The 278,260-nt window shown below is 50.0% G+C and overlaps 13 protein-coding genes and 2 long non-coding RNA genes across 27 annotated transcripts; 8 read left to right on the top strand and 7 right to left on the bottom strand.

Annotated features, from left to right (window-relative positions):
- Positions 1–11,142: 11,142 nt before the first annotated feature.
- LMNA (lamin A/C) lies at positions 11,143–30,671 on the top strand. The gene is made up of 12 exons (XM_040230294.1): positions 11,143–12,041; positions 23,498–23,654; positions 24,973–25,098; positions 25,382–25,552; positions 25,756–25,881; positions 26,638–26,858; positions 26,954–27,176; positions 27,575–27,682; positions 27,789–27,908; positions 28,300–28,389; positions 29,176–29,448; positions 29,736–30,671. The coding sequence occupies exons 1-12, from the start codon at positions 11,686–11,688 to the stop codon at positions 29,760–29,762; spliced, it is 1,998 nt and encodes a 665-aa protein (XP_040086228.1). The 5' UTR covers positions 11,143–11,685; the 3' UTR covers positions 29,763–30,671.
- Positions 30,672–45,427: 14,756 nt separating this feature from the next.
- SEMA4A (semaphorin 4A) lies at positions 45,428–64,990 on the top strand. Its single transcript, XM_040230293.1, has 15 exons — positions 45,428–45,642; positions 46,411–46,581; positions 48,313–48,473; positions 49,827–49,889; positions 50,159–50,257; positions 50,474–50,579; positions 51,408–51,524; positions 52,189–52,313; positions 52,481–52,653; positions 53,721–53,871; positions 59,631–59,811; positions 61,270–61,388; positions 61,498–61,655; positions 63,222–63,322; positions 63,699–64,990. The coding sequence occupies exons 2-15, from the start codon at positions 46,440–46,442 to the stop codon at positions 64,289–64,291; spliced, it is 2,289 nt and encodes a 762-aa protein (XP_040086227.1). The 5' UTR covers positions 45,428–45,642; positions 46,411–46,439; the 3' UTR covers positions 64,292–64,990.
- Positions 64,991–78,109: 13,119 nt separating this feature from the next.
- Positions 78,110–95,825, top strand: SLC25A44 (solute carrier family 25 member 44). 2 transcript variants are annotated; one of them, XM_040230290.1, is made up of 4 exons: positions 78,110–78,263; positions 82,905–83,549; positions 89,566–89,693; positions 93,141–95,825. In XM_040230290.1, exons 2-4 carry the CDS (start codon positions 82,925–82,927, stop codon positions 93,330–93,332), a joined length of 945 nt encoding a protein of 314 aa, XP_040086224.1. In that variant the 5' UTR covers positions 78,110–78,263; positions 82,905–82,924; the 3' UTR covers positions 93,333–95,825. The 2 variants fall into 2 exon arrangements, with proteins under 2 accessions (XP_040086224.1, XP_040086225.1); XM_040230291.1 differs by having other exon boundaries at positions 78,116–78,263; positions 89,571–89,693.
- A 155-nt stretch (positions 95,826–95,980) lies between these two features.
- On the top strand, positions 95,981–123,267 carry LOC120855697 (polyamine-modulated factor 1). The gene is made up of 5 exons (XM_040230287.1): positions 95,981–96,191; positions 118,261–118,366; positions 119,399–119,499; positions 120,931–121,126; positions 122,765–123,267. Exons 1-5 carry the CDS (start codon positions 96,031–96,033, stop codon positions 122,816–122,818), a joined length of 618 nt encoding a protein of 205 aa, XP_040086221.1. The 5' UTR covers positions 95,981–96,030; the 3' UTR covers positions 122,819–123,267.
- LOC120855699 (small nuclear ribonucleoprotein G) lies at positions 101,023–101,866 on the bottom strand. The gene is made up of 2 exons (XM_040230289.1): positions 101,857–101,866; positions 101,023–101,425 (listed from the first exon to the last, which is right to left on the bottom strand). The coding sequence occupies exon 2, from the start codon at positions 101,392–101,394 to the stop codon at positions 101,164–101,166; it is 231 nt and encodes a 76-aa protein (XP_040086223.1). The 5' UTR covers positions 101,395–101,425; positions 101,857–101,866; the 3' UTR covers positions 101,023–101,163.
- PAQR6 (progestin and adipoQ receptor family member 6) lies at positions 121,096–132,328 on the bottom strand. Of its 9 annotated transcripts, none has more exons than XM_040230282.1 (9): positions 130,679–130,749; positions 129,626–130,593; positions 129,198–129,273; positions 128,626–128,753; positions 128,288–128,493; positions 128,047–128,173; positions 127,571–127,667; positions 127,220–127,370; positions 125,925–126,900 (listed from the first exon to the last, which is right to left on the bottom strand). In XM_040230282.1, exons 3-9 carry the CDS (start codon positions 129,246–129,248, stop codon positions 126,626–126,628), a joined length of 1,035 nt encoding a protein of 344 aa, XP_040086216.1. In that variant the 5' UTR covers positions 129,249–129,273; positions 129,626–130,593; positions 130,679–130,749; the 3' UTR covers positions 125,925–126,625. The 9 variants fall into 9 exon arrangements, with proteins under 9 accessions (XP_040086214.1, XP_040086216.1, XP_040086220.1 ...); XM_040230286.1 differs by having other exon boundaries at positions 130,483–130,593; XM_040230283.1 differs by lacking the exon at positions 129,626–130,593 and having other exon boundaries at positions 130,679–132,328.
- Positions 123,405–125,812, top strand: LOC120855698 (bone gamma-carboxyglutamate protein). Its single transcript, XM_040230288.1, has 4 exons — positions 123,405–124,885; positions 125,113–125,151; positions 125,351–125,420; positions 125,574–125,812. Exons 1-4 carry the CDS (start codon positions 124,822–124,824, stop codon positions 125,701–125,703), a joined length of 303 nt encoding a protein of 100 aa, XP_040086222.1. The 5' UTR covers positions 123,405–124,821; the 3' UTR covers positions 125,704–125,812.
- SMG5 (SMG5 nonsense mediated mRNA decay factor) lies at positions 132,025–159,011 on the bottom strand. 2 transcript variants are annotated; one of them, XM_040230275.1, is made up of 22 exons: positions 158,780–159,011; positions 155,231–155,329; positions 154,583–154,706; positions 153,827–153,983; positions 151,875–151,964; positions 150,596–150,685; positions 149,826–149,904; positions 145,935–146,060; positions 145,761–145,829; positions 145,092–145,300; positions 144,304–144,441; positions 143,564–144,163; positions 141,939–142,114; positions 140,698–140,773; positions 140,087–140,262; positions 138,916–139,074; positions 136,058–136,117; positions 135,571–135,730; positions 135,090–135,180; positions 134,189–134,263; positions 133,627–133,765; positions 132,025–133,445 (listed from the first exon to the last, which is right to left on the bottom strand). In XM_040230275.1, the coding sequence occupies exons 1-22, from the start codon at positions 158,851–158,853 to the stop codon at positions 133,362–133,364; spliced, it is 3,051 nt and encodes a 1,016-aa protein (XP_040086209.1). In that variant the 5' UTR covers positions 158,854–159,011; the 3' UTR covers positions 132,025–133,361. The 2 variants fall into 2 exon arrangements, with proteins under 2 accessions (XP_040086209.1, XP_040086210.1); XM_040230276.1 differs by lacking the exon at positions 158,780–159,011 and adding an exon at positions 158,512–158,686 and having other exon boundaries at positions 132,027–133,445.
- A 1,851-nt stretch (positions 159,012–160,862) lies between these two features.
- On the top strand, positions 160,863–167,302 carry TMEM79 (transmembrane protein 79). Its single transcript, XM_040230273.1, has 4 exons — positions 160,863–160,989; positions 161,797–162,599; positions 162,856–163,069; positions 166,322–167,302. Exons 2-4 carry the CDS (start codon positions 161,840–161,842, stop codon positions 166,533–166,535), a joined length of 1,188 nt encoding a protein of 395 aa, XP_040086207.1. The 5' UTR covers positions 160,863–160,989; positions 161,797–161,839; the 3' UTR covers positions 166,536–167,302.
- LOC120855693 (glycosylated lysosomal membrane protein) lies at positions 165,285–172,229 on the bottom strand. The gene is made up of 6 exons (XM_040230272.1): positions 170,301–172,229; positions 169,591–169,848; positions 169,181–169,381; positions 168,838–169,056; positions 168,192–168,448; positions 165,285–168,077 (listed from the first exon to the last, which is right to left on the bottom strand). The coding sequence occupies exons 1-6, from the start codon at positions 170,415–170,417 to the stop codon at positions 167,912–167,914; spliced, it is 1,218 nt and encodes a 405-aa protein (XP_040086206.1). The 5' UTR covers positions 170,418–172,229; the 3' UTR covers positions 165,285–167,911.
- Positions 172,230–175,656: 3,427 nt separating this feature from the next.
- CCT3 (chaperonin containing TCP1 subunit 3) lies at positions 175,657–190,477 on the bottom strand. Its single transcript, XM_040230271.1, has 14 exons — positions 190,246–190,477; positions 188,196–188,257; positions 187,456–187,506; positions 187,304–187,366; positions 186,165–186,261; positions 183,580–183,697; positions 181,952–182,138; positions 181,187–181,336; positions 180,163–180,295; positions 179,901–179,982; positions 177,976–178,156; positions 177,002–177,247; positions 176,608–176,739; positions 175,657–175,989 (listed from the first exon to the last, which is right to left on the bottom strand). The coding sequence occupies exons 1-14, from the start codon at positions 190,274–190,276 to the stop codon at positions 175,885–175,887; spliced, it is 1,638 nt and encodes a 545-aa protein (XP_040086205.1). The 5' UTR covers positions 190,277–190,477; the 3' UTR covers positions 175,657–175,884.
- Positions 190,478–190,557: 80 nt separating this feature from the next.
- TSACC (TSSK6 activating cochaperone) lies at positions 190,558–196,385 on the top strand. The gene is made up of 4 exons (XM_040230270.1): positions 190,558–190,696; positions 191,533–191,592; positions 194,664–194,786; positions 196,157–196,385. Exons 2-4 carry the CDS (start codon positions 191,556–191,558, stop codon positions 196,372–196,374), a joined length of 378 nt encoding a protein of 125 aa, XP_040086204.1. The 5' UTR covers positions 190,558–190,696; positions 191,533–191,555; the 3' UTR covers positions 196,375–196,385.
- A 23,421-nt stretch (positions 196,386–219,806) lies between these two features.
- Positions 219,807–232,269, top strand: RHBG (Rh family B glycoprotein). Of its 2 annotated transcripts, none has more exons than XR_005719292.1 (10): positions 219,807–220,033; positions 225,369–225,555; positions 225,964–226,114; positions 226,221–226,368; positions 229,063–229,229; positions 229,524–229,661; positions 229,775–229,908; positions 230,462–230,583; positions 231,371–231,656; positions 231,851–232,269. XR_005719292.1 is itself a non-coding variant. In XM_040230269.1 (10 exons), the coding sequence occupies exons 1-10, from the start codon at positions 219,847–219,849 to the stop codon at positions 231,908–231,910; spliced, it is 1,368 nt and encodes a 455-aa protein (XP_040086203.1). In that variant the 5' UTR covers positions 219,807–219,846; the 3' UTR covers positions 231,911–232,269. The 2 variants fall into 2 exon arrangements, 1 of the variants encoding a protein (XP_040086203.1); XM_040230269.1 differs by having other exon boundaries at positions 231,583–231,656.
- A 15,883-nt stretch (positions 232,270–248,152) lies between these two features.
- LOC120855688 lies at positions 248,153–251,033 on the bottom strand. Its single transcript, XR_005719289.1, has 3 exons — positions 250,919–251,033; positions 248,953–249,416; positions 248,153–248,638 (listed from the first exon to the last, which is right to left on the bottom strand). It is a non-coding gene; the product is annotated as an uncharacterized LOC120855688 (long non-coding RNA).
- Positions 251,034–252,353: 1,320 nt separating this feature from the next.
- LOC120855689 lies at positions 252,354–272,107 on the bottom strand. Of its 2 annotated transcripts, none has more exons than XR_005719290.1 (3): positions 271,953–272,107; positions 269,460–269,533; positions 252,354–252,459 (listed from the first exon to the last, which is right to left on the bottom strand). It is a non-coding gene; the product is annotated as an uncharacterized LOC120855689 (long non-coding RNA). The 2 variants fall into 2 exon arrangements; XR_005719291.1 differs by lacking the exon at positions 252,354–252,459 and adding an exon at positions 268,407–269,290.
- Between the last annotated feature and the right edge of the window lie 6,153 nt (positions 272,108–278,260).

Here is a 278,260-nt window from a genome sequence, read left to right as displayed (position 1 = left end):
TGCAGATGGTGATTGCAGCCATGAAATTAAAAGACGCTTACTCCTTGGAAGAAAAGTTATGACCAACCTAGATAGCATATTGAAAAGCAGAGACATTACTTTGCCAACAAAGGTCCGTCTAGTCAAGGCTATGGTTTTTCCAGTGGTCATGTATGGATGTGAGAGTTGGAATGTGAATAAGGCTGAGCACCGAAGAACTGATGCTTTTGAACTGTGGTGTTGGAGAAGACTCTTGGGAGTCCCTTGGACTGCAAGGAGATCCAACCAGTCCATTCTGAAGGAGATCATCCCTGGGATTTCTTTGGAGGGAATCATGCTGAAGCTGAAACTCCAGTACTTTGGCTACCTCATGCGAAGAGTTGACTCATTGGAAAAGACTCTGATGCTGGGAGGGATTGGGGGCAGGAGGAGAAGGGGACGACCGAGGGTGAGATGGCTGGATGGCATCACTGACCCGATGGACGTGAGTCTGAGTGAACTCTGGGAGTTGGTGATGGACAGGGAGGACTAGTGTGCTGCGATTCATGGGGTCGCAAAGAGTCAGACACGACTGAGCGACTGAACTGAACTGAGATGAGAGTGAGGCAAGCGGCGAGGCTGAAGATAACGAGCAGAGCCTGGGTCAAGGAGGGCTTTACACTCCAGCTCAAGGAATTTGGACTTTATCCCAAATAAAGTCAGGGAGTCTGAAGTCTTGTAGAAACACGCCGAGGTTTACATTTTGGAAAGATGGCTGTGGTTTAGGGAGGAGAAAGGATCAGAACAGAAGCAAAGGTGGAAGCAGGAAGACTGGCCGGAAGCTCTTGCAGTTCCTCAGGCGAGGTCTGAAGGTGTGATATCAGAACCTCGGAGCTGGGGAACTCCGTGGCGGTCCAGTGGTGAGAACTCCCTGCTCTCACTGCTGAGGGCCCGGCTTGGGGGAACTAAAATCCCACAAGCCGCGTGTTATGGCCAAAAAACAAAACAGAAAGAACCACAGGAGCTGGATGCAGTGGGCAGAATGGAGAGAGATTCCGGATCCAGAGGACTTTGGGGGGGTTGCTTGCCAAGGGAGACAGAAGAGTGAGGCTGAGGAGGAAGCACAGGGCGAGGCTGGGCTGGTATTGGGGAGGCCTGAGGAGCTCCATGTGGGACATCCAAGGAGGGATGGCAAGTGTGGGAGCTCAGCAGTCACCCCTGCCCTGGGAATCTTGCACGGCCTCTCCTGAGAGCCGTCTGGAGTGGAAGGGGCCCCCACCTTTGGCCCAGGGCCGGGCTTCCCTTTCCCTGCCCTCTCCTGGATAGGCTGGGACTTCCTGACCCAGGGACACACGGTGGGGGGGGGGGGGGCAGGCCTGCGGGATCCTCCTCAGCCCAAAGGGGGAGAGCCCAGCTCCGGGGAGGCAGTTTTGGGGAGGCAGCGGTGGAGGCAATGAGTTCAGGGAGCTCTGCCACCACTCCCACCTCCTTGGGCCCCTGGCCTCAGCTGTGGCCTCGGGAATGGATTCTGAGGAGGAGGCCAGAAGGCCGCTCTCTGGGCCTGGGCTACACAGGCAGGGGCACAGGGTGCAGCAGGCACTCTGCAGCAGCTTTGGCTGCGGCCGTGTGCATGGGTTCACTTCCCTCACTTGAGCACCTCAGTGTTTGGAAGCTGAATTCTCCTTGTCTGAGGTGTTCCCTTGCGGCTAGACTGCCGCACATTAGTCTGCCCCAGCCCGGGACACATCTCCATCTCTAGACAGCTCCTGCGGTGGTGCCTCTCTGCCTCCTTCAGCCCGCCCTTTGCCCTCCCTCATTAAGTATGGTTTCTATGAGAATGTGACTTGAATTAACTCTTGGGAGAAAAAAAAATCACAGAAATCAGGAAAGGGGGGGCCATGGGGAGGGGGCAGTGAGTCATGTTTCCATGTGTATTTTTCAAACTTTCCAACGGGAGTTTGGAAAGCAACACTCTTTCCATTGCCAGCTTGGACCTGGCCCACCAAGGGTCCCTCTGTCTGTTTCTACAGGGCTGTGCCCCGGCCCACCCCTCAGGTCTGCCTTGTTTCCTGGGGTCCCAACCCCCGCTCCCTCTCGGAGGCTCACGCTGCGTGAGCTCTGGGCTCCAGGAAGTACCCCCTGGGGAGGCGCCTCGGTCTCTTCTCTGGTGTCACTCCATAGTGAAGGCCCTCCATCTACCTCCATTTCAGGGTGGACCCATGGGGCCTGCAGTCACTCTGGCCGACCCTTCGACCCTCAAGAACCTCCATCAGCGCCACGGAGCCTGGGCTTGGAACTGCCTCTCTGCCCCAGCAGCGCCCTCTTGGTGCCCTTCCTTCCCCTTCCTGCGCCCCAATTTCCAGAGGGTCTGAACCCACTGACCCCCAAAGAGAAGCCCTGCAGAGCAGAGACCTCACCCTGAGAAGGTGGGTATAAAGAAGAGAGCCCCTGTTACGTGTCGGGCTGTGTGCTGGGCCCGTGGCACGTCTTCTGTCCTGGGGAGGGGTGTTAGGACATCTCTTCTGCATAAGGAAATCGGGGCTCAGCCAGGGCAATGGGTGGGAACTTCGAGCAGGGTTGGGAGGTCATCTCAACCCCTTCTTGCAGGCTGTGAGCCCTCCCCCCCTTCCCCAGAGCTCCCATCGGCTCCCCCGAGGGTCCTGGGCTAGCCGTCCTTCTCCCCTGTCCCCTCCCAGCTTCTGACTAATTCTTTCTGGCGGCAGTTGTAGGCCCTGCCCCCCACTGTGCCCATGCCAGCGACAGCCCACATCACATGGGCCACATCTGGCTCCATTTGAGCACACCCTCCCCTCCTCTGCCCTCCCCCTCCTCTGCCCAGGGGCCAGGACAGGAGGGACTCCTGAGGACCCCTCTTCTCTGGGTCTAGCAGCCCCCAGTTGCCTGCCCTTGCACCGCCTCTAATGGAGTCACTCCTTCCCCACCTTTCCGCCTCTGCATCCTCTCTTGCAGCCTGCACCCCCTGGACATCTTGACTCCATCCTTCAGCATCCTCTCCCTCACTGTATCCTGACTGCTTGGACCATCCTCCTCTCCAGCCTCCACTGAACAACAGATTGGGAAGGGGAATTTCACAAGGTTTGAGTGGCAGAGATGTCCTAGGGTAGGCGGAAGGCGTGGCAGCCCCAGGATGAAGTTGCCCCTAGCCCAGCCCTCTGTCCTCTTACCAGCTTGGGCTTTGGTGGGGGCAGGGAGGTGGGCATTGGTAGGGGTGATTCCAGGATATGTGTGCATGAAGGGATGTGGCCACGCCTGTGTGGTGGGGGTGGAGGGCTGAGGAGAACAGTGTGGCTCACCCTCTCTTTTGTGAGGATGGGAGGAGCCTGGAAAGCCCTCTAGCTACTGGCTTTCCTCCTCCTTCCTCCTTACTTAGCAACTGTTGCCTGGTAAATATTTGCCCCACCAGGATCTGGGGCTGGAGTGCTGGCGTCAGCTTGGGCAGCTGCCCCTCTCCTCAATTCCTGGGCTCCCCCTCTGCCCAGCTTGCCACTCCTCCTGGTGCCCCCTGGCCTGGGCTCTAGATCTGATCCCCTTGCCCCTTGCCTCAAAGCTCAGTTCTTCGTCTCTCATGGTAGATCTCTTCCTTAACCTCCTTCCTTTACTTGTATCTCTCCCTCATCCCCACGTACCCTCTGTGCTCACCTCTCTCTGGTCCATCCTCCAGCTGTAGGCCACTAAGGTGAGGCCCCCTCACCGCCCAACCGAGCCAGACAAGTCCCCTTCCCTTACCCCACGACATCCAGGGAGAGTCCAGCCTGGCTAAAGCTTCACGTACATCATTGGTGCTCACTGAGCCCCAGGACCTTAACTGTCTGCTGCAACAGGAAGTGTGCCCCCACCCCTAAACCCTAGCTGAGCTCCCTGAAGCTCCAGGCAGAGGGAAGAGGGGATACGGGATGTTTTGATGGACACCTCGACCATCCTCCATTCCCAGGCCAGGAAGCTCCGCTTTGGGAAGCCAGGACCATTTTCACCTCCTCTGGGGATGAGATTGAGGGAACCCTGGCCAAGAGGAAACAGATGCCCCCTCCACGCCTCCCTGGGCAGCCTGGGGGCACAGCCTCAGCCCATGCATCCTGTCTCTCCCGACCAGCCCCTGCTGCCCCACCCTGTCCAGTGGTTTCCCCATTACCTGTTACTCTGATGAAGAGCCCCTCAAGGGTTGAGGGCCAAAGTGAGGTGGGCTCTCAGGGTGCCCTATAAGCTTTGGATTTACTGGACAAAGAGGGCAAATGGGGTACTACTCTGGGGCAGGCCTGTGGGCGGCATAGGGATGGTGGGACAGGGCAATCCGGGAAGTTCGACCAAGGCGGGTCTAGAAATGAGAGGTTGATCTGTGTGGTGCCCTAACTCCTCCCAGCTCCGAAGTTCTGGCTTCTAGGCAATGAATGATGAAGCATTGGCCCAACGCAGTCCCTCCCCCACCCATGGCGCCTCTCTCCAGGAGCTCTTGATCTTGGCAGAGACGCTGCCAAGCCACCTGCCCCACCTGGCAGCCCAACCACTTCTCCAGAAAGAACCCTTTGCTCGGTCCACCCTCCAGGAAATCTGCAGATTAACACCATCTTCCTTTCAAGAGTTCACCTTCCCAGTGGATCCCCCTAGTGTGAGTGCCTGGTGGGAGAGGGGGGTAGCCTTCAAAATGACCCAGGAGTTCAAGGGCTGGGGGGACTGGGGCCTCAGGTGCGTTTCTAGTGAAGGTGATGAAGGGGAAGCTCAGGAACCCTCAGCTGCACAGGCGTTTCCAAGACCCTCAGAGGAGTCTGCCCATGTTTCCACATGGTCATATATCTGTGTAAAATCTGTAAAAGATATTCTTATATTTTAAAAAGAGACTCCCCCAAAACTTGGATGAACATGCAGGGAGACCAGTTGTCGGCTTTGCCAGGACCTGTCCTGGTCTGAGCACCACCACTCCCTTGTCTTAGGAAACTCCGCAGTGCTCTGCAAACAGGACAGGCGGCTAGTCCAGCTTCAGGGCCCCACTGTTTGGTCAGCGGAGGGGGACAGGGGATCCTTTTCTGCCTCACCTTCTGGAAATGTATGGGTGTGTAGGGCTCGGGGACCCTGCTCTTCCAGCCCCAGCCCTGGCGTTGTGGAGCTTCTGTTTGTTTCCTTGACAACAGGGAGAGGAAACCCCCATTTAGGAGACCTGGGAGGCCCCAGCAACCACACACACAAAAAGACACACAGACTCACAGGCAGCCGCCCACACGCAGGGGCCTGCGTCAGCAGGAGCCGTCAGCACTGCCCGCCTCCGGGCGGGAAGGAGGGAGGAGCCAGCCTACCAGCCCCAGCCGATCAGCCCGGGGCCAGCCGGTCCACATGGCTCCACCCACATCTTCGGTGCCCCGCCCCTTTCCACGCCCACCCTTCCCCCACCCTCACCTGGTGGGAGGGGCCAAATCTGGGGGATGGCGAGCAGAGAGGGAGCTGTCACTGCGGAATTCCTCTCTGGCCCTAGTCTGGTGTGTATTCTGGTGTGTCCTGTGACAGTTCGGGAAACTAGAGGCTCTCAGGTGGGCGGCTCTCTTGGCCCAGTTGGGTGGGGAAGGGGGTTTGAGATTTTGCTGTTGGATTGGTCTCCTCTGTTAGTTGACCTGGAGGCGGACACCTGGGGTTTGAGGCCTCCTTTTGTCACTTGTCTGCTGCGTGGCCTTGAGCAAATCAGTTAACCCGCCCAAGCCTCAATCTCCTCATCTGTATGATGGGGATAATAGTGTTTGTGCGTCTCTTAAGAGCTTTGAGACTGTTATGGTAGTAATCTTAATTGTCAAAGGGCCACACCTGGGAGACCTGCCCAGCCAGGTGTGAGGTGTAAAGGACTGGCTCTCTGCCCATTGTCCAGCGGCCCTTTCTGACCAGGCTGTTTCCCTGAAGGAATAGACGTGGACTCTGGCTCAGCAGCCAGCACCCCCACATCAAGGGGATATTAATGCCCTCCCTTGAGGTGCCCTGTGCAGGGTGTTATGTCTCCTGTGGTAGCATATGATGGGGTCAAGCACTGTTTCAGGAGTTCTGGGCAGGCCTACCTGTGTGACCTTGGGCAAATCTTTTCTCCTCTGGCCTTAGAAGCCTATTTGTAAAAAAAAGGGGGGCTTACTCCCCAGAGCCCTGAGGGCCCTCTGGGCAAGGGATCACCAAGAAGGGGTCCCAAAATTTCCCTGCTAGAGAGGCTCTGTCTCTGTCATGTAGTATATTAGGCTCTGGGGGTGAGATTTCATTCGAATGAGGAGTTCTTTGTCTTTCCAAAGGACTGTCAAACACACATTCCTTCTAAGGGCCTTCCTGGCTAAACTAAGCTAAGCGAATTGCCCACAGCCTGCATCATTCCATCTAGCTGAGTCTGAGTGAGAAGAAGGCAGTCTAATCAGCTGGGCGGCCTGAGGTCAATTAGCCAACCTTTCAGAGTCTGGGGGTTTTGGTACATAAAATGCCAATAATAATACCTCCTTCCTAGGGCTTAGGTGGAGATTAAGTGGGATCAGCCCCACACAGCCCCTCGCCGGGTGCCTTGTACATGACAACCACTTACAGAACAGGAGAGTCCTTCCACTCAAGGTTATAATATTCACCTGTGCACGAGTGACTCAGCAGTTCAACAGGTGTTTTGTGCCAGACCCTGTGATCAAAGAATGAATAAGAAAGGGACCTTCCCTCTGGAACCTACTATAAAAGGATCCTTAAACCATGGCTCTCAGCCAGCTCCCACTTTCCAAATCAGCCTCCACTCCCTAGACCCTCCTCCAGGAGTTCCCCTCTTCCTGTCCCTATGGGAGAGTTGTCTCCCCAGTGGCCTAGGATCCATTTGAATGCGTCTCTCCCACTCCTACCTGTCTAGAATTACAGCTTTGATAGTAAGTGCTTGGGAGAAGGCAATGGCACCCCACTCCAGTACTCTTTCCTGGAAAATCCCATGGATGGAGGAGCCTGGAAGGCTGCAGTTGGACACGACTCAGTGACTTCACTTTCACTTTTCACTTTCATGCATTGGAGAAGGAAATGGCAACCCACTCCAGTGTTCTTGCCTGGAGAAGCCCAGGGACGGGGGAACCTGGTGGCTGCCATCTATGGGGTCGCACAGAGTCAGACACGACTGAAGCGACTTAGCAGCAGCAGCAGTAAGTGCTTGGTGTTCAAAGTCAAGTCCACCTGTATTAAAATCTCAGTCCTGCTACTCACCATATGACCTTAGGTAAGTGGTTCACAACTGGAGGTGATTTTGCCCCACAGGGGACACTGGCACTGTCTGAAGATATTTTTGATTGTCATAACTGGGGGTAGAGGTAGACAGAGGGTCAGGGAGGCAGCAAAATATCCCACAGTGCCCAGACCCTTCCCCACCCAACAAAGAACTGTCTGGCCCAAAAATGTCAGTAGTGCAAACTTTGAGAATCCCTGCCTTAAAGGACTAATTTAATCTCCCTGGGCTTCAGTTTCCAGGGAGATTAAATAAATAAATAGGGCTATTAAATAGGGCTAATAACAGTACTTACCATGTAGAGCTACTGTATAGATTCAACACAGTAATGCAGATACCTAGTGCCTAATAATAGTAGGTACTCCACAATGCTCCCCACATGAATCGTTATTAGTATGCCCCTCAAAGCCCTCCTCATTTCACCCTTCTGCTGAGCCCACTGTTTAACTTGCTGCCTCTGACTCCTTCCTTGCAGGTCTCAAGGCCTCCCTTCTCTCCCTTGAGCCCAGCCTTATCAAGCAGCCAGATTCCCTCCCGCAGATCTCCATCCCTGAGCCAGGTGGCTGCCTCCATCTCTCTCTTCTCCAGTCCTGCCTTTGCTCCCACACTTTCCCACCTCACCTCTAGTGTCTCCCTGCTCAGCTGAGCTGTGTACCCTCCTCAGCTCTTTCCCACTTCAGCACCTCTGTACAGAATTCCTCCCAGCACCAGTCCACCCCAACTCCTCCCACACGTCCCATCAAAGTGGCATAAGATAGTGAAGGAATCCTGGTCCAGGCCACCTCTTCCATGCTCTGGGCTCGGCCTATTAATGTCTCGTTTGGGGAAAGTCAGCCTCAGTAGTAAAACAGGGAAATGATTCCCAGCACATAAGGTGGTTTTGTGGACCAGATTGAGCATGTTTGTGAAAACATACTAAAGAGTGTCAAAGTGTCAGTTACCCAGTTTGTTGAGCAGTATCCTATGTGCGTGCATGTGCGCATGCTAAGTTCCTTCAATTGTGTCCGACTCTTTGTGACCCTCCGGACTGTAGCCCAAAAGGCTTCTCTGTCCATAGGATTCTCCAGGCAAGAATACTGGAGTGGGGTTGCCATGCCCTCCTCTAGGGGATCTTCACCAGGGGTTGAACCTGTATCTCTTGTGACTCCTGCATTGGCAGGCAGGTTCTTTAACACTGGGCTACTGGGGAAGCCCCAGCAAACTATAGTTTTGTCTTTTATTTATGGACCATCTCCCTCCACTTGGATGTCAGCTCCATGAGGGTTGGGATTTTGATCTGTTTTATTCACTGCTGTCTCCCTAGTGTCTAGAGCAGTGCCTGGCACACAGTGGGTATTCAATAAATCTTCATTGGATGAGTGAATTCACTGTGTGCATAAGGCACTTCTGTAAAGCCTGAAACCTACCTCCTCCAAGAAGCCTCCCTTTAAATGCATGTTACTTAATCATGGCAGCATCCCCATGTTATAGACAAGGAAACAGGCTGAAAGAAAAAATAGAACATGCCCAAAGTCAGTCAACTGAGAAGTGGCAGGGCCAGATGCATTTGTTCATTTAAGGAACACTGAGCACCTCCTGAATGCAGGCACTGGGCCAAGTGTTAGGGACACAGATGTCCAGGATGCTATGGGAAAGAGGAGGGTCCCCTCCCCAAGGTCATTGGTCTTCAAGACAAGTGTCTCTTCCACTGCCCAACAATTGTATTCTGATAGTTGGACCCTTGCACTCAACAACTATATTCTAATATCACTTACTAATGTTCCAGCTTCCAGGCTTCTGGAACCCATTTGGAATTCATTATCCAGTTCAGGGTTCTATGCTGCTCTTTAACCCCTTGTGCTTGGTATCGCCTCTTCCTGTTTTCCCTACCGGTGGACAACTCCCTAGAGAGCAAACAGTAGCTCAACCCTCATTTCTTTGATAGCCACTCTGCCCCGTTATAGATGAGGAAGCTGAGGCCCAGAGAATTCAGTAGCAGACCTGTCATCACCTGGCCAAATGAGAGATAGGATTGGAAACTGGTCTCCACCCAGACACAACTCTTGCCAACCCTCACCCCCAGCAGGCTCTGCTCCTCTGGACTTGGCCTTCCCTGCTTTCTGCTTTTGCTGGGACTGACCATCTACACCCTGGCAGGGGGAGAGCAGATGATATTTGGGATTCAGAGTTAGGCCTGAATATTTAGGGTAAAGACCCACTTTGAAGTTCAGGTTTAGGACTGAGACCATTGTGGTAGTGGTGGTGGTGAACCCTTTGGAAAGAGAGAAACTTAGGGTGAGAATCCCCTCTCCTTTATCCTGCCTCTTTTCTCAAAGATGGGGAGGTCTGAGAGAGGAAGGCTTAAGTGTGATTTTGCCTCCCCAGCCAGGAGGGGAAGTCAGGCCAGGCCAGGCCAGGCGGGGACTGGGTGGGGCAGAGGCCAGGGAGCCCAGAGGAGGGGGGCTGAGGCAGTGGGAACAGCCACTGTCCCTCACGTTTCACGGGCTCATTCACCCCACCTCTGGTTCTGACTTGGGGAACACAAGAGGGAGAAACAGGGAAAGACTCTCTGTTTTGTCTGGGAAGCTGAAGGTGGGTGCCCCACCCTGAGGGAGGGGGCTGCAGGGAGGGGAACCATATCCCAGGTCCCCCAACTCTGAGTATCCTGGATGCTCACCACCCTGCCCAGTCAACCCCTGGAGATGGAAACCTGCCATCCCTCAGGGAGTGTTTCTCTCCCTGAACACTCAGAGTCCCTGCCTTAATCCTGCCCCAGCTCCAGAACAGAAGACCTGTCCAGCCCTGTTTCTCTGTGTATCCTGATTTCCTGGAGCTGTAGGAGTTAGCAACATAATTTAATTTCCCCAGTTCCTCATCAGAGAATAAGCCATGGGAGGCCCAGGGTCAGGGCAGGAAAGCACATGGGTTCTGGAGCCTCAGCCTCTGCCACCTCTTAGAGGTGATGAGATGAGATGGTTGGTGGGGCCGGGGCCTGGATGGGAGTGGGGAGTACGAGGCTGATTAAAAGGGTCTCCTGCGAGTCCTGAGGATGGAAGCTCCGGAGCCTGGGGTGGGGAAGCTCAGGGACGTGGATGATCCTGTTTTGTGAGAGGGCCTGGCCCCTCCCCGGAGCCAGTGGCAAAGCAGACCTGGCCAGAGAGGAATGTGGAGATAAGTGCGGTGCTGGCCCAGCAGTCAGCAAGGCTGTGGGTGCCTTTGCTGTCTCCACCCCCATCACCCCCCTTTTCTGGCTGAAACCAGGATAGAGACCCAACATTGGCTGTCCAGCCCCCAGCCCTGCTCCCCCTTTCAGGCCCCTTTGGGAACCACAAAAATTTGGGACCTGGTATCCTGGCAATGTGATGAACGCATGCACAGCTCTGGTATCTGTTTTAAATTATCCATTAAAATAAGTACAGTCCTGGAAAAAAAAATAAGTACAGTTCTGGGGTTGGTGGGGTGGGCTGGGCTGGGCTGAGGACTAGAAAGGGACCAAAGCTGGGAGGAACCTCAGGCAGGCTCTTTTTCCGACTGCTGGGGTCCAAAGGAAGGGGATGGAGTGGGCAGTACTTGGGTCCTATTCTTGACCTTCTCTGGGGCCTGGGGGTTGTTCTTTGGGTCTAAGATCCAATGGTTGATTTCAAAGGGAGAGTAAACTGGGGCAGAAAATAGGAAAAGAATGACCCCAAACTCTGGTCCCCACCCTGAATTTGAGGGTGTAAAAGGAATTCAGGATCCAGAACTTTGTGGCAGCTCTCCCTCCAACCACCCCAGGGAACCCAGGCATATTTCCCCACCCCACCCTGGCATACTGAGATGTGGCTTTGAATGGACTGCCCACTCATGGAGGTGGGGGGGGAGTAGGGGTGACTCACTATTACTATGGGGAGGAAAAGGGGGGCCAGTGGTGGAAGAGTGAGTCACCCTCATGGGCACCAGCCTCAACCTCCCCCCACTTTCCTGGATCTGCCTGCCTGGCATCCTCCCTTGCTTTGTGCCTACTGCCCCTCTTCCCTCTGCCCTTTGCCCACCCAGCCTCACCCCTTGGCTCTGCCCTTTCCCCCCTCTAAGGCCAGAGGCAGTGGGGGCAAGCTTTCAGCTTGGATCGCTGAGCAGGTAGAGACCTAGAGACGAGCTTCAGGGAAGCCCCAGGCACGTGGGGGTGCCTGAGGGAGGTTGGGGCCCTACCCCGGGTAGTCGTCTCCCCTGCTCACCCCTCCCTCTCCCACCCCTGTGGGTAAGCGACGGCCCCTTTAAGAGAGTGGCCCCTCCTCCCATTCCCTAGACCTATTAGAGCCTTTGCCCGGGAGCCGGTGACTCAGAGTGTTCGCGGGAGCTCCGCATCCACACCGGCCAACCCAGATCCCAAGATCTGACAGCGCCCGGCCCAGATCCACAAGCCTGCCAGGAGCCAGCCGAGAGCCAGCCGGCCGGCGCGCTCCTACCCCAGCAGTTTCTGTCCTTCGGCCTGAGCCCCGCGTCCTTCCCGGGACCTCTGCCCCTCGGGCAGTGCTGCCACCCTGCCGGCCATGGAGACCCCGTCCCAGCGGCGCGCCACCCGCAGCGGGGCGCAGGCCAGCTCCACCCCGCTGTCACCCACCCGCATCACCCGGCTGCAGGAGAAGGAGGACCTACAGGAGCTCAATGACCGCTTGGCTGTCTACATCGACCGTGTGCGCTCGCTGGAAACGGAGAATGCAGGTCTGCGCCTTCGCATCACTGAGTCTGAGGAGGTGGTCAGCCGCGAGGTGTCTGGCATAAAGGCCGCCTACGAAGCCGAGCTGGGAGATGCCCGCAAGACCCTCGACTCGGTGGCCAAGGAGCGCGCCCGCCTGCAGCTGGAGCTGAGCAAAGTGCGAGAGGAGTTCAAGGAGCTCAAGGCACGGTGAGTGCCCCAGGTGGCGGCGTGGGGCCGGGAGGAGCAGCGAGGGCAGATGGATTGCCGCCTCTGCCTGGGCTCCAGGCCGTTGATAACTTTGCCATATAGTTTCCTCCCTCCCGGAACTGCCCCCAGGGAGTGCCTGGCAGTGCCAAGGGATATTGTCAAGACAGGACTGAGAAGGGAGAGGTCTCTGGGAGAGGGTGGGGTATATAAGGAGTGGCGGGGTTCATCAGGGCCAAGTAGGAGCTGGTGGCAGGCCCACATTCTGTCAGGGTGGGATTTGCCAGTCGTTTGGGGCCTGAGAGAGGGCCTTGAGCAAAGCCGAACTGGCCTTGCCAGGTCTAAGACATCTAGGTGCCCAAGACACTTAGGAGTGGGTGAGAGGGTCCTCTTGGAACTTTCTTGGCAGCCTTGGCACTGTGCCAACTTTGCCCAGCCTGGGTCTGAAGACATGACTCCCACTAAAACAGAGCTCCTAGGCTGGGAGATGTCCAGTGGTACCAGAGAGAGGTCACCAAAGCCGGGTGACTCCCTTTTCCCCTGCAGGGGCACAGCGATGGCCCCCACTGCACAACCCTTTCCCGGCTTCCTGTTGAGAGTTTTGAAGTGCTCCTTTACTCCCTGCATGTCTGGGACTTCCCCTGGCCCACCGATCAGCTCTAGGAGAGCCGCTCCCCCGCAGCTCCCACAGCCCTTGGCCTGCTTGGCCCAGGAATGCAAGGGAGGGAGGGAGACGGAGGGCAGAGGCTCCCAGCTCAGGAAGTTGTGTTATGTATGCCCAGGTCTGTACCTCCCCTTCACCACCTCCCTACCCTCACCCTTTGCCTAGAGTCTTCGGAGGAGGATCTGGACTCTGTCCCTCCCTGCCTCCCTTCTTGGAGTGAGCCACTTTCATTTTCCCGGCCAAGCCTGGCAGCCTTTTCTCTGGCCGGCCCTCTCAGCCACTGGGAATTTTTTTTTGTTATTGTTCTTTGCTTTATTAAACTCCTGGAATACTGTGACATTTTTGAAATCTAGCCGTTGGAAGACTCAGGCCCCTCCTACCTTACCCATCCCTGCCCCACCCTACCGCACCCTACTTGTCTCCTCCCTCTTTTCTAAAAAGGCCTTTGGAGCTGGGAAGTTTAGGCCCTCTTCAGCTCTCCCCAAGGATTTGTTTTCTGAGAAGACCTCAGCCAGAGAGCACTAAGGTGCTTGGAGACCCCTGGCTGAGGCTGTAATGGTTGGTCTTCTCTTCTTCCCCTTTGCGTCTTCTTCTCCAGGATCTTGCTCTTCTCAGAAGCACTGTGAATTTGCTACTCTTTATACCCCTTCGCTAGCCCCCAGCCCCTGGCATGGTGGGTGTGGCAGATATATCATCCCCTAGTGAAGAGTAGATGGAAATGGTGTGGGCAGGCAGGTGACTCTCCTCTCCTCTGCACCCCCAAGCCCAGGCTTGCCGGGTGTCAGTTCCCCGATCAGACCAGGGATCCAAAGCCAGGAATCCTAACCATTAGGCCACCAGGGAACTCAGAGTGACTATTTCTGTTGAAAAGGATCATTCCTGTCATTGTCCACTAGTGATATGAATAACTTAGTTAACAGGGAAGACAAGAGGCAAGCTAGGGGAGTTCCAGAGAATTAGTCCTCTAAACTAGCTTACCCAGCTACCAAACTACTACCTTGCGGGTCCCTGCCAAGGGCATTCTTAGCAGGTCTTTTTCTGGGGAAGGTGTTGATCAGGGAACAGAACGAGTGGAGTCTATGGTCTCTTGCTAACCCAGCCACGCCAGTCTGTCTCTGCCTCCTGGTGCAGCTGTCCCGGTCTGGGACACCAGGCGGGTGTGCACGCACGTGGGACAGGGCCGGGGGTGGTGTGTGTACTTGTTATATTTAGCTGCCTGCCTCTCCTCTCCCCCACTGATCCTGGCTGGGGGTGCTGGGCTTCCGGAAGAGGAGGGGTGGTTTTGCACACCTGGATCCTAGGCTGATAGGAGGCTGGGTGGAGACAAAGAGGGCTCAGATTGGGGTTTCTGTCCCCTTCTATGTCCCCAGTGGGAGGATCAAGAATTTGTTGCTCCCTTTTGTGTCTGCTTTGCTCAGGGTGAGGTGAAGAACAGCATGAAGAATTTGGGAGAGGAAGAAAGGCATTGTTCTAACTCCTCCCACTAAAGCCTAGAGAGAAGGTGTTGTCTGGTTTAATGTTTAATTAGAGCTCAGAGTTCAGGGCCAGGCTTTGGGTTGGGATGCAGAGCTGTCTGTAAGGTCTTGTGGCGATTCCTGGCCCAGCCTGGGTACCTTGACTACACCCAGGGCTTTGGGGCCCCCTCTCATCAGGCTGGGTTACAGACTCCAAGCAGAAACACTGCTCCTGCCCACAAACACAGACTCACATCCTTTATTCTGGAGCCCAGGGGTTTTGAACACCTACTCGCGGGAAGAAAGAGGAGGTTAAAGGCATCAGAGAAGGCTGGCCTGGGGTCGAAGCTTGGAGCTAGGCCCCATCCCAGGCAGGACAGCTGGGCGGATGACTCAGATACTGCCCCCCTCCCTCCCACCCCAGTGGCTTTGCAAGAGACAGGGTGGAGGCAGCAGATGTCTTAAAGGGAGGGGTGGGGGCCTGAATGTCTGCATCCCTGCCCGCTGCTCCCCACTGCATCCTGGGATCCTTTTCTGCCTCCTTCCTTAGGTGGTGGTCTGGAACCAGGGCTCCTGACAGACCGTGTACACAAGTAGTTCTAGAGCAGAGTCCAGAGTTATAGGCTTGGGCTGCGGGTTGGTGCCAGGGTCTGTGTCTTCCCAAACGGAACTGGTAGAGGAAGGCTGAGTCAGAAGTGGGGAGATCCCAGACCCACAAAGCAGAAGCATCCCTTTCCCCCGAACAAGGCCTTGGGTGCCCGACAACTTCCTGAATTGCCCGCCTTACATGACAGCCTCAGTCAGGACACGCAGGGACCTGCAGGCCCAGGTTCTTCCAAGCTCTCATCAGGATAAGAACAGGGAAAACCAGAGAGGTGCGAAGGCTTGTCCCGTGTCACACAGCCAATGAGTGACAGGCCTGGACTTAAGCACACGTCTTTTGACTCTCATTTGAGTCCTCCTACCATTAAACCTTGGGCTTCCCAGGTGGCGCTAGTGGTAAAGGATTTGCCTGCCAATGTGGGAGACATAAGAGATGCCAGTTCGATTCCTGGGTCGGGAAGATCCCCTGGAGGAGGGCATGGCAACCCACTCCAGTGTTCTTGCCTGGAGAATCCCCATGGACAGAGGAGCCTGGGGGCTACAGTCCTTAAGGCCGCCCAGAGTTGGACACGACAGAAGTGACTTAGCACACACACACGCCATTAAACCTCACTTCTCTAGCTTCAGGAACAGGTTGGAGGATGTGGAAGGAGGGTTGGGGTGACTGAAGTGCACCCCTGCACTCTGCAGATTCTGCTCTGAGGCCAGTGTTGCCTTAATGCTCTGCTGTTCTGCAGGGCCTGTCATCACTTGATCAATAGCCTTTGCCACAGCCCATACCTGGAAAGACCCAGGACCCTTCCAGGCCATGAATCATGAGCTGTGAGAGGCTGGTAACTCCTGTCTTGAGACCAACTTGGGACTTGTCATAGGAATTGCCTGCCTGGATGTGTAAGAAAGTGTGCCCTATGGGGATAAGGATAGCGGGGATGGAGGCCTTTGAGGATGCTGAGCGTGCTCCTGTTGTCATTTCTCCACGCTACCCCTCACCCTGAAGTCCACATTCTTATTCAAATGGAAAGAAGAAAGTACAATTAACCCCAGGGGCTGAGCTGGAAGTACTTGAGAAGCCCAAGAGAATCAAGAAAGACTGTAATTCCTGCTAGGGTCCCGATGTCGGCCCTCCCACGGTTGATGCCCCATCCCTGGCACATCCCCGGGCCTCCAGGGATCTGAGGCTTACTCTTGCACGGAATGTGCCCATTGTCTGCACTCCCAGGCCCACCCCCAGTGATTCAGTAGCTCAGTGTCAGGGCTGAAGGCAGGGACAGCTGGGGGAACAACTGGGAGGAGATGGCTTTACCTACCCATTGTGCCCCCTGCTCCCCTGTGCCCTCCTTCCCCCACCCCCAGTCTCCCTCCTCCCCAGCCCCTGACGTCCTTTAGCAGCTTCAGCAGCCAGGACCAGGTCTGGCCCAGAGGTCCAGGGCAGTTCATTTCATTCTTACCTCCCTGGCCCCTCGAACCCCTACTCCTGAACTGAAGATGACACAGGCTAAGCTCTAATATTCTTGGAGATGGCGGGGAAAGAGGTTCTATGGGGGAGGCTGCAGGGTCTCCTGTCACTTAACAAAAGGCAGGGTAATCTACCGACAAACTGACAGGTAGCATGAGGCAGTGAAAATACCCCTGGCCCTCGGTGTCCTTAGTTCCAGGCTTAGCCCTGCCTCTAAACTGCTCTGTGACCTTGAAGAAATCACCCTCCACCTCTGGATTTCCCTAGCTGTAAAAGGGGTTAGGGTGGAAGGTCTCCAGAGATGCCTCCAGTTTCAAAGTAGTACCATGACCCACAAAGTGAGAAAACAGTTCTCTAAAATACCAAGTTATGCATATAAAAATCAGACATAATTAATGTGAAAATAGTTAATAGCCAATGCTATTCTCAATAGAAATATTTCCCACAAGCTGTGGAATTAAAAGTACTAACACCCTCCTCTCTTTTTCCAAGAAAGTTTGTGAGAAACAGGTAATTATTATGACATTACACTCTTGGCTTAGGCTTTGTTTTTATTACTAGTAGGAAAGGATACTATATTTTGAGCATACCTCCCTTGAGGCTGTACCATGCAGGAGAGTCCCGTGGACCTGTGCTGGAGAAGAAGCGGAGGCTCTGGGGCAGGCAGGCCCGTTACCTTAGTGCTGGCCAGGATTAGACAGCATGGGCTGGAATCAGAGGGAGGTGCAGGGTGACCTTGAACTGCCCACCTTCTACTCTTCCTGCTCGCATTCTGGCTCCCCCAGCCTGAGGCTGGGCTGTGAGGAGGTCTTGTCCCTTAACACTCAAGGAAGGGGATAGTTTGGGAAGGAGGTGGGGCAGAGTAGGGGGCCACGCTCCCCTGTCCTTTTGTGAGGAAGCCTGAATCCTGCCTGTCGAAACCAGGAATAATTCTGGCCGAAATCCCAGGCCCAGCAGAGGAGCTGAGTCACGGTAGAGGGCAGAGTAGAGAGTGGACGGGAGACCCTGAATTGTCCAGGCAGAGAAAGAAAGACTGAGGGACGGCCTTTTTTGAAAATTACTTTTCTGAGTGGCAGGAAGAAGGAGGAGGACCTAAATCAGATGGGGGACAGATGGAGGGGAACAGTACCTGAATCCCTTTCGGGACTGGCTCAGGGAAGTAAGAGACCCTTGATTCCCAGGAGCGCAGTCCCTGGCAGTTCAGAGGGGCATGTTTGGGATTGCCAGGGCACCCCCGCTTCCTCCTCCCGAAGCTCTGATGACGCTGCCACCCTCTGCCGGCTGGGAGACAGTGTTGCATCTTCCCAGGCTGGAGCTGGAATGCAGCGGGACCAGAACTCCTAGGTCCTCCCCAACTTCCTTTCTCCATCTTGGGGTGCGGCTCCCACCTTCTCCCTGCTGTTGTCAGGGTTAATAACTGTGAGCCACCAGATGGAATGTTAATACATCCTAAGAAGGGACAACTGAATCGCTTTCTTGTAGGGATCCCCTAAATGTCCCGCCTGTCGGCCAGTGGCCTCCCTCCCTCCCACACCCAGGACCTCCTACTTCTTCCTAGGCCATCCTTCTCCCCTCCATGCCCTGACTTCTTTTGGTCTGTTCCAGGCCTTGGCCTGCATTTTTATGACAACACAGGAATGATTTCTGGAGAGACAGGCCAGGAAGAAGGAAAGTGGAGTTTGGCAGGAGGGAGTGGTAGACAGGAAGCCCGCCGCCTGTTGTCCAGGACCCCAGCGCACCGGCCTCGGACTGCAGGCCTCTCCCGCTGCTTCACAATGCCACGTTGATACACCCAGCAGCTGTGACTCAGGCCTGGCCCTGCGCCAGGCCCAGCGCCTCTGCTGGAGTTGCGTCTGAACATGTCAACAGGCCTCCTGTCCCCCTTCTCAGCGCCAGCCAGTTCCCCCATCCCAACCCTCCCTTTGCTTGGAATTAAGACCTGGCTTTGTCTGGGGTGAGGACAGCTGGGAGCCTAGCAGCTCTGGAAGGGGATCTGAGGGCCCTCGGACCCCGAGCATATGTGGTGGGTGTCACGCCCATGGGAGGCGTGCGGAAGCAGAGCCGTGCCTGCTGTGGGTGCATGTGCCAGGGTGGGAGGGGTGGGGGTGGGGGTCCATATTGGGATCCTCCCGTGTACTTTCCAGGTGTAAGACATTCAGACCTTCCACAGGGTGGCATCTGGGGAGGTTCAAGGGGCTTCTCAGTCCCTAGAACACCTGCCCCTCTCGGTTGCTCTCCTTAAGGTCTCCTTTCCAGAGAGGGCTGGGGCCTTGAAAGCCAGAGTGCGGAACCAAATGTCCCCACGCTTCCACATCCTGCCCATACCTGAGAGTGATGGCAGACCCACAGACCAGCCTAGAAACCCAGCAGTGGTTCCTTCTGGGACAGGGAACTGTGGAACCTCAGGCTCCACACACAGCTGCGGTGCAGCTGGTGTTTGAGGGCTCTTTCGCTAGGTATCTGTGTCATCACTTGGGTACTAGGGTGACTCCTGGCCATTGAGCAGAAGCCCAAGTGTCTCCCGGGCTGTCGTCCTGGGTGTTTCTGCCTACTTTCTGCACACCCTGCACGCGTCGTGCCATTTTCTGAGCCTGTCTCCATCTGCTCTGAGTGTCCTCAGGTGACCGGGTGGGCAGGGTTTTAGGGTCTGAGCCTACTCTTCTGCAGGCCTCGGTTTCCCCACCTGTAAAAGGGCAGGAATTGTTCCAGAAGGAGGTTCCCCTTAGACACCTTGAGCATATGAATCTTCTGGCCTCGGGGCATTTGGGGACATACAGAAAAAGACCCGAGACACACTTATAACTGGAAAGAGAATAAACCAGCAGGTAAAACAACAGCTGAGAGGACTTGGAAAAGGAGAGAGAGGTGTGGCTGGGTCTGGAGGCGCAGGGCTGAGGCACGTGTGGGTTTGGATAGGTGGAGGGAGGGAAGAATACATTGCAGTGGGAGGAGTTGCTGGACCAAAAGGAAGGGTGGTTGGAACGCGGGGGCCCAGCGTGGGGTGGCCACAGGAGAGACCCCATCACCTGGCAGGGAGTCAGCCTGGGAAGAGGTCTAGACGTCTGGGAGGAGAGGGGAGGGCTGGGACTCACTGCTGCACACCCAGCCCTGCTTTGCCCTGCCCAGCCACAGGGGGCTCCCTTTTTAGTGAGGCAGGAAATGCCGGAGACTCGGGATCTCGGGATCTCGATGCTCCTGCCTCCCCTCCCCCCTCTTCTCCGCCCGTCGATGGGGAACTCCGAGGGCTGGTGAGCCTGGGGCGTGGTCAGCGAGGGGACTGGGGCGGGTCTGAGGGAGCCCGGCCGGGCTGGCCCGGCTCTTACGCTGCCCCTGTGGCCATCTGCCCCGCCCACTGATTATTTTTAGCCCCAGCCGGCTGTCTCTGCTGGCCTCGTGTTCCTCAGCCTAGCGGAGGAAATGGGGGCCTTTCCCTCGGGGCCTAGCAAGTTGCTCCCAGCAACCCGGCCCAAACAGGTCTGTGGCCGCCCTGGCTTCCATATCTGGCATCCGAGCTGGGTTGAGGAGGCTGACTCAGCCGGCAGGTCAGCGCCTGGCGCGGTGCCCACGCAGCCCCTTTGCTGCGCCAGGCGCCTTGCTTCCCCCCCCCCCCACCCCCGCCCCCGCCCAAGAAGCCCCTAAAGTCCTGCCTGCAGTGGCCCTGAAGCCCGGCTCCCCTGTCCCTCCAGCCTCTGCCTAATAGTGCCCCAGCCTGGGAGCTCCCAGCTCTCGTGTGTGTCGGCCTTATCCTTTTCCTCTCTGCTCTCCTGCCCTGCCCCACCCGACTTTTCCCGCCTTCAGCGATCAGATTTGCCAGCCATGGGAAGAGTTTAGAAACAGGATGCCCAGCCCTTCTTGCATCAGGAGCCCACTGGGATGAACCCACTCCAGTGCTGGAGGAGCCTGGCGGATGGGAGGGAGAGAGTGGGCTCCCCGTGGCGTGGCCCGGGGGCCCGGGCAGGACGTGGGTACAGCCAGGGTCTCCCGTGTGAGCACTAGAGGATTTCCTGACACCTGCCCGGGTATTGTCTGCTGGAGGATGAGTCACCTGTGGAGCCCCTGGGTCCCACCCTTCCCAGCTCCCCTTGCCTGCCCTACCCTGTTCTTCCTGCCAGCCCACTGTGGGACAGCATGTGCCTAACTTTCCCATTGCTGGCCCCCAGTGGACTGGGGCACAGGCAGCACCGCTCCTTGAGCTGAACGCCTGGCCAGTGTCTGCTTGGGGTCCCTGTTAGGGCTGGGGACCCCGACTAAGGAAGCAATGTCAGTTGGAGCTAGTGGACAGGCAAGACTGAGGAGGAGGTTGGGGAGGCACTGGCTTCTGCACCCCACCCCCAGCTGTCTCTTGCGGGGTGCGTGTGGCTCCTGGCCACAGGGCTCCTGAGGTCTGAGTCATAAGCCCATGGGTGATAGCAGCTGCTTCCCCACAGAGGGGAGCTCCCAGAAAATGACTGAGAAAACCACAAAGGCTCTTCCTTGCTTCCCTCTCTGCTCAAGTGGCTTCCCTCATCTGCAGAGTGTGTCTCGGTCCTTTCATTGCAACTCTTTTAAGTGCTAATCAGAGTCTCCAGGAGGGGAAGGAAAATCACCCCCTTAATTTCTTTGGAGACCATTAGCAGGGCAGGGGGAGCCATCCGGCACCCATTCACACCTCTGCTCCCAGACTTGCTGCAGGATCCTGGAGGCACCCTGGGCAGAGTTCTCTGAGCCTGTTTCCTCCGACATCTAGGACTAGCACCTGTCTCAGTGGGGAAGCTGTGGCGATTCAGTTAATACAGTTTTTAGAGCAAAGAATCGGACACCACTTGGTGGCTGAACAACAACTGTAACGTGTACACAGTCAGCTCTATTTGCTGTCATTATATGATTACCAGTATTAGTCTATTAGTATTAATATGGGTATTACTACCACCCCACCTTTGGGAGCAGTTGTAACTGAAGCGGTTAGATTGAAGGACGAAATCCTGCAGTTATCAGGCTGTGAGCCCCCGAGGGCAGGGACCATGCAGCTACATTTTCCCGTGTCAGTGTCTGCCTGGCACTCTCACAGGAAAGGTATTTCCAAGGAGAACTTCTGAAGTTTCTCCTCTGGGTCTGAGGAGGCCATGGAGGCGGGCCTAGGGAAGAGACACCCTCGAGATGTCTTCTGAAAGCGTCATGGTGCTCTGTCCTGCTGCTCCCAGCTCAGGCTGGCTGGATCAGGAGCCCTGTCTCCTGCTGGCTCGGTTCTCTCTAGACCTGTGGCTGAGTAGGAGGAGGAGCAGGGGGAGGAGTCCCGATCAGCAGCCAGAATTGACTGTGACTCCGCCTGGGTCCCCGGAGCTGCATGCTGTGTTTGACACGGGGTCACTCACCTTCCTCCTCTGTGCCTCAGTTTTCTCATCTGTAAAAGGAGGGGGTTAAGTGGAACCTGTGCAAAGCTCCTCCCAGTTCTCTAAGTTCTGAGAGCCTCCCAGCCGTTAGCCTGCAGGGCCCGGAGGCCTGTTCTGGGAAGTCCCTGCCAGCCCTGGAGTCAGCCCAAGGAGCTCGGAATCTTTGTCTGCTGTGTCGCTTCACTTTACCAGCGGTTTTTCTTCTTCTTCTTTCCTCCCCCTGCAGCTGCCTCAGCTTCGGAAAAGTTCTGAAGTCATGGAAAGTTGGGGCTGTGCTCCCAGCCAGGGGCTGAGCCGGATGGCAGCCAAAACCTGAGCTGGGTTTTGACTTTATTTTTAGCTTTTCTGGCTAAGACGGAGGAGGGGAGAGCTCCTTCAGGTCTGGAAGGGCCTCTTTTCACAGGAGACAGACAGTCTTGCACTAAACAGCTTGTTCTGAAATGTGGCCAGAGGCCTGGACAGAGCAGGGCTGGGGGTGCTCTCCCGAGATCTTCACGTCTTCCCCTGCCTGTCTGGGTGGCACTCTGTACCCCTCGCAGTGGAGCCCAGTTGGAGGGGAGGTGACTCCTGATTGAAGACTTCTAAGCCAGTGGCAGAAGCACACTGCCCCAGTCTTGGGCCCTCCGTCCAGAGCTTCTCCTGCTGGGCCTTCTTCATCCTTCTTCACACTGAATTGCTGGGGCTCCTGGAGCTAAGGGCTTGGTGGCAGGAGAAAAATGTTGGCGGGGCCACTTCTCTGCTTTCTAGGATAGATTTCTTTCTCCCCTTGCCCTTGCTTTTCATTTTTTCCATCTGCCCAAGTGGGTTCATGCTTGAAGTCTGCTGAGTTGCAGATGGCAGCTAGGACTAGGCCCCTGGGCTCTTTCCTTCCACTCCCTGGGTCTAGTGCTTTCTCTCCCTACACATTGGTGAAGGGATCATTCCAACTGGGAAGTTCTTTCGTTCCCCAGAGGTCTTTAAGAAAATAGGATCCTTCTATTTCTCCAGGTCACTATCCAGCAGAAATAATCAGGGGCCTGGAAAGGGAAGGGAGGTGGCAGAGGCCACCCCCTGTTTGAACTGGTTCTAGTTAAAGCTTTACCCAGTTTGAGGAGTGTGGAGGTTCAACGCTGGAGCCCAGATGCACCTGGAGGCCTGGGGTCACATCTGGAACCAGATGCGGGGCTTGTGGTCGACAGGTTGGGCTCAGCATTCTCAGGCTCTGATGAGGCCCAGAGAGAGGGAAGGCTGGAACCCTTGTGCTCTGCCCCATCAGGGGACCCAGACTGGGTCTGAGAAAGGGAAAGGTCAGCACAATGCCTGCTCGTCTTCACTCCAGGTCTCCCTGAGCTTTAACCAAACTTTCCCTCCCAGCAGTCGCTGGTGTGTAAAGGGACTAGGGGAGGTGACTGACACTTTTAGCACTCAAACTGATAAGTGTCAGGGACACTCAGACCCCAGGGCTAGGAGCCTGGCTGTCTGGATCCCTGCAGAGGAGGAGGCTGGGCTGAATGGAAGGTGGGTGGAGTCAGGGGGAGAAGGTTAAGGCCCTATGTGAGAAGGGGCAGGAGACAAAGGTGGTTCTGTCTCTTTGGGAAGGAATGGGAGGGGAGAGAGGGAAAAGCATTCAGCTCATGGGACTGAGCTTTGCCCTTGGCCCCAGGCACGTTCCTGAGCACTGAGTCATGGGAAGGGTGGAGAAGCAGGAAAGGGGTTTTGGGGGCCTTGGAAGAAGTGGGAGTCCAGCCCCAGAGGCGGGCAGACGCAAACAAACCAGAGCCAAGGATGCCCTCTCCTGGCAGTTTGGGGGATAGCAGAACCAGGTCCTGCCGCTGACCTCCCAGGACCTGACTTCTCACTCTCCCTGGGAGACCTGACTCTGTCTAGGAATGCAGACTCCTCCTCTTAAAGCCGCTCTTCTCTGGCTTCTTCAGCAATTCCAAGAAGGAGGGAGACCTGATGGCCGCCCAGGCCCGGCTCAAGGACCTGGAGGCTCTGCTCAACTCCAAGGAGGCCGCGCTGAGCACTGCTCTCAGCGAGAAGCGCACGCTGGAGGGCGAGCTGCATGACCTGCGGGGCCAAGCGGCCAAGGTGAGGCCCACCTGAGACCCACCCAAACGTGGGCACCCTGCTTCCCGCCCAGACGCACACTCACTGCTCCCTCCAGGCATTCTCAGGAGGCGCCTGACCCACAGCATCAGAGCCATTCCTGTGTCCTAGCATTGCTGCATCCATCCAGACCATAGTGCTTCCTCCTTTGCTCCCCATGGTGTCTAGCACCATGAATTTAAAAGAATCCACAAACCGTTTCCATCTAACTTTGAAATGAATTGTGCCTGGCCCTGGATCCCTCCCGTTTGGCCTTGCTATAGACAGCCCTGACCTCTCTGGCAGATCAGAGAAGAGTGTAGACTGTCCACAGAGCCCTAGTTGGGAGCTGATGGTTGATCATATATGGACATATGTTTTTAATGTATACGATGGTCTTTACTTTCAAACACTTTACTTTACTTTCAAACATTTTGCTATCGATTCCAGCTTCTAGTCTCATGTTAAAAGCTAGGGAACAGAATCAAAGAAGCAGGCTTGTTCCCAATTCACTGCCACATCTGCTCAGAGTAAGGTCAGGACTAGAGTCAGCCACCAAGCCTCTGTCCAGGGCTCTCTTCCCTGCTAGGCCTTGCCACCATAGTACACTGTGGAGAGACCAGGAGAAACCAGCAGTTTGGCCAGAAAATCAAGGCTGGGCCATTCTGCTTCCAGGCCCTGCTCTCAGCCCTTCCCAGCTGCACCGCCCAGCTTGTGCTTTCTAAGATGAAGATCTAAGAAAGGTGCACCCCTACTCAAGCTTCAGAGGATCTTTTCGTGGCAGTAAGGGTGCGATCTATGGATCCACGGCCCAGCCCCTGCCTTCCAGTCCAGACACCTCTGCCGTTACTCTCCCCCCAGGGCCCCATCCTTCGGCTTCAGCAGTACTGAGCCTTCCGAAGTGCACGTGTGTGCTTTTGTACCTCTGCGCCCTTGCACTTGCTCCTGTCTGCCCACTTGCCTGTCCTTCAGATCTCAGACTCTGGAGGCCTTCCTACAAGCCCCCCGCTACCACCCCAGGCACACTTTGGTCCCTTCCTTCGTGTTCCTTCTGTACTCTGGGCATATTTCCGAGGCTGTAGCAAAATACAGCTATAGAGAGAGGAAGCACTCTCTATATTTTCATTAGCACAGCAACTATCCAAGGTCATTACTGTGAAGTAGATGCGTCATCACCTCTGTGGGCATCCAAGGCTCTTGCTCCCTTAGGCCTGTTTCTCCACATATAAAGGGAGGTGCTGGACATGACCCCCTTCTCAGCTTCCTTCCAGCTCTGGTGTCCTATGACCCCTCTCCCTGACCTCTGTCCTCTTCCTCTCAGCTCGAGGCAGCCCTGGGTGAGGCCAAGAAGCAACTTCAGGATGAAATGCTGCGACGAGTGGATGCTGAGAACCGGCTGCAAACCCTGAAGGAGGAGCTGGACTTCCAGAAGAACATCTACAGCGAGGTGGGAACTGTGCCTTGCAGACTGGAGGACTGGGGCTGGGTGGTGAAAGATGTCAGAGCTGGGCTGGGGTATCAGCTGTGTGCAGAGCTCCCCTGCCAGGCTGGCTTGTACTAGTGATGGGGAGTTGGGATGAGGGCTGGGGGGAGTGGTGGCCAGCCCCCAGGTTAAAGCAGAGCTCACAGTGACTTTGTTCAGTGTTAGGATTGGGCTGGGAGCTCAGCCACTTGGGCCTTATCCTCAAAGGACTAGTTCTGATTTTGGTCTCTGGGTCCACCCCTTGCAGGAGCTCCGTGAGACCAAACGCCGCCACGAGACGCGCCTGGTGGAGATTGACAATGGGAAGCAGCGAGAGTTTGAGAGCCGGCTGGCGGATGCCCTGCAGGAGCTGCGGGCCCAGCATGAGGACCAGGTGGAGCAGTACAAGAAGGAACTGGAGAAGACCTATTCGGCCAAGGTGCTCATTCTCCCGGGGTTCCCGTGCTGCCTCTGTCCCTAGCAGTCCTCCCTGCTGCCCTCCCTGAGATGTCGTGTGGGAGATCAGGTGGACGGGGGCCCAGATTGCTCCGGACCTCGGGCTGCAGCAGCGATGTCCTTCTCGGGTCCCTGCCTCCTTCCTGGTCGGTCCCCGCAGCCCTAACCCTGTGTCCTCCCTCCCAGCTGGATAATGCCAGACAGTCAGCGGAGAGGAATAGCAACCTGGTGGGGGCCGCCCACGAGGAGCTGCAGCAGTCCCGCATCCGCATCGACAGCCTCTCGGCCCAGCTCAGCCAGCTCCAGAAGCAGGTGCTGGCCCGCCTCCCCCTGCCCCCCCAACCCCTCCCCTCCCCACAGGGCGGGGGCAGAATATGCCCCCAGGAGCATGGACTGAGTAAGAAGCCTGGGGTTTGGAGTCACGTGACCTCTTTGCTGGTCCAGGACTACCTCTTATCTCTTGATATCTGCCTGCTTGACCTTCACTTCTCAGAGCCTAGGTTTTCCCATTTGAATATGGAGATCATTCCTCTCCTCCCTAACTCTTAGATCTGCCACAAGACTCAGTGTGAGGTGTTAAAAGTGGGGAAAAAAAGAGTGAAAGTGTTAGTCGCTCAGTCATGTTTGACTCTGTGTGACCGCACAGATTGTAGCCTGCCAGGCTCCTCTGTCCATGGGCTTTCCCAGGCAAGAATACTGGAGAATGGGTAGCCATTCCCTTCTCCAGGGGATCTTCCAGACCCAGGGACTGATCCGGGGTCTCCTGCATTGCAGGCAAAGTGAGGCGTTAACAGCATCAATATTGTAGCTGGCTGTGCTATTTGTGGCAGAGGAAATAGGTTCTAGCCTCAAGTTAAGAGATTTCAGTTGGATGTTGAGAAGGACTCCCCAGTCGCCAGCCAGCCACAGCTACATTAGAGCCCATGAAAGGCTCTGATGGGAACCTGAAGACAGGGGTTGGGGGGTGGGAGGGTGTGTGCCCCGGGGGGGTGCCCCTACCCCTATCCCTTACCTCTCCATACTCGGGGACCTCGAGAGCTCACCAGACCCGCACTCCCCCTCAACCAGCTGGCAGCTAAGGAAGCGAAGCTGCGGGACCTGGAGGACTCGCTGGCCCGTGAGCGCGACACCAGCCGGCGGCTGCTGGCAGACAAGGAGCGGGAGATGGCGGAAATGCGGGCAAGGATGCAACAGCAGCTGGACGAGTACCAGGAGCTGCTGGACATCAAGCTGGCCCTGGACATGGAGATCCACGCCTACCGCAAGCTCCTGGAGGGCGAGGAGGAGAGGTGGGCTCCGGGGATGGCAGGGGGAGGCCGCTTCCTCCTGCCTGCCCGCCACCCGCCTTGACGAGACCCCCTCACCCCTGCCTCCCCCTCCACAGGCTCCGCCTGTCCCCCAGCCCCACCTCGCAGCGCAGCCGAGGCCGGGCCTCCTCCCACTCGTCTCAGACCCAGAGTGGGAGCAGCGTCACCAAAAAGCGCAAGCTGGAGTCCACCGAGAGCCGGAGCAGCTTCTCCCAGCACGCTCGCACCAGCGGGCGCGTGGCCGTGGAGGAGGTGGACGAGGAAGGCAGGTTCGTGCGCCTGCGCAACAAGTCCAACGAGGTAGGCCTCCAGGTTGGCTTAGGGAGACCACCTGGACGGTGAAGGGATGGAGTTCGCGGGGAGGGTGGTTCCTCACATCAGACCCGGGCAAGTGTGGGTATCTCCTCCACACTCCGGTTCCAGTCCCAGGACTCATCAGTGCAGTGAGACCTTCTTGGACAATGTATTTAACCTCTCCTAGCATTGTCATCTGCAGAACAGGCATGAACAGTAGTTCTTAACTTTTGAGTTCTTGGCAAGATGAAAGGACTGAGTAGGTCTGGTACAGCCTAAGTGCCCATGGATGTAGCTGTTATTTATCCTTGAAGGGGGAGAGCTGTGAGGGGAGGAATAGAAGGTGATAAACCCTCTAAGAGCCTGAAGGAGCCTCTCTCACCTGCCCCTTCCCTCCCGGGCAGGACCAGTCCATGGGCAACTGGCAGATCAAGCGCCAGAATGGAGATGACCCCCTGCTGACCTACCGCTTCCCACCAAAGTTCACTCTGAAGGCCGGGCAGGTGGTGACGGTGAGTGGCTGGGTGTTTGGGATGGCCTCGGGTGGGGATGGGCTGGCCTGCGGCTGGGTGTGCTGGAGCGTGAGTGCCCTTCTCTAATGAATTCTCCATCCCCCAGATCTGGGCTGCAGGAGCTGGGGCCACCCACAGCCCCCCTACCGACCTGGTGTGGAAGGCGCAGAACACCTGGGGCTGCGGAAACAGCCTGCGCACAGCTCTCATCAACTCCACTGGGGAAGTGAGTGTGCTGCAGGCTGGCCTCTCACTGGACAAGGCTTCCCCCGCGGCCGGAGTCAGAGGCAGCTGCCCCCACGCCAATTCAGGGCTGCTTTCTCCCAGGGCCCAAACTCTCCACCCAGAGATAGCTCCCCTAGCAGCAGGAGGGGTGGGGGTTAGACTGTGAGCATGGTTAAGGGCAGATCATGCTCCTATCCAGAGACCTTGGCAGCATGCCCCTGGAGTAGAAACAAGTGTCTTACCTCCAGCACCCCGGAGGACAGAGCAAGTGGCAGCCTGGACAGGCGGCAGAGCGCGAGCAGGCTCCTGGAGGTCACTGGGGTGGGTATGCTGCACACCCCTTCTCCGACCCGCAGCCCCTAACCCTCGGCCTTGTCCTGTGTCCGCGGCAGGAGGTGGCCATGCGTAAGCTGGTGCGCTCAGTGACTGTGGTCGAGGACGACGACGATGAGGATGGAGACGATCTGCTCCATCACCACCACGTGAGTGGCAGCCGCCGCTGAGGCCCAGCCCACGCCAGGGCACCCAGCCCGGCCTGGGGACACCCTCTCCCTGGCCTCCCCCTGCCAAAAAATCTTTTCATTAAAGAACATTTTGGAACTTCACTCGCTGCCCTGGCTTTTCTTCTCTCTCTTCCCTATACCTTGAACAGGGAACCCAGGTGTCTGGGTGCCCTACTCTGGTAAGGAAGGGAGTGGGAACTTCTGATGCCACGGAGTCTTCCCATGGGAGCGGTGGACAAGAGTCCGGATTTATCCCCCGGGGCGGGGCAGGGAGGACAGACGTGGGGCGCGCAGCCCTGCCTCTCTCCGCCCACACTTCTCTTGCATGCCTCTCCTTTCTTGTCTCCTCCCCACCCTGGTCACGTGCATGGCCTCTCATTTTCCCCATTTTTCCCCCGGGAGAAGGGTCTCTCGCACCTACCCTCCTCCCAGTTAATTTTGCATGCCTGCTGCTCTACAAGCTTGCTCACTCTCTCTCCTTTCCCTCTGAAGCTTAGAGTAGCTAAGACAAGAGTCAAAGCCACGGCTCCCGTTCCCTGCCTGTCCCCAAGTCTTCCTGACCCTTCCTCCTGTCATGTCCTTCCCTTCCCCTCTTCCCAGCCCAGGCTCCCCACCCCAAGCCCTATACCACCCACCAGTTAGGTTACTTAAGCGCAGAAGCCCACCTTTCTGCCTGGACCCTGCCGGAGCGCGGAGCCTGGGTGTTGGGCCTGAGCGGTCAGTCCCAGACTCGCCGTCCGGCCTGAGCCTTGTCTCCCTCCTCAGGGCTCCCACGCAGGCAGCAGCTCGGGGGACCCCGCCGAGTACAACCTGCGCTCACGCACCGTGCTGTGCGGGACTTGCGGGCAGCCCGCAGACAAGGCGCCTGCCAGCAGCTCGGGAGCCCAGGTGGGCGGATCCATCTCCTCTGGCTCCTCCGCCTCCAGTGTTACAGTCACTCGCAGCTACCGAAGTGTGGGGGGCAGTGGGGGTGGCAGCTTCGGGGACAGCCTGGTCACCCGCTCCTACCTCCTGGGCAACTCCAGACCCCGAACCCAGGTGAGTCGGCCCTCTGTCTCCAACCCCCCGCGGGCAGAGGACCCTAGTCCTCCAGGGTTAGGGCCAGGCTGCCCTGTGGGAGGGAGAGCCTTCTCTTCCGCAGCCCGGGGGAGTGGGAGCCTCCTCCCCGCAGCCCAAGATCCTAGAGAGCGGCTGCTGCTCCTGCGTCCTGCCCCTCCTGTCTGAGCCCCAGATTGGAGGGCAGGGGCGGGGCTGAGTTAAGAGGGGAAGGGAGGGTTCGGCCGAGCACTGCCACTCACACCTCTTCCCTCTCTTCTCTCTTTTAGAGCCCCCAAAACTGCACCATCATGTAACTTGGGACCTGCCAGGCAGGGGTGGGGGCGGAGGCCCATGCTTCTTCCTCACCTCATGCCCACCCCTGCTCTGTGCCTCACGGGAAGGGGTTCGAAGCCAAAGAAAAATACCCCTTTATTTTTTCTTCTATGTTTTGTTTTTTGTTTTTCTAAGAGAAGTTATTTTCTACAGTGGTTTTATACCGAAGGAAAAACATAAGCCAAAAAAAACCGCGCGCATCTATCTCAATTCCGCCCCCCCCCCCTTTTCTCCCTGCTTCCGAGAAACTCCGTATCTGCCTTAAAACCAAAGAGGGAGCCGAGGAGAGGGGATGCTTTTACAAAGCCTCGTTTCTGCTTTTCTGCCCCGCCCGCCACCCCCATCCCGGGGACCCCGTGACATGGTGCCTGAGAGGCAGGTGTGGAGTCTGCTCCACCAGCCTCCAAGGGAGGAGGGCTGCGCCTCACCCCTGGGCCGGCCCCCATCGGTCCACTACCCCCGGCAGAGGCTCCTCCGCCTGCCCGCCCCGTTCCCCCCTTTCCCCAGCCCCGGGGTGACTCGATTCTCCCAGGTCCCAGCTGCGTTTGCTTCTTCTGTATGTTATTTAGACAAGAGATGGGAATGAGGCGGGAGGTAGAAGGAGGTAGAATAAAGGTTAGTCTGAGCCTGCCTTCACCTAGCGTTAGAGCCAGGGGTGGGCTCTGCCCAGTCACTGGAGGTCGATCAAGGTCATGTGGGTGTAGGGGAGGAGGGAGAGGGAGGCCTATAGGAAAGGGGAGAGCCTGCTGGGGCCCCACCGAAGGGGAGGAAGGGAGGAGGTGTGGAGGGCTTGCGGCAGCGGTTTCGGCAAACACTAAGGAGCCCCTTGCCTCCCGTTTCCCATCTGCACCACTTCTCTCCTCCCTGAATCAATACACTAGTTGTTTCTATCCCTGGCTGCCGTGGTGTCTTTGTTGGTGGGTGTCATTGTGTGTTCTCTGAGGGTCCCATACACATGTCACTCGGTCACCTGCATCCTCACGCTGCCCAGCCTCCCCCTTGCTCTAGGGAGACAAAGACCGCAGAGCTTCAGGTGCACAGCTGGGCACCCAGCAGTGGCTGCTGGGAAGACGCTCTGACAGGAGCATTGCCCACCCCGTGCAGGGCTGTCTCCGTGAGTCCCGCAGAGAGGCAGAGCCTGAGGGCAAGCATTTCCTTCCTGACTTTCTTCAACCAGCCAGCACTTAGCGAGAACCTTCTTTGTGCTAGACCCTGAGCTCAGCAGGAATACCAAGACACATGATGATACAGACCCAGTCTGAGGACGGGTGACGTCTCAGGACCCGGGGCAAGGACAGATGGGGAGGAGGGAGTTAGCAGGAAAGGGGCAGGACTGACTTTGCAAGCACGCAGTTAATGTCAATCTGCGCCAGACTGTGCTCACCTCGGAGACAGGGAAATGGACAAGACGGTGTACTCAGTGTTCTCAGGGATCTTACACTCCAGTGGACTGCTGGGGACAAAGGGATAGGTCAGGTGGAGTCGGAGCCTCAGGCGGAGGCCTCTAATGCAGGGGAATGAGGAAACCAGACTGAGGGAAAGGACCTCAAGCAGGGAAAATGAGCTACAGGGACCAACCCTTCTCTGGCCCTTTATAGGTTCCAAAGCATCTCTGCGCTATTTCATTTGACCCTCATGCTGTCTTGACAGGTGGTTATTGTCCCCTTTGTCCCTGGAAATGGAGGCTCAGAGTTAACAAGACCACACAGTTACTAGATGGCAGAGAGAACCCAGGGTCCTGGCTTGCAGACCCCTGCTTCTGTGACATTATGCTCCCCTTCTGGGGAAAAAAAAAAAAAAAAAACAACAGTGATGGTAAAATATAGTTTGCATTTCCTGGGGCAGATGAGTTGAGCCTGCAGTCAAAAGTTGTGAGAAAAAGAGCATGCCTGGGACTGGGAAAAGAATTGGAGAAAGCAAAATGAATGAGATAAAAACCTCTGAAGTCCTGCTGGAAAGTCCTGGTTCCCTAGGGGCTCAAGCCAGGTGCCTCTGGGAAAGGGATGCAGAGAGGATACGGCGTGGACTTGAGGAAGCTGTCCTTTTCTGGGGAGGGTGGTTCTGAAGAAGGAAATCTTTTCTCTCTCAGTCCCAGGCAAGGACTCAGGGGTCCCAGGGAATATGGCACTTGGGCGTCAATGGAGTTCCCGTCTTTTCTAAATGGGACCGTCCATGTGGACTTCCCAGACTTGACACCTGGGGGCGCCAGAGCCCCGCTCACGGCGTGGGTTCCCGGGCAGCTTCAACACTGCGGGGCTCCGCGCTGGAAGCACTGAGGGCCGGGCTAGCAGGCAGCGTCCCTGCTCTTGAGCGAGGCAGAGGGCAAGGCAGGTCCACGAAACCCGGGGCAAGCTGACCGCGCAGGCCAGTTGGTAGCTCCAACTCCGCCCAGCGGGTGCGTCACACACGTGGTTACCTCATGTGACTCTCAGCGGACCGCACGTGACTATTAACGATGTGGTCATTCTTCTTAACGTGTAACACATACTCTGTAGTAAAACGGAAAACACAAGTAATTACGAAAAGAAGAAAAAACGAAACCATTCCTTTTCCGTCACCCAGGGGGAACCCCCTGATGGATTTTGCTTCAGATTTTTTTTTCTCCCTTAACATACACTTTACATAGTTAAGACCTCATCGTGGTTTAAACTTTAATTCTGCTTTACTCAAGTTGACATGCATCAGCACTTTCCAATGTTATTTATAAGCATTATTTTCATTTATTTATTTATTTCATTTATTTTCATTTATTATTTTCATTTTCTAAGTTAAATTATAAATTATTTTAATTAACTTATTTAGCTGTGCCAGGTCTTAGTTGCAGCGTGTGGGATCTAGTTCCTTGACCAGGGATTGAACCCGGGCCCCCTGTCACTGAGAGAGCACAGAGTCTTAGCCACTGGACCACCAGGGAAGTCCCCCATATGGGTTATTTTTAAATAGCATCGACTCTTTTCGTATCCTGTAAGTATTACTTGGGGCTTCCCTAGTGGCTCAGATGGTAAAGAAGCTGCCTGCAATACGGGAGACCTGGGTTCGATCCTTGGGTGGGAAGATCTCCTGGAGAAGGGAATTGCCACCCACTCCAGTATTCTTGCCTGGAGAATTCCATGGACAGAGGAGCCTAGCGGTACAGTCCATGGGGTCACAAAGAGTCGGACACGACTGAGCAACTTTCATTAACAGACACTAACTAAAGTAATACTTGGTCATTATAGAGAAGGTAGAACAAGAAAAAAAATAATAACCATCTATACTTCCACTACTCAGAGATAACCTCTGTGAATACCATGGGGGGAGGCCTTCAAGCATTTTTTTTTTTCAACTTATATACATATATTTACAGTTTTCTCCTGGTTCTTGTAAATAATGTGTCCTGGAACAGGGTATCTTTGCACACATCTCTGGGCATTTCAATGAAATAAATTCCAAGAAGGGAACTAGCTGAATCAAAGGTACACATGTTATAAAGGCTATTGATAATATTGCTAAGTGTAACCCAGAGAAACTGGTTCCTTACCATTCTCACCTGCAGCAGAGCCCACTTTGCCCCCAAACTCTTCCCAACACCAGGATTTTTGTCAGTTTTAATCTTTCCTGTTAGGAAAACAGTTGCGGTTCATTAGTGTTTCAGATTGCATTTCTTTGAAGAGAAGTTGAAAATTTTTTTCCATCCACATACATTGGTTATTTACTTTTCTTCTGGTGTGAATAACTTATTTCTATCCCTTTTGCTCATCTTTCTGTTGGCAGGATTATCTTTCTCATACCAGTTCTTAAGATCAGGGAGAAAGATTTTTCTCTCAATTTTATCTATCTACAGCTATCAAGTCATGTGTTTTGCAGATATTTTGCAGCCATTTTTAGTGGCTGAATGAATAGACAACACTTCATTTAACACCCCCCCCGGACATTTAGATTAATTCTCAATTTTATGATTGTAAATAATGAAGCAGTGAATCACTTTTCTGTAAATATTTCAGGTAGTTTCTTAGCACAGAATCTTACTTTAAATTCATGACCACACGCCCCTGGGACTTCCTCCCCTGCTATTGCTGTTTTGGACTCAGTCATTCTTTTCTCCAGATGACCATTTCACACCTCTCCTCTCTCTTCAGACTTCCTCTCCTAACTCTCAGCTGCTGACCTGCTTCCTCCTTCGTTCCAAAAAGACTGCTTTGGCAAGGTCCTTGTGACCTGCGTGCTGCTAACCCAGCGGCCACTTCTCAGCCTTCAGCTTCTCTGACCCTGCTTGTCACTGCTCAGCCAGTATTGTTGAATCATCCTCTTCTCCCTGATCCCTGACAGAGGGAGTGACCTAGCATTCAATCCTCTCTCCTCTGTCTGCGCTTAGGCCCTGGGAGTCTTCCTCCAGGTTCACAACTTTAAATGCCCTCCATATATTGGTGACTCTCTTTCTTAAATCTTTAGCTTATTCCTATGCCTTGACCCAGGGCCTGAATACTCACTTGAAGTCAAATGGCATCTGAAAGTTAGTATGTCCCGAACTGATATGCTGGTTTCTACCCCTCTGTTCCATTTTTAATGGACTCTTACCTGCTCTGCCTATAATTTCCTCCACCTCAGCCAATGACCACCCTTCTTTCCAGGTGCTCAGGTCAAAAACCCTGGAGCTCGTCCTTAACTCCTCTTGTCCTCTTATACCTTGAGTTCAATCCATTAGTGAATGTTGCCAACTCCATCTTTAAGATATATCTGGAATCCAGTTCATTCTCACCACCACCACCACCACCACCATCTCCCGTCTGGGTTATGGGATCAGTTTCCTAACCAGTCTCCTGGCTGTGCTCCACACAGTAGCAGAGTAGTCCTTTAATAGTTGGGTCACTCCTCTGCTCAAAACCCTCCAGAGCCTTTCCAAAGCACTCGGTATAGAAGCCAAAGTTCTCAAAATGGCATGCAAAGCCAGGTGTGACAACTCCTGTAGCTCATCTCTCCATGCTCTCCCTCATGGTTACTCCACTCAACTTCAGTGACTACCCAGACACTCCCTAGAACACACCAAGCGCACACCTGCCTCAGGATATTTGCACAAGTGGTTCCCTCTGCCTGGACCACTTTCCCGATCAAATATCTGCTTGCTTGTTCCCTCACTTTCTTCAGGTCTCTATTCAAATGTCACCCCGCCCCCCAGTAAAACCTCCCTTGACCAAATTTAATGAAATAGCATCCTCCTGCTCGTGGATATCCCTGGTGGCTCAGTGGAAAAGCGTCTGCTTGCAGCTCAGGAGATTCAGGAGACATGGGTTCAATCCCTGGGTTGGGAAGATCCCCTGGAGAAGGAAATGGTAACCCACTCCAGTGTTCTTGCCAGGAAAATCCCTTGGACAAGGGAGGCTGGCGGGGCCCGTGGGGTCACAAAGACTTGGACACAACCGAAGCAACTGAGCACACACTCTCCTTCTCATTCTCAGCCTGACAATTTCTGAGCCACCCTCCCTGGTTTACTTTTTCTCTAGTGCACTTAACATCACTGCACATATTTCAGGGTTTCGCTGCTGGCTCAGAGGGTAAAGTGTCTGCCTACAGTGAGGGAGACCTGGGTTTGATCCCTGGGACGGGAAGATACCCTGGAGAAGGAAATGGCAACCCACTCCAGTACACTTGCCTGGAAAATCCCATGGACGGAGAAGCCTGGTAGGCTACAGTCCATGGGGTCGCAAAGAGTCGGACACGACTGAGCGACTTCACTTTCACTGCACATATTTCTTGTGTGTTATCTGTTCATCATCTGTCTTCCATACCAGAGTACATACATCTGAGGGCAGGTGTTTTTGTCTGTCTGAATCTCCAGTACCTAGTGAAGTGTCTGACAACATAGTAGGTGCTTTATAAGTATTTGTAAATTCATAGACTCAGAAATAGACTCAGTGTGAGCACTTTTGGAGAACCTGAGACCTCCAGCCAAATTGCTTCCAAAACGATAGAACCAATTTGCACATTCACCACTAGGGGGCAGGCTATTAGTCCCGTTTTAAGCGAGGCAGCAGAGACCCAGAGGAACTAGAGGTTTACCTGAAGTCACCCAGTTCACTGCTGGAGGAGCCCAGGACTCCTGATTCCCAGAAGACAATGCGGCAACTCAGAATACTGTGGGAGGACCCAGGAGGACTTTGCAGAGGAAGGGATCCTTTGGGAGAAGGGCATGGCAAGGTGGGAAGTTTTCTACCAGGTAGAAATGAGAAGAAACACCATCCCAGGTAGGGGATGCAATTTAAACCAAAACTTGAAAAAGACTAAAAATGAATTTTTTCTCATTTTAAAAAATATTTTTTATTTTTTTCTCATTTAAAAAACAGAAGAGAAACAAAAGAATAAGAAAATGGATACAGAAAACATAATAAACCGATACTTGAGGAAAGGCAGAGTCCAGGTGGACTGGGCCGAGCCTTCCCAGGCTGAAGGGATGAAAGGAGGCCTAGAACACCATCAGGGAGCCTGAAGTTAATTCCAAGAACCCTGGGGAGCCAGGGGGTATTTTTGAGCAGAGCAGTGATATGAGAGCTGAGGTTTTCTGCTGGCTCACTGATGTCTTTCAGTTTCTACTTCTTTTCCCCTCTCCTTATATGTGTGTGTCTCTCAGCTGCCCCCTGCCCCTGCAGGCCCAGAAGTAACTGGCTAAGCCATTTTCCTTTTTCATGTCACCACCCTGACAGCCTATCAGGGAGCGGAAGAGGGAGGGGCTGAGACAGGACCCTTTGTCTCTTAGTCTCTCCAATGCCTCAGTGCCCCCTGCCCAGCCAGGGAGGTGGAGGAAGCAAGACTTAGAAGGCAGCTGAGAGGGGAGGGTGCCTCTTGCTCCCCACCCGACCCGGCCAACCTGGATGGACTCTGAGGCGCTGGCCTCCCCGCCCCCTCTGGGCCAGGCCTCGGGGCCCTTACAATCCTTGGGCTGAGTCTCCGTGCTTAGTACCAGTCAGTGCCAGCTGGCAGCTCCCACTGGAGACTGGGGTGGCATGAATATGGGGAAGGGGGGAGGAAGTGGGCAAGGACCCAAGGGAAAATAGGGGCCAGGATTTGAGGAAGTGGTAGTCAGAAGCTGGGTGGCCAAAATGGGGGTCACAAGGGATGAGGAAAAGGCTAGACTGAGGAGTCTGGGGGTTTCTGGAGGAAGAGGGGATGTGTCAGGCCCCCTACTTTGGTCCTCCTGTCCCTGGCAGACCTAATCCTCTCCCTACCACCCAGTTTCCTCTACACCTACCCCCTTAAGCTGCCCCTAGCTAATTCTCCTTGGTCCCTTTAAGAGCTGCCTGGGAACTGGGACATCGGAGGGGGCTGGCAGGGTCCCCACCCCCTCCCCCTCCCTGCCTGCCTCTGCTCCGCCCCCTGCCCGGTACAGACTCTGCTGGAAGTCTTGGACGCCTGGGTTAGGGTCTCCACTGCTGGGCTGGGGGTAAGGCTTGAAGGTGGTGGGGAAGGAGGACCTCGGCCCCTAGGGTGGGATGAGGGGGGTGTGGGATGTCAGTTTCCTAGCCCTGTGGACATGGAATATCGGTGTGCCAACTTCAATGGATAACTTAAGGGGCCCTCTGGGTGGTCCTCCGGCCTCAAGGTGGGGGAAGGGTAACCCCAGGGATCTTGAGGGACAGAGCCTAGGGGGACAGGATGCCTGCCTTTCCTCACCCTTCACTCCTCATCTCATTTTCCTGGGACTGTCATTTGCTAACCTCTGTCCAATCACTTCCTGCCCCTCCTTCAATTAAGGACACAGGGCCCTGACACCCTGTCTTCCCACAGATGGGGAAACTGAGACTAAGCAAACCAGAGTCAGTGGGATCGTGTGCCCCGGCTGGAGAAGTGGAGGTGAGGCTGCAGAAAGCGCCTCCTTCCTTCTCTACTCCCAAGAGCTAGACAGGGGACTCGGGTGTCCCGCTCACCCCCGTAAATTTCTAACTGCAGCCACAGCTACCTCCAGAGACTAAGTCTCTGTTCCCTCATGGGGCAACTTAGCTTCTTCCTGGAAGTTTTGAGTTCCATGTCACAACCAGGAGAGGGTTCCCTGAAGCCCAGCTGGGCAACCTGGAAAGAAGCAGAGAGGGGACTGTAGACTTCCCCTACTTTCCTCCCTCTTCAGAAATGGAAATGTAGTCTCTTCCAATTCTGCTACAGGGACTGGGACCAACGCTCCCCAAAGGGAAAGCATTGGGGCAGGGGCCCAAGGACACCCCCAGGTGTAGGCTCTGCAGTCCAGCCCTAGCCAATTTCAGTGTCTTTTAGTCCCTGCCACCTTGATTCCAAATCATTTCTTCCTCTCCTGCTGTGTGTCCCAATCCTGGGGGAGAATGATTTCGAATGGCCTTGGCCTGCAGTGGCTTGAAGGTGGGCTTCAGTTCCCCGGCAAGAGATTGAGGTCAGATCACAGAGGTGAGAGCACCAAATCCTAGCCACTAAACCAGTGGTCAGTGACAAGCTTTGCAGAAAAGAATTCCCACAAGGCTGGAAAGCAGTGAAGCTAGTAAAGTGTTTATTTGGAGGAAAAGAGTACAGTATGTCTGGATAGACACATGAGCAGACTCAGAGGGACAGTCCCTGAGTCGCGCCCTCGTGATAGTTGGAATTATTTTTATGGGGTATTTCTTCTGGTTTTCGTTTGGCCAATCATTTTGATTTTCCTGGTTCACAGTCCATATTTCATATATCTCAGGATCCTTCCACGTTTGCCCATGCATCTCTTGGTCAAGATGGATTCTACCGCAAAGGCCTATGGGTAGGCCCTTAACATTACTCCCCATGATCTCCAAGGAGCCTTTCTGTGGATGTGTGGTCAGACAGGTGCCCTAAAGATGAGTGATATGTGGTCTGGGCAGGGCCCAGCCTCCTCTCTTAACTGTCCTGTTACTTTCTTCTTGGAATTTCAGTCCATATGGAATGGATTTCCTATCTAGGGCCTGAGGGGCCCATCTTCCTCCTGCCTCAGGAAGAATCCTTTGGCTTTCTCTGAATCCCCAGGGCCTCAGGGCTGAGGGTACAGAGTGTGGCGTGTCAGGAAGTGGTGGAGGATGTGACAGCATCTCTGCTTAGTCCACTTCTGCTTTCTACTCATGCCCTTCTTGCCCTGCCCCAGGCGGAAATGCTCACCCACCCCCAAACCAGACCTTAAGGGGAACCACATCTGGTCTGTGAAACTCTGCCTGGACCGGCACCAGAACACTCACTTCCTTCTTTGTAAACATACTAAGTCTAGAGATGAGCCAAGCTGCTCCCAGGTAAGCTAAAAAACCATCATTTTACTTATGTGAATCAGAGAGGGCAGGTGCCCTGCCTAAGATCACACAGCAAGTTATAGGGATCCAGGCCCAGGATCCAGGGCTTCTGCTTTCCAGCCCCATGGTGCCTCTTTTCAAAATCTTCCCACAGACCAGGATAGACCAATCGAGAACGGGCTTTTTGTTTTCCTATTTTTGGCCCTGTGACGTGCAGGATCTGAGTCCCCCAGCCAGGAGTCGCACCCCTGTTCCTGGCAGAGCAAGTGCAGAGTCTTACCCACTGGGCCACCAGGGAAGTCCCCTAGAAGGGGCTTTTTCAACTCCTCATTTTACCAGTGAAGAAGGTGAAGCCCAGCAGGGACAGGAGGCAGCTCTGGTAAATAGTGGCTCAGGATCAGGGCTAGTAGAGGACGCCAGGCCCAGCTTCCAAAGCTTCTGCCCAAACCTCTGCTTGCCTCAAAATAGGAAAGAATCCAGCTTAGGCTTGTCTCTTTCAATCCCTATCTGGTCTGATCCTCTGGAAAGTCCTTTCTGAAGTCTACCCTCCGTCCCTCCTCTTATAGCACAAACTTTCTTCTTCTACTAGGTCTCAGGGGGTTAGCCAAAGGCTTCTGGCATCTTAGTACAGTGGCTTAGGAATAAACACAGAACTTGAGCCTGGCAGTGGAGCCCTTGCCGTGCAGGCCAGGATAATATCAGTAGGAGACAGCTTCTTAGGCTTCTTGACAGAGACCTTGCCTCTTGGCTTATTTGCATAGGCATTTGTATGTTCATTTGCATCCTGGCTGGCAAACTCAGTTTGCCTGGGGTCAGGCTGGCCAGCATCCGGGTGTTACATATACATAGTTCCTGAGAGAAGGGGGAAAACCCAGAGAAACTGACCATAAAGGAGAATTGGCCTCAACTAATGCTCTGAACCAAGCTGGGGAACATCTGCATCGTGATATCTGCCTGACAGTGGGCAAGGGAGATGAGCAAGGACCCCCAGAGGCTAGTGTGCTCCCCCGCCTACCTCCCCCCACATCCAGAGCCCTGCGTCCTCCACACATGTGGATTCAGGAGCCGCAGAAGGTGGGGCGCAGGGGGACACGAGTAGGAGGAGGAAGAATATGGGGAGATTCTAGTCCCTCCCACTTAGAGATGCAGTTGCCATGGTGACTGAGGACCAGTGAGGCGGGATGGGGTTGGGGGTGGGGGGCGGGGGTGTGGCAGGGACGAAGGCACTGGGAGACAGGAAGCCTGGCATTCCAGAGGGAGGGAGACGCAGCAGCATATCCAAGCTCCAGGTAAGGGAGCCGAAGCGCCGACAGTTCCGAATGGAGGGGGCGGTCCATTGTCTGGTGCTTGCTCTGCCCCGAGGAGGGGGCAGACCGAGGGGCTCAGGCCATTGTGTTCAATACTCAGCTGAGTCTTCCAGCACTAGTCGGACAGGAGGAGGAAACCCAGGAGGCACTGGGTAAGGGGTTAAAGGGGATTGGGTTGGGTGGATGGAAAGAAGGCTGGAGACTGTGGGGGTGAGAAGAGGCGGGGGGTGCTGGGGGAGCAGAGGCTTGGGGATATATCCTTAGTGCCTTACACACATTCAGTTCAGTTCAGTTCAGTCGCTCAGTCGTGTCTGACTCTTTAACTATAAGTTGATTTGACTTGCTTGTGATTGTAAAAAAGAGGATAACAAGGGACTGGGTAGATAGGGTTAAGAAGGGGACCCGGGAATCTGATGTTCCCCAGGACTGTGCTCTTCTGGGGCTTCCCTGAAGCTGAGGGTAGAGGTGGTGGGAAGAATTAGACCAGCTGGGTCGTTGGCACAGCCAGGAGTGTCTTCTCTCCTGGCTCCAGGACCCCTCCCTTGGTGAGGTATCCAGGCTCCATCAGAGTGCAGAAGAGACAGACCCTGGGGTGAGCATGGGGTGGGTATGGGAAGCAACTTCTCCCACCTCCATCCCCACACCTAGATTTCCATTCTGGGCTGAAAGCTGGCCAGAAAGGGATTATTATTTGATGTGGTCTAGGGGCCATGGGGAAGGAGTCCTCACTGGGAGGTCAGGGTTGAACTCAGCAGAGCTGTCATGGGGGTCCCCAGGTTGGGCCCCAGGGCTTAGAGAGAAAGGAATTGGGGAGCCCCCACAGTGCAGCTGCGAAATGGCATAGCCCCTACAACCTGGTCCTGAACAACTGACCCCTTCCTACCACCACCCCACCTGAACTGCTGCCCTACTTAGCCTCAGCCAAGACACTTCCTCTCCCTGGCCTTGGTTTCCTCATTTGTACAGTGAGGGGGCGGGACCCCGTCAGCTCTGAGCATCCTCGATGTGAGAGGTCCTGCTACGTTACTTGCCGGGCCCAGTGCAAAATGAAAGTGTGGGGCCCCTCATTCAAAATTTGGACTTTCAAACATTCTGACTATTTACCAAAATATCTTTCCAAGGTGGAATGCCAGAAAAGTTTTCAGGAGATTCCACGGAAAACTCTTGTTTCCAAAGACCTTATCTCATTTCTCCTTTTCTTCCCCCCTCCCAAACTCCTTCCTTGCATTTCTGAAATCACCTATCTCATATATAGCCTCTGCAGTTTACAACCTGAAAATCTTATGGATTACCAGATCAACTTCACTATGATTTCATGAATAGGTATGTGAAAGTATTAAAAAATTACAAATGCTTATATTTAAAGTTTCTTTTATGACAGTGCTATGTTTAAGTGGGAATAGACATTTTTTTAGTAAAAAAAAAAAAAAAAACAACCAAGACTTACAAGGCGGCAGCACTTGGGCGTTAGACTGAGCCTGGGCCCCCGTGCGACAGCGCAGGTTACGTGCCCAGGAAGCCAGCCCTAACTGTGGGCTGGCTCTGTGTGCGGCAGCAAGAGAAAGGGCAGTGAGGCTTGAAGTCTGACTCCTGAGACTCTGGTACAAGATGGGCAGTGATGGGGGCAAGGTGACCCTCTTCCCCACCAGGCTCCTCAGGGAACTAGCCCAGGAGGCCCTTGTGGAGGCAGTGGAGGCAGGACTTGTAGGCTTCTGTTTCCTCTTGAGTCAGGATTCAGCCCAGAGATACTGTTTCTTAGCCCCAGGGGAACTAGAACTTGCTTTCTCCATCCAAGTTGCTCAGAGTTGAGTTCCCTGGACCTGGGCAGGAGGAGGACAGCTAAGAGACACTGTAGCTAAGGTATTCACTCTGGAACGAGGCAGACCTGGTTTACCTTTCCTTCTGGCTACTCTGCTTCACTTCCCCTATCTTTAAAATGTGGGGACTTCCCTGGTGATTCGGTGGATAAGACTCCATGCTTCCAATGCAGGTGGTGAGGATTCTATCCTTGGTCAGGGAACTAAGATCCCACATGCTGCAATGCAAGACCACAAAAAAAAAAAAAAAAAAAGGAGATTACTTTAGTACCTAAAAGCTAAAATTTTGGGGTAGATCAAAGCCTTTATCAATAAGGCAAACTTCATACTTGTGGTTGAGGTAAAGAAGACTTGTCAGAAGGAAGAACTAGCCTCGGGATATTGAATCTAAGGCTTCCGGGGAGAGAGAGGAACAAGGCAGGGGCCGGGAGCCTGGGGCTGGAACCTCCTCCCTCCTCCCCGCTCCCCACCATCAGAACTCTTCTCAGACAAGCCAGTCCATTCAAGCAGAGAGGCCTGCAGCAGGGTAGGTTTCCACTCTAAACTGAGGGTTAGGAGGCATGAAATGTGGGGTCCAGGTGGGAGTGCTCCTTGATTCTGAGAGTCCAGAAAATTTTCTCCGGGTGACTGGGCCAATGGCTTCTCCCAGGGGCCTGGCAATGAGACTCCATGAGAGTCTAGGGGAGTCTAAAGTAAGTGTTGTTTGTTTGTTTGTTTTTAATTTATTTGGCTGTGCTGGGTCTTAGTTGCAGCATGTGGGATCTAGTTCCCTAACTAGGCGTCAAATCTGGGTCCCTAAGTTGAGACTGCAGAGTGAGTCCTAGCCACTAGATCAGCAGGAAAGTCCCTTAAGCTAGTCTTGCCCGAAACAGTTGTCGGGAGTGGCTTGGCTGAGACCAGCCCTCATGAAAGCAGAGGGAAAGGGAAGAAGGTTGAGCCGACTCTGACAAGGAATTCTTCTAAGAAGGAGTCTAAGCTGTCTCACCTTCTGTACACCTTGCTGTGGCAGGGAGAGGGGTGGGTGGGTGGATATTACGCAGCAGGAAAGACTTCCTGACCATGAGGAATATGCATTTAAGAAGGTGGTCTATTTATTAGAGTCGGATTAGCCCTGGGACGTCTGTGCTCTGTAACCAGCAGTCAGCTGGGGCTGAGTGAGCAGGAAACTACCCACTTTCTAGGTCATGAAGCCTTTGGTGCTAGATGCCTCATTAACCCTGCATTATGAGATCCTCAGAGCCCTAAGGGAGGAGTGAGCAGCCACCATCGGGCCTTTGGGTGCCTCAGAAGTATGAGCACAGATGGGAAATTTTCTGGGTCTCCCACTGGCCTGATGCTGCCCTAAGAGCGCTGGAGATAAGACTACAGAAAGAATTTTCTCAGCAAAGCCATGGGTGAGAGCCTAATGCAATTGTTTTATTACAAAAAATGTTTAAATCATTAAAAAAAATTTTATTTATTTATTTAGGTCTTAGCTGTGATGCAGGCTCAGTTACCCCAAGGCATGTGAGACCTTAATTCTCTGACCAGGGATCAAAACTGTGTCCCTTGCATTGCAGGGTGGATTCGTAGATACTAGACCAAGAGGCAAGCCCCGAAATCATTTTTTAAATGGAAGTATATTTATTTTTTTTTCCTTTGAAGAAAACTTTTACTTAAGTAATTCACATTCATTGTAGAAAGACATTACAAAATACATAAAACGCAAAAGGAAAAATCATTCTCACTCATAATTTTACCCCTCAGATAAATGTTTTGGTCTGTAGATTCCAAAATTAATAGTGTATATACTATATTGTGGACTTCCCTGGTGGCTCAGACGGTAAAGCGTCTGTCTACAATGCAGGTAGGGATTTTTCCTACTTAGACTGTCATATTTTCTGTGAAAGTGAAGTCTGCTCAGTCGTGTCCGACTCTTCACCACCCCATAGACTGTAGCCTACCAGGCTCCTCTGTCCATGGGATTTTCCAGGCAAGAGTACTGGAGTGGGTTGCCATTTCCTTCTCCAAAAATGGAAGTATATTTAATTGACAATGTTGTGTTAGTTTCGCATGTATAGCAAAATGTGGACTTCCCTGGTGGTCTAGTGGTTAAGACTCCATGCTTCCCGTGCAGGGTGTGGGGGTTTGATTCCTGGTTGGGGAAGGTCCCACATTGCTGAGTAGTGTGGCCAAAAAAACGAGAGAAAGAAGAGAAGATTGTACAACAAAGTGATTCAGTTTTACATACACATACGTATATATAGATAAGAAAATTCAAAGTGTTAGTCGCTCAGTGGTGTCTGACTCTTTGTGACTCCATGGACTGCAGCCCACCAGGCTCTTCTGTCCATGGAATTCTCCAGGCAAGAATACTGGAGTTGGTTGTTTTGTTTAATTGCAAAGTTGTGTCTGACTCTTTGCAACCCCATGGACTTGTAGCCCACCGGACTCCTCTATCCACGGTATTTCCCAGGCAAGAATATTGGAGTGGGTTGCTATTTCCTTCTCCAAGGGATCTTTCTGACCTAGAGATTGAGCTTGGGTCAATCTGCCTTGCAGGCAGATTATATATAAACATATTCTTTTTCAGATTGTTTTCCATTATAGGTTATTACAAGTATTAAATATAGGTCCCTGTACTATACTGGAGAAGGCAATGGCACCCCACTCCAGGACTCTTGCCTGGAAAGTCCCATGGATGGAGAAGCCTGGTAGGCTGCAGTCCGTGGGGTCGCTAAGAGTCAGACACGACTGAGTGACTTCACTTTCACTTTTCACTTTCATGCATTGGAGAAGGAAATGGCAACCCACTCCAGTGATCCTGCCTGGAGAATCCCAGGGACGGGGAAGCCTGGTGGGCTGCCGTCTCTGGGGTCACACAGAGTCGGACACGACTGAAGCAGCAGCAGCAGCCTGTACTATACAGCAGGTCCTTGTTGTTCACAATTGTATTGTTTTTTAAAGACTATGGCTCAGTTGGACGTGGGAGGTCTGAAAGGTTATTCCACTTCAGGGATTTCCCTGTTGGTAGGAGTGGAGAGACCCCACCTTGTGGGTAAGTGAAAAGAGGAATATGAAAGATGGTATCATGTCTCCTATCTGGGAAATCTTGAGCAAGAGGTAAAATCCCTGCTAGGCTTGTTAGACTGGCTGTGACAAGATAGAGGGACAGGGGAATGGCTGAAATGACCTAGAAACTTTCTGGCCTTTTAAACTTTCTTGATAGACAGGTGAGAGGAGGGCCAAAGAGAGAGGTGTGTCTCCTTTTATTCCCCTCCCAATCAACCAACTTCCGCCCAAGCCAGGGATCTGTCACAACTTGAGAGGTGGAAATTCTGGTTTCCCTTGCCCAGAGCTCCCAGTGCGGGCTTTGCCACTATGGGTACCTGGAGGGCCGCACTCCTGGCCCAGCCAGGCTGAGCCTCCCGTCCCCCACCTCTGGGGCCTGGGAGCCCTCCCTTCTTTCTCTTGGATGGCACTCCCTGCCCAAGAGTCTGGATACCTGGGTTCTATGCTGTGACTGGCTCAACGGTACGTGAGATGTGATGGCTGACTGGAGGGGTGGCAGTCCAAGGGGAGGATTATGCAGAGACCAGGGAGACAGATAGCAGCAGCACTAAGACCAGAGAGAGAGGAGGGCAGCTGCAGAGGCTGGGAGACGACCAGCCGCTCCCTGCCCTGGGCCACTTTCTATGCGATGCTAGTAGCCAGCCTAGAGGGCTGGTCTCCCATCTCCTCTCTGCAAGAAGAGGCCTGTAGGCCTCAGAGTCAGAGAACAGAGCAGGCTGATTCAGACCTGGTCTTCTTGTTTGGGTCATCAGAGGGTAGGGCTGAGTACAAGGCCCTGGTTATCAAGAGATCTGAAAGCGCCAGGAGAATCAAGTCTGAAGAACCTATACTGTGAGTGCAGGAAGCTGCTCTCTAGAAAGTCCCGGAGCCAGGACCAGGCAGTGGTTTGGGATCTGGGCTATGGGAGGAGGAAAGGCAAAGAGTAGATAACAAGAAGGACTTCCTTGAGAGTAAGGTGAGGAAAGGCAGAGCCGGGCTATTGGTGCAAAGAGATCATAAGTGATGGGGAACAACTGGACTTCAACCCGGAGGGAGAGTGGGGCAGAGTGAGCCTGTTAGAATGATGGAAGTGAGACTCTCTGAGGGCACGCTGGAGAGGAAACTGGCCCGTTCCCCTAGCATCCCCCCCTGCCATACACACTTCTGCTGCCTGGGGCTCTCTGATTGGTTCCCTGGGGGGATGTGGTAAGGACTGCTCACCCAGAGAGTACCCGGTGCCTGTTTCCCCAGAGACGTCCAGTGACAGCCCCTGGCTGAGCATGGCCCTTCCAGCCCTGGGCCTGGACTCCTGGAGCTTCCTGGGCCTTTTCCTCTTCCAGCTGCTCCCGCTGTTCCTGCCACCGCCGACAACTGCGGGGGGTGAAGGGCAGGGACCCACACCCAGGGTCAAATACTATGCAGGTAAGGGTTTGATGATCAGGAAGTAGGGGATGGCAGCCCCGGGCTGGAGGGGGGGTGGAGGAAGGAAAGAGAGAATGGAAGGAGACGGGTAGGAATTTGGACTTGGAGAAACCACAAGAGATAAGTCATGGAGAGGCAGAGGGCGTCAGGGAGAGAGAGACAGCCAGAAATAGAAATTGAGGCTGAGAAAGGAGTGAATGATGAAACTCACTTGGGGGAGAGACTGAGGACAGGGAGGTGAGGGGAGCAGGAGGCCAGGGGCGATGTGCCTTCTGGTTCTCCAGAGCTGGTGATTTCTCTTTCCCTCCTTCAGTGTCACTGTTATCAAACTGGGCACTTCAAACCCATAACTGCTTCATGCCCTCAAATGCCCCAAGGACATCTGCAGCTTAAGGGAATCCGTGGACCTGGTGACCCAGGACACAAAGTGCACAGATGATGCTGGACCATGCTGTGTCCAATACTGTGGACACCAGGAATATAAGAACCCAGAGTAGCCTGGCTGGGATATGGGCCCTGGGACCCTGTAGGCACAGCTTGACTGGTTTCTTACTGAGGCTGTGGGGGCTGCTGGCTCTCCACCTCCAAGGAAAAGACTCAAGAAAGGACACGGGCCCTGTCGGAGTTGTAGGGGCAGGGTCTCGTGGGCATGGCTGAGTCTTTAACATCTTTCTGGGGCAACGTGGTAAAGGAAATGCATGTTGCCCATCGATGGAAGGGCCTCCCTTGTGTTAGGTGCTGGGATTACAGCATAAACCCTGCCCCCAAAGTGCTGATGGTCCCAGGGGCAGGCAGGTGGGCCATCACACAACCATACTTGAGGGTGATCAGTTCAATGACAGAGGGGTTTATACAGCTCTGGGGAGGCCAGCCTCTCTGGCACCTTGCCCCAACGCCTCTTCGTGGTTGGTACTAATATTCTCTGAGCCTCTGGAGCTAACAGTTGGCTGATCAGTCCTCTAATGCAAAAGTGCAAATGTACTCATGAGAGAGAGTGAGTTTGAGAAGCTCATCTCTGCGCCAGGGGACCTATGTGCCAGGGGACCGGCCACGCACGCCCACCTCTGCCACATCACAGTGATGGGGAGACCTCAGGGAATCTCCCACAGCCAGCCAAAATCCCCAGTCCAGGTGATATCCAGGCGCCTGCAGGAAACTCGAGAAAAACATTTTCTTTCTGTTCCACCTATGGCAGTGGTTCTCGTGGTGGAAATTTCCTGTAGAGGAGGAAGGAAAGTGGGGGTTGGTGACTGGGACAACTGCAACCCACAGTTACTCTGACACATAGTCCTGTCTACCTCTAGCCTTCTTGTCTGTGGCTGCCAACACCTCCCTGTCTGTCTATCTGCTCTCTGCCCTCCCCGCCTGTGAGGATTGACGTGTCCTCCCCAGCCACAGCCCCCTAGGCCTGGAAGAACATCCCTTGTGCCTCGCTTTATTTCCTGTCCCTTTGTCTGTCTCTTGAGTGTGGGCTGCCCTCCGTCTGCCCCAGGCTGTTATTGCCCTGTCTCTGGTTGTCTTTCCTCTCCAATATGAGCTCAGCACCCAGTGCTCCTAGGCTGTCAGCAGGGTCGGGCAAAGCAGGGATCTGCTGCTGAGGAGTGGGTCCGGCTGTGAGGGCTGTGGGGAGCACACTCTGCCAACCCTTTCCTTTCCCTGCTTTTCTCTCAGAAATCAGCTGCTTGCCCACTGCCTTCTCATCACTCACCCCTTCTCACCGCCTCTCAACAGGGGATGGACGCAGAGCTCTTAGCTTCTTCCACCAAAAGGGCCTCCAGGACTTTGACACGCTTCTCCTGAGTGATGATGGAGGCACTCTCTATGTGGGGGCTCGAGAGGCCATTCTGGCCTTGAATATCGAGGATCCTGGGGTGCCAAGGCTGAAGAACATGGTGAGAGGCCAGGGAAAGGGTGAGGGCTGGAAGTGAGGAGGGGGCTGACAGCTGCCCTGTGCCTGGGCTGCCTATGGATGAATAACTACCCAATTTGCTGTTATCTATAATCAGCAACGATTAGCAGTTCTTCATTTTATTTTATTATTTTACTTTACAATACTGTATTGGTTTTGCCATACATTGACATGAATCCACCACGTGTGTACATGAGTTCCCGATTAGCAGTTCTTGGTATAGACATATACATGTATGATTTTTATGACAGACAAGAAACACAACAGTGCCTCACACTTCATGGGTACCATGAATACTGGTTGAATAATACTAATCGCTAAAATGGCTGATATGGAAATTGACAAAGTGAACGTGAAAGTTGCTCAGTCGTGTCCAACTCTTTGCAACCCCGTGGATAGTCCATGGAATTCTCCAGGCAAAAACACTGGAGTGGGTGAAGCAGATCTTCCCAACCCAGGGACTGAACCCAGGTCTCTCGCATTGCAGGCAGATTCTTTCCCAGCTGAGCCACCAGGGAAGCCCAAGAATACTGGAGTGGGTAGCCTATCCCTTCTCAAGGGTCTCCTTCCTGACCCAGGAATCGAACCAGGATCTCCTGCATTAGCAGGTGGATTCTTTACCGGCTGAGCTACCAGGAAAGCCCCAATACTAATGGTTAAAATGACTGATATGGAAATTGACATATGAGAGAAACATTGACTCAAACTATATCAATAATGTGATATCCACCCACTGGAAGAAATCACTGAAGCTTCTGTGTTAAATTATAGTCACCCTACTCACAGGAATAATGTGAGGGAGAAAGGGAGAGGGGAGGAAAAGAGGGAGGGAGGGAGCAAGCAATTACTGAGCATCTCAACACAGTCTGTGTTGCTCAGTGTGTGGTCTGTGGGCCACCTGCACATATGGGATGCGGATTAAAAATACAGTTTTTCTGAGGTGTGAGGAACCGAAAATTTTTAACAATTTCCCCAGGAAGTGTGTTTTGTTTTGTTTCCAGCTGCTGCTTTGTATACCATGCATGGCATTAGGTGCTTTACATACAGAAATCTGTGCCATTGACCAAGATCACTCAACCAGTAAGTGGCTGAGTCTAGGTTCAAGCTCAGGTCTCATTCCATTGACCATGTTCTTACATGGAGCTGTGTCCTCATGAATATCAGTATCATTAGAGTAATAGCTAGGGTCACAAAGTGAGGTTCTTACAGCTTACCAGCATGCAACTAACCATTATGCCTGCTGGTGATTTCACACCAGAGCCAAGGAGGGGGTAGCAGGTCAGAGAACTCAAGATCTCATTCCCTTCATCTCCCCTCTCCCAATGCCCTACTTCAGATACCCTGGCCAGCCAGTGACAGAAAAAAGAGTGAATGTGCCTTTAAGAGGAAGAGCAATGAGGTAAGTAGGGGTGGCGATATTGGGGCTCTGGAAGAGAGCCCTGGTGTCCCCAGGCCATCACTGGATGACCTTAGGTGAGGCAGGCAGCAGAGGACGCTTGTTTGAGTGATGGTGTTCTAGAGGAACATGATCACGTGGCCTGCTGTTCTCTGGGGACTGCCTCAACATTGCCCAGCCCTTCTCCCTACTGGCAAGTGAGGGCACAGTCCTCCAGGGGCCGGGAGTCTGGGGCAAGTGTCCTGGAGGCCTGAACTGTCTTTCCCCCCCAGACACAGTGTTTCAACTTTATTCGTGTCCTGGTATCCTTCAACGCCACCCACCTCTACGCCTGCGGCACATTCGCCTTCAGCCCTGCTTGTACCTTCATTGTGAGTTATCTGGTGCCGGCTCTCAGGCCCCACCTCACCTCCACCCCCAGCTCATCCTCTGCAGCTCTGAAAAACTCTGATGTTGCAGCCCAGGGTCCTTGTGAGCTTCCGAGCTCCAGGTCAATTTTCCTCTGCACCCTCTACCCCTTCCTTCCTCATGTCCCTCCTTTCCTTTCTCTGGCGTTCTGGCCCCCCCAGCCACGTTCCCCCCTCTAGGAACTCCAAGATTCCAAACTGTTGCCCATCTCGGAGGACAGGGTTGTGGAGGGGAAAGGCCAAAGCCCCTTCGACCCCACCCATAAGCACACGGCTGTCATGGCAGGTGAGTGTCGAGTTCCCTGGTCCATCCCGACGACTGCTTTCCCCGGTCACTCTGTGACACAAGGAATCTGACGATTTCCTGAAAGGCAAGAGGACAAAGGGAGGGGAAGCCAGGAGCCTCAGAGCATAAAATCAGAGGGAGTATCAGGTACCCCAACCAGCTGAAGCTGCCACAAGGGAGGTGGGGCAAGATGGATGTGGAGGGATGCACAGAGGTAGGAGGGTCCTGGAAGGGTCCCAGACAGGGAAGAGGCCTGGGAGTCACCATTGTTCAACAAGCAGGCTCTGTATGAACAGCCCCTCTGGTGTGCCAGGCATTGTGCTAGGAAACGTAGGGATTGCAAAGAGGGAATCATGGTGCTGTGCCCTCCTGGACACAAACCATCACTCCCCCCACCCCCTGGCTTCCTGAAGCTGGTGGCCTTTGACTGAGTGGGACCTTGAAAGACAAGTAGATGGGCAGGGAAAGTGTTCCAGGAAGAAAAGGGTAGGCCCTCATGTACAGAAACAAAACAGCCATCCTGGGGGAACAATGAGTGATTCTAACTGGCAAGTGGTTCAGCTGGGTATGGGAGGCAGAAGCCAGAGAAAGGCTGGAAAAATGCCAAAACACTGAAGGCCATAAAGTTGGCCAGTCCCTGTGGGAGAAGGACCTAAGAATGGTGCTCAGGGTGGGCTGTGAGCTGGGCTTTGGGACTCCACGAGAAGGCACAGAACAAACGAAGAAGGCCACAGACTGATGTCAATGCTGACCCCAGTCAGAGGCAGATCTGAGAAGGGCAGGGGCACCCTCCAGCTGACAAGGTCCCCCCTCCTCTCCTCACATTAGACGGGATGCTCTTTTCCGGCACCATGAACAACTTCCTGGGCAGTGAGCCCATCTTGTTGCGCACTCTGGGATCCCAGCCTGTCCTCAAGACTGACAATTTCCTCCGCTGGCTGCAACGTAAGCACAGGTCTGGCCCCCTTCCCCAAGTCCCGGAGACCTGGCACTCTGAATTGCTGTTAATTCACTCAACTCTCATTGGTTGAGGCGTACTACGTGCAAGGTGATACTTCAGGGAAGAAGACAGAGCTCCTGTCCTGGGAAGGTTTCATCTTTTTAAAAAAACTTTAATTTTTAAAAAAGTTTGGTTGCGCTGGGTCTTTGTAGCTGCGCAGGCTTTTTTCCCTCTCGTTGTGGCGAGCGAGGGGCTACCCTCCAGTCGCGTGCAGTGCATGGGCTTCTCATTGTGGTGGCTGCTCTTGTTGGGAAGCACAGGCTCTAGAGCCGGCAGGCTTCAGTAGCTGCAGCGCACGGGCTCGCAGTGGTTGTGAATCTCTCTGGCTCTGGGGCACAGGTTCAGTAGTTGAAGCCCACAGGCTTAGCTGCTGCATGTGGGATCTTCCCTGACAAGGGATCAAACGCTTGTCTCCTGCATTGGCAGGGAAACTCACGAAGCTTTCATCTTATGTAAATAATTAAAGTACCTCCCCTCACCCATGGCCACGCCTCGACCAGCCGTGGATCTGGGGCATAGTACCTCCTGGTCTTCGGAGTCGTTTTCCCAAAGGGGAAACCAGGACACCTAGGTACTCCATCTCTTAGCCTATTTGCCCTTCCCCTGCAGCGGACGCCTCCTTCGTGGCAGCCATCCCTTCCACCCAGGTCGTCTACTTCTTCTTCGAGGAGACAGCCAGCGAGTTTGAGTTCTTCGAGAAGCTTCACATTTCCCGGGTGGCCCAAGTCTGCAAGGTCGACAGCCTGGTGGGAGGCGGGGCTGGCCGTGGAGAAGCCAATGGGGGAGATGGCAGAGGCGGGGCCGGGCGCTTAGGGTCCAATGGGGGTGAGGAGGCGGGTTAGAGGGCGTAGTGACGCGTGGGCAGTGGGGGGACCCTCTGACTCTTAGACTGCGCCCCTAGAATGACGTGGGTGGCGAAAAGTTACTGCAGAAGAAGTGGACCACCTTCCTAAAGGCCCAGCTGCTTTGCACCCAGCCGGAACAACTTCCCTTCAACGTTATCCGTCACGCTGTCCTGCTGGCAGACAATTCTTCCACCGATCCCCAGGTCTACGCAGTCTTTACCTCTCAGTGGTGAGCAGCTAGGCGAGAGCGTGGGGATTGGAAGTGGGACTTGGGGTCAGCCCCTATCTCGCCCCGGCCCGCCAGGGAGGGTAGGAACTGATGTGAGCGAAGCACAAACTCCACACTTCACATATGAAGACATTTGATCATCACCATCTCCCAGGAATTTGACTCACGCCCTTAATGTAGGGCTCAATGTAGATAGGGAAAATAAAGCTCAGAAAGGTTCCTATTAGTTTATGTCCTGCCTGGTTCCAAAAAGGATAGGAGGCAGCTTACAAAAGGCAAACATTAAAATAAAATAAACCTATGAGGAAATGGACATAAAAGGAGAATAAGAGAACCCAGCGATGGAGTCAGCACATTACGGATGTTTATCCCTTATACAGTTGGGGATGCTGGGACACGTGTAGCTGTGAACTTTCTAGTGGTCATAGCATAAAGCGAAACACCATCAACAATATAAGATGAAAATAAAGTCGTTGCTTGGAGACTGAGACTTATTTGTTGTGGTTTGGCTCCCAGAGTGTTCAGGTGTCTGCTGACAGTGTATCAGGTACCAAAGATATCTTTTGTAAGCAGGGTCTGGTATCTGTGGCTTCCGGGACCGAGAATATGGTTTATGCCACAGTCAGGTTAAAAGGAAACAATAGAAACAGAGCGTTTGTCTCCACAGACCAGGGCAGAAGGAGTAAAAATAGTCTTGTAGTTGGGTTCTGTTTGGTTATCTGAGGACCAAGAATACGCTGGACCCCCAGGGAGGAGAGATTCATCTGGAGCCTGTCCGGGAGCTGGCTACATTGCTTCTCCCGTAGAGGCTCAGTCTGGGCAGGCCAGGCGGGAGATGCCCCAGGCCTGAGCCCAAATTAGTTCTCATTAAGGATAACCACACCTCAGATCCTAAAATGGGATAAAGTCTGGGACTCTCCTAGCTCTTACCGCCTCAGCTGGGGACTGACCCAGCCCTTCATACTTCTCCCCTTCTGGGATTTTTCACCAAAAGTGGGCCAAGGTAGGAGGGGGAGTTTCCTGGTATAGCAGAGGTTACAGACGACATCCCCTCTGGCTGTCTCCAGGCACATTGGTGGGACCAGGAGCTCTGCTGTCTGCGCTTTTTCACTCAAGGACATCAAGAATGTCTTTGAGGGGAAGTATAAGGAACTGGACAAAGAGACTTCACGCTGGACTACTTATGAATATCCTGATATCAGTCCACGGCCAGGCAGTGTGAGTATCATCCATGCCACTGAGTAAAGCCCTCCTCCCCCAGACATATAATATGCATGTCAAAGCACCTATCACAGCATGATAGTGCCCCATAAATGCTAGTGCTCCTCACACCCACAAGTCTTGTCTGCTCAGATATTCACCCATTCCCGCTGCCCACATTTCACATCCATGGTGTCCAACCCCATCCTAAACATAGACTAGCACCCCTGCACCCTAGCTAAGTGCACGCCATATACTTGGGTATATCACTAAAAAAAACAAGGGAGCACAGGCTGTGTCAAGGACTTTCTTGGGCCTCTTCATCTGCATTTCTTAGTTAACTTTTGTTTTCGGATTGGAGTTGTATATGTACAACATTCGAAGAAGATTTACATGGTTGGTTACAAACAACAGCCCAGTTTCCTCTCGAGCACTTTTCCCTCTCTAGAGAATCACCTTCAACTCTTTCAGCTGATTCTTTTGATTTTATCCCCAAATCTCAAAATATGTTTATTGCTATTCCTTGATGCTTCCATTGCAGGCAGCATCTATTGAATTCCCATTGTGGATGGTGAAGATTTAACTGTGTCTCCCCATCCCCACCCCCACTCAGCAATGAGCTGGATCGGACTCGCAGCAACTAGCAAGAACCCTTTGTGCATCTCTTTCCAAATCCGAGTTCAGTGACATTACATTGATAGCTTGAAATTAGCCATGATGGGAATAATACATTATGGAAATCAGCAAAATCATCATCCCAGAGCAGCCTTACCAACACACTGCTGTACTCACCTCTTATCTCCCAGCATTGGCTTATAGTCAGTTTGGTCAGGCCAGTATTTATATTCTGATTCATTACTCACAACTGAGCCATGTAGTAGGCCATAATTATTTTCCCTTTTTGCATAATTAAAAAAATTTTCCCTGGGGTTAGTAATTATCTTGATTTTTTTTTTTGCTTTGTTTTCTAAGCTCTTATCTTTAATTCAACCCCAAACTCTACCTCAATTAACTGAATCTCTTTTGAAAACAGACCCATTTGGTAGTCTAAGAGTTTCATTTTCCTGGAAATCCCTTCCATCTGCTTCAGTCTTGACTACATCTTTGTCTCATGTACATCCGGAGCACAGCTGCCATCCTGGAAGCTCGCTTCCTCATCATTCTGGGCATTCCCTTTTCCCCTTTCTTGTGATAATCTGGTGTTTCTTGCATCCCACAACTTCCTATTTTTTCTTTCTTCCACTGTCTTATTTTAGTGGAGGATGGGTGGGTGGGTGCTAAGTTACTTCAGTTGTGTCTGACTCTGTGCGACCCTATGGACTATAGCCTGCCAGGCTCCTCTGTCCATGGGATTCTCCAGGCACTGGAGTGGGTTGCCGTGTCTTCCTCCAGGGGATCTTCCCAACCCAGGGATCAAAACCGTGTCTTTATGTCTCCTACATTGGGAGGTGGGTTCTTTACCACCAGAGCCACCAGGACAGCCTCTGTAAATTCCTGGAAAGGAATACACAGCAGGTAAATTTTTTTGAGACCCTGAATGTCTGAAAATGTCTTCATTCTACATTCGCCTTTGATAGTTTGCCTAGTTGTATCTATTTTAATTCTAGGAAAAGATAATCTTCCTTTCAGACTTGGAAGGCATCCTCTATTATATTCTAGCTTACAGTGCTACTGTTTGAGAAGTCTGAAGCTATTCTGATCCCCAAAGCTTTGAATATCTGTTTTTCCCTCTGAAATCTTGTAGTACCTTTTTTGTGTTGCTGGTTATTTTGAAATTTCATGATATTGTGCCTTGATGGGATCTTGTTCACTTATTGCCTGGGCGTTCACTTTGCCCCCTATTAGGCCTGGAAATTTAGTTCTTTCAGTTCTAAGAAGTTTTCTCGAACTGTTACCTTTTCATTTAATACATATTTTTTAAGGTCACCTGTCACTATTGTAGGCAATGAAGACATAGTAGTGAAGAAAACAAAAAACTCTTTCTTCATGGAGAGGATATTCCACTGTTGGAATGTTTTCTCACTTCTTTCTGAACCCCCTGGATTGGTTGGTCCTATAACTTTTAAAATCCTTTTTAGGAATTTTCCCAAGTCTTTGGTTTTGTTCTACTTTCTAAGAGAGTATCTCAATTTTATCTTCTGATCCTTCTGTCAGATTTTAAATTTATGCTAACATATTTAATTTCCTAGATTTTTTGAGCTTTGTATATGCCTTATGCTGCTGCTGCTGCTAAGTCGCTTCAGTCGTGTCCGACTCTGTGCGACCCCAGAGACGGCAGCCCACCAGGCTCCCCTGTCCCTGGGATTCTCCAGGCAAGAACACTGGAGTGGGTTGCCATTGCCTTCCCCAGTGCGTGAAAGTGTAGTCGCTCAGTCGTGTCCGACTCCTAGCGACCCCATGGACTGCAGCCTACCAGGCTCCTCTGTCCATGGGATTTTGCAGGCAAGAGTACTGGAGTGGGGTGCCATTGCCTTCTCCAATATATCTTATAAATATGTTCTATTATAGAGAATTTTAAACATATAAAAACTGGACAGAATAGTATGCTGCTGCTGCTGCTGCTAAGTCGCTTCAGTCTTGTCCGACTCTTAGCCACCCCATGGACTGCAGCCTACCAGGCTCCTCTGTCCATGGGATTTTGCAGGCAAGAGTACTGGAGTGGGGTGCCATTGCCTTCTCTGACAGAATAGTATATGGACCTCTATACACCCATCAGCCAGCTGCAACTCCTCGCCAATCAGACCACTTCATCTCTACCCCACTCACTTCCCCTCTTATTTTTTGAAGCAAATCCTGGGCATCATTTCATCTGTGTTAGTTTCCTATGGCTGCCATAACAAATTACAACAAACTTGGTGGTGTAAAACAACAGAAATTTATTCTTTCACAATTCTGGAGGCCAAGTGTTTGAAATCAAAGTTGCAGTCAAGGTTGGGTCCTCCTGGAAGCCCTGAGAGAGAATCAGTTCCACGCCTCACTCCTGCCTTGGCTGGGGCGGTCTTTGGTGTTCTCTGGCTTATAGGTACCTCACTCCAGTCTCTGCCTCTGCTGTCACGTTGCCTTATCTCTGCGTATCTCCTCCTCTTCTCTTACGAGTACACTTGTCGTTGGATTTAGAGCCCATTATGATCCAGAATGAGTCATCTTGAGACTTTTAATTATATCTACAAATACCCTTTTGCCAAATAAAGTCACACTCACAGGTTTTCAATGGGCATACCTTTGGGTGGCTACCATCCATCCCATTATCTCATCCATAGTGATTTTAGTATGTATCACCCAAGATAAGGGCTTTGAAAAAAATAATGTATAGTTCCATCATTACACCAAAAAAATAACGCATGCGTGCATGTTTAGTTACTCAGACGTGTCTGACTTTTTGTGATCCCATGGACTGTAGCCCTCTGGGCTCCTCGGGATTTTCCAGGCAAGAATACTGGAGTGGGTTTCCACTCCCTTCTCCAGGGATCGAACCCAGGTTTCCTGCATTGGAGGTGGATTCTTTACCATCTGAGCCAGAACGGAAGCCCCCCACCCTGCCCAAATTAATAATAGTTTCTTTAATATGCAAAAGTATTCAAATTTCTAATAGTCTCATAGATATCATAAGGGTTTTTTTTTTTTTTAATATAGTTTGTTTTTGAAATCAAAATCCAAAGAAGATCTGTAAATTTGGATTGGTTGTTCTTCTCAGTCTCTTTTACTCTATATGTTCCCTTTCCAACTTCTTTCTTTCTCTTACAATTTATTTGTTATATAGAATTTCCCACAGTCTGGGTCTTGATGGTTTTGCATCACTGTGGTGGAGTTTAAGTATTTGCTGTCTGGATCTAGAAACTTGACCATAAAAACTTGCTCTTAAAGTTTGACTTTGGGAAGCAAAATAAAAACTTGTATTTAGTTTGGTCTTCTTTCAGGACATTTATAATCTCTGGCTGCATTCTTTGGAATAAGAACTCCTCTTTTGAAGCATTATGTATGTTCCTGTTTCATGGGTATGCTATCTTCATACTTCTCTCTCTTAAGGTAGTAATGATACTTTGCTGTGAAGTTTTCTCTGAATCATTTGTTTCCTCTTAAGGTTTATTAATTTTTTCCCATGTCACTGTTTTTTTACATCTTTCATGTCTATGGTTTCACTCACATATTTGGTCATCCTTGGCTATCTACTCATAGTTAGGAGGAGGGGGCCTTGAAGCTATGAAAACTCTGCACGCTGGGTGACTTGGCAACTTGAACTCTATGATAACTCCACTGAGAATGGGCTGGCTAGACTGCTTTACTGGAGACCTTCAATATCAGTATCTTTAAGTCTTTCCTTTTGGGCCTTTAGTCAGCTTTCCTGGAGCAGATTCTTCTGGTCTTTTCTCGGAGTGAGGCACTCTGGCTCCTGGGCTCTGGGTCATGGGGAAGAAAGGCTGCGGGTGGGGGGAAAGAGTCTCAGCAGGTGCTGTGTCTACCTGCATTTAATCCCCTGCCTTCATCATGGTGTGTCACCCCTCCGCTGTCCTCCAACCAGAGTCCTCTCTAGAGAATAAGCCTCCAGTCCTGGGCCAGGGTATGGAAGGGACAGTCACTCAGCTGCATGGAGCTGGGAAGAAATCTGCCTGCTTCTTAAATAGATTTTCAAATATAGCCTTTCTTTTGCCCCGTTTCCAGAGGGGAGTGAGGCCACTAATTTATGAACTTCAGAAATTCTACCTTATAAATCAGAATTTAAGCCTGGACTGGCTTAGAAAGATTCTTTTTTCCTGCTAAGTCTTTTCCCTTTTGTTCATTTGCTTTCTAGCTTCCCAAATGTGGCTGCTTTTGCCTCCTCTCATGTTCTCACATGTCTTTAAAAAAAAAAAAATCCCTTTTGGAGGATGTGAGAGTAGGTACATGTGCTCATTCTGGCATCTAAATGAGATACAGATGTTATTACGTCACTTTACAGATAGGAAGTTGCGGCTCATAGAGGTAGGGTAACTTGTCTGAGGACACAGCACGTAGGTAACGCAGCTGTGGCTGGCTTTAAGGCAGTGCTGTTGGAAATGGAGGACAAGAATCGTGACCAGTGATCAGGACACAGGTGCCCCAGAGCCACAATATGCTGTTGTTGGCAGGGCCTTTCGAGAACAGCCGGTCCAACCCCCTCATTTTATGGGTAAGAAAAAGATGGCCCAGAATGGAGAAGGGACTCTCCCCGAGTCGTGCATCCAATTCATGCCAAACCATGATGCAGAATACTCCCTGCTACACCACCCCTTTTTGTGACAGACTGCAGTCCATTACTGACTCTGTGAACATTTATTGGGCCCCAACTGAGTACTAGGTCCTATGCTAAGCCTGGGCCTACAGACACGAGTTCAGGGTGGTCCTTACCTGCAGGGGATCCTCACCCTACTTTCTGCTGGTGGCTGGGCATCCTTGGTGACAGGGATGATGGATAGAAATAATGACTGCTAATGCTTATCAAGTACTTACTTCATGCCAAGTACTGTTCTAATTACTTTTCATGTAATTCGCTTGCATCCTCATAGCAAGTCTGTGCTGTGTTGGTAATAGGCCCATTTCACTGTTAAGGAACCTCAGACATGCTGAATTCAGACGCTGCATTTTAAAGCCAGGCAGTTCCAGAGTGCAGCTTTAATCACAATCCTGAAATGAGGACTGCCAAGAGGGAGGGAGGCAGGCAAAGGAGATTAGCCAAGGGGGAGGGAGGGAGGGAGAGAAGAGGCCACCGGTGGGTTGAAAGGAAGGAGAAAGCTGACCTGATCTGCCTCCTTCCCCTTCAGTGCTCCAAGGGCCCCTCCTCTGATAAAGCCTTGACCTTCATGAAGGACCATTTCCTGATGGATGAGCCAGTGGTGGGGACACCCCTGCTGGTGAAGTCTGGTGTAGAGTACACATGGCTTGCGGTGGAGACAGCCCAGGGCATCGACGGGCAGAGCCATCTGGTCATGTACCTGGGCACCAGTGAGTAGAGGGCTCCAGGGCACCCCTCAAGGGACTGGAGCCAGGGTTGCAACTCAGGTTGAGGAGGGAGACCTTTGAGTTCATTCACTCATGCATTCATTCAACAAATTCTTTTTTTAATTGGATGATAATTGCTTTATAATATTGTGTTAGTTTCTTCTGTACCACAGTGTGAATCAGCTATACGTATACATATAACCCCTCCCTCTTGGACCCCCCACCATCCCACCCCTCTAGGTTATCACGAAGCAGAAAATGTTTATCTGAGCACCTGCGCTGTGCCTGGCACCCAGCTAGCTCTGAAAATCTATTAGGGGAACCAAAGAGCCCCATCCCTAACTTTTCTGAACTTTCAGTGTGGTGGGGTAGAGAAGCATGAAGGGTTTTGGTGACCTTAGCAAGAGCTGTTTATCTTATTTATTTATCTTATGGGGGGAACCATGCTAGAAAGGTGAAGAGTAAGGGAGGATAGAGGAGGAGTGTATAGACTTGGGGAGGGAGAAGATGGGCAGGAAGTAGAGGGAGCTCTTAGGTGAAGGCTTTTGTGTTTTCTATGAAGTAGGAGAACACAAGGTCATGAGTGGTGGGGACTGAGGGATGGAAAGGGCAGATTTGAGAAGAGAGAAGTAGATTCAAATATTCTTTGTGGAAAGAAGGAGAGACGGTCTGTGGGGGGATGGGGAAGATTGCGAAGCATGTGTATTGAGGGCCTGGCTAAGGTGGATGACCTTGAGCTTTAGTCGAAGCAGCCCATCAGGTTCATTCTTTCTTTTAGGACATAAACTGTGCCTATATTGAGTACACAGTCGAGAACGAAACAGACAAAAAGCTAGCTCCTTTTGGAGTGCATGGAGACAGACAATAAACATACTGAAGGAGTCAATTACTTGGCACATTACGAGATCAGAAAATAAATAGAACAGTGTGATGGGGTGGTCAGGAATGCTTGTTGGGCAGGTGGTAATTTTTGAAAGGGTGGTTGGGGTAGACCTCACTGAACTTTGAATAGAGACCCTTGACAGACGTGAGGGAGGCTGGTGATGTGATTTTCTCCAGAAGTGATTGAAAGTCCACATTTCCATGAAGAAAGGGGATAGTTCGGTTCCTCTAGGGCTGGAGTTTGACCAGGCAGTTTCCAAGGAAGGACTGAGGGGCAAGTGATTTCCAGCCATTTACGAGAGCTCCGTCTCCGTGGCAACAGAAGGAAATGGTCTGACAGATCTGTGTCCAGTGCAGACTTCAGAAGGAACTTTCTTTCTTTTTTTGGCTTCAAGGCATGTGGGATCTTAGGTCCCCAAGCAGGGATCAAATCAGCACGCCTTGCATGGAAGCCCAAAGACCTAACCGCTGGGCCAGCAGAGAAGTCCCAGAAGGAACTTTCTGACAGCTGGGGGAGGCCATCTGGAGTCAGAGAGCAAGCATGAGAGGCTAGGTGATTTCAGCTCTCTCTCTCCACAGGCACAGGCTCCCTCCACAAGGCTGTGGTGAGTGGCCACCGCAGTGCTTATCTGGTGGAGGAGATTCAGCTGTTCCCTGACCCTGAACCTGTTCGCAACCTGCAGCTGGCCCCTACCCAGGTGGGAAAGGGCCTGACCCTCAGATGGGGTCTCCAGGGGGGCAGGTCTTGGGTGCTAGGTCCTTACTGGGTGTGGCAGGGTGACTTGACAGGCTTCATCTCTCTTCCAGGGAGCAGTGTTTGCAGGCTTCTCAGGAGGCATCTGGAAGGTTCCTCGAGCCAACTGTAGTGTCTATGAGAGCTGTATGGACTGTGTCCTTGCCCGGGACCCTCACTGTGCCTGGGACCCTGAGTCTCAAACCTGCCGCCTCCTGCCCACCCCCATCCTGTGAGTGCCAGTTACCCAGGGTGTGCTTCTGGGTTCCTTCTTTCCAGGTGCTATGAGGTTGGTGCAAAAGTAATTGCGGTTTAGGGCTGTGAATTTTGTATCATTTTAACTAGGCTCAAACACATCTTTATTAATCAAAATAGGAACTGTTGCAATCAATACATTTTTTGCCAACAAGAAATAAGTTGGTTTATTCCCGAAGCATAAAAATCTGTGCTTCAGGTTTCGATGAACTCTTGGAAACCATTTTCTGCTGGTTGTGGAAGCATTTTCCCTTCAAAAAGTTGCTTGAAGAAGTGGTGGTCGGTTGGCAAGAGGTCAGGTGAATATGGTGGATTTGGCAAAACTTTGCAGCCCAATTCGTTCAGCTTTTGAAGTGTTGGTTGTGTGGCACGTGTTTGAGTGTTGCTGTGGAGAAGGGGCCCTTTCTTTTGAACTGGCTGCAGGTATTGCGGTTTTCAGTGCATCCCATCGATTTGCTGAGCATGCTTCTCAGATGTCCTGGTTTTGCCAGGATTCAGAAAGTTGTAGTGGATCAGACATTTAGTGGTTGGACCAAAAAAGAAGCTCCTAAGCACTTCCCAAAGCCGAACTTGCACCAAAAAAGGTCCTGACCAAACAATGCCCATGACCTCTTCTTGGTGCAGGTTTGGCTCTGGGAAGTGCTTTGGAGCTTCTTCTTGGTCCAACCACTGAGCTGGTAGTCACTGGTTATAGTATACAATCCATTTTTCTTTTCTCATCACACATCACAATCTGATCGAGAAACGGTTTCTTATTGTTGCATAAAATCAGAGGAGACAAAACTTCAAAATGATGATTTTTTTGATTTGTGGGCAGCACATGAGGCATTCACTTATTGAGCTTTTTCATCCTTCCAATTTGCTTCAAATGCCGAATGACCACAGAATGGTCGACATTGAGTTCTTTGGCAACTTTTGGTGTAATTGTAAGAGGACCATCTTCAGTGACCTCTCCACTGATCGTTGTCAACTTTCGGTGGCCGGCCATCGCACTCCTCATCTTCAAGGCTCTTGTCTCCTTTGCAAAACTTCTGGAACCACCATGCACTGTACGTTTGTTAGCAATTCCTGAGCCAAATGCATTGCTGATGTTGCGAGTTGTCTCTGCCGTTTTACGACCCACTTTGAACTCGAGTAAGAAAATTCCTCCAATTTGTAAACATCAAGTAGTAAGTCATTAGCAAAAAACATAAAGCAAAAAATATACATTAAAATGATGTGTAACATAACCACATTTATGAAGAATGTATTCCAATATCAAATGGCAAATTTCGACAATGCAAAAACCGTAATTACATTTTCATCAACCTAATACTAACACATCTCCTCCAAGACAACCCCCGGCCTCTGGGGGCTCCGCCAGGGATGGAGTTGTACCAGGCATTGTTGAGCTGTTTCAGGCCACCCTGGGCTTCTCATCCGCTGATCTCTGTTCTACCTTTTCTCCCGACCCATCTTTCTCCCCACTGCACTTCCCTCTCTTGCTCCCTCCTCTTCCCACTCTTGCCTGTTTCAAGGGATAATTTTTGCTTTCCCTCCTCAGGAAGTCCTGGAAGCAGGACATGAAGCAAGGGAACCCAGAGTGGGCATGTGCCAGTGGCCCCATGGGCAGGAGTCTGGGGCCCAGGAGCCGCCCCCAAATCAGTGAGTGTGGGGCCAGAGAAGGTGCAAAGGCCAGGGAGGACTTCCAGCGGTGGGGACACTCCTGCATCAATTTCTCCCCTCAGCATCTGCCTGGCTTGGGAACTGAATACCCAGAGTTGGAATGGATTTGAATGTCAGCTGTAGGGCAGAGGGATAGGAATTCTAAGCTGGGATTCAGGATTGGGGTTGAAATTGGTTCTGGTGTCAGAGCTGGAGTTAGATGGACTGGGGGTTAGTTTGGGGCCCAGACTGGAGACAGGAAAGGGGTCAGAGTTGAGTTTAGGACTTGAAATAGAAGTTGGAGACGGGAATGGGGCCCCAAATGTTGGGGCCTGCATTCTCCCCTTAACCTTTGGCCCCTTTCCTTCCCCTACAGTTAAAGAAGTCCTGGCTGTCCCCAACTCCATCCTGGAGCTCCCCTGTCCCCAGAGCTCGGCTCTGGCCTCTTACCACTGGAGTCACGGGGTAGAAGCCATCCCAGAGGCCCCTTCCACAGTCTACAATGGATCCCTCTTGCTGCTTCTGCGAGACGGGGCGGGGGGTCTCTATCAGTGCTGGGCCACTGAGAATGACTTCTCATACCCTGTGGTCTCCTATTGGGTGCACAGTCAGGACCAGCCCCTGGCCCTGGACCCCAAACTGGCGGGCATTCCCCGGGAGCGCATGGAGGCCTCGCTGACCAGGGTTGGCGGCGGGGCCGCCCTGGCTGCCCCGAAGTCCTACTGGCCCCACTTCCTCACCGTCACTGTGCTCCTTGCCCTGGTGCTTTCAGGAGCTCTCATCACCTTCCTTGTATCCCCGTTGGGGGCACTCCGAGCCCGGGGCAAAGTCCAAGGCTGTGGGACCCTGCCCCCCAGGGAGAAAGCCCCACTGAGCAGCGAGCAGTGCCTCCAACCCCCCAAGGAAAGCAGGACCTCTGCCAGTGATATGGACGCCGACAACAACCTCCAGGGCACAGAGGTGGCTTAGACTCTGGATACAGGCTGGGGCTGTTGGATAGGGCAGGGCATGCGGCCATTGGCTGGGGAGCCGGGCGCTGCTCCTTCCTGACGAGGCTGAGAGTAGCACCAAAGACCGCTTTCCCCCCACCAGAGGACCTTCTCTGCCATTCTGTGCCACTGATAGCACTCAGTGAGGCTGGGCACAGCAGCCTGGCTCCCCTGTGGAACCTGCTTCTACCAAGCACGTGGCCTCTCTAAGGGGGGCTGCCCCAGACCTGGTCCAGGCCCTGAAAGGAGGACCCAGAGAGGATCCTTCAGTTCTGGGCATCCTGGGACCGTCCAGAGACATACCGCTGCAGAAGACCCTAAACCAGCGAGCGCGTGAGCACACCACACCTGGAGGCTCCACTCTGAAAGCAGCTGCCGCCCTGGACACCAACACTCCCCAGGGGCTCTCCAGGACTCTGCAGGGAGCCGCTCCCTCCAGCTCCCCCATCAGCTCTGCTGGGAGGTCTTTCCTCAAGTCTCACCTCCTTCCATCTTGCTTCAGTTGGGGCACACTTAACCCCTTCTGGCCTGGTTGGAACGGCAGGGGTAATCTGAGCCTTGATCACTCGTTTCCCTGGCTGACCCCTGGACTCTCTTCTCTCCCCTCTCCTCTGTTTTGGAATTCAAAACCTGCTTGTCACAGACAGTTTATTTTTTATTAAAAAGACAAAGCTTGTGACTGGTCTGTTTTTTGTCAGAGCAGAGCACTCCAGCCGGGGACCGTGAGGGGAGCAGGAAGTCTGAGGACATTAGTAGGTTTGTGGGGTGATTGTTCTCTCCAGCTCCAAACCACCCCTTTCTCCCTGCCAGCTCCCTCCCAGCCCCCAAGCAGCCCCACAGCCCTTCCTTCTACTCCAGACACTGCTGGAGAGCACCTCCAACTCTGTCTTTGGGGCCAACTCACATCTGTCCGCTGGCCAGGCAACACCTCATCCATCCCGGACTCCGTGCCGCGGCCCCACGGTTGCTGTCCTCAGCTGTCCCACGCTTCTCGAGACTCCTACTCAGTCCCCCTTCCCCTCGGCAGCAGTTGGTTTCAACCCTTGGAGGACTGAATTTATAGAAAGCCCATGCAGCCACCCCCATCCTGGCCACATCCTTCCTAATATCTGACAAATGCTCTGTGCACACCCCCTTATCACCCTCCCACTCTGCATCCTGCCACGACGTTCGTCCCGTTTCCATCCAAGGCTAACAGGTGACCTGGCCCTTCCATGGGCCATGCCAAGACGCCCCCACTTTACTGCTCCCTCCCTGTTAGTCTCCCTTCTTCCACCCACAAGTGTGCTGGGCATTCTTTGTACCGAAGGGGAAGAAGCAACGATCCTTCCTGCAGCTCCGCACTTTCAGTCTACGCCCTGCACCCTCACTAAACTCTTTCCTGTCGACTACTGAACACCAGGTCGGGTTCATTCTGGCTGTCCCCCCAGCACCCCCAGCGTCACCCTCACCCTCTTTAATCCCCTGCAGGCTGGCTTTCCCCCCCACCTCTCTACTTAGATGACTCTTCACGATTTTCCATAAGCCTCTTGCTGGCCTTGATCTCTATGTAGTCTTCACACCTTGGCCATGCTATTCTTCTCACAACTCACTCTTTAAATTTTTATTGGTGTATAGTTGATGTGCAACGTTGTGTTAGTTTATGCTATACAGCAAAGTGAATCAGTTATACCTAAACATATATCCACTCTTTTTTAGATTCCTCGTAACTCTCTTCTACTGCGGAGAAGGCAATGGCACCCCACTCCAGTACTCTTGCCTGGAAAATCCCATGGATGGAGGAGCCTGGTAGGCTGCAGTCCATGGGGTCGCTAAGAGTCGGGCACGACAGAGCAACTTCACTTTCACTTTTCACTTTCATGCATTGGAGAAGGAAATGGCAACCCACTCCAGTATTCTTGCCTGGAGAACCCCATGGACAGAGGAACCTGGCGGGCTACAGTCCATGAGGTTGCAGAATCAGACAGGACTTAGCAACTAAACAGCAACAAACCATACAGTTTAAGCATACAGTTCAGTGTGTGAACTACGTTCCCATCATTGTACAGCAGATCTCTAGAACTTTTTCATCTCGTGAACCTAAAAGCTGATGCTCATTGAATGTTTCCTCCTCCTCTCAACCCCTAGCAACCACCATTCTGTCTTCTGTCTGTGAGTCTGACTACTTTAGGTGTCTTGTATTTGATCTTGTGTGACTGCTTATCTCACTCACCATGCTGGCCTCTGGGTTCATCCATTTTGTTGCATAGGACAGGATTGTCTTCCTTTTTTGAGGCTGATTAATATTCCATTGTATGTAGAGACCGCAGTTTGTTTGCTGATCTGTTGATGGACATTTGGGTAGTTTTTACTTCTTTTTTTTTTTTTTTTTTTTTAGTTTTTACTTCTTCACTGTTGAGAATAATGCCACAATCAGCATGGGTGTGCAGGTATCACAAGCTCCTGTCTGCTACGGACTCTTTATTGGAGGTGTTTGGCTTTGTGTTTCCTTCTCCCTTGTTGGCTCCTTTCCTTCGTCTCATCACTTTTGTCCTGAGGCCCAGCCTTCACTGTTCTGAGCATCCTTTCCAGACTGTCTCCTTACGGCTCCTGCATGACCTCTAGGTCAAGGGCTGTGGGCCAGTGGAAAGGGCACAGGGCCAGGACTGAGCTCCTGCCTGTGATCTGCTGACAATAGACTTGGGCATCTTCCCGTCTGCACCTCAACTTCTTCACTTCTCAGAGGGAAGGGATGCACAGGAAACTTTCTGCTTTAAGTGTTATGGATCCCTCTCTGTCAAATAGACAGCTCCAGAGCCTAGCCTTCTCCTGTGCTCTGGCCAGGACAAGGATAACACTGTCGGACGTCTTTATCCAGGTGACCTGGGGGCTCCCGGAACCCCATGTTTTCTCCTTCCCTCCTCTACCTCCTGCTGACATCACTCTGGGTACTCTTTCTGCATCTTCCTCTCAGGCACAATTTAGAGGCTGTCTCCTCCTTCTCTTCCCAGTCTGCTCCAGTTCTGGCTGATTAGTTTTTCCCTAAGATTTCCCCAGCACTCACTGTCTGTATTGTTCAGAGGCACTTAGACCCAACCATAAGAATATAAAATACAGTTTTTCATAAAGATGGCACTGAAGGCGAAGAAGGAGGCCCCTGCCCCTCTGAAAGTCAAAGCCAGAGCAAAGTCTTCGAAGGCCAAGAAAGCAGTGTTGAAAGGCGTCCAGAGCTACCAAAAGAGGACAGTCTGACGTTACCTACCTTTCCGGCACCCAGAATACTGTGGCTCAGGAGGCAGCCCCCAAATCCTTGGAAGAGCGTCCCTGGGAGAAACACGCTTGACCACTGTGTTATCAGCAAGTTCCCCCTCACCACTGCATCAGCCAGGAAGAAGTCAGGAAACAGCAGCCACTCACTGTGGATGTCAAGACCAGCAAGCACCAGGCTAAACAGGCTGTGAAAAAGCTCTGTGGCCAAGGTCAACACTCTGATCAGGTCTGATGAAGAAAAGAAAGCCTGTGTTCAACTGGCTCCTGACTACGATGCTTTCTTTGGAGGTTGCCAGTAGAACTGGGATCATCTAAACTGAATCCAGCCGGCTACTTCTCAGTATAAAAGTTTCCATAAAGAATGTAACACAGAATGGGAAGGAACATGCAGTTACTCCTGCTGGACGCTCAGCACCCTGGGGACAGGCGTATCTGCTTCCCATCTCCACAGCCTACAGAGCGAAGCACGATGCTCTCGCGAGGGGAGGCGCTTGGAAAATGCTTACCATTTATGACAGCAAAACCCTGGGCAGTCTCAGCCTAGCTGACCTCTCTGCAGTCTTTGACGTCAGTGACAGTTCCTTCTTGTAACACCTACTCTTTGGTTCCTGGCTGCAGTGCTTTTGTGTACCTTCCTGCCTCTCTGGCCGTGCTTTTCAGCATCCTCCAAGTGCTTCTCTTTTGTTTGTTTCCCTTGACAAGTCCCCTTGGATAATATCTTCCATGCCTATTGCTTCCACTCTCACTTCTCAACCAAGGATGCACATTCATTCATTCAGCAAACAAGAACTCAGTACTTTCCGTGGCTCAGAATCAGGCCTCGGGACTTCCCTGATGGTCCAGTGGTTAGGACTCTGGGCTTCCATTATAGGGGGTGTAGGTTCAGTTCTTGGTCAGGGGACCTGAGATCCCACATGCCAGGTGTTACAGCCAAAATTTGTTTCTTTTTACTTAAAAAAAAAAAAGAGAGAGAGAATCTGACCTGGGGAGAAACACGAGTCAGACCTGCTTCTTACCCTCGAAGGGCTTACAATCCAGCAAAAGGGATAGATGGAAACAATCAGAGCCCAGGGTGGGGTGGGGGAGAAGTGGGGTGCGGGACAGAGTATTGCGAGCTCAGGCCTCCTGTACCCCCCACCCCAACCACCACCCAGATACACCACAGATATCTCTAATGCAATGTGTCCACAACTGAATTTATCAACCCTTTTAAACCTGCTTCCCCTCCTTTGTTGCCCATGCTGGTTAACCACACTGCAATGCAGAAGCCCGGGACTTCTTTTCTCTTATGTCCTCTGCATTTAGTATACCACCAATCTCTCCCCTCTTCCTCCTCCCTCTCCTTGGAATTCCTCAGTACCTCTTCATTCCCAGTGGCCCAGACCCCTTACTATGACAGCCAGAGCCGATCCCTGACCAGTCTCTGCCACCTTCTCCTACTCCCATCCTGGATTCCACTCTCCAGTCAAAGGGAGCTTAAGAGAGAAGGAAAGAAAGAGAGGAAGGAAGAGAGGGAGGAAGAAAGAAAGAAAAGGAAGGAAGGAAAAAATAAAACCTGCCTAAAATTCTAAATGGCTTTTCGTTAAATCCAGATTTAGAAAGATGAAAACCCCTTGGTATGACATGGCTTGTCTCCAGCTCCCCCATCCACACCTAGATACTATTTGGAGATCGTGAGCTTCTCTACACAGCTTTGTGGAAAGCTTTATTGAGTGCCTAGCACTACTCCAAGCCTTGATGACACAGAGATGAAAAGACATTCTGCCTAGAGGGACCAACCGTCAGGTTCCTTTAGACATGCTTTGACTCCCTGCTAGAACAGCATCTTCTCTGTGGACTGGCCTCTAACTTCCCATGCAGAGTTAGTGACCAATGTTTACCCCAGTATAACCATTTTCATACAGTGCTGTTTCTTCATTGTGTTCCTGTGTGCCTGGCATATGGGAAGCACTCTCTCAGTGCTGAAATCCATTCCTTTGTTTAACAAGTATTTACTGAGCAACCAATTCCATAAAAATAAACAACCCAGTCAAAAAATGAACCAAAGAACTAAACAGACATTTCTCCAAAGAAGACATACAGATGGCCAACAAACACATGAAAAGAGAAACGCAAATCAAAACCACAATGAGGTACCATCTCTCGCCAGTCAGAATGGCTGCGATCCAAAAGTCTTCAAGCAATAATTGCTGGAGAGGGTGTGGAGAAAAGGGAACCCTCTTACACTGTTGGTGGGAATGCAAACTAGTACAGCCACTACGGAGAACAATGTGGAGATTTCTTAAAAAACTGGAAATAGAACTGCCGTATGACCCAGCAATCCCACTGCTGGGCATATACACTGAGGAAACCAGAATTGAAAGAGACACGTGTACCCCAATGTTCATCGCAGCACTGTTTATAATAGCCAGGACATGGAAGCAACCTAGATGTCCATCAGCAGACGAATGGATAAGAAAGCTGTGGTACATATACACAATGGAGTACTACTCGGCCGTTAAAAAGAATACATTTGAATCAGTTCTAATGAGGTGGATGAAACTGGAGCCTATTATACAGAGTGAAGTAAGCCAGAAAGAAAAACACCAATACAGTATACTAACACATATATATATGGAATTTAGAAAGATGGTAACGATGACCCTATATGTGAGACAGCAAAAGAGACACAGATGTAAAGAACAGTCTTTTGGACTCTGTGGGAAAAGGTGAGGGTGGGATGATTTGAGAGGGTAGTGTTGAAATGTGTATATTATCATATGTGAAGTGGACTGCCGGTCCAGGTTTGATGCATGAGACCGGGTGCTCAGGGCTGGTACACTGGAATGACCCTGGGCGATGGGATGGGGAGGGAGGTGGGAGCGGGTTTCTGGATGGGGGACACATGTGCGCCCGTGGCTGATTCATGTTGATGTTCGGCAGGAACCACTACAGTATTGTAAAGTAACTAGCCTCCAATTAAAATAAATAAGTTAAAAAATATTTACTGAGCACCTACTGTGTGACAGGCACTGTTACATACTGTGGGCATGTCAATGAACAAAACAGATGCAATTCTTGCCATCACAGAGTCTATATTCTAGTGCAGAAGAGAGATAAATAAAATAGAGTACTATATAAGCAACTTTTGGACTATGCAGCTTGCAGGATCTTCCCCAACTGGGCCACGGCAGTGAAAGCCCAGAATCCTAACCACTAGGCCACCTGGGGAACTTCGGATAAGGTACTTTAAATGGTGATGTGTTATGGAGGAGAAAAAAACGAATTGGAGAAAGAAGGTTGAGAGCGGGAGGAGTGTCTACAAGTTTAAATAGGAAATTGAGAGTAGGTCTCATTTATAAGACAGTGTTGAAATAAAACAATGAAGTAAGTGAAAGTTAGAGCTATGTGAATGCCTGAAGAAAGAACTTCCAGACAGAAGCAACAGCCAATGTGAAGGCCCTGAGGCAGGAATGAGAATTGTAGGTGAAGAGAGAAAGATGCTCTCTGTGCGTGGGGGAAGATTATGGGACCCTGTCGGTCATTGTAAAGACTTTGACCTTTACTTGGAATAAACTGGGGAGTCATTGAAGGATTGTAAACAGACGAGGGACTTGATCTGACTTAAAGTTTAAAAGTATCACTCTGGCTGCTTTATTCTGGTTAGTACATAGCAGAAGCAAGAGTGGGAGCAAAGAAACCAGTGAGGAAGCTCCTGGAATAATCCAGGTAGGAGATGATAGTGGCTGAGATTAGGGTGGTAGTATGGAGGTGGTTGGAAGTACTCAAGCTCTGGCCATTTAAAAATTTTATTTTACTGAAGTATAGTTGATTTACGGGTTGTGTTAATTTCTACTGTACAGCAAATTGATTCAGATACATACATATACATATACACGGGCTACCGAGGTGGCTCAGTGGTAAAGAATCTGCCTGCCGACGCAGGAGTTAGATCTCTAGGTTGGGAAGATCCCCTGGAAGAGGAAATGGCAACACACTTCAGTATTCTTGCCTGGAAAATCCCGTGGACAGAGGAGCTTGATGGGCTACAGTCCATGGGGTCACAGAGTCGGATTCAACTGAGCACGCATATACATATACATTCTTTTTCACATCCTTTTCCATTATGGTTTATCATAGGATGTTGAATATATATCTTATGTTGCCTGTGCTATACAGTAGGATCTTGTTGTCTATCTGTCCTGTGTATGATAATTTGATCTACTAATCCCAAACTCTCAATCTACTCCCCCCGACCTTGTCAACTGCAAATCTGTTTTCTACATCTGTGAGTCTGTTTCTGTTCTGTAGATAAATTCACTTGAAATATACTTCACATTCCACACATGTGATATTATGCGATACTTGTCTTTCTCTGTCTGCCTTTCCTCACTTAGTGGGATCATCTCTAGTTGCATCCATGTTGCTGCAAATGGCATTATTTTTTATGGCTGAGTAGTATTCCATTGCATGTATGTACCACATCTCTAGCCATTCATTTGTTGATGAACATTTAGGTTGGCTAATTATAACCAGTGCAATGAACATTGGGGTTGCATGCATCTTTTTGAATTATAGTTTGCTCTGGATGTATGCCCAGAAGTGGCACTGCAGGATCCTCTGGAGACTTTACTTTTAGTTTTCCGAGGAACCTCCCTACTGTTTCCCATAGTGACTGCACCAAGTTACGGTCCCACCACAGTGCAGCGGGGCTCCTTTTCTCCAGATCCTCTCCAGCATTTGTTATTTGTGGACTTTTTTAATGATGGCCATTCTGAGTAGTATGAGGTGGTACCTTATTGTAGTTTTGACTCGCATTTCTCTAGTAATTAGTGATGTTGAGCATCTTTTCATGTGCCTGTTAGCCATTTGTATGTCTTCTTTGAGAAATATTTATTTAAGCATTCTACCCCTTTTTTGGTTGAGTTCTTTTTTTTTTCTTATTGAATTGTATGAGCTGTTCATATACTTTAGAAATGAAGCCATTGTGGGCTGTATAATTTGCAAATATTTCCTCCCAGGCCACAGGTTTAGATATATTTTTAAGATAAAGCAATGGTATTTGATGATGGATTGTGTGTGATATATGAGAAAAAAAGAACAGTTAACGATGGCTCTAGGAACTATGTTCAATATCTTGTAACAACCAGTAATAGAAAATAATTTGAAAAAGAATATACATATATATATGTATTTCTGAATCACTTTTCTGTACACCTGAAACTAATACAATATTATAAATTAACTCTACTTCAAAAAATGGCTAATAATTTATTTTAAAACTTTAAAATAAGTAAAATATTTTTTTTAAAGAAGGATGGCTCCAGGATTTTCGGTCTGGGTGAATGGAAGGATGAATTTGCCAATGAACTGAGATGAAGAGAACAGGTGGGTGAGATTTCATGGAAGAACAAGAGTTCTAGTTTTGACATATTAATATATATGTAATTAATCACCCCATATTTAATAACAATAATAATCTATATTTTAAAATAATATAAAATACTTCTATAATTTATATATATATACTTTATCATGGCTGAGTAATATTCCAAGAGATATGTACCATATCTCTTTTTTAAAAAATTAGGATTGGAATACTGTCCACCTTTATATAGGCTTTTAGAATTTACATCATACTTCTACACCCTTAATCTCATGATTAGATTGTTCCATCATGTTGCTTTTTTTATTCAGTTCAATTCAGTTACTCAGTCATATCCAACTCTTTGCGTCCCCATGGACTGTGGCATGCCAGGATTCCCTGTCCATCACCAACTCCTGGAGCTTGCTCAAACTCATGTCCATCGAGTCGGTGATGCTATCCAACCATCCTCTTCTCCTGCCTTCAATCTTTCCAGCATCAGGGAATTTTCCAATGAGTTAGTTCTTCACATCAGGTGGTGAAAGTATTGGAGCTTGAGCTTCAGCATCAGCATCAGCCCTTCCAATGAATATTCAGGGCTGATTTCCTTTATGATTGACTGATCTGATCTCCTTGCAGTCCAAGGGACTCTCAAGAGTCTTCTCCAACACCACAGTTCAGTTCTTCGGCGCTCAGCTTTCTTCACCGTCCAACTCTCACATCCATACATGACTACTGGAAAAACCATAGCTTTGACTAGACGGACCTTTGTTGGTAAAGTAATGTCTCTGGTTTTTAGTATGCTGTCTAGGTTGGTCATAGCTTTTCTTCCAAGGAGCAAACATCTTTTAATTTCATGTCACCATCTGCAGTGATTTTGGAGCTCAAGAAAATAAAGTCAGTCACTGTTTCCATTGTTTCCCCATCTATTTGCCATGAAGTGATGGGACCAGATGCCATGATCTTAGTTTTTTGAATGTTGAGTTTCAAGCCAGCTTTTTCACTCTTCTCTTTCACTTTCATCAAGAAGCTCTTTAGTTCTTCTTCATTTTCTGCCATAAGGGTGGTGTCATCTGCATATCTGAGGTTATTGACATTTCTTCCGGCAGTCTTGATTCCAGCTTGTGCTTCATCCAGCCCAGCATTTTGCATGGTGTACTCTGCATATAAGTTAAATAAACAGGGCGACAGTATACAGCCTTGATGTACTCCTTTCCTGATTTGGAACCAGTCTGTTGTTCCATGTCCAGTTCTAACTGTTGCTTCTTGACCTGCATACAGATTTCTCAGGGGCAGGTCAGGTGGCCTGGTATTCCCATCTCTTGAAGAATTTTCCACCCTTTGTTGTGATCACACAGTCAAAGGCTTTGGCATAGTCAATAAAGCAGAAGTAGATGTTTTTCTAGAATTCTCTTGCTTTTTTGATGATCCAACGGATGTTGTCAATTTGATCTCTGCTTCCTCTGCCTTTTCTAAATCCAGCTTGACCATCTGGAAGTTCACGTTTCACATACTATTGAAGCCTGGCTTGGAGAATTTTGAGCATTACTTTGCTAGTGTGTGAGATGAGTGCAATTGTGCAGTAGTTTCAACATTCTTTGGCATTGCCTTTCTTTGGGATTGGAATGGAAACTGACCTTTTTCAGTCCTGTGGTCACTGCCGAGTTTTCCAAATTTGCTGGCATATTTTTTTACTACTCTTTTTTAAAATTAATAATTGGAGAATAATTGCTTTACAATGTTGTGTTCATTCCTGCCATACAACAATGCGAATCAGCCATAAGTATGTATGTATCCCCTCCCTCACGAGCCTCCCTCTCTCCCCATCCGATTCCACCCCTCTAGATCATCTCAGAGTGTCAGGCTGGGCTTCCTGTGTTCTATAACTGCTTCCTACTGGTTATCTATTTTCCCCCCGACAGTGTATATATATATATGTTAATGCTACTTTCTCAATTTTCCCTTCCCTCTCCTTCCCCCACTGTGGCCACAGGGCCGTTCTCTACGTCTGCATCTCCATTCCTTCCCTGAACATACGTTCATCAGTCCTATTTTTCTAGATTCCATACATATGTGTTAATATACAATATTTGTTTTTCCCTTTCTAACTCACTTCACTCTGTCCAACAGGCTGTAGGTTCATCCACTTCACTATAACTAACTCAAATCTGTTCCTTTTTATGGCTGAGTAATAGTCTATTTTCTCTCTCTCTCTCTCTACACACACACACACACACACACACACACACTTTTCTTTATCCATTCATCTGTTGATGAACATCTAGGCTGCTTCTATGTCCTGGATACTGTAAGTGATGCTTCAGTGAACATTGGAGTACATGTGTCTTTTTGAATTGTAGTTTTCTTAGGGTTTATGCCCAGTAGTGGGATTGCTGGGTCATATGGTAGTTTTATTCCTAGTTTTTGAAGGCATCTCCATACTGTTCATCATAGTGGCTGTATCAGTTTACGTTCCCACCAACAGTGCAATAGGGTTCCCTTTTCTCTACCTCCTCTCCAGCATTTATTGTCTGTATACCCCATCTTCTTTATCCATTATCTGTTGATGGACATTTAGATTGTATCCATGTCTTGGTTACTATAAATAGTGCTGCTGTGAACACTGGTGTTGATGCTGCAGTCTTTATTTATTACTTTTACCCTTTAAAAAAATGAAATGTAGTTAATTGACAATGGTGTGTTGTTTCAGGTGTACAGCAGAATGATTCAGCTATATGTATAAATATTCTTTTTCAGATTCTTTTTCATTATAGGGTATTACTTTATATTTCATGATAGGGTATTGAATATAGTTCCCTGTGCTATACAGTACATCCTTGCTGTTTATTCATTTTACATACCCCTACCATACTGAAGTCCTGATACAGAATTTCTTCCCAGAGAAACCTCTGTGTTGCTGCAAAGGGAACACTTCTGCCTGCCTGGGTGAGGCCCATCCACATTATCAAGGTAATCATTACTTAGAGTCAACTGATTGTGGACGTTAATCACACCTACAAAACACCTTCACAGCAGCATTTATTAGTGAATAAGTATTATAGTCCAGGGCTTCCCTGATAGCTCAGCTGACGAAGAATCCGCCTGCAATACGGGAGACCTGGGTTCAGTCCCTGGTTTGGGAAGATCCCCTGGAGAAGCAAAAGGCTACTCACTCCAGTATTCTTGCCTGGAAAATTCCATGGACTAGTCCATGGGGTGGCAAAGAGCCGGACATGACTGAGGAAATTTCACTTTCATCTTCATAGTGCTAGCCAGACTGACATAAGACTAACTTTCACAATAAGTTTGAAATGCCCATTAGATATTTTGTGGCAGTCATCAATACAAATCTGGTGTTCAGGACGGATCTTTCCTAGAACTATCAAATTCTTTGTACCTGTGTACTAAGTCATTTTAGTCACGCCTGACTCTGCAATCCTAAGGACTGTAGCCTGCTAGGCTCCTCTGTCCATGGAATTCTCCAGGCAAGAATACTGAAGAATACTGATGCCGTCCTCCAGGAAATCTTCTCGAACCAGGGATCAAACCCATGTTTTGCGAATCTCCTGCACTGGCTGTGCTTAGTTGCTCAGTGGTGTCTGACTCTTTGCAATCCCATGGACTGTAGCCTGCTAGGCTCCTCCGTCCATGGGGATTCTCTAGGCAAGAATACTGAGGTGTGTTGCCATGCCCTCCTCCAGGGGATCTTCCCAACCCAGGGATTGAACCCAGGTCTCCCGCATGGCAGGCAGATTCTTTACCCTCTGAGCCACCAGGGAAGCCCATTGGCAGGTGGGTTCTTTACCACTAGTGCCACCTAATAAAATACGTATAACAGAAAATTTACTATTGCTGACATTTAGCCATTCACACTGTTGTATAATCGTCACCACTGTCTCGGTCCAGAACACTGTCATCACTCCAAACAGAAACTCTGTATTAATTAAACAGTCACTCCACTCCTCCTCCCTCCAGTTCCTGGGAATCGCTGATCCACTTAACCTGCTTTCTGTCTATATACATTTGTGTATTTTGCATACTGCATCTAAATAGAATTGCACAATATGGGACTGTTGTGTCTGGCTTATTTCACTTAGCATAATGGTTTCAAAATTTCATCCACATTGTAGTATGTATCCATATTTTATTTTAAATAGCTTATGCCCCATTGTACGGATAAACAAGGAACCCTGGTTTCTACTTTTGGGCTATTGCAATAGTGCTGCTATGAACATTTGTGTTACGAGTTTTTGTTTGAACATGTTTTCAACTCTTTCAGATACTTATTCAGAGTGAAATTGTTTGGTCATACATTAATGTAGCTTAACCTATTGAGAAACAATCAAACTGTTTCACACCAGCTAAACCACTTTACATTTCCACCAGCAATGTCTGAAGGTTCCAGTTTCTCCACATCCTTGCTAACACTCCTTACTTTCCAGGTTCTTGTTTGCTTGCTAGTTTTAATTTTAGCCACCCAAGTGGGTGTGAAGTGAGATCTTATGATTTTGATTTGTTTTTCCCTAATGATACTGAGCATCTTTTCCTGTGCTTTTTGGCTACCTTCTTTAGAGAAATGTCTATTCAAGTCCTTTACCCATTTAAAGAATTGGGTTGTCTGTTTGTGGCGGTGTAGAAATATCTATTTTGAAATGAATCTATTTGCCACCCCATACCCCACCTCCCAGTCCCTTATTTAAAGGGTTCTGCCTCTTCTTTTAAATCCATGTATAGGCAAATTGTTTTACAGCTGGGAGAGACTACTCCACCTCCAGGATGTCCTCTATTCTTGCAATTCTTTGAGCTCTCCAACGTTAAAATTGGTTGTCTAAATTTAGTCCTCCCTGCTCAGCACATTAGCCTCTGTTTTGGCTCAACAGATGAGAAAAATAACAGATGAGCTTTGAATTTAAGGATCCCAATAGCATCGAAACACAAGGTGACCCAATTAGAACAAGATAGTCAAGAAGGGCCGGCGGACTCAATTTCCACCAAGTGGAAAGAAGACGCATGCGCTGTACAGCTAAGGGCATGTCCGAGCTAATGAAGGCGTGGCCTCTGCCCGAATTCAAGATGGCTGCCAGGAACTTCCGCTCTTGCTGCGGGGGCGGGGGGAGAGGCTGAAGATTCAGAACGCCATTGGTGGAATTGGCACCGTTCATCTCCGCCCCTTCGAGGGGAGGGAGTGACAAGGTCCCAACTTCCGGTTCCGTCAGTACCGGGAGCCCGGTCGAGATGGAGGAAGATGCGACCGGAGGCCATCAGTCGGCAGAAACAGAGGATAAAATGGGACCTGCAGCCTAGAGGTCCGCACTTGGAGTTCACCTCAGACGCGGCGGAACCACCCTGATCTGAGGAGGTAAGAAACCACCTGCTTGGGTGCCTGAGGACTAAGGTCTCCGAGGAGCTGGACCTGTCAAGGAGGCAGCGGGCGCCTGCAGTGCCCGGCTTCGCTTCAGTGGGGGCCCGCCACGCAGTTTGGGGAATGGGGGACGATCCCAACTAGTCATCTCTTTCTGTCGGAGGAGCATGAGGTTCGCTGACAGCGAAAGAAGCATGGCGAGAGGCATGGCGAGGGACAAGTCCGAGGACCCAGAGGCGGCAGTTCGGGGGCCAGGACAGAAGCAGCTTAAAGCGTGTGTCATATGGAGTAGGTGAAGAGGATTGTCATGTGGCGTCTGCCGTGAAGCGTCACATGGGAGCCTATGAAAGACCAAAGGAAGGCTGGATGGGAATCTCTTCATGTCCCAGAGCGGAGATTGTCTTGGAGGGAGAGATTGGAGGCATGCCAGGGAACTTCCCTAAGGAAATGCATATTCATTTAAGACTGGTGGGCAAGCATGGAAAACTATATTCACATTCATGTGGTAGCTAGCTCCCAGGATGCAGAGCCTTCAGGCAGATGCAGTAAGAACAGAGGAGGGAGCAAAGATCTTGTTGGCAGCACAGAAGTGGGGACCAAACCCCACAGATGACTTGTCAGAAGTTGTAGGTGTCGATTTGATTTGGTGGGGTTGTCGACTGATAAGATCTGAATGAGTCTAGTAGACATCATTGAGCCCAGTCCTGGTGACCCGTCAGGATGGAGTCAGATGATCCTGGACTCCTAGAGTAGTTGTTACCATTGTTATAATACTGACAGTCCTTAATATTTAAGGCAGTACTTTCCAAGCTCTGATCTATGTATTAATCACCCAGAGATCCTGTGAAAATGTTGGCTCTTATCCAGCAGGTCTGTGGAGCATCCTGAAATTCTGTATTTCTTACAAACTACCAGGTGATGCCCATGCTGCTGGTCTGTGCCACACGCTGAGTTGCAGAGATTTAGAGCAGCGCTCTCCAGCAGAGCTTTCTGCAGTAATAGAAGTATTTTGTTGTTTACAAAGTGCTTTCACACATGTTAGCTCAGGTGAGTTGCCCCAAACTGTTGTATAGCTATGGCAGGCTTTATTAGCCCCATTTCAGAGATGAGGAAACTGAATTTCAAAGAAGTGATTTGGTTCCAATCCTACTAGAAAGTAATGGTAGTGGAACTCAAACTTGGATCTCCTGACTGCTAGTGTTCTTTCCATCGAATGACCTTATGTTCCCGGTGACTCTGTGTTGTCCTGAACCAGAATCTTATCTGAGATCCTAGTGAAGTCTGGTGTAGTTTTTCTGGTACAGGGAGACTGAAGTGGAGGGGGAGTATACCTGCCTGGGCCAGTTTGTCCCTCTCCTCTGTAGGCTCATCAGTGAGGTCTCTGCCTCTGACATCTCATTTGATGACTTCAGGACATCCTGGGTCATCTGGTGGGTCTCCACATGAAGCACTTTAACCTTTGTGTCTAAGCTATGTTAAAAGATTGGAGACAGTTCACAACTGGAGCCATGTGGTGCAAGCCATGTGGTGCAGTGGTAAAAGAACCTGCCTCCCAATGCTGGAGACGTAAGAGACGCAGGTTCGATCCCTGGGTGGGGAAGATCCCCTGGAGGACGGCATGGCAACCACTCCAGTACTCTTGCCTGGAAAATCCCATGACAGAGGAGCCTGGCCGGCTACAGTGCATAGGGTCGCAGAGAGTCGGATGCAACTGAGCATGTACACATCCACACAAAGGAGGGTCTGGGAAAGAGTCATAAAGAAGCTGGACTGATTGAGTTGGAAGGCTGCAGGAAGTGAGTGTACAGGTATCTGCAGGAAGGATTTTCCTGAGGGAGAGACAGAAGGAACTGGTTTTGATATATCTGCATGAAGTTGGGAGGTTATAGAACAAAGAGCAGGTTGAGATCCCAGCTTTTAGGAGCAGCCCTACCTTTCAAAGGGGTAGGGAGGGTAGATGCAGAGCCTTCACCTTCACCTGTAGAGGCTCAGCCCTCTGTGGCATGACCCATAGTGGCTTCCTCTGTCATGGCAGTGGTGGAAGCTTCCTGCTTTGGCCCTGGAGAGTCCTTCCTTCTTTCTGGGAATTTAGACGGGCACATGTGAGACACGGAGATGGAGGAAAGTGGAGAAGTGAGGCACTGGGTGCTGCTGTAATCAGAAGATGTTGGTACTCTGTCATTTAGTTTCATAAGTTGAGATGGTGCCCTCAAAACTAGGTTCTGGGACAGAGTCCTCTGTTGCCCTGCCTGTCACGCACTATTCATGAGCTGGGCAGAAGGCTTTCCTGCTTGAGCCCTGCTGTGTTTGTCCTGTGATGACAACAGGCCCGCCCAGCCACTCTGCTCAGTCCCTCCACAAACACGCTGGGAAAGCAGAGGCAGCTCTTGGTTTCTCTGGAACAAAGCTGAGAGAAATCCCTGAGCATCTGTACGGCCAGGAGCTTATGCTTAACCCTTGCGTGACTGGCAGTTGTGAGGGCATTAATTCTGCCTCCCAGGGTTGGAATGACTTAGCTTCAGACAGAACAGAGATGATTTGTGCTGGAACTCCTCAACTCCCAGGGGGCAGAGGGCATGATGGAGCAGAGGAGCAAGCTTGGCTCATGTCCTGCCTCCACCACTGAACAACTGTGTGACCTTAGGCCTGTTTCTTTTAACCTGTTTGTACCTCTACTTTCTCATTTAGCAGAAATGTCTAACTGTACACAAGTTAAGCTGTACGGATTATATGAGGTAATATGTATTCAGTGAATCCTAGTATCTCTCTCTCTTTCCTCCTCTGTCAGTAGAAATGGACACATGACCTTGGGACCCTGGATGACAAACACGCACTTAGTTTTTCAATGGTACAGTGATCCCCTTCTTTTGAAGGGCCTCAAAGGAGAAGATTTCTGCACTGGGCTTGGTGGGTGTCGTAGGCTGAGGCTGGAGGAGGGGCCCACAGCAAGTGGCACATCAGTGTTCCAAAGGTTCTCCTCCTAGAACTCAATCTCTAGCTCATTCCCCATGACCTCAATTCTCTGTTCTGGTTAACTCAGTTGTTTCCGCCATTTTTCTCTCCCTTCCACTGCCTACATGTATTTCTCCATTCACCTGCCTTGTCCTCCTCCAGGGAGCTTATCTTGGTTACATGTGCCTCATGCATGTCTCACCTTGAAGCTGAGGTTTTTCCCTTCAGCTCACATGTACTGAGTTTATACTGCAGGTGTCTTGTATTTTAATGAAAGTGATACAGTCCAGCTCAGGGAATTCCAAAAAGCTAACCTTGCTTCTCCACAGACTTGTATGGTAAACCAAGAAGCTACTTAAAGTTTGGGGAGCCCCTGACTTCTCACTTCCTGGAATTTAACTGTCTACTTTCTCCTTCTGGCTGCAAATGTCCAGTATCCTACCCAGGAGCCCATTACATTGTTGCCGTGTCTATGTCCAGTTTATGACGTGCTCCCACTTGACATTTCTTAAGTTGGAAGCTCCTGATTTTATATAGTTATTACAGTTGTTAGCTTATGAGTTTTGTTTGAAACTTTACTCTTTGGATACAGGTAACATGAGGGCCACATGTATTTAATTTGCCCTGGTTGCTTTATCTCTGTTTCTTATGTCCAGTCCCCAGAGGGATACTGAGTCTCTTTGAAGAGACTGAGTGTATCAAAGGCAGAGTCGCTCTGTCTTCTGTCATTGGAATCTCCCTTCATTGTCTAGGGCTGAGGTTACTGTTTCTGTGCTTGGGGATAAGGGGGCCAGGCATGTTTCCTACAGTTGTCAAGACTCTTCAGGGAAGCTACTTAGCTCTCAGTTGGTTCATTTCTTTCTCTCGGGTGAGTTATCTAATAACCAAAGAGGACTCTGACCTTTGACTTGTTCCTGACTTCCTAATTTCTTTCATTAAAGGGGAGGGAGGGAGGGGGTGGTGGCTGTGGCGTGAAAGCCCTGTTTGCTTTCTTCCTCACGTTTTCTTCTAATGCAGACTGGAGAAAATGTAAGTGTAGTGAGTGTGGGTCAGGGAAGCTCAGAGGGGCAAATGCAGGAAACCAGAAATAAAGTCAGGTGAGTCAGCTGGTAAGTGGTGCTAAAAGAGGTAGTCTCCTGAGGCTCAGTGGCTGAAGGCTGAAAGCCTCGCCTTCTCAGTAGGCCTAGGGGAGTCAGAAATGGAGTGCTTCCCTTGAGGTTTTAGGAACCCCTGGAATATCACTTTGTGACATCCCATTAGCCCACCTAAAGGTCTTGCCTCCTGTCACGTGGTTGGTTTGTCCACAGCATCCTGAGCTGTCTGGGTGAGCTAGAGAAGGAAAAAGGATGGCCATGACACCAGGGCCTGGGCAGAGGCAGAGAGAGCAGAGGAGTCCAGCAAGCTGGGAGCAGGGAGCTGAGGTGGGACTGGGGCAGGGGAGTCCCTGAGGTGAGAAACAGCTTTCACAGGAGGGGCCTGAATATGCACGGACTGGTAAAAGTGGGGGGCATCTTAATCTGTGAAGGAAGAATCAGGCAGGGATTGGCAGAGCCAGATTAGTTGAAGTCTAAGCTTTGGGAGGTGAGTAGCCCAGGAGATGAAGCCTGAGAATAGCGTTTCAGAGCCCAGCCAAGAGGAGAAAGTGTGAACTCTGATCTCCTTCATATTCCCTCCATCCTGCTCCAGCCCCCAGGTCTCCAAGCACAATGGAGGACAAACGTAACATCCAGATCATCGAGTGGGAGCACCTGGACAAGAAGAAGTTCTACGTGTTCGGTGTGGCAATGACCATGATGATCCGCGTCAGCGTCTACCCGTTCACCCTCATCCGCACTCGGTTGCAGGTTCAGAAAGGCAGGAGCCTCTACCATGGGACCTTCGATGCCTTCATCAAGATCCTACGGGCGGATGGTGTGACTGGCCTCTACCGGGGGTTCCTGGTCAACACCTTCACCCTCATATCTGGCCAGTGCTATGTCACCACTTATGAGCTCACCCGGAAGTTCGTAGCTGACTACAGCCAGAGCAACACAGTCAAGTCACTGGTGGCTGGTGGCTCGGCCTCTCTCGTGGCCCAGAGCATCACAGTGCCCATTGATGTGGTCTCCCAGCACCTGATGATGCAGCGCAAGGGTGAGAAAATGGGCCGCTTCCAAGTGCGGGGGAATCCAGAGGGACACAGGGTAGTTGCCTTTGGCCAAACCAAGGACATCATCAGGCAGATCCTGCGGGCTGATGGACTCCGTGGCTTCTACCGAGGCTACGTGGCTTCATTGCTTACTTATATCCCAAACAGTGCTGTCTGGTGGCCCTTCTACCACTTCTATGCAGGTAAGTGGGAACTAGGAGGGTGAGGGTGGAGGATGGGTTACTAATGAGACAGATGCTATTGCCTGGGCCTGTTCGAATGGGAGATTTAATGGGAGAATTCATACAGCAAACATTTGAATTCAAGAGGATTCAGACATGAATAAGATATGGTTCTTGCTTTCAGAGAGCTAATATTATAGTGGAGGGAATCAGACAAGTAAAATCTATGACGGTAGAACATTGGATATGTTTTCCATGCGTCAGGATCAATTAAGGTTTGTGGAATATTAGCAGAGAATGGGTGGAGAGGGACAAAATCATGGGATTTAAAGATGGAATCAATGGTGATAGTGTGAGCTTTTGAGTTGGATGTCTTTCTGGGGATTTTAAAATTTAAGTTCAAGATGTAATACAATCTTGAAGCTCTCTAATCCTGTATTTTTGGTTCACAAGTATTTCTTAGAAATGGGATTACTGGGTCCAGAGATAACATTTTTTTTTTTAATGGCCGCGCAGCATATGGGGTTTTAATTCCCTGACTAGGGTTCAGACCTGCACCCCCTGCATTGGAAGCACGGCATCTTAACCACTGGACCTCCAAGGAAGTCCCAAGAGATGACATTTTTGAGGGTCTTAATAAACATACCGCCAGATTTCCTTCTGAAAGGGCAAAGCATATTGCTAAGAGCAGGACCTGTATGTGCTTGCTACCCTGAAACATCCACAGTGTTGTAACTTTGTCTCTTTCTTTTAACAGTCTTTCATCTAGAGTATTCGGTAAAATTCAAATATCTGGACTCCACCTTGACCCTTTGTATCAGATTCTTTAGGAACAGATGCCAGTAATCTTAATGTTAGAGAAACATCCTAGGAAAAATTTTCTCTGGAGTCTATCTTCACCCCTGTCTCCTCATTTGATTTCATCTACAATTAGGGTTGTCCTTTTCTAATATGTCCAAATCTCTATTTCTTTTCCCAAACTAACCTGTCCAGAGCTCTGGACAGATATTCTGACTGTTGGACCTTTCAACTTGAAGGCATGCACGTACATCTGAAATTTTACTCAACTATAACATTTTTCATCCCAACCTTTTCCTTTTCTGACTTACTTTCAGGTGTCAGTGGCCAGGTTATTCTCCAGATCACTGAGACAGAGGCTTTGCGCATTGCGCTTGGCCCCTGCCTCTTCCTTGTTCCCACTAACATTTATTGAACCCTCACTGTGTGCCAGGCTCTGTGACACTGTGTGTCTCAGGGTCTGATGAATTGTAAGTGCTCAGTACATACTTGTTGAGTGAATAGATTGGTTCTTATCACTCCGTTTTGCTAATATCTACCAATGCTTCCGTATGGGTATTTAGAATAAAATCGAATGCTTCTCACAGTCAATACAGGTCTACATGACCTGGTCCTTATCTCCTTCTCCAGCCCCGTCTCGTGCTCCTCTCCCCTTACTCACTCTGGTCCATCCTCACTGCCCTTTGCTCAATTCCCGAGATACGTCAAGCTCTGTTCTCCCCTCCTAGCCTTGGCACATACTGTTCTTTCTGCCTGCAACACCCATGCCCATTTTCTTTCTGTGGCCAGGTCCTTCTCATGCCTCAGGCATCGGAATACATGCTGCCTTTACCCAGCTGGAAGGAGGGCGCTTCCTGTTTTCTTTTCCAGCACCTTTTCCTTTAGAGCGCTTACCATAATTTGCAATTGCTTTATCCCTAGCTCCCACGCAGCTCCTTAATTAGACTGTAAGTTCCATGAAGTTACTTCGCTGCCCATTTCTCTGTTTCGTGCCTAGTGCTTTCACAGTGGCTGGCATATAGTAAATATTAAATAAATGCTCATTTATATTACTTGCCCAAAGTCATTTAGCCAGGAAGGACTTAAACCAAGTAAGCCTAGGTTTATCTTCTGCCTTGCAGATAATAGATGCCCAATAAACATTTGTTGAGTGAATAACGGAGAAGGAAAGACTTAGGACTCGTTCTCCCACCCTCTTGTCTTTGTTTTTTCATCCTCTTCGTAAACCCCGGGAAAATGGCGTATGTGAGTGATTAGAATCAGAATCTGAATCCCGCTGCAGCTTGCTGGCTTGGATGCCAATGCAGACAGGCCCGAGGGAGCTGGCAGTGGCAGTCCAGATACTACCTTCTAATGCTTGTGAAGTGTTTTCTTTTCTGGAGAGCAAGACACTCCTGAGGCACAGCTGGCAGTTCACTTTGTTTCTGTTTGTATGCTGACCCTGGGGAAGAAAGTGATTAGAAATCAGGGGAGAGGTGATTCTGGTAGGGCTTAAGGAATTCTATCTGGGTCTTGGAAGCCTTTGCTTCTGCCCTGCCAACCTCTACCCTCCTACTTGTTCTCTAATCTTTAGTTGCCTGGCCATAAATTACCAAAACTAGGAGCATGAGAAAAAAGTTATTATTTTTTTTAATGTGAAGTATAGTTAATATTCGTTGGAAGGACTGATGCTGAAGCTAAAACTCCAATACTTTGGCCACCTGAGGCGAAGAACTGACATTTGAAAAGACCCTGATGCTGGGAAAGATTGAGGGTGAGAGGAGAAGGGGATGACAGAGGATGAGGTGGTTGGATGGCATCACTGACTAAATGGACATGAGTTTGAGTAGACTCCGGGAGGTGGTGATGGACAGGGAGGCCGGGTGTGCTGCAGTCCATGGGGTTGCAAAGAGTCCATGGAGTCGCAAAGAGTCAGACATGACAGAACGACTGAACTGAAACTGATAGTTAATATATAATATTGTATAAATTATAGGGGTATGATATAGTGATTCGCAGTTTTTAAAGTTTATACTCCATTTATAGTTATTATAAAATATTTGCTATATTCCCTGTGTTATATAATATATCCCTGTAGTTATTTTACACCCAATAGCTTGTACCTTTTAATCCCCTACCTTTATAATGCCCCTCCTCCCAGAAAAGAATTCTTAACTCTTTTCTTAAATCTATTTGACACTCAGTCTCACTCAGAGTAAAAGCCAAAGTCCGTGCAATGGCTTCAAGGCCCTACCTCTTAGACCTCATCTCCTTTTCTTCCCCTCACTCATCCAGACATATTGGCCTCGCTGCCCCTTGAAGATCTCAGGCATACTCATGCCTCAGGGCCTTTGCGTAGGATGTTACCTCTGCTGGGAAAGTTCTTTCCACAGATCGATAAGGCTTACACTCTCCTTTAACTCTTTGCTTAAACTTCACCTTCTACCCTTGGCATTCTTATCTCCTTTTCCTGCTTTATTTTTATCTATACCTAAAAACATACATATTTTTATATGTATATAAAATATACATCAGTTTACTTCAGTCGCTCAGTCGTGTCCGGCTCTGCGACCCCATGAATTGCAGCATGCCAGGCCTCCCTGTCCATCACCAACTCCTGGAGTTCACTCAGACTCACGTCCATAGAGTCAGTGATGCCATTCAGCCATCTCATCCTCTGTTGTCCCCTTCTCCTCCTGCCCCCAATCCCTTCCAGCATCAGAGTCTTTTCCAGTGAGTCAACTCTTCGCATGAGGTGGCCAAAGTACTGGAGTTTCAGCTTTAGCATCATTCCTTCCAAAGAAATCCCAGGGCTGATCTCCTTCAGAATGGACTGGTTGATCTCCTTGCAGTCCAAGGGACCCTCAAGAGTCTTCTCCAACACCACAGTTTAAGAGCATCAATTCTTCGGCGCTCAGCTTTCTTCACAGTCCAACTCTCACATCCATACATGACCACAGGAAAAACCGTAGCCTTAACTAAACGGACGTTTGTTGGCAAAGTAATGTCTCTGCTTTTCAATATGCTATCTAGGTTGGTCATAACTTTTCTTCCAAGGAGTAAGCGTCTTTTAATTTCATGGCTGCAGTCACCATCTGCAGTGATTTTGGAGCCCCCCAAAATAAAGTCTGACACTGTTTCCCCTGTTTCCCCATCTATTTGCCATGAAGTGATGGGACCAGATGCCTTGATCTTTGGTTTCTGAATGTTGAGCTTTAAGCCAACTTTTTCACTCTCCTCTTTCACTTTCATCAAGAGGCTCTTCAGGTCCTCTTCACTTTCTGCCGTAAGGGTGGTGTCATCTGCATATCTGAGGTTATTGATATTTCTCCCAGCAATCTGGATTCCAGCTTGTGCTTCTTCCAGCCCAGCGTTTCTCATGATGTACTCCGCACAGAAGTTAAATAAGCAGGGTGACAATATACAGCCTTGACGTACTCCTTTTCCTATTTGGAACCAGTCTGTTGTTCCATGTCCAGTTCTAACTGTTGCTTCCTGGCCTGCATACAGATTTCTTAAGAGGCAGGTCAGGTGGTCTGGTATTCCCATCTCTTGAAGAATTTCCCACAGTTTATTGTGATCCACACAGGCAAAGGCTTTGGCATAGTCAATAAAGCGGAAATAGATGTTTTTCTGGAACCCTCTTGCTTTTTTGATGATCCAGTGGATGTTGGCAATTTGATCTCTGGTTCCTCTGCCTTTTCTAAAACCAGCTTGAACATCTGGAAATTCACAGTTCATGTATTGCTGAAGCTTGGCTTGGAGAATTTTGAGCATTACTTTACTAGTGTGTGAGATGAGTGCAATTGTGCAGTAGTTTGACCATTCTTTGGCATTGCCTTTCTTTGGGATTATGTATATTTTAGCATACATCACCTTCTGATATATTTCATTTTTTATTTATTGTCTGTTTTCCCCCACATATAAAGGCAGGGATTTGAAGCTTTTTTTTTTTTTTAGACATTACAATTTGGATTTATAAAAGTTGCCCCCCCCAAAAAAACAACCCACCCTGAAATACAAACTAGCTTTGTTTGGCGAGGTAAAAGTTCTTTTTCCTTCTATTGTCACTTTTCTCCTCAATATTGTAAGGTTGTTTTAGATTTTTTAATCTGATAAATTTTAATATTCCTATACATAGCCCAGTTTAACTAGACAAAAATTTGGACCTCTGATCTCGCCCTTCAGGACCTGGGGATCTGGGTGGCCCTTCCCAGGGCAGGTCTGTCCCAGGAGCAGCTGGAGGCAGGCTCCTCAGTGGCAAGCATTGACAGCAACTTTACTTTTCTCATTAATGTACAATGAGAGAGAAATGAAGTTGCTGAGATAAGTGGGGACAGGTCACATCATACTGTTTATGGAGCATTCAGAAGGATGGCCAGGTTCGGGAGAGGTCTCAGTCACCGTTGTGGCTTCCCTGTATTCTCCTCAGATGCTGACTTGAGGCTCTTTTATTCAGTGTTGTTTCCTTAGAACCCAAGCTGACTGGCTCATGGTAGTCACTCAATGAATCTTTGTTGAATAAATGAACAGACTCTCGTCTCTCACCTCCAGAGAGGGAGAAAGCAAAAGAATTCACTTGCAGGTGAACTTCCCAGCGACACTGGGGTTAGGTGAATCTGGGTGTTATTGTATCTGCTTCATCACCATTTTGAAAAATGAATTTTCCTTCCTTGATATAGGCTGAAGAAAAGTTTTCGCTGTAGGATATGATTTTCTCTTTTAACTGTAATTGTTTTTTATTTTTACAAATACTCACATGGTTTGAAATTCAAAAGGTAGGAAAAGGTGTGCAGTGAAAACGCTCCTCTGCCAGAGTCACCCAGCTCCCTTCCTTGAAGACAATCAGTGTTACCACTTTCTAATGTATTTTACCAGTTATCTGGTGCACATATAAGAAAATATGTAGCATGTGCTTTTTTAGCCTGTGAGTTGGGGGAAGCGGAATATCAGCATAAGAGTTTTACATCAGGAAGGATTTCTGTCCAGCAGATGAAAAGAGTCAGCAAGCAAAGGGATTTTGAAATCCCCTTCTCCAGAGGAATTCTTGTCCTGTTCAAATTGACTTTTGGAAGGGGCCTGAGATTTATAAATTTTTGTTGGTTCTGATGGACATGAAGAAAAGATAGGACGGAAGTTACAGGGTCTAAGGCGGCCAAGGATGGAAATTTTGTCATCGTTGGGCCAACTGGTAGAAGCAGCGAGGGGCACGTGGGCTGGTAGCTCGTGTCTTGAGGCACTGTCTTTCCCTCGGTTCCAGAGCAGCTCTCATCCCTCTGCCCAAAGGAGTGCCCTCACATTGTCTTTCAAGCCATCTCGGGGCCTTTGGCTGCAGCCACTGCTTCCATCCTCACCAATCCCATGGATGTCATCCGAACCCGAGTACAGGTAAGACCAGTCTTCTGTCCCCAGCTGCCAGATAAGCCATGAAGAGCCTTCCCTTTTGGTTATGACTCACCATCTACAGAAACCAGCTGATCACTTTGAACTGCCTAGGATGTTTCTATCACCCTGTCTACCACCTTGCATGCCTCTTTTCCTTGCCCATGCCCCCAGGAATTCTTCCTGCTGTCTTCTAGGCTTTTGTCCTGTTAGATTACTGTCTGAGCCTCCAGGGAAGCCCTAGCATAGCATATCAATCACCTTTCCTTATCTGGCAGGTTTGTAGATACTAGAAACACGATTTTAGTTTATTTCATAAGTCTCTCTGGGTTTTCCACTTGGCTATGAGCTCTCTACAGTGAAAGCGACTGTTCTTGAACAGTTTTCACAGATGGTTCTGTATGGGCTCAGCACAAATACAGACAAAGGCCTTGGTGGTGCTGTCCAGAAATTATAGACCCTGTCTTTAGTCAGCTCAGTGACAATTTCACAAGGCCAAAGAAATTGAATCTAAAGGATAATATATAATATACAAATGATAGATTTTGCTGTATAAGGCTTTAGGTGGAGTGTGTGTGTGCACGCGTGTACACGTGCACTCAGTCACGTCCAATTCTTTGTAACCCCATGGACTATAACCTACCTGGACCTTCTGTCCATGGGATTCTCCAGGCAAGAATACTGGAATGGGTTGCCATTTCCTCCTCTTGAGGATCTTCCTGACCCAGGGATCCAGCCAGTGGCTCCAGCATCTCCTGCCTGGGCAGGCAGGTTCTTTACCTCTGAGCCACTAGGGAAGCCTGAGAATGAGGGAGAAGGAAGGATAAAAACCTTAACAGGTTAGAGGTGAAGCCAGCTTTTCTGATACCAGGGTGTTTGGACAGGGGTGATTGGTAAATCTAGGTACAACTGAACCTTGAACAACATGTAGTTTAGGAAAGCCAACACTCTGCACAGTTGAAAATCAGAGTGTAACTTGGCCCTCTAAATCCATGGCTCCTCATCCACAGATTGTATAGTACTGCAGGATTTTTGGGGGGGGGGTGTTTTTTTTAAGTATAAATAAAAATGAATTTTTACTTAAATCATTTTGGTATCGGTTACAGTCATACAGACATTTAATTATATTGCGGGTAATATAAGCAGGCAGTTCAGTTTTAAATTCAGTTTTTTTTAGTCACCCTACGTGGCATGTGGGATCTTAGTTCCCCATCTGGGGATCAAACCCATGCCCACTGCAGTGGAAGCGTGGAGTTTTAACCATTGGACAGCCAGTTCAGTCAGTTCAGTTCAGTCGCTCAGTTGTGTCCGACTCTTTGCTACCCCATGGACTGCAGCACTCTAGGCTTCTCTGTCTATCACTAACTCCCGGAGCTTACTCAAACTCATGTCCATTGAGCCTATGATACCATCAACCATCTCATCCTCTGTCGTCCCCTTCTCCCGCCTTCAATCTTTCCCAGCATCAGGGTCTTTTCCAGTGAGTCAGTTCTTCACCTCAGGTGGCCAAAGGAGTGGAGTTTCAGCTTCAGCATCAGTCCTTCCAATGAATATTCAGGACTGATTTCCTTTAGGATGGGCTGGTTAGATCTCCTTGCAGTCCAAGGGACTCTCAAGAGTCTTCTCCAACACCACAGTTCAAAAGCATCAATTCTTCAGCACTCAGTTTTCTTTATAGTCCAACTCTCACATCCGTACATGACTGCTGGAAAAACCATAGCCTTGACCAGACGGACCTTTGTTGGCAAAGTGATGTCTCTGCTTTTTAATATGCTGTCTAGGTTGGTCATAACTTTTCTTCCAAGGAGTAAGGGTCTTTTAATTTCATGGCTGCAGTCACCATCTGCAGTGATTTTGGAGCCCCCCAAAATAAAGTCTGCCACTGTTTCCACTGTTTCTGCATCTATTTGCCATGAAGTGATGGGACTGGATGCCATGATCTCATGGACAGCCAGGGAATTCCCTAAATCCAATTTTTTATATAATTACTCTGCTACCTATGTAAAATTTTGATTTTTTCCAGAGAAGTTAAATAATCTCTTTGAATTTAATGTTGTATAAGCATGAAATTCTTGAATTAACCAAGTATATACTTTAGAGAAATAAGAATATATCTTGATATGTTTCAAGATACACAATACATAGATAGAGATTAAAAAGCAATGGTAAAATTTTTCTGGTTATTTTATTTTTTATTTATTTTAAATTTTTATTAGTACTGTTAGTAGTGTTACTGTTGAAAAAAAGTACTGCTTATAAGTGGACTCACATTGTTCAAACCCATGTTGTTCAAGGGTCAGTTGTATATTTATCTCTAGGAAAGATTGTCCCTGCTATGACCCATACATTTTAAAATGAATGGTATCTGATCGGTTTACAAATAATAAAGTGCACAAGTTCCATCCTTATTCTCTCCTAGCCTTGTTATGGGGATTCCATGAGGAGAATCAAGGGAAAGAACAGCTCCCTACTATATGACTTGGCAACTAAACAACAACTACTTTGAGGTGTTCCCAAGCTAGAAGAGACAAAGTGCGTATGGGGACCAGGGCCATAGCTAAAAAGGTCCTTGACATGTCTGTAGATAAGTGGAGGATGAGAGGCGCACAAGTAGTCAGAGAAAGAAGGGAATGAGGGAATGTGGAGGCGGGTGCTAAAGGAGGCAGAGAGGAACGGGGAGATGTTCTTAGTCGAAGATGGGCCCACCTTGGGAATAGGGAGAGGTGTAACAAGGAGGGTGTCTGTCCTGCATTGGCTGCGGGTCTGAGTGGGGTGGTCTCTGAATGTGTTGTTTGGTTGTAGGTATGGAGAAGAGGGCAAGAGTATTAGGAAAGAAGAGAGAAAAGATTCTTGCCATGGCCAGGCTTCTGGTACGATAGGGAAGGCAGGTCACAGGGTGGGAGGTGGCAGGGACGGAGTGGAGGACTCTAGCCATGTGGGTTCAGAGGAATTGAGATGATCAGAATCAAAATGTCTGCAGAGGCCTTGGAGGTGATTTAATCCAGCCTCCCTGAGACCAGAGAGGAGAACCTGGTCCAGACTCATCACTGTGTAGTTTATGTAATAATATTAATGAAGCTAACGTTTATTGAATACTTACTCTCTGCCTGGCACTGTTCTCAGCATTTATAAGAATTCTTTTGTTTACTGCATAAAACAACCATACGGTGTAGGTACTATCATTATTATTATATATTTGAGGAAACTGGGATGCCAAGTGCTAAGTAAACTACCTGAGATTATGCTGTTAGTAAATTAGGGGGCAGGATTCATACCAGGCATTCTGGCACCAGAGGCCACACTCACTCACTGTGCTGAACTGTCCCGCTGAAGCAGAGTCTGGCCCTCTGACTCCCAAGTCTAATTCTTTCCACTTTTAGGCTAAGATAGGAGAGACTGGGTGTAGGGACTTTGACTGCAGACTGTGATCCTCCACTGTGTGGACTTTTCCAGGTTGAGGGCAAGAACTCCATCATCCTGACCTTCCGACAGCTGATGGCAGAAGAGGGGCCTTGGGGGCTCATGAAAGGCCTGTCCGCCAGAATCATCTCAGCCACGCCCTCCACCATCGTCATTGTGGTGGGCTATGAAAGCCTCAAGAAACTTAGCCTCCGACCTGAGCTGGTTGACTCGAGACACTGGTAACCAGTGATGGGGAGAGAAGCCTGCTGTTTCCTGCACTACCCTGGGTCAGGGGCAGAGAGGAGAGGCCAGCACCCTCTCCAAGTGCCCTCACCACAGACCTAGTCCTGCTGTGGGCCAGGTGGCCTGCTGGGACCGGGACAGAGACTTTGAACTGCTCTTGCTGAAGAGGCTCCATGCCTGGATCCCCCATCCTCATTGTTTTTAATTTTCTTGCCAAGCTGGGCTTCCTCACTCAGTCCAGGTACTCAGCCCTACCCTAAGGAAATCCACTTTACCCGCCAATCCCACTCCATCGATCCCCTGCTGACCCTTCTCTGCCTTCTCCCTCCATCTGTGTCCCTGAGATCCTGAGAAGAGCTGTACACAGAACTTGGTTACTAGCGCTAGTTCTTCCTATTGGACTTTCAGTCTGAATTCCAAGCAGCTGCCATTAGCCCTTCATCTCTTAGGTTTGCTTATTTTTCTTCTGGGACTGAGCTGCCCACCAGACTACTCTGCTTTTCTGTGCCACTGGGGACAAGGTGCCAGGCACTTTTACACAGGGCGTAGGAGCAGCAACAACCTCTGGTTCTCCAGAGCACTTGTCCTCTCTTTGGAGAGTTATTAGGTTGGGGAGAAATGTTGATACTTTATTTTATGTGTATATTTTTCTGTGAACCAGGCTACTGTCTAAGTCCTGCTAAAGCACCAATCCTGCAGTCAGAGCCTACCCCTTCCTCAGACAGGTGAAAAATGTAATGTAGCTTTTCCCTCAATCCCAGTTCCCTATCCCTCCCAGTCCCTCCAGTGCCAGCAGCCCTAGGACAAACAAGCTGCTGTTTTCCCCTGGCCCAGATGACTACAGTGGTGGGCACAGCTCTAAGTAAATCAGACTGTCTGGGACACATTGTACTTGGAACACTACCCTGAAAAGTCTGGTTGAGAGAGTAGTTGGTTTGGAGAGTGACAGAAGGATATGTATGCCCTAGTGCATCTCCCTTGACCAGCTGAGCCAAACCTAACAGAGGGTAGTGGAGCTTCTTAACCCCAGGCAGTCATCACACACACACGCAAGCGCGCGCGCACACACACACACACACACACACACACACACACACCCCAATCACTTGGACGCACAGAAACAGATGTTGTCTCACAATGGGAATCTCTGAGATGTGGAACTGTTTGTGTTTTTCTTCTCCCCAGTGTAAGGAGACATCCCGGTCATGGTACCTTCTGGAGCGATGCTTGGAGGAGGGTAAAGGGCGGGTTGGGAAGTCACTCAATACCAGGAACACTGCATTTACCAGCCTGATACTGCCGAGATTATCTGTTGAAGCTCTCAGGAGCTAGGTGATGAGTGCTGCTTTCTTGCCTCATTGTCCCCCCAACCCCCCAACACACACCTCCTCTACCAAGTCAGTGTGGCAGGTGAGGAGAGGTGCAGCAAATGGAATGAGAAGAAGGCATATCAAACCCACACTTCTGCTTGAAACATCTGACTTGGATGACCCTTCAAACTTCATTTGGTCCCACCCCTTGGGAGAGGCCATGGTGCCAATTTGAAAGGTGCTAGCTACCTGAAGCCTTGATATTTACTACGGCTGCCCCACAGTCTATCCCCCCCGGCCTAGATCAGAATCTGAATTCTCTACCTTTACCACCACTTCCCAGCTTGTGCTCTTTGAAGGTTATTTTCTCTTTCATTCATTTCATTGTTTGTCCCTTCTTAGACTTTGTCAAGAGTCCTCCAATTTCTATTCACAAATGGTCATCTAAAGGGTTGGGTCTGCACATCATTCTGAATCTTCCTGTGTCTCAGTCACTCCTTTACCCTAAGAACCACGAAGATAAGAGAAGCCAGGGGTCCCTTCTTTCTCTTTAAACTCATTCTGTTGAGACCTTTGGAGGCTGATTTTTCTCAGCGCCACACCTTCCCCTTCCTAGAGATTTATATTCAGTCCTTCCCCACCATTGCAAAGTGGGTAAGGTATCATGGACAAGAGGTAGCCTCTGCTTCTCTTATTTCTCCGACCCAGACTCCTCAACTCTTTTTCTTCTGTTTTCTTGTAAAGTATTTCAGTCTTGTTTCCTGTTCTCTCTCTCACACACACACACATACATGCGCGCGCAGGTGTTTTAAAAGATAATGTGCATATATACTAAAAGGGATCCATGGCCCCTTACTTTTCCATCTGATATTTTAGGGGCTGGTATTGGGTTTGGTTAAAATATGGCTTGGTGGGGATGGGACCGTGGCTTTCCGTTTTCCCAGGACCATGGATCAGACGAATTGGAGAGTTTGATGTATTGGTCCATAGCCAAAACTGGAAGAACTTCCGGGAGACTGGGCAAGACGGGGAAACCTGATGGGAGTATTGGACAGGGGAATAAAAATGCAGATACAGTTAACACTTGATAAAATGGACTCCTGTGAATAATATTAACGGCGAACATTCACTGTTGCACTGTACGAATTCTCTAAAAAGTGTAATTAAACGTTTTTATCGAGTCCCTGAGTTTCGAGCTCATTCTTCCTTCTCTCCAAGAAAGGACTACGGTTTTTTCGTTTGTATAATCCTCCACCTCCGGCAGTGTCCCCACCCCGCGGCTGGGTGATAGACATTTGCTGCTTCCAATCGGAGGCACCCATGGCCGGGAACGGCCAATCGGGGGCTTTGGTGGGCGGGGCCGCCGGGTTTGGCGGTTCTATTTCAACATGGCCGAAGCGAGCAGCGTCAACGTAGGCAGCAGCTGTGAAGAAAAAGGGTCTGAGGAATTGTCTCAGGAATCTGCGCGCCCCGGCACTATCATTTCCAGGGTGAAGCTTTTCGACACCATGGTGGACACCTTCCTCCAGAAGTTGGTCGCTGCCGGGAGGTAAGGTAGAGGAAGTGAGGCTGAGTGTAAAATCTCGTTGTAGATTGTTGTCCCGCTGGAATCTAAACCTCGCGAGATCAGGACGGCCCGTGATGGGAGGGTTGGGGCAAAGAGCTGAGTCACGTGGATGTTGGGGTGGGGGCGCGGTCACTGGTTATTTTGCTAACACAGGTACGGTGGAGCTGAGCGAGGACTTAGCTACTCCTTTCTCCAGTAAACCTGGTTTTGATTATAGGTGGTTGGAAGGAACGTTACAGGCTTTCGAATTAGATTTAGGGTTAAAATCATGGCCCAACTTAAAATGAAAAAGATTTGACTGCTCTGTGCTTCTGTTCAGCGTGAATAAAATAGCAACAATGGTACCTTTCTCATAGGGTCTTTCCGAGATTTAAATGAGTAAATAGTCGTAAGGGTTTTAGAACAGTGCCGGGCACGTAGAAAGCATTAGAATTGTAGAATTTATTTTGAAAATAGTAATACGTTCTTCACTGGGTGGGTGTGAGGACTGAATGTCTTACAATAGAAAGAAACGGTTCCGGTCTACTGTCTATGAACAGTATTCTAACAATGTTACTGACGTGGGTTATTGAACACTTGAAACAATAGAAATTGGTAAGAGGAGAAATTCAGGCAAGCATTTATTGAGACTTGTGGTGCAGCAGGAGGGCTTGGAAAAAAGTTGTAGTAGGAGTCCTTGCTGGTTTTCCTGTGGGAGAGGCAGCTGGTCCCTTAAATCCGGAGAGGACAGGGGTGGATCCATTGGTCCAGCTTGGAGAGGAGGCTTAAGTGTTCTGCCTACCCCTTCAGTGGTGCTGTGTGCCGGGATCATGTGCGGTACCCAGCTTTTACTTCCAACAGCCCAGAATTAACAGTTGGCTTTTTGGTCTTTTTGTATCTTATTCATAACTTGCCACTAACAGTGCGTGTATGTGGTTAGTTTTAGTCCCTTATAGTTTCTTTGTGTTCTGCTGCTTGAGGAGACTTTTGCCCAGGTGCAAGCATTGCAGCAAAGGGACCCAGGTCCCAGCCTGTCACAACAGTATTGGACACTTTAAAGGAAGAGTTTTGTCCATGGTCCCATACCCCAGAACATTAGTGCTGAAACACTATTACCAGAACCTTCAGGGGTTTGACCACAGCCTGTTCTCCATCCACCCTCTATGTCCCCACTACCTCTGTTCTTTGACCTCGTCAAGACTCTCATCTTCTGATTTCCTTCCTAGTTTTAGGACTTTGTTTCCTACAAAGACCTTAGGATCCATCTCGTCACTCATTGATTCACTTAGCAAATATTTAAGTGCCTGTGCCAGACACTGTGTCAGGCACTGGGGGTACAGTAAGACAAGGCTGCTGTCTTGGAGCTTGCCTTCAACATGTGGAGATGTGAAGTAAGCAAAATCATCACGGAGCTTGGTAAGGCAATGCAGAGGCAGCCTGGGGGAAAGGGAAACATTAGATAAGAGAGGGATTCCTCTCTGAGAAAGTGACATGGATCTGAAACTTGAAGAATGAGAAGGAACCAGCCTTTTGAAGAACTAGAGGAACAGCTTATGCAAAGGCCTTGAAATGGTCAGGGCGTTCTAGGAAGTAGCAGAATGAGAGTAAAATGAGAGGAGGCTGGACAGGCAGGGGATAGGCTTATCAAGCAGGGCTCAGTTTCCATAGTAATAACTGTGATAAATAATTTATAATCATTTTTACGGACCATTCATGACACACCATCATTATATGTCCAGACAAGCTCTGTTATTGATCGATTGATTGGCTTTCTCTTGCTCATTCTTGCCCTCCTCGCCCCTCCCCATAGGCCCTGTTCTCCATTAGCTGTTTGTCCTCCACTTTTTTCATGTATTCATGTGCAGATATTTACTGGATATCTCTAGTGTCTCAGGCTCTGTGTTAGGAACTGGAAATACTGCAGTGATGAAGATAGGAAGGTCCCTGCTCTTATGGAATAGACTTTCTTGTGCCATAAAGAAAAATAAATCAGCGAAAAGGAATAGAGAGCAATAGGGATGGGTCTGGTTTAGTGTAAGTGCAAGGACCTGACATTTGAATAAGTTGCGCCCTTGTAAAGTGCGTTGTTTTGTCTGTAAATTTATATAGGTTTTAAATTTATATGAATCATAATCGTGCTGTGTGTCTTGTTTTTAAGATATAACCATATACTGTAAATGCACGTGGTTCATAGCTTCTCAGCGCTGTTTATCATTTCATGATACAGGTACATCCAGCACTTGCCCATTCCCAATCATGAACTCTTGATTGCTTCCAACTCCCTTCTCCACAGATTATGCCAGGGTACCTCCCCTCACAGACTGGTGCTAGAATTTCTTTAAGGTGTACAGTGGAGTGAAATCACTGGATCCAAGGGTTTACATCTACCTATGTTTTGTCAGATTGCTTTCCGGAAAAGCTCTTCCTATATTCACCATTCTAATGTTTGCCATTCTGAAGGTGTGAAAAGGGTATTTCATTATTATTTTAATTTACACATTTTTAATTCCTTATAAGGTGTGGGCAATTCCTTGTATACCTCATTAGTCATTTGGCTTCCTTTTCTGTGAACTGCCTACTTATTTCCTGTAATATTTTTTTTTTTTTTTAAATTGGGTTTTTTATCTTATTGATTTGCTGGAGTTCCCAGTATGGTCTAGATATCAATCCTTTTGTTGGTTTTAGACTGAAGAGGAAATAGCTCTCTTTATGAGATGTTAGCTTTGTGTGTCACGTCCTTTGAGTAACAGAAATGCTTAATTAAATTAGAATTGCAGATTTTAATCGTTTACACTTTACCCCAGGAAAATGAGGCAGAAGGAGAAATGTAGTCATCCCAGGGGCCCTTCTCCCAAGCTATGTGGATCCTCATGACTCTACTCAGCCTTTGCACTAACTCCACATCCCTCAAACAGTCCTGATAAATTGTTAGGTATCACCTAATCAATTTGTATTTTAAAACCTTCAGTTTTCATGTAAGCCACATGTTTACTCTTTTGGCCTGTGCTTATGGTATCTTGCTTATAGAGGCTGTATCCACACCCAGATCACAAAGATGATAGGCTGTGTTTTCTTCTCTTGGCCGTTTTATCATTTTACTCTTCCAGTCTGTGATCTGTGTGATCACAGGTGTAAAACGGTAGCTTCAGTTACTCTTACTTTTTTTTCAGTGTCCCCAGTCATTGCCAACTAAACAGTTCCTTCATCTCCGTTGCTTTATGGAGCCCCTTTTATCACATGGCAAGTCCCCTCTGCCTGTTGTGCCCCTGGGTCTCTCTTCTGTTTCACTGATCTGTTTGCCTGTCTTTGTGCCAGTGCATATGGGTTCTGCAGTTTTTGGTACATATTTTTGGCAAATTAAGGAAGTCCCTGTCTCATTCTAGTTTTCTGAGAATTATTAAGAAGATCATGATTAGGTGTTGAACTTTATCAGATGTTTTTTTCCTCAGGAAGATCTTGTCATTTTTCTTCAGTTTGTTAATGTTTATGATCTACATTGGTAGATTTTAGGGACGTTAAACTGTCTTTGCATTCTTGGAATAAATCTTGAATATGATGTATTTAAAATATATAGTTGGATTTAGTTAGATCAATATTTATAAGCTCTTGGAAGCAACAGTTAGAACTGGACATGGAACAACAGACTGGTTCCAAATCAGGAAAGGAGTACATCAAGGCTGTTTACTGTAGCCCTGTTTATTCAACTTATATGCAGAGTACACCATGCGAAACGCCGGGCTGGAGGAAGCACAAGCTGGAGTCAAGATTGCTGGGAGAAATATCAATAACCTCAGATATGCAGATGACAACACCCTTATGGCAGAAAGTGAAGAAGAACTAAAGAGCCTCTTGGTGAAAGTGAAAGAGGAGAGTGAAAAAGTTGGCTTAAAGCTCAACATTCAGAAAACTAAGATCATGTCATCTGGTCCCATAACTTCATGGGAAATGGATGGGGAAACAGTGGAAACAGTGTCAGACTTTATTTTTTTGGGCTCCAAAATCACTGCAGATGGTGACTGCAGCCATGAAATTAAAAGACGCTTACTCTTTGGAAGGAAAGTTACGACCAACCTAGACAGCATATTAAAAAGCAGAGACATCACTTTGCCAACAAAGGCCCGTCTAGTTAAGGCTCTGGTTTTTCCAGTGATCATGTATGGATGTGAGAGTTGGACTATAAAGAAAGCTGAGCACCGAAGAATTGATGCTTTAGAATTGTGGTCTTGAGAGTCCCTTGGACTGCAATGAGGTCCAACCAGTCCATCCTAAAGGAGATCAGTCTTTAATATTCATTGGAAGGACTGGTGCTGAAGCTGAAACTCCAATACTTTGGCCACCTGATACAAAGAGCTGACTCACTGGAAAAGACCCTGATGCTGGGAAAGATTGAGGACAGGAGGAGAAGGGGACAACAGAGGATGAGATGGTGGGGTGGCATCACCGACTCAATAGACATGGGTTTGGGTGAACTCCGGGAGTTGGTGATGGACAGGGAGGCCTGGTGTGCTGCGGTTCATGGGGTTGCAAAGATTCAGACACGACTGAGTGACTGAAGTGAACTGAAGTGAAATGAGACTATAGTTTCTTTTTTTTTTTTTTAACACCATCCTTATCAGCTGAATCAAAGATATATTAGCCACATATATTCCTCTCCTGGAATGGTTTATATGAAATCAGGATTACCTATGCTTCAAAAGTTTGAAAGAGCTCATTTATGCCTGAAGCTTTCTGGGTTGTTGAGGCCTGCCAGTATTATGTTAAGCAGCAGTGATGCAGTGGGCATCTTTGGTCGTGTCCATAAAGTGTCTGGGCAGTGTTTGTTGCAGATTTTTGGTTTTTTTTTTTTGGCTATTACAAAAGTTTATTTAACAAAAAAGTTCAGTAAGAAAATGTACACAACCCAATTTTTCTGGCCGTAAAATGTGGAGAGGGGACACATGGAAGCGTTGACTTCCCTGGTGAGCACGGCCACTGTTCATACTCGTTCCAAGGCTTCTAACATGATGATGCTATTTCCTCGTATTACCACCATTCCAATATTGTTCTGTTGCCCACTAGTTGCCATCTCCACACATTCATCTATCACAAGATTCATAAAGGGATCAAATCCCCGCAATATTCCTTGGACATGTCTGCCACCATTTAATTTCAATGATAACTTCTTGTCCATAAATTTCTTCAACTCGGGAGGGTGAGCTTTGCTCATGATGTCTACTCTGCGAGATCAAAGAAGCCTCCTGTTGCAGATTTTTGGTGTTGCTGTTTCTTTAATGACTGCAAATCTGTTTAGATGTTATTTCTTCTTAAGACAGATTTACCATACTACAGGTTCCCCCTCCCCCCAAAATTTTGTCTCTTGAACTATTTTAAATTATTTAATTTTCATTATTTCCTCTTTTTCCAGTACATGCTGTTTCTTTGTTTTTGACTTTATGTAGCCGGAGTTCTTATTAATCTTTTTAAAGAATTAGCCTTAAAAATTTTTTTTTCTGTGTTTTGAGGTTATATCTTGTGTCCTTATCTATGGAATCTATCCTTATCTTAATTTTTTAATTAGATTTGTTTTATTAGTCTCCTCCCAATTTTTTTTTTTTTTTTTGGTTGCAAGTTGCAGGTTCTAAGTTTCCACGCCAAGGATTAAACCCAGGCCATGGCAGTGAAAGCCCACCACGGAATTCCCTGAAGTTCTTGAGTTGACCATTTAACTCTTCTTTTTCAGTCTTTTGTCTCTTGAAAAGTGTGTTTAAAACTGTACATTTTCATGTAATTACTGCTTTCTAATATTTTCAAGTCTTTGTTTAAGTTGAGATTTATTTCATATGCCATAAAATTCACCCTTCACTGTGTGCAGTTAGTATACTCACAAAGTTGTGTTACCTTCACCACTCTAATTCCAGAACATTCTCATCACCCCAGAAACTTTGTACCCTTTAGCCGTCACTTCCCATTTCTTACCCCTGTCTCCTAGCTCCTGTAACCATTATCTACTTTCTGTTTCTATGGATTTGCCTTTTCTGGACATTGCATTTAAGTGGAACCATACAACGTGTCATCTTATGTGTCTGGCTTCTTACACATAGCTTGATGATTTTAGGGTTCATCTGTGTTATGACATGTATCAGTATTTCGTTCCTTTTTAATGACTGAATAATAAATTCCAATGTATGGTATATCATATTTTATTTACCCATTCATCAGTTGATAGACGTTTGGAATTGTTTTTACTTTTTTGTCTATTAGGAATAATGCTGTTATCAACATCTGTGAACACATGTTATCAGTTCTTTGGGGGACATTCCTAGAAGTGAAAATGGCAGATTGTATAATAACTCTATTTTTAACTTTTTCAGCAGTTCCCAAGCTATTTTCCAAAGCAAGTGTACCATTTTACATTTACTCTAGCAGTTGATGGCAGGTTCTGATTTCTCCACATTCTCACCAATACTGGTTAGGTCTGTCTTTTTTATTACAGCCAGTAGTCATCCTCGTGGGTGTAAGTTGGTATCTCATAGAGGCTTGGATTTGCCTTTTCCTAATGATTAATGATGCTGAGCATATTTCATGTGCTTATTGACCTTTGGATATCTTCTTTGAAGACATGTCTGTTCAGATTCCTTGCTCATTTTTTAATTGGGTTATTTGTCTTTTTACTGTTAGCTGGTAAGAATTCTAATTTTGAGAAATCCAGTTTAGATTCAGTCAGTTCAGTCACTCAGTCACGTCTGACTTTGCAACCCCATGGACTACAGCATGCCAGGCTTCCCTGTCCATCATCAACTGCCAGAGCTTGCTCAAACTCATGTCCGTTGAGTCTGTGATACCATCAACCATCTCATCCTCTGTCGCTCCCTTCTCCCCCTGCCTTCAGTCTTGCCCAGCAGCAGTTCTTCGCATCTGGTGGCCAAAGTATTGGAGCTTCAGCTTCAGCATCAGTCCTTCCACTGAATATTCAGGACTGATTTCCTTTAGGATGGACTGGTTAGATCTCCTTGCAGTCCAAGGACTCTCAAGAATCTTCAACACCACAATTCAAAAGCATCAATTCTTCGGCGCTCAGCTTTCTTTATGGTCCAACTCTCACATCCATACATGACTACTGGAAAAACCATAGCCTTGACTAGATGGACCTTTGTCGGTTAAGTAATGTCTCTGCTTTTTAACTGGAGAAGGCAATGGCAACCCACTCCAGTACTCTTCCCTGGAAAATCCCATGGACGGATGAGCCTGGTGGGCTGCCATCTGTGGGGTCGCACAGAGTTGGACACAACTGACGTGACTTAGCAGCAGCAGCAGCTGCTTTTTAATATGCTGTCTATCTAGGTTGGTCATAGCTTTTCTTCCAAGGAGCAAGTGTCTTTTAATTTTATGGCTGCAATCACCATCTGCATTGATTTTGGAGCTCAAGAAAATAAAGTCTGTCACTGTTTCCATTGTTTCCCCATCTGTTTGCCATGATGAAGTGATGGGACCAGATGCCATGATCTTAGTTTTTTTAATGTTGAGTTTCATAGCCAGCGTTTTAACTCTCCTCTTTCACTTTCATCAAGAAGTTCTTCAGTTCCTCTTCGCTTTCTATCATAAAGGTGGTGTCATCTGTATATCTCAGGTTATTGATATTTCTCCCGGCGATCTTGATTCCAGCTTGTGCTTCATCCAGCCCGGTATTTCGCATAATGTACTCTGCATATAAGTTAAATAAGCAGGGTGACACTATGCAGCCTTGACGTACTCCTTTCCCGATTTGGAACCAGTCTGTTGTTCCATGTCCAGTTCTAACCATTGCTTCTTGACCTATGTACAGATTTCTGAGGAGGCAGGTCAGGTGGTCGTGTATTCCCACCTCTTAAAGAATTTTCCACAGTTTATTGTGATCCACACAGTCAAAGGCTTTGGCATAGTCAATAAAGCAGAAGTAGAAGCTTTTCTGGAATTCTCTTGCCTTTTTTATAATCCAGCAGATATTTGCTATTTGATCTCTGCTTCCTCTGTCGTTTCTAAATCCAGCTTGAACATCTGGAAGTTCTTGGTTCACATACTGTTGAATCCTCGCTTGGAGAGTTTTGAGCATTACTTTGCTAGTGTGTGAGATGAGTGCAGTTGTATGGTAGTTTGAACATTCTTTGGCATCGCCTTTCTTTGGGATTGAAGTGAAAATCCCAAATTGGATTGAAAGTCCTGTGGCTACTGCTGAGTTTTCCAAATTTGCTGGCATATTGAGTGCAGCACTTTCACAGCATCATCTTTTAGGATTTGAAATAGCTCCACTGAAATTCCATTACCTCCACTAGCTTTGTTTGTGGTGATGCTTCCTAAGGCCCACTTAACTTCACACTCCAGGATGTCTGGCCCTAGGTGGGTGATCACGCCATCGTGGTTATCTGGGTCATTGAGATATTTTTTGTATAGTTCTGTGTATTCTTGCCACCTTTTCTTAGTATCTTCTGCATCTGTTAGATCCATAACTTTCTGCCCTTGCTTGTGCCCATCTTTGGATAAAATTTTCCCTTGGTATCTCTAACTTTCCGCAGAGATCTCTAGTCTTTCCCATTCTATTGTTTTCCTCTATTTCTTTGCATTGATCACTGAGGAAAGCTTTCTTATCTCTCCTTGCCATTCTTTGGAACTCTGGATTCAGATGGGTATACCTTTCCTTTTCTCCTTTGTCTTTCCCTTCTCTTCTTTTCTCAGCTATCTGTAAGGCCTCCTGAGACAGCCATTTTGCCTTGTTGCATTTCTTTTTCTTGGGGATCGTCTTGATCCCTGCCTCCTGTGCAGTGTCACGGATCTCTGACCATAGTTCTTCAGGCCCTCTGTCTCTCAGATCTAATCCCTTGAATCTATTTGTCACTTCCACTGTATAATCATAAGGGATTTGATTTAGGTCATACCTGAATGGTCTAGTGGTTTTCCCTGCTTTCTTCAATTTAAGTCTGAGTTTGGCAATAAGGAGATCATGATCTGAGCCACAGTCAGCTCCTGGTCTTGTTTTTGCTGACTGTATAGAGCTTCTCCATCTTTGGCTGCAAAGAATATAATCAGTCTGATTTGGATATTGACCATCTGGTGATGTCCATGTGTAGAGTCATCTCTTGTGTTGTTGGAAGAGGGTGTTTGCTATGACCAGTGTGTTCTTTTGGCAAAACTCTGTTAGCCTTTGCCCTGCTTCGTTTTGTACTCCAAGGTCAAACTTGCCTGTTACTCCAGGTATCTCTTGACTTCCTGCTTTTGCATTCCAGTCCCTTATGCTGAAAAGGACATCTTTCTTGGTATTAGTTTTAAAAGGTCTTATAGATCTTCATAGAACCATTCAACTTCAGCTTCTTTGGCATTAGTGGTTGGGGCATAGACTTGGATAACTGTGATGCTGAATGGTTTGCTTTGGAAATGAACAGAGATCATTCTGTCATTTTTGAGATTGCACCCAAGAACTGCATTTTGGACTCTTGTTGACTATGATGGCTACTCCATTTCTTCTAAGGGATTCTTGCCCACAGTAGTATATATAATGGTCATCTTGATTAAATTTGCCCATTCCAGTCCATTTTAGTTCACTGATTCCTAAAATGTCCATGTTCACTCTTGCCATCTCCTGTTTGACCAGTTCCAGTTTACCTTGATTCATGGACCTAACATTCCAGGTTCCAATGCAATGTTCTTTACAGCACCAGACTTTACTTCCATCACCAGTCACATCCACGGTTGCATTTAGATTATTTATTTATTAACATTTATTTAGATTTAAAATTGCAGAGAATTTTTTCTTTGGTTGCTTGAGCTTTTAGTGTCATCTAAGAAACCATTGCCGGGAGAAATATCAATAACCTCAGATATGCAGATGACACCACCTTTATGGCAGAAAGTGAAGAGGAACTAAAAAAGCCTCTTGATGAAAGTGAAAGAGGAGAGTGAAAAAGTTGGCTTAGAGCTCAACATTCAGAAAACGAAGATCATGACATCTGGTCCCATCGCTTCATGGGAAATACATGGGGAAACAGTGTCAGACTTTACAGAATTGACGCTTTTGAACTGTGGTGTTGGAGAAGACTCTTGAGAGTCCCTTGGACTGTAAGGAGGTCCCGCCAGTCCATCCTAAAGGAGATCAGTCCTGGGTGTTCATTGGAAGGACTGATGGTGAAGCTGAACCCCAATACTTTGGCCACCTCATGCGAAGAGTTGACTCATTGGAAAAGACCTTGATGGTGGGAGGGATTGGGGGCAGGAGGAGAAGGGGACGACAGAGGATGAGATGGCTGGATGGCATCACTGACTTGTGGACATGAGTTTGAGGAGACTCCGGGAGTTGGGAGTTGGTGATGGACAGGGAAGCCTGGTGTGCTGCGATTCATGGGGTCGCAAAGAGTTGGACACTACTGAGTGAACTGAACTGAACTGAAGAAACCATTGTGTACTTCAAGGTCATAAAGATTTATACGTATATTTTCTTCTATGACTTTTATAGTTTTAACTCTGACATTTTGGTCTTTAACCCATTTTGAGGTAGTTTTTGTATGGTATGAGAAAGAGATCCAATTTCCTTTTTTTACATATAGACATTGTCATTTAATTTTATGTACTTTGTAATTTTCCTTATCATTTCCTCTGTAACCCAGTGATTATTTAGTAGTATGTTATTTGGCTCCCAGACATGTAATTCTTAAAGAGTTATCCTTTTGTCGTAATTTCTAATTTTATCACGTTGTGGTGAAACAACACAGTTTGTGTGATGCTGATTTTGTGGGAATTTTTGCCATTCTGACTCTTTATGGCTATGTCTTTGGGCAGTTTTTGTGAATGTTCCATGTATACTTGAAAAGAGCATACAGTTTCTGTTTCCCGGGTATAGAATTCTATTTTATTTATTAGTTTGAGCTTCTAAATTTTACTGTCAAAGTATTTTAGTTATTCCCTGGTGGTCTAGTGGTTAGGACTCCACTTCCACTGCCCGAGGCCTAGGTTCCTTGATCCCTGGTCTGGGAACTAAGATCCCACATGCCACAAGATGTGGCCTATATGTGTGCGCACGCACGTGTGCGTGTGTGTGTGTGTGTGTGGAGAGAGAATATGCTCATTTTTAAAATGGTCTTGATTGTGCCATTCAGTTCATCTTAAAAATCTCTCATCACAAAACAACAAAATTCTGTAAAGCAATTATCCTTCAGTTAAAAAATAAATAAAATTTAAAAATACATTAAAAAATTAAGAAAAGAAAAAATCTCTCCTCACAAATGTTTATATCTATTTTTTCCCATTGTCTGTCTTTGTTACATTAGATATAGAGGTTATTATTTTTTGACAGATGCAAGAGAATTTATTCTAAGAGAAATGGAAAGTCATTGATGTTTTTAAGGCATGACTGATCCTTTTCTGTGTGTGTGTGTATTTAGGAGATGGCTCTCCATGGGCTTAAAAATCTATTTATTTGTAATGCTCTGAATACAGTGATTGATCTTTTAAAGGTATTCTGACTGCTATGCAGGATATTAATAGATTGTTGGTAGGATTACTGTAAGATCTTTCTAGGCTTCTAGACTCCGATTTTTTTTTTGCAACCTCAACCCATATCATGACAAATATATTTAAAAAGCATCGAGTATCTTGACTGAGGTGGTGGTTATGTGAGGTTTCACATGTGGTAAAGATACACAAATACAAACAAATATATGTATAACTGTTGAAATCTGAATGAGTTCTGTGGATTGTACAAGTGTCAGCATCTTGGTTTTGATATTGTACTATGGTTGTATAAGATTTTAACATTGGGGAGAGTACATTTCTTTGCAGCTTCCTCTAATCTATTACTATTTCAAAATAAAATCGTCAAAAAATTTACATCATAAAATAAAAAGTACAAAAAAATACCGTGCAGCATGTTCAGTAGAAAATAGTTGAAAACCACCAAAAATGTTCCCCATTTGAAGGATGATGGTTATGTAAGTATAATAACTGTCTAATAAAATGCTATTGAGGGCAGTCCAGTGGTAAGACTCCATGCTTCCACTGCCTGGGTTGTGCAGGTTTGATCCCTGGTTGGGGAACTAAGATCTCCTATGTCACATGACTATGGAGTTATATTTTGAATAATACTTATGGAAAAAATGATCATGTTATCATGATACGTTTAAAAATTAGGTTATGTCATGGGGAGAAAAGTGTCCGTATCCCATATTAAACATAATTTGTATCTGGTCATATTAAAATTGTAGTTGACTAGTTGATGTGTTATATTTTTTATTACTCTAAGATGACAATTATCAGGTCAATGTTGAGCTTTTACTTTTGAAGCTGTTCCCGCTATTTTTAAGTCTAAATCATCTTGTCTGCCCTACTTGTCAGGTCACGGTCCTGAGCCGGGGATGCTGACTGCCTGGTTGGGGCTGAAATGGTCCAGATAAAGTGTAGATGAGAGAGGTGGGTGGATGTGAGCTGATAAGAGATAGAATTGGATTGGATTGGAAGGAAAGGCGAGGGGAGGGCCCCTCCAGGAGGATGCTGACTCTTCATGATGGTGATTGAGTGCAGTCTCACCACCTACTGAGACGAGGAAGAAACACTCGCCCATGAGTTGAGGGAGAGAAATTAGTCTGGAGTTGGAGATCAAGACCTCTGTTTGGATAGGCTCAGTTGGAGATGCAAGGCAGCCACACTTGTGTATCTCAGCTGCTTTGCCCCCTCGTCCTTCCAACCCACCAGCTGTGAAACCCACCTTCAGGATCCTGTCTGCACTCCTCTGCCCCTGCACTCAACCTCTGAGCAGCTGTGGAGTCTCACCTATGGTGGAAAATGGAGCTTCCACACAGTCACGTTCTTGGAATTCATCTGGGCCCTCAGAGAGCTCATTATCCTCATGTCTCCAGTCAGCTCTCTTCCCCTTCTCCACAGAAGTATTAATATTTAAAATCTTTATCCTGTCCCTCAGGCCCTTCCCCTGCTACCTCACACGCTCGCTGAAAACGACCTCAACGCCTGGTTCACAGAGAGAATAGAGACACCAGGCAGGAGTTCAGACATCTGAAAACTCGGCCGAGATGCCTGGTCTTGCCTCCTCCTAGCTCCCTCCCCGTCAGTGTCCTTCCCTTTACATCCCGGGCTGTGACTTCGGGGCTCTGCCTTCCAAGCTTCTAGTTCTCCATCTCCAGTTTTTTCCCTCAGCTTAGGGGAGTTTGACACCATTCTCCTAAAACCTTCCTTTCAAGATCAAGAATAACTCTTTGTTGTTAAATACTTTGGATTTTTTTTTCATCTTTAAATGTACTTGTTCTCCTTGTAGCATTTGACACTATGAACCGCTTCTCTGTCCTTGGAATTTCTCCCTGGCTTCCGACACCATTCTCTGTCCCTCGCCTCACTGGCTGCTTCTTCTCGGGCTCTTCTTCGTCCACTGTCCCTTAAATGTGTGAGCACTGCCCTCCTGCTTCACCTGCACGTGTGCAGATCACAGCCCGTTTGATATCTTGCTGTGCTGAATGCCCTTCAGTGGCTGTTCATCGCTCCATACCATGGCTTTCAAGGCCCCGCGTGTTCTAGCCCCTGCCTGCCTCTTGTTTGCCTCTGCAGCTATACTTGGTCATCCTAACCTTCTCATTCCCTAGACTGTCAAGAGCTTTCCTGCCTCAGGCTGTTTGTACTTGATGTTTGCTCTGCCAGAAATAGTTTTCTTGATCTTCTCTAAAGCCACCTTTCTCCCCTAGTTATTCTTTATCACGACACCTTATTTTATTCCTTTGTAAAGACTTATCACAGCATGTTGTTCTGTTGTCTGTCTGTGGTCTGTCTTCCCCACATGAAATGTAAGATCCTTGAGGACAGAATCTTATCTGTCTTATTCATCACTCTCTGCTCATTGCTTATTATGGTGCCTGGCACATAGTAAACATTCAGTAAATAGCTTTGGAATAAGTGAAGATTCTCAAGCCACATCTTTCTCCCGAGCTTCAGGCCTCTGTCTCTAACAGTCTACTAGAAATCTCTAATTGGTGTCCCACAGAACCACCACGTTCAGCAAAACAGGATTTCTCTTCCCTCTGTGTTCCCCAAATTGGTTGAAAATACCACCATCTACTACTCATTCTCTAGGCCAGAGATTTGGGATTCCTCATTGACCCCTTGCTTCCAGTCAGCCACCATGCCTTGTTGGTTTCAGCCTCTCTCCTCAATCTCCTCTCCATCATCATGAAAATGCTTCAGCCCAGGCCCTCACTGTCTCTCATAGAATTGTGGCACCAGCTTCCAAAATGGATCTCCATCCTCAGTCTTGCTCCCTCCCTCCAGTCTATGGCTCAGATTTGAGCATGTCCTTCTGCTTATAATGTCAAATTGACTCAGGACTGCTCAGCTCCTTAGCTTAGTGTAAAGGCCATTCACGCCTTGGCCCCTCCCATCTCTCCAGCCATGGTCAGGGCCGTGGGTGTGCAGCAGGGCACACTTGGTGTGCAAACACACGTACATAAATTCTTAGGCGTTGAGAGCTTCTACTGTCCTGCACCCTTGCCGCCCGCTCTTTCCACTTGCTTTTCCTCATTGCTAGAACACCCTTCCCCTCATTCAGTTAAGTAGGAACTGACGGCTGGCTTCCACATAGAAAGGGCTCAACAAATGTCATGTATGAATACAGCCTTTTAAGATGGGTCCAAATGCTTGACCCTCTCCCAAGTCACTGAAAGTCCTCAATCCCAAAGACCAAGAACTTATATAGAGGACAGGAATCTCTACATAGTAAAAGCTGGTCTATTCACATGTCAGTTAGCCTAAGGGATATTTTAAACTGCAGATTGAATTCCCCTACAACTCATATTTTTCCATCCATGTTAGCTTGACCAGAGGGGCAAATGACATGATACACTCCAGAGTGACTGGAATATTATTGGCCTTGCTGGGCTGTCAGATCTCGCAGACCCACACCCCCGTCTTCTGTTAGGGTGTCTTCCTGTCACTGGGTCATGAGGCAGAGACGTCCAAATCTGCTCTCTCAGGCTTGAGGACATAGAAATGTGGCCCCGTTGGAGCTTATCATATGCAACCTCTCCCTTGTCTTCTGAAAACGAAGGGTTCTTTTCTGTCCATACAGCCTCCTGGACCTTCTGAGAAACAGCTGTTTTCCTGTTTAGCTAAAGCAAGTAGATGAGGTTTGCTGTGTTTTGTTATAAATCAGGGCCCGCCAAGAGAGGCAATTGCTTAGAGTTGGTGTTGGTGGGGCCCCGGTTGAAGTTAGCACCGTTGGGGGGAACGCCCCCTCTGCCGCAGGTACCCACGGCCCCCAGCAGCGGTGCCACGAGTGGTGTCCATCCCGGGGGCACTGAGGGAGTCAGAGGTGACTGACCGTTCCTGAGTTCTGAGGTGCCAGACCGGCCCAGTGCCTGTCCGGGTCCCGTCTTCCTGCCCAACACGTGCTACGGAGGGTGATTTGTAGAAACTGACTTGAAGCCTATGTCTGACAGGGACCAAGGAAGGAGAGCTAATTGCATATGTACATGAACTGGTAGAGTTTTAAACGAATGGCAGAGACTGTTGGTGTTCATAGGAAACAGTTCTTCACAGGAAAAAGAGTGGTTGATATTTAAAATATTCTGATTAAGTGCTTCAGAAATATCTCACGCTCTTTGAATGTGCAGATGATGCGTGCGGCTGGCAGCGGCTAGTTTCTGGAGTGTGCTTGTGACTCACCAGACTGTGTCGTGCAGCTTCAGCCCATCATGCTGATTGTCTGCTCTTCGTGTGTTCCCAGATCACCCATCTCACTCTGTCCCTGCTGTGTCAGCATTGCTCGAGTCAGCCGTCACCTCAGCTGTGCCTCCTTAGTCCCCACTCCCAGCAGCCAGAGGGGGTTTCTAACATACAGATCTGATCTTGCCCCACCCCTGCCTAAAGCCCCCTCTTCCAGCTCTTCCTATCATGATACGGTGTAGACTTTGTGTGTCTGACCCACCAGCCTGCAGACTGTGTGTCTTGGAGGCCAAGGACACCTGACCCAGAGCTGATGGCTCGACCATGTCCCAGCTCTGTGACCTTGGGCAGACTCCTCTCTGCCTCAGCATCTGCATCTGAAAAATGGGCATGGTGAGAATAGACCCTTCCTCAATTATCATGAGGACTAAGTGCCTTGCTTCGCATAGAGGGCTTGGAACAGTGCCTGGCTCAGGCGGTGCCCCGAGCGTGTTTCTCGTCTCGGCATCTGCACCCCCAGGCGTGTGTACCTCTGATCCCCACGCTGCTGCCGGGCCTTCTGTCCTTTCCTCACCGACTCCCGCTGCTCTCGGACATTTCTTCCTCCAGGGAGCCCTGGGGTTGGTCACATCATTTGCAAATATTTTCTCCCACTTCGTAGGTTGTCTTTTCATTTCGTTTCTGATTTCCTTTGCTGTGCGAAATCTTGTAAGTTGGATAAGGTTCCATTTGTTTATTTTTGCTTTTATTTCTGTTGCCTTTGGAGACTGACCTAAGAAAACATTGGTATGATCTATGTCATACCATAATGTTTCGCCTATGTTCTTTATTAGGAGTTATTAGGTCTTATGTCTAAGTCTTTAAGCCATTTTGAGTGTATTTTTGTGTATGGTGTGAGCAGATGTTCTAGCTGGATTTACATGCAGCTAACTGACCTCTTATTTTCATCAGGGAACACTTCTGGTTTTTATTCCCTCTTCCTTTCTCAGTCCTGAGGCTGAAAGGGGTGAGGGGGAAAGACCAAGCAGCGAAATATTTCTTTCTTTTCTTTCTTTTTTTTTCATTTTAGAGAAACATTTCTTAATAAAGCAGGGCGGCTGTACAGGTGGCGGGTGGCGGGTGGAGAGCATGGGTTTCTGTGACAATGCTGCCCAGCTTCTGTGTATTTGTATTGGGCCGTCTTCACCCTCCATGCCTTTATTGAGTGAAAACGCCAGTTCTCACCCGCCCTCTGGTGGACAGTCTGTGGAACAGGCAGGCAGCAAGCGGGTCACCATGGAGGAGGAGGCCACACCAGGTTTCTTTCGCACTAGTACACGTTTACTTGTCTGTGCCTCTGTCTTTCCATTCCTGCACAATTTATCCGCGTCTGTAAACTGACAGATTGACTAGCCACCAGAGCTTGATTCTGGCCTTAAATATTTTCAGTTAAACTTATGTGAAAACTCAGTTTACAATGAGGTTGTTTGGTTTTGTTGTGTTTTATATTTGGAAGCACTGAGTTTTAGTTGCAGCATGCAGGATCTAGTTCCCTGACCAGAGATCGAACCCAGGCCCCCATTAGAGATGTGGAATCTTAACCCCTGGACCACCAGAGAAGTCCTTGCAATGAATTTTTAGTGCTGTGAATGACATGCTTTTTCGATGAGTTCAAGAACAGTGATGGTGTCTCAGATATTGGATAATAAGAGAAAAAAGCAGGTTAGAATCAGTTAATGTGTAGTCATCTCTGTTTTGAAATTCAGTAAATGCAGTTTTTAAAAGTTACTTTCAGCACTGTTTACAATAGCCAGGACATGGAAGCAACCTCAGGCTCCATCGACAGAGACATGAGTAAAGAGGACACGGCACATGTATGCAGTGGAACACTGCTCAGTCACAGAGAGAAGCGGAATCGGGTCATTTGGAGAGGTATCGATGGACCTAGAATCTGCTATACAGAACGAAGTTTTAGTCAGAAAGAGAAAAACAAATATCCTATGTTAACGACATATGTGTTTTATATGTATAGCCAGTGTGTATGAGGAATCTAGAAGGATGGTGCAGATTCCTAGTTCCAAGGCAGGAGCAGAGACACAGACAGAGAGTGGACTCGGGGGCGCGGCAGCGGGTGGCGGGGGAGGAGAGGGTGGGATGAATTGGGAGATGGGGTTTGATGTGAAAACACTGCCATGGATCAAATAGGCAGCTAGTGGGAACTTGCAGTGTAATCCAGGGAGCTCAGCTTGGTAGTCTGTGAGGACCTAGAATGGTGGGGTGGGGCGGGGCTGGGAGGGGCGTCTAAGGGAGCAGGTACATGTGTAAATACAGCTGATTCACTTCTTACAGAGCAGAAAGTAATAACATTGTAAAGCAGTTATATTCCAATAAGAAAATACTTTCATTGATGAAAAATGTGGCCGTTTTTGTGGGACCACAGTGTAGCCTGTTCTTTGCAGTGGGGTCCGGGTTCTTCCTGCACATGCAGTTGCAATCAAGATGCTTTACTAAGCACCTGCCTTTTTCAGACTTCCCAGCCCTGGGAAACAGTTACTGGCGGTGTTCTACACTTTCCAGGGGGTGGTGAGGACTGTTGCTTTGAAAATAGTAATAACAATTGTAGCTAACATGGAGCATTTCCCTGTACACTGTACTAAGTGTTTACATATTTAACCTCATTAATCAGTAATCTTGTGACTTATGGATAGTTATTATCTCTGTCTGATGGAGATAGAAAGTGATGCTTATAAAGGTAAAGAAGTTGTTCCAGGGTCACTCAGCGGATGAGTGGTAGAGGTAGGATGTGAACCCAGGCAAAAGGACAGGCAGTCCTTAGAGCTGGTACACTCACCTGGCATGGACAGCTGGAGGGCCCCTTGTGTACTCTTGGGAGGCCAAGGCCAGAAGACCATTCCAGCACAGGGCACAGGAGGGCTTGGCAGAGAGGCTGATGGAGATGCTCTGTGGAGAGGGCACCTCTGATCAAGCAGCCCAAGCCTTGGTACCCTAGGGTCCAGGGTAGGGGAGGTGGCTGGGAATGGACCGTCTGAGGCCGCACAGCCTGGGCCTCAGCTTAGTCACACTCACCTGGTCTGCAGCTTGTCTTGAGTACTGCTGTGTATTTAACACTGTTCTGGCTACCCTGGACATCCCAGTGCCATTGTGGATGGCATCCCTATCCACAGAGACATTAGAATTTACGTGAGAAGATAAAAGTTGACACTTGGCGGGAGTGGCTGTGAATGTTTTCTAAAATGCGTCATTTTTCCCATTTCTCTGTGAGTGTGTTTTTTCAGGAAATTTACAAGAGCATTCACAGTATTCCCAAGTCTGCACTGGCTCTCAAGAAAGGAATCCCTGGGGGCTGAGGGGAGAAGGAATTGCATGAAGAAGGTGGTCTGAAGATATAAGCTTCCAATTATAAGATAAATCAGTACTAGGGACGCCACACAACTTGATGGCTACAGTTATCACTGCTGTATGGTATATGTGAAAGCTGTTTAAAAAGCAGATTCTACAAGTTCTCATAACAAGGAAAATCCAGTCTTTTGTTCTTTTTTGTTTCTCTGTGTGTGCTTAGTCGCTCCATCATGTCCGACCCTTTGTGACCTCATGGACTGTAGCCCACCAGGCTCCTCTGTCTATGGGGATGCTCCAGGCAAGAAAACTGGAGTGGCTTGCCATACCATCCTCTGTGGAATCTTCCCAACCCAGGGATTGAACCCAGGTCTCCCGCATTGCAGGCGGATTCTTTATCATCTGATCCACCAGGGAAGTCCTTTTTGTTTCGGAGATGGTGTATGTTTACTTACTGTGGTAATCATTTACCAGTATATATAAGTCATTATGCTGTACACTTTAAACTTATAGGGTGCTATATATCAATTATATCTCAGTGAAACTAAAAGAAAAGAAACCACTTTCTTCCCCGCTTCCAGCCTGACTGTTCTCCCTCCACGTCCTCGGAGCATGTTTTCTGTATTGTGTGTTTGTATCAGTGTGCGTGTTTCTGGGTCCGTCACTTTCACTGATCTCGCAGACCAGGAAGGGGATGCCAGAAGAATTGAGCAGCGGCACTGGTGAGCAGAATTATCCTACCCCTGCCCTGGGCCCTGTCTGCTGCCAGCCTGGGCTGAAAGCAGATGCACCCAGCTCAGATGCGCCAGGCGAGTGGGCTGAGAGGAGGAACAGGATCTCCCGTTTCTGAGCCAGACCCATTTCAAGCCACAATTACCCGGTCTCCATTCCAGCCGCACTTTGTCAGGCGTCGTGTGTCCCTCCACATTCCTCCATGGAGCCGCAGACTGCGTGGCTCGTGGGGCCAGCGGCCAAACAACAGGATGTCTGGGGCTCTGCCGAGGGTGAAAGGACGTCTGTCATCTTTGTATTTGGTACCTTGGTTTTGCCCCCAAGGTGCACGGTTACCAAATGTGTACCCTCAAGAGGATGGGAGACGGTTGCCCGTAGCCAGAGGTGTGCTGGTAGATGCGTACAGCCAGCTCTCCAGAAATAAAGCCCTGGCTTGCGGAGTCTGCCTGCTTCCTAGGTGTAAATAAGCCCAGCAGCGTAGCATCTCTACATACAGTAGAGGAGGTTCGGGCAGCAGTGTTTCCACAGATAGGAGACCGTGGATGGAGTCGCCCTCCAGAGCAGAGGAAAGTGTGTAGAATGACTTGGACATCGTGTGTTTTGAGCAGTTAGTACCTTCGTGGGTTTTCTTAAAAAATACTTATGTATGTATTTGGCTGTGCTGGATCTTAGTTGCAGCATGCAGGGTCTAGTTCCCTGACCAGGGACCAAACCCGGACCCCCTGCATTGGGAGTGCAGAGTTTTAGCCACTAGACCGCCAGGAAAGCCCCAGTACCTTTGTTTTTAGTAAAGTCCATTATGATCTTGCATAATTTAATTTTCAGTAATTACTGTGTTTAACAACTGCCTTACAGATCTCCTGGCAATATAGCAGTTGCCTCCTGCAGCCACTGGGAGCTGGCTCCGGCACACTGCCGCGCCACTCTCTGCATCTGCCTCAGAGGGCTCTGTTCTGGTGGCAGGAATGGGCCAGGAGGCCCAGAGCCGTGAGAAAGGGAGGACCCAGCAGCTACGCCCTGGCTGCGGCGGGGCCTGCGCACTGGGCTCCAGCTACCTAAAATCCTGTTTGTCCAGAGTCCCTAGCTGGCCCAGATCGCTGAGGAATATCTGAGCCCACAGTGAAGCCTCGGGTGTGTTTCGGGACACCTCCTCAGCCACTTTTTGCAGGTCCCTTGACACTCCTTCATCAGAGAGGCCTTCACTGACCACTCCCACACCTAAAGATGATCCCCACAGGGCACTCTCTGAGCCCCTAACTCCCGGCCCTTTTCCCTCCAAGCACTCTCCACTAGTAACCGTCCCCACATTCACGTGTGAGTTTATGTACTTCCTGCCATCTCTTCCTCCACTGGACGCACCAGGGGGGCCGTGCCAGCCTCACTAACCCGGAGCACCCAGCACATAGCAGATGCTAAGTGAACACTTGTGGAGGGAAGAGCCGGAGAGAGCAGGCAGAGAGACTGGTGGAGGGCGGAGAGGAAGCAGCCATGAGAGTTCGTTTAAGTTACTTCAGTTCCTTTGTCCAAGAGGAGCCAGCCATCGGGAGTGTACTGGGCACCCTTTGACCTTTGCAGCTACAAGGAGTGTGTCAGCTGCCAGTGACAGAGCCCTGATTTTAAATGGCACAAACAATAAGAGAAATCCATTACGTCACTAACAAGAAGCCCCGAGGTAGGATGGCTCCAGCTTGATGTTTCCAGCAGCTTGATGATGTTCTGAGGCCTGGTTCTTTCCATCTTCCTGCTTCGCCTCCTTAGGGTAGAAACTCTGCTCCCAGGCCAGGCCCCCGTGGTTGCTGGGGGCTGGAACCTCACCTGGGTATAGTTAAGGCCCACAGAACGGGCATCAGCTCTTCCTGTGTGGCTCTTTTTAGGGGTAAGGAAACCTCTCCCAGCGGCCACATACCCTGTCCTAATGCAGCCCTGCAAGGGCACTGGAAGGACCAGAGATTCTCAAAGTGAGGGGCGCAGACCAGCAGCGTCAGCATCGCCTGGGAGCTTGTTCAGAATGGGGGCGGGGCAGTGGTCTGAGGCTTCGTCAGCCCTCCTGGTGATTTGGTGCTTGGTAAGGTCGAGTTTAAGTACCGTGGCTGGCCCGATTGTGACCCACCCTTCAGAGGGAGACACCTGAACTCAGCCGGGGCTCTGCTGAGAGGGAGTGGGGAGATTGGAGGGGCTGAGCCATCCTCAGTGACTGGAGCTGCAGTCACTGAGACTCTGCCCCCACTGCCGTTAGCCAGAGTCGTGAAGGAGACAAGGCCTCGAGCCCTGTGACAGGGGCAGCGCTGCCCAGGTGCCAGCTGATGACTCTGAATCCAACCTGTGCCTTCTCTCCTCCCACCAGCTTCCAGAGGTTCACTGACTATTACAAGAGCTTCTACCAGTTGCAGCCTGAGATGACCCAGCGCATCCATGACAAGTTTGTAACTCAGCTGCAGACTTCTATCCAGGTGAGTGGCAAGAATCCCCGCCGGCACTCTTGGTCCGGGTCCTGTCTTCCAGGTCATCAGCCCTCCGAGGGCAGGGACCCTGCCCTCGGCCTCCGTCTGCCCTCAGTCCCCAGGACTGTCCTCTGTGCCCAGGGGCTGCAGTGACCGCCTCCCTTCCCTCCAAATGGCGTGGGAGTCTCCAGTGTCTCCTTGTCCTGTGCTGTAATGGTGGATATAGTTGCTGTCCCGCCTGACCTTGGGAGCTCAGCGAGGGCAGGCCTGGTTCTGCTTCTCTCTGTTTCTCCAGCACCTGCTGCAAAGCCTGGCGCAGAGGAGGCGTTTAGCAAATGGTTGAATTCACGGGAACTGCATACTGGAGGGGGCACAGGAAAGGACAGGATTCCAATAACTCTCCCTGGGGAGCCTCAGTTCCATGCTGGCACCCTCCAGGATGGGCCTCGTTAAGTGTCAGAACGTGTGTGTGCTGTCAGCCGGGGGCACTCGGCATGGGGGTAACTGCAGGGGCTGCAGCCTTCAGAGATGATGGGCAGGAGGGGAGTACTGCTGCAGGCTCTTAAAAATTTTTTTTTAACTGTGCTGGGTCTTTGTTGCTGAGTGTGGGCTTTCTCTAGTTATGCAGAGTGGGAGCTACTCTCTCGTTGTGATGCTCAGGCTTCTCGCTGCAGCAGCTTCTCTTGTGGCAGAGCGCGGGCTTTGTGGCACAAAGGCTTCGAGGTTGCAGCTCATGGGCTCCAAAGTACAGGCTCAGTAGTTGTAGCACTCGGGCTTAGCTGCCCTGTGGCATGTGGGGTCTTCCTGGACTGCGGATTGAACCAGTGTGTTCTGACCCACTGGGCCACCAGGGAAGCCCGTGCAGACTCTTAAAGCGTTTTCTGTGTTGCGCTTCCATACTTACAAAGTCACGTGTGGGAGAGGTGGCATGCTTCTATGAAGACAGAATTTAAGTCAGCCAGAATTCTACCAAGTGCCGTTAGTAGTTCAGCATATGGAATTGTCTAATATCATTATAGCTCCTTCCTGTTTTCCCTCCAGGAGGAAATCTCTGAGATCAAAGCTGAGGGAAACCTGGAAGCTGTCCTGATTGCATTGGACGCGATTGTGGAAGAAAGCAAAGACCGCAAGGAGCCAGCCTGGTGAGAAGGGCGTTGCCTGCTCCCCTGGACACAGGCAGTCTCATAGGGAAAGAGGCAGCATTTCATTATCTTTAAAAAAAAATTTTTTTTATTTGGCTGTGTTGGATCTTAGTTGCGCGGCATGTGGGATCTACTTTTGTGACCCGGGATGGAACCCAGGCCTCTACTGGCCCACCCGGGAAGTCCCAGCATTTTGAAGGAGCTTTTCTGGTGGAACCACGTGCAGGAGACTGTGGGCTCACGGCCCTTGAGAGGACCCTGTGACAGGGACAGGTGGAGAGGATCAACACCAGACAGTGCCCCAGCACAGAGAGACAAACGCATAGCCCCTCTGGGGAAGGAGAGCTGGGGACAAACGCGTGTCATCCTCGGGGTTGAGGTGACTGGGAGGAGAGAATCTTCCCAGGCAGCTCGTTTCAGGACCCACGTGGCCTGTGGGAGAGAGGATAGAGGGAGGGTAGAGGGTAGTGGGGTGAGGTGGAATAGAGACGTTTGGACTCTTAGGTCGATTAGTCTGGCCCAAGCATCTGGTTTTTATTCATTTGTTCATTCAACAAATATTTTAGGAGCATTTACTATACACCCAGAACTGTTCTTCATGCCAGAGGTTTGCCAGTGACTAAGACACGAGATTCCGGGGGCAGACCCGCTGCCTGGCTGTCCTGGGCAGGAGGGGGCGGGGGCCCTGGGGACGGGAGTGCAGAGCTGAGGCCACCAAAACGGCAGTGGCCGGAGCTCCTGCCTCCATTCCCTGCCTGAGCAGACTCCTAGGTCAGGAGGAGGGAAGACTGTTTTTGTAATTTTCAGTTTAATGCTTTATGATCTTTATAACTGAAGAGAATTACCTTTTATAACTGACAAAAGATTTTTATTTTTTTTTATTTTTTTATTTTTTTGGACAAAGGATTTTTGAAGAACCTACAGTGGCTTCTATGCCCCTGCCCATCAGAACTGACCCATCTCCTCACTCTGGGCACTGAGAACCCCCTATAATCTTGCCTTCTCAGATCTGTCTTTCCTTATCTTCCCACGTTAGCCAGCTATGGCCTCTTAAGGTCTGGGCCTGCTCTCGGGCCGCTCACAGTCTGACAGCGGGAATGCCCCAGCAAGGCACATGGTCACAAGCACAGAGGAGAGTCGCCTCCAGCCCTGGAGGGGTAGAGCTGGGGAGAACGTATGTGGATGAAAGGAGGAAGGCTAGGGTGCAGACTAGTGAGAAGGGAAGAGGTGGGTTCCTGGGAGTGGAAGCTGGGGGACAGGGGTCAGCATTCCCTTCAGGAGCAGGAGCCATGCGATCGGGTTTGGGAGTGAGAGGGACCACAGGAGAGCCAGCTCAGCTTGAGGCTGAAGGTGGGCGCGCCACCTGGGCTTGGAGGAGAGGCTTCACCCCACCACCTCCTCCTCCCTGTCCCCACCCCGCGCCCCCTGCAGGCGCCCCAGTGGGATCCCGGAGAAGGACCTGCGCAGCGCCATGGCGCCCTACTTGCTGCAGCAGCGGGACGCCCTGAAGCGTCGTGTGCAGAAGCAGGAGGCCGAGAACAGGCAGCTGGCGGACGCCGTCCTGGCTGGGCGCAGGCAGCTGGAGGAGCTGCAGCTGCAGGCCCAGGCCCGGCAGCAGGCCTGGCAGGTGAGCGCCCCGGCCCGGCCCTCAGTCCCCTGTGGCAGCTGAGGAGAAAATGGGCCCTGAGAGAGCAAGTGGCGTGCCCAGGGGCGGCTTCTCCCTGTCGCGGTCAGGGTCAACACTCCATAGCCATGGCGGCTCAACTCCATGTGACCACTGCCTGGCACCTTTACAACGTGTACTTTAGAACGACTTCTAGAGTGTCAGCATACCTACAACATAGCTTCCCTGTAACAAAAGCGTGTCCCGAAAGTGGCCCAGTCGCTTGGAGCCAGGTTGGTAAACAAAGGGAAGGGCTGCTCAGGCTGGGTGGCACAGATAGCAGGTGTGGGGCAGAGTGATGAGGCGGTTTCCTTGCTGGCTCAAAGCACGGTCCCAAAGAGGGTTTCTAGTGGGGCTTGAACCGTGGCCCGCCGGTGGGTTCTGTCCAGCTGATGTCTATCATGGCCACTTGACAGCTCCCTTCCTGGGGCAAACCCTCCTGATCCTGAGCAGGAAAGGTCCCCAGATCAGTGGCTCTTGGGTTCCTTGGTCTTCTCCTCCCATGACCAGTCAAGGGAACCTGAAGGCCATGCCACAGCCTCAGCAAGGCACCGAGCCTGAGAGAGGCGGCGGCGGGAAAAGGGCTGTGTCCTGCTCTGCTTCCTCTCGTCTGCACTCCTCAGCCTCTGGCCCTGGGGGTGCACTGTCGTGCTGTGCAGTGGTCCAGGTCTGCCTGGCGGGGCCCAGGACGGGTGGCCTAGGCCCTCAGCCTGGGCTGCTCCTGGGCCGGGTTCCATGGCTCAGAGTTGTGCCTCAGGTGCTCTTAGGGCGGCCTTGCTGGGTCCTCAGGCTGCTCGGATATTGCCACTCCGTCACTATGAGGCCAAAGGTCACTTCCCTGACGGGGCTCTGGCTTCCAAATTGGCCAAATAGTGATCCCCAGAGCCCTGCCAGCTGTGGCATTTGGTGCTTCTGTCATAACAGGAAGGAGGATGCACCCTGCTCTTAGAGCCACACCTCTCCCGCCACAGGTGCAGATCCTAGCCATTGTCTGAGTGGGTCAGGTGTGCTCAGCGCTGCGTCCTGTGTGAGCCCAAGAGCCCCTTTTAGCACAGGTTCCATGTCTAGTCCAGCTGGAGGCCTTCCCCGGTGGCTCAGTGGTAAAGACTTTGCCTGCAGAGCAGGAGATGTGGGATTGATCCCTGGCTTGGGCAGATCCCCTGGAGAAGGAAATAGCAACCCACTCCTGTAGTCTTGCCTGGAGATGCCTATGGACAGAAAAGCCTGGCAGGCTAGTCCATGGGGTCGAAAAGAGTTGGATACAGCTTAGCAGCTAAACCATTAGCCCAGCTGAAAGTCCATTTAAGAAAGCGTCTCTGCTAGCAATCTCCACTGAGGTCAGAGGGTCAGGGGGACACTTTAGGGACCTTTCTGAAGGTCAGCTCTTCTCTGTGGAGGCCTCAAGCCTGCCACCCAGCCTGCCATAAACACCTGCTGAGTGGGGTGGATTTCCTAACACACCCTGCTGGGCCCATGACATGAGTCACAGACACCTTCCGTATCGTCCTGCCGGAAACTCAGGCCTGGAGTCAAGGACAGCGGAGGAAAGGGGTTTGGGTTTTCTCATCTCCCAATCTGTCTGTTCTCTCTCATTGATGTCAGGCTCTACACAGAGAACAGAAGGAGCTGTTGGCCGTGCTAAAGGAGCCTGAGTGAGGAGGAGAGGGCCAGACCCAGGAGCAGAGGGCAGTCAAGGTCAAGGGCCTGTGGTCCAGGATGCTGGGCCTGAGTGAGCTGCGTGTGAGAACAGTCCCTCAGCAGTGATGGAATCTGCTGGAGAAGGTGTCTCCATTGCTGTTGTACTTTGGGGCTCCTTGGCGTCAGAAACATACACGACGTTCAGATTCCTCCCATTTTCTCCTAACTTGAGGACTCTTGGCCAGCTCCTGCCGTGGAAGGCAGGCCCCATGCTTCCTCTCATATAGGTTTGGGCCAACCCGCCACCCTACCCCCCTGACACACACTGCCAGTTCCTGAGCCCGCCCTCGGACCTGGCTCAGGGACTCTGTTTCCAGTCTCCTGATTGCCCCCTTGCTGGCCAGCCCCAGGGGCCCTTGCCATGCTCTCCCCACATCCGCAAATAAACCTCCTCCACTACACTGTAATCTGCGAGGGTGCTGCTTCCGCCTGGGCCTCTCCCCAGACTCTCCAAGGCCAAGATTCCACCCTGGGCCAGAGTCCTGGCTCCCATTGAGGTCTTGGTTGCAGGGCTGCAAGAGGTCTTGGGGAGGGCGGGTGGGAGCTGTGTTTAACCATCATATACAAAAGGGCTGGGAAGCCCCTTGTCACCGAAACCGGGACCCTTGGGTTCCCTGAGGCCAGAACAAGCCTCCGCAGGGTGTCACTGTGTCCAAGCCAGCCCACCATTCTCTTCCCCTTGGGTTGCTTCTGAGAGAGGCTCTGTGGTGGGCCTCCTCTGTGGTTGCATTGGTGGGCCCTCCAGAGGGCTGGGACTTTGTCCTCTGGCTCCTCACGCCCCCTCTTCCCCAGCCAGGGCCACAGGGCATCAGGAGAGACTTGGCCAAAGGTGGGGTGGGTGCCTGCTCCAGACCAGAGGGTGAGGGGTATGGGCGAGAGCTTCACCCTCACTGTGGACAGAGGCCTGATTGGTCTGTCTGGGAACTCCAGGGACACTTGGGAGATGTCAGGGTGGCCCCTCTTCACAGATGCCAACCCCTAAGTTGAGCCCAGTGGCTCCTCTCCCGTGGAGGTATCCAAACACCCAGCCACAGGTTGGGGTGGGCGGGCAGTGCTGTGTCTGCCAGGCCTCCACTCGGTGAGCGGGGGTGGGTGAGCACACCCCTCTTCTCCAGCCTGAGCTGAGGCAGAAGTTCGAGATGGATATTCTGTCCCTTGGAGGACAGGTCCCCAGGGTTGGCACTGGGGAGGCTGTGAGGGCAGGAAGAGGATGGGGTGGTCAGGAGCCCAGGGGTGCTCTCCATCTTCCTGCCCCACGCAGACCCTGGGTCCCCACCTGTGAGGGGCACGGGGAAGGAGGTCTTCAGCTTGGGGCCCACCTGGCCAGCGGCAGACCAAAGAGCTGCCCCAACCCCTTCCCCTGTCCTGATGCCCAGGGCCTGCCCAGGGCCGAGCCGCCCCGCTCTCGAGGCCTCTCTAGGACAGGGCTCATCGGGGCGAATGAGGGCATCTGTTGGCAGGCCCGCCCTCCCTGGGGTTTGGCTCCTGCCCACAGGGCCAACGGTGGAAATCACAGTCTGAGAGGCCGCAGCCCAACTCCGCGCAATTCTATTTTAGACCCCCGGCCCCCCTTCCTCTAGGCTTCCCATCCTCCCCTCCCAGCCTGCCCCACTGATGGCCCTAACTGAGGCTGGGGCTCAGAGGGAGAGTAGGGGCTGGGGGACCTGGAGCGACCCCGCGGGGAGGAGCTGGGGACCTTCTCTGGAGGCTGGCAGTCTCAGATTGAGGCGAACCCTCCTCCATCACTCCGGGGGCCTGCCCAGGGAGCCACAGCTCCAACCACAACCTCCTTTGGGGTTTGGCTGACAGAGCTGAGGCGGATGAGCCCCAAGCAGCCCTGGCAGACTCCCCCGTGACCCGCCCACACCCCTGCCTCTGGGGCACAGCCCAGAGAGTATAAAACGGCACTGGAGGCCAGGAGAAGCAGACTGGCCGAGTCCGCGCAGCTGCTGACAGACACCATGAGAGCCCCCGCGCTCCTCGCCCTGCTGGGCCTGGCCACGCTCTGCCTTGCTGGCCAGGCAGGTGAGCGCCCCGCCCCCGCCCCAGATCAGTGCCACGGCCTCCCCTCTCCTCACCCCCTCCACTGGCAGTCCCTGCGACAGCCCAGCCAGCTTTCTGTAGTCCCAATCCATTTGCCCCCTTCTCTCCTTGTGGAGGAAAAGGAGGGAAGAGCAGGCTGCCAGAAGCAGGGGAGGGTGGGGAGGGCCCTAGGGATGGGCAGGGGTGAACTGGGCTCCTTTTCTTTGCAGATGCAAAGCCTGGTGATGCAGAGTCGGGCAAAGGCGCAGGTATGAAGTGGGCTGGGCGGGGGCTATGCCCCGTATCCCCAAGGGTGCTGCCCACTCCCAGCACCCATTCTTACCCAGTCCCCTCAGTCCCATTCTCCCCTCCTGCTCCCTCCCATCTGGCTCTCAGGAATGCCAGCCTGCTCCTCACTGTATCCACCCAAACTGGGAGCCACCTGACCCCTGCCCCTGTGCTCCACAGCCTTTGTGTCCAAGCAGGAGGGCAGCGAGGTGGTGAAGAGACCCAGGCGCTACCTGGATCCCTGGCTGGGGTGAGAGGAGGGGAGGCACTGGGCCAAGGCCCTGCACCTGCAGGATGGGCTGGGAGGAGCGGCCGCTGTGGGGGCCCCTGGAGCCCCAAGTGCCATGGGAGGAGGGGCGGGCACTTTGCATGGAGGCTGATGGCCAGTGTGGTGGGTTCTCAGAGCCCCAGCCCCCTACCCAGATCCGCTGGAGCCCAAGAGGGAGGTGTGTGAGCTCAACCCTGACTGTGATGAGCTAGCTGACCACATCGGCTTCCAGGAGGCCTATCGGCGCTTCTACGGCCCAGTCTAGAGCTCGCAGCCCTGCTGACCTGGCTGGCAGCCCCCAGCTCTGGCTTCTCTCCAGGACCCCTCCCCTCCCCATCATCCCTGCTGCTCTAGAATAAACTCCAGAAGAGGAACTGGGGCTGTGATTTTTTGTCCATCTGTGGAGTGTGAGGAGGAGGCATTGGGACGATGGGGAGTGGAGCCAGAGGTTTTACCTTTTTCAGTCCCAGAAAGTGTTTCCCAAAATCTGTTGTTGATTTATTTATTTATCCCTGCCTGATTCCAGAAGCATTGAAGGTAGCTTCCTAAAGTCTAGCTAGGGTTCTCCTCTCTAGCCCAGCACCCTCCCCCCACCACAACCCACTGCCCCATCCATGACACACCCAAACAGACCAGATCCCAAAGGCCTGGATACGGAGTCCACGGTTGTGACCAGGACAGATGCCCTCATGGCCACAGGCCAAGAACTGCCGGCGGCCAGTGCTGCCTGGTTTGGGGGTAGGGCACTAGCGGGCCTCCCAGCCGGGTTAACAAGCATTCAGGGTGGGCCTGGGTTAGCCATGTTAGTTCTTCCCTGGGCTGCGCAGAAATTCCAGGAGCACCAGAAATGGGACCAGATAAAAGGACCCAGTGCCTCCCACCCCAGCCTTCGATGGCAGGTGGGGCAGCTCCAGCCTGGACACATGCATCTCCCCTCTCAGACCCTCAGCACTTCCCAACCCCATCAAGAGCCCCCTCCTTGAGCGTCCTGCTCTCTCCCAGCCTCCCAGGCCCTCTCCTTGCCTGTCTTCCCAGTTCCCTTCTCAGCTCCACGCTCTGTCCTCAGTCTCTCTTGCTTCCAGGCTCAGACGTGCTCCCATCTGATCAGGCCTGGGTCTGGGCTCCTCCCCTATATGAGGGCCTGCCTGGACTCTGCCTCTTTCCAGGGCAGACTCAGAGATGGGACCTCATTGCAGTTTGGCCTTTGTACCCCGCTCCAGTGAGCTACCTTGCAGCAGGGGGCATGTACTGGGGGCCCGAAATAGGGAAGCTGTGAAAGCGGCAATGATGAGCAAGTTCCCGGCCACTGCCAAGCCCAGAATGGCCACCATGCCTGCCAGGCCTAGGGGCGGTTCCTGCGTGGCCAGCCAGGCTCGGCGAGATCCCATATCAGTCAGCACCGCCTCCAGCTGGAAGTGCGTGCCCAGCACTGCACAGATGTGGAATAGCTGGTGGCTGTGGCCTGTGGGGAGGGTGGGCAGGTGAGGACACATAGCCCATCCCCAGGGCTGCCCCAATTCGTCCCGTGATCCATGGCGAGCATCCCGTCATCTGGGCCTGCTACTCCCCTAAAACTGGGAATAAGAAACCCAGGGTTTCTTAAGGTTCCCAGAGTTATCAGCAACTACGAGTGAGCTGCAGTTCACAGAGCCCCTGGCATACGTGCTGCTGGTTTTGCTGTTAACCTGAGGGCCCTGCCAGGAACACTCTGCTCAGTTCACTCAGGGCTCTGGGAGCTGTCACCCTGACCCCACCCGGGGCCAGGCCAGGTCTGTGCTCACCGATGTAATCAAAGCGTCCTGGTGCCAGCCGCTCAGGCAAATGAGAGGCGAAGAGGAAGCCAGTGAGCAGCGCACAGCAGAGGTGGTAGCCGTGGCTGGTGCTCAGCGCCTCCTGACCACAGCTGTGGCCCCTGCCCCAGCACAGTCCCAGCTGGCAAAGGAAAAGCAGGGTTGGTGGGGAGGAGCTTTGGGTCTGGACATCATGTGTCTGGGATCTGGTGAGGATTGGGGGGTGCACAATCCTCTGGACTGGATGCTGGGCTAGGAGGGTGGGTGGCAGGGCTGGGGTCAGGGCTCGAGAGGGTGGGACTGGGCACTGTGAGGGTCAGGACAGGAAAGCAGCAGCCTTACCCGATAGAAAAGTGGGAGGTTGTCGAACAGAAAGGGATAGACGAAGGCGGCCGAGCGGAGGATCTTACTGAGCCCAGGGCTTTCTAGCTCTGGGAACCTGGGAGGCAAGAGGGAAAGGCTGGTCACCATCACTATGCTGGGATGGGGGTGAGAAGAGGGCAGGGGACCTTTGGCCACCATGGAATGTTTAGTGGCTTCGAAAGCCCTTAGGCCACATAACTCCTCTGTAAGTGACAACAGCTGTAAAACGGGGATAGACACGTGACGCTTAGGTCCCTGAGGGAGAGACAGAGCCGGGGTGGTGCGGGGGCGCAGGCTCTGGGCACACTAAGTCCTCGATAAACAGCCCCACAGCCACTAGTTTTGTTCAGGAGCGGTGGGGCGCAGGCACACCCAGCGGTCCCGGGTGCCCAAGTGTCTGTGGGTGCCCTGTTCTGTCCCTCCACCTTCCCCTTCACCACTGGCCAGGAACCCACCGGGAGTAGCAGGCGAGGCCGGTGCACAGGAAGGAGTTGAGTGCGGCGGCGGGCACAAAGAGCTGGTGCAGGTGGCTGTGCAGCCAGGAGGCCGGCATGGAGTAGGCGGCATAGGGGAAGGCGCAGCCTGGGGGCGGGGCGGGGCGGGGTGGGAGCTGAGGCCCCGCCCCAGGACCCTCGCGCCGCACCCCCGCCCTGCCTGAAACTCCCCTCCCCCTGCCCGCCGCCGCCGGGGGCTCACCCAGGCTGTAGAGGCTGAGCGCACCGTAGTCCAGGAAGTAGCAGATGTGACGCACGCGGGGCGACATGGAGCTGAAGGTGTGCGCGCAGCACGATGCAAACGGGTAGAGGCAGGCGGGCAGCAGGAAGACAAGCAGTGGCCAGTGGTAGGGCTCCGACCGGAAGCCCAGGCCTCCCGCCAGCGCCAGGAGGCGCCACAGGAAGTACCTGCGGCGGGCACGTGCTCAGGCCACCGGAGTCCCGGCGACTCCCACTGCAGCCCGTGGGCCCAGGCAGTCCTGGCCCGCCTGAGTACCCCCTTGAGCTCGAGGCCCAAGCCTGGGACAGAGCTTCCCTCACCAGGTGGGCAGGAAGTGAGTCCAGATGTTGACTGTCTCGTTGGTCATCTGGAAAGAGCTGAGGACACAGTCCAAGGCCGAGCTGGTGGGGCGGCGGTAGCCAGACATGATACCATCTTCCCAGAACACCTAGGGTAGTGGGTGGGGCGGGGTGGGGGGAGAAGAGGGGAGTCACTGTGCTCCACCCTTTCTCTCCAAGAGAGATCTGTGGAAGGAGGGTTGAAGGGAATGGTCTGGAGATCACCATGGTGCCAAAGCCAGACTGAATCCAACCCCATCTCAGCACAGGTTCCAGTACCCAGAGAGCAGGTGAGGAACAGAAGAGGCAGAGGAAGGGGACAAGGTGGGGTTGGGAGTCGGTGGACACATGGCCTCCGAGGCTCGGGACTCCAGATAAAGCAGTGTTCTGGGCTCCAGGAAGCAGGTCACAAACCCTGCTCCTTAGAGAACAGGAGCCCCACATCAAAATGACAGGGATAAGAGGTAGCCTGTAGCAAAGATTTCTGCACTTGCAAAGAGAAGCACCTCCACCCAGCCAGCACCCTGGGAAGTAGGAGCTGGTGAATCCCTCACCCTGGGGACCTGGTGGACTCGAAGGAGTTGGGGCAGCTTGAGACTGAGCATGGTGGCCCGGCACCTCCACGTTGACCTGGAGACAAAGGGCAGAGGGAAATTAGGTATCTGCCCCCATCCATGGGTCCCTTTTCACCCAGGCCCAGGCTGGACCCCATCCCTGAGTCCCAGGGTGGGCTGTGTACAGGCATGCGTGCCGTGGTAGCTGGCCACCAAGCTGCTTCCTTCAGGCCTGGGGAGGCTCTCCCATCTTCCCCGGTGGTCATAACCCCAGGCCCTCCTCAGCCTAACCTGGGGCCATTCAGTTCCCCCATGAAGGGGGACTGATCCATCAAGCAGTGGAGTGGCCTCCTCAGCCAGAAGGCTGCCTCAGGAACCCTGGATCCAAGTCTCTAACCCCAAATTTCTGTCTCAGAACCCTGACTTACAGAGGACAGCACAGAGAGAGCCCAGGCACACCACCACCGGCGCCGCCGCTGCTGCCAGAAAGCCCCTTGGCCCCCAGTGCCTAGGCTGACCACAGAAAACTCAGGGAGCTTAGGAAGAATTCTGGGAGAGACCAGATGCCCACTGGTGGGGCAAGGAATTGGGGGAAGCCTAGCTCTTCGACGACTACACTCACACCCCCGGGGGTGTTCCGGTCCCTGTCCCTCCTGAGCCCCGCGCCCTTCAGCCTCAGACCTGTGTGCTGCCTCCGGGTGGCCGCGGCTCTACTGCCCCGCCCGCCTCCCAGGCCGCCTCTCCCAGGCACATTCCTTGGCACAAGTGGAGGGGTTGGGCCACCAGGGTGGGAGGAGGGAAAACAGGACACCCCGCCCATCTCTCCAGGCCAAAACTTTCCAGCCCAGACCCACCCCTCTTCCTGCCGCTGCTGCTTTGCCGACTCTGTTTGTGCCTCACACACTCCAGGCCTTACACAGCCAGCCTGAACCCGAAGCCTCTGCCCTTGAGCTGGATGCTGGGGACCCTGCTGGACACAAGGCAGATCTGGTCCCTAGTCTGCACCCCAGCTGAGCTTTAAGGTAGATGACCCTGGGAATTCCGGGGCCACCCAGCGATTAGACTTCTCTGGTGGGCTACAGTCCCTGGGGCCACAAAGAGTTGGGCACAACTGAAGTGACCTAGCATGCCGGTTATCAGGACGCCGTGTTTTCACTGCCGAGGGCCTGGGTTCCATCCTTGGTCCAGGAACTAAGACCCCACAAACTTCGGAACACACCCAAGAAACTACCCGAGATAGATGACCGACCCCTCCCAAGAGGGGGATGCGGGTGTCCTGACCTACCCTGAGTGCACCCCAGCTACTTCGGGGAGGGGTGGACCAGGACGATGCTGGGGTCTACCTCCCCTCAGGGTGCTCCCCTCAGCACTAGGGTCAGGTCTCTGGAGTAGTCAGCTGTAGCCAAGAAATGGAGGGGGGGAGCGGCGGGTGCAGCTGGAGCAGGTGCGTTGCCTCTAGTCCCCCAGATGACCTTCCTTACCCAGAGCTTGATGGGTGCTCCTAAGAGGGTCGGCAGGCCCCGGGCTCCACGGGCGGAGTCCCTGGCTCTTGCCAGCCGGGCCAACGGGAGGGAGAGGAGCGGCAGGCAGGCGGGCCAGGCCTGGGCGGGGTGTGGGAGACAAAGGGAGCGGGGCAACAATCCTAGCCTTGTCCAGCCTTCAGGGAGCAGCGCAGGGTGGCCCAGCCCCATTAGCAGGCAGCTCACTCGGCCTCCAGCACACAGCCAGCCCCTGCAGCTTGACCCCACCCCACTGAGAGCAGACTGGCCGGAAGAGGCCCAGGCCCTAGCCAGGAGGCAGCCAGGCCGGTATGGAGGGACCCCTCAGCACGGGCTGCCCCAGGGCTCCAGGGTTCCAGGCTCTCCCAGCAGCTGAAGATGGGGGACTCTGCCTTAGGCTAGGCAGAGGAATTCCAACCCCAGCTTTGGATTTTCCAAAATCACTTCTCATTGTGCTTTGCTGCCTTAGTGCCTGGTGCTGGACAGAATTCAGAGCAAATGCTTTTGGTAAACGTTGGTTTAAACCACGAGGGGTTCACCAAGCTTCTCCACTCCCTAGGCGCACGAGAGGTGTGTCAATCCTAGTGAAGGGACAGATGATGAAGACTCAAGAAGCTGATTTCAAGATTCACCCCGATCTCTCCTGAGGCTTCTCCTTGATTCAGAGGACCCAGCTGAAGACCGCCAACCACCCCAGGCCATCACCTTCAAAACAGTTAACCCTTGAACATGCGTGTGAACTGCATTTATAAACAATTTTTCACTAAATATGTACTCAGTGCAACATGGTCCATGTTTGAATCACAGATGTGAAACTGAATACAGAAAGCCAACTGGATAGCCACGTGCAAATGTCTGACTGTATGGGGGTCAGTGCCCTAACACCGTGTGTTGTTCTCGGGCATCTGTATAGCCTTCACCTGTCAGCCCTGGTCTTCCCTGCTGGCTCGGCAGTAAAGAATCTGCCTCCAATGCAGGAGACCTGGGTTTGATCCCTAGGTCAGGAAGGTCCCCTGGAGTAGGAAATGGCAATCCACTCCAGTATTCTTGCCTACAGAACTCCATGGATAGGCTACAGTCCATGAAGTCACAAGTGGACACGACTGAGCGACCAACAGGTCACCCTTGTGAAGGCACCAGTTCAGCACAGTCAATGAACTTCACAGCTGTCAAAAGTTTCTGGAGTTGCTTCTGGAGTTTGTGTTTCAACTGCTGGTTTCTTGCTTCAACTGGGCCACATCATAGAAACCTTTCCAAACTGCCATTTCAGCCTGTAATTTTTCCCATGTCCCAGTAAAACTGTACAGAAAGGCACCGGGAGGCAGGGAGGGCTTCAGGGGGTCTTTATTAAGTGATGCTTTAGTCTCAAGTCTCTGCCAGGGACTGGAAGTGGGAGTGACCCCACTCCCCCTAGGCTGTCCCAGACTTGTCTTCTTAAGGATGCAGGAAGCCTGCTGTCCCCTGAGAACAGCCTGGGAAGCTGGGCTAGTGCTGGGGTGGGGAACAGCAGAGCTGAGACCCCCCCACCCTCAACCCCCAGCCCACGCTACATGTGCAGCCCGAGGTGGGAGGGGCCGAGGCAATCCTGGCCAAAGCCTCCCTCACGCAGCCCCGCTCTTGTGGCTCCACTCACAGCCCTGAGCTATTCATGATCTCTGCTCTCACATTCACCTTGGCACTCCAAAACCTAGCCCCACGCTTGGCTCCCCCAGGCCTTCAGTCCTGGGGAAGGACAGAAGTAGGGAACCATGTTAGGGCAGAGGGCACCCAGCCAGGCAACTTCAAGGGGCCTCTCCTTTCTGCTGCCCATCTGAGTTCAGGCCCCTCCCTCAATAGTAAGGGGGGTGGTGGCCTCAAACTTCGCCCCCCTCTCCTCTTACTGGCGCCCCACTCTGTCCCAGCCCAGAGCACAACGTGCAGTGACCGGGGGCTGGTGGGCACAGGAGCCCTCCCTGGCACACAGGCCAGACTGCCTGCAGCTGCTGCGGGCCTGCTCCCTGCACTGGAAGCTAGAAGAGGGGAGACAGGGAACAAGTGGGGCAACGGTGTGCAGCCCCCGCAACAGGAGGGGATCCAAGCCCTGCCCTGCTGTCGGTGCCAGCAGCCCCAGGCCCCTCTTCCTTATGAGTCCCCAGGGCTCCAGAGCTACCCGTCCCTGCAAAGGGGGATGAGAGGGGCGGGTGGTCCTTGAGGAGAGGAAGGGTCTGCAGAGAACCACCCAGACACCCGGTGTTACCCAACTCTGCCCCAGGCCCCGAGGGCCCCAACTCCTGGCACCACCCACCCTGCGTCTTGGGTGAGGAAGGGCCCCTTCTGCTGTCCCTTCTCAGAGGTCCAGGAACCACTCCAATGAAACAGACACCGCACCTGCCACCTGCCCCTGGGGAAAGCAGGGGGCTGAGGCAGGAAGGCTGGCTAGGGGCCCACAGGCCTCTCCTGCTCCAAGCACTTTCCTTGCTTTCCTGACATCGTCTTGGCAACAGGGGGACCCCGCCCTCCCAGCTGGCTCCTGGGCCCTCCCTGCAGCCCGTGTGCAGCTGGGCTTCCTTCCTGTGTGCGTGCGTGAGTCTGCGTGTGGTGGGGTGACTACAGGTGGTGGTCCTGGCTGCCAGGGAGGGCAGGAGAGATCTGGAGTCAGCCCCGCTGCAGGGCCTGGGGCTCAGTTTCAGCCAATCTCCTTCCACTGCTTGTAGAAGTCCAGAACATTCTTGATGTCCACACTGGCATGTGCAGCGGCCTGCAAGGCTGCCTGTGGAATTGGGGGAAGGACAGATGGAGGAGGGCCTGACCTCCTAAATTATGGGACAAGTCGTTGAGGGGCTGGGGAAGGGGTGGTAGAAGAGGAAAAGGACAGCTGTCTGGTCTGAGGGAGTTGACTCCACTACCTGTTTCCCATTCCGCTCTTCCCTGAACATCACCCCATGACCCACCTGCATAGGGCCTGACAGCGTGCTAGGGTTGTCCAGTGGAAGGCCTGTGATGATGGTCACCATGCCGCTCGGGTCCTCCTCACCTGCCCCCTGGGCCAGAGTCAGCTGTTTGCAGCTGTCCAGGATCTTATAGAGTGTCCTGGAGCGGGGAGGGGAGGGGGAAGGAGGGCCAAGTCCCAGCATTAGCACAACCTGAATACCAGATCCCCAGGGCAGAGGGGAAGCTGGGATGATGGGGAGGGGCCCAGGAGACAGCAAGAGCTACCAGGCAGCTCGGAGCAGTGGGCTCTGGGAGCCGGCCTGGAGGATGAGCTCCAGGAGCCGGGCAAAGAGCCGGTGCGGGAGGCCCCGCACCCAAGGGCCTCAGGGCCACAGGGGCCCCAGAGCTGGGGTGGCTTCTCACTCCCTCTAGGGTGAGACCCACAGAGGCGCCTGGCCCCAGGCTGGGCCTGCTGCCTGTGACTGGAGTCTCCGGCCCTCTCTCTCTCTCCTGGGGCATGCCCACAGAAGAGCAGGGCAGGCAGCGTATCTGGGGTTCCAGGGGTGCAGACAGAAATGTTACCAGGCATCGGCATCCTGCCTCTTCAGCTTATGCCGCTCGAAGCTCTTCCCTGCCTCTCTCTGGCAGCGAATGTACCTGCAGGGAGACGGGAGAGTGGCAGGGGTAGGGGCAGGGGTTGGGGGGTGCCCAGCTCACACAAAGTGGGCCCTTGTGGCACAGAGACCCCGTGTCACGGGAGGGAAAGGGGCGTCTCCCATGTCGCAGGTCCGTCTGGAGCCATTCTAAGTGGCTCCCCAGCTGCTGAGCCCTGCTTGTTCCTCCTCCTGATAACATCACTTCTTTGGTTCCTCCCTGGGGAGAAGCTGGGTGGGGAGAAGCAGCGGATGCTTTTCAAGTCAGTGCTTCTGGAGACAAGGTCCAAACAAGAGGGCTTTGTGTGGCTTCCTGGCCAGGCAAGGGCAGATGCAGAGGAGGGTGGGCCAGCCAGCAGAGAGCGGGGAGCTTTCTCCCTCCTCCCAACACCCAGTGCCTAGTCCTCTTCTGGCCCCAAAGGCAGAAGGGCAGGCCTGTGCTGGGCTGAGCACCTACATGCTGCCACCCCACCCCCCTGAACCGTGGGAAGCCCCTGGTCAACCTGATCACCTAAAGCAGGAGAGACTCCTGCAAAAGCGCCCAAGGCTTGAGTTGGGGGCTTGCTCCCCTCTCCCCACTGACACTGATCCCATGTTTGCCCCAGAGGCAGATGGACAGCAGGCCAGTGCTCCCCAACAGGGCTCCTGGCTCCTCCAATCATTGTTCATTTCAGCACCTAACCCCCGACTAATAATTACATCCTCAGCCTCTTTCCCCAGGCCGTGAGCCAACTGTGAGCAGGGACCACGAGCGTGTGTCTTACACAAGGAACACGCAGGCATCTGTGCTGACCTGGGCTCAGGACAGGTCCAGCCAGGCCTACACTCACCTGTTCCCTTTTTTAAACTCTGCCTCCAGATATCGGATCCCATCCCGGGCCCCTGGGTGTTCCTTCTTCAGCAAATCCAGGCCATCGATCACTGGCGGACATGGTGAGGGTGGGGGAAGGACAAAACAGATGAGCTCCGGCTGCTGTGACGTGGGCTCTGCAGAAGCACCCACACTCGCTCCAGGACACACTGCAGCCCCCAGGAGCCCTGAAGGTCTGACTGGCCTTCTGCCAACAATGCACTTGGCAACTTACCAACTGCTTTCCCTCACATTTTCTCACCTGCTTCTCCCAACCTCCTTGTGAGTCAGGGTTTGACAGAGATGGTCATGCCCTCTTCTCAGATGACATGACCGAAGTTGAGAGAGGTGGCTGGACTTGACCGAGGCCACTGTGTGTGAACTGGGCCCAAGTAAGGGTCTCTCGACCCCCAGCCAGATTCTCTTTCAGCCATGTGCCCCGACCTCTCCAAGACACTCACCTGTCCTTGGGATGATGACGATGAAGCGGCCACTGGTGGCCAGCTGGCGGATGACAGGGAGGTGGTGGCAGAGGGCCTGGGTGTCGGGAACGAGGTAGGGAGACATTGCTGACTGTGCCTTGGGCTGCTGCAGGCTCCCTTCCAGCTGAGAGACCTCGAGCTGTTGAGAGAAGGCAGGGTCGGGGTGGGGGTGCTGCGTGTGGGCAGAATGCTTCTCAAGGTGGCTCTTATGGGACTCCTCCTGCTGCCATTTCTATGAATGGCTTCAGAGGAAACGCAGACAGGAACAAGGGTTAAGAGGAAGAGAAGGAAAAGAGAAGTGAAGGCGGAATGGGAGCACAAAGGCTCAGTGACAAGTCAGCAGTGGAGGGCAGTCTATGAGGCTGTGAGGGTAGTCAGGGCCAGATGGAGGCCCACAGCGGGCGGAGCGGGGGCTTCAGGCGGCAACAGATCAGGACAGAAGCAGTGCTGGGCCCTGGCTTCCTACCTGAAGTCGTAGCTGGGCCATGTCTCTCATCAGCCTGTTCCGCCGAGCTTCCTCCTGTGCCTACAAAGGGGAAAAAGAAACAGGTGTTAAGCTTGGGACAAGGCACTGGGAGAATATTCCTTTCTCCAGTGATCAAGAACTCCAACAGGGATTGGGTCTGAAACAGGTACAGCCTTATATAAGTCAACTCTCTATCGCTCCCACTAAGTGAGGGGAAGGTAGGCGTGGGAGCCAAAATGCCATTCTGGTGCACTCTGAACACCTCCCAAGGGGAAAAGGTGGGGCCAGCACCTGTCTGGTCTCACCTCTGCCCGCCTCATCTGCCCCTCCTCCCAGGGAACACCGTCCATTCCAGGGAACACGCAACCCTTCACTTTCTGTCGCCATCCACTTGCAAACTTCTTCCAAAATCGCCCAGACCTCACCACTCCTGAGTTCGAGATGTATATACCCAACTGCCTACTCAACAGCCCAATCTGCTTCTCCAAAGCTGCTTCTAATCCTCCCATGTTCCCCAGCTTGCTAAATAAACCACCATCTGTCAAGTCAGAAAGCTAACCAGCTTCAACTTTTTCCTCTCTCTTAGCCCCAGAAGTTATCAGCCTCCCAGTCCTGTCGACTGTACCTCCTTAAAAAAAAAAAAGAAAAGTCACTCACATCCCTTTGCATCCTTCTATTTTCAAAGCACAACCCTGGCCTAAGCCAGTACCCCCCACCTTGACTATTAAAACCACCTTCTTTCTGCTTTCTGCCTCCAACCCATTTTTTCTGCTGACAACCAAGGAAATCTTTCAAAAACCATCTGTGGTCCACCATGGCCCTGACTAAAAGCCCTGTGATGGTCTTCCTTTGTCTTCTAGATGAATATGGTCTAAAGATGAAATTAAGAATGGGGACTTATTCTGGAAGACATGGGGAACCACTAAAGACTCTTTAATGAACAAACTGGCATCATCAGAGTGAGGATTTAAAATAGTAACCTGGGATGTAAGCCTCCTCCTGATCATGAGAAGATGCCAGACAAAGCCACGTGAGGGTCACTCCACAGAGCAGCTGACCAGTACTCTTTAGACGTATCAAGATCATCAAAAGACAAAGAAAGACTGAGGAGACATTAATAATCAAATGTAATGTGGGATCCTCAAGGGGAAAAAAAAAGATTTGTAGGAAAACTAGTGAAATCTGAATAAAGCTTGTAGTTGATAGTGCTGCACCAATCCTAATTTCTTAGTGTTGGTAATTATACCATCAGTAGGAAGTGTCTACCTCTCACCCCTCCAGAGTGTCCCCTTGAGAAATGCCGGTAGAGAAGGAAAGAAGGGAGGCAGGAGACCAGGCGATGGGGAACGAGGGATTCCCTAACCCAAGCAGACACTAGAGCCTGGAGAGCAGGAGCAGCGGCCCCCCGGCCTGTGGAGACGCTGAGCTCCCAGAGCCGCTCAGAACAAGGACAGGAGCCAGGTCTTCGGATTCCAGGGCCCTGGCTCAGTCGCCCATACCTCCCTCTGACATTCTGTGCTTCCTTGCCTATAAATGAGGATGCAAGCACCTGAGATGTCACACGCAAGGCAGCGCTGCACATGGAAGACTCGATAAATGATGGGAGGTGGCAATATAACAAGGAGCGCGCTGCTGCCACCCCCGGGGGCTGAGCCCCTCCGGGTGGAAACCCTGCCTCGGGCGGAGCAGGATGCAGTCCCAGCAGGCAGTGTGGCCTGGCTCCAGAGTGGCCTGTGGTGTCCAGCAGCAGAGGGGCTCTCAAGTATGCCCCGCCCCCCAGGAGGAGTCTTCAGGAGTTCTAGGCCAAAGGAAATGCCTGCAAAACACTCTACATTTTCTGAGCTGTGTAACTTCCCCATAATTATTTTTGTAACCCCCCTTGTTTCCCCCTATGGAATAGGAATAAAAGTCTTAACACAAAAGGTTAGTTTTTAACAAAATGTGCTTGCTTTTAACACAGCAAGGAAGGGAGTTTCTGGGGAGCCAGTGCTCCTTGCCATCTGCAGGAAGGAGGTGCTCAGAGGCGGGGGAGCCTGTGGTTGGAGAAAGGAAGAAAATGGGGGAGGAGACTGGCTTGAGGTGAGGAAGAACTCCTGGGCTCGCCAAGACACACGGGCTGTGTTTGCTGCGCCAGACACCACCCCAAATGTGCCGGTGCCACTGAGCCGGGGGAGGACAACATGCCAGGGCTGTGCAGGCCCCACTGCAGAGCCCAGAATGCTGCTCACAAAGCATCAGCGCCACAAGACACAGGCCTGTCTCGTCACAGCTGTAACCCCCAGGCCTAGACTACCGATACAAAGCAGATTCTCAGTAAGTATCTGTAGAATGAATGACGGAATGCAAAAGAAACCACACAGGCCACCTCCTCCTCTTGGGGCTCCTGTGGGATGGGAGGTTCCTGCAAGGTGTTTGATGCAGGAACCTAAGTCAAGGAGCATTTGCTGAGCACACACACTGCATAATACAACATGCAAAGTGCCTGACATTCACTACCATGCCTTAGTCACCACAACCCCATAGAGCTGATTCTACTATTCCTATGTAACTGGTGAGGAAACAGGTTTAGCAAGGTTAAGTGACTTGCTCAATTCAGACTGGGGGGTGACAGAAATGGCCCTCAATCCCCAGTCTAGACACAGCGGTGGTGCCAGGCTGCCCCTGCTCACAGCCCCTCTCACCCTCTACCTGCCCTAGTTCTCTGCCTGCCCTCTGGTCCCCCTAGGCTCGGTCTCCCTTGCCCTGGCCCCAACGACCAGGTTCTTCAGTCAAGGGCCCCGGGATGTCTGAGCCTCTGGCCGTGGTTTCTCAGTGAGCCCGCGGGAGCAGAGCAGGCAGGGAGGGGCAGCCTGACTCACCATGCGGAACTGGGCCTGGGCCTGTTGCAGCAGGCTCTCCTGCTCAGACTGGGCGATGCTGACAAAGATGCCGACCTCTGCGTTGAACTGCAGGATACTGCCTTGCAGGCGGGCAACGAAGTGGCCAAAGCTGCGTATGCAGCAGATCCGCACGACTGTCTGTGGAGACACGGGAGCCAGCCTGGCTGAGCAGGGTCCTCCAGGCTCACCTGCCCCAACCGGGGCTCCTTCCTCCTCCCCTGCCCGCCCTCCGCCAGTCCAGCCCCCTCAGTAACACGGGCTCCCTGCAGAGGCTTGGGGTGTGTAGGGAGAAGAGGAGCACCGAGGCCCAGACCTGTAGCTGCCAGAAAGAGAGTGATCACGTAGGGGGAGGAGACTCTGAGAAGGACTGGAGAAGCAGGACTCAGGGTGGAGGAGAGAGCGAGCGACAAGGCCACATGCTGGGAGACATGAGACCTGGGTTCTCAGGCATCTCTCTCCTCTAGGGCCCGATCCTAACGTGTACAGCGAGAGGACAAACTACATCACCATTTCAACTTATGTTCTTGGTCAGCAAAACCCTTCTTTCCCAACCAAACAAAAATCTTAATCTAGAGTGCTAAAATATAAAACAGAGTATAAAGCCAACCTGCTCTGGCTGGAGGAGAAGCCAGAGGGGCTGTGTGAGCTGTGTGTGTGTGCGCCCGTGTGCATGGTGCTGGTGCGCCAGTCCACTTGGCTTCCCTCTGCTGCCCCCAGATGGCCCACGTGGTGACACAGATTCAAGGGTGAAAGTCACTGGACTAATGGGCAGCACACTCCCTTCCAGCTCCAACTTTCTCTGTTTGCTAGTCAGCTTAGAGGAGGCTGGGCTCAGAAGAGAAAAAGAGATCAACAGAGACTTTAAAGCCCTAATAATTTACTTGTTCTGTCCTCTCCAAAAGGTGGGGGAAGGGGAAGATGGCTTGTCCTACAAAGGGAGACACTGTGGATGGACATCCTGCCAAGAATGACAGGAAGCCCAGATGGTTCACCTAGTGAAAAAGGACTCAGACCTGCAGCCAAGGACATGCTCTGTGTCTGGATGGCAGGGGTGCCAGCCTGGCCCCCACCCCCACCCCCAGCCTGAGCTCTTGCTTTGTTACCGAGTCTTCAGAGACAAAGCCTGTGGCATGGGGGGTGACAGCCTCACCTCCTCTAAGGTGCTGAGCAAGAGCCGAGCTGTATCAAAGCTAAAGCGTCTGTGGGCCGCCCGGAGGGGAGGCAGGTTGCGAAGTGCCGTGTCCTCTGGGAGCAGCAGGCTAGATGGGAGGTCAGGCAGTTCACAACCTTCAAGAAGCTCCTGGACCTCAGCACACAGGGCCAGGCCTGGGGAGAAAACAGGACACATGAGACCCCTGCGCTGTGGGAGCCCCCAGTCAGAGGGACACAGTGCTTCCCGTTGGGAATTCCCAAGCAGGATATACTCCTTGGACAGAAGATGGGGAGAGATGTGGGGAGGAAAGGAGAGATGGTCCAGAGGGCCATCAGGCAGAGCTTTAGGAGACCAGAACTGGAAGGGCTAGAGGACCGCTCAGCAAGCACACTCCCTGGTGGCCCAGGCCACCTGCCGACAGCGGGGCAGCGTCGGGGCAGGGAACGAGAGGAGCCCAGACCACAATGACTGCTGTGTGTTAGGGAGGTGACACAGTGAATCGCATTAACCTCCTTACCCTAAGCACCAGGTTACCAGGATGGGGATGGGGGAGTCCGTGGGCCAGCGAGGGAGCAGGGAAGGGAGGGCAGTGCCAGGGACTCACTCACCAGATTCTTGGAGTTCGCCAGCAGCTGGCAACAGGTTCAGCAACACAGACAGGCGGTTCCACAGACTTTGAGAGCTCTTGAGAGAGAGACAGAAGAGGAAGCCTTTAGCTGGGGCAGTGCTGGAGGCTGGCAGTGAACAAGAAAAGCACTAGATCTGGGAGGTCTGGGGCTATGGTCACATGCCTAGAAGCGTTAACAAAAAAGTTAACACAAGTGGGGCTTACAGAGGACTTGGAAAACAGGGAGGAATGAAGAAGGGGAACCCTGAAGCTTCAATGAACTTCATCAGCAGTGAAGGCTTCGTGAAAAGGGAAGGTGTGAAACCACAGGAAGAACTCTCTGGTTCGTGGTAGTGGAAAAAGCTAGAGTGCTGGAAGAAGCGTCTCTCTGTCTGGCACAAACTCCTCCTTTCAGCCCTCCAGGTGCACACACTGGGCCAGCTCTCTGGGGAAGCAGCCTGCACCGCCATCTTCACTACACCACCCTCGATGACTAACAGTGACTAACTAGCTGTTGTCAGGCACAAGCACACGCCCCAGGGTGTGCCTGGCCCTGACCTAAACTCTCTCTTCGAGAGGGAAGAGGGCGACCGACAGGGAAAAGGGTCTTCCACAGCAGGCAGGTCTGCTTCTGGAATAAAACCACCCTGAGGAAAAGCCTCAGAACACCAGAGGCTTGAGATGAAGTCTCTGAACCTGAGAAGGGAAGGAGAAGGCCGCCATCAACCCAGCCAGCCTGCATGGGAGCCCACCTCTGACACTGCTCACTCCAGCTGCAGAACTCTTTAAGCCATTCCCTTGCCCATAGCAGCTGCACCTCATCTGTGCACCCCGCCACCACCTAGTCCCATCTCTTTTGTTGCCACGCTGCGCCCTCTCTTTTCTCTGGGTGCTGATGTTTACCTACCAAGGTTAGCTCTTAAACATGTATTTTCACCAACATTACTCACTATAGCCGGCATTATGCCTAGCGCTGGGGACCCAAAGCCGAATAAGCAGCTCTCTCACTTTCCCAGTCCACAGGACTTGTATCCCAGCCCAGGCCACAGGCTCTTTGAGGGCAATGGTCATGCCTAAGCCTAGCCTGTAAAAAGCATTAGGACCAGCACAGAACAGGTGCTTCACAATAACTTTTGTCTTGCCCAGCCCAGCTGAGGGGATTCCCACGCCCCATTGTGGCTGGCCCAGTCCTCCCCTCACACCCTGGGAGCTAAAGAGGGCAGTGGGTGTGGAGTGACGCACCTGCGCACACACAATGATGAGGTCGGGGTTGGTTCGCAGCCAGTCCAGGAAGACTTTCACAGCAGGGAGCAGGCCTTCGGCCATCAAGACCTGCAGCTTCTCCTGGATGCTCCGCTCATTCCGAAAGGAGCGCCCACTGGACTCGCTTCCCTCCGACTCCGAGCCCTCTTCAGAGGCTGGGAGTGGGAGACAGAGAACTGGGATGAGCAACTAGTAGACACACGGCAACAGACTTCGGCTCTCTGAGGGGCGTGCGCCCACCTGCCTGGACTCTTCTGAAGAATTCTGATGTGAAAAGAGAGGAATGAGATTCCAGCCTGACTTCTCTAGGCCCACTAACTGACTGCTTTTAAGCCAAGAGCCTCGTGCTTTTTAAAATACAAGCTGATTTGTGAGATCTGCAGCTACTCACTCAACTGACATCTATGATGTGCTCATTCTGTGCAAAAGGCAGGGCAGACAGTCGGAAAGGAGCTACCGGTAGGGTGAAAAAGGGTACGGAATTTAACACTACTTCAGCTCCCGGCTCTGAAAGCCTGCAGGTTAGAACAGGACGCAGGCCACACTCCCCCTCTCAGCGTCAGCTTCCTCGCTTCTCCTCGTTCAGTGGTTCCTAAGTCCCAGCACTGTGCCACGCCCTGCGTTTGGTAATGGGGATTCAGCAACAGACAAAACACGGACTGCCCTGCCCTCAAAAGGCTCGTGGTACTGGTGGGCACACGTACAAGCCAACGGACAGCATCACTTGAACGGGGAAGCGCTGGAAGCTGTGGCGGTGTAGAAGCTACAGGAGATCACAGGAAGCCGACCCTCAGAGGACTCCCAGACCAAGTACGTATAAGCCAAAATCTAGAGGGCAAGTGAGAATCAGCCAAGCAACACACTCAGAGCAAGGGAGGGAAAGCATGTTCCAGGATAAAGGAGCACTGCACAGAAGCTTAGCAGGACAGCATTTAGAAGAGGGATGCTGACTCTCCCACAAGACTGCCGTGGGAACTTCCCTGGGGGACCAGTGGTAAAGACTCAGTGCTTCCAATGTAGGAGGCACGGGTTCAATCCCTGGTCAGGGAACTAAGACCCCACATGTCACAAGGTATGGCCAAAAAAGCTAAACAACAACAAACAACTAGTAAGAAAAAAAGACTGCCGTGAAAGTTAAAACAGGCCAAGACCCTAAGAAGCGCAGCCCAGTGCTTGCAGTGTAGACGCCACAGACGCTCGCCACCACTGACCAGGTGCTCCCTCTGCACCTCAGGGGAAGGCCCTCAGGAGAAATGTCTTGTTCTAATCCACCTGCCCTCCACTCTAGTTTCCAGGAGCCCTGGCAGGACCTGGGACAGCACAGGAGAAGTTATTGCTACAGCGTTGTGTGGGGAGGAAAGCCCCAAACCCGCAGGGCCAGGTGGGAATGGGACCACAAAGTCAGCTGGGAGCTGAGAATGAGGAAGCGAGCAGAGGGGACCCCCAGGGAAAAGCTCCTGGGCCACACTATAGGCAGAGGTCGGAAGCAAGGCAGCAAGGGTAGGGATGAGAAGTACTCGGAGAAAAGAGCAGCCTCTCTCAAGTGAGTGCTGACAGTACAGAGGTGTGGACCAGAGCAGGACGATGGACAGAGGCCCACGTACCTGGCTCTGAAGGCTTGTCCACATCTCCATTGACACAGCGCCTGAGGCTGGCCGAGGTGGGTGCTTCGGTGGTGGGCTGGAGGAGCAAGTTGCTGAAGGTGGGGGCCAGTCGGAAGCAGCGTTTGGTCTGGAACATCTGGGTGGACATGGCTTGTAGATTGCTGGCAATGCTGGCCTCGCTGGGGCCCAGAGGGCCATTGAGGGATTCAGGAGCCTCTGACCTGGCCCGAGATGGCTCCAGGGCTGGGGACCGTGTCCCGTCCTCATCCTCCATATCTTCCAGGTCTGATCGGGACTCTTGACTGTTCATTTCTGAATCTGTCTCAGCATCAAAAGCTGTTCCTCCACCTTCAAGACTCTTGTCGGAGCCACTGTCCGAGCCCTCACTGGCCCGGGCCGAGTCATGGCTTGAGTCTGAGTCAAAGCCTTCACTCAGGTCACTGTCATCACCTGCTTTGGGCGGGTGGCGGCGGCGGCGGAGGCAGGAGAGGCGGGAGAACTTCCGACTCTTTCTGGCCTCCCCCTCTGGAGGTACTACAGGAGGAGGCTCAGGACCCGGCTCCTCCTCCTTCTCCAAGGGTTCCTTGGACTCCAGTTCATCTGTGGAAAGAGGATGGTCAGCACTGGGACACCGGCAGGTGCTGACAGCCCCCTCACCCCGCCACACCTATGTTCCCCTCCCATGATCCCCACACCCCACGCTAACCTTTCCACAGCCACAACCTCCCCCACCCCTGCACCTGTGCCATCACTCTGGAATGCCGGGACGGGATTCTCGCCCTCTTCCAGCTCAGCTTGCAGCCGGATGTTGACATGATTGACGAGGTGGGAGAAGAGGGCCAGGGTGAAGGCAATGGCTGCACTGTACTGCTTGGATCCTAAACCCAGGAAAGCCAGTGTTAGGGGCTGAGGGCCCTGAAGAGTAGGAAGCACCATTAATTCCAACCTCATCTCACCTGTTCTCAACTCTCCCAAGGATTTAATTACCTCTGAAAACTTTCTCTAAGGTAAAAAAAGATTTCTCAGGTCTCTGCACTCCCATCCTGTAATGTGGAATGTGCCAGCTCATCCTGCTTCCTCTTGTCCCACCTCAGCCTCCCAAGCTCTGAGGGGTTCACGCAGGCCCCTTCCCAAGCACGTTCACACCCAGTCCCGTCTCTCTCTCCCTTCCATCTGACCTTGCTCTACGTATACCTCTGGCAGAAACTAACTGCCCCCGCCCCCACTGCCACCAAGTCTGAATTCCGTCTGGATCAACAGTTAAGCATCTCAACCACTCTGTCTGCCTTGGTCCCAGACAAGGCTGCGTGCGTCTGCAGGTGTGGGAGGGTGGAGGGGGTGGGACCACGCTGCTGCCTTTGTCTGTTCACAAGGAGCTCCTTCAGGGCTCTCTCCGACAGCCAGGCAGTGACGCAGGTAGTGATGGGATGACTTGTGGAAGCGACTTTATGGGTAAGGAGCTGCAGAAAAGGGTAGTGAGGATCCCAGAAGCCAGTGGGAGAGAAAAGAGGGACATAGGGAGAGTTACCTGCTCTCTTCAAGCTGTGCACCCCCATAAGGCAGATGATGACCATTTGAAAGATGAGAAGGTCCGGGAGAAAAGCATATCCACTCTCATACTCCTCCTCATCCTCACTGGCCAGGCTGAGGTTGGGTGAGGAGGGCAGGTAGAAGAGACAGAGGTTGAAGTCCTCCAGGACTGACTGGCAAAGTGATGTCAGCTCTGAGTCCACGGAGCTGTGGAAGCGCAGGAGTAATGGGAGGTCAGTGTTGGGGGCTGGGGCAGGCACAAGGAGCTGGGAATACAGGATTCAGAGAAAAGACTATGGGATCCTACAAGGGAGACTTCAGAGAGGAGGAGGGGGACTCAGTTCTGGCTGATCTCTAAAGCAGACAGAATAACACGGGAAGGGCAGACATACAGCGGAAGGGATGTGGGTGGGCTTCCCATTCGGCCATTCCTTCAACTTCCAGTAAGCGCCCAATCTGCCAGAGGGTGAGCCACCCAGAGAATGGGCATGGAACCTAGGGTGAGACAGTGAGGGATGCCGAGAAAGGACTAACCAGCTAAAGAATTTCCAATCGAGAGACAGAATTCGCCAGCCCACTCCCTCCTCTCCAAGTCCCCTGCCATAAAGAAGCCACTGTGGATGGGGCTCCCAGGAGACAGTTCTTGCTCACACTCTCCTCTACTCACCTGCTTTTGGGCTGCAGGAGGCTTTGCAGATACATAAAGTTCACCAGCAACCTCTTAATGTCTTTACATCTGAAATGAGAGGAGCCCAAGGTAGATGGCGAACAGCTCCAGAGTCCCTGTGGTCCTACTGTACAAACTGCAGAAGAGCCCCCTCTTCCCACAGGCCCCACTCACCGCTTCTTGCTGGGAGAGAGTTTCCGAGTCTCACACTTCTTCAGCTGGTGGTACATTTTCGCTGCCTTGTCATACAGCCGCTTGAGGTTTCCATAGGCCCCCTCAAAGGACACTTCCGACTGAATGCTGAAGGAGACAGAGGTGAGCTACTGAGTCTTGGCAGAGGAGGAGAGGGGAAATGTCAGTCTTCCAGGGATTCAGAAAGCACTGTTTTTCTTTTAAATATTTATTTCTGTACTTGGCTGTGCCAGGTCTTAGTTGTGGTGTGTGAGATCTAGTTCCCCGACCAGGGATTGAATCTGGGCCCCCTGCGTTAAGTGTGGAGTCTTAGCCACTGGGCCATCAGGGATGTCCCAGGAGCACTGTTTCTAGTAAATACAGGCGGCCCCCAGCCGCCTCTTTCATGTACAGACTGAGGGTGAAAACTATCTTTCCTGATAAAAACACACACATACAACTTTCAGATTAATCAGAGTAATGATGACATCTGTATCTCCTCTCATCCAGATATGGGACAATTAATCCCATTCAATGTTACAAACATAACTTAGTCACCATTGCTGAAATACACTATTTTTCATCTTTTTAAAAGCAGAGCACTTAATAGGCAGCATTTAACAAGCATTAAGGATATTTACATATTCTATTTTCGTTAATCTTCACAATATTCACGCAAATGCAAATATGTACTGAGCACCCCACTGTCAGGCACTGTACCCTACTACTGCCCACATTATAGACTAGGGAATGAAGCCTCGAGAGATCGAGTAATGCAAAGGTCACGCAGCTAAACACAGTACAGCTCAATCTCCAACCCAATCTGCCCCACCACAAAGACTAACAACATGCTATACTTTTTTAAATGTCTTGTTTTTTGAAATGTCTTTTAAAATTTTTTATTATTTCACTTTTTCCTCTGGTCATGCCCCACGGCACGTGGGATCTTAGTTCCCCAAATAGAGATCGATTCTGTGTCACTGGACCACCAGGGAAGTCCCTGAAACATCTTTTAACTATAAAAAGCAAGGTATAAAAAAGAAGAAATACACATTAGAGGTGAATTAAATACAGCTATAAATTTTTTGATATTCCTCCAACTGAGAAGTGGGTTCTATGTCACCTTCCTTTCAACCTTGGCAGGGTGCGGGGGTGGGAGACCTCGGCCACTGAAACACTTTGGCCGAGAAAGCATTCTGGCAGTGATGCCACCAGTTTCCAGGCCCAAGCCGTAAGAGACGGGCAGACCCTAGTTTCAGGTTTCTTGGGCCATTATTCGCTGTTGGGAGTCCTGAGCCACGATGTAAGAAGTCCATCTACCTTGAGGAAGACACCACATGGAAAGGCCCCAAGACTAAAAGGAGAGGGAAAAGGGTCCAGATAAGCCAGTTCTCCAGACACATCAGACACCAGACCAGCCGAATACCACTGCCTGACCCTAGACAATGCCACCAGAAGGAGGACACCCAGACTGAGCGTAGGCAAATGCCCAGCGTACAAAACATGAGATAGAATTGTTTAAGCATAGTAGAGGACCTTAGTGGGCACCTCTCAAACCTGGATGTACTTGGCTCTCTTTGCAAGTAGCTCACCCTAAATCATAATTATGAATGTGATACGGGATCCAGGACAAGTAAGGGGGCATTCCCTGGAAGGCATACAAGGAATGGGAAAGACGCAATGGGAGGGCAGAAGCCTGGTAATCATATGTGAGAATAAATACATGAATGATGAATGTGGGAGAAGGCGGAAGAAAGCTCACCCTGTTACCCTGTTGCTGGAAATGTAAACTGGTGCAGCCGTTATGGAAAACAGTATGGGATTCCTCAAAAAACTGAAAATAGAGTTGCCTTATGATCCTGCAATCCCACTCCTGGGTGTATACCCAGACAAAACAGTAACTCAGGCAGACACATGCACCCCTGTGCTCACGTGCGCATACTAGGTTGTTCTGGCTATGCTTAACTCTGCAGAACCCTACGCACTGTAGTCTGCCAGGTTCCTCTGTCTGTGGGATTCACCAAAAAAACCCAAGAATACTGGAGTGGGTTGTCATGCCTTTCTTCAGGGGATCTTCTTGATCCAGGGATCACACCCACATCTCTTACTTCTCCTTCATCGGCAGGTGGGTTCTTTACCTCTGGAGCCATAGCAGCACTATTTACAACAGCCAAGTCACGGAAACAATGTAAATATCCATCTACAGCTGAATGAATAAGACAGGTGCACATATATTATACTATGTAACGGCCTACTACTCAGCCTTAAAAAGAGAATGAAGTCAGGCCAGGTGCAGCAACATGGAGGGAACTAGAGAGTATCACGCTGAGTGAAGTCAGAAGAAGACAAACACCACAGGAGGTCACCTGTATGTGGAGTCTAAAATATGCCACAGATGAACTTATCTATGAAACAGAAACAGACTCACAGACCTGGAGAGCAGAACTGTGGTTGCCCAGGGAAAGGCGGGGCAGGGGTGGATTGGAGTTTGGGGTTAGCAGGTGCAAACTATTACATCTAGAATGAAGAAACAGGTCCTGCTGTGCAGCTCAGGCAACTATACTCAACATCCATCCTGTGGTAAACCATGATAGAAAAGCCTAGAGACCGGACTTCCCTGGTGGTACCGTGGATAGTAATCTGCCTGCCAACGCAGAGGATACGGGGTTTGATCCCTGGTCCAGGAAGATTCCACATGCTACAGAGCAAGTATGCCCTCGTGCCACAGCTACGGAGCCCACACACCGAGAGCCTGTGAGCCACAACTACTGAAGCTCACACACTCTAGGGTCCAAGAGTCACACCTACTGGGCCCACAGGCTGCAACTACTGAACCCACACACCAAGAGCCTGTGCTCCACAGTCGGAGAAGCCACCACAACGAACAGTCCAGGCACTGCGACTAGGGAAAGCCTGCACGTGGCAACAGACCCGGAGCAACCAAAAATAGAGTTTTAAAAAGGTATATATAACCGAATCACTTTGTTGTAGAGCAGAAACTAATCCAACATTGTAAATCAACTATACTTCAATTAAAAAGAAAAAAAAAAACAATAAAAATACAGTGGATGGGAGGCCAGTCTGCACTGATCTAGATAAGGGCAAATATTTATTAATACTGAAAATAGGTTTCCTTGACCAGGTGAATCAAAGACCACAGCCTGGAATTCTACGGCAGAATTAGGTATCATAATTTACACTTCAGTAGTTTATCATTTAACCTATAAGACCACCTTACTCCCTCTGGGCTTTGAAAGCCAATTCACTATGTAACTACTGAGAATGATTTGGCTTCTCAGGTAGACTCTGGCCCTGATTAGGTGGCAACAGTGAGTTTCCTGGCAGTTTACGTCTCACTAAAATTTAATCAAAGGCTTTTTCATTTACATATCAGTCACACGTGTGTTTGGTTATGGTAACTTAGTAAACTAAGTCAAACCAACTTTGGGTGTCCTGAAAAAATTGTGTTTTGTTGTTGTTGTTGTTTTTAATTCTAAGAAATAAGAATGAGACCCAGGGAAGCAGTGATCCACCCAGCTAAACTGATCCTCCCCATGCTGTCTGTCATCCCTGTCACTTCAAGACACTGAAGCTCTGCAATTCTGAAGTTCTTGTCAGCAAGGCTACTTTGGTACGATTTTACCAACTATATCCAATTTCTCTCTCTTCAGGAAGGTAGCTATCCTGTTAGATTTCATGATAGCAGACATTAGCTGCCCAAGTGCCTACAAATCCAGGCGGCTGTGCGAAAAGCAGCAGGGCTGCCAGGAAGCAGGGTCCCCGAGGAGGGCACCCTAACCTCACCATTCTCCCATCTACCTTAACGGAGAGAGAGAAGACAAAGCAGGAACTGTGCAGACGTGAAAGCTGGGAAAAGAGCTGCCAAACACTCACCAGCGCAGGTAGCAATACATGGCTTCCACATTATAGTACTTGCTGCCTGCAAGGGTGCCCAGCTGGTTGAAGGGCATTCCTGGAGAGAAAGAGGAGTCACACAGTCTGTGGCCACAGCACTCACCGAAAGATGCCAGGCCCACCCATGCTAGGCATCAGAGAACTCGCGTGGAGAACAGTGGCTCTGCAGGGGACACTGGCCTCTCGGGGGATCAGCAGCTAATCTTGTTCCTCCAGAGGGTTACTGATCCCAGACTCATGTTCTGTCCGTCTAATCCCACCTAGCCCTCGGGGATTCAGCGCTGATGGGTGCCGCTCCTTCAACAGCAGCTCTGGCTCTTCCAGCACGGACTCAACGCCTAGGACCCTCTCATCTCGGCTCAGTCTCTTGCCTCTGAGCTCTCCTTCTGACATGCTAGTCGCCATCTCTTTCTGTACTTTAGCCTCATCTCTTCCCTCACTGTGCCTCCACAGTGGCAGCTGAAGCACAGCCTCCTCTTTCTACAGACACTAGAGATGAGGAAGCTAGCTTCTTTCCCTTCTTTTCTGCCTCCTTCCCTCTCAGTTCAAGACCCTCCCATTTCTCTTCCTCTTCCACCATCTTCAGAGTGTGCGTTACTCGGGAAAGAATTCAGAACCAAGGTGAAGTATGAAAGAACTGAGTCAGGAGGACCTAGGGGCAAGTGAGTATGCCTGCCTGCCATCTCAACACTGTTTTACTCTTAGAAAATGCTGCTGGGTTGGGAGGCCCCAGTGAGGGGTCCACTTACCAATCTGAGGAGCTACTGACAGGGCTTGGTAGTAAAACCTCTCAGCTAGCAGCTCAGTGTCTACGCCAGCTAGTTCATTCTGATACCGTGCTGTAGGAGGAGGGGAGGAAGAAAAGAAATACGGTGATTCCATGCTTCAGAAAACACCTCCCCTAGTCTGGAAGTCCACCCTAGAGAGCTGTAATAGGAGCCTGGGAGGAAGATACCTGAGCTAGAAGGCAGGCTGTCTGGGTCTCTGGCACAACTGGAAGTCTACATGACTATGGGCAAATTGTTCAACTCTCTTCCTTGCTGGTAGGTCCAAAATGTAAAGAATATTTAGTGTTTGTAAAGAGGCTCTTCTTGATTATCTCTTCCCAAGGAAGGGGAGCTACAGTATATATTAATGCTTGAAATAACTTCTGTTATTTGGTTCTGGAATTCAACTGCTCAGTTCTAGAGAGAAGACATTACTAATGACACTAGGTCAATCTACTGTGAAACAGCTGATTCTGTGTATGTGTGTGTACACACGCGCCTGCATCTGCTCACTCATGTTCTACTTTTTTCAACCCTATGGACTACAGCCCACCAGGCTCCTCTGTCCATGGAAATTTTCCAGAAAAGAATACTGGAGTGGGTTGCCATTTTCTCCTCCCTTCTCGACACAGGAACTGAATCCATGTCTCTTGTATCTCTTGCGCAGTCAGATGGATTCTTTACCACCTGGGAAGCCTGATTCTCCCTGTGCCCCCTACCTGTAAAGGGTTTAGGAGTGGGATAAGGGCAGGGAGAGGCACCTCAGGTCTATTACAGATAATGCATCCAAAAGCCACACACCAGGAGCCTAATAGGACTAGAGGTCTTTATCTATCAGGATTAGCGACTCAGGGGGCATAAAGCAAGAGTCCTTTTCCATTCTGAGAAACATACTTCAAGTAGGTAAGTCCTCCCTGAGGTCTAACCGTAATTCCCCTAGGAATCTATGAAAAGAAAACTCCAAAAGAGAAGGACATCAAATTAAAACCTTCCAAGCTTACTACTAAAACCAGATTATCATCCTGACTTTCTTAAAGCACAAAGACATTTTCCCCTTCTTCTTGCATTCACTCATCCTTTCTGACTCATGGAAGAACAGTGAAGAGAAAGAAACACTGAACAGACCGGAGGGGAAAAGTTATCAGAGCCCAAACTACTCCTCCTGCCCTCCAGTCGCTTAAACAGTAGTACCAACAATTTGAATGGCTGGAGCCTGTCCTGGAGCCCAAAACAGAGAAAAATGAAAGGTTCTGATTCTTACACAAATCCCCCAGGTACACTAGACATCGGTGGCATGCCATCTGTGCCCAATCCATCTCCTTCCCTGAGGCAGACACGGGCTTCTTGCATCCTGAGAAAGAGAGAGAGAGAGGTTTATAAGCCCATTCCTCTGACCTTACCTCTGGAAAACACCTTTCCTAGGTGGAGAATGGAGATCAAGAATCCAGGTCTAGTTTTGGAGCCCAGCCTTATGGGGCAGAGATGACGCCCATCCAAGACACAGGCTCACAGGTAGACAGAGGTAGGGACACAGAGGCTCCCGGGTAGGAGTCATTCACTGGACAGGAAGGAACTGGAAGAGATGGTCTAGGGTCCTCAACCTATGACAGCTGCCTGGGGAAAGGTCATGTGAAAGGTCATCACAGGAAGGTTAACAGGAAAGAAGAAGAAGTGAAGTCAAGTGTAAGTATAGCTGTGGGTGCCTTGGGGAGCCACTCTCCACCTAAAGGTAAGAGGTTTGGGTAAAGATGGGAAACTTGCCCAGGAAGAATGGCATATGGATGAGGGCAAAGGAAATGCTCCTGGCTTCTGCCTGGCGGAGGAGCTCACGGCTAAGGCAGCCTGTTGAAGAGCCTATCTGTGGAGGAGACTTGTCTGAGCTGAGGACAGGTGGTGGCCAGAGCACAGTCGCCTGGGCTCTCACCCCTCCCTTTACCCAGGCAGCCCTGGGACTTCAAAGAGCTTCAGCTATTTGGGAGGCAGTTCTATGTGCTAGGTACTGATCTAAGTGTATCACAAGGCCAACTGAAGTGATCCTCAAAGCAACCCCAAGGAGTAGTTACTCTTATTACTTCCATTTTACAGTTAAAGAAATCAAAGTAACAGGTAAGTGACAGAGTTGGGATCCAAATGACAATCTGGCTCTAGGACCATCCATGTATCCCCCTCCATTTTGCAGGCACTCTCCTAGGTATGCAGCTCTCGTTCTGAGAACCCCTTCCCAATATTTACTATAGAGATGTTGCTGAGTTGGCTGAATGAGAAATATCTATAAGGAGATAAAGTTGTTTGGGGAATTAATTCTTTGAAATAAGGGTTCGTCATCTTCGTTCAGGCTATGGACCCTCCTGTCAATCTCATTTGACACCTATGAATTCTGCCTTGGATTAACGTTGCTTTATTTTTGGCCGTGCAGCTTGCAGGATCTTAGTTCCCTGACCAGAGATCGAACTCAGGGTTCCGGCAGTGAAAGTGCTGAGGCCTTACCTCTAGACCACCAGGAAACCCCCCATTGTTTTGTTCTTAAGTGTTTCAAATGGAGAAAATAGAGTGCCTTCTGATCAGAGAATGCTGCCACACAGTGGCACAGACATAAGCTCCATCTCTGACCCAGAATGTCTTTCTGCTGGTGAGGGGAGGGGCAGGGCGGGAGGTATGAAGAGCAAGGGGAGTTGGAGGAAGCAGGAAGAGGGAAGGAGCTCCAAAGGACAGTCAAACTGAAGAGAAAACCATCAACTAGAGAAGGAGATAAACCATAGCTCCAGTACCTCAGAAAATAAAAGAGAGACTGCACTAGCTTGAAAGACTGTCCATGATTTTCCCAATATTTCTAAATACTTTAATACTTTCATCAAATACTAGGAAACAATCTCTAAAGTTAAAAGAAAGTGCCAGTCAAATCCAACTGGCAGAAAAAAAATGCTATCAATATCATCTTCCAGTGCCAGACTTTCTCTAGATCATTCCACCCCTCCCACTGGCTCTACATCAGTCTATAACCCCAAACTAAAGAGGCCTCTCTCTTTCCTGAAGATCTTTACCCCAACTCACATGCTTATTTGGTTAAATCCAAATTTCATGAAGCATTTGTATGTCTTCTAGAATCTTCACAGCTTGGCTGGGTCACAAGGTACATAGATACTGAGGGATAAGAAGGCCAAAGTAGAAACAAACCAACTTGCTCCTCCAGCCCACCTTTCAGATCTCACTGACCTATGAGGGGGTCGGTGACATGGGTCCAATCGATGCAGCATTGCAGTTCCAGCTGGTAGTGAGACTGGATATAGAGAAGGAGATGCTGGTAGAAGCCAATACCAGCAACCAGGTGTGTCCTGTAGGCACATTCCAAGGTACTCCGGCTGTGGATATGCTGGAGACAGGGAAGAAGAAGGGGCCAGTTAAGCAGCAAGATCAGAGTTCTGCTCCCCCGTCCCTAATCATATTTATCTCACTGAAGAAATGAACGTATCTTTTTGGCTCTGGAAACTGGATAAAGTCTGGAACTTTATCCACCTCTCCTCTTACTCACGAGTCACCCCTATACCCTTAGATCTCCTTCTCTGGTCTCCTACCCAGGGTCAGGCTCCCCTCCTCTCCTAATCCTAATTCTATATGACTCCCTCCCTCCTTTCTATCTCTTCCTTGATATCCCTACCTACAGCCATGCTCTGGGCCAGTTGCTTAGCTGTCTTTTCATTCCTTAGCTTCCCCTCTTTAGACAAACTTCTTTCCAAGCTCTACAACCTCCTCTTGAAAAGCAAAAGTTGCTCAATTGTGTCTGACTCTTTTTAACCCCACGGACTGTAGTCTGCCAGGCTCCTCTGTCCATGGAATTCTCCAGGCCAGAATACTAGAGTGGGTAACCATTCCTTTCTCCAGGGAACTCTTCCCAACTCAGGGATCCAAGCCAGGTCTCCTGCACTGCAGGCGGATTTACTGTCTGAGCCACCAGAGAAGCCCTCCACTTACCTTTTTGTTAGTCTTGATAAGCTGGATAACTTCGTAGTATACCTTTCTCCACAGTAGCTCCTCAGCCTTCCTCCCATAGTCCACCGGGTGCAGGAACATAAGCTTGACGCAGAGCTCACGCAGCCTAAGAGGATGTAGAGAAGCATGAGAGGGACTGGCCATCCCTTCGTGGGGGACACAAGAACTGAGGGCAAGAAGGCACCTGCCAACACCCCAACTGACAGACATCTGTGTCTCCCATTAGACATCCAGGCTCACTCAGTAGGACACAAGACAAGCAGTCCTAGAAGGCAGTGGAGCCCCAAAAGATACAGGCGGGAGCAGTTAAGAATCTTCACAATCTTCATCTTCTTCCCTTGCACCGTTCTCTCCTTTCTACTCGGCCTCTGTATCTCTCTTTCCTTCCTTATGCAGTACAGTCAATTCCCCCAACTCAAACACCACTCTAATGGCACCAGTCTGTTACATACGGAAGCTGCAGAAAGTGAGGGGTCCCCTCTCCCTCTTAGGAAGGCCAGAGATGTCACAGACCATTTATGCACCATGAAGTCAGGAGATAAGAGAGAACATGTCTGTATATGACAGAGTTTCAGGTGGAGAGGAAAAGAGAAACTCTAAGGATGTGTAGTTTATAGAGTCTCAGCTTACTTGTTCCTCAGGCTAATGTTCTCCGGTTTGAACACTTCTTGATAAGCGGTTTTGTTGCAAAGGATGAGGTCAAGTCGATGCACGGCCTCCACCACAGCCCTGCAGGGAATTATAGGCAAACAGCCCTTGAGCCATGCATATGGTCCATATACTAATCTTATAGGAGAAGCTACAGAATTAGGGGTAGGGAAACCAAATGGCTGCAGGTTGAGCGCCATTCACAACAAGAGGAACAGAGCCTCCATCTTGATACAACCGCCCCCTCAGAAGATGTCTGGCAATGCTGAAGACATTTTTGATTGTCACAACCCTGGGGAGGGGATGTGGAGAGACTCCGATATGGCAAGGCAGGCTCTCTCAATGGAAAAAGCACAGGCTCTGATGCCAGGCAGAAAATCTAGGGTTTGAATCTGGCTGTGTCTTACTAACTCTATAATTTTGGATGAAATTACCTAACTTCTTTAAGGCTTATTTACCAATTTATAAAACTGGAGATAAGAGTAGTTACCTCAAAGGGCTATTGTGAAGAGTAATTTAAATACAGCATTGGTATATAGTGAGCATTTGATATATATATTGGTGAAATGAATTATTATTATTATTAAAAGGCTGGCTTATTATCAGACATAAAGGAAAAGCATTCCTAACATAAAATTCCGTTCTGCAATAATGGGGTAAGAGAAAGGGGAATGAGAGTATCCCTGAAGTTCTTACGGTCTCCTGGATTCCGCTGAAGGAAACAGTTGTTTTCATATAGAGTATAGTCTCTAGAATCAGACGGCCTGGGTTCAAATCCTAGCTCTACTTCCTACCAGCTATACAGTCCTGGGTCAGGTATTTAATTTCTTTATCTCAGTTCTCTCATCTATAAAATGGGATTAGTAACATCACCTATTTTGTGCAAGTTAAATTAATTAATACATAAAGCATTCATAACAATGCCTTGTACACAGTAAGTGTTTAGTAAGTATTGGTCTTCATCCTGAGGAGGATATTCCAGGCCTTAAGAGAAAAGTTCAGGGCAACTCTGCAATGGATGGCCAAGAGGTACCTAAGTATCATCTCTGGAAGGGAAAAACCCAGAGGATGACAGACAGCAACTGTGAGAACAGATGAATCAGGCACTGCTCTTGGACACAAAACAACCGAAAAATAGTGAGTTACAATTCCTAAAATAGTCCAAAACTGATTCAGAATACTGAAATGTGCTCCTGGGCCAGGAAAAAGTGGGCCACAGCAGGCTAGCATCTTGTGGTGGCTCAGTCGGTACCCCTAACAGCTGTCCTGTACTTGGGAAGTGATCACCAACACCCAGCTGAGTGGGTGGGATGGTAATCAAGGCCTTCTCAAAGACAATCTTAAGAGCCCAGCATTTCTCCAAACACCTCCTGGGCTGCCTAGAGATGGAAGACAAGCTCTTTTAGCCAGCCAGGCCCTCAATGCCAAAGGCAGCACCAGGTGGCCATCAGTGATATGCCAGTTTAGTCCCCAGGAAAGGGCCATGCACAGATCTGGGGTCGGGGGGGTGGGGGGGCATTGTTTTCATGGATAGGCTCCACAGCCTTCCTTAGGATTCTCAATTCAAAAAGGTTAGTAACCACTACTCCAGGGAGTTCTAACTGCAAACTCTTAAACCTTAGAGGATTCCACACTTTCTTCTACATTTCCCATCAGACCATAAGCTCCTCCATTAAATTGTAATCTCATTTAGAACAAAAACTGCAAAAACCAGTCTTGTGTCTCATTTACTACTGTAATCTTAGGTGAAGCACAGTGTTAAAAAAGAAAAACATGTTTTTAAAAATTTTTTAAGTAGTTAAAATTTGCCTAATTATTAATAATTGGTGCTTGCATCCCTTTGAGCATCCCTTTTCCAGCTGCCTTTTCTGAGGGGCTTCAAAGATTTCAGAATTTCATTTCTATAAACAGATTGTGGGAATTTCCCAAATTTACAGAAGCTCCAATGCCAGTTTCATAGCCCGATAACATACTTACCTTGGGCCGAGAAATCAAACCTTCTTCCCCCAGTTCTTCCCACCAATCACCACTGCTATAATAGATGATAGAAAGAGATGTGCTGCCTCAAATTTCCACCCTACCCAAAGCCAACAACTCACAGTCACCAGCAGAGAGACCCCTGTGCACACACGTAAGCCACACACGCAAACATATCAGCTTAAGTCAGTCAGTCCTGTGCGGGCAGTGGCTTGAGAAAAAACAAGATTTGAGAATGATAAGAAGGGTGACCAAAGCCATTTCCGAAAGCTGGAGACAAGTGAGGAATCTCGCAGACACTGCCCACGCTCTGTCTGACAGGCAGCACCGACACTCGGCAGCATGACGAGGCACACGTGCCACCCCAGTCTCTTCACCCGCCCTGAGACTGCTTGGGGCAGCCCACAGTGGGAGCCCAGAGGCTGAGGGCTTGGATCACGTTTCTATTTTTGGAGCAGCCGATACTCCCCTCGGCCTCCTGGCTTAGGAAGCCAGACCAGGCAGGATGCCTACACAAGGGAGGAAAAGACAGCATGCTCTTGACTCTTTCACTGCCAGGATGGGGCCCGTGGCTCTGACGGTAGTCTTCTCATGCAAACACCTCTGGTTCCAGAGCCTTAGCCAAATGCAAACCCCAAACTCTTAAATTCCTAGTAGAAAGTGGAAAACTCAATTTGGTCTCTATGTGTCATTCTATTTTTGATCCACATCCAGAACCCATGTTCTAGCTGCCCCACACAAAAATATCCTCCACTCGGCGGGAAATGTTCACCCCGGCCTGTTCCCAACAGAGGGCTGAAAGGCTGAATGCAGATGTTAAGAAGTGTGAGTGGCACTGTGGAAATGAGAAACCAGGAATGGAGTTGCCTGGCAAGAGACTGCAGTCATGAGGCTGGAAGGAAAGCAGGGCTCAGGAGTCCCCAGATGCCTGGAAATGGGCTCCCATGACCTACGAAAACTCTGGACTCAAAGTCCTTCACCTCCCTTCCAGTCTAACACAAATAATCTTACAGCCTCTTTATTTTCATTCAGATTCCCAAAACTTGGAGCGCTAAGAGACCTAAATGCCTATCAAATCCAGATCTCTCCTTTTAAGGATGAGAAGACTAAGGCCCAAGGTCACACAGTGAACGGCAAAGCAAAGACCTCTCTTGATTTCAGTCCAGGGCTCTTCCCTGTAAATCCTTACAGGGTTCTAGGCACTATTCCCTTCCGGGTTTTTCTCCCATCTGTGACCCCACCCTCACTTTCTCAACCCCCGCAGTCCCCAATTTCCACCTTCTTACCCCAAATCCGTAAAGCTCGGTGCCCGTCCCAAGCTCACTGCGGAAGAGATTCCCTCCACGTGTTTCCCTCCCAACCTCCCACCCACCCAATTCCTTCTTTCAGCTCAATCCCGGGTTACGCGGCCCCGCCCCCTTCGCTCCCTCCAAAATTGCACCCTCTTCCCTCACCCATACCCCAGCCCGGCACCGGAGCCCGCCCGTCCGGGAGGCCCCGCCTCTCGCTGTCCCCCACTTCCCTTTGCTGCACTCACGCCGCGGCCCCTCTCACCGGTAAAGCCGCTTAGTGTGGAGGACCTTTGCTTCGGGCTCGCTGCTTTCCCCTGTGGGGGGGCCTTGGCTCATGATGCCCGGGCCCAGGGGCGGCTCCCGGTCACAGGCCCCCGCCACCCACCGCTACTGCCACCACTGCTGTCTCCGGCCGTAGCCGCAGCCGCCACCGCTGCCGGCCCTGCTCGGCCGCCATCGCTGTGAGGCGGCTGACCGCGACAGCTCCTCCTCCGGCTGCCAAATCTCGCGATAGCAGCTGCAGGTGGCGGGCCAGTGGCCTGCCGCTACCAAATCTCGCGAAACTCTTTTTCCCTCCCGGGAAGTTGCCAGAACTAACTCTGGGCAGCCTCGCCTCTTTCCGGCTTCGGTGAGCCCTTGCGAAAAACTTTATTGACGCAGCTGCCAGACAACAAGCAGTGGCCTCTGCGGCGAGGGTGCTGAGGCTAAGCTGGATCTGGGTAGATGGGCTCACAGCTAGGAGCATGACTGCTTTGTCCGACAGTGGTCATTTGGCCCATCCGTTTGGCCGAGCCTCTTTCAGATTACTGAATAGAATGAATCAAATTCTCCCCTTTTCCCTATTAAACAAAAAACGTGTATGTGAAAAATTTATTGGACAATCAAGCATGACATAAGAGACAGGCCATCCAATACAGAACTTCTGTACCTGGGCCCTTCAGTTCCCCTACCCTAACTCAAAGATTTCCATTTGCTGTTAATCTCCAACCAGCCCAGCAAACATTTATTGAACACCTGCCATCTTCCAGCCAAAATTCTGGGTTCTGGAGACGCAGGCATGAGCAACTCAGACACTGCCCCTCCCCCCATAAAGCTCAAATGACTTTAGGGGAAAAGATCCACAGGAATGAGAAGCAACAGCCTTATGTTTCTGCCCGCCTGGTCTTTCCATGGGAAAGATCACCTTGGATTCCTATTGCTTTCTTAACCTTGCTGCTGCTGCCGCTGCTAAGTCACTTCAGTCGTGTCTGACCCTATGCGACCCAATAGATGGCAGCCCACCAGGCTCCTCGTCCCTGGGATTCTCCAGGCAAGAACGCTGGAGTGGGTTGCCATTTCCTTCTCCAATGCGTGAAAGTGAAGTCGCTCAGTCGTATCCGACTCTTCGCGACCCCGTGGACTGTAGCCTACCAGGCTCCTCCGTCCATGGGATTTTCCCGGCAAGAGTACTGGAGTGCGTTGCCATTGCCTTCTCCGTTCTTAATCTTAAACCTAACGTGAAAAGCACAGTATCTTCCCTGGTGACTCAGAGGTTAAAGCATCCGCCTCCAATGCGGGAGACCCGGGTTCAATCCCTGGGTCGGGAAGATCCCCTGGAGAAGGAAATGGTAACCCACTCCAATATTCTTGCCTGGAGAATCCTATGGACGGAGAAGCTTGGTAGGCTACAGTCTATGGGGTCACAAAGAGTCAGACATGACTGAGTGACTTCACTTACTTATTTACTTACTTAACCTAAAAAGCAAAGTGTTCAGTGGACCCATGTACACCCTGTAGTGGGAACATAAATTCACCTTCTAAACATCGACTGACCTTTCTGTCATGAAACAACCTGTCTTTCCCGCTGATTGGCCTTTCACTTGCTGGTCCTCTGTCTGGAACACTTATTCTCCAAATTTCCCATCAGGTCACAGCTCAAATATCACTTTGGCAAAGAGGTTTCTCCCTATTGATATTGTCATGTTGGTTTAATTGCTGGGCTTCTTATTTATCTGTTACCCCCAATAGAGCCAGCTTTTTAAGCACAGAGACTTTGCCTGTCATCTTGTTCTTTCCTATGTCTGTCCCTAGAATAGTGCCTAACTAATAATAGGTGCCCAGTAAATACTGAATGAATAAGGGTAGTAATTCTTCTTTTGGGGTATCCCAATCTATTTCAAGAGCCCTTTGATGCAGAAACCCACTCTGCCCCCTTTGCTTTCCTCTGCTGGGAGTTCCTACATATCCCATGTTCCCAGAACACACACCTCTAGGCTCAGAAAGTATGACGTCCTCCTTTAATGCTTTTTCTGTCGGCAGATTCAGCAGGGCGGGGCCTTCCCCTTTAAACTGGGCCCCACCTGCTCTGGTCAGACAGGTTTGGAGACACAGGTAAAGGGAGGGAGACCGAAAGGAATACTTGCAGAGCCAGCAGAAGAGCGGGGCAGCTCCTTCCTGGACGCTGGGGACCCTCTACCTCTCTCCAGATGGAAAGTAAGAGGGTGTCATGGGTCCACACAGTAGGGGGTAGGAGATCCTTGGGGAGGTAGAGAGAGGGAAATCAGCCCCATCCAGAAGCAGTGAGATGGAAGACAGCAGGGAGGGGACAAAGACCAGAGAGGAGGCATGGGAAACAACCTTCATTAGACTTAGAGGTCAGAATGGATCCACCCGGGCCCTCCAGAGACGTAGGGGGTGGGTTACTGAGAAGTTTTGAAACTGACCGAGTATCCAGATTGGAGACAAAAGGCCAGGGTGCCCTGCCACTGCCAGCTCCTTGGGACAGATCTGTTGGGTGTCAGCTGCCAGGAAAGTTCCAGCTGGGGATCTGCAGGGGAAGGGGAGGTGTGGAGGAGAAGGGGCAGCTTCTCTGTTCACAAGATCTTTCATGGGAAGAAAGCCCTTGGCAAAATTCTAAATATCTCCCTTTCCTCCTGTTCCTGCCTTAGGGTGGCCATGACCCCAGGGGTTTTGGTGGAGCGGGTAGAAGGTGTGGGTGGAGGCTGGCTGAGGCCATAGCTGCCAGGGCCTGAGCCCCCTGACTCACCCTCTCCTGCTGAAAAGCATTTGATGTCGAAAGGGTGCCTCCATTTCAGCTGCTCACTTCTCTCCTGCCTCCCACTGTTTGAACACCTTCCTCCAGATCAGGTTCTCTCTAAGATCCCAGAAGGGGCTAAAGCCTGTGAGGCCAGCTGCCCTGGAGAGTTGCAGTTTGCAGCTTTCTTGTTGCAGTTTCTATCAACCCCTCCTGAGGGCCAGAGGATGGCAGCTTCTGACAGAACTTCGCTCTGCTCCCTCCAGGGTGACATGACTTTGTGGTAGACTTCAGAAGTCAGGTCCCAGGATGACAGAACCGGAGACCCTGGCCCTGCTGGAAGTGAAGGGGCCTGAGACCCTGGAGAAGAGCCCACCCCAGGCCTTGGTCCCCAATGGCCGGAAGCTGGAAGGGGAAGATGGGGTTGAGTCCCTTGGAGCTGAGTCCTCTAGAGTGGGGTCTTCAGCTGAGTCTCCCACAGCCAGAGAGGGGACCGAGGACGGTCTAGACAGCACAGTAAGTGAGGCTGCCACTTTGCCTTGGGGAACTGGCCCCCAGCCCAGTGCCCCATTCCCAGATCCCCCGGGCTGGAGGAACATTGAGCCTGAGCCCCCCGAGTCAGAGCCACCCACCAAACTAGAGGAGTTGCCTGAAGATGAAGCCAGCCTGCTACCCGAGAAGGCAGCCCGGGCCTTCGTGCCCATCGACCTACAGTGCATTGAGCGGCGGCCCCAGGAGGACCTCGTTGTGTGCTGTGAGGCCAGCGAGGGTGAGCACCGCCGGACCTTCCTGCCTCCCCGGGCCACCCACCCTGAGCCCCCGGAGTGCAAGTGGGCCGAAGCAGTGGTGAAGCCGCCTGGCCACTCCTGTGGGGGCTGTGGGGGCTGTGGAGGCAGAGAGGTGCTGAGGGCTGTGGCCTCGGTGGGAGCCGCCCTCATCCTCTTCCCCTGCCTGCTCTACGGGGCATACGCCTTCCTGCCCTTCGATGCCCCACGCCTGCCGACCATGAGTTCCCGCCTCATCTACACCTTGCGCTGTGGGGTCTTTGCTACCTTCCCCATTATACTGGGTGAGCCTGGGCCCTGCGGGTAAGGAGGGGGCGTCTGGGAGTTGGGCTGGAGGGCAGGGCCTGCCTGACTTGGAGAGCAAGAAAGTTTCCATCACTAGACCTGGACCCTCAGGGCCTCCCACACCCTGTCACCCTGTGTGCCCACCTCCACTCAGGACCACCTCAGCCCCACCCAGGGTGCAGAGCCCATGCCCATGCTACAAACTCTGCCACCTGTTTCCTCACCTGATCCTGTGTGTTGTCCAACCCCACCCAGGGATCCTGGTGTACGGGCTGAGCCTGCTGTGCTTTTCTGCCCTTCGGCCCTTTGGGGAGCCACGGCGGGAGGTGGAGATCCACCGGCGATATGTGGCCCAGTCGGTCCAGCTCTTCATCCTCTACTTCTTCAACCTGGCCGTGCTTTCCACCTACCTGCCTCAAGATACCCTCAAACTGCTCCCTCTACTCACTGGTCTCTTTGCCATCTCCCGGTGAGCTGGGGCTGAGGGTGGGGCACAGGGGAGGTAGTGGTGCTTAAGGGACCTGGGCATCTGAATGTCCGGAGAACCAGGGAGATTCTGGACTCTGAATCAGCCCAATTGTGCTCCCTGGAAAGTTGAGTCCACTTTCTGCCTTGCACTTTACCTCACTTGGCAGCTCCTATGTCTTTCGTAAGACACATATATCAACCTAGAACGGGAAGGGAAGGGCTTTCGGGTGTCACCTAGACCAGCTTCCCACCCACTGCAACCACTCCTCTGTGACATTCTGGTCAGGCGGCCACTGGCTGAACATTGGTTGAACATCCCCGTGACCAAATGCTTTGTTCTTTACAAGGCAGTCTTACTTATCAAAAGTCCTAGTTTTTATAAAGTTCTCTTTTATATTGTGCTAAGAACTTCTGCCCTGACTCTAACCTCTGGAATTCTCTAGTCAATTCAGATCTTTGACAATACCTCTCAATTCTGACTCCCAACAGTCTGCTCTCCCAGTGCTTACTTTGCTAAATGGTCCTGGTCCCTTCACTAGCCTGTCTCTTTCCATCTAGGCAGGAAATTCTTCTTGTCAAATGGGAGGGGGTGGGGACTGGTCAAGGGATTGTCCTGTTCATCCAAATTGAGGGCACATGGCACCCCACTCCAGTCCTCTTGCCTGGAAGTTCCCATGGACGGAGGAGCCTGGTAGGCTGCAGTCCATGGGGTCGCTAAGAGTCGGATATGACTGAGTGTCTTCACTTTCATTTTTCACTTTCATGCATTGGAGAAGGAAATGGCAGCCCACTCCAGTGTTCTTGCCTGGAGAATCCCAGGGACGGGGGAGCCTGGTGGGCTGCCATCTATGGGGTCACACAGAGTTGGACATGACTGAAGCGACTTAGCAGCAGCAGGTCTCATAGCACCCTCATTACTCTCCTTTCATTTAGAATCTGAAGATCCTTAGGTGGGCTGCTGTCTATGGGGTCACACAGAGTCAGACATGACTGAAGCGACTTAGCAGCAGCAGCAGCAGCAGCAGGGGTATTTTCATGTAAACTATGTTAACCCAGAAAGGTACCCTTGAATTTCTGAAGTCTTTCAGAAATGCAGATCTTTCCATTTTTTCCCCCTAATACATTTCCTTTTGTTATTTTCTTTTTAAAAAGATTTTATCATGTTTATTTATTTATGGCTGAGCTGGGTCTTTGTTTCTGAGCGAGGGCTTTCTCTAGTTGCAGCAAGTGGGGGCTACTCTCTAGCTGCAGCATGTGGGTTTGTTTCGGAGCACAGGCTCAAAGCATGTGAGCTTCAGTAGTTGCAGCATGTGGGCTCAGTGACTGGGGCTCGCAGGCTCTAGGGCACGGGCTCAGTAGTTGTGGCACAGGGGCTTAGGGGTCCCACAGCATGTAGGACCATGCTTCAGCATCCTGGAGCAGGGGTCGAACCTGCGTCCCTGCATTGGCAGGTGGATCCTCAAACCACCGGACCACTAGGGAAGTCCTGTTATTTTCCATATAGGATTCCAGGTGGCTTTAACTGCTAAGGCATTCTTCCTATTAAGCTGAAATCTGTCTTCCTGTCACTTCTAAGTGTAGTCTAATGGTCATCTGTCCTGCCAGTCTCCTGACCGTCATACAGCCGTGCGTGTTCTTCCAGTGGATGTTTTCCAAGATAAATATGTTCCTGTTCATGTAACTCAACCTCCCATCTCCTTCTCAGGGAACGCTGATCTCAGATAAGAAGTTGGTTTAATTTGGTTTAAGCGGTAAGAATCATCAGGGAGCTAAAGGACCAGAGGTTGTCTGGACCATCTTACCCATTTTACAGAGAAAAAATGACTATGAGAGGAAGTAACTACAGACTCGGGGAGAAGAGCTGCATAGGTCTGTCAGCAGAGGCAGGACTAGAACCCAAGTCCCTTCCCTCTCTCACCCAGGGTCCTTCTATATGGGCAAGTTACTGGCAGCATGTACTCTTCCCTCTATTACACAGGTAAAAATATAGGGGCATCTCAGTTTTGTAATAGATGGTCGTTTGTAAGTTAAGAGGAAACTGCTGCCCTCCTCCCAGAGGGGTGTGTATTTTTGAATGGATCTTCCAAAAGGGGAAATTTAGTTGCGCCTGATTCATCCCTCTGGGCTTCAAGCTCTCTTGAAGCTGGCTTCCTTACTCTCTTCTTTCCCTCAGCCCCTGTAAAATGGCAGGAGAGAGGCTGATGAACAGGCATGGGTTCAAACCATGGTTTTACTGTTTCCCCAATATGTCACGTTGGACCCGTCTTAATCTTTTGGAATCTTAGTTTCCCCATCTACAAAAAGGGAAATACACACAATGGAATGTACTGTAGCTGCGAAATAATGAAGCTCTTTATATACTGATACGACACAATTGCTTCTCAGGTGGGTCAGTGGTGAAGAACCCACCTGCCAATGGGGAAGATGCAGGAGATGTGGGTTCCCAGGGTCGGGAAGACCCCCTGGAGGAGGAAATGGCAACCCGCTCCAGTACTCTTGCCCGGAAAGTTCCATGGACAGAGGAGCCTGGTGGGCTACAGCCCATGGAGTCTCAAGGAGTCGGACACAACTGAGCAACTGAGCACACACACACACACACACAATGACATAATCTCCAAGATGAAATAAATGGGGGGAAAAAGTCAATGTGCAGAACAGTCTCTATAGTATGCTCAGTTCAGTCACTCAGTCATGTCTGACTCTGCGACCCCATGGAATAGTATGCTCCCAAACCTCAAAAAAAAAAAAAAAAAAAAAGAGGCAGGGGAGGAAGACATAAATTTTCTTGCTTATATACACAGAAAACTTCACGACATACAAGAAACCATAATAATGGATGATGTCTGGGGTGGGAGTAGAATAGAGGTGAGGAGGTGAAGGAAGAGAACAGAGTATCTGGGAATCAGTAAAGGAAAACGTTTTACTGTATTCACTGGTGCCTTTGAATTTTGAACCGTGTAAATGTGTATTGCCTACTCAAAACTTTTTAATTCAAATTTGAGAAGTATACAAAGAGGGAGGTGAATAATATACACGCTTCATAGAGATGTGAGGTCTAAATTAAATAGTGCCCCTAAAGTAATTAGTACCATGCCCAGCACATACGTCAGTGCATGAACACTGGTTGTTTTTAGAGGTATCAGTTGTGCCAGCCAACCCCCATCTGCCTCCCTCACTTTCCACTCTCCCTATCATCAGCCTGTTAGCTGATGCACTTCCCTCAAGGAAAGCCCGACCTTTTCTTGCCTCCCAGGCTCATATACTGGCTGACCTTCGCTGTGGGCCGCTCCTTCCGAGGCTTTGGCTACGGCCTGACGTTCCTGCCTCTGCTGTCCATGCTGATGTGGAACTTCTACTACATGTTCGTGGTGGAGCCTGAACGCATGCTCACTGCCTCCGAGAGCCGCCTGGACTACCCTGACCATGCCCGCTCAGCCTCAGACTACAGGCCCCGCTCCCGGGGCTGAGCTGCCTCACCCCCTTCGTTCCTGGGTGGGATGAACCCACCTACTGCCCCGACAGGGGTGCCATCCAATCAGAGTGTGGGGTGCTCCCCTTCATCTTAGGAGCCTGGGACAATTATGTGGGAGGGACTTAAACAGTCTTTCAGGGAAAGAGGGGGACAGCCATGTTCCTTAAGAATGCTGAGGACACGGGACCAGGGGCAGAGGCATGGTTCCTTCCTTAGCAGCCTCTGCTGCCACCAGAGTCCACAAAGACCGGACTCTGCTGCCCACTCTGCAGCCTCCTGCCTGAGGCAGCCGGCAGAGCACAGCCAAAACTCTGACCTTTTCTGTGCTGGGTGTCTAAGCAGAGGGCCTCCAAGAGACTGGAAACATTGCCTATGCCTTAGGTAAAGGCTGGGCATCAGATCAAATAGGACTTTCCTGTTTGGTGAAAACCCTTCTGGGGACCTGGGTTCAGGACCCTCCATGACTGGTCTTCCTAGGCCCTTTAGCCTCAGCCAAGTCAGTTATAGCTGCTCCAGCCCAGAGTGGCTGACTCCTCTCTTCCAACCCTTTAGGTCCCTGTAACTTTGCACCTCCAAAGTGCCCAGTCATCTCTCTCCTGTGGGAAGAGGAGCAGACAGGGAAACCTGCTTCCTAAGAGGTGTGTGTGTGTGTGTATGTGCGTGCATGCCCACACGTGTGGTGGCTGGGAGTGGTTGCAAAGCATGGTGGTTGATGTTAAACCCGTCTGAATGTGTATATAATAATAAACGATTAATACCACAGTCTTTCTTGGCTCTTCCGTAGGGTTTGCCCCTCAACCTCAAGTGTCCCTTCCTTGTTTGATTCAAACTGCACCAGAAACCTCCCAGCTCCACATATTGAAGAGTGGCTGGCAGGAGCCTGGTCCCATGGCAAGGGAGAGAACTAGGCCTGATGAGGAAATGGGGCTTCAAAAAGAACTTGCCTTCCACGCCCCTCCTCCAGCCCTCTCATTCCCTGGAACCAGGTCCAAACCTGCCCAACAACGCACCACATTGAGAGACAAGCCCTGTGAAAAAAAAAAACTAGTCTATTTCATGCCTTCCAGTGCAGCAAACAGTCAGAAGGCCCCTCTCATTTAGGCCTGTGAGTCCCATTCAAGGGAAATGGGATGGTGGAGGAACGGGGAGGCAACACGGAGGGGACCCTCCCTCTAGCAATCATTCTGTGTCTGGTCCCTCCTCAGAGTTGGAAGGAAGCCCCACCTGGGTCCCCCAGGAAGTTGAGGCTGATCTGAGGTTCTACCGAAAAGGAAGATACAAAAGAGGAAGAGCTGCCTGGGAATACTGACCCTCAAACCTGCAGACCAGCAAGGCAGGTCCAGTAATGTCCTTTCCTCTAGAGAGCCGGCCTCAATTTATGGACTGGTATTCAGAGTCCCGCTTGCGGCCCAGCAGCAGAAACAGGCCTCCTGCCAGCAGCGTGAGTGCTGGAGCACCTAGGGCCACTGCCATGATGCCTAGGACTAGCGGGGACAAGGCATCCACTGGAGGGGTGCCCACACCCAGGAGCATGGACCTAGAGCAAGCAGAGTGAGAAAGAGAGAGAGTCAGGCTTAGGAGGGAAGGCTGAGAGGCCTAGCCTTCCTCCTCTGCAACCTCCCAAACCCATGGCCCAGGCCTCGACTCTCACCAGCTGAGGTAGTGTTGGTCCCAGTAGCCAGGGCCTGTGGGAGTCCCAAATGTCAGATTGAAGGCACAGGAGTGGTCCTGGGTCTTAAAGAAGGCTCGGACAATGGGTGACTGGGGGAGAAGGTATGCCAAGGTGGAGTGAAGTGGGGAAGATTGGCAGGGCATGGCTGAGTCCCGGCTGCCCTGCTTCTGGGAGAAAGCCACTGGTCGCCACTGCATGAAGCCTGATGGGAGGGAGCCCCATAGTAGCTGGTCCAACTGAGGAGAAACGCAAACACACAGGCTGAGGAGGACAAAAGATACTTGGCCCTTCTGTTCCCCCGCCCTTTCACAGCCTCCCTCTGTCATGAGCGGTCCTGAATCCTAAGCCTGGTTCTAGAACTCACAGCTGGGTGGCGCTGAGTCCTTTCCCAATCTCAACACTCAGCAAGCCTGCACCAGCTCCCCACTCAGGGACCCCAGGCCCTTGCACATCCCACCAGTCGGAGCAATAGTCACACTGCCCCGCCTTTCCTCTGGGCTAAATTCATTAGCATAGCGTTCAGCACTTACAAGAACTGAATGAAGTGTTGCTAAACAGTAAATTGTTGAATGATAGAGTCCCCCTTCACACCCCCACCTGTCTGCTTTTCTGCTGGAAGCCTCACCTGGAAGACAGCAGGGGCATACTCATCATCGATGGAGTGCTGCTCCTGCACTGAGGGGCAGCCAGGGCCCTGGCCCAAGGTGGCTACCTCCAGCCCAAACAGGGAGCGGTTTCCCCGGGGAGAGGCCCCAACCAGGGCCACCTCTAGCTGGCAGGTGTCCGCCGAGTGCAGGAGGCGAGGGGGTTGGGCTGGTCGGCCAGATGTGGAGAAGGCCTGGACCTAAGATGGAAGAGGCATGGAAGAAGTGGGAAGCAGGTGGATGCCTATGTTTGAAGGCGACCCCTCTCATTAATTCCCACCCTCATAAACCAGCCTTTTGAGTTCAAATTCCCTATATCCTTACCCTGAAGGCCAGGCTGCCATTGGCAAAAGCCCCAGTGGGGTCATGAACGGGGTGGCCTCGAAATGTGGCGCTGAGGGTGGCAGGATCCAGTGAGTCAGTGATGTTGTTCCAGGAGAAATTGGCCAAGGAGTACGGAGGATATGATTTTCCTGGAGGCCTTGAGGCCGCATCCGACATGTTGGTGCTGTCAAACTCAAACAGCTGTGGGGGGAGAGGGGGAGGGGTGGGGAGGGACAAGGTTTGCCCGAGTCCACCTTTCTCCTGAATCACCACCCCGTACTCACTGGCCCCACCCCAGGCTCTCACACATGACTCTACTTCACCTACTCCCAGTCTTCTATTTCTCCCTCTAATTGGAATGAACCCTCTCCTTTGCACTCTTCCCCTTGGACCTCCCCCAACCTCCTCACCCTGGTAAAGACAAGGGCAGAAGAAAATTGGATGCTCTCCTCGGGGAGCACCTTCAGGCCCCCGTCAGGATCAGGGGAGAGCAGGAGGCTCCAGTTGACACTCAGGGTGCTGTTGGGGGTGTTGGTGGCCACCAACAGCACTGCTGGGGGACCCAGGCTGCTCCACACATAGTGCAGCGTGGAGTTGGTGCCCACTGCCCGAATATGAAGCAGGTTCTGGGAAAAGTCCGGCCCGTTAGAGATGACCTTCAGAGACACCTGGAACAAGGAGTAGAGGCTGGTCAGGAGAAGAGGGTCAGGGAGAGACACAGGACAAAGATGTCTGGGGATGAGAGGGGGCTTGCAAAATGATGGGGAAAGAGTGCAAGAGGAATGTTTGTGGGAGCTAAGAGAACCTCACTGTCAAGGGCAGACATGGGCTGGAGGAGAGGCGGGGAGAGCCCAAACTGCCCTAACCCTGGTGGAGAGATCAGGGCACACGGCTGAGAGGAAGGAAAAAATGCAACACTTGCTTGGACCTGGCTCACTCAGGGCTAAGTCAGGGTCCAGATTCTACCACATCCGTCCTACTCCATAATCCTGTACCGTGACCCACGGCTGCCCCGACTCCTCAATGCAAGCACCTTTCATCCCCACCCTTCCGTTGTCCTAGATTCCAACCACCCTTCAAGGCAGCATATGCTGAAACACCTATTGCTCTAGCCCCTCACCTGGCGGGTCTCCTCCCCCAGCAGGCCAAGTGGAGCTGCCGTCAGTAGACTCAGGAGGAGCACGGGGCTGGGGGCACAGAACCCCCAACCCCGGCTAGGCTTTTCATAGCCGCTCATGTGGTCCCAACTTCAGAGGGCGGAAGAGACGCTGAAGTCATGTGACTCACAGATTCAGCTGATCTCTTAAAAGGGCGGGGCTGTCACAACAGTTCTTAAAGAGTCCGCCTCCCTTCCGTATTTGACTTAAAAATAGAATCAGAAAGGTTAGTTTGTCATCCCCACCTGAGCTGGCAAGTGAGCCATCTCAGACTAGATTTGCAGACACACTCCTAACCTCTCCTACCCAACTGGTCCCACTAAAGTTACCTACAAGGGGGCATGATATCTGTATTCAAACATCCAAATGGAATCTACACAAAGACTGTGGCAGGGAAGGCACAGATAATTTGAAACAATTCAGTGGGGGAATAGAACACCTCAGAGGGTTTTGTCAATTATTAATAATTATTGAGCCCCCGACTATGCAGGTTGTCTTGGAAGACAGCTCACAATTTTACTGTGCAGAAAAGAAACCTCAGAAAACAAGACATGAAAGTGATACACAATTGTCATAGAACTGAATACATAACTCAGCACATGCCTGGCTGAATGAACGCATTTCTGGTTTTTGTTTCTTAATCCTAGTCATTTTAGCTAAGAAAAAATGCATACGGTACAGTATTTATAAAGTACCAGAGGATATCAGCAACCTGGGTCCTTCCTTGAGATCACCATTATTACCAGTTTCTTATGTGTCCTTTCTAAAATATTCTATGTGTGCTCATGTTTATGTATTCCTTTTTCTGGCCACACCACGACATGTGGGCTCTCAGTTCTCCAACTGGGGATTGAATCCATGCCCTGCAGTGGAAGCAGTCTTAACCACTGGACTGCATATATACATACATATTTAATAATACTATATACATACATGTGGGTAATAAGATACCATGGAATCCACTGTCTAGAAATTTTTTTCACATATATTGAGGACTATTCTGCATCTCTCCAGTCTTTCATTGCAGGGGGGATATCCCACAGATATACTGAGCCAGAACCTTGATAGTATCCAACATTTTGCTACAGGCAAAAAACACTGAAAATAATATCCCTGTATGAACAGCATTTCATATATATTTGTAACAAGATTAATACTCAGGAGCAGAATTGCCTCAAGTTGCCTTCTATGAAGTTCAATTGATAACACCATGTTTGAGGGCCCATTTCCCCAACACTTTAAGTGCTTACCAAACAATTTGCATTTCCCAATGAATAAAATGAAACACTTCTCCATGTTTTATTAGTCATTTATTTTTGCTTCCCTGGAGCTATTTATACCTTTTGTCTATTTTTCTGAGTCCCTATCTCATTCATTGCCACACAGCATAAGATCTTAAGTTCCCTGACCCATGATGGAACCTGCACCTTTGGCAGTGAAAGCATGGAGTCCCAAGGAGTGCCAAGGAATTCCCCTGCTATGTAAGTGTATAGTTTAAGATTCACTTTTGGCTGTGCTGGGCCTTTGTTGCTGTGTGTGGGCTTCAGTAGCTGTGCTCAGGCTTGGCTGCCCCAAGGCATGTGGAATGTTCCCAGACCAGGGAACTCGTCCCCTGCACTGGCAGGCAAATTATTAACCACTGGACCATCAGGGAAATCCTGATGAGCCCATTTTTAAATCTCATGTTTTTTCTAGTGCTCTTATATTTAAATCTTTCAGTTGCCAGAAACTAATTTTGCTGTAAGAAACAAAGGATCCAGTTTCATTTTTTTCCCTCTGATGGCTAGTCTAGGATAAACTCAGGTTTCCTTAAAAATTTTCATTTTTTTTCTGACCATGCTACCCAAAGCAAGCTATAGATTTAATGTGATCCTTATCAAATTACCCATGACATTTCTCACAGGCATTAGAACAAACCCTAAAATTTATATGGAACCATAAAAGACCCAAAACTGCCAAAGAAATCCTTAGGGAAAAGAACAAAGCAGGAGGCATAACCCTCCCAGACATCAGACAATACTACAAAGCTACAGTAATCAAAACACCTTGATGCCGGCACAAAGACAGACATAGGAATCAATGGAACAAGAGTCCAGAAATAAACACATAACACCTATGGACAACTCATCTTTGACAAAGAAGGAAGAATATAGAATGAAGAAAAGTATCTTCAGCAAGTTGTGTTGGAAAAGCTGGACAGTCTCATGTAAATTAAAGAAGGTAGAACACACCTCATACCATACACAAAGTGAAAGTGAAAGTCAGTTGTGTCTGACTCTTTGCGAGCCCATGGACTATACAATCCATGGAATTCTCCAGGCCAGAATACTGGAGTGGGTAGCCTTTCCCTTCTTCAGGGGAATCTTCCCAACCCAGGGACTGAACCCAGGTCTCCCGCATGGCAGGCAGATTCTTTACCAGCTGAGCCACAAAATGAACTCAAATGGCTTACAGACCAACATATGTATGTGAAAATCGCTTAGTCCTGTCTGACTTTGTGACCCCAAGGACTGTAGTCCCCAGGGCTCCTCCGTCCATGGAATTTTACAGGCAAAAATACTGGAGTGGGTTGCCATTTCCTTCTCCAGGGGATCTTCCTAACCCAGCAATTGAATCTGGGTCTCTTGCATTGCAGGCAGACTCTTTACCATCTGAGCCACTAGGGAGTTGACAGACAATTTTAAGACATCATAAAACTCCTAAAAGAGAACATATGCAAACATTCTCTGCCACAAATCATACTGATGATTTCTTAGGGTAGTCTCTCAAGACAACAGAAATAAAAGCAAAAATAAACAAATGGGACCTAATCAAACTTACAAGCTTCTGTACAGCAAAGGAAACCAGAAACAAAACTAAAAGACAATCTACGTACTGGAAGATATTTGCAAATGATGTGACCAACAAGGGATTAATTTCCAAAATATACAAACAGGTCATACAACTCCATTGCAAGAAAACCACCACCCAACTGAAACAAGGGCAGAATACCTGAACAGATACGTCTCCCAAGAAAACACACAAATGGCCAATAGGCAGGTGAAAAGATGCTCATCACACTGGTAAAGAAATGCCAATCAAAACTAGATTAAATCAACTATACTCCAATAAAAATTATAAACTATGAGTTTATATATATACACACACACACCAGTCACCATGGCCATGTCACACCAAAAACGTCTACAAAGGGACTTCCCTGGTGTGGTCCAGTGGTTAAGAATCTGTGCTTCCACTGCAGAGGGTATGGACACGATCCCTGGCCAGAGAGGCAAGGACCTGCATGCTGTGTTGCACATCCAAAAGAGAAAATGAAAAATGACACAAATGAACATACTCGTGAAACAGACTCACAGACACACAGAACAGACTTATGGTTGTTGGGGATGGACAGGATTGGCAGTTTGGGACTAGTAATACGCATTCTATTATATGTAGAATGCATAAACAAAGTCCTTCTGTACAGCACAGGGAACCACATTCACTATCCTGTGATAAAGCAGAATAGAAAAGAACATGAAAAAGAATATACATCAATATAAGTCACTCTGCTGTACAATAGAATTAACACTGTAAATCACCTATACTTCAAATTTAAAAACTTTTCCTTGAGAAAAAAATAGTTGCACCCTCTCAAGTGTCACCTCTAGACTTGACAAGTGAGGATATACATAAGTGTCTTGGATGAGTACATAGTGTTTAACCGGATTCAAGGCTCTTCCCATTCCCAAAACACTGCTTTATGAGGGGGCAGGTGCAGAATAGAATTTAGTTGAATCCAGGAATTTGCCAGAGAATCATGACAGTCAAGGTGGCAGCAAAAACTGTGCTCATGGAATCACTTTAGAGCCCAGGCAGGCAACATAGTTGCTTGGGTAGACTTTAATGACTTAAATTTAGGCTTTGAAAAGCACAAAGGGGCTCTGAAAGCTCTGATGAAGGATAGAGATTGATCTAACATTCCAGGAGGAATTTCCATAGGTTAGACTACTATGTACAATCAACTATCCATGTATTTAACCATTAGACGTAAAATCAGAATGGACCTAGAAAAGTGTAAAGAACAAATGGGAGGCAATTCCTCCCTCCATAATTTTTAGGTCTTTTAAGCACCATCTCTTCAAGATCTTTGAGAATTAACTCATTATCTTTCTTTAATGTCTGAAAACTCTTGAGGGAATTAACACTGCATGTAGAGGCAGGGATTTCAGCAAAAGGTAGGTAGTCTTATTTCAGAGCCTCTCATAGAAAAGGAAAAGCTGAAAATTTTAGACCGGGTTAAACAGCAAGTTAAATACCAGGTGTGCTGAGAGCAGATCTCCAAAGGCCCTTTTCCATAGCACACCTCTGTTCAGTCATCATTGCTAGTTGTAAATGCAACTTTAGAGCCAGACCATCTACCCAGGAATTCTAGGCCTGCCACTTATCATTTTTGTGACCATTAGACAAATTACTTATGCTTTGGATTCCTAATAAAATAGGGTCATTACCCATCTTACACGGTCCTTTTAAGGACTGGCTAATATATGCAAAGTGACCAAAACATACCCATTATACAATAAGCACTATGTGCTAGCCATTATCATGCCACCTGATATTAAACTTAGTAATACTAACTCTTGTGGTCACGGAGGAGATACAATCTGGTTGCATGAGTCATGAGGACAAAAGGAATGGGATGGCGCAGAGGAAGGTCTCTGAAGAAATCAAAGGCTAGCCCCACCTAGCCTCCAGAGTCTCAGGGACACAAGACTTTTTTTTGTCTTGATAAAAATGAAGCACAAAACGGGACATCTTTTGTTAACGTTAGCAGGGCAAGTAGAGATCCTACTGTGACACAAACACACCAGGAAAATAAGCCAGCAAGCCAGAACAGACGAATCAGGAAGAACCCCGGGAGACAGCAGAGAAAGAATTCTAGGTATGGTAGGAAAGATTCTGAAAGGCTACAGGGTACAGTACAAAAAACACATGCTCTATGTTCTTCAGGATGAACGCCAGAGCCCTGGCACATACTGCGTGTTGCTCTACATAACCACCCACAAGGAATACCCATAGTTTGGACAGGTTCTTCTTGTTCTTTGGGTGGTGAATGCAAAGTTGTGCTGCTTTAAGCTTTACAGTATCAAGCTTTGAATTCCAAGAGCCATCCCAACTACCATCTACTGAGAAGTGTGAAGAATACCCTCTCAAGAAGACTAAGTTACCTAATGACCTCAATCCCCATCTTTCTTTCTCCCCAGTAAGGTTTTTTGTCTTCTCCTTCCTTACCAGGAGGCAGATATATGACCCAAGGTTGAAAAACACATAACCACCATCTCAAATGACTTAGATTTAATCATTGGAAGCAAACTAAATGGAAAGCTTACAATAGAGAAGAATTACATGTCAGTGCCTTTTGCAAACTGAGCTGGGACAGAAAGAGACTGGGGCTGCCCCTCAACCTGATCCCTTCCAAACAAAGATATCCACAGTGCCCTGTCAGTCTGGCTCAGGGAAGGGGGAGACTCTGCTGGCTCTGTGCGATGAGGTTGCCTTGTCCACTGCTCACTCCTGGCCAGCATCAGGAGCTCCGCCCTGCCGGCTCTGGTCGTCACCCTTCTTTTTGTGGCCTGAGACAATGTCATCAATCCGCAGCAGCAGAACTGCCGTCTAGAAGAAAAACCACAGCCCCAAAGAGGTCAGCAGACAGGAAGGACACTTGTTTTCTTTTAGACATTATCACCTAGCTCCTCCTACATAATTATCATTTTATCTGAAATCTACCCTTCAATAGTCTTGAATGTAAACAGAGTTCTCCCTAAGCAAGAGATGCTACTTGTGCTAGTTAACTTTTTTTTCCCCTTTTGGCTGTGCCACACAGCTTGTTGGATCTTAGTTCCCTGAGCAGTGGCTGGACTTGGGCTCTGGGCAGTGAGAGAGCAGAGTTCTACATCTGCCAGGAAATTCCTTACCTTGCTCTTTATTTTTAAGACTTTTTTTTTCATGTAGATCATTTTTTAAAAAGTCTTTTCTGAATTTGTTACAGTATTATTTCTGTTCTATATTTCGGTTTTCTGGCCCCAAGGCATGTGGGATCTTCGCTCCCGAGCTAGATACTAAATCTGCACCCCCTGAAGTGGAGAGTAAAGTCTTAACCACTGGACCACCAGGAAAGTTCCCACTACCTTGCTTTTTAAATGAGCTAAAAATAAGCAAGGGGATGGAATTCCTTGGGAGATCTTTTGAAGAATACTTATATAGCATAGCATATGATTTTGACTGCCTCACCTCTACTGCTGTCTTATATGTTTGCAGCTTTACAGCCAATGGTTCCCAGATGCCCAGTTCTTTCATGTCCACCAAAGTGCCTGTCTCACCATTTACACCCCAAGTTTCACAATTCTCCTGGGTATGCTTGGCCTGTAGTTGGAACAAGCATAAATAGTTAAAGGGGGAAATATTAGGAACAAGTAAGCTGACAGAGACCATTAGACAAAACCCAAATAATACACTGATTGATAAGGTAGGAGAGAAAATGCCAGTGACAGCAAACAAGGCAAAAATTAAGATAGAGATTTTTACGGGAAGAAGCTACAGGAGAACCTGGGAGGACAGACATGAACCATCCTTAGTCCAAACACAGCTTTTCCTACCTAAGGGAACAGCACGGAAAGGAACTCACCCGAAGGGAGGTAAGTAGACGGATGGTGCTGGCTCCACAGTTCTGGATAAGGGTGCGAGGGATGACCTCTAGGGCTTGAGCAACAGCCCGATATGGCCACTGTTCCACACCAGTCATGGCTTTGGATTTTTCTGTCAAGGCATGAGCCACAGCCATTTCAGAAGCCCCACCCCCTGGCACCAGCTGAGGGTCCAGAAGAACATTGCGGCACACTTGCATGGCATCCTGGAGGTTGCGTTCTACTTCCTTGGGAAAGCAAAGAAACAGTATAAAGCCAAAACTCGATGACTCGGGAACAAACCGGAAGCACCAAAGGACTTCCTGACTGCCAAGTTTGGTAAACCACCAAAGAGGGCAGACTAAGAAAGGTCCTTCAAACCTTTAAGGGCAGATGCTATAACTCTGGAAAAACACATTAACTGTAATTCCAAGAAGGCCACAGGGAGGAGGTGTCACTCTGGGATATTAGGCTTTTGTCCGCTGTGCTTGACAGACTTATACCCTACTCTGTCCTGTCTAGTTGTATACTCTAGGAGGCTGCACAGTGTACTGCAAACTCTACTCTAAACTCTATTAGCTTATGTGCCTTCCGTAAGTTATTTAACCTCATTAAGAAAAAAAAAGGTAGTGTTTATTAACTTCAACTTAAATAAAAAAACAATGGTTGCTAGGGGATGGGGAAACTGAGTTTAATGGGTGTAGCACCTCACTTTTTCAAAATAAAAGTTCTAAAGATCTGTTGCATAAGAATATGAATACACTTAACACTACTCGACTAATACACTTAAAAATGGTTAAGACAATAAATGTTACATTAAAAAAAATTTTAACCACAATTTAAAATAAACACATTTGCAGCTCAGATGACAACTGAGTAACTATAAATGGCCAACAGGAAAATTTTAGGGCCTCTGGGAAACTCAAGAAATGGAATGACCTACTTCAATTCAGTCACACTTCTAAGGCTGACTCACCGAAAGAATCTCTTTGCTGGCCCCCCGGAGAAGAATTGTGCAGGCCTTGGGGTCTTTGCATTCAGTGATGAATGTAAAGTACTCATCTCCAATTTTCTTGATTTCCAACAGGCCTGCCCCTGTTCCAACATCTTCTTCTCTCAATTCCTCTGGCCGGCTGACTATCCGGGCCCCACAGGCTCTAATGATTAGACGGGGAGGAGGGGGGGATAGGGAGAAGACCAGATGATGTCAGATACTTTTACTCATCTTCCTGGTCCCTAGAGTCTGTGGTGGTGGATAAAGGAAGGGCAAAAGTGGATTGCTAGTAACATTTCTACCGAACTTGAGAGGTCTTGGCTGCCTGGTGAAACAGATTTCCAAATATAGAGGTAAAGTTTCCTTAAACTAATATAGTTTTGTAAGTGTACATACCTAAGATAATTACTATAATGAGATACTGTTTAGTTCAAAGTATATTCAGTAGACCCTAAAATTTGGACAAATGAGTTCTTATGCACATGTGACATAAATTAATGGTCATTTCTATGTTGAACTTGTCCTATATTGCCTAGTTAGATCTCAAGGCCAGTAACAGGACTATACTAAAAACAAAGGTTAAGCGAGAAGGAAGGTAAATATGTCTGGCCCCATTTTAATGAATGTAGGGCTGATTTTTTATCTGTCATTCTTTCCCCCCACTCATGGGCATGCAGAGTCAACTATATATACGCATGCATGCCCTGAGCCATTTCAGAGCAAGCGTTTTGAGTATAAAATCGCATTTGGATCTATGGCGTATTATGTGATGTTAGGATAGACTTAACATTAAAAGCTCAACGTTCAGAAAACGAAGATCATGGCATCTGGTCCCATCACTTCATGGCAAATAGATGGGGAAACAGCAGAAACAGTGTCAGACTTTATTTTGGGGGACTCCAAAATCACTGCAGATAGTGACTGCAGCCATGAAATTAAAAGACACTTACTTCTTGGAAGAAAAGTTAATGATCAACCTAGATAGCATATTCAAAAGCAGAGACATTACTTTGCCGACTAAGGTCCGTCTAGTCAAGGCTATGGTTTTTCCTGTGGTCACATATGGATATGAGAGTTGCACTGTGAAGAAGGCTGAGCGCCGAAGAATTGATGCTTTTGAACTGTGGTGTTGGAGAAGACTCTTGAGAGTCCCTTGGACTGCAAGGAGATCCAACCAGTCCATTCTGAAGGAGATCAGCCCTGGGATTTCTTTGGAAGGAATGATGCTAAAGCTGAAACTCCAGTACTTTGGCCACCTCATGCGAAGAGTTGACTCATTGGAAAAGACCCTGATGCTGGGAGGGATTGGGGGCAGGAGGAGACGGGGACGACAGAGGATGAGATGGCTGGATGGCATCACTGACTCGATGGACATGAGTCTGAGTGAACTCGGGGAGTTGGTGATGGACAAGGGAGGCCTGGCGTGCTGCAATTCATGGGATCGCAAAGAGTCAGACACGACTAAGCGACTGAACATTAAAAAAAAAAAAAAAAAAAAAGATGGACCTAAGCCTAGATATCCATGCTGAAGTAGTGAATGCAATCTAAGGTTGCATTAACAGTAACTGAGAATCTAATCAAATTAATTATTGGTTCTATCATATTCTGAGCTAGTTAAAACAGATGACTCTGAAATGGACCCCTACACCAAGGTGGTGATCACAGATGTCTAAGCATAAGCTGCTCACTTCTGGTTAGGAGCAATACAGTCTCATGCAGCAGATAATTGTTACTCTAGAGGACCTCTGAAGATGGCAGATGGCTAATCCCAGGTTATTTCCACCTGTAAATGATTTGGCTGACTGTATCCTGTTAAGCTTTATCAGATAATGATGACTACATTATGAAGCTACAAAATAAAAACATATGGGAAGGAGCACAATTTTATTTTTACCTGACCTACTCACCTAGCAATGCGATTATTATCTGTCTTCCGGACTCTGCGGATGGCTGTGATATTTGCTCGCATGAGGTAGTGCTGAGCTAAATCTGTGGAAATAGAGGTGTCAAGTTGGAAGCCAGAAACTTCAGGTTCTGAACTGCTTTTATCTTCCATGTACCCTAACCATCACCCGTAAATTATGTTCAGTACATGACAACATGGGATGAAAAAAATTACCCATCCTCTTCTACCACAACAGCAGTCTGGAAAAATGAATGGAGTCCTACCGGAGATGCCCTTCTCTGTGATGACCACATCTGGCTTCAGCTGGATAATGTCCTCACAGAGCTGCTGAATGTACTCTTCTTCCATTTGGAGGATTCGGGTGAAGTCTTCCTCTCGTGTGATTTCAATGTCAGTCTGTGTGGTGAAGAAAAGTCACCACGAGTTAAAAATCCTGAACTGGTGAAGCTCTTTAGCTACTACCACACTCCCTCTGGTATAGAAGGAAATGGCAATATACTCCAGTCTTGCCTGGAGAATCCCATGAACAGAGGAGCCTAACGGGCTACAGTCCAGGGGATTGCGAAGAGTTGGACACGACCGAGCAAGTGACACACACCCGCCCCCCTCACCCCTGTCTGCCCTCTCATGTATCTCAGAAAGCAAGAGCTGGAATAAACTATGATCCAGCACCTCTGTACACCAGTTTAGCTCCAACAATCATCTACATCTAGTTTAATTCCATTTAGTTATTTACTGGAAGGAAAGTCACAATGCAATTAGTGGAGAGTTTGGCTAAGTCTATAGCCACTTAGTTCAACGTTTCCTTTGACTTGTCAGCATGCAGGGTAACTCAGGGTCTTAATTCTCCCAACTAATAATGATTCTTGTTCCCAATCACTGTTTGATAAGCTTCAATTACTTTGTTTTATTCAAGTGTGATGGAGCCTTGTGAGTATCCTGTCCTTTGGAAATTTTTTAGCACTTCAAAGCTCAATTAACTCCTACTCCATGTTCTACTAATGCATTAGAAAAGGTTGCATGATACTCTGGAATTGAAGCCAGAGCTGGGTTCCAATCCTGATTTGGCCAATACAAGGTATGTTCCTGAAGCAATTAACCTAACTTTTCTGAGCTACAGATCCCTCATCTGAAAAATGGAAGTATCACTTGCTCTTAAGGGTTGTTGTAAGAATCAGAGACTACATGTGAAGGTCACACAGTAGGCATGTACTAAGTACTTCTTATCTCCTTGGTATAGTAACAGAGTCTTACATCAACTTTACAGAATAGGGCCAGTGCCCTTACCTGGCTCTCTCCTTTCTTGTATTCCAGAGAAGAATCCAGCAACACAATGCGAGGGTTCTTGATATAGCGTCGCATTCGTGGATGGGTCACATCCTTGTTAATCATGACTCCACGTAAAACACACGAGTCTTCAATGATGCCCCCAGGTATCTGAGCAAAAGAATTACTTTAATCCACAACCAGGAGACACTTCTCAACTTCCTTTTCAGACATTCATCTTTCCCAAATAACCACCATTTCAGAGTTCTAAGTTTTCCACCATCCTCAAAAACAACTACAGCTGCAAATCACCTTTCTTTCTCTCTAGGAAGCACATCAATCTTAGACCATGACACACAATTTGAAGGTTGGCTGAAACAAGTTCAGTGATTCACAAAGATTTAAAGGGGCACACTACCTCTTCAAAGAGATTTCCACGAATTTTAGGCATAGGGCTCCCTCTACTGGTCACAAGTTATTAATGCTACTTTTAAATCTTAGATGGAGAAAGCTTTATTAGTGTTATGGTGTGGAGCCCTTATTTCCTAACCTAGTGTCTGATATGCACACAAATACAGACCAAAAAAAAAGCCTTTCCCTTGCCCCTGTAAACCATGGGTAGAGAGAGCAGTGAACCTAACAGAATTATTTCAGATACCTCTTTAGTACCCTCTTTTTCAAGATTTTTGTTTTCCAGATAGTAAATACTCTTCTTCCTGGTCCTAATAATAAAGGTGTGATGTTAGGAAATAATTTGATTCCAAAGTACACACTTGGAGAGTTTACCTTTTCTACCCTTGCATATTTCTTGATGTCAATCTCTTTCCGGCCATTCTCCTCAAACTGTACAGTTTTGACAGCATCCAGGGCAATGTTGCAAGCCAAAGAAGACCACCGACTGATTACTTTGGTAGTAATGGAGCTGTTGATGATGTTCAGCATCGTATCTCGGTTACTGGTGTCAACAGGAATACTGGAGAAAAGAAAAACGGGTAATATGCTTAGAGGGATCTTGGATATTTAAGAAATCCCTCATCTACATCTTGATGGCTATAACAGTGGGCCAACAGGCAGAAGGGGAAATTTGTTCCTTCACAGGAAACTAAAGTGTTATCAAGAAGTAACCTTGTCCATCTTCTGCTTTTTAGAAAGCTTACAATTAACCCATCCCTGGAAGGTGTCTCAAATCCCTGAAAAATCTGCTCCCTTCTCTGACAACTCTCCACATTTACTTGAGTTTACAGGACAATATTCTCTTTACTTTCTACTCCAACCATATACACTCTATAAAACTTTAACAACTTGAGTCAAGACACATTTCATCTCTGAAACTTCATCCCTTAACTAAAAAATCCTGAAAGTTATAGACCTTGGATACTATCTTGTCCAAATTTTCATACTGCTGAAATCTCTTTTATTAACAGTGTAAGACACATAATAAGCAATCATTAAATAATTGTTGAATCATGTATTTATAGAAAAAAGCAATAGCTCCAAAAGTTATTGCTTGATAAAAAGAAAAATGTTAATGATTCGGCTCCAAATATTCAATAAATCCTTTGTATCTCTACGTTCTTACAAAGCTTACTTCATAAAATCATCTTCAATCAAACACCTCATTCTCTAAGACTACTAGTTATCAAGTACTTTGGCTCTTAATAGCAGGCAGTACAATACAAAGCTCTCCACACTGCTGGGTACTTGTGTATCCAACAACCCAAGAATATGAGTAGATTATAGGTTTTATTTTTTAAACAACTGTTTTCATAAAAAAAAGTTTTGCATTTTGTATCATCTTCTCATTTAACTGACATTCCCTTAAGTGGAAGTCACACACTTTTATATTCTTTTTATTATACCTTATAGCACTCAGCAAACACAGACCAACAGCAAGTTCTGTGATAACTAGACTGGATTCAAACAGCATTTTCAGTACCATCCTTTTCATTTTAATGAATACAGCTGGCTATTATCCTACACAACACTTTGTATTACAGAGAGTACTGACTGGAATAGTTATAATCATACATGATGGTAGGATATTTTAATATCAAGTCCTCAATAATCAGTTATCTAACTCCTTGTTTCTCCTACTACAATCTAAAACTTTGGAGTGAAGCTCTACGTCACTTACTATGCATTCCCCAAGGCAGTGTCTAACATGGAAACTAGCAGACTGCATGTAACCAAAACATGTTTTAAAGAACTGAACCTAGCTCTTTTGGATCCTTGGCTGTTTTCTAAAAACTTTTATTCCCCTTATCCTTCCCTTCATTTTGCTCCCCTCTTTCTCCCTGCAAAATAATACAAACTACTGGTGATGTGCCCGGCCTTCCTTTACCACCTAAGAACAGATCAGTCTTCCGGGCCTTCCTTGGTTGACACCACCCGCTTCTGGTCCCCACCTCCAATACCTTATTTTCTTAAGGGTGCTGATCATATCATCCAATGCCTTGCGGTAAGCACTGATCACCACTGTTGGGTGCATCTGCTGCTCTAGGAAGTGCTCAGCCACAGACAGCATCTCCCCAGCTGAGAAAAGATACATATACCATAACATCTTAAAAAGTATCTGGATATCAAAACAACTTCATTAAAGCTTCTAAAATTCCTGCTCTTCTTTTCTAAAGCAGGTCTGCCCCAAAGGTATGCCAACACTATTTCAAATTTTGTACTCTATACAAGCCAACTCTGAAATAAAGTATTATTAGAAACATTTTAAATGACTAAACATTGATCCTAGGGTTTACTTAATTCTGTGATCTAACCACGTATGTTATCAGTTTCTTAAACAGTAAATATTTTCCAAAAGACTGTAAAAAGAAAGAAAAATACATAAAAGAAAATTGATTTGCTTATCATTATTTCAATACCTAAGATGTAGTCAAACTGCAGGTACTGAAAATAACCACCCCCCCACAAAACTTTATACCCAGAGAATACCCATAAAAACTTACCCTTTGGAAGAGGAATTATTGGTAAAATGCCCCTTTCTTTTAAAAACTGTCCTTACTTTTTAATTCTAATTAAAACACACACAAACACAGAGAAATACAAATACACACTGACATAGAAAAGTTTGCTTCTAAAACACCATTACTTTGGTCAAAAAAGGGCCTTTTACAAAATGCTTATATTATCAGGTCCACTGACACTAATTCTTAAAACATACACAAATGTGTCAAAGTTCACATATCTACTCTCTGGCATATGCTCAGATGTTTGATTTTGATACTTTAGAATTCATAAGTGACTATTAACTATATTAAAAGATAATCAAATATTTTTAAAGATGCTCTAATAACTTAGAAAAGACTATGCACTGTTAAACAGCAGCCAGAACAGTATCATAGAAGTTATCTTCAGAAATGGCAATATTTTGGTGTTTTTTAAATAGCTATGTCTAAAATACCTAGACCTATGGATATTTAACCTATTTAGTAACTTCAGGAGATTCAACTAAGATTGCTGTTGTTGGTATTCAACTTTTTCAACACCATGGACTATGATCCATCAGGTTTCAGCATCAATGGGATTTCCCACACAAGAATACTAGAGTGGGTTGCCATGTCCTTCTCCAGGGGATCTTCCCAACCCAGGGATCCAAGCCTCCTGCATTGGCAGGCGGATTCTCTAATATTGAGCCAGTAAGATTACCATCAGAGAATTCTCATGTTGCTACAGATACTTTCTAAATGAATGCTATTGTAAAAATTTCACAATCAACTTAAAATTTATAAAACAAAGGCAAAACGCTAAGTTTTCACAAGGATGTTTTATGATCCCACCGAACACAGAAAGATTCGCCATTAAAACATGTATAGCTAAGACTCAGTCTTAAGATTCTATATTTATCTGTTTTACTACTCACTAAAATCTGTAATCTCAAAATCTGTATTTACTGCACTTATACGGTCATTCACAGACATGCAGAGATGAAAAATTTACATCACCCAATGCATACAATTCCCAGACAAGATTGAATGCTCTGCCTTGTTTCAGCTCTCATCTTGTAAAAAAGTGTCCTTTATGTGATATATTTAGGGGCAAGTTTTCCTCAAATCTGTGCATTTTCTTGGTGATTTCACTGTTGAAAGCACTTAAGCACTATCTAGTTTTCCCATGTACAAGAAGGCTCTCATGTGCCTTGTAAAGACAATGAACTTATTAGATAAGCTTAGGTCAGGTGTGAGTTACAGTGATATTGGGCCCGAGTTCAATGTTAATGAGTCAACAATGTATATTAAATAAGGTATCTTTAAAACAAACCATGTTTCCTTAAAAACAACATCCAGAGCTTCCCTGGTGGCTCAGAGGGTAAAGCATCTGCCTGCAATGTGGGAGACCTGGGTTCAATCCCTGGGTGGGGAAGATCCCCTGGAGAAAGAAATGGCAACCTACTCCAGTATTCTTGCCTGGAAACCCCATGGAAGGAGAAGCCTGGTGAGCTACAGTCCATGGAGTCGTGAAGAGTTGGACACGACTGAGCAACTTCACTTTAAAACAAAACATAAAACACATATTTATGCTTGATAAAATATGTGACCAGAGGCTCAAAGGCATCTAACCCTGTACTACCTCCTGGAGTGATGGTTTAGTACTAATTCAGTGTTTGTGGTGACTTTATAGAAAATAATTTACTGTAATGAGAATAGACTATAATTTAACACATTTGAAAAACTTATTCTTTACCATGATGAACATTTTATGCTCAGGTGGGAGAGAATACATAGAAAATTAGCAACAAGTTCTTTAAATAGTTATAATTAATGGATTAGTAAAAATGTTCTTAAAGTATTACTCAGGGGACTTCCCTGGTAGTTCAGTGGTTAAGACTGTGCTTTCACTGCAGGGAGTGCTGGTTTGATCCCTGGTCAGGGAACTAAGATCCCACATACTGAGCAGTGTGGCAAAAATATAAAAAAGACTGATATTATCTCTGGCAAAAATCTAATGTTTCAATCTAATTTTCCTTATCAACCTTCCATTCTCTTCTTACCAAGAATAATTACCGATGTGGTCCCATCTCCAACCTCTTCATCCTGTGTCCGGCTAATTTCAATCATGGACTTGGCCGCTGGATGCTGTACTTGAATCTGAAAAGAGAAGTACAGGGCTACCCTGGTGGTCCAGTGGTTAAGAATCCGCCCGCCCATGCAGGGGACATGGGTTTGATCCCTGGTCCATGAAGATCCCACATGCTGCAGGGCAACTAAGCCCGAGTGCCGCAACCACTGAGCCCGCGTACCCTAGAGCTTGTAGCTGGGAACAAGAGAAGCCTCGGCAATGACAAGCCCTCACACTGCAATGAAGAGTCGCTCCTGCTCACCGCAACTAGAGAAAGCCCATGCGTACCAATGAAGACCCAGCACAGCCATAAATAATTAGAAAAAGGAAAATGTAGACTTCATTGAATCAACACTACTCAAAGACCTCTTAACCCATTCTGCTTGGTCCTAACTCTTAAAGATTCTTGCTTCCACACTTACTCCCTTTTATTGTTTGATCACAGATTTAAAAATTAAAACTGGCCCCCAAGATATCTAAGTAAACCACTTTTTCAAGTAGTTTTTTGCAGTGGGGCAGGGGGAAAGAGGAGGAATGCATTAAGACAACTTCAAAGTTTCTTGAGAACAGAACAGTATCTTTTAGCTAATTAATTGGGAGCACCGTTGTGGTGGTTGAATTGTGGCCTCTGAAAGAACATGCTGATGCCCCCCCCGCCCCTGGAAACTGTGAATGCAACCATATTTGGAAATACAGTCTTTGAAGATGAAATCAAGTTAAGATGAGGTTATAGGACAAATCAGGGTAGGCTCTAAATCCAACCACTGGGATGGTGGAGACACACAAGAGAAGGCCATATGACAGAAGGAGAGTTTATAAGCCAAGGAATGTGGTCAAGATTCTGAAGCTAGAAGAGGAAGGGTACTTCCCTAGAGCCTTCAGAGGGAGTGTGTCACTTCTGACACATTGAGTCTGGACCCCCAGCCTCCAGTTCATGAGAAAAAATCTCTGTTGTTTCAAGTCACACAGTCTGTGGTAACTTGTAAGCAGCCCAAAGAAACTAACCATTATTTACATTATCTCTTTATGTGTCTTTTGTGAAATGTTAGAAAACAAAATGAAAAGTCGTACCTCTCGAAGAATGGCATTGCCATCATTGGTCATCACAATACCTCCCATGGGGTCCAAAAGCATCTAGGACCAAAGCAGAAGTTATATTTAAGTGCCCCAGAAAACAGGAAGGGAACATGTGTAGCTGAAGCTTCAGTATGATATAAGCCCACCTTCATCATAGACTTCGGTCCCAAACATGTTCGGATGATATCTGCGATAGTCTATTGGAAAGAAAATACAAAAAGTGTTAAGCACAAACCAGAGGATGGTGATTGTGCATTTCAGGGGAAGGGGCATGGGCAACCCACAGAGCCAGTGTTTTAACAAGGACACTTCTAAAGTAGTAGGGTTGGCCACTAACTTTCCATATAGGGTGTCATATGGCTAGATTCTGTTCTTTGTCTTTCCCCCTTTGGGAATGTTTTCTGGATGTGCAAAGGAATAACTTTTCACAAGGAAAAAAAGGGACATAGCTCTCACAGCTTCAGTTTCCCAGCAGTCCACAGATAACGGAAAGTCCACATATTTGTACTTCCTTCCATGATAGTGGCTTCCACCCCATGCTAAATTATATCCAGGGCTGCTTTATTCTTTCATTCAAAAGGTATTTACTGAATATACCTATCCAGGATCTACAGTGAGTACTAGGAATACAAAAGGGAATTAATATAGTTCTTGTATCCAAGTAACTCAGTCTAGTATGGGAGACAAACATAAACATGCAATATAATATGCACAATATGATTAGACCATTAGACACATCTCAGAGAGGGAAGGCTTCTTCCTCCTTACCACCAAAAGGGAAATGTCTCGAAGGAAAGGAAATCAAATTTTCTTCCATCAAATCACAAATAAATACACAAATACAAATACAGGCAAACTATTATAAACAACTTAAAAAATATGCTACCTTGGCAGCATTGATGTTTCCAGATTGAACTTTTCTTCCAGATTCACGCTTTGTGTTCTGGCCTAAAATAGATAGAAACAAAAGGCAAGGGAGGGAGATTCAGAAGGGAGGGGATACATGTATACCTATGGTTGATTCATGTTGAGGTTCAACAGAAAACAACAAAATTCTGTGAAGCAATTATCCTTCAAAAAAAAAAAAAAGGCGACAGACCAGTATTGCTCCACTGTATATAAGCTACTCCCTAATCTTTGAAAATAAACACACACCCAGGTTTCATGGATGTATACACTAATTAAAGCTTATCGACTTGTACTCTTTAAATATCAATTACACCTCAACAAACTATTGAAAAATAAGCACACGTACTTATGGCTACTTACTTATTTACTTGAATTCCTGGTATAATAAGAAACAATCCACAAAGCTTCACCTTCGGAATCTTGGTCATCACTTTCCCTCTAACCAAACACTCGTGTATTTACACTCATGTATCGGATTCTCAAAGGGCTGGTGTCCCTAAAAAAGCATGAATCTCTCCTTTATATAACAAGGGAGAGTTTGGGGGTTTACATTCTCATACTAGGATATGGTGAACCATACCCACAGTCCCAGCATAAATTATTGACAGTGACCCCCCCAGTGTGCTGTGGAATGAGAACACACACTCAAAAGTATTGGGGTTTGCAAGATATGGTCACTTCATGCTTGGATATAATCAGAATGCCTCAGTTACCCACTTACCATCAGTAACAGTGTACTATATACTTTAATAGGGAGCATAATCGGTTACAGCCGCTAATGCCAAGGATTAACATGGACCTCAGAAAGGTTGCACAATGCACCTCTAACTCATCCTAGAGTCCTTTCAATGAGAGAAAAGCCAATGGCCCTAACTGAACCAATGTATTGTTTTTCTCATTCCTTTCTCCAAATTATATTTTCCCTACAATTTGTTGCAAAATTTTAGATCCGGTCCCATCAAATCTAAACACAACTCTCTGGATTTAGATCCCTATTTCAAGCAGTGTTAACTAAAATCCTGCATGGATCTTTCTGATGGATTCATCAGAAAAAATAGGTTTTTTTTTTTTTCTGGGTTAAGCGAATGCTTGTCTTAAAATAGTTATTTTACAGGTGTAGAGAAAATAGATAAAATCTCGGAACAGCATTCTTTACACAGGAGATGAGATGGTGAGAAAGGCAAAATGGCTAGTCAAGCATGTCAAGTGATCATGCAGGATGAGGTACAGAAGTTATCCAGGATAGAAACATATCAGGGGAAGACAAGTGAAATGGGACTTGAAATCTGGGATGTTCCCCAAGGTTAAAAGAACCAATTAAGAAATCTGGGGAAACTCAGCTCTTAAGTGGGAAAGATTACAACGGAGGAGACATTTGCAGGGATAATTACATCTAATATAATATGATCAGTGAGAGAAGCAGGGTTACATCAGGAACAGGGGTTGACAAAAGGAAATTCAAAATAGTTATCAAAAAAAAAAAAAAAGTGGCCAAGGAAACTCGCTGTTTGCCAGACCCTCTTTTAAACAATTGTACCTACTTATCTCATTTAAGCCTCACAATTCTACGAGGAAATACTGTTAACCCTAATAATAAAGATACAACTATTTCGACGTTTATTTGCCCGGAGCCACAGCACTATTAAAGGATAGACCAAGGTTATAAAGCTAGGTCAAATTAAAAAACATTTATTCATTCAGCTACACACTGAAAACCGCTCAAGGAAAAACGTGTAGGGGCAAGGGTTGGGAGTGAAGAACGGAACGCAGAGTGGGAAGCATCTCTCCGAGGTCACTTGCCGGGAAAGACAAACCCTCGCGTTCGGCGAGGGTAAGGTCAATTTGCGTCTGCGAAGACAGGGGAATGGGTTAAGAAAAGGGGGAAACGGGAGAAGGGGCTTCCAAAATGAACGACTGGAAGGCTCCGTGGCCGAACCAGGGTGCGACTGGGCTGGGGCAAGGCTGTAAAGTGCGGAAAGGGGGAGTGCGGCGAAGGGCGTCCCTTCCCATCCTTCCCCACAACTCACTAAGCACGAGCACCGGACGATGACCCATCATGGCGGCGCGATGCAGAGCCGGGTACCCAGAGCTGGGGGAACCGGCAGAACCTTCTGGAGAGAGAGAACCAGAGAGAAGCCCAGAAAACGCTGCCTCCTCTGGGCTCACACCTAAACCCGCTACTCTCTGAGTCACCACCAATCACTGCATGCATCTCACTGACCGGCACGAAAACACACCAATTGACATTCTTAGCCCCACCCCCTGCGTAAGAACGCAGGGCAAGTTAGATAGAGAAAGCACGATGATAGAAATGCGAGGGCACAGGCGCTTGCGCAGTAGGGTGGCCGCTCCCGGCCGCGTGCGGCGCGAACCTCAGCGCAAGCGCCGAGGCTCCGGCAGTTGGCCGGCACGCCACTGCGCATGTGTATCAACTACGAGGGTGGGTGCTGGGGTTGAGGCTTTCGAGTAACACCGCAGGTGAGGTCATTAAACTCTGGCGTCTAGGCTTCTCTCGGGCCGCGAAGGTCAAGAAAGGCGTGGCAGTTTCCACGCTTTCGTTCCAGCCTTAGCAACGAGGAGGCATAGAGGGGCGGGACTTAAACCGGCTGTCGAGAGAAGACCTGGCCGGTTTGATGCCGGGCGAAATGGGAGTTGTAGTCCAATCCGGCTGGGCTGAGCGGTGACTCTCCTTCCCGGCACGCTGGGAATTGTGGTTTATTATCTCTGACTCGTTGCTCTGCGTGGACTTTCCCTTTCTTAGGCAAATGGCTTATTCTGAGGCTGTCAGCGGTACCGGGAGATGATGGCTTAAGTTTTTCCCCGAGTTGTCCTATCCAGAACAAGTGTTGCCTGTCGTGCTCTCAAGATTTTCTTTCTCCACGCCCATTCCCTCCCGTGCCCCCCTCATCGCCTCAGCTGCAGGTTCTTTAGAGATGCTGGAGAGCAAGAGTTTTAAAATAACCCTACAGAATAGGAAAAGGACTGATATTACAGAAATTAAAACGAGGGAACGCAGAATATCTGCCCGTTCATAGGCGACTCTTAAGGGTTAGGCGTGGTTAAAGTACTCTTTTTGTCCAGAAAAAAAGAAAAGAGCTGTTTTCCAAACTAAAGGAAGGGCCGTGAGACCAAAAACAATTCAAAAACAGTTACTTCTATCTGGCCAGAAACTAAGACAGTACATCCTTTCACGCTTTTTCTCCTCCAAATTGGAACAGCCTGAGTTCTACTGGGGAGAACTTAAGAAATGGTTAATAGTAAAACAGTAAGATGGGTTGTCAGTCATGAGATACTATGATTTTTTTTTTCCCCAGGCACCACACCTGTGGATGTTCAGATGGAGCAGCTTCCTAGTCATCCTACTAACATAAGAGGTGTGTGTCAGATGCTCTGCTTTCTGCTTCCTCTCCCTTAAAACCAGACCTTCTTAATTGCCCAGCTTTTGGGAAAATGAAGCTAGTTGTATGTATGGTTTTTCCCTATTACTTAGTCGGAAAGTATTTGTATTTGTTAACGCATTTCCCACTAAATGGAACGTTCCTGTATTCCTAGTGCCTAGCACTGGAGCTATTAAATAGTAGATACTCAGTAATTATAAGTTGAAAAGTATATTATTATTCCTTTGCATCTCCTCTTAATACTTAGGACAGAAGACATGCTATTGACTTGAGTGAACAGATAATCAAACTGAGTGGGACAGTCCCATTCGTGGCCAGGGAAGTGCCTGAAACCATCTGACTCCAGAGCCTGTTCACTTAACTGTAGGTGGGATAGATTATCTGAGAGGTCTGTACTGCCTTAACTTGAACATAAGTGAACTAGCTATTTTCACAGATTATATTGTGCAGTGGTAAAGAACATGACTTTGGAGTCTATAGGCCTGGATTTAATTCCAGCACTGCCTCATTGAAAAATCTTGAGCAAATTTCCTAACTTAAATTTTCTCAAAAAAGTGCAGATAAGGCTACCTACTTCATAGGGTCAGTATGAAAAATGTATAAGATAATGTATGTAAATCACCTTTTACATTTATTTTGTCTGTTCTTCCTTTTGCTGCTACCCAGTCTCATCCTCTATTATACATCGTCTAGTCATCAGTATACTTCTTATAATATGGATTGTGTATAATGTCCTCTTCAAACCTTACAGTTCAGTAGAAAATTCACTGTCTACAGTGTAATACTGTCATTTCTGAGAATAGCAACCATGTCTGTTTAATGGCTGATATATAGAAGCACCAAGCTATCTCTTATATGTATGAATGAGTAAATTTGAGTTTTCTATCTTCTTTGATCTTATTATGACAGTGAACTATGGACTTCCACTGTCTTGATCCCTTTAATTTTTTCATGGAGCCACATATTCTGCCTTTCCATCCATTGCTCTTCTTTGGACTTTTTTATGTTTAATTTTTATTTATTTACTTGCTGTTGGCCGTGCTTGGTCTTCCTTGCTGCACACGGGCTTTCTTTAATTGTGATGAGTGGGGGCTGCTCTCTAGTGGCAGTGCGAGGGCTTCTCATTGCAGAGAAGCTTCTCATTGCAGAGTGGCCTCCCTTGTTGCAGAGCACAGACTCTAGCGTGCCCCGGCTTCAGTAGTTGTGGCTCCCAGGCTCTAGAGCGTGGGCTCAGTAGTTGTGGCGCTTGGGCTTAGCAGCTTCGGGGAATGTGGGATCCTCCTGGACCAGGGATCCAACCCATGTCCCTTCCTTCGGCAGGTGGATTCTTAACCACTGGACCACCAGAGAAGTCCTCCTCAGTCTACTTTGCCACTTCCTTTTTATCTTGCAGACTTTGGGAAGGAGGAGTCCCTCAAAGGTCCAGGTTTCTCTCCCAGATTTTGACCTTGGAGAGCTAATTGATTCTTGCAGCTCCTTCATCACCTCTTTGCGTCTGGCCTGGAAGTTTGACCTTTCACCTGAGCTCAGTGCCATCTCTTTGGCTGTTTTTTAGGCATTTGGACTGCCTTGTCTCATCTCAGATCCAGTATGTCCAAAATGTGATTTATGTTAATATGACATTACTGAAACTGAAAAAGGAAATTCAGATGCTTGTGCAGTTGGGAGGGTTGATGAGATAGCTGGAGAATAAGAATGAATAAGAGTGACGAGGACCACAGGGACTGGAACTGGGGATTCAGTGCCTGTAGCTATCTGCCCATATATCTCTTTCTCTTATACTGTCTCTTCTCTCTAATCTCTTGCTTATACCTGCTTCTCAAAGATGCCAGCCAAATTCACTAGCTGTCATTGACCCCAGCTTTACATCTTTCCAGCAGAGCAAATTGAGGCAAGCAAGCTTGGACACAGAATCTACCTATCAGTCCCAAGACATGACAAGCCCAGTTTGCCTCATGTGTTTACCCCTTGGATCAGTCCCAGTTGTCAAGTGGGATAGGCTACCATGACTGGCCTATATTGGGTCACATGTCCATTCCTGTTGGAATAGGGAGAGGGGCCTGGTGTATGTGTGACCTAGAATCTGGGGAACAAGTAGCTTCTCAGAGGAAGGGTGGCTCAGTAGACAGAAATAACATATGTCTCTTATAACACTCATCATTTTCTTCCTACAAATCAAATTTTCCTTCTAACTTAACTATTTTTGCCAAAGGTAATCTATTTTTCCCCATTAAGAACTTCCATGTTCAACCCATTTTAATCCTAATGTATTGATTAAAAATTGTTTCATATTTTCTAACCCTAAAAAGGCTCAGTGATTTTCTGAGACAGTCTCAGATTTATATTGGAAAGGGTCTTCCTGCTTTTCCCACTCTCCCTACCCTAATTCTGGCCACTTTCCTAGGGCTCCTTCTCATTCTAGCCATATTCTTGCATCCTTATCTTTGCTCGTACCATCTTTTTTCTCCCACTTGAATTATCTTTTCCACTTATCCGAAGCTTCCTATTTTCAAGGTCCAGTAAATATCCTCCACCTGCCTGGCATCTTCTTTGTGTGTTGTACTCATGTTGATACCTCTCCCTTGCCCTTTCAAAAACATTCATTTTTATATTTAATCACATTTCAGTATAACTAAAAGATAAAAGGACTTATTTTCACCCAAGACCATCAGAATCACTGTTTATGTCCTGTGTTGCTATATCACCATTTCACCAGTGTCTGATTTGTCTCCCTAACTAGGTATTAGACACCTGAGAAACCATGTCTTAGGTCATGTTTATGCTGTAGCATTCAGCACAGTAGTCAGCCTGTAGCACAGATCAATAAGAACTTGTGAAATGTAAGCAAATTAGATTTTAGCGTATCCCATCTCTGCTTGGTTTCCCTTAGTCTCACTGTGGTTTCTTTTTTTGTCTTAGATAACTTTCTTTGGAGACATTCAGGCCAGGGCCTCAGCGCTTGCATTCATAGGCCAGATGCAGGATTCTAATTAGGCTGTCCCTTGTCAGAATGAACTCTGACTTAGTTGCCTCTGATTTTGTTCCAGCCAAACAGGAGGGTAATACTGTGCCTCTTTGTCGAGCCAAACCCTCCCCCAGCTTTATTAATCTTCAAGCAAGTTCCCCACCAGTCACTTTCCTGAAAATCCTGCCAACAAAGTTGCCTTCAGGTAAGGAAGGAGGCAGAGTGGCTTTCCCAAATATACTCAGCAGCGGGGAGGGTTTTATGGACGAGGTGGCTGGAGCTTTCTTTTATCGATTTTTGGTGCTGACCTCTGGGTCCAGGCACCTTTAGATTTTTCGCTGGTAGTTTGTTGATTATTCAGTTCTGTTGATTTCATTTTCTTCCTGATTTTACCAATTCGTTTGTTTGTTTTGCTTATTAATGCCTTTATTAGACTGGCAGGACTGAAATAAGACTTTCATTGCTTGTTTAGTAATGTTAGTTAAAAAGTGACTAGGGAAAGAAATAGTAACTATTAGCTCAGTTTCTTTGCATTTCAGTTATTCATCCTCCCACAGAGGAATCAGTGTGTGTTTAGCATACCTGTGGGAAGCCAAACAGTTCAGTTCAATCACTCAGTCGTGTCCAGCTCTTTGAGACCCCACGAATCACAGCACACCAGGCCTCCCTGTCCGTCACCAACTCCTGGAGTTCACTCAAACTCATGTCCATCGAGTCGGTGATGCCATCCAGCCATCTCATCCTCTGTCGTCCCCTCCTCCTCCTGCCCCCAATCCCTCCTAGCATCAGGGTCTTTTCCAATGAGTCAACTCTTCGCATGAGGTGGCCAAAGTATTGGAGTTTCAGCTTCAGCATCAGTCCTTCCAATGAACACCCAGGACTGATCTCCTAGACAGTCATAACTCCTGAGTTTGGGTACTTCAGGGTTTAACAAAGAAGTCAAGACCAGTGAATATACAATGTATAAATAACCCAGGGTTAACTGGCAGAGCTGGATGTGTATAATGTAGTTAAAAACATTAAAAATGGGTGCAGCAAGACTGGTTGAAGTTAGAAAGCAGGAAGAACTTCGAGTCACTGCTGATGACCTTACTGTGTCAGGTCAGAGAGAAGGCTGAGGCATCTCCCGAGCTCTTGAAAGAGAGGTTAGGCCTCAATCTCAAACCATTTCATTCACTTATCACATATCTATTGGACAGTTACATGACAGTATCCTTCTAGATGCCAGGGACACACTAGTGAACAAATCAGACAAAAATCCATGCCTTCCTGGAGTTTACATTCTAGAAGGGGGAATTAGCCAACAGTTAAATAAGTAATTATAAGTTACACCAAATAATCGTAAGTACTAAGGGGAAAAGTGAAGCAAGGGAGTGAGTAATAAATTCCAGTGTATTTGTTTCAAACAGGCTGGCCCAGTGGGCTTCATAGAGAAGGTGACAGTTGAGCATAGTTGCATCTGGGTTGAGTGTGCCCAGAAAGGTTAGAGGGGTCATCTTATTAGAACCTTTCCCATCTCAGTACAATTGTAAAATCTCTTTTGTCCCCTTTGCGCCTCCATTGCTCTTCCTTCAGGTATTGACCACAAGCCCAAGGAATGCCTAGGACTCCTAGAATGTATGTATGCCAATCTCCAGCTTCAGACCCAGCTTGCCCAACAACAGATGGCTATTTTGGAAAATTTACAAGCATCCATGACGCAACTGGCTCCTGGGAAAGAAAGCAAGACCTCTTCTCTCCCAGCCTTATCTCACACTCTATTGTTAAGTCACCTGCCCCAATTCAGTAAATGAATTGTGAAACAAAGTTATTGTGTATGTTTTCCCTTCTCTCCTCCCAGTAAACCATTAATGGAATCTGGGCTTAAATATTCTATATGTGGCTGGTTAGTTTACAAGATCGTATTGCTCACTGAGTGCAAAGTGCTGTACGAGGCACTTAGGGACGCATATTACAAGAGAGAGAGATTGTGGGGCGGGAGTTTACTATCTAGTAAGGCAGAAAAGACAGTTCATTGTAAAATTTAGCAGTACTCTAAGAGGGAATGGAAGTTCCGAGATAGAGGTTAGTAGGATGCTGGATCAGTCATGGAATCTTGCCGGAGGAAGCGGTGCCACTTGATGAAGGAGCTACATTGGATGGCCTGGGCAGGTGACGTAAGGTAGTTCCATGTCAGTTGGAAAGCTTGGGCAAAAAGCTAGAGGTAGGGGAATAAGTCATCAAAAATGAGGAAAAGAGGCTTTTTTTCCCCCCAGAATGTAGAATGTGATGTGAAGCAGAATGTGGAGCAGCTGAGAACAGAACAGCTTTCCCTGGGGAATTGTTCTGCTAGCAACTGTTAGCTCTGATTTTATTTGAAGCACTGGAAAGCCGTTGGAGGCTTTCAGGTAGGAAAGGATACAAAATAGGCAAAACATTTTGGGGTGGAGGGAGGATGGAAGTGGAGAGGCCCCTATGGAACTACCAGGGTCTGGATAAAGGGTTTAGAAATAAAGACAGGCAATGGGTAAATCTTAGCTATATTGTAGAGAGGGACTAGTCTTGAGCTTGAAGTACCAAGCGACAGCATCCTGAAATTTCTAAGTTGGGAAATCAGTTTAGCTTTCATGGTGGTTCAAATCCAGCCACATGTTTTCAGTGTTTGAGAAGCGGACACCAGAGGTTGGCTTAGTCATTTGAACCTCATTAGATGACCGCTTTTTTATACATTTGTGTTGGCAAATTATTCTTGAGACTGAGACTAGGCCCTTTTCCCAGAAACTTATTTTCCTATGGAATGTGGAGAAGACAAAAGGAGAGTTAGGCCTGGATACAGAGATGAGAAAGTGAGAAAGCAGTGATTGAGAAGAGGATTTCACATTGGCTTTGACTCTTTGAATGGTTTTTCAGAAACTTCTTTCTTTAAAAAAACTTTTATTAATACTTTGTATTGGGGTATAACCAATTAACAGTTGTGAAAGTCCTGCAGTCAGATCCTGCTGCCCTTCAAAGTAAAATTCTCTGGGGATTCCTAGTCCTTTGCCGTTGTTGGGTTCCAGTGTCTTCCTGTCAATGGTTGTTCAACAGTTGGTTGTGATTTTGATGATTTTGCAGAAGAAAATGAGTGCATGACTTGGTCTGACAGGAGAAGGTGAGTGGCATCTTGAATCTTCTTCCAGAGAGGGTTCTTTATTCTGTATGAATAAGGAAGACTGAGCAGAGATGTATGTCATAAACCATCACAATATTGTAGTTATCCTCCAATTAAAAATAAAGTTTAAAAAAAGGAAGACAGCAGGAATAAGGCTGAAATGAAGCTTGAGGAATTGGGGTTGGGCATTGAAAATTTTTGATTAAGCTATTATCTGTGGAGAAAAGAGAAATAAAGTAATTTTAGAAAGAGGCTCTGACATTTGTGCATAAGTTTTGACCCAACTGCTTGGAAAGAAGAAGGATATGTTACGTCTGGAAGTATGTTTGTTTCATCATCTCATCGTCTTCATTAAAATGCAATTTTTGAATAAGATCTGAATGGGGTCCCCTCTTCCCTTAGCCAGTGATCTCTTCATTCACATTTAAAATTTTAAGAGTTATGCTCCTATTAGAATGGCATCAAGGAGACAAAAGTTAACAGTTGGTGAGGACGTGGGTGAAAAAGGAACCTTTAAATACTGTTGGTGGAAATGTAAATTGGTCCAGTGACTATGGAAAGCAATAGAGAGATTCCTGGAAAAATTAAAAATAGATATGCTATGTGACCCAGCAGTTCCACTACTGGGTATGTACCCAAAGGAAGTGAAAACAGTATTTTGAAGAGAGAAGTGTACTCCCATGTTTATTGCATTGTTCCCAATAACCAAGATATGGAAGCAACCTAAATGCCCTTCAGAGAATGAATGGATAAAAAAGACGTGGTATGGAATGGAATATTATTCAGCCATAAGAAAGGAGGGTATCTTGCCGTTTGTGACAACATGGATAGACCTCAAGCACATTACGCTAAGTGAGAGAAGTCAGAGAAAGACAGGTACTGTATGATATCATTTATTTATGGGATCTAAAAAACACAAAGTAAAATGGTAATTATCAGGGGATGGGAGTGGAGGGATAAAAAGTGATGTTGTTTAAGGGTACAAACTTTCAATAAGTAGTAAATAAGCCTTAGTGATCCTGATGTACCCTATAATGAACATAGACCACAGTATTGTACCATAATTATGTAATATGGTAAGTATAACTACAATAGCAATCATAGTACAAAATAGAAGGATATCAAAAGTAACGCAACAAAATATATCACACACATCTCAAATGTACACAATGTTATCTGTCAAATATATTCAATAAAAGAATTTATAATCATGCTTAATGAAAAGATATTCCATGTTCATGGATAGGAAGACTCAATCTTGGGTTTGGGGATTTTTTTTTTTGGCATATGGGATCTTAGTTCCCTGACCAGGGATGGAACCCACATCCCCTGCATTGGAAGTGCAGATTCTTAACCACTGGACTGCCAGAGAAGTCTCAAGGAAGGCTCAGTCTTGTTAAGATGTCAGTTCTTCCCGTCTCGATCTATAGATTCAATGCAATCCCAATCAAAATCCCAGCAGGTTACTTTGTCAGTACTGACAGACTGACTCTAAAGTTTATATGAAGAGGCAAAAGACTTAGCATAGCCAGCACACTACTGAAGGAGGAGGGGAGAGAATGGGGAAGACTTATTAAGTCTTCAAGACTTCATATAAAGCTACACTAATCAAGTGTGGCATTGATGAAAGACAAATCAGTGGAACAGAAGAGAAAACACAAAAATAGACCCACATAGTCAATTGATCCTTGGCAAAGGAGTAAAGGCAATCCAATGGAGAAAGGATAGTGGTTTCCAAACTGTTAAAACAACTGGACATCCACATACAATAAAATGAGTCTACACAGCTTACACCTTTCTCAGAAAGTCATGTTCACTGAAAAGGCCTCAAAACTGATCAACTCTGAAGCACCCAGAATATAGCCTTTAAGTGCCACTTTTTTCAACTAAAGGAAGCAGAGTTCCTTGAAGAAATGACTATTTCCAGTTCTCTGGCAGGAAAAATACAAGATGAACCTGGAATATCTTATCGTATCAGGTAGAAAGAAACTGTTTAAGAATTGTGTTGGAAGAACTCAGGAGTCAATCTGAATAAGGCAGACTTTACTTGTAAAAGTATATTTTGGTAAAAGTAAATGGGTAGGAAAAAAAACTACCATGCTAACAGCAGAGGAAAGCTAGAGGGATTGTATTAATAGCAGATGGTGTGGACTTCAAGACAAATTATACTCTAGAAATAAAGAGTGACATTTCATAATGACAGGTCAGATAAACTTACATTCAAGCAATAGAGTGCTGCTGCTGCTAAGTCGCTTCAGTCGTGTCCAACTCTGTGCGACCCCAGAGACAGCAGCCCACCAGGCTCCCCCGTCCCTGGGATTCTCCAGGCAAGAACACTGGAGTGGGTTGCCATTTCCTTCTCCAATGCATGAAAGTGAAAAGTGAAAGTGAAGTCGCTCAGTCGTGTCCGACTCTTCACAACCCCATGGACTGCAGCCCACCAGGCTCCTCCGTCCATGGGATTTTCCAGGCAAGAGTACTGGAGTGGGGTGCCATTGCTACTTAGCAATAAAAAGGAACAAACTACTGATACATGCAACAACGTGAATGAATCTCAAAAACGTTACATTATACTGAGGGAAAGACGTCTTGCAGAAAAGAGCACACATTGTACCATTGGATTTATTTGAAGCTCTACAACATGCAATATTAATACACAATGGAAGAAAACCTAAGAACAACAATTGCCTATGGGGATGGAGTTGGAATAAGAATTGACTGGGAAAAAGTAAAGGGAACTTTCTGTTTAATGGCTTTATATTTTGATATAGGGTTTGGGTTACACAGGTGTATGCATTTGTCAAAATTTATCAAATGATACACTTAAGATCTGTGCATTTCATTGGATGTAAATTTTAATTTAAAAAGGTAAAACTGTAGGGACTTCCCTGACGGTCCAGTGGTTAAGACTCTGAGCTCCCAGTGCAGGGAACCACAGGTTTAATCCCTGTTCAGGAAACTAAATTCTGCATGCCACAATTGAATTCCATGCCGCAACTAAAGATCTTATATGCAGCTAAGCAGCTAAGACCCGGTGCAGCCAAATAAATTTAAAAATTAAAAACAAGAAAGAAACTAAACAAATATTAATCTCTAATTAATGATGTCCATTGGAGAAGGCAATGGCACCCCACTCCAGTACTCTTGCCTGGAAAATCCCATGGATGGAGGAACCTGGTGGGCTGCAGTCCATGGGGTCGCAAAGAGTCAGACACGACTGAGCAACTTCACTTTCACTTTTCACTTTATGCATTGGAGAAGGAAATGGCAACCCACTCCAGTGTTCTTGCCTGGAGAACCCCAGGGACGGGGGAGCCTGGTGGGCTGCCGTCTCTGGGGTCTCACAGAGTTGGACACGACTGAAGTGACTTAGCAGCAGCAGCATGTATGGATATCTGATGTATGTGTGTATGGAGAGTTTGTCCATAAAAAAAGCTGAGCACTGATGAACTGATGCTTTTGAACTGTGGTGCTGGAGAAGACTCTTGAGAGTCCCATGGACTGCAAGGAGATCAAGCCAGTCAATTGTAAAGGAAATCAATCCTGAGTTTTCATTGGAAGGACTGATGCTGAAGCTGAAACTCCAATATTTTGGCCACCTGATGCGAAGAACTGACTCATTGGGAAAGACTGATGCTGGGAAAGATTGAAGGCAGGAGGAGAAGGGGATGACAGAGAATGAGATGGTTGAATGGCATCACTGATTCAATGGACTTGAGTTTAAGCAAGCTCCGGGAGTTGATGGACAGGAAGGCCTGGCGTGCTTCAGTCCATGGGGGCTGCAAAGGGTCAGACACAACTGAGCGACTGAACCGAACTGAAAAAGGTAAATAGTGCTCTCACTAATTTTGTTTTGAATACTGTATTTTTATTAAAAATATTTGTTAATATGAGGTTGCTATTGTTTTCAAATGAATACATGAATATTTTTAAATGTTCTAATTTCTAACAAGGTAAATATTGAAAGATATATACAAAATCTGTTTGAGGTCCTCAGTTTTTAAGGGTGGAAAGGGGTCCTGAAATCAGCGTGTGAAAACCCTTGGTGTAGTATAACGGGGGAAAGGGAGGGATTGTGGGAGGCAGGGGAAGTCTTACTGATAAAGTAGCATTTGAGCAGAGATGGGAAGGTAGAGAAGGAATGAGCCATATCGGAGTAGCACGTTACAGACCAAGGGAACAGAAAGTGCAAAGGCTTTGTTTGAGGAGTGCCTGGAATTTTGGGAGAACAGATAGGTCAGAATGGTTGCAATGGCATCACTGCAAGGAAGAGTGGAAGGAGGTGAGATCAGAGAGGGATGAGCATCCCAGATGACGTGTAGGGCGTTGCAGGATATTTTCAGGACTTTGGTTTTTACTTTGTGTGAAATGGGAAACCACGGGAGGATTGTGACGAGTCATGTGATCAGAAAAGCCTTTATTTTTTTGGGTGTGCTGGCTCTGAGTTGCGCTGCAAGGCGTCTGTCGCAGAGCGTTGCCTCTGCATGCAGTAGCCGCAGCACGCGGGCTTCTCTAGCTGCTGTTCGCGGCTGAGTTGCCCTGGAGCTGCCCCACAATGTGTGGAAACTTAGTGGAACTGAGCTTGAGCCCCCTGCATCGGAAGGCGGATTCTAAACCGCTGGACCACCAGGGAAATCCCAGAAATATATTTTTACAGAATGACTGTAGCTGCTGAGTGGAAATTGATAGAGGCAAAGGGAGGAGGAGGAGACTTTGATAATCTAGACAAGAGGCGAAGGTGGCTAGGAACAGGGTCATAGCTACAGACGTAGTGAAAATGTTTGGAGCTGGAATATATTTTGAAGGCATAGCTCTCAGGATTTGGTGATAGAAGGTATGATGTGTGAGAGAAAGAGAAGGCAAGGATGATGCTAGATTTTTGACCTGAATACTTGGAATGATGAGTTGTCATTTATGCGATAGAGAAGCCTGGAAAAGGAATAAAAGGGGTGGATACAGAAGGAAGGTTTTGACTGCGTTAAATTTGTGATGCCTGTTACATATTTAAGTGGAAATGTCCGCCAGGCAGGTAGATACATGACTTGAATGCAGTGGGGAGGAGATTAAAATTCTCTGGACATGAGTGTGTTAATGATATTGAAAGCCACAAAACTGGAGGAGCTAACCTAGGGAATGAAGAGGCAGAGAACAGAGCTCTGGGCACCACAAGGTTAAGACTTCCATGAGAGGAAGAGCTACTTTCAGACTCTACTCTCCTTAGCTTCGATTAGAAAAGCTAAGATAGCCTTAGATGAAAACATGTTCGAGAATGAAAGCGCCGGGGAATTCCCTGAGTGTCCAGTGGATACAACTCCGAGCTCCCAATGCAGGGTGTCCAGGTTCAATCCCTGTTCGGGAAACTGGATCCAAATGCCTCAGCTGCAACAAAGGTGGAAGATCCAGTGTGCTAAAACTAAGATCCAGCGCAGCCAAAATAAATAATAAACATTAAAAAAAAAACAAGATTCCACATGCTGTGAAACATGGCCAAAAAACAAAAAGCCAAGTAACCCTTGCTTCACCATTAGGAACATAATGTGATTACTGGAAACAAAAGTCACTCTAATTCTTTTCCACCAATGTTTTCTTTCCCATACTTCCTTGTCTCTGACTTTCCAAGCTTTTCTTCTTCAGGCCCCTGATCAACTCGCCAAGCCATTCACCACTATTGTCCAGAACTCCATGTATACTCTACCTCAGGCCACTTCTGGCATATAAAGTGAACAACTAGGTGTGATGCTCAAGGCTCTGGCCCTCCATGTGTTTCCCTGCCTGGTGTCCTTTAGGGCCACCCCTGAGCAAGGCTGTGATACAGCGGCAGCCCAGTGTATCATGATAACCTCAGTGTATCATGCTGACCCCTCTCTGGACCAGATTTTGACTGACAAAGAAGTTAGGGGACTTCCCTGGTGGCACAGCGGATAAGAATCCACTTGCCAATGCAAGGGACAATGGTTCAACCTCTGATCTGGGAAAATCCCACATGCAGCAGAGCAACTAAGCCAAAGAGCCTCAACTACTGAGCCCAATCACCTAGAACCTGTGCTCTGCAACAAGAGAAAGCACCTCAATGAGAAGCCCCATGACAGCAGTGAAGCCCTGCTCACCACAACTAGAGAAAGCCTGCACAAAGCACCAAAGACCCAGTGCAGCCAAAAAATAAAAATTAAAAAAAAGAGAGAATTTAGAATGTACACCTAAGTAAATAGAATAGTATATGCACTCTCATCTGTCCCTAACTCATGCTTAACCATGGCCACTCCCTCCTTAAGCATGGCCTGTCCCATTCTTTCCCCTCCTCCTGATATTTTTAACAAGTTGCATATATCATGTAATTTCACTGTAAATATTTTAGTATGTATCAAGTACATTAATATCAAACATCCAGGATGTATTCAAGATCAGACCTGAGTTTTTGTTCCTCTGTCAGTTTGTCTTGGAAAGTTTCCCGTGAGGCCATAGATATGAGTTGAGGGAAACAGCACTGGAGCAAAGGGCATAGACAGTCTGGACCACCACTTGATGTAATTAATTACCAAGTGTCTTTCAGATCTGCTCAGGCCTGATACCAAATCTGCACTTCCCCATTGTACAGTGGATTGTTGCTGTGCCCTCCCCGTCTTATGACTGAATGGATCTGATAATGCCCAGTCAAGATGAGCAGCTCTAGATGAATAGTCTCCATGTCCCATAGTCAGTGCTCGGTCTGTGCTCAAGCCTTATAGCCCATTTGGCCAATGACAAGTCATTCTCTTCCACATTTGGCAGAATTTTGCTCCAGAACCTTGAGTCTGTGTTAACAGTTCTACTGGGGCTTTCTAGAGACTCTCTACAATATTCTAATCCACTGTAAATACCTTTGGATTCATTGCGTTTGTGTGTGTGTGTGATGTGACTTTAGAGATGGGATAGCTTCAATCATAGTCTGGATGTGCTGTACAGCTTTGAACCCCACTCAAAACTAGTAGCCCTTCAAGTCACCTCATAAATGGTGTGGCGCAAAGTTCCCATGTGTGGAATAGGTTGCCATCAAAATCTAAAGAGTTCTGCCTTTACTACTCTTCTTAGTGGTTCAGTTCAGTTCAGTTCAATCACTCAGTCATGTCTGACTCTTTGAGACCCCATGAATTGCAGCACGCCAGGCCCCCTGTCCATCACCAACTCCTGGAGTACACCCAAACTCACGTCCATCAAGTCGGTAATGCCATCCAGCCATCTCATCCTCTGTTGTCCCCTTCTCCTCCCGCCCCCAATCCATTCCAGCATCAGGCTCTTCTCTAATGAGTCAACTCTTTCCATGAGGTGGCCAAAGTATTGGAGTTTCAGCTTTAGCATCAGTCCTTCCAAAGAACACCCAGGGCTGATCTCCTTTAGGATGGACTGGTTAGATCTCCTTGCAGTCCAGGGGACTCTCAAGAGTCTTCTCCAACACCACAGTTCAAAAGCATCAATTCTTCGGCACTCAGCTTTCTTCACAGTCCAACTCTCACATCCATACATGACCACTGGAAAAACCATAGCCTTCACTAGATGGACCTTTGTTGGCAAAGTAATGTCTCTGCTTTTGAATATGCTATAGGTTGGTCATAGTGGTAGGAGATAAAAAATGCAGCTCTTTGTGCTTTATTACAGAGGAGATGTTCTGGCATGCCTCAGATTATTGGATCCCTTAAAGTTTCTTCAGTGTGTCAGTGTTGGAGGACAAAGGGAATAAAAAGTGCCTACCAAACTGAGAAGGCATCTTGAGACGGAAAAATGAAGCAGGCAGCTCCATATATAATCAGCGGATCAGTGGTGATTAAATCAGTGGGAATGGGATTGGGTGGGCAATGATCCAGAAGCATTCACAGCTGTACTCCACACAGCAGAGGGGCCACTGGGGATATTATAGTTAACCTAGGGTATGGGGATAGGTGCTTGGAAACAAGACATGCATTCCTCAGTTAAGATTTGTGAATGGATAAATAGTCTTGTGGACACCAGGAATATGTCAGGGAGAGTTCTTCATCATTGTTTGGGGTCTAAAAGAGCATAGAGGCAACTTGGTCCTCGTGATTAGGCAATAGATATTAGGCAATATCTATTAGCTACAAAGCCCTTGGTGGCAGAGAAATGATTTGCTGCACGTTACAGTCCTGGGTAGGAGCAATAAAAGGAAAGGAGAAACTCCAAGGGTCCAAGAGGGCATCAGTTTGCTAACAGCTGTACGGCCAGGAACCTGAATCTTCTTACTTAGCCACTTACCATCTTTCATGATCAAGTCCAACTGGTACATCATCAATCCAGTGGACTGGCATGTGTTGGGCAGTGTCAAGACAATTGAAGTTTTTGCAGACTGTTGGTTAGAGAGCAGGAGAGTTAATATGATCTTGTGGCGAGATAGAGACGATGTGCTGCTGTCCTTCCCTTATAAAGGCCACTTGCTTTTGCCCATCCTTACCAAGGAGGATGGAGGACACACTTTCCAGACCAACAGTCACATATCGATGCTAGAAGCTGGCTGGTGAAGAGACCACAGTCAGTGTGGCAGCTATGATTGGGGCTACCATGTGGTTAAATTTGTGGTAACTCATTCTCATCTACTCTGCTTGATCTCATACTACTTCTGCAAGAGCAAGACAAATGAATAATATATGAACTCTTGTGTATCCATCACTTAATCTCAACAAAACTACCATCCTTTTATCCTTTAAGTGTCTGATGCTGCTGCTAATCTGTTCAGATCAACCCGGAGTTTCAGAATTCTCAGGTTCGTGCATCCCCAGATGTCTCCTTCTGGGTCTTTTAGTCTTACCCTTTTCCCTTCAGGGTCCTGACTCCGATGTAGGAGTCCTGTTGATGCTATGCACTCAGTCTCCTTGGCTGCTGTGCTACCCTCAGTTATACCCCATATCTGATTTTTTCACTGTTTGCCCTGCGGCTTAGATGAGAGTCTCCCTAGAGGCTCTCTGACTTGCATGGTATACCTTGAGTTGTTAGTTGGTTGACCTGAGCCTCTAATTTTCTGTTTTTGAAGGCTTTCAAAACAGTTAAAAGTCAGCCAATCCTCGTAATTACTGTTTCCCCCATCCCAAGGGTCATAGCTATCACAAATGCCTGACACTTCACCTTTTACCACATCCCAATCCGCCACAGCTGAGGATCTTAGTCATCTCGATGTGATCGTACACCAGGAATTACCAGCAATGGAGTCCTTTTCGCCATCTGACTAAAGAGTGATACAGCTCAAAAATCCCATTCAGGTCTGGAACCAATTGTTTTAGCCAGTTTCTTCCAAAAGCAAGAATCAAATATTTTCATGCAGGTAGTTTATTTGGGAATTTGATCCAGAGAAAAGGTATGCAAAACAAGCGGAGTGAAATAGAGAAGAAGGGAAAGGTGATATAAAGAGGTGTCATTCAGTTAGCTACCACAACACGTGACTCTGGCTCAGTCTCACAGGACCTTTTGAGGAGCCTCATGAAATGGATTTCAGAACCACCCACTTAGAGGAAATGCAAAGGGGAAATGTATCTATTGGCTCCTGACCCCCATTAGACACGGGTGCCCCACTATGGATAACTCCCTATCGGAATCAGTCTGGGATGATATAACAGAGTACTATAGTGGTGATCATTTTGTATTGTATAAAAATATTGAGGGAATTCCCTGGTGGTCCAATGGTTAGGATTTCACAATTTCAGTGCCGAGCGCCCAGGTTCCATCTCTGGTCGGGAGCTAAGATCCTGCAAGCTGTGCAGCATGGCCAAACAAAACAAAATAAAATAAAAATCAAATCACTATGTTGTACACCTGAAACTAATATAACATTGTAAGTCAGTTATACTTCAATAAGCAAACAAAAAACAAAAAAAAGTACCACAGACTGAATGGCTTATAAATAACCAAAATTTAATTCTCATATAAAGAAAGCTGAGCACCAAAGAATTGATGCTTTTGAACTGTGGTGTTGGAGAAGACTCTTGAGAGTCCCTTGGACAGCAAGGAGATAGAAGCAGTCAGTCATAAAGGAAATCAGTCCTGAATATTCATTGGAAGGGCTGATGCTGAAGCTGAAACTCTAGTACTTTGGCCACCTGATTCGTAGAACTGACTCATTGGAGAAGACTCTGATGCTGGGAAAGATTGAGGGCAGGAGGAGAAGGGGATGACAGAGGATGAGATGGTTGGATGGCATCACAGACTCAATGGATGTGAATTTGAGTAAGCTCCAGGAGTTGGTGATTGACAGGGAAGCCTGGTGTGCTGCAGTCCATGGGGTTGCAAAGAGTCGGGGATGACTGAGAGACTGAACTGAACTGAATTCTCAGTTCTGGGGACTGGACGTCTAAAATCTGGGTGCTGGTGAGGGTCTTCTTCCAACTTCTTGTATCCTCACATGGTGAAAATAGGGCAGAGAACTTGCTGGGGTCCCTTTAATAAGAGCACTAATCCCATTTATGGGGTTTCCACCCTCATGACCAAATCACCTCCCAGAGGCCCCACCTCCTACTACCATCATGTTGAGGGTAGTAGTTTAGAGTTTCAACCTGAAATTTGGGAAGCTGCGAACATTCAGTCCCTAGCACCTCCCCACGTTTCCCCTCCATGCTTCCCGGTTACACGTGCATAAGTCTTTGTGTGTGCTTGCATGCGAAATCACTTCAGTCGTGTCCGACTCTTTGTGACCCCATGGACTGTAGCCCACCAGGCTCCTCTGTCCATGGGATTCTCCAGGCAAGAATACTGGAGTGGGTTGCCATGCCCTTCTCCAGGCACTCTTCCCAATGATCTTCTCCTGGCGATCGCCCGCCAGGCGATCTTCTCCAGGGATCAAACCTGCATCTCCTGCGTTGACAGGCTAGCACCACCTGGGAAGCCCGTAGGTTCTTGCAAAGAAGCCCCAGGGGTAGAAATGGGAGGTATGGCACAGATTCCAAGGAGAGACACTGTCAGGAAGCACCTGCACTAAGCTGGCTGAAGCTTATAGGAAACCATAACCACAGCATTAGCTGAAGCAAGAGGTAAGGGCCAGAGAATTTACAGAACAAGAGCCTCTTACAACATGTGCTAGTGCCTGTGGGGCATCCTTATGGCAGTATCTCAGAGGGAATTGCAGGGAGGCATGCAGGAGGGGAAGGTGGCTGGTGTGCCTGAGTAGCACTCCTCCTGTGCCCTTCTCCCCTTGGCTTCCCCTCAGTGGGGCTGAGATTTCACTAACTACCGTTCTTCTTCCTTCTTATGTGACTGTGTTTCCTAGAGATCCTAGATTTTTGCCATTTCTTCCTCTCCAGGTCTTGATTCGTTTTTGGGTTCTTGGGCCTTTCTAATTGCTCTGAGGCCAAGAGAAAGACCTGGAGAAAAATCTCTGAGAGGAGCCTGGGCCCCTCCTCTTCTACACTGAGGGGAATTGATGGATGGAAATCCTGGGACCCTCACAGCCTTCTGGTCTTATCCAGAGCCTCCAGTGCAGAGTGCTTCACTCCCTCTTTGCAAACAAGCCCTCTTGCTGTAGGCTTCCTCTGACTCAGGGGTTTGGTCTCCCCATCCCTTTAAAGCTGCTACTAAATGAATCAGATGTGCCAGGCACGGCCTTCTACTCAATCCTGGCTTTACCACCGCTTCTGTCTCTGGGTGAGTGGGGCCATCTCTCACTCGGCAGGTCCTTCCCTCTGTGTACTGATGCCTGACTCCTGAAGATGGGATGAAAACCAACCAGATGGCAGGGTCCCCTAGGTAAAGACCTCATAAAGCAGGCAATCAGGTCTAAAGGACCCAGGCAGTAGATACTCTGAGACAGGAGGTGATGAGTATATCTGATTCAAGACCACTGTTTGCTGCCGAACTGAATACTTCCTGAAGAAGTCTGCTACTGCTAAGTCGCTTCAGTCGTGTCCAACTCTGTGCGACCCCAGAGACAGAAGCCTACCAGGCTCCCCCGTCCCTGGGATTCTCCAGGCAAGAACACTGGAGTGGGTTGCCATTTCCTTCTCCAAGGCATAAAAGTGAAAAGTGAAAGGAAGTTGCTTAGTCGTGTCCAACTCTTAGCGACCCCATGGACTACAGCCTACCAGGCTCCTGCATCCATGGGATTTTCCAGGCAAGAGTACTGGAGTAGGGTGCCATTGCCTTCTCTGAAAAAGTCTGAAGATGGATAAAGTTTTTGTTTTGGATTTTTCATGAAGTGTGATACTGTGATAAAGAAGTGAAGCCATTCTGTAATCTCAGGTTTGACTAGTTTGTCCTCTAGGCGGGTTAAGCTGTTAACACACTTCCTTGGTGAAGAGGGTAAGCTGTTATAGAGCTGTGTTTCCCTGAGGTTCTGAGACTCTTAGAGCTAGAAAGGCCTGAAAGTTCCCCAAAACATCAGCATGCGTCAGAATCAGCCAGAGGGCTTGTTCCGTGCATACTACGGGCCATCTCCAGGAGTTTCTGATTCGGTGGGTCTGGGGCAGGGCCTGAGAGCTCCCTGGTAGAGGCGCTAGTACTGCTGGTCCAGATCAGCGACCTTTGACTTTGGCTGCCTGTTAAAATTGTCTGGAGGGCTATAAAAGAAAAATACGGGTGCTGGGACTCCACCCAAGCCTATTAAAGTCTCTGTGGGGTGGGGGCAGGCACTAGTATTTTTTCAGAGTTTCTTCCCCAACCCAGGTGATTCAGAGGGACCCTGATCCAGTGTCCCTATCGGGCCAGCAGGGTTCACATGAGGAGTGGGAGCTGCCAGGTCAGTCCCTCACAGTCAACCGCTGAGCCTTTTCAACTTTCCCGCCACTGCTCTGTTCCTTATCACTGTTCTGATAAGGCTGCTTTCGGCCCCTAACTCTCTGGGTCCATGATTCTCCTGCCAGGACTTACCTAGCTTCCAGCCCGGCTGCAGGAAGCCCAGTCTCCTCCCAGGGCAGCAGGTCTGGGTGCTAGAAGGCTCTTGTACCTAAACCTGGGTCTGACTCCTATAGCTTTCTCCAAGCCCTTAGTAAATCTATTTCACAGTGAAGACAGGAACCAGTTAACCCCCCTCCCTCAGTCTAAGACCCCCATTGTCCAGATAAAGCAGCCCCAGTTCCTTTACCACCCTCCTCTGGTTTTCATCTGAACCTGCCTCTCTGTTTATTGTGCATCTCAGATGTGACAGCTTTAACCGAATCCAGAGCTTCAGGTGTGTCCTGAGCTTGGAAAATGAAGTTCAGAAGGGGAGAGTCAGAATCCTGGAGGAGTTCTCTGGGTACACACTCCCCGCGACACTCCACCCCACCAGCCCAATTTCTCCCTTCCTGAACTCAGTGCCTTTTTGGGGTTTTCACCTGATACTTGCAAGCCACTTGGCAGGAATTTAGGGCTTCCCTGATACCTCAGTTGCTAAAGAATCCACCTGCAATGCAGGAGACCCCGGTCCAATTCCTGGGTCAGGAAGATCTGCTGGAGAAAGGAAAAGCTACCCACTCCAGTATTATGGCCTAGAGAATTCCATGGACTGTATAGTCCAAGGAGTCGCAAAGAGTTGGACACGCCTGAGCGACTTTCAGTTCACTTCACTGGCACGAGTTTGGTGCAGTCAAATCACCAGTTTCAAGCAGTGACACATTTTATTATTATCTTTTTGGCTGTGTGGCAAGGCTTGTGGGGTCTTAGTTTCCTGATCTGGGATTGAACCTGAGCCACAGCAGGGAAAGCGCCAAGTCCTAACCACTGGACCAGCAGGGAATTCCCAGTAGTGACACATTTTAAAACAATACAGTTTAAAAGCACGTTAATGAACTTCACATTAATGAATACTCAGGGTTTCTTTGTCCTGTGCTTGATGGTTTTTCCTATTGCTGTGTAACCAATGCATAGAGTAGTGCCTGGCACACTGCTGGCTCTCTGCATATTTAAATGGCTAATAAAACGAAATACTTAGATAAATATTTATTGAGTGAATAAATGGGAAAGATAATACTGTTTACAAATTGATCTGACTAAGAACATAAGATAACCCAACCCACTCCAGCATTGCCTGGAAGAATCATCCCCATGGACAGAAGAACCTGGCAGGCTACAGTCCATGAGGTCACAAAGAGTCGGACACGAAGCAACTTAGCAAGCAAGAAGATACGATGGTTGAGAGCACACGGAGAGCCAGCCAGGGAGCCCAGCCCAGCCAGCGGTGCAGGGGCCCCCCTCTTTCCTGTCCACCACTGCCCAGCAGATGATGGTGTGGGGCCTCCCCCCTCCAAGGGAGCTAACCTGCTTCTGGCTTGAGCTATGAGAGCTGGAGCTGCAACCCTAGGGTGAAGGTGATGGTGTTATGAGGGAGGCGGGAACCGGTGTGTTCACTTACCTCCACCACCGGCTGCCCAGCTGTCTCAGGGCAGAGGGCCGGGCAGAGAAAGCAGGAGGCAGAGGAAGCAGTAGGGAAGGGCAGGCCCTCAAGGGTGGAGATCTAGAAAGAACTCCCGGCAGCATCGGGACTGGTTCACCTGGCGGAGTCAAAGTCCTGTCTTCCTTCAGTCAAACATTGCTGGCCCAGTCCAGAGAGGAGGTGGAGGTATAAATCCCAGTGGGGTATCTAGCACTCTATTTGGAGAGCACGCAGCCAGGACCCAAAGGCAGGGAGTCATACTTGAGGTGGGCCTTGAAGGTGAAGTCTTGTTTTAGTAGAAGACGAAGTGTTTAGTAGAAGAAGGGCTCCCTGCCTGGCTCTCTGTGTGCTCTCAACCATCGTATCTTCTTGCTTGCTAAGTTGCTTCGTGTCCGACTCTTTGCGACCTCATGGACTGTAGCCTGCCAGGTTCCTCTGTCCATGGGGATTCTTCCAGGCAATGCTGGAGTGGGTTGGGTTATCTTATGTTCTTAGTCAGATCAATTTGTAAACAGTATTATCTTTCCCATTTATTCACTCAGTAACAGCCCAGACTAAAGTACAGAGTCTGGAAAGCAAATCTCAACCTGGAGGGAGAGACAGGCTGCTTTGGGGAGGGGTCTTCTCAGTTCCCTACTGGAGATGGGCCTCCCACCAGTGGCTCAGATCAAACATCTGGGCACCATCCTTGACTCTGTATTGGTCAGCTCGGGCTGCATAACAAAAGCCCATAAACTGAGTGCTTCAACAGCGGAACTTTATTTTCTCACAGTTGTGGAGGCGGGATGTCTGAGATCAAGGTGCTAGCAGCATGATCTGTTTCTGCTGAGACATATCTTCCCGGCAGCAACTTTTTTGCTGTGTCTTCACTCGGCAGAGTGAGCAAGAGTGAAAGAGGGCAAAAGGGGCAGGGGGCAGGGGGCTGGGGAGCTCTCTGGGGTCTTTCTCATAAGGGCACTAATCCCGTCACGAGGGGCCACTCTCATGACCTCATCTCAACCTGACTACCTCCCAAAGGTCCCATCTCCAAATACCATCACCGTGGGGGTTAGCACTTTGACATATGACTTTTAAAAATTAATTATTATTATTATTTGGCTGCACTGGGTCTTAGTTGTGGCAAGCTGGCTTCTCTTGAGTTGTGGCGAATGGGCTCAGTAGTTGAGGTGTGAGGTACCTTAGTTCCAAGACCAGGGATCGAACTCACATCCTCTGCATTGCAAGGCAGATTCTTAACCACTGGACCAGCAGGGAAGTCCCAGACATGTGACTCTTATCCAGTCCATCATAAACCTTGTCAGTTCTACCTTCCAGATACTTCCAGAACCTGCTACTTTCCACACTGTTACTGCTCCTGTCTGCTCTTGCCTGGATTGTAATAGTAGCCTCAGGACTGGTCATCTGCGACTGCTTAACCCTACAGCCATGCTCCTTAGGCAGCCAGAGGGATCCTTTAAAATAATACTTCAGGTCATGTTATTTCTCTGCTCTTGACCCCTCAATTTGCTCCCCACTATCTTAATAGTAGGGTCCAAACTCCTCACCAGGGCCTTGAGCCCTCCACCTGCTGGCCCTCATACCCTCCCTGCACTGCCCCCTTACTCACTGACCTCTAGCCACACTGCCCTCCCTGCTTCTCAACCCAGGGGCAGTGTACTTGCTCTTCCCTCTGCCTAGGAGTCTATGAGAGCCCCTCTCACTTCTTCCATCCCTCTCGAGCCTCCCCTAGTGATCCGGTCTAGTAACCCCCATCACTGTATCCTCCAGCTCAGCTTTGTTTTCTTCAGCAAACCTCTCATGACATCTAATGTATCTATTTGTGTGTGTTCATAGTGTGTCTCCTCCACTAGGATAGCAGCTCCATGGGGGCAAGGACAGTGTCTATTTGTTTGCTCCCCTGGCCTCGGGGTTGAAAGCAGGGCCTGCTTGACTTTGCAACACCTGGCTCAGTAAACAGCTATGAAATGAACGGCTGAATGGTCATGACCTTGCTTTGTTAAGAGCCTCAGATCTCACCTCTCCTGTCTCAGGAGCTTGGTACGCTGGCGGGGCTGCAGGAGGGAGCTCGGAGCAGGGAGCCATGTTACTAGATGTGCACTAGAGAGGCTGAGTTCTCCTGGGCTCACAGCCCCGTCTGATCACCCTTCTGCAGCTCCTGTCAAACCTATGGACTCATCTTACCACCTCCATTCTGGCTGCTGCCCCCTTCTGTGCCTCACCAGGCCTTGGGCAGAGAAGATGTGCTTCCAACCTTCACAATGCCCTGTCCTGGGTTGTATATGAAGAATATTTCTACTCAACTGCTCCCTTTCCAGAGAAGAGAGGTATTCATCACAAAGTGTCACTCACACTTGGGGATGGGGCTGGCCTAGGAGAGGGAGCAAGGGTCCGATGTCTGGACGCCTGAACAACAGCTTCCGGCAGAGGGAGGTGGTAGGACTTGAGCTTTCTTGGCTGTGGTTTTGGTTGATTTGGTGATGGTGGTGGAACCCTTAGGAGAAATGCGGAAGGGAAGCTGGGACGAGGATGTGGCTTCCCATCTCCCTGCTCCCTTTAACTGCAGTCACCTTCACGTGACCCATTTCTAGAAGAAGTCCACTGCACCCTGGATTCCCTTCTGGATCTTCTCTCTTCTTTTGGCCTGTACCACACGGCTTGAGAGATCTTGGTTCCCCGACCAGGGATGGAACTCCAGCCCTTGCAGTGAAGGTGCCCAGTTCTAACCACTGGATCACCAGGGAAGCTCTCCCTGGTTTTTCTCTTAAGGGACTCCAGTCAGGCCCTTGAGAGTTAGCTGAACACAATTATATTTTTAAAACTAAGGACTGAGGGCCAGTTTTTCCCATGTCCTTAGCTGTTAGCAAAGTTTTTCCCATGTCCCTAGCAGTTAGAAAAGTTCTCCTACCACTACTAACAGGAGGAATGGAAGGCAAAGAAAGAAATGCTCTACAGCCTATTGATATGTTTCCTTATGAACAACAGTCAGAACCATGACTATACTACTGAAGGCGTACTACATGTCCCATGATTTGTGGACATTAATCCTCACAACAACCCCTGTGTTATTAATACTATTAATATCTCCATGGAACAAATGAAGAAACTGGGGTTCAAGGCATGGTAAGCAACTTTTCCAAGATCTCTTTTGAGCAGAGCTGGGATTCAGTCCTCTGTCCCTCTCAATCTGAAGACACACTCTCACCTTCTGATCTTTGCTGTCTTTCAAAACTTCCTGGCCAGGAATTGACCACAGAACCCCCCAGTAGGATCACAAGAATTGTACCACTGAGGCAGAGCTGCTGTCAGGGCTGGGGAATTGAGACTACATCTCATCTGCCTTGGCATCCTGAGGACAGAGCATGATTCCCCTCCATTTGGTGGTGACAGAACATGGAGGACAATCCTCTAGAATCTAGCACGTAGCAGGAATGCAAACAAAATGTGTTACATGATGAAAAGCTTTGAAATGAAATCACTTTGAGATCACTGCCTTTTGACCAACTTCTTTCCCAAGGTATTGTCGTTTTCATTTTACAGATGAAGAAACCTTAACAAACACAAGTAATCTAATTTTGGCAGCCTTTTATGCAGAAGCTATTTTGGTGAGCCTCTGGGGACAAAAGGCCATATTTGATTTTTACAAATGGCTTTATGTAAACACAGTAATATTTTTATGGTGCCACATGGCTGTGGTTTTTGGGAAAAACTGAGCTCTGGAGTTTGTCTACCCCCAGAAAATGGGAGTGAAGGAGTTCCCCAGTATAGCTTCTTTTTCTAGTTCCATACCAGACTGTTAGACAAAAAGGAATCCTTCTGCTCCACCTTAGCTGTGAAATTAGGCCAGATCTCAATGTAAGAATCACTTCTTCTGGGAAGCCTTCCCTGATCACCCCCAGCAAGGCCTGGGTCCTGGTATGACCTGTGTCCTCCACTATCACCCTTGGTAATACTACTGCCTGCTGATTCATTTTCACCCCGCCCCCCCCCACACACACAGATAGACCTCCCACCCCCACCCAGGGATATATCTCATTTCATTGGATTGCCAACAATTAGCACCATGTCTGGCACACAGCAGGTGCTTAATATATATTTGTTGAGTGAAGGAAGGCTCCCCAAATCTCCTCTATTCAAGAGTTGTTATGTCACGGGGCCTGCTGGTCCAAAGGCCCTTCCTGAATGTGCTTTTCCTAGCCCCCAGACCTGCTGGTCACTCACTCCAGCCAACAACAGGAGAACGCATCAGAGTGGCTGTCCCCTCCATCCTTTCCTATCACCAGAGGCACATGTGCCCATGGTATGTTGGAGTCAGCAACCCATTTACCCTCTCTGCTCAGCCAATCGGAACAATAATAACAGTATCTGTTGACTGCCTATGAAAATGCCAGCATTCCTCAGCAATTATTTGTAATTCTCAAAACATTTCCACAAAGGGAATATCATTTCTCCTATAGATAAGGAAACTGAAACTCAAAGAAGGCTCCACAATTGCCAAGGTGATACAGCAAAGATGTGTTGAGAGAATGAAAGAATGAACAAATGAGAGTCTTACTGATTCTGGTGCTTTACTACTTTTCTCTTTTGTTCCCCATAAACACTGGGAAAGGTCGATGGAGAAAAGAAGCACCCTGGTTTTGAGGATTCCTGAGCCAAGAGAGCAGGGAGTAGGCAGAAGGTGACCCCAGTAGAAAACAGCTCCAAGCAACCCCAGCTTACTCAGTAACCCAAGCTCTGGTCCCCACGAACAGCCTGGCCAGGCTGGGCCAGGGCAAGCGGCAGACACCAGTTCCCCTTGGCCACCCTCAAGTGCCCAGCTGATTATAGCTGGAAACTGGAGATAGAAGGTCAAAGCTTGGGCAAACCACCAGGCCAGGCAAGATAGGTGCTGGTGACGGAGCTGGGGACCCTCAGAGGCGGTCAAGGGTGGAGAGATGGGTGAGAGATGAAGTCTTCCCCCCAATTCCATCAGAATTTCCAGGGCTGGAGAAGGCAGGAGGGAGGGCCAAGTGTTCTGACGGCACTTGGCAATCCCAAAGAAAACCATAGACTGAGACTCTCCATAGTGGTTGGTGGGCCAGGAGAGCCCCCAGGTGTAGGCCTGCCAGGAGAGCCCACAGAGGGGACAGGTGGGCCAGAGGGACCCTCAGAAGGGGAGGACTGTCAGGACCTTGTTCTCTGTTAGACCAGGGGTGATACCAGCTGGTACCCACTAGTTGTCAGAATACCAAGATCCTCCTATAAAGGCTGGTGAATAGCAATTGCCCAAAGGTCTCCAAGTGTGCCTTAGAGAAACTGGCCCAGCTATCCTGGCCCTCCCAAAGGGCTCCCTCTAGACCTCCCACAATCCAACACATAAAAGGTGAACACCTATGAGGGCTGGAGGCACCCAGGACCCAACCGTGTTACACATGTGACTAGAACCTTAGGTCACAGCCCCCAAACCTGGCTCAAGTTTGACACTAAATGAATATCGTGAATGAATGAATGAGCAACAGAGGAAAGGAAAAATCAGAGATTCAGAGGGATTCAGAGACTAAGAGAGACAACAGGTGGGACAGAGATGGAGGAGGCTGGAGTCACAGTGGAAGCTCCCAGAAGATGCTGAGAAGACACAGCCCCTACTCCTTTCTCTTTCGAGTTCTGGTGCTTTTGAAAACCTTTCCCCTTAAGGGCCTGTCTAATCCTTGCCTGTGCAACCCAGAGCAACCCCCTCTTCCAAACAGGGCTCAGGAAGCAGACTGCATCTTTGGGGCAGAAGGCTGGATGTGGGAGGAGACCCCAGATGTTGAATGATCTGAGAGTTGTTATCCAAAGGCAGCTGATCAGACATCTCCCCCGCCCTCTCCCCCTGCCCCATCACCTGCAGAGGAGCAAGAAAACAGCCATCTTGCTGACCAAGTAGTGACACAGAGCCTCGGGGCCAGGGGCCACCAAGGGCCAGAGAGGCTGCTCCGCCTGCTAGAGCAGTGCTATCAGAGGCAGCTACCACCCTCCCACGCCTGCCCAGTTGGGCACCTAGAATCCAACTGTCCTGCAGAGTCCATGCTGGACCAGAGGCTCAGGCCCTGAGGGGAGGTGGGGAGGAGGTGAACTGGGGAGGTGGCAGAGGAGAAGCAAGGTTGAGCCCTACTTGGCATCAGCTCTGGGCAGTGACTGGTCCCTAAGGGCTTAGCCTACAGCCCATGGGAATGGCAGCTCTTCTTTCAGGCCAGGGTCTGGGACATCTTTGCAAACACCCACAAGCCCGTGCCCCCGCCCCCCTACCCCTGTATAACAACCCCCTCAGGTAGGTGCGGCTAGGCTGTGGGCAGTGGAGACGGAGGACTTCTACCACCAGCCCTACTGGCCTTCAGGTTTTCTTCTTTGAAGCCCTTTGTGGGCTGGGTGTCAGAACCAATAATAATAATTGGAGGACCAAAAGGTCCTCCACCTGTTCAGAGGTCTCCAGGGGCCCAGCAGCCACTAGATAGAGGCCACGTTTCTCTACCTGCTGATACCCAGGCCCAAACTCAGTTTCTGAGCACCCTGAACATGCCCACGGTTTCTGCTTATGTGGGTCCCTTCTTGAGATGTCTCCTCTCCTTTCTTCACTTGCTCAATTTCCAGGTTGTCCTTCCAGGCTGCCTTCAGGCACCATTTCCCAGGAGACAATTCTCCAGCCCAGTCCCCTTCCTTATCCCCACTCCTGTAGGCTCTGCAACTTATCCTCTGGACTCCACAGTCTCTGTGATTCCTGGGTCACACATTTACCCCAATGGCAATTCAATTCCCTCCTAAATGTCTCTCTCCTAACTGGACAGTGGCTTCTGGAGGGAGGGGTGATCTGGCTCATCTCCAAAGCCTGGCTCACAGAAAGTGCTTGGTTAACAGCTATCTCCTCGTTGTTTGTCTACCAGGACGCCAGTGGATACAAATCCTTAACAAAGGGCTCTTGACTCTTAACTGAGAAGACCTTCCTACCACCTATCTTCTCTTAACTGAGAAGACCTTCCTACCACCTATCTTCCCGTCTTTCCAGCTGCTGGGGGCAGCCCAGAACCTCTCATATCACACTGGGTGTTCAGGGAACCCAGGTTTCAGTGGGCCCCTGCCCAGCCTGCTCCCAGGTTCAGCCTTCTGTCCTAGAAGTGTGGTGGGGTGTAGATGCGAGGATGCTTGGGAATGGGGTAAGGAACTCAACTGTCGAGACTCAGACCTCCCTGGCCACGTTAATCATCAGTGTCTACAGAGCCGCTTCTTTATCTCCGTTCTCCATTGGTTTTTCAATTGGGGGAAAGATTGAGTAACACTTCAACCCTCTCTTGTATCACCCTGGAGGGGTCCGGTGGGAGAAGTCTGAGCCCACCGAGGTCGCTTATTCTTTAGGAAACATTCTCTAAACTAACATCATGTTTGAGGGGGCGGGTGCCCTTCCTTCTTTCTCCCTCCACCCCCACCGGTCCCGCAGCTGTGCCGGAGCAGGGCAGGACACGGGGAGCCTTTCCAGGGTTATTTCCAAGGATCTGTCCCAACAGGAACGGCATCAGGGTCAGCTGGGCCAAAGGAAAGAGGACTTGGGGCTACGAACGCCCCAACCTCTCCCACTCCTCGCCTCGCCTCACGTCTGGGGCCAGGCCCTCGCCTTCCCCGCAACACCCGGCTTCGTGGAACTGGGTTGGGTAACTGAGCGCGGACAAGAAGGCTCTGGCAAGCCTCCTCGTGGTGGGCGGGGCCTATCTCAGTGGGCGGGGCCTAGCTCGCTCCGCCCGCCCCGGGTGTGTCTGCTGGCGCCACGCGCCTGGAGCCACAGCCGAGTCGGAGACTCGCAGCCTCTGTCCCATGGCCTGGTCTCCCCGTCGCTCCGCGGGCCGACGACTGCAGCTGCCCCTGCTCTGCCTCCTCCTCCAGGGCGCTACCGCCATCCTCTTTGCGGTCTTTGTCCGCTACAACCGTGAAACCGATGCTGCCCTCTGGCACTGGGGCAACCACAGTAACGCGGACAATGAATTTTACTTTCGCTACCCAAGTGAGTGCGGGTGAGGGGGCGCGGGGAGCTAAGACCCGGTTTCCCTGGTGTCTTGGGAGGGAGCCCAGATCTACCCCTAGGTGGGCTACCCTCTTGCTTTGAGATGAAGGTGCCCCAGATTTATAATAATATCCTTTCACTAGTGTCTGCCACGTTCCAGGTATTATACCAAGGGCGGCACATGCATTTTCTCTTTTAGTCTGTGAAGTAGACAAAGATGGGGAAACAGCTGGTTCAAGGTCTTGCTGTTAGAAGTGAGTGAGCTGGAATTTGAACCCAAATCGGAAGCTCCAGCTTTACCTACTCTCTTGTTGGCCTAGCTGGGCTTTGCCTAGAGACTTTGTCTTTTCTCAGGCCTCCACCCTGAACACAAGGAGAAAAAGAAATCCTCTGGGCAGGGGAGGTAGGGGGTGGGGCGGGGGAGACAGTGATGCAGGTAATGGCTGTGAAGGCAGCCAAGGCCAGTGGGCTCAGACAGTTCTTCCCCAGTCCCCCAAAGCTGGTTCTTCCAGAGTCATAGAAAAAATGATGTAAGGAGCCACCAGCCAATCACAGAGTAGCCGCCCCACAGCCCTGAGGAGGAGGCAAGGCAGTGTTATTAACCCATTTCACAGAGAAGGAAGCTGAGGCTCAAAGGGGCTGTGATTTATTCAGGATCACCTAGTAAGTGAGTGACAGAGCTGGAACTAGGACTTGGTCACCCTAAGCTCTTAGCACTGCAGCTTACCTGCCTGCTAACAAGGCCCAGGAAGGGGAAGTTTTACCCCCTCCTTCATGTTGAGGACAGAGCCTCTCCTTCAGGGTTGGGGGACCAGCCTTGTGACTCAGGCCCTGGGCAGCTAGGACCAGTGGCACCAAATCTCCCAGGCTTTGTTACAGATGTTTGAGTAGGTCTCTAAGCTCAGTTTTCCCCATCTGAGCAATGGGAAGGAAGGTGCCTCCGTTTGAAAGATATACATTCAAACAAGGCCCAGAATGTGGGTGTCTTCTATAAAAATCCCAGCTTTTATTACCTTCCTTTCTGTGTGCAGAGCTGGTGGCAGCTGTCCTCACCTGACTCTCTTCCATCCCCAACCCCAACACAATGAAGTTCACAGTGCTGAGAATCGAGAGGGTGAAGTGGAGGCTCGGTTTTGTTCAGTCGCTTCATCGTGTCCAGCTCTTTATGACCCTATGGAATGCAGCACGCCAGGCTCCCTGGTCCTTCACCATCTCCCGGAGTTTGCTCAAATTCATGTCCTTTGAGTCGGTGATGCCATCTAACCATCTCATCCTCTGTCGTCCCCTTTTCCTCCTGCCCTCAATCTTTCCCAGCATCAGGGTGTTTTCCAGTGAGTGAGCTCTTTGCATCAGGTGGCCAAAGTATTGGTGGAGGCTTGGTCCTAGGCAGAGAGGGCTACAGCTCCTCCTTCCCCACATTTCACCCCAATTCTAGCTGCATGAGTGAGTCATGGATACTGAAATCAAAGCCACAGAGCTGGGATGGGAGGCTCTTGGGGTCATGCATTTGTCCAGAGAGATGGGGAGTTGGAGGGGGAACAGTCCCTGGACTGAGACTTGTAAGCTCTTGCTCTAGAGTCTGACCTGGCTGCCTGTCATGACCCCCTATTTGCTTCTCCCATGGGCCTCAGTCAAGGCCTCCAAGCCCTGCTTGCTTCAAAGGCCTCCTTGACCTTCCTTGCCCCTGCGTTGTGTGATAAACGCTGCTGAATGCACAGCTTTCTGTCCCTGGATTGCAGTAGGAGGAACAGCAGTGGGAATCCTACCTCTTTCTGCACTAGTTTTTTGTCCCTGTGGACTTGGGACCCTGGGGATGGGTTGGAAAGGAGGGAGATATGAGGTCCCTGAAGCCTGGGGCTTTGATGCGCCGAGTCTTCACCGTCCCTGTGTCCAGGAGAAGTGGTCAGGGCCAGAGGGTGGTGTGACCACTGCCCTTTGATTTGGGAGATGAAAGGGAGTTTTGCCGCTGTTGTTAAGCAGTGGGACTAGCCAATGCCAAGGGCATGGCTGCTCTGAGTGTCTGCCTGTTATCTCTACAGGAAGGGCCTTCAGAGCCCAGCTGGTTCACTCCTCCCTGAGGTGGAGAGAGAACCAGAGCAGTAATGCGCAAGATGACACAGCAAGTCAGCCCACCTAGAACCCGGCCTCTCGACTCCCCATCTTCAGCACTTCCCCCACATTACAAGCCTCTTATTCCACGAGATAAGCCATGGAAAATAAGAGGGGGGAAAGTCTAAGTGTGCAGGGGACGCAGAAGCAAAGATGAGAAAGGGTTCTAAGAAAAAATATGGACAGGTTCTTTTTTGTCTGTCTCTGAGACCTTACTTGCCAGAAGAGCGGTTTAGGACAAATGGAAATAGGATCTTCCTGAGGTGGGGGTAGGGGAGTGTGTGAGCGGGACCAGAGTGGTTTGTGACTCTTTTAGGAGAATACAGCCCGATCTGCCCTCTTAAAGGCAGGTGGAGGTAGAGTGGTGGGGAGAGATGGCCTCCCCAGCTCACCACTCCCTTTTTCCTGCCTCTCATATTTTATATCCCCACTTTACAGATGAGGAAACTGAGGCTTAGAGAGGTTAAGTGACTTGTCCAAGGTCACACAGTGAGAAGTGTAGGGATGTGTGTGTGTGTGTGTGTGTGTGTGTGTGCATGCGTGTGCTGGAATTTAAAGCCAGCTCTGTGAGATGCTAAAGCCCCAGCTGTCACTGTTCCCTTGTCCTACAGTCTGACTTTGTTCAGGAATCATCTGGTGGGGTTGGGGAGAGGCAGTAAGGGAAGGAGGGAGGGTGATAGGTGGCCCTGGAGGGCTTTTATCTTCTCTCCAGCCAAAAGTGCATGGGTTTGGAGGGGTTGGGGATGTGATGGGAAACGGGCCCCATGCTGCTGGACCCAGGGATCCCCTGAAGGGAATGTTGAGGGGTCATCATATCTATCCCCCTGCCTCCAGCTGGAATAGCTCCTTACCCTCCACAGCCCACAGAGAATGTCTGTGTGGTACATTCCATGGAATGGAACGAATAAAGGAGATTTCTTGGTGTTTAGATTCCAGGTGAAAAGCCACCGGATTGAGTTTTGATTCCAAACAAACCCCAGGTGGGAAATGTAAATATTATTGCTGTTTAAGACAAGTTCTGGAGCGGTTTGGGCACGGAGCCCTGTGACACAGCCCCCTGTGTTGTCTTGCTGTCCTTGGGCAAAAGAACAGACATGGCTTCCCCTTTACTGTTTGCACAAGGAGAAAGCAAGTCAGGTGGGGAGGCTGAAAGAACTAGGGCTGCATACTGAGATCTAAACAACACCTCTCCTTTTCTGTTGGGTTTTAAGATCTGAAAGGGAAGAGCGATCTGGGCAACTTGAGGAGTGGGCAGGGCTGGAGAAGGGGCACAGTGGTGGGGACATCTAATGAGGCCAGTGGACCTTCACTCCCTTGGCCGCGGGGGCTGCGTGTACCCAACCCTCTGCAGGGGCTGGCAAACTCCTTTCCTATCAGCCCACACTCAGCACACACACACACACAAATTTGCTTCTCTCAAAGTTATTGATTGCATTCTAAAGTTCAGTAGTACATATTTGGCTTGTTGATGGTTCTTATTTATTTGTTTGGCCATGCTGGGTCTTGGATGTGGCCCTCAGGATCTTTAGTAGCCACATGTGGGATCTAGTTCCCCAACCAGGGATTGAACCCAGGCCCTCTGCATTGGGAGCAGGGAGTCTTAGCCACTGGACCATCAGGGAAATCCCTCATTGTTGCTTCTTTACCTTTAAACAAAAAAGGTGATTGTGATTTTTTTTCTTTGTGATCTGCCTCGTTCTACTTGAATTCATTTACAACAAAAACATGTGAATAAGGAAAGAAAAGCAGAGAAGAAGACAAATAATGAACACTGTGAAGGTCTGTAGCTGATATAGCTGAAATTCCAATGTAGCTTTGAGCTATAGGCAGCCAAGAAAAGGGGGAAATATGGATAGTTACATGTTCTCATCAGAATAAAGGAAGCCTCACATACGTGATTCTTTGATTCCTCTGATGTCTGTCTTCCAGCAACAGCTACATTCCCAGAGTCTGATGCATGATTGCTTAGGTTTTTTTGTTTGTTTATTTATTTTTAGTTCTATGACTTCTTAGTAAACATCTAACACATGAGTGAAGGAAAGCAGATCAGTTCCTTGTTCCTTAGGGGAGATGACATTTCCTAGTACTAAGTTCCAGGAGAAATTTCCCACCTGGAGCTATGAAAGGAGAGTTCAGAGTCATGGTTGGTTGACCCTGTTTCTCAATAAGTTATTAACAACAGATGCAATAATGCACTCAAATGTTCCTCTAGTGTTTCTCAGTTAAAGCCAAGGATAGCACAGCATTACTGATACATAGACCCAAGACAAAGGAAACAGGATGAGATGCACTGGCTGAATATCACCCGAGGTTGCGTTTCTAGCCCTGTTTACAAGTAGATGGTGGGAGGGGTACAAAACAAAATAATACAAAGCAAATTGTATGTATCTCATTTTCAATATGGCTGTTTATTATTTTAGATTTTTGTACACAGAATGGAAAGCAAACAGAAAAGACCCCAAGTGTCCCTCCCCAGAAACCCCATTGACACTTAAAAAATTCAAGTGATTCATCTATAAAATTAAGATATCCAAAGTATAGAAAGAAGCAAACTATAGGGTAAAATCTTTCCCACAAATCTTCTTTCCCATAAGTGGCCATATTGCAAATCTCCAGGGGTTGTTATTTGCACCAGAGTTGTATGGCTCAGCAGCCCTCCTCCTCCCTTCAATTCCTTTTTTCCCTGAGATAACCTCTTAACAAAGTTATTAAAGTTATTTTATACAGTTCTACAAAGTTAACAGTTATTTTCTCAATTAATTTGTAAAATTTAAAACCCTAAAACTGGAGAGGCATAGATTCTGAAGTATGAGGAATGGAGGTTAGACATCAAGATGAACTTCCAGCACAAAGGCCAGAAGGGGAAGAGAATTTCCATCACAGAGGGCAGGGGCTGCTGCAGGGAATCACACAGGAAATGTGGGGCTTTTCACTGGTCGTAACGACCCAGGGATTGGGCAGTTGAGTGGGGTAGAGAGGAGAGCAGAAGACTCTACTCTCTTGCTCTGACCTGGGGACAACAGGGATGGTGGGGATCCCACGGCTCCAAGCTGGGCAGCTCTGCACCGGTAAGCCAGGCTGGGAGGCCTGGCCACGCCTCGGGGAATTTTATAGGCTTGGCTCCAGCCTCAAGGCGGCACTGGCTGGTGAGAGCTGGGGGGTGGGGCAGGATTGCTGATTGGTAGCTGGGTGGTGGCCTGAATAGTCCCAAATGCCCTGCTCGCAGGCTTCCAGGATGTGCACGCCATGGTCTTCGTGGGTTTCGGCTTCCTCATGGTCTTCCTGCAGCGCTACGGCTTCGGCAGCGTGGGCTTCACCTTCCTCCTGGCCGCCTTTGCCCTGCAGTGGTCCACGCTCATCCAGGGTTTCTTCCACTCCTTCCGTGGTGGCTACATCCTTGTAGGCATGGAGAGGTGGGCAGCAGTGGCCTCCCTGGCTCCCCTAGGTCTACCTGGGAGGCCCCTGCCCAAGGGACCCAGCTCAAGCCTGGTCTTCCAAGTCTGCTCCCTGACCTAGATTTTTGACCCATCAGTCGATTTCTTTTAGGTACCCTGCCTGTTCTTGTCTGATTTCTTCTCCCATCCTTGACCTACACCTCCCTTTAGGCCCCTTAATACTCAAGAGCTGTTGGGAGAATAGATAGCATCGTGGAAAAGGGCAGTGCTCGCAAATCCCAGAATCTCCACAAAAAAGGGAGGTGATCCCTTCCCACTTCCCAGGGAAGAATTTAGCCTGGTGTGTTCATTGCCCTCCCCCCACCCCCACCCCCCGGGCTGCCCTTGTTTCCAGCCCCCCTCACCCTCCCCATCCGAACCCCCCAGCATGATCAATGCTGACTTCTGTGCTGCGGCCGTGCTTATCTCCTTTGGGGCCATACTGGGCAAGACTGGGCCGGTTCAGCTGCTGCTCATGGCCCTGCTGGAAGTGGTGCTGTTTGGCCTCAACGAGTTTGTCCTCCTTAGTCTCCTGGAGGTGAGTTTGGATGGGGATGGGGTGAGGAGTGGGCATGGCCAGGCCCTGGGCATGGGGTAGGCCTGGGGCAAGGGGCTGCCCCTCCACCTCAGCCCCACCTCCCCAGGTGAAGGATGCAGGAGGCTCCATGACCATCCACACTTTCGGTGCTTACTTCGGGCTGATCCTCTCCCGGGTCCTCTATAGGCCCCAACTGGAGAAGAGCAAGCATCGCCAGGGCTCCATCTACCATTCGGACCTCTTTGCCATGATTGGTGAGGCCTCCCGAGGTGTGGTGGGTAAGGGGCCAGTTCATATCCAGGACTGGTCTCGGGGTGCCACCTATAAGTCTTGGGGTTCTGGCAGGAACTCCCTTCCAACTCGGACTCTTCCCTCAGAGCCTGGGGACCGTTGCTTATCATTTTTGGTAGTTTTATGACAGGTTCTTAGAACTCAGAGCTCATGGATCTCGGGGCTCCATCCCAGAAAATGCTCATGAAGGTGTTAGTCACTCAGTCTTGTCCAACTCTTTGTGACCCTGTGGACTGTAGCCTGCCAGGCTCCTTTGTCCATGGGATTCTCCAGGCAAGAATACTAGAGTGGGTTGCCCCACCCTCTTCCAGGGGATCTTCCTGACCCAGGGATTGAACCCAGGTCTCCTGCATTGCAGGCAGATTCTTTACTGTCTGAGCCACCAGGGATGCCTGAGATCCATCCCAGGGGCCTTTCTAAATCCAAGTCTGATGGTACCTATCTCTGTTTAAAGGCCTTCAGGGCCCCCCTACCCACATACCAGGCTCCTCAGTCAGGCATACTGGCCCCTGGAGTAATTTGCTCCCCTTCCCCTCCCCACTCCCCACCTCTTTCTCCCCCTCTCTCTGCAGCCAGACTCAGCTTCTCCCCATCTCTAACCTCTAGGCCTGTTCCCTTGGTGCTGCCTCCCACCTCCTGAGGACACTTCCTCCCAGGAGATTTCGGCAATCTCAGGAGAGAAGGAGAGGTCACAGGTCACCCCTGGGAGGAGTAGGGTCTGGCCTGCAAGCACCCTCATCACCTATTTCATCTAAGCCTGCACCTCTGCTCCTGTCCATTCACTGATGAGTCAGGAAAGGAAATTGATATTTTACCTTTTTGAAGGTAGTATTGAGTAGTTACTGAAGTGCCCATTCTTACTTTAAAAAGAGACTTGCCTTGTGTTTCTTGCTCACATCTGGGTGTGTTGTGAAACAGAGTACATGGAACCCTAGGCCAGCTGAGGCCTCCTTGCCCTTTGATAAGTTTGGTTTGAAGTCCAAAGGCTTCCCAAAGATTTCTATGTTTTCCTGGGAGGCTTACATTCTCAGAATTTCTCTGCCTCCCAGCTCCTGCTGGACAGGAAAATGGGTCTCTTCCTTGATTCCTCTCAAAACTCTTCTCAGAAGACACATGTGTATGTGTGGTAGATTTTACTGCAGACTGTGGAGATGCAGAAGTTACGTCGCAACCCAAGGACCACTCAGGACTAAGGGGCACTTCCTCAAGCCTCTCTGCCATGCTGGCCCTGCCCCACAGAGCCCCCAGCCGCCCCACCCTTGCCCCACCTCTCCCTCCAGGACTGACCTGGGAACCTCATAGGGCAGCAAGGCCTGTGGAGCTCCCAGTTCCTGCCAAGATGCACAGGCCCAGCCCATCAGTGCTCATGCCAGGGCCCACCCTCTCCAGGCGGCAGTTGAGGTTATAAAACAAGTGATTTTCCTGTTATAGATATCAAGTACCAGATCATGCCTGACATGTGGTGCCCTTTGCCTTTTTTTTCTTTCCTTTTCTGATACTTAAAAAAAAAAACAACCCCCCGTGGTTTTCAATCAAGTAACTAATGCCCTCTCATGCCAGTACCCTTCAGTGGTACCAGTTGTTAGACATTTAGTACCAGCTAGGCCATGGAAGACAGTTGAGAGTCCCTTGGACAACAAGGAGACCAAACCAGTCAATCCTAAAGGAAATCAACCCTGAATATTCATTGGAAGGACTGAAGCTGAAGCTGCAATGCTTTGGCCACCTGATGTGAAGAACTGACTCATTGGAAAAGACCCTGATGCTGGGAAAGATTGAAAGTGGGAGGAGAAGGGGACAACAGAGGATGAGATGGTTGGATGGCATCAGCAACTCGATGGACATGAGTTTGAGCAAGCTCCGGGAGATGGTGAAGGACAGGGAAGCCTGGTGTGCTGCAGTCCACGGGGTCGCACAGAGCCGGACACAACTGAGCTACTGAACAACAATGAGGCCGTGGTTGGATTTCCCTGGTGGCTCAGCTGGTAAAAAATCCAGCTGCAATGCAGGAGACCTGTGTTTGATGCCTGGAAGATCTCCTGGAGAAAGGAATAGCTAACCACTCTAGTCGGAGAAGGCAATGGCACCCCACTCCAGTACTCTTGTCTAGAAAATCCCATGGGTGGAGGAGCCTGGCAGGCTGCAGTCCATGGGGTCTCGAAGAGTCAGACACGATTGAGCGACTTCACTTTCACTTTTCACTTTCATGCATTGGAGAAGGAAATGGCAACCCACTCCGGTGTTCTTGCCTGGAGAATCCCAGGGACGGGGGAGCCTGGTGGGCTGCCGTCTATGGGGTCACACAGAGTCGGACACGACTGAAGCGACTTAGCAGCAGCAGCAGCAGCAACCACTCTAGTACTCTTGCCTGAAGAATCCCTTGGACAGAGGAGCCTGGCAGGCTTCAGTCCATGTGGTCGCAGAGTCAGACATGACTGAGCGACTGACACTAACTAAAGCAACAGGCCGTGGTTAGGGACTTGGTATGCATCATCTCATTTAGTCCTCGCTTCCTGAGGTAAGTGTCACTATCCCCACTTTACAGATGAGGAAACTGAGGCTGATGAGGGTAGGTGACTTGACTGCAGTTACACAACTTGTACCTTGTGAAGGAGCCACTTACTTCCTCTCCTTCTGCCTGCCTGCCCACCGTTTAGGGACCATCTTCCTGTGGATCTTCTGGCCTAGTTTCAACTCTGCACCCACCGCCCTGGGGGACGGGCAGCATCGGACCGCTCTCAACACATACTATTCCTTGGCCGCCAGCACCCTCAGCACCTTCGCCTTGTCAGCCCTTGTTGGGGGGGATGGGCGGCTGGACATGGTATGGGGAAGGGTGTGGGGAGAGGCAGAGGGGTGGGCCGGGAGGCCAGGGAGAGATCTGAGACCCTGCAAGGTTGATCCTCCAGGGGAACAGGTAAGGGCAAAGGCACAGGGGACTGCATCTACGCTGGAGGCATCGGGGCCAGTGCAGGAGGTGAGGCTAGGACCGCGTGTGAGGTAGAGGACTAGACGGTGGAGAAGCAGCAGGTGGCACTCTGGTGGGCGGGCTTGGGGTGGGTGTGGCTGTGACGATCAGAAAGGGCCTCCAGAGCCTTGCTCTTCTGTGCTCCCTTAGGTCCACGTGCAGAACGCAGCGCTTGCCGGAGGGGTTGTAGTAGGGACATCAGCTGAAATGATGCTGACACCCTTTGGGGCTTTGGCAGCTGGCTTCCTGGCTGGGGCCATCTCCACACTGGGGTACAAGTTCGTCACGGTACATAAGCCCCTGGGCCCTGAGCAGGGCAAGGCGTCTTCACACCCTTCCTCCTCTCCAGCAGGCCTGGCTGAGGGGGCACACGAGACTCATGATTGGTGTCCTGTCTCCAGCCCATCCTTGAGTCCAAACTCAAAGTCCAAGACACATGCGGTGTGCACAACCTCCATGGGATGCCGGGGGTCCTGGGAGCCCTCCTGGGCAGCCTTGTGGCCGGGCTGGCCACCAGTGAAGCTTATGGAGATGGGTGAGTTCTCCTCACCCTCACCCCACCCCCAGTCCTCAATGGAATCATTATCCCCCTGGAACTAACTCCCTCAGTCTCTTCCTCCTTTTGTGGACCACCACCACCACCAAAAAAAGCTGTCTATTCTCTTACCTTGGAAGCTGAAGAAACTGGGGTGAACAAGACGACGGGACTGCCTTCTTGGTCCTCAGTCCAGTGCAGCAGAAGGTCGTTGAATAAATGATTTCAACAGTGTCATTATTAAAGGGTCAAGGAAGAGACACTGACCCTTAGGATAGGGGAGAGAGGAGGCAAAAGTGACCTCAGGGGAGAGGGGAGGCAAAAGTGACCCTCAAGCTGAACCTTGAAAGGTGTGAGGGTGTTGCTGGCACACGGGATGGGAGGGTGTTCTCCTCCAATGGGCTCAGTTGGAGCAAAGGCCTGGAGGTGACTCAGCCTGGCAGGCTCCCCAGGGCCCTTTCGGCTGCTGCAGAAAGCGGGGCAGGGCACTGATGCGCTGACCAGCCCTGGCTCCGCGCTCCATCGGTCTCCTCACTTCCTCCTCTCCCTGCAGCCTGGAGAGAGTGTTTCCACTCATAGCCGAGGGCCAGCGCAGTGCCACGTCTCAGGCCATGCACCAGCTCTTCGGGCTGTTTGTCACACTGACATTTGCCTCTGTGGGTGGGGGCCTTGGAGGTGAGTGACCTTGGCTGGGGTCGGGAGTTGGCAGGAGGAGCTCCAGGAAGGGCAGAAGAGGGGGGCGGCGGGGTGGGGGGGTGTGGGAGCAGGTGTTCTCTGGAGGAAGGGTCTTTGGATCGATCCCATTCCCCTGACGTTCATTTACTCTATTGAACACCTACATTGTGCCAGGTGCAGGGTGGGGTTATGGTGTTCAGGGGTAACTTCCTCCAGGTAAGGAGGACCAAGCAGGTACTTTCTCCCTTCTGGTCGCAAAGGAAGGTGGAAAGCCTGCTGACCAGTCCCTCTCTTCTGCGGCTTAGCGCGCTGCTCCCTCTTCCCACTAGAGGGCAGCCCAACCTCAGGCTGAGGCCTGGGGCGCCACCTCTCTGGTGCTGAGGCTGGCGCTGGGGTAGGGGCCGGGAGGGAAGAGGCCTGGCTGGCTCATCCATAGACTAGGGCACAAAAACCTTCCACAGAGGCAGCCTGCCCACTGATGCCAGGCCAAGCAGTCCCTCCTGATGTCTGGCCTTAAAAATTAAACATATGCTTCAGTATCCCCATCTTCCTGCTCTCATCTTGAGATCTTATCCTTAAATAAGAGTTCATTCATTCATTTAATTACTTATTTACTCAAGAAACACTTTCTGCATGCCTCTTGGAGAGGAGCCCACAGAAAGCTTACGAGCTGTGGTTCATGACAGACTCACTATTTGATCCGTTCCCACAGTGCACACTTTAGTATGTTACTTCTCTGAACCTTGGTCCCCTTCTCTGTAATACAGGGGTCCTATTCACCTTGCAGGGCTGCTGTGGTTACTCCGGGAGGCAGTGCTTTGTCACACATTTTGCACAGGGCCTAGCAGAAGTGGCGCTTGATAAATACTGTGATTTGCCTGTGTCAGGCATCACATTGATGTCATGACTCCCAGCTCCTCTGTGCCCTGTGGTACTGGGTAGCAACCTCCCCTATGGGGGCAGCAAAAAGCCTCACACATTGTCCCCTACTGGCACCAGGGCTCCTGCTGAGACTGCCCATCCTGGACTCCCCACCAGACTCCCAGTGCTACGAGGACCAGATTTACTGGGAGGTGAGCTGTCCCCGCCCCTCAGGCCCTTAGGGCCCTCTCACCCTCAAACGCCCCCTTCCCTGCCTCGCCTCCTCTGGTCCAACCTGCCTCTTTCCCTCCTCCCCCACTCCTGCTCCTCTGGGGTTCACCCTTCAGCTGTGGTCTCCGTCCTCTAGAGCTGACCCTTCACCTGCTCCTCCATCCCTGCCCTCCAGGTGCCTGGGGAACATGAGCATTTAGCCCAAGGATCACAGGAAACAGAGACTCAGGCCTAACTTGCTTCCAGCCCTTGGAAGGATGCTGTCCTTTTAGAAGAGGATGACTGCCTACCCTGGGGAAGCTCCTCATTATTAGTTCCCATCACTTCTGCTGCAGGAAAGAAGACAGGAGCTCCTTTCCATAGGGAGACTTGGGGGAGGGGTGGTGGAAGGCTGGGGAGATGGTGGGGGAGCCAGGTGGCTATAACTGGTCAGGATAAGGAGAGAGCCTCACGCACCCCCACCCCACCACCCCACGCCCTGCAAGTAAGGCACTCAAGGGACTCTGATTCACCGGACCAGCATCACTCAGTTACTGTGAAGCCTGAGCCAGGGCCTGGCTCTCTGAGGATGATAAATACCATGGTCATCAAGGACTTTGACTCCTTTATTTTTGTGCATTGAGAATTTGGGGAGTTTCTCACACCATCTGACTCACAATATTAGAACCTCAGGTGAAAAAAGACCTGACTGGTGACAACATCCTGCCTCCTTGAGCCTAAGGAACTTCCCCTAGGATGCTGTCTTCTGTGAGGGCAATGCCCAGACTGCGCTTTCTTGCTTCCAGAGACGGGGAGCTCATTCCCCTCCAGCAAGTGTATGTTTGTTACAAGACAGCTCAGTCTGCTAGAGAGCTCTTCCTAGTCTAGAATGAATGCCACTCTGACCCTCAACTTGGGTGACCTCTGAACAGTAGGAAGAGAGCCCCAGGAGGCTTAACAGTAGCATAAGGAATTCTTTTGCCACTAAATCCTCAGAAGCTGGAAGCAGCTAGCCTCCAGGCACCAACTTAGGTCCCTGTCCAGAGTCTGAGGAGGGGGGACTAGGAAGGGCGATTCAGAGTTGCTGTAGGGAACGAGGAAGGCAGGCCCAGGGCTTGCGTCGGCCTGACACCATCGGACCACCAGAGGGCGCTCCAGTCCCAGCAGAGGAAGATGGGGCCTTCATGCTCCAGCATCCTCTACCAAGAATGCAAGCCCTTCCTGCAGCCTCATGGCCTTCCTGCCTGCTTCAGCTCTGGTCCTCACTATTGCTGCCACAAGACTTCTGAGCGCCCAGTCCTCATCGCATGTCAGGCGGTGCTAGGGCTTCCAGATCTTTCATTCGACTAGGAATCCATCCTTCCAGTAGACCAGAGCTCTTTTCCCAAACCTGAAGTGTGGGAGCCCCTCTGCCCTCTCCTGCCGCTCCCCAGGCTTCTGACAGGAGTGAACAAGACTACAGACCGCTTCCTCAAGACCAAACCCCAGGAGGGATTTCTGGGGCCTAGTCCCAGGATAGGCACAAAAGGTGTTCCCACGAGGCGTCATCCTCACTGTAGTTAAAGGGACTGAGATGGGCTGGAGAAAGAGGACAGCACAGAGCTGAGGAAAAGCTGAGGAACAAGGAGGGCTCTTGAGGGACAAGTGCCCCAGGGGACCCTCCTCTTTGTGGCCCAAACAGACTTGGTGTATCCCTCCCCTTGAGTTCCCCTCCTTCTTCCACAGCCTCTCCTGCCCCGTTGCTGGCTGGGATCGGTATGTTGGAAAGAGATCCTTGTGCTGAGGCAGAAGGATGACTGCTGAGATTGCAGAAAGGTATCCTGTCCTGTGAGCCCCAGGAGGGTGGGAGTCTGGACAAGCAGAGGCCCATCCTCCGTTCCATCCTGCAGCGCCTTCCCTCTAGCCCTGGAAAGATCCAGGTACAGTCAGCTGACCTGTTCTGCCCCCAGGCTCCCCGAGCAGTCCTCTGAGATCTGAAAGACTTATAGGAAAGGAGGGAGTTGAGGATAAGACCCTCCCTGCCCTGCCTGGGTGGGTAAAGCTCCGATATATGAGTATTCCTTTACACATACCACCGGCATTTTCCCACCTGATCTTTTCCTGATCACTCTCATTCTTTTCTGACCTTAGCCAAATCTCCTCCAGGCTTGACTAAATGGGGCTGCTCCAGCCCAGGCTGGTCACTGCTCCCATCTTAATCCAGGGAGTCTTGCTGAAGAAGTGACAATTGAACCGTCCCTGGGAGAGGACAGTTACCAGCTTCTAAGGGAGGAAAGGCTGCAGGTCCCAGGGTGGCCCACCAAGAGGTCCTTGAGAAAGGAGGGACAGGGTGGTAGCTGCCCAGCAAGTGATAGCCCTGAAAATCCTATGGCCAGGCAGTTGAGGCTCCATTACTCCCTCAAAGCTGCTCACAGCCCAAGACACTGCTGAGATCTACAAGATCCAGAACCCTGGCTTCAGGGCTCAGGGGACTCTGTCCAGGGCTGAACTCTTCAAAACCAGGCCCTTGTTCTTTCCTCTTCTCCCTCCCATAGCTTTTCCTCTGGTGCCCAGCACCCTGGTGGGCAGCCCACAGGTCGTTCAGTCCGAGTGATGGACTAAGCCATCATCGTTCGCAGTTTGGGTATGGAGTGCTCCTCCATCACTGCTTTCAGGCAGATAGCTCAGAGGGCAAGAAATGTCCTAGCTCCTAGGATATCCTAGGAGCCTGTCTGCCGCCCTGCGACTGAGCCCCTCCCCCATCTTTTCTGTAGCCCCTAGCTCAGCACCATCCATCCCCCCCACACGGTGGCCCATCCATTCAGGCTGGGTCAACAGGGTGACAATGAGCAGGTCAAGGAGATGGCGGGGACAGGGGCCAAGGGGGCTCCTTCCTCACCTCTTCAGGACAATGAGGCCTCTGCCCCTCAGGGACAGCCCCTCTGATCACCACCATTATTACTCTCAATGCAGGACAATCGGACACTTGCCCACTCATGAACTCTTGTCTGTCCAGCCCCAGTGCCCAAGTTCTGGGGACAATGATGGACGAGGACCCCGAGCCCCTGCTTGCCTCCCAGGGCCCCACTGATGGGGAAGACCAGCTGCGCCGGAGGTTAGTGTCAAGCCAGCAGGGTCAGAACCCTTAGGGAAGGGTTTCTGGAGTTAGTCACTGTTCTGGAGTATGTGTGGGCGACAACAGGGCTTCCTGGCTAGACATCTGGCGGAGAGGCCCAAGGTTCCCCACGGACTTCAGGGTGCTTCTGTGCCTGTGTGGCCGGACCCGCCCCACCCAACCCTCCCTGCCCCAGACCAGAAGCTCCGAGCTGCTCTTGTGACCTCTGGAGGACCCCGCCCTCCGAACCTGCGCAGCCTGGGAAAGGCCTGAGATGCCCGGCTATTGGGATTCAAATCACGGCGCACGGTGGCCCCAGCTCGAGGAGGAATTAGACACGGCGTGGGTGTCCGAAGTGGGGGGTGGTGGTGGTCCCGGGACAGACTAACTCGGCAGCCGTGCTCCCCCCACCTCACCCCGATATTTCTCTCCCACCGTCAGGATTTCCCCCACCCGCCGCCGCCCGGCTCTGGGCGCCCCGTCTCCTTTGTCTGGCCCTCCCGCCCACTCCCAGCCGGGTCCGCCGCGCCGCCCCGCGCGCCGCGGCCCGTGCGCCCGCCGCCGCCGCCGCCTCCCGGGAACAATGCGGGCCAATGTCTCCGGGCGGGCGAGCGGGCTATGCAAATGTCCAACGGCCTGTGAGAATCCCCTCTGCCGCCGCCGCGTCTTCCACCGCCTGCAAGGGGCTGGCGGCCAGGCCCGGGTGGGGGAGGCGGCCCCTGCATAGGGATGAGCTATCGTCCCGGAGCGCCCGCCCGGGACAGAGTGCCATTGTCTCGGTGAGGCTGTCTGTTCGCCCATCGGAGCCCGCCAGCTCCAGGAGGAAGGCAGAAGACGACCAAAATCAGGCCTTGGAGCAAGGGAGGAGTGGTCACCTGTTCCCTCCACTCTTACTCCTCTCCCCAAAGAGCCTTAACTTTAGGGTCAGACCGTGGTGGGCCCCCAACTTGCCCCGCCCCACCCACTAGCTTGATGGCCTGCACAAACCAGTTCATTTCTCTGAGGCCCTGTATCCTGAAGGTTAAACCTAGCCTAGAGTTTCTGCCCTTCCCATCCTCCTTATCTGTTAACTGCCCTCCCCATCTCCATCATTTTTTCACATGACATTGATCTGGGTTGTCTCTGGAGCCAGTTTTCTTCTAGAACCTTGAGGGAAATACTCATGTTTCCCCCAAAACAGGTTACTGGACAGGGTGAGCCCTAGGCCGAGTCCAGGCCTCCTTCCTGCTTCCTTCTGCTGCTACCAGTTAAGAAGGCCCACCTTTTATGGGAGAAATGCCAGCCATGCAGCCCTGAAGCTTCTCCAGTGACTAGGGGTTCAGCGATGGGGGTGCCACACAAAGTTCCCTCCCACAAGTGAAAGAGGTGTGTTTCTCTCCCCGCAGCCCAGGAGCCTGTGTCCATTTAACACACTGCACTGTTTGGCACTGGAGGAAAATAACTGGAGGGTGGGCAAGAGACTCTGTGCTTGGAGCAGAGTCCATTTTAGCTGGGAACTTAGCCCTGGCTCTTGAGTGTTTGCAGGCTGAGCTCCAGTAAATGGGCTTTCACCTCTGCAAGGTGCAGGACCTGATTTCACCTTTCCTAAATTCCGGCACAGGCTCGGGATCGACAACTGATGCCCCTAGGGTGAGAGCTATTTCAGAAATTGTGCCTGGGCCCTTCAAGCAGTGATGCTTCTGGGACTCATAAGGTTTGAGGTGGCAAAATCAACTGGAGCAACAGCAAAATGAGAACTGACTAGGGAAGTTCAGGTTCTCAGTCCCAGTAAGGCAGGTTTCCCTGGCAGCTCAAATGGTAAAGAATCTGCCCACGGTGCGGGAGACTCGGGTTTGATGCCCAGGTCAAAGAAGATCCTGGAGAAGGGAATGGTAACCCACTCCAGTATACTTGCCTGGAGAATTCCATGGACAGAGGAGCCCAGTGGACTTCAGTCCGCAGGGTCACAAAGAGTCAGACATGACTGAGCAACTAACACATGCACACAAGGCAGGAGAAAATTGAGAGAGGGAGAGGAAGAGGAAGAAGATGCAGGTAGGGCAGGGGTCTTGTGGGAAGCAGGGGTTACAGGGCTGCCTCAGAGGCCTGCTCATTTCTGGTTTGTCCCGAGGCTCTTCTGTCTTCCTGGCCTCTGTGAGGAGCCAGGTACAACATGCATGGCAACTCCTTTCTGGGGAGGCAGAAGTGGGGTGCAGGCAGTGGAGCCTGGCCTCCTGGGAGAGCATTTGAGAGACTATTAGATAAGAGGGGAGTTTGAGGCGGGGTCAAGGGATGTGGGCTGGGAGCTGAGGCATTTCAGTGTGCTAGGGAAATGTCTGCCTACAATGCGGGAGACCTGGGTTCGATCCCTAGGTCGGGAAGTTCCCTTGGAGAAGGAAATGGCAACCCACTCCAGTATCCTTGCCTGGAAAATCCCATGGACGGAGGAGCCCAGTAGGCTACAGTCCATGGGGTCACAAAGAGTTGGACACGACTGAGCGACTTCACTTCACTTCAGGGAAGCAGTCAAGAGTTCTGTCCACCTCTGCTCTCCACCTTTGAAAGTGGTGGTGATTTAGTCGCTAAATTGTGTCTGGCTCCTTTGTGACCCCAGGGGGTGTAGCCCGCAAGAATACAGGAATGGGTTGCCGTTTCCTTCTCTAGGGGATTGTCCCTGATTCAGTGATTGAACCTAGGCCTCCTACCCTGCAGGCAGTCTCTTGTACAGCAGGCAGATTCCTTACTGACTGAACTGATAGGGAAGCCCTTGGAAGCAGGCTCCCTTGCAACTCTCCACTGGGTCTCTGCTCTAACCTGGAACCCTTCAAAGCATTCTGACTTGGGGCTGCCCAGACTCTGAGGACCCCCAGATGCCACCTCTGAAAGAAGCCAAACCAAGTCCTCACTTGTCTCCACATCTAGCTAGAGCCTCCCCTTACTGGACCCCAGAACACATTCTCCCTGCCTGACCCTCCCCCTTCTCTCCCATTTGCAGGTGGTCCCCAGGCTTGCCCAGAGATTCTCTGCCCTGAAGGTGGCGCTCTCTCTCTTCAGCCTGGATTTCCAGGGCTCCCTGGGACTGTTCTGGATGGTCTTTGGAAAGGTCCCTGGGCAGGATCCAAGCAGACCCCGCTTGGCTCTGAGGCTGAGAGAGGAAGTGGGCTTTGTTGTGCCAGGACATAGGCTGGATTCTTAAATTTGTTTTTCCTCCCCTGCTCTTCTCAGTAAGAGAGCCCTCAGCTAGAGAAGCTACCCCCACCCCCCCCACCCCAGTGTCCCCTCCTTCTCAGCTTAGCACCATCCATCTCCCCAGAGCAAGGAATGCGGCTGCTGGACACTGGGGCTTGTTCTCAATCCCCTTCTAGCTCATTTCACCCGGGGTTTTACAGGCTCGCCTCCATCCCACAGTCTGCTGTCTGGGGTCTGGCTCTGAAGGCGCAGACAGAGGACTCCTCTCCTCCCTGCAACTCCTCATGCTCCATTTTGTCCCAACACCATCTGAGGAGGCTGCGCCATGGGGGGTCAAGGAACCCTTGTGTGGAAGCCGGTGGGGGGCAGGGTCCCCCTCCTTCCCAGCTCTGCAGCCACTCGTCTGGGCCCTGCGGTAGCTTGCACTCCACAGCTGCAAGGTATCTGCAAGCTAAACACAGGGTCTGCGAGCCATCCATCCCATCCATCCCCCCACTCGCGTTCCTGTCCACGCCCAGCAAGCCTCGATTATTGGTGGAATTAGAACCGGGCTTCTTGTTGGCAGTTGCTAATTAAGATCATTTATAAACGCGACTATTAATGCCATAGCGGGCTGCAGCCACCAACATCTCTCACCCGCACCATTGGCGAGGTGCGGGCTCTGGGATTGCTCCCGCCTGACTCCATCTTGGGAAGGACTGCTCTCTTTCACTACCTACCTCACCCGGGTTCAGACCTTCAAGGCAAGGGTCAGTGGGCACAGAGGGTTCGGAGGGGGTTTAGCTGAGCCTTCTAGAGAAATGGAGCTGTGACTGTGTGGTGGGGGTGGAGAGGGAGGTGTGCTATGTGAGTCGCATGATGCTAGCTAGCGTCTTTCTTCCCCAGAATGTTTGAGGCTGGGTCAGGATGGAGTTCATGAAGACTCTAGGGAGAGCTTGGATGCACCCCTCTGATGTGCACCTCTGCCCTCCTGCAACCCAAACACCAGCTTTGCCTTAAACCAAGTGATATAGGATTTAATTTCTCCTCCTGTGGTTGGGGGACCATCTCAGTGAGACACTCGCTATAAAAGGGAATGGCGCGTCTTAGTGGAACGTTTCCCTCATAGCTGCTGAGTACTACCAGGTGCCAGGCCTTAGGGACCTGCTCAGAAATAAATAACCCATTCCAGGGAACTGTCCCAAATCCCTCCAGGCTGGATGAGGTCTGCCTCTGTAGACCCCCTCACCCCTTTCACATTTCAGCCAGCCTCACAATGTGTTGTACCAAGCTGTTCATTTTCACCCGCTCACTCTCACTAGGGGCTTCCCAGGTAGCACTAGCTACCGCTTGTGCTTGCCAATGCAGGAGACTAAGAGACGCAGGTTCAATCCCTGGGCTGGACAAATCCCCTGGAGTAGGGCCTGGCAAACCGCTCCAGTATTCTTTCCTGGAGAATCCCGTGGATAGAGGAGCTTGGTGGGCTAGAGTCCATAGCATTGCAGAGTCAGACGCAACTGAGGACTGAAGGAAGTTGGCGCGCATGCAAGCACCCCCACTGGACCGTGCATTGCTCAAAGACAGCGGCTATATGTTGCTCACTGCAAACAGTAAAAAACTGTATTGACGCAGCCTTTCTGCCTCTCTCCCTCCTCTCTGACCTTCAGCCTTGGGCTTCCAGAGCAGGATGTGTCACATGGAGCCCTTGGCCCATTTTGCCTCCACTGGACCCCGTCAGCCATGACTTGGAGGAGGTAGGTGGCCCAGCAGGCAGGGCTAGGCCCCTCAGGGGCCTTCCAAGGGAGCCCGTCAACTCTCAGCAGGCATGTCTGGGCTTCCCCTCCAGCACCCCCCCATCCACTCGTGTCCAGAGAAGTGACCCAAAGCGGCCCAGGAGAGCTTGGGAAGAGACCCTTCCCCACACACCTGCTCTTCCCCATTCTTCTCCCCTCAGACTTCAATGTCTTGACTTTTTCCTGCAGCTTTTGAAGGAAGAATCCACCAAGACTTTAGTCTCCCCTCGACCCAGGAAAAAAGGAGAGAGAGGAAAAAAAAAAGTCCTGAAAACAAAACCGCTACAACAACCTTAAAGTAGGAGAGATTGGTTGGAAGGCTTTTAATCCCTTAATCCCTCTCAGATGGGCCTTGAGACGCTAATGGTTTTCCTAATTATTCCCTCCCATTTTCCCATAGCTCTGTAAGGACTCTCGAGAGGAGTGAAATTCCGAGTGAGCCGGTGTGGGGTGAATGGTGGGCCCAGTTCCCCTCAAACGAAGCCCAGAGTCCAGGCGGCTGGAGAGGTGGGGGAAGGGCCAGGAGTGCTCCAGCTGGGGGCTAGGGCGTCCCTGCCACCGACAACCGACAACCGACACCCGTGTGCAGGGCTGGCCTGGGACAAAGGGGCTGTCAGGGGCTGCCTGAGAGGCCAGGTGTGGGGCTGGGGTCCCCTCAGTGTGAATGGCCCATTATGCTGCCTAGAGGATGGGAGAGGGGGATCTCTTTGTGTTTCCCCCAGGAAAGGCCTCTTTGGGTGATAATCACCCTGGGACAGAGGTGGAGGTGATGGTAAGTTTCTTTAAAGGGGGCCAAGCCTCTCAGAGAACAGTTGGCCATCGGCCTTTGGCCCTTTTCTTGTTTCTGGCAGCCTGGGATCCTGTGGCCCATCCATGGGGGTGGGAGTGAGGGATAGGCCAGCAAATATGGCCCAGCTCTGGGTCCAAGCTCCCTCCCCTTCACTGTGACCTGCTAGACTAAGTTCAGGGGTAACCTTCTGCAGGAAACCACCCCCAGAGCCCCTTCCCAACCTGGGCTTCCCAGGGGGCTCAGTGTGAAGAATCTGCCTACCAGTGAAGGAGACACAGGTTCAGTCTCTGGGTGGGGAAGATGGCACCCCACTCCAGTGTTCTCGCCTGGAAAATCCCATGGACAGAGGAGCCTGGTGGGCCACAGTCCATGGGATCTCAAAGAGTCAGACACGACTGAGCAGAGACTGAACCCGGGCTCCCTGCGCTGGGAGCCTAGAGTCTTAGCCACTGGACCACCAGGGAAGTCCTGCGTTGCTCTATTTTTCAAAACACTCATGGAGATTCTCATCGCATCTCAACAAGTTCCTTGTCGGGTGAGGGCACAAGCTTCATTTCACAGACGACGAAACGGAGGTTCAGAGCAGTTAGGGGACTCCTGTAGGTTACACAGCCAGGAGAGGCAGGGCTGAGATTAGAGCCTGAGCTTCGAATCCTGGGCACAGGACTTTTGCACTTGCTCCCTCTGCCTAGAATGCTCACCTCCCAAATGGCCACGTGGCTGTCTTCCTCATCTCCTTTGATTTTTGCTCAAATCACATCCTCCATGACAGGAGAAGCCTGGCATTTGCTTCAAAGTGACATGGGAGGCAGGAGAGAGTAGATGGAGGTGCAGATGAAACAAGATTGGCAGTTGTGGAAGCTGAATGAAGGGCAGGTGGGAGTTCATTAGACTAGTCTGTTGAGTTTTGCATCTAATTAACATTTTCCACAAGAAAAGGCTGAACAAAATCTGGCCTTCTAGAAGCACCTTATTTAAGTTGAATTCACCACCTTGACCCCAGTCCTTATGTCCCCTTTCCCTTTCTGTTTTTCTCCAGAGCATTCATCACTGTCTCTATGTATTTTGCTTATTATTTATTTTTTTTTGGATTCGTGTTGGTCTTGCACACTAGCCTCATGAAGCCAGGGGTCCTGGGGTCTGTTGGTGCAGGCTGGTGCCCTGGCATGCAGAGCAGCACTTGGCACTTAGAGGCTCTAAGTCCATATTAGGAAGAGCTCGGATGACCTGGGTTTGCAGCTGAAGGCTCTTGACCGAGCCACACTGAAGCAGAGCAACAGCAGACTATTGGCGTGGGTTTCTGGCCTGTGGGGTCCTTCAGCACCTGGAGCCACAGCCGGAGGGTCCTTCCCAGTGCCCCCCAGCCCAGGCTAAGCCCCTAAGTGTCCCATTATGCACCATTCACTTCTCACTTTGTCGAGCCCATCCGCAGCCGCTGCGTCCTTTTGTCAGAGGGGCCTGGGAGTGCAAGGGGCTATTACCACGAGGCCTCATTATTCCCAGCCAGAGCAATAATGAGGAGTCCCTTCCCCAGGCTAGCACAATCTGTAGGGTCCCTCCCATTTAATAACTATAATAACAGCCACCATTTATGAGCCCCTGCTTCATGCCCCACTGCGTGCCAAGCACTTTACATACATTATCTCATTTAATCCCTCCAACAGCTCTGGCAATCAGCTACTATTTGTATCCCCACTTTTCAGATAAGAACGCCAAGACTGGTGCCCAGAGCCCCATTATCCTTAGCTCAGCCATACAAGGGGAGGAAGGGCAGGGATACACCCATGTCCCAGGTGGAACATGGAGGCGCAGAGAGGGGAGGTGGCCTGGGAGAGAGCACACAGCTAGGACCGGGCAGCAAGAGTCCCTAGGGCATGCACAGAGGAGGGCGAGCAGCAGTCCCCAGAGCACTGCAGGCCAGAGCAGCCAGGCCTTCACTGTGTGTTCACAGGGGCAGCTGCTGGCTCCAGGACTTGGCCTGTGCAGAGCTAGTGAGACTCCAGGGGCTCTGCCCATGAGGCCCACCCGGTAGTGAGGAGCACTTCCGCTCTCTGGGCCAACACTGAAATGCTCTTAGAGGGCCAGGGGGTGTGCAGGGCAGAGTGACGAGGCCCTGGGAGGAGGCAGGAACCTGGTGGGAGGAAGGGGAGGATGAGAAAAGGAACTGAAACTCCACTCCTTCCTCTCCAGTGAGGAGCCTCAGGGGTTCTCTTATGCTCTGGCCTTTGGGGTTAAACACAGTCCTTCCCAGGCTTCCCTGTTGGCTCAGACGGTAAAGAATCTGCCTGCAATGCAGGATACCTGCGTTGTGATCTACCCATCGATCCCTCGATTGGGAAAATCCCTTGGAGAAGAGAATGGCAACCCACTCTAATATTCTTGCCTGGAGAATTCCATGAACAGAGGAGCCTGGTGGGCTACAGTCCATGGAGTCACAAAGAACTGGACCCAACTGAGCGACTAAAACACACACACGTGCACTGTCCTTCCCAAGCCTTTAAAAAAAGAGGGAGTAATTATTATTTTAAATTGGACTTATTTCTGAATAAGCCATTTCTTCATCTTAAAGGCACAAAACTTTAGAGGCCGGAGAGGGTAAACTCTCAGGGGATCCAGGGTTTGCAGGGGAAGAGGAGGATCTCTCAGAAGGGCGGAGATGGAGCAGCAGGAACGGCTTTCCAAGTAGAGGAACATCATGTGTGGAAGTTTGGCTCTGTGACACCTGATATGTCCTAACGTGCTTTCTGCAGAAGAGGCAGGAGGGTCTGCACCACCTCAGGCAGGCTGGACTCCCAGAGTCAGGGGTCTTTGGGCTGCACTCTGCATGCTCTTGCCCCTCAGCCTGAAGTCTCAGAGTCTAGAGAGGGTTTATCCCTCTGTCCCTTCCCAGAAAGGAGCCACCCCTGGTCAGTGGGACCCCTGACTTCTGCTTAGCTAGGGGGCTGAGCCCTGCTCTAGTCGTGTGGGGCAAACCTACCTCACCAGGGTTGTGAGGGTGAAATCCATTCATAGAGTGTTTTGTACAATGCTTGACACAGCACGTCTGCTATTCATGTCCATGTTGTTTAACTGTTCCAAGGACACCCTAACTATTCCCTGTCTCAATGTTCCCTCTCTGTAGTGACCTAAGTATCACTTCCACTCACTCCTGGCTCCCAAATTCTCCAGGCTGCCCGGAACGCCACGGAGCCAGAGCCGCCACCTTCCCCTTGGCTTCTCAGGGAGAGCAGTAGGGGAGCCTCTCCAGGCGTGTGACCTGGGACCTGAGGTGTTCAAAGTGGAGAGAAAGACTTCCCCTCCTGGACCCTCAGCTCCGCCTCTTCTCATTCACTCTCCTTGAAGGAAAAAACACCCCCACTCATTACCAAGCCTCGGCAGCCAGGCCCTGGCTAAAGCCCCGGCTAAAGGCAGCAATTAGATCGTTAGCACCAGCCCCAACCCACCTGCTTGGAGTCCCTCAAACACATTTTAATTATAATCCCTTAATCTCCCTCAAATGGCGAGGCCCAAACAACCCCTTCCCTCACTCTCTTCCCCCAATTAAGGGGTCCTCTCAGCAGAGAGCCCCTCTCCCAGCTAAAGGCCTCCCTGCCTGGGAGCAGCCACCCCCTGGGCTCTGTCACCCTCTGTATGGGATGGGGCCCCAGCTGGCCAGCCGGTCGGCCTGAAGTTCCCGTGGGTGTAGCTGAACCCCTCCCTTGGTTGTGGGCCTCCCTCCTGCCTGGGCACGTGCTGAGGTGCCTAGGACCACTTGCCTTTCCCTTGGTCTCCTCTTGACCTGGTTTCTTTGTGTCCTCCGGGTAGCACCTCTCCCTGGCCCTTTTACAGTGACGTCTGTTTTTCCACCCAACATCCATGCCACCCTGTCCGGGCCAATTCTGTCCAGGAGCCACCAGGTTCTATCCCAGGGGAACTGAGGCCAGGGGCCTAACAGTGTCTCCTGGTGTCAGACCTCTAGTGACCTCTCACTGACCTCAGCAGAGTGCTGCCTTGCCCTCCTGCCTCTCATGCCCATCGGGGCTCTGGGACCCTCTGCTGCACAGGGGCTGGCAGAACATTGGGCGGCTTCTGTCCCTGAGCTTTGCGCAGGGCAGAGGCAGGGGGAGGGACAAGATGACCCAGCCTGTGTCCCTGTCTGAAGTTGAGCCTGGATGAAGCGCTTTCCTGGGAAAGTTCTGTCACTAATTGACTTGCAAATGCCTTGTTTGTCCCCAGATTCATAATTAGTGCTAAGGATTTCTAGGGCCCCATCCTGGAGAGATCTTTTTTGGGGGCAGCCTGTTCCTCTCCCCTCTCTGAGGTCGGCCGGGCTGGGGGTGGGTAGAGCCGGGCACCGGTGCCCAGCTGCCGTCCAGCGTTCCCACGGCTCTGGTGCCAGCGTGTGAAAGGCGAGGTGTGGGGGGCGCGGGGGCCGGGGCTCCCCGCCATCTTTCAGCCGGGACTGGGGCCAAAGCCCTGAGGCTCCAGGAAACAGCAGAGCTGGGGAGCGGGCAGGGGCAGTGGGTGGGGGCCGGCTGGCACCCCCAGGAAGGAGAGCCCAGCCGGTGCCTGGGCTGGCATTGGCCGAGCCTCCAGCACGATGAATGGGCCAACAAGGGGCCTCTCTTCCCCACGGCTTCCCCACAAAGGCCTTGGCTACACCATTGGATGTGGGGGGCCAGGGGCCACTGGAGGAAGAGGAGAGGCTATTCTCAAAGACACCCCCGATGCCCAGCCTCTGCATTCCCAGGAAGGGGGCCCTGGGCTGGGGGCCCAGTGCCTTGGGTTCAGGCCCAGCTTGGACTTCAATCTGCCTAGTGAGGAGGGCAACCCTCCCAATCTCTGTGGGCCTCGGTTTCCCCCACGGTGTTATACCTGGCATCCTTCCCTGCCCCACTGTTCCTCTCCTGCTTTATGCCCACTCAGTTACCCCCCACAGCCCCACCCTACCTTCTACTGAAGTTCCCAGCCCTCTGCAGCCCCTCTGTGGGCCTGAGACCCAGCCAGACCTCCCTGTCACTCAGGCGCAGGCTCCCGGCCCCCAGGGCCCTTCAGTTGCCCTCAGGTTAGGAGGAGCTGCTGGCCAGGAAGGACCCGGAAGATCCTAAAGACTGCGGCTGTCTGCTATGGAGTCGAACAGCTCAGGGCCCTGCCTCTTGCAACGTGTGTGGCCCAGAGGTGTCAGTCTGTCTGGGCCACATCTGTGAGCGGCCTCACAGGGTTATCACCAGGAACAGTGAGACTGTGAGTGGAAGACGCTCCCTGGGGGATCTGGCACAAAGTGGAGGCTCAGTCGAAGTTCTTTTTTCTCCTGCCTCCCTCTCAGAGTTTCCTTCCATCTGCCTATGTTTCTGGGTGACTGAGATGTTCTTTCACAGTCCACCGCCATCTCTTTTTTTTGCCTGGCTCTCTCAGCAGCCCCTCTATATCCACCATTTCCTCTTCAGTTCCCTGCCCAGGGCTGGCCACTTTCCATTGGTAAGTTCTTCCTTAAGTCTAACCTTCTATTGCAGGTTGCCCCCCCCCCCCAGGCCTGGCTTCTTCCCAGGCTGCCCAGCAGCTGGGGGCCTGGGGGAAGGCGGTAGGGGTGGGCTCTATGGTAACCCTGAGAAGAGAATGCCCTCTTTCCTCATCTGCATATAGACGGTCTCATTTGCATACAGACAGGCCTCATCTGCATATGCTCAGTGGGACTCTGAGAGCACATTCCTCAGTGTCGGCTGGGACCCTCCCACCCCGGTCTTGGCCTCCCTGTTGAGGGAGGGACCCCTCCCCACCCTTTCTGCCCCTGTCTGTGTCTGGGTCTTTCTGTTTCCAAAAGGCATCCTACCCTCTGTGGCTCCTCTCCCACCTTCTGTCACCAGTGCCTACTTCCCGTTCCTGTGCTCAGACTAGTCTTTCCTCCCACCTCCTCGTGCCTGCCCCGGCTCCTTCACCAGGAGCCTCCCTTCTAAGCCAGGAGCCAGGCCACTAGTGGAAGCAGAGGGCTGGCCCCAGTCAGGCACTGGCTGCCTCGCCCTCCCCAGGGCCCTCAACACCTGGAGGTTAAGAAAGCCCTAGAATGTTGATGCGTAGGCTCCAGGGTCCAAACAAATGCAGGAGGAGGGGGAGGCCAGGCTTCATGCTAATCCCAGGCCAGACCTTGTCTCCCTTCACCCCTCCTCGTGGGAGTGACAGCCAGGGCTGCAGTGGGTCCTTGCAAGGCTGGGCAGTCAGAAGGATCCCGAAAGGAGGTCTGGGAACTTCAGAAGCACTTTGGCCTGGCCTGATGAGCCCAGGCTCTGCCCCTTATATATGCCACATGGGGTATGAATGGAACTGCCTTTCGGAGCTGCAGCCCTCCTTGACCCTGTCCTTGTGGGGGACTCTGGGGCTCCTTGGAATGCAGCCTAGAGGAGCCTGGAATTCTCCTGACAGGCCTCCACCATGCTGAGGACCCTGGACACCACCATTCCTCTCTCTGGCCTCGGCTTCCTCTGCAAGTTGAGGAGCTGGGCTAGACTGGGTGCCTCTTAATGTAATATTTCTTCCTGAAAACCATACCCAGGTGCCTAGCCGGCATTGTGTGTGCAATTTCAGCAGATGCAAAGATCCCCTGAGTTTCCTCTTGACCCCAGGCTAGGAGCCCTGGTCTAGAGGAGCTAAAAATGCTGTGATCAGGGCTTAAATGGAAGAGGAGGGGGTGTAGACGTATGTGCTTGAACACACAGAGTATCTCAGGGAGGACGCAGGCACCAGCGGTTGCCTTTTGGGAGAGGAGGTGGGTGGCTGTGAACAGGGAGGGGAAAGAGGCATACTTTCCCTTTGTGCTGTTGAAATTGTACCATGTGTGTTATCTTAAGTCTTTTTATTTAGAAAAATTCCAGGATTCAAGCTATCATTCCATGAAGGGATGGTTAGATGGGAGGAAGGACTTTTTAGGGAGTGGTAGAATGCTTAAAAGGAGCTGGCACTCTGGACTCTGCCAGCACTTTCCAGGGGGCCTATCTCTGGGGGAGCGTGTTTTATACAGGTGTGTCATGGGGGAAATGAGACCAAGAGCACAGGTCCTTCTTGCCTTGTCTCCCCCACTCCCTCAGGTTCCCTCCCAGGTATTGCTGGGAAGTCCTACCTGCTGTCTAACCTGAATCCTTCTTGTTAGGCACATTCATCCCATTCTGTCTCCACTCAGGGTGGACAGAGAGGAAGCAGGAGTGGGTGACCCCGTGAAGCAGGGGTGCTGTTTCTCTCTGGTCTGTTCAAACCCTGGAGAACATTTCTAAGGATGTGTCCCATCACGGCCAAGACAGAGGGCCACCCAGTGACCTCCCACACAGGCATTCCAGGGGAACATTCCCATCCTCTCATTCTCTTGGTTCTTGGGTTAGCACCTAGGGGCCTCCTTGGCTGGGAGCATCAGCCCACTGCTCGGAGCTGGAACTAACCAGGTCATGGACGGTGTTCCCAGAAGCCTGGGGCGGCTCAGAGAGGTGGCAGGAGCCCACCTGCGCCCCGCCCACCCTGCACAGGTGGAAGTTCTGTCTGAGTGAGGCTTCCCCATTTTGTTGCCGTGGCGGCTTCTACAGCACTGGTCTCTCAGAGCAGCAATCCCCAACCTTTTTAACACCAGGGACTGGTTTTATGAGAGACAGTTTTTCCATGGGCCTGAGTGGGTAGATGGTTTTGAGATGATTCAAGAGCATTACATTTCTTTTGGTGTGCTTTATTTCTATTATGATTACATCAGCTCCACTTCGGACCATCAGGCCTTAGATCCCAGAGGTAGGGGACCCGTGTCTCAGAGGGAGGCTGGCACTACTCTTCTCTCATCCAGCCCCTCCCCTGCCCAGGCACATCCACTGCCACCAATAATGTTGCTCAGTATTCAAGAGTCTTTATTAGACATGAGATGGGACTTCCATCTCAGAGAAATCTCAGCTCAGAAGATACAGGAGAAACCAGGATGGGCTGAGCTGGGCAGCTTGTAGACACAGGAGCAAAGGGGAGGCAAAGTTGAGGTGGCTCCAGGTGTCAATGGGCTGCCCAGGCTGGAGACTACAGCCTCTCCACTTCTATCCTGTACACAGGCTTCTTGAAGGAGCCACTCAACTTGCTAGAATTTAGCCTCATTTTTCAATGAATCAGGAAGGTTTCTCACAGGGCGCCCAAGCCAACTGGATGATGTAGGTTCTTCCTTTTGGTCTGAAAAGAAAAAAAAAAGCCAAGATTGAAAAAGGATCTTTTGGGATGGAAACCTTAGCAGGAGACAGAGGGCAACTGTCCAGTGGCCAGGAAAGGTGAAAGACCAGGGAGGGCTCCATGGAAAAGGGGGCCATCATGACAGTGGCTGAGTCTTGGCATCTCTTCTAGGTGCTCTATCCAGGGCCATGGTGGGGGAGTGGGAGGGGAATGCCCAGGGCAGGAATTCTGATCCCCAGCAGGGGAGGGGCTTGGTGGCAGCCCAGGGGACTTGCTTCAGGAAGTCGGGAAGTGTATTTCCTTGGTCAGGGACTAACCTGAAAAGATTCTGTTAACTTCTACAGCTCCTGTGGCTTCTTCCCCAGCCACATCTTCAACCTGCAAGGTCTGTTTTAGCATTCCTCAGACTTCACTCCTGCACCTGAGAAGGAGAGGCCTTCCTCCCCTGAGAACATGCAGAGACGTCCCCCTGCCCATTCGGTCTTCTCCTCCTTTCTGTCCCTCTGCTTGTGTTTGGCACATGCTCTGCAGGAAGCTGGCACAGCGGACAGAGACAGCATATGCTCTGGAATCTCCCAAACTCCATCTGATGCCCAACCTAGCTTCCTAGTCCTCTGACTTGGGACTCCGATTATGCCTTTGTAAAGTGAGGACAGTATCACCAATTTTTCAGGACCATTGGGTGATCAACTGAGACAATGGCTAAGAAAGGGCTTACACAAGCAAGAGGTTGCCAAAATCAAAGCCAGTTCCTTCCTTCCTGGGTGGTGGGAAGCTGTACCTAGGAAAGAATAAAATCAAGAAGGGTTACACAGAAATCTGGTGCTGGGAAGGATTGAGGGCAGGAGGAGAAAGGGATGACAGAGGACGAGATGGTTGACTGACTCGATGGAGATGAGTTTGAGCAAGCTCCGGTAGCTGGTGAAGGACAGGGAAGCCTGGTCCATGAGGTCGCAAAGTATCGGACACAACTAAGCGACTGAACTGAGAAATCAGGCATCAGAAGCACAGTTGTGGGCACAGCATTCCTTTCCTGTCCCACTTGGAATTGGGAGCCCCCCAAAATTCACCTCACGCGACCTTTCCAAGGGCTTTAAAGTCTGAGAAGAGAATTTTGGAAAGAGGAGGGTATCTGGGCCACACCCCTGCATTGCCCAGCTCTGCTCAATTCAGTGTCACCTTCCTCCCACCTAGACTTGCAATTCTTGCCTCCCTTCCCTGGCCCCTGGCCTGCCCACCTTTGCCAGTCCCCCAACCTTGATGTGTCAGAGGGGTAGGGATGGGAGGGCTGCCTCACCCATCATACTAGAAGCTCCCTAAAGGTAAAGACTCAGTCTCCCTCAAACCTGGGCTCCTTGAGGCCTGTGTCCCTGACCCCTCTTGGTCCTCTGCCCAGCCTGGGCTGACTCCCAGAGGCCCTGAGGTAAGCCAGCTGCTCCTCAGTGTCCCCGCTAAGTCCCTTCTCAGCTCCCTTTGCTCTTCCTTGCTCCAGATCCTCAGGCTGTCACCTTGAGGTGACAAACCAGGCTGGCTGGATTTGGGGGAACAACAGAGGAGACTGGTGTCTGTTGTGGCCTGGGAAGGGGTGGTAGATGAAGCTCAGTGTGGGGCCCTCCCCTGGGTGGGGGGAAGGGGTCCAGACGGAACCGTCTCCGCCTGTTACACCCTCCCAGCTCCAGACAGAGGGAGAATCTCCTAGCAACCGTACAGTAGGGGGCTGGGAAGAGGGTGGGGGCTGGGAAAGTGGGGCGGGGAACAGTGATATCATAAATTATCCCTAGGCCCTCCCCATCAGCCCACCCTTCTTCAGTTGAGGCCTCCTTTATCTCTCCACCTGCTCCTCATTCATGATTCCCCTGCAAAGCTGGGCCCTGTTTGATGCCCCTTAGAGGTGCCCCTCTAACTCAAGGTGACCATTCTCGGCCTCTGCTTGAGCTCCAGAGGGAGAGAAGTCTCACCATTCCAGGATCTCTTGGGGACCTTGTTGGATGGAACCTCCCCTGTGACTGGATGGAGGAGCCTGGGAGACTATTACTTTCCAATGGCCTCCTGCTCCTACCTCTTTCTCGGGTGGGGAGGGAGACAAGGAAGGGAAATTCCAAAGCATTTTGTGACACTGACTTTACTTCTCTAAACAAAAGTTTTAGACTTGGGGCCTCCAAGTCTTTAAGGGGCACCTGAGCCTCTCCCCAATCTATCCAAGCCTCAGTTCTCCTATCCCAACAGCCGGAGCCCGGGAAGCTCAGTAATGTGGCTGAAACTGGGGGTTGCTTCCTTCCTTACCTCTCAAATCAGCCATGTCAAGCCATAGGTCAAAGAACTGGTACTCCAGCAGTACAGATCTTGGTTAGACATTGGAAAGGACTTTCCAAGACAGGAATAAGCAAGATCATGGAATTTCCTGGTTGGAGAGAGGAGAAGTCTGTCACAGAAACAGGAACCTGAATGGTACTTTCTTAAATTTTACCTCATTAACCTCATTTACCTCACATATTAAATAACACATAGGGAGTATTTAGCAGAGCCTGACATACAGTAAGCCTCCGTTTTTTTTTTAAATTAAAAAAAAATCATACATCAATATGAATTTTTATTGGGTGGATATCAGGAGGAAGGATAAATCCCCTGAGAACTATCTCCCATCCTCCAGGAACCCCATGGGAAAATCCGGATATGAGATCGTGCCCCGAGTACAAGATGGCAGCCAATTGCCATGGTAACAGCAGAAGAAGGAGTCTGGTTGGTTGCGGGGGCAGTGCTGGGAAGCCAGCTGGTGCCGGATGGACAAACCCGGCAGAAGGTAGCCCCAGCTGGGTGACGCTCATGCCCCCTGTGCCCAGGGCTCTCCCTCCATATGCCAGCCTCAGCCTGGCCCTTCCCTCCAGGCTGAAAGACTCCAGTGCTATCTGTGGGGGATGATGCCCAAATCATTCCCTCTCCTGACTCTCGCTTGTGTACAAGGGATGACTGCTCAGAGACAAAAGGCCCTCCTGTTCAAAGTCTCCCTGGCCCACCGGCCAAGAGATCTAAACTGGTCTGAATTTAGCGCATTCCTGACACTGATAAGGAACTGTAAAATCAGGGACTTGGGAGGGTCCAAAACGGTGGGGCTTGGAGGTACCATTTTGCACACATTCAGTGTGTGTGTGGTGGGGGCGGGTCACAGTGTCTGGCTAATGTTCCCTCTGGTGAACTCTGAGATGAGGAAGCAGAGCAGGTCGGGGCAACGTGGGGAAATCAGGCTTCACTCTGCCCTCCCTCTCTTCCCAGAAGTGCTGGACAGTGTCCACACAGGGCCAGCGGGAAATTTTTCCTGAGAAGGATGAAAGAAGCTGTGGCTATGGAGTCCATTTTGCCGCTTAGTTAAAAACAAATGCCTCCCAAGCCAGTCTCAGCAAGATGCTGGCCCGCCTGAGACCAGAGAGAACCAGCCAGTCCACAGAGCCTGGCCATGCCTCCCAGATAGGCCAGAGTCCCTTTGCTCGTCTCCCCAGCAATCCACTCCCTCATTTCCAAACTTTGGAGGCCTTCCTTGATTGTCCCCACCTGTCTATAGTGGCCCCTTTAACTCTGCGTCCCTCAGTTCCTCTGTGTCATTTAGAAGGGGCACTGGACATCTGCACACAGTCTTGTAAAACACTTTCATCCACACTGATCCATCTGATCCTCAGGATAACTGTGGAAGGAAGCTAGGACCCAAGATATTAGGTTACTTGCCTAAGGCCACGCAGCTTGTAGGGCTCCCCCGTGGCTCAGTGGTAAAGAATCTGCCTGATACAGGAGAATCAGGAGAGGCAAGTTCACTCCCTGGATCAGGAAGGTTCCTGGAGAAGGGAATGGCAACCTCCTTCAGTATTCTTGCCTGGAGAATTCCACAGACAGAGGAACCCGGCAGGCTACAGTCCATGGGATTGCCAAGAGTCGGACCCCACTGAGTGGCTGAGCATGCACACACACAGCTAGTAAGGGAGGGAAGACAGGATTTGTCTCTTGACCAGCCTGTCTCCAGAGTCAAAATCCAAAACCTCCTTCTTTTGCTGTTCTTCCTGCAGATGGAGCCCCTCCACCAAATCTGTGAGCAACCTATAAACTGAGGTGTGTCTTCTATCATTTTACCACTTCCAGTGCCCCCAGTCCAAACTTTTATTAGCTAGGACAGCGTACACAATAGGGGTTGGAAGTAGGGGAGGTCTGACCCACACTGCTGACTAGTCTATGTGACGCCGAGGCCAGGCAAGGAGAGAAAAGCCCCTGGGTTTGAAGACTGAAGGGACCTTAGACTCCTTTTGAGTTCTGGTCAGACTTGAATTTCCACCCTCCCAACACAGCCGTCTCTAGAGGGGTAGCTTCATACAGAGCCGGAGGGGACTCTGCCGAGAAGAAAAAAGAGGGTCTGTGTGGGGCCAGCCTCAGAGGCACTGTGGGAGGGCGTGTACAGTTGGGGAAGGCAGGCTGGACAGGCCTTGCAGTCACACCTGGAAAGCCGTGGAAAAGGGCCTTGGTGTGCAGAGGAGCCTGTCCTGGGAATGGCCTCCCTGGCCAAATCTTGGCTTCTATTTCTTCTAGGACTTGATTAAAGCTTGAAGCCACCCCTTATCCTCCCCCTCCTCCAACCCCATTCCAGCCCACCCCCAATGGGGACTGAGAGCTAAGCACCCTCCCCTGACAGGGCCACTTCCACAGCCACTCACAGAGAGGCCTTTGTGCAGAGGCTGGGCCTGGGGGAGGGGCGGTAGGCAGCACCCTCCGCCGTGCCCATTCCACCCTAGTGGCCCACAGCGGCCTCATCCTTTCCTCAGTGTCTCTCCAGCCTCTCACCCCTTCTCTGGAAAGAATCTCCTCAGAGCCTTGGCCCACCCCAGATCCTCCCTTGCACTCTCCATCACTCTCTCCTCCAGGAAGTTTCCAAGACCGAACCTCTGTTCTACACTCCAGTCCCCAGGGGCCCATCCCCTGCCCTGACCTCAGGGCACTCACGGTGCTGGGGACCAACCTTGGCTTCTCTGCATCTCCTGCCGGGGAGCTTCCTGAGCCTGCAGGTGTGTGTGGCTGAGAGGAGCGAGGGTGACTCTAGATGGGGGAGAGGCAGAGACCCTTCTTCAGGTGACACTGTCCTTTCGTCATCCTCCGTTTGTTCAGTACCAGCCAAGAGGCAGTTAAATATCTGGTTGGTGCCGGGCTCAGTGGGCGGCTAGATTCGGGTATCCCCCTGCATGCTGCGGGTGGTTATGTCCTGCCCCTGAGCCATACTCTACACCCGGCATCTCTGAAGCTGTCAGCTAACTTCCCAGTACCCCTATCAAATCCAATTGCCCTGGTGAAACCCATAAGTCTCCTAATAACTGGATTTCTGACTCCATTTCCCATGTTCTCCCAGTCCAGACTCCCTCTGATGGACACTATGGTTACCTGAAATGACCCACTCTTCCATGCCTCCTTGCCTTTACATATGCTATCCACTCCCTACTAGGCACTTACTCCAACTCCTTAGACTTTGCTTACCTTTGATCACATTTATCCCTTTTATTTGATTACTTATCTTTTGGCGCCCTCCAGGAAGCTTTCCTCAACTCCCCTAAGGTATCCCAGGGCTTCAGCCCCTATGCTGTCCCCATGCAAAGGTCTTCCGGACCACAGCCTTCATACTATCTTGTAATCACTTGTGTCTGCCTCCCCACTAGGTGTCTAGGCCCTCAAAGCAGCTTTGTATTCCACCTTCCTCTTCAACATAGCACTTGGCACACAGTAGGCATCCAATAAATGCCTGTTGAATGAATGAGCTGACAGGTAAGGGAAAAGAAAGCATGGATATGAGAAGCACTACAAAGGACAAAGGGATGGGTTCTGATGTGAATGATCTGGGTGAAGGGGAAGGAAGAGGGCAAATCCCAGGATAATGCTCAGGATTTGTACCTGAGGACCTAGAAATTTAACGATGCTCTTGATAGAGGTAGGGAAGCAGGAATATGGAGCAGGTCTTGAAGCACAATACTGAGTGAATAAACATCTGTTGCTCTCCCTATGTCTGAGGTATGGCCATCTCAGGAGTTTTGGAGGGAGGCTGTACTTATATGCCACTGCAGAAACCAAAGGATGAGATGGTTGGATGGCATCATCGACTCAATGGACATGAGTTTGAGCAAACTCCGGGAGTTAGTGAAGGATAGGGAAGCCTGGTGTGCTGCAGTCCATGGGGTCACAAAGAGTCAGACATGATTGAGCGACTGAAGAACTTTCCCAGGTTTCCTTGCAACCAGGGCCTGGTCATCTGATCCAGGATTAGCCAATCAGATGCACCACTCCAGTCTGATCTAGGAGCCTAGTGGCAGGACCACAGGTGGTAGTAAGGGTACAAATCTTGAATTTAAAGAAATGAGTGTTAATAATTCCAAATGATGGTTGAAATGATAAAAAGTAAAAGGATGTGAGTGGAAAGGAAAAATAAACTGAGCAAAACCTTGGGAAACACTTCTGGCTGGAGACTTGATCTACCCAGAGGACGGAAGGACTAGAACCCAGAACACAGATCAGGGATACAAGAGAAGAGCCAAAGGCAAAAGGAGAAGACATCAGTATGAAATGTTCCCCAGAGGTCACCAGGCTTAAACAAGGGCCACGGGGTCTGGCTGAGGAGCCTATGTGAGTGGCTGGAGGAGGTACAGGTATGACCAGTCATGAAGGTGGAAGCCAGACTGATGGGCGGAGGACAGAAGAAGAAACTCCATCTCAAGTACCTAGCAACCCTGCACAGACCCCTCAGGCTGACAGATTGTCCTGCCCGCCCACATCTCTGCCCCTTCCCCCTCCTGCTGATACCCCTAGTTCTGATTCCTCCAGTTTTTTGTTTTTTTTTTTTTTAACTATTCGTAGTCCTCCAAGTCCATGGACACTCATTAGTGGTCTGGAACTAAACTCAGCACAGAGACCTCTCTACCACCCCTGCTCCTGTGTGAGGCTCACGTCTCCTCTGGGCTGCCATCCCTCATCTCTCCTTCCTTCCTTCTCTCCCCATCCTCTTTTCCCAGTTCCACTAGGAGGAAGATGCAACAATGTTCCTGGTCAGCCAGAAAGTCCTTCTTGGGGTCTCACCTCCCTGCATGCCCTCCAGCCAGGGCTGGCTCTCAGCCCACACCTGTCAGAGGCGGCCATTTTATAGGTTCCGGCTACCTAAGATGGTGGCCTCCCTTTTCCGTTCCCACAGCCTTGCTTCCTACCCCTGCCCCTTTCTTTCTGAGGCCTGAGCCCAACAAGGTGGGGGGCCAGGCTGGGGAGCCAAGGCCGGAGGAAGCAAGACAAAAAAAGGACAGAAAAGCCGGCCCCTTGGCATCTCTTTTTGGCATTTGAGTCCAGCTCAGGGAGGCAGAGCAGAAAGGAAGAAAGAAAGTAGTGTGAGTTTTTATTTCGGTCTTCTTCCTGTCACCTCCCCCTTCCCAACACACATACTTTGATGAAAACAAAATCTCTCCCCTTTTCTCTCTTCTCTGGCCCCCCTCCCCTTTTCTCCTGGCTCCTACCAAGAGCCTCCTGGAATGCAAATGAGTTGTATTATGCAAATATATGCAAATAAGGCTTAACGAGCGGAAGGAGGGGCAGAATGCCTAATGAGTAATGGCGGAGGGTGCAGATGGAAGGTGGCAGGAGTGACCCCCTCTTCTCCGTTCCCACAGCCTAGGGGCTTGCTGGGAATAGTGAGGTGTCCTTCACTTCTGGGAAAGAGAAGAAGGTCAAGGCCCTGTCGCTTCAGCTGAGAAGGCCTAGGATGGCCTTGGCTATAGGTGAGGGACAGGAGAGCTTGGAGGGAGAGAGGGTCAAGTACAAGAGACTCTCTTACACAACTTTGCCCAGAGACTCTAGATATATCAGCCTCCCTGCCTATATGGTCCACTGATGGCTGAACCTTCAGCTGAAAAGAGGGTGATGCTTATGCACACCATGGCTTGTGCATCAGAAAGGAGGATTCCCAAGGGAAGATTCCCAACCAGACCCAGGTTCTTCCTGGGAGTGGGGGGGTGCAAGCTGTCTCTCTTTGTGCTTTGGAAGGTGGGGGTTGGGGTGGTTGCCATGGCTACATAGCATGGAACACCCACCTTCCCAACATCCAGCCCCAGAGGACCTAGAGAGTTCGGGGGGATAATGGATTGACACCCCCTGATGCCCCCACCACCTGGCACTGCCAGCCGGAGATGGCGGCATCAAATCCTAGAGAGAATGGCCCCTTTGTTTCTAGGCTTTCGGTGCTGGGGGGGCAGGACTGGGCACACAGAAGGGCCTTTCCCAGGCCACGTTCCAGTCTGTGTGGCTCTTGCTGGCCTCTGGAGACTCCTTGTGGCCATCCACTGCCCTCTCTGCCCTGGCAGATGGTTGCCTCCTTGCCTTTCCTCCCATGGGCTTATCAGCTACTGCTAGGTATGCCTTCCCCTGTGCTTCTCCCTGAGGCCTCCCTTTCAAGCCTTCTCAGACAGAGAGAACAGTCAATTCCAGCTCTTCCTGGCTTGTGTGGACACCTCATATGCGTGGACATGCATCCTGTCCTTTTTTGTATGGGGACAATCGGTGAACTTTACCTACCTGCAATAGCCCTGCTCTACCCATCTCAAGCAGGGAGAGTCCTTAAAGAGGCATCAGATACAATAAACAGGGCCAGGATGGATACCAGGAGCCTGGCCTGTCTAAAGCCAAATCCAAAACCAGGACTTTGGCCTTTCCACTAACCAGCTGAGTGACCTTGGTCATATGTCTTCCATTCTCTTGGGAATCTGTAAAACGAGGGATATAGAGTTGATGCCATCTAAGGCTCTACCTGATCCACACACTCTGTTTCTTAAATGTTGTTATTGTTTCATTGCTCAGTTGTATCTGACTCTTTTGCAACCCCATGGACTATAGCCCACCAGGCTCCTCTGTCCAGGGGATTTCCCAGGCAAGAATACTGGGGTGGGTTGCCATTTCCTCCTCCAGAGGATCTTCCTGACCCAGGGATCCAACCAGAGTCTCCAGTGTCTCCTGCATTGGCAGGTGGGTTCTTTACCTCTGAGCCACTGGGGGAGCCTGAATCTTATATGACCTTAAGCTTAAATTTTTCCAGAAATTTAACCCTCAAACTTCTTGCTGCTGGAGCCCTCTCATTCAGACTCTCCAAAGTGGACAAACCCAATTTCCTAGAGATGGAATGACAGCTGCCATCAGCCTCTTCCTCTCCCTGAGACTTAACAACTGCCTGCAAACAACTCCCAAAGATTAAAATTCTAGTCTTTGATATATAACCGTCCAGACAGGATTCCCCTCCTAACCCCTGCAAAGGGGGTCAGCACAGCCACCTCATTCATCGCCTGGGAGCTGTCCGTGGTGCTGGATTACGGTTCTGGTGCTCTTGCGGCGGAAAGAGGGCAGGAGAGTGGTGGAACACCCATTCACCCCAGGTGAAAACTATAGGGAAGAGAAGAAGCAGAAACATTTGGAAACAGTAAGGAGGGGGGCAGATGTATTTCTGAAGAAATACATCTGTATCTCCTCTCTGAAGATCTCCAAATAGCCAGTACTCTTTTAGGGGAGGAAGAGATCAAGAGTCAATGAAACTCCGAACCTCACACTCCTTCATCCCTAATGATGTAAGTGTCCCGGATTAGCTCAGTCCTCATCTGGATCCTACTCAGAAATCCACAGGGAGATGGAGTCATAGTTCCTGCCCTTAGGGTATAGTTCAGGTTGAAGCAGTTGATGGATTACAGACCTCTAAATTCCATCCTAAATTCTAAGGCTCCTACAAGGAATTCAGTAATAAAAAAGATATACAATCTGCCTGATAGTATTATAGCTATTAGGAGCTTGATGGGGTGGGTAGAAAGGTAGAAAAGATAGGAAAGAGCATGTGTGTGCCTGCTTGCATGTGTACATGTGTGTATGTGTGTGAGCATGTATTTCCCAGGCAGAGTGATAAGACTATATCAGTGGTTCTTAACCCTAACTGCACATTTAGAAATACCAAGGGAGCTTTTAAATGATATTGATGCCTAGGCCTTATTCTCAGGCACTCTGGGATGTGCTGGACCCAAATATCAGTAACTTTTAAAAAGCTTCCTAGGTGATTTTAGTGCATAACCAAGTTGAGAATCACTGGTCTGGAAGAAAGTAAATGTGAAAATTTTCAGAGGTTAAGCCTGATCACCTGGAGGAAGAGGGCAAGGCTAGGGCCCCTGAAGAAGGGAATGAATAAGGGGGAGAAGGACAAGCCCATGTAACCTCCCCTTGCCTAGGAGTTCTCAGTGGCCTCAAGCCTGACCTGGAGACTGACTCAGGTGTTGGGCCTGTCCCTTCCCTGCTGTGAGAGCGCACACCACCCCAAGTCAATGAGATACACTTCCCTCCACCCTGGTCCCTTGCACAGAGACAGGGAATGGGTGCAATAACTCCGAGGGTATGCTGTTCCCCTTCACCCAGAAGGTCCCCAGGGAGGCAGTTGTGGAAGGTAAACAGCAACAATGGTCTCTTTCAGTGTCCAGATTCCAACCCTTCAGTCCAATTAGCAGACACAGCAAACAGCAATTCAGCTGCCTTCAGCCGCTGTCATAACAAACTCAGAGCAGCCTTAATGGGGGGATTAGGGCAGGAGGAGGGGGGTGTCACTCTGAGCCCTGGGAGAGCCTGGGTGGCAAAGAAGGGTTCCCCTTTTCTCTAACTCTCTCCTATCTAAATACGCTCCAGCCCAACTTTACCTTCCATAGCCCTACTCCTCATTCTCCTCAGAGCTCCGAGAATGTTTTTTATAGTTTTGCCTATTCTTTCCTCCCAGTGATTTTAAAGCATTAACCGAAACTCATTTAACAACTAGGGAAGTTGGCACACCCTGCCCTGGATGCTATAACTACTGTAGACAGTGCTATAACTACTCAAGATCTCTGAGGTCTCAGTAGCAAAGGAAGGGAGAAAGAAAGTCAAATATCCCCAGAATACCCGAGCGGAAAGGAGGTGAAAAAAATAAACATCAGGATTCCCACTCCCAAGCCTTGGGAAGTCCAGAACTCTAGAAGGACTTCCAGACGTGGAAGAATGCAGACGGGCCTGTGCTCTTTGGTGAGGTATCAACCTTGGGAATCAGGAGTAGGTGGTTGAGAAGGTGGGGGGTGGGGCTGGGAGGCCAAAGGACAGAAAACATTCCTTCTGTGAGTCGCTGAGCAATGAAGAAAAGTCTGCATGCTCTTTAGTTCATTAATTACACCCACTATCTAACTGGTCCTTTAATTTAATAAACTATTTTTAGTAACTCTAGAAGCTTAATCGAATAAATTTGGAATTGTCATTTATACAAGCCATATCTCTCTATCTACATAAGTCAGTTTATCGATCCTAAGTACTCTTACCAATACATGGTAAGATTTATTAAGGAGAAAAAAATACAAAGGTCATTCTGCCACGTGGACTCCAGCCTCTTTCCTTAACAGACTTCCCAGAGTCTGTTCCTCTTCCCCCAGGCTTCAGACACTGCTTCCTCAGGTCCCAAGAGTCCCTCCTTGATTTCAAAGCTAGAAGAGGAGGAGGAACTTCCTTAAATTTAAATCTTCTGAGATCCTCAGCATAGAATATGCCAAAAAGCTGTCCTTTCTGCATTCTGAGATCAATCATATGCTCTCAAACAGTTGTTCCAAACCGTAGCCTTTATCCCCTCTGCAGTCAAAGAATTACTCATTACCTGTGGGTATCGTAATGTATAAGACCTTTATTTATAGAGAATTCTTCATTTGTTCCATATAACAACCCCGAGGATACAAATTCTTACCCCCATTGAACAAATATCTGATCAGAAGCTGGTAAATAATGGCACCTAAACCTAGACCGTGTTCAGTCACATTTGCTCATTCTCTTTCTCTCCCTAGACTTCTGACTGTGATGATTTCTATTATTGCAAGGATCTTTCAACTAAACCCTTTTGATGCCTAGACCTATGAAAAAGTTGCCCCAGGGTGAGGGTGTGAGTGAAAATGCAAAACTTGAGACAAATATTTAGAAGAAAATTGCCTTTGAACTCCTGGACTCAGAATTCAATAGGAGAGGGTATTGGGATAAAGGACTAAGGAGAGAAATGGGTAAAGAAACCAGCTTAGAATTTGTTTTCCAATAGGAATAGGTGGATATAGCAAGATGTGAACAGACCTAAAAATTACTGGACACAGAAATGTAATGATACAAAAGAGAAATTTCAACCCTGCCTCCACACATCCCCATTCTACCAGTTCTCCTACTGGGTTTAGCTGAAGAAGGTGCTAAGGGTATAAAGGTTGGGGAAGGCAGAAGGAGGACTCTGTGGTGTCACTGTGATGGCAGCATTTGGTAAACCTCTCCATGTTCCAGAGTGTCTCTTGTCTCCTGGATTTATAGCTATAAGTAGCCAGGAATTCCTAATCTCACATCAGAGCTTCCTACCCATCATGGATCACACACATCCAATCTCACACCAGCTCACACATCACTCAATTTCTCACGCTCATAAGCAGACACATACAGCTCACAAACATTGTCACCCACCATTCTCCTGGCAACCCCATCTATACACCCACACCTGCGGCCGATGCAAACCCCCACCCCCAACAACTCTCCTGGCTTCTATTTGCCCTTTCCACTGAGGAGCTTGTTTTGTAGGATGTAAACCCTCAACCCACCACTTCTCACAGGCCCTCTATTCTTCTTTGGAGATTCTGTGGGCAAATGTGCTAATAGAATATGACAATAATAATATAAACCCAAATTGTGTGGCTAATAATATAGGTTCTGAGTCTCATGTGGATGAGCCTTAGTAGATCCAGAATACATGTTTCCAGCCAGCTATAAGAAAAGTTAAAAAAAAAAAAAAAAGGCAACCCTTGTTCACAACCAGGCCTTGCCTCTCTCAGTGGGCTTTCCTTCTCCCCTGGTGCATGGATCCCCTCGCCTCTCACCCCCATCTCAGTCTAATCCACCTTGACTCTCAGTCCTTCCCTTAGGCAAGTGTAGAGAAGTAGAGAAGGAAAAAAGTATTGGATTTGAAACCACTGAGTGACATTAGCGATTCATTTGAGTCTGTGGCTCCTGTTTGTAAAATGCGGTTAGTAACAGCTACCTCACAGGGCTGGAGGATCAAAGAAAGGCTTGCAGGCAGAGTGCTCTTAGGAGAAATACGGTGTGGCGTTAGGGATTATTAGTGCCTGCCCCAACCCCACTCTCTTTCTCCCTAATCCTATCTCCAGTTGTCCCTCCCCCCCAAAAAAGGTAGATTTCAAAAGAGCTGAAATAGACAAAAAGTCTGCTGATCTCCCTTTCCTTCAAACCTCGGAAGAAAGAAGACATATGTACTCTGGACTCTCTGAAGCCCAATTGTTTTAGTTTGGATTCCCCAATATTCCTGCCACATAATATATAATAGAATCATAATCTTCTAGCTATAAAATCAGCTCCTGGGAGGAAATTTTAAATTTACACGGGAAACAGGAGTCAGTACAAGGTCGTTTGCCCAGTTCTTCTGCTCCCTTTAGACTCCTTAGGGCCCTGCCCTGTGTTCTGGAATGCAGGGTGGGGTGGAGGGGGGCATGGTGGGGTTTTGTTGGGATGGGAACAGATAATAAATGCACAGGGAGCTACTTCTAGTTTTGCTGCCTGTTACTTTTATTCTCCCTAGTGACTAGACCATCCTCCACTCAACTGCACCTAAACACTCTTTTGCTTAAAATATTTAGGTCAGGCCAGATAAATGGATTCTTTTAGGAAAGGCCCTGATTAATCTCTCTAATTCTTTGCTTTCTCCCAGCAGCATAAATACCAAGCTACAAATTCCTTTGTGTTTGAGCTCCTTGAGGCCATTTGCTCTTGGAGATGATTTCCAAGACAGTGAGGATGGGGTGGGAAGGTAGTGTGTCCTGAAAGACCCCATCACAACCCCTTTGGTCAGTGAAGACAAAGCTAGCATAAGAAGCTTTGCAAAACATCAAATTCAGGTCCTGAGTGGGAAGGAGGAAAGAATATGAAAACAAGGGCTCCGAGAAATACTTTGCACTCCGTTGCCCACAACCTAGCCTGGGCAAAAAGGCTCCCCATGAGCAACCCAACCGGGACCCCTAGTACTTCCAGCCTCCCTCCGCGTATCTCCCGCTTCGCCACTCTCAGCACCCGACCAAGCTGAATAGACCGATAGGGCTTTAGGGAGCAGATCAAAGCCAAGACTAGCATTCTTAGGTGACCTCCCCCAAACTCTCCGGCCCCAGCAATAGCTGTGAATAGCCTGCGGGAACCTGTTTCCCAGCGCCCGCGGGAGAGGCCTGGGCCAGGAACACCAGGCACTGCCCAGAATAACCCCAAAACGAGATTTCAAGACATCTCTCCCTTGGAGCAGCGTTCCCGGGCTCCGACTGCCAGAAACGGCCCGGTCTCGGGAGGTAACCATCACGCCCTTTCTGCTACCCCGCAACTAGGCGGTGGAAGGCATTGCATCGCGCCTGGCGAAAGTGAAACAGGACTGCGACTCCTACCTGCGCGGACCGAAGTTGGAGGGTGGAAAGACGCCCGACCGGTGCGGTCTTGAGGCCCGAGGGCCGCCGGGTCCTCTTCTCGCCTCCCACGGCCCGTGGGTCCTCACGGCTTTAGCCCCTCCCTTAGGCCTCCCGCCCGCCCGTGCCGCCAGCTTTCCAGGGGCCCCTCTGCGCAGTGTATGGGGTTATTTTTACTTTCGGTTATCTAGCTTTATGAAGACTCCACACCACTCATACAGCTAGATAACCAAAGATAACAACCAACCCCGCCTCCTGGCTGCAGTCGCCGCCTCTTCCACGCAGCCTCCTGGCTGCCGCTGCCCACGCCTGTATCGCCGCAGCCTCCAGGTCGCCCGCCGGTGGAGGTTGGGGAAAGGGTACACTGGGAGAGGGGAGGACAGAGAGAGAAGCAGAGTCCAAGACAGAAAAAGACTCAGAGACGCTGCGGTACAGACGCGACGGAGACCGAGAAAGGCGTGGAAAGATGCGACGGCCGATGGCGTCGAAGTCGGGGAATCGCCCCTGGATCTCAGAAGCTTGCGATGCCTGGTTTCCCGCTCCCCGTTCGAGCCAGAAGCCAGAGTGCCGCTGGTCCCTGGGAGGAGGGACTCGCAGGCTTTTCGTGCCACCCGGGAAGACTTCAGGGACCGAGGCAGAGGCCTCGCAAACCTCACAGGGTCTACACTGCCCCCTCCTCTGGAAGATCCAGCCGCATCCGATAGCCTGAGCCTTGGCTTTCAGCGAAGCCCAAACCTCCGCGTGGGGTCGTAGCGGGGAACAGCGGAGCCGACTCCACCACATCTCCCAACTCCCGAGGGCGGTGGAAGCGAAGTGGAGCTCACGCCGCGGGGTCGGCGGGAGGCGGGAGAAAAAGCTGGATCCTAGCCACCGACTAAAAAGGGCAACGGGCAGCGAAATCCTGGGGGTAAAATCCCGGAGGCGTCCCAGTAGGAAACAGGGAAATCCCGGCAACCCAAAGAGAGAGGGAAATGGGGGCGGGGAGGCTAGCCGGAGACTCCCTAGCGAGTGTCTCTAGGAGAGAAGGACAGGGAGAGACACCATGCGGGAAGGGATCCGATAGCGCACCCATGAGATGGGGAAGGAGGAAGAAAACGGAGGGCGGGCTGGGAAGGTGAGCCGAGTCCCTGGGCCCACAGGACGCCCAGAGAAATGGCTTTGTACAAAGAGGTCCAGAAATCACCCGGGGCTGTGAAAATGGCCGGGGGTCCGAAGCCAGAGGAAATGCTGTAGGTTGGTGGGGGTTCCAATCAGGAATCGGAATCAAGGAGGTTCCGGGAGCCCCGAGGAGGGTGTGGGGCTCGGCCAGCCCCTGTTGGCGGAGGCCCGGGCACGGAGGCGCCGGATTCCAAGGCGCTAACCCACCTCGTGTCCCAAGCCGCCCAGGCCACTTACATAGAGCCCAGTGTGCCCATCCGCGCGCTCCCTCGCGGTCCTCCCGGCACGTTCCCGCCCACGGAACGCCATGGCCCTGGGTTCGAGGTGCCAGGGCTCAGCGGGCGCCGGGGTGGAGGCGCCCGCCGGGATCTCAGCCTCCGCCGAGCTAAGGCGAGCAGGGCAGAGCTCACCTCCCTAGCTCCCTCCCCAGCCTCTGCCGCTGCTCTGGCCCGGGCGCGCTCCGGCTCCGGACTTTTCATTCATCCTTTCGTGCTCCCTCCCCAGACCAGTCTCTGATTGGCTTCGCCGAGTCTGACGTCACCGCCTCGTTCTCCCACCGGCTCCGCCCCTCCCCCTTCCCGGGTCGAGCCGGAGCGCGCAATTGGGGCGCCCTTCCCCCCGGAGAACGGTGAAGGGGGTGGAACTACTATGTCTGTGTGCTGATCCTCAGCCTTTTGCTGCCTCACACATTCCCGAGACCTGCCTGCCATCTCCAATCCATTGCCATTTGTGGTTGTGATCTCCAACCTCACTCTGTAGGTTCTACATTTTCCATTTTGACCCAGGGTATATTGCACCAGGTCCAGGGTTCAAAGATGGGAAAAGAGATCGGGTGATATCTCCTCAAAAAGAACCAGATTACTGGAGACTCAACCTCTACCGGCCTTCTCGCAACAGGATATCCTTTGTGCTTCTAAGATTCTGACCCATTCCAGACTGTAATCTTAATCTTTTAGGATGGACAGGAACCTCCCTTACTGGTTTTCAACCCAAACCAGCGAGGAAAAGATCCTGGAAGTTTGGGACTCCTACTGGGCGATGCAGGGTGTGAGCGAGCCTCGACTTCCTTTTTCACCGTGCAGAAATGAGAACATCTCAGGAACTTGTTCTCAGCACCAAAGTTCCAGGTAGGGTAGGCTGGGGAATCCCAGCTGACATTAATCTGGGCAACACACAGAGATTTGACTCAGCCCTGGAGGCCCTCCCTAGCGCTTTCTCTTCCTCCCCCCATCCTGTGCGCCTCCAAACGCGAGCCTGGCACCCTCACCCCGGGTTCCATCTCCAGGTGTCTGGAGAGCCGGAGTCACAGGGAGAAAAATCATTCTCAGACAAGGTTTTCCGACCTGGATCCCCAGCTGGCCGGGAGAATCAGAAAACGGCACACACCGGTCTGCAGGCAGGGTCTGGACTCTCTCAGATCCGTGGAGCTTTCTGTGATCGAGCTGCGAACTCCCATTTGAGCCGCCGTGCCTGACAGGTCGCGAGTTACCCTATCACTCCACCACCCTCCTCTGGGCTCCTTTTCTAAAAACAAACAAACAAACCCTAAGATTTGGATACCTGAAGCCAGTCCCTCTGCCTAATCTGGGCTGGCTCCTTTCTACAGGGATCCTACAACAACCAAAGTGCCGCCCAGGGGACCCAGGATTCTCCATCAGACCCAGCCAGGTTGTTTTATCCTTGCCGAGGGGTCAGGGTGGGGGGCGGTGCTTTGCATAGTCTAGGACAAAGCCCAGCCCGAATGCTATTTGCCTTGGTTAGTTGTGGGCTTCATTTGGTGCTCCCCTTAAAGACTGGAAAGTCTGAATAACCGCTGCATGGCTGTGAGGCAGGGTGTATGTGTGTGTGTGTGTGTGGGGGCGGGGGGGGGGGCGCGGCACTTTGGAATAAGACAAAGGCCAGGGACTTGTGTTTCCCCACCAGAGTGACAGTAAAGTTGTTGGCCTGATTGCCCAGGTTACAGGACGCTAACGGTGGGGCTGTGCTTGGCACACCTTTCAACCCTCTGTCTGCCTCCATAGCGTCTCAAGGGCCTTACCCAAGGGAAAGTCTTTCTAGAAATGGCCACACTATCAATTCTTTACTCTCCTAGAACTGAGAGCACACCAGTCAATGGTGGGGTACAGTTGCAGAAAGGTGAACCCTCCCCACTCTTGGAGATAGACCTACCCAACTGATGTGCTGATAAATGTATCCCCTAAATGCATCCTCCATGCCAGGCCCCAGAGAAACAATAGGCCTCTTTGTACCTACAAACCTCCTCAAGTATTTCTCAGTATACCACCTCACACCCCTTTACAGGATACCTAACATCCTCTAGACATTCTAGCAATCCTAAATAGAGACTACACTTCTTCAAACACACCACCAACTTCCCCTAAGTATTTCCCCACCTCCCCTCCCACAAGATCCTTTAAAAGCACTTTAAATAAACCCTTTCTGCCCCTCCACCTTCCCCTCACCCACTGCCTGGAGGCTTGGGCCAGCAAGTAGGAAAGAGGCTGTGTTGCTAGCTAGCACTCTCCCCTTTCTTCTCTGTCCCTAATTTCCAATCAAGTCCCCTGCCTCTATGAGGCCCAAGCTTAGCTCCACAATTCCTTACTCAGGGCTGGACCATCCAGACAGCCTAGCAAGAAATAGTTGGGATCAGTAAGAGCCACATTTTTGTCAGAGAGGAGGACAGAAAGGGTTTTTCTGCCCAACAGAAACCGCACACCCCCAACTTATTGCCCCAATTCAACTCAACTGGATTTCCTAAAAAACCAAGTTCAGGAAAGAAATGGGTACAAATCTAATTTTCTCCAAATGGCTAGATAAAGAGCTAACTACCCTTGTATCTTACTGTGGCTTTGGCTCTTCCAGAGTACCTCAGTCTAAACAGAGTGTCCAAATATAAGGGGGGGGGGGTGGCACAAAAGAAAACAGAGATTATTCTACATTGTCCTGGTGCTATCTACTTGGAATCCCCCTCTATGCCTAGATTTCTGATGAAGTAATGTTTTGTTTAGTTTTGTCTGGGTAGACTTGACAACCTGATCTCCCACAGTGCCTGCTCAGAAATGACGAGTGGGGCATCTGCCTTTATTCTAATGGAGACAGAGCTACAAGCCGTGGAAGAAGGAGAGAACTCTCCATCATTGTGTTAACTGGGGTTGGTTTGTATACCAAGCCATGCTGCTCCAGTTTCAGAAAAAGATGCTACTTTGAGGGTAGCAAAAGAGACAGTCCATCAAGGTCAGAGGTGGTTTCATACATATTCAGCTCTGTGGTATCTAACACTATGCCTAAAAGATAGTGGGTGCCTGATGAATAACTGATGAATTGATAGAAGAATGTGTGTCCCTGTGGGTGCGGCTGCAAGTCTGAGTTTGCCTTCCTGTGGACTGAGCCCATCACGGGTGGAGAAGGAAGGTATTGACAAAATGTGTGTCCTATGGGATCTGTGTATGGGTTTGAGAGGGGAGTAGGGGGAGTTGTATGTTAGTGACTATTTGGCAGCTCCTTTGACCAGAGGAGCCCCTTCTACTATGAAGAATTGGATACAGCAGACCTGGGAGAAGCCAACAGCTCGGGCAGAATGGGTGCATTGTGTCCCCCTTGCTCTTGGCCCACCAGCCTCAGTCCCTCTAGGAAGGCCTCAGTTGGAGCAGAGCTCTCTGCTTCCAGCACACAGCATATTCTGCCGCAGCGGTCTTAGAGCAATGGTCTATAGACCCCACCCAAGTCCTTCCAGGGAAATTCTGGTGGACTGAGGAGAGAGCACACCAACCCCCTGGTGCTGATCTGAGTCTCTAAGTGTCTCAGTTAGCCAAGGAGCATATATGTTTTGCCAGTGCCTGTCCCTGCCCCCACCTCTACAGCCCCGAGGCCCACCCATTGTCTGTGTCCCTGAGGCGGCCCATGTATAGGAAAACACGCCTGAATTATGCCCTGTGCATGCAGCTTTTGGATGAATCTTTCTAGTTTGGGTCCCAAAATATATTTTGGCATCATACTCTCTTGAAAATACTCAGGTAATTAAATAAAAAGCATATTTGTTCTTTGTTTCAATTATCAGGTTAATTTGCCTTGAAGATACAGATGAAAGCTGCATTTGGAAGAGGTTGAGTTCAGATATTTATTTCTGTCTTCGTGGTTCATTATTGTGAACATTATCATACATTATTCTTTTGCTACAGAATATTTGCATTTTCTATGGGATTGCACCAGATAAAAGCAAGAATTGGCAGTAAAAAAAAAAAATGGGGAAGCTGCAAAAAAAAAAAAAAACAACCTCTATATAGGCAGATGAGTTTAAAGGGAATGGAGATATAATCTGGACGATTTCTCCCCAGAGATACCACCCTTCTCTTCCCACAAAGTGTGTTTCCTCCTGTTCAGAGGCCAGCCTGAGAATTCCTCAGGGCTGTCTAAGCACTGCCTCCCCCGATGGCTCTCAGTTCTCTCCTTCAACTCAACACACTGCTCACTTGCTTGAGAGCCTTATGCAGTCAGGACGGTGACAGAGGTGGTCAGCCATAAGCAAATGGTCTCCTCGAGGGCAAAGCATGAATGTGTAAGGGTCTGTGTACGCATACATGCACGCGCAAACACGCAAGCCTATCAACTAAGACAAACACAGTGACATATCTGCAGATATTCGCAGCGGTGCCACCCCCCAGTTCCCACACACCCTGCACACACACCCACGTGCAGCTGTTTCAGCTCCCCAGGTGCCCCTTCACCACCACCCACACCCTCTCCTTTCTCACCTCTATCATCCATGTTCCATCCATAACTCTGCTCCTCTGCAACTCACTGCCTCCCAGCCCCACCCGCCCTGGGTCGATGGGCCTCCATCTCTGCCCTCAGGAGCCTCAGAGAGAAGGGCAAAGGGTCCCCAGAATCCTCAGGGCCTCTCCTCTCTCTCATGGAACTGGGCTCACAGGTGACTTCATTCTTAAGTCACCATGTTCTATCCCCAATATCAACGACTATCCAGGTCTTCCTACAATTAGAATAGACCCAAATCAGGGCCTGAAAGCTAGAAGAGAGCAGGCAGGGGGTTGAGAGGTATAAGGAACGGGGGAAAACCCAGGTGACTGCAAAGCCAGCTTCTTTCTCCACCCCACCCCCCAACACCACCATCAGAAACAAACAAATAAGAAAATAAGTACCCCCAAAGCCAAAGGTGGACACCTACGATGACACCAGAAACAAACGAGGCTGCCTCTTCTCCGATGCTCCGCTCCTGTCGAGGAGGAGAATGCAAAGGTTAAAGTCTTTTTTGTGGCTCTAATCCTCTCCCTAACACCCCTGTTTCCCTGACACTCTTTCACCAACAGGAATCTGGGCTGCACAGGGAGGCAGCTGGAAGAGAAAAGCCTAGATGGGCAGGGAAGGCAGGACCCCTGCCTGAGCTCTCTGGCTCCATCTTGCCTGGATACCTCTAAGCCGGGCCCATCCTCACAACCTCCCTCTAACTCCCTCCGAAATCACTGGGCCCAGGGATTTGAACTGAGCCTGTGAAGATGTTGTGGCCCTTCTGATTGAACCTGGGGGAGTAATCCCCTGCCCAGTGGCTACCATCTCCTCCCAGATTCCTGCTGCTCATGCTACGCCATGACAAAGCATGCTCAGGATGGAAGGAAGGATCTGGGGTCAGATGCATTTTGTCTATCTAGGTGTGACTGCGTTGGAAACTCTAAAGTTCTAGGTACTTAAGACACTGTCAATCACATTATGTCTCCAGCTTTCTTTTCTCTTCTCATCATTACCTATCTATCATCTATCCATGCATATCACTAAAGATCCATAAAGACATATCCTGTAGCTACCAATTTTCTCCCTTTCTTCTCCTCTCTCTCACATATACAAAAGGTGTGAACACAAAGCAGTTTTTTTTTTTTTTAATTTAATGTTGGGTATGAAACCCCATCTCAATATTTTATAGTCTTACTTTCTCAGTATTTTGCTTTCAGGCTAAATTATGATTTTGGAGAATGACACATATACCACAGGTAACCCAGGTCCTAAAATACTACGAGAAGTGTATTGTGTGTGTGTGTGTTGTGATAAATTAGTGAATCCTTCTACCTCAAACTCAATTTTACAACTAATTCTTCTTTTTTTTTTTTTTAAAGTCAGGAAGATAACATACCTAAATGCAGAGGAAATCAGAAAAAAAGGAAGGCTGGGGAGCAGGTTTAGGACTTAAATCAAATCTTGATTTCTAGGGGGCGTATTTTGAATATGCTTCTCTCCCCTCTTCTAACATCCCTGAATACCCACTTAATGCCCAGCTTCAGCTCTGCCAGCCCATCCATTTCATAAAGGGACATCTCAGTCTGAAATTATCTTCAAACCAAAGTGGGGGCCAACCCCAACTTTATCTTATTGCTAGACAATAAGCACAAGGGCAATTGAGGAGCCTCTGGCTCCTCCCCCCACCCTGTTCACAAAGAGTCATGGGGTCCCTGGAACACTTGTGTCTCTTCTTACTGACCTGTGCCCCACACCCCACTCTACCCCCTCACACACACACAGTGTACAGGGGGACGTGGTGACAAGCACCACACCCCAGGAGGCATGGGATATGTGTGTGCTTGTTCTGTGGCGGGTAGCCTTGGCCTCTCCCAGACAGCTGGCCTCTGGGGAACCAGAAATAACCTGCTGGCCTCCAGCCTCTGCCACCCCACCAGAAAGCACCATGCGGGTGGGGGCTCGAGATAAGAATAGAGCCTCTTTCCTGTCTCCTCTGACCCTTCTCAAAACACAAGAAATTAAAAAGCCACCATCAGATGGGTCTCCTGAGGCTGGGGCAGGGTTCTCTCCCCTTTTTGAACCTAAGCATCTGCCCCAAAACCTCACTTGCCTTTAAGCTCCCCTCAGCCCCTTTCCCACCTCCCAGCTCATGAGAAAAGCAAGGAGAGGGGGAAATAAAATTAATCTATATTCTACAAGTGTTTCTTTTTTCCCCCTAATTCTGGTCTCCTCCCTTTTAGAGATATGGCTCCTTCCCCAACCCCCAGTGACCCCAGTCCCTCAGACTTTGTCTGCCCCTAAAACCTGAAGTCTCTGGGGCAGAGAGGAGTAAGAGTCAGAGCAAGGAAAGAAGGTCAGGAGCCTGAATACAGAACCGTTTTTTCTCTTCCCTCACATCTCCACTACAACCTTCCTTCCTGCCTCTCCTCTTGTGCAAGCATTAAGATGTTGGCCCTGTCTGGTGGGGAGAAAGGAGGGGCGGATTAATAGGATCAGTAGCACCGTGACCCTAAAGCCCCCCTGAATCCCATTGACAAACTTAGTGAGCTGTCTCCGGGTTGGCCGGGGTTAGCGGGGAGGAGGGAGACCAAGAGGCGCTCTGGGGCAGCTGGGCAGGGCCCTGCCTCAGCTCACCTCGGTAGATAGATGGGGAAACGGGAGATGAAATCCCACTCTGCTAGCTATTCCTACACACCACACCACACCCCCCTACATACACACGCCTCTTCCCTTTTGGTCACCCCCTCAATCTTTCCTCAGCCTTTCTGTGATTCCTGCACCTGCCTCCATTAGCCAGTGGGCAAAGTAGGAGGGTAGGATGCCCTAACTGATTTCAGAGGATCCCTTCCCACCCCCAGCCCGGATGTCTGAGGGGCTAGGACCCTTGCAGATGAATGGCCGCTTACCGGCTTCTGGGAGGAGGCGCTGGCTCGGTGGCCCCTGCCGCTGGCCTGCCTCTTTCTCCGGCTCCTAGCCTCTTGGAGGATGCAGCTCGGATGACGTAGCATCTGTCTATCCATTCAGGAATTTCGCTTGCCTCCCTCTTTCTTTCTCGTGCTGCTCTCCCCGGAAAGGCAGCAAACAGGGGGTGCTGCCCCTGTCTGGAGACACCCCCCCAGGATAACAGCCCACTCTGATGAAGCCCCTCCTTCTCCCATCTCATGCCTGTCAGGGAAGGGGTCTTTGTCATCTCCACTCTGTCCCATCTCCTCCTACTGTCTTTTCTAACCTGAGGCAGGAAGAAGGGGCTAAGGAAAGCTATTGTTCCTCCAGGACCCCTCATTCCCAAAGGAAGCAAGAGAAAGGGGGTGACGGGATACCCCGTTCCCAGCCTCCTTCCAGTTCTAATTCACCTTCGAACTTGAGAGCGTGATTAAATGATGTGTGTCTAGGGTGGGGAGTGGAGTTGATAAAGAGTGATAGAAAGAGGACACAGTTTGTCATTTGGAGGGTCAAAGTATTCCAGTCTCCCTTTCCCAAACCTCCCCCAGCTCCCTGTCCTTGTCAGCTCAACGAATCACAAATCCAGACCTTAGCTGTGAAGGAGAAAGTGGCAATCCGAAGATGAAGGCTGAGAGCTTGAGGGGGGAACGAGGTGGGGCAGGGTGGTGAAAGCCAGCACTTGGAAGTCTAGACAAGAGAAGAGGAGGGGTGGGACCACAGATTCAAAGTAGGAGATAAATTATCTTGTTCTAAGAAAAGGAGAGCGATTGGGGGGTTGGTTTCCAGGGCTGGGGTCCCGATACTTGGTGGAAGCTGGGGCCCAGAATGGTACAATGGTCGGGTCTCTTTTCTCTCTCTCACCCCCACCTTCAGCCCCTCCCTTTTCCTCCCTCCCACTCTTCCTGGCCTGCATGGGAACTCAGTCTGAGCTCGACGTGACAGACAGCAGGCCTGCATGCTAATGAAGTTTGTCTCAAGTTCATTGTCAAAGCCCCCCCTTCCCCAAGGCCCCCTCCCCTCTTCTCTCATACACAAATCTCCCTCCAACTTTTGTCCCACAGACCTGGAGGCCACTTGAGTCTCGGCTGGCTCCCCTCTCTCACCCTCCCCCACTGCTTTCAGTCTCCCCTCTCCTCACCACCTCCCTCAGCTGGGGCGGGGGGCTCCCTTCTCCCTGGTGCCTTCCCAGCCACCTTCTGGCCTGGTCATCCCCAAGCTCTGAAAGAGGGATTCTGAGGGCAAAGGTCAGAGTCTATAGACCCTGTCCTCCTCTCCCCACCCCAAGGTAGGGAGACTTTGTGGAGGTGGGAGAAGGTACCAGACAGCCCCCACTCAAGGCTCCCTGCCCTGGTTCTCAGCCCTGTCCTGGCCCAGTCCCCCCATTCCAGCCTCAGCTTCCCCCGCCCCTCATTCCTCCCATTATGATTATTTTGCTCTCCCCTTGATTACATCTGCTTCACTAGCTCAGAAATAAAGATCCTTTGAGACTAATTTTGCACCCCCCACCCCCAGCTCCCCACCCCTTCCCTCCTCCTTCCCTCTAGACCAGGGCTCCCTTTAGCTCCTTTCTCACCGCCTGGAAGACATTGAGTTCCTTGTCTAGGGAGCTGGGGGTTGAAGGGAGGGGGTGCTAGTGGAATGGGGGGGGGGTCTCTCCAACTCTGGGACGTGTCCAGCAATCCAAACCTGTCCTTCCTTTGTTCCTACAAATCTCTTCATACTGTCACCACCCTCTGGAGTCTGCCTTTCTCCCAGTAACCAGGGGATTGGGGAGGAAGGGGAGGAGGACCCTGAACTCACTCCACCCCTCAATTCCAGAGAAAAGAGGGAGGGGGAGAGAGGGAGGAAAAAAAATTTAATCCCCCCCTCATTAGCCAGAAAGGAAGCGAAAGGGGATAATTATAATTAAGAGCAGACAGCTGTGGATTGCGTCTTTTATGTTCTTCCAAGCTTCCTCCCCACCTCTGCCACTAGCACCCAAAAATCTGCACAACTCCTCGAGCATCTTCCCCCTGGTTTCCTGAGAGTGAAGAGCTCGCTAAGAGAGTGAGGCTGGGGGGCAGATTTGGGGAAGGGGGCTCTACTTCCTCTCCCATAGACAGCACTTTCTCAGATATTGTGAGAGGCCTAGGAATATGGAGATATCCTCTTCCTACCCCCCAATCTGTACCCCAAAGTATCGGCCTGTAGGAGGTAGGGGCATTCAGGTAATAATAACTAATTCAATAATTTGGGGAAATCTTTGATTTCCCTAAGAAAATAGTTATAACTTATTCATAATGATACTGAGTCTAAGAATTTAAATATAACCTACAATATCTTCTCATTCAGGCTTCTCTTTCCTCCTTCCTTGGAGGGGCCTTTAAACATGAGAAGGGTAATGAAAAGCTGGAAGAGCTAGCGGGATCTGTCGGGGAGTGTGTTGTGTCTAAGAGAGGCTCATAGATTTAAAGCACACAGAAAGGCACACAGATGCATATGTATGTATACTGGATAATTTTCAGGGTGGTGTTGCTAGGCCTAGCTCTGCTATCCTATGTATTTATAGAACTTGATCATAGGCCAGAACAGCAGGGTAATTATAGCAATATTAGCATATATGCAAATCAGGTAACCTATATACGCTGAATGGAAGCAGATTATTATTTATTTCTCCCCCCCTCTCTCCTTCTCTGGTATCAGCTCTGGCTTCTCAGAGCTGCACACCAGCAATTATCTGACATTATAAGAGGGGGTTGTAGCCCCAGAGGAGGGGGCTGAGGGGAATAGGACAAGAAAAAAAAAAAAACCTGCAGGCGGGTTTTATCTCGTTTTACTCAATGTTATTCTGTGAAGCTAGGGAGGGGCTCAGTGAGAATACTTTGAATTAACAAAGGGAGGGGATATGGAGGGACAGAGACCTGAGAACAGAGACAGATGAAGTCAGAAAAGCCTTGAAGCAATGACAGAGATGGCAGGTCCACAGTTCAGGAGAGTGAAGGCGCCAGGAACAGAGGGGGTGAACTCACACAGAGCCACCAGGAATCTGGAACTCAGAGAAAACAAGGATCTGAAAGCCAGAGGGATGAGTTCTCTAGGTCACTCAGGCTTGGGCGTGGGGCAGCCTGAGGGCTCAGGCCTTCCGCAGTGGTCTGCGGGCTCCAGAGCCCAACCCAAGGACAGTACCAAGTCCTCTGCCCTCTTTCCATCACTCAGTAAATGGCAAGGGATCTGAGCAGAAGCATCGTTTACTCCAACCACCACGGGGTAAGCATAAATGGCATGAAGAGAGCAATGACAGTCTTAACTTTGTCATTGCTTTTCCGTCATATTGCTCCATGGCTTGCCCTGCTGAGCTGGGTACCTCTTCCTCTGCCTTGCTGGGTGGGATTCTGCTGGCGCATGGCTGCCATGGACCAGCGAGTGGCTGCGATTTCAGAGCCTCACCTATATCCTCCCTTCCTTCTCCACCTTCCTTTCTCACACCAGGGCTGAGCCGGGAGCCCTCCCTCCACCTCCCGTCTCCCCTCCTCTCCCGGGTTGTGCAGCCGTCAGCCCGGTCAGTCTCTGGCTTCCCCTCCCTCCTCCCTGCTAGATCTCCACAGGCTGCCTAGGTCTCTAGGGAGTCAGTCACACCACTGCCTCCCTTTTCACATTCTATACCTCTTTTACTAAGACACTGTTTATACCAGATCCACACTTGGGAAGTGGGGCCTTCATAGCTGTTGTTGCTTTTCCTTCGTATTGCTCCATGGCTTGCCCTGCTGAGCTGGGTACCTTTTCCTATGCCTTGCTGGATGGGATTCTGCTAGCGCATGGCTGCCAATGGATCAGCGGCTGGGATTTCAGAGCCTCACCTATATCCTTCCCTCCACTCCACTCAGAAGGAGCCTCCAGGTGCATTAAAGGAGTATCTTTGTTTGGTCCCAAACCCCTAGATATTCCTGTATCTCCATCGTGTTTTAAATGCCTTTGTCCACATACCACTTGAAATGTGGCAATCTAGCTGTCCCTGTTTAAAACAAAAAACAAAAAAAAAACAAAAAACAACCTTTGCCCACGTGAGGAAAACTTCAAACGAGGCAATGTGGGGGAGGGGGTATTACCAAACCTGTGGCAGCGTCCACTAGCCAAAACACCTGCTCTCCAGTGGTACAATGAAGAAGAGGAGGGGTCCCTGAGAGACAGACACCCAGAGAGACAGCTGCTAAAAGACTGCAAGGAAACAAAATCTCAATGTTGTACTTAGATTCTTACCCCAAAATGAAAATGTGCTGTCACATAGCTATATCTAGACCAGCAAGATGGATAGGCTTTATCTCCAGTGACCTCGGCATCTACACTATGCATTTATTTTTGTGTCTGCTCCTGGATCTGGCTGCGTTTCTCTGTGGCCATATGATTCAGAACAGTAAAAGAACTAAAGAGGCAGTGAGAGAAAGCAAGACAAATGGAGCAGAGAGAGAAACTGAGAGCGCTGAGAGGCAGAGACGCCTCAGAGGCAGAAGCCTTCTCGAGAGAAAGAGATAGGTGCTAAGAGGCACCAGAAAGCCAGTCAGGAGCAGGGAAGACCAGAGGGTGGCAGTCGGCCAGCCCCAGGGGCTGCACTTTCCATTCTCTGTCCCCCATTAGAGACTGGGCATGTGGTTCTCAGTTCTGCCTGTTTCTTCCCCAGGCTCAGCCCAAAATTGGTGAGTAGATCTGCAGCCTCTTCAGGCACATCCTTCCTTATACTCCTGGAGTCGTTTGGACAATGGATCAAATCCTTCCCTGGGCTGCCCGCTTAGTCACCCATCTCCTGGCAGCCTGGCATTTTACAATGGGGACTTGGATGGGGACTTGCCTGCCACGGGGACTCGCCTGCCAGTGTTTCTCTTTTGAACGAGAGGCACTTTCCTGCTTCTGTGGTTCTCCTGTACAATAACTGAGCTCCAAACCTATGGAGCTCTGTGTGTGCACCTAAATATCTCTTATCTTCTCTTCTACAATTTTAATCTCTCTGGCAACCCCATTGGACATCCATATTTGCACATTACCCGGTGTGGTTGTTAGGAGCTGTGTGTGGAGTGGATTTGTGTATGGTATGAAAAGATTTATGTTTTTATCCAGCACAGTCTATGTGCCAGCTCTCAGGCTCCACCATCCATCAGCCAGGCATGTCTGGCCACCACTGCTACAGCCCAGGGCATCCTCCAAACCCAGAACTTCTGAGGTACAAATCAGATCGTTTTCTACCCCCAAAGATCCCCCCTAAAGCTGCCAAAATCTCCCCTTTTGATGGGCTGATAATATGTCAGATACATCTGGTTGTCTCACAAACCAGTCTTTCACCACAGAACTCCCATGGCGCCAAACAATCACAGCTGCCCTGGAAAGGAGACAGACCTCGCCACAGAGACTTGGTCTAGCATGCCAGCTTGATAACAATACCCAGGAGCTGGAGAGAGATTTTCTCCTTGACATCTCCCTAGTTATCTATTGGTACCTATATCTGTGTACATGTGTTACTTTTATTCTTAGAATGGTATATATCTCCTCTGCTTATTTTCACAAAAATAACGGTCTCCATGTGGGCACCTGGCCAAACACCCGCTCTGTGTGGGATATGTGTGGCACGGAATACATCCTGGCACACATATTGCGTGCCTGCTTTATACTCTAACACGGTGCCATTTTCTTGGTGCAGTGCCCGTTTCTGTGCTTCACAGAGGGTTCTTTAGGTCTGATGCTCATTTCTGGGGCTCAGGCTCTGGGGTTTGGGCTGGATCCCTCAGCCAAAGAAGCTGCCAGTATTCCCTACCTTAGGAGCCCCGATAACGTTAGTCCTGGCAGAGCTACTGAACTCCGGGTGGCTGTGTATATGGCCATGGCTGGGCCCGCTGGTGAGGCCAGGCAGGCTCCCTCCCCACTGCCTAGTGCGCTCCTCGGGGTCACCACTGCGATGGGTTGAGTCAGCACTGAAATCCCCCTGAGCCGCCTTGTGTGCACAAGTAGGTTTGCGTGTCTGTTCGCAGGGTGCTGGCGGGTGTATGTATACTAGGATCACACATACATCCATATGACTACGCTCTGTGAGTGCTGTGTGTTGTTCAGGGCTGTATGTGTGACATTTGTTGATCTGGGGGTTTGTTGGTGTGTGCAGCGCACGCCTTTGAGTTGGCTGTGGCTCGGCGTTAGTGCGGCTTGCGGACCACGGTCTGCAAGCCCCTGAATCCCAGTGTGCGTGAACCTGTGGCTTCTGTGTGTGAGTTGCGGGTCCCTGGGCCGGGCAGAAGCCCGGCGGGAGCACGCG

The sequence above is a fragment of the Oryx dammah genome, unplaced genomic scaffold (genome assembly GCF_014754425.2).
Source record: "Oryx dammah isolate SB20612 unplaced genomic scaffold, SCBI_Odam_1.1 HiC_scaffold_28, whole genome shotgun sequence".
Classification (NCBI taxonomy): domain Eukaryota; kingdom Metazoa; phylum Chordata; class Mammalia; order Artiodactyla; family Bovidae; genus Oryx; species Oryx dammah.
The sequence above is the reverse complement of the archived record's forward strand: the minus strand, read 5'-3'. Positions and strand labels throughout refer to the sequence as shown.

What these genes read in the sequence shown, in the direction of transcription:
- LMNA (XM_040230294.1), top strand. Translation starts at nt 11,686, where the DNA reads ATGGAGACCCCGTCCCAGCGGCGCGCCACCCGCAGCGGGGCGCAGGCC. An exon ending in TTCAAGGAGCTCAAGGCACG is followed by an intron (nt 12,042 to 23,497) that starts GTGAGTGCCCCA and finishes TGGCTTCTTCAG; the next exon opens with CAATTCCAAGAAGGAGGGAG. An exon ending in TCAGCCAGCTCCAGAAGCAG is followed by an intron (nt 25,882 to 26,637) that starts GTGCTGGCCCGC and finishes CCCCTCAACCAG; the next exon opens with CTGGCAGCTAAGGAAGCGAA.
- SLC25A44 (XM_040230290.1), top strand. Translation starts at nt 82,925, where the DNA reads ATGGAGGACAAACGTAACATCCAGATCATCGAGTGGGAGCACCTGGAC. An exon ending in CTTCTACCACTTCTATGCAG is followed by an intron (nt 83,550 to 89,565) that starts GTAAGTGGGAAC and finishes CCTCGGTTCCAG; the next exon opens with AGCAGCTCTCATCCCTCTGC. An exon ending in TCATCCGAACCCGAGTACAG is followed by an intron (nt 89,694 to 93,140) that starts GTAAGACCAGTC and finishes GGACTTTTCCAG; the next exon opens with GTTGAGGGCAAGAACTCCAT.
- RHBG (XM_040230269.1), top strand. Translation starts at nt 219,847, where the DNA reads ATGGCCTGGTCTCCCCGTCGCTCCGCGGGCCGACGACTGCAGCTGCCC. An exon ending in TCCTCCTTAGTCTCCTGGAG is followed by an intron (nt 226,115 to 226,220) that starts GTGAGTTTGGAT and finishes CCACCTCCCCAG; the next exon opens with GTGAAGGATGCAGGAGGCTC. An exon ending in AGGACCAGATTTACTGGGAG is followed by an intron (nt 231,657 to 231,850) that starts GTGAGCTGTCCC and finishes CCTGCCCTCCAG; the next exon opens with GTGCCTGGGGAACATGAGCA.
- LOC120855697 (XM_040230287.1), top strand. Translation starts at nt 96,031, where the DNA reads ATGGCCGAAGCGAGCAGCGTCAACGTAGGCAGCAGCTGTGAAGAAAAA. An exon ending in GACCGCAAGGAGCCAGCCTG is followed by an intron (nt 119,500 to 120,930) that starts GTGAGAAGGGCG and finishes CGCCCCCTGCAG; the next exon opens with GCGCCCCAGTGGGATCCCGG. An exon ending in CCCGGCAGCAGGCCTGGCAG is followed by an intron (nt 121,127 to 122,764) that starts GTGAGCGCCCCG and finishes CATTGATGTCAG; the next exon opens with GCTCTACACAGAGAACAGAA.
- PAQR6 (XM_040230277.1), bottom strand. Translation starts at nt 130,888, where the DNA reads ATGGGGCTGGGCCACCCTGCGCTGCTCCCTGAAGGCTGGACAAGGCTA. An exon ending in GAGTCCACCAGGTCCCCAGG is followed by an intron (nt 128,754 to 129,197) that starts GTGAGGGATTCA and finishes CCACTACCCTAG; the next exon opens with GTGTTCTGGGAAGATGGTAT. An exon ending in ACCTCCCACTTTTCTATCGG is followed by an intron (nt 127,371 to 127,570) that starts GTAAGGCTGCTG and finishes TTCCTTTGCCAG; the next exon opens with CTGGGACTGTGCTGGGGCAG.
- SEMA4A (XM_040230293.1), top strand. Translation starts at nt 46,440, where the DNA reads ATGGCCCTTCCAGCCCTGGGCCTGGACTCCTGGAGCTTCCTGGGCCTT. An exon ending in GCAGTCTTTACCTCTCAGTG is followed by an intron (nt 52,654 to 53,720) that starts GTGAGCAGCTAG and finishes GGCTGTCTCCAG; the next exon opens with GCACATTGGTGGGACCAGGA. An exon ending in CAGGAGCCGCCCCCAAATCA is followed by an intron (nt 63,323 to 63,698) that starts GTGAGTGTGGGG and finishes CTTCCCCTACAG; the next exon opens with TTAAAGAAGTCCTGGCTGTC.
- LOC120855698 (XM_040230288.1), top strand. Translation starts at nt 124,822, where the DNA reads ATGAGAGCCCCCGCGCTCCTCGCCCTGCTGGGCCTGGCCACGCTCTGC. An exon ending in AGAGTCGGGCAAAGGCGCAG is followed by an intron (nt 125,152 to 125,350) that starts GTATGAAGTGGG and finishes TGTGCTCCACAG; the next exon opens with CCTTTGTGTCCAAGCAGGAG. An exon ending in TACCTGGATCCCTGGCTGGG is followed by an intron (nt 125,421 to 125,573) that starts GTGAGAGGAGGG and finishes GTGGGTTCTCAG; the next exon opens with AGCCCCAGCCCCCTACCCAG.
- LOC120855699 (XM_040230289.1), bottom strand. Translation starts at nt 101,394, where the DNA reads ATGAGCAAAGCTCACCCTCCCGAGTTGAAGAAATTTATGGACAAGAAG.
- SMG5 (XM_040230275.1), bottom strand. Translation starts at nt 158,853, where the DNA reads ATGAGCCAAGGCCCCCCCACAGGGGAAAGCAGCGAGCCCGAAGCAAAG. An exon ending in TGCTCAGCACCTTAGAGGAG is followed by an intron (nt 139,075 to 140,086) that starts GTGAGGCTGTCA and finishes GTGTCTCCACAG; the next exon opens with ACAGTCGTGCGGATCTGCTG. An exon ending in GAGTTTAAAAAAGGGAACAG is followed by an intron (nt 134,264 to 135,089) that starts GTGAGTGTAGGC and finishes GTCTCCCTGCAG; the next exon opens with GTACATTCGCTGCCAGAGAG.
- TSACC (XM_040230270.1), top strand. Translation starts at nt 191,556, where the DNA reads ATGGAGCAGCTTCCTAGTCATCCTACTAACATAAGAG. An exon ending in TCATCCTACTAACATAAGAG is followed by an intron (nt 191,593 to 194,663) that starts GTGTGTGTCAGA and finishes ATTTTGTTCCAG; the next exon opens with CCAAACAGGAGGGTAATACT. An exon ending in GCCAACAAAGTTGCCTTCAG is followed by an intron (nt 194,787 to 196,156) that starts GTAAGGAAGGAG and finishes CTCTTCCTTCAG; the next exon opens with GTATTGACCACAAGCCCAAG.
- CCT3 (XM_040230271.1), bottom strand. Translation starts at nt 190,276, where the DNA reads ATGATGGGTCATCGTCCGGTGCTCGTGCTTA. An exon ending in GAAACATCAATGCTGCCAAG is followed by an intron (nt 187,507 to 188,195) that starts GTAGCATATTTT and finishes TCTTTCCAATAG; the next exon opens with ACTATCGCAGATATCATCCG. An exon ending in CACATCGGTAATTATTCTTG is followed by an intron (nt 183,698 to 186,164) that starts GTAAGAAGAGAA and finishes ATCTTTTCTCAG; the next exon opens with CTGGGGAGATGCTGTCTGTG.
- TMEM79 (XM_040230273.1), top strand. Translation starts at nt 161,840, where the DNA reads ATGACAGAACCGGAGACCCTGGCCCTGCTGGAAGTGAAGGGGCCTGAG. An exon ending in TACCTTCCCCATTATACTGG is followed by an intron (nt 162,600 to 162,855) that starts GTGAGCCTGGGC and finishes AACCCCACCCAG; the next exon opens with GGATCCTGGTGTACGGGCTG. An exon ending in GGTCTCTTTGCCATCTCCCG is followed by an intron (nt 163,070 to 166,321) that starts GTGAGCTGGGGC and finishes CTTGCCTCCCAG; the next exon opens with GCTCATATACTGGCTGACCT.
- LOC120855693 (XM_040230272.1), bottom strand. Translation starts at nt 170,417, where the DNA reads ATGAGCGGCTATGAAAAGCCTAGCCGGGGTTGGGGGTTCTGTGCCCCC. An exon ending in CTGCCCTTGTCTTTACCAGG is followed by an intron (nt 169,382 to 169,590) that starts GTGAGGAGGTTG and finishes CTCCCCCCACAG; the next exon opens with CTGTTTGAGTTTGACAGCAC. An exon ending in ATGGCAGCCTGGCCTTCAGG is followed by an intron (nt 169,057 to 169,180) that starts GTAAGGATATAG and finishes CTTCCATCTTAG; the next exon opens with GTCCAGGCCTTCTCCACATC.